At 29.0% G+C, this 264,495-nt stretch overlaps 1 protein-coding gene and 1 non-coding gene across 3 annotated transcripts; one reads left to right on the top strand and one right to left on the bottom strand.

The window, feature by feature from the left end:
- Positions 1–23,565: 23,565 nt before the first annotated feature.
- Positions 23,566–244,651, bottom strand: LOC126739706 (knirps-related protein-like). 2 transcript variants are annotated; one of them, XM_050445501.1, is made up of 4 exons: positions 244,471–244,651; positions 221,581–221,661; positions 30,247–30,324; positions 23,566–25,262 (listed from the first exon to the last, which is right to left on the bottom strand). In XM_050445501.1, the coding sequence occupies exons 3-4, from the start codon at positions 30,322–30,324 to the stop codon at positions 24,258–24,260; spliced, it is 1,083 nt and encodes a 360-aa protein (XP_050301458.1). In that variant the 5' UTR covers positions 221,581–221,661; positions 244,471–244,651; the 3' UTR covers positions 23,566–24,257. The 2 variants fall into 2 exon arrangements, with proteins under 2 accessions (XP_050301458.1, XP_050301457.1); XM_050445500.1 differs by lacking the exons at positions 221,581–221,661; positions 244,471–244,651 and adding an exon at positions 49,939–50,274.
- An 883-nt stretch (positions 244,652–245,534) lies between these two features.
- Trnap-ugg (transfer RNA proline (anticodon UGG)) lies at positions 245,535–245,606 on the top strand. The gene has a single exon. It is a non-coding gene; the product is annotated as a tRNA-Pro (tRNA).
- The last annotated feature ends 18,889 nt before the right edge of the window (positions 245,607–264,495 follow it).

Here is a 264,495-nt window from a genome sequence, read left to right as displayed (position 1 = left end):
CCTCGAATTACCACGGTGAAACACCTCGGTACACTGCACGACATCTATGGAGACGCATGGAAGATTAGCGAATCTTGCGGAACAATGGTCTGCCAAGTATATAAGGAGTCCCGTTCAAGTCAGAATATTGGCGCGACTTTTAAAATCGTCATAATTAGTAATAAGTAAATACAGTCTAAATAAATATTTCTAGTAGTCTAAAGCGATCGTGTTTAGCGTGTGCGCGTAAATTAAATCAGTTGACTATTTTTGTGAATCGAGTGTTTTAATTCACACCTAACGAGCCCGGACAATTTTGTTTTTGCTGGTGCAAGTAATATCGATCAAATATTGTAGTTCTGGAAGTGATGTTGCAAGAAAACTCTACCAATCTAGAGGCTAAATTGTTAAAAAAATGTGCAAAATTGAAACAAAACTCTTCCCCACTCACTGGTTAAAAAGTGAGCTAGGGGAAAAGCTAAGGAATAATTCTGCCAGGTTGAAAAAAAAAAGCGAAACAAGAAAGAATTAAAGGAAACCTCAAAAAAATCTTTACTGGAAAAGCGGATTCTTTCATTAGTGGAGGACAGGATCCAGGAAGTTTAAAACAATTCGCAACGTCAACACTACGAACTGAAGGCTTCTCTGTAGACCTTATGTAACACGTGTAACTCTTTTAAAAATTTTATAACTATTTCATTAAAATAGTTTCGATAAAAGTGAAAAATTGATTTAAAAAAATTTAACTATCCAAATTTTTAGTCTAGTATGAGTGTAAAACGCACAAATCAAAGAAAAACTGATTCCACTATTTTGCAACCAATTAAGGAGCATATTAATTTTATACCTACGATGGAAAGTAATTATCGTTGCAAAAACTTAAAAAAGATATACATCGAGGATGATCCGTTATCATAGATTTATGCAGTATTTTTCCAAGCTTTCGAAATCAGGAAACGTCACCGAACCAGCCAATTACCAAGTGTATATTAAAAATTTTGTTAAAGTATTTAATTATAAATACCTAAACTTCTGTGTGTAAGTTTGTGTCATACAGAATTCGCCTTAATTTGGTGGTACCACATCATGGAATATTTATCAGCGTCAGTTTAAAGCGCCTACAAAAGTAAACGGTTAATCATATAAGGAGATGGCAACTGCTGGTCCTTACTTTGACCTTAAGAGGTGCTGCTGCCGTCCTGCAAGGAAGAACAAAAAGTCTACGACCACCTAACTAGTCACACCTGAAACATATGTCTAGCACACGCACTTGAAAAATCAGTGCAAAACGTCCGGGAAGTCGTTGCAAGAATTTGAAGCCGACATTGCACGTCATGGTTCGACTCGCATTTTCAAATGTACAGGAAAGAAACGTGGAACCTTTGGCAGTTCAAGCATTCCTCGATTGACCTTACTACTTACTGCCAAGAACACGAACATGGGCCAGGCTCCTGCTCAACAAGTGATTCCAGGGGAGGACGATTTTGAGGAATCGAGGAAGCGGATGATTAGAAAGCCGATTAGAGAGAGTAGTCGCTAACACCAGAAGTTGGAGTGTTGAAAATGTAAAGCAGATAAGAAGACACTGTCCAGAGGGCGCTAGTTCCACTCTTGTCAATCTGGAAAACTGTATTGAGCAAGCCCCAAGACTGGTTCGACTGCGAATTATCCTCTTCAGGTCTAGAGGCGTGCTGTTATACTCCTCAACGTCGTTCTCTATGGAAAACCATTGATTGTTATTTCTACAAGAGGTCCAGTTGCAAGAGAGGAATGTTCTGCCGATATTGACATCCACCATCTTTGGAATCATTGCGGGAGGAAATGGGCTTAAGGAGGGGGCAGTGTAACGATATTGTAAACACAGAGAAACCAGCTGATTCTCCATCAATTTGAAATAACGCAAGTGGCACATTGCACGACGGCTCGAACGATAGCGAAATTCTTCCGGAACGGCGTTCTGCCGAGTATATAAGGAGCCGAACCGCCGATAGTTTTTAATTCATTGAAGTAAAGTTCCAAATATTGGCGTATTCGATTGCTTTAATTCATACATAACGAACGGGAAAAACACTACAATATAAATTCTTCAGTTAAGTAGAAATTAATTATTATATACTATAACTCATTGGTTTTAAATATCTTAAAAATATCACCAATAATCAATTGGATAAGAGATAAAAGGCAACATCTTCGAAAAATGTTGGTACGTACGGTGATACAGTCTCTCGTAATTACCCGGACAAGGACCACGTGGCGCGAACAATTTACGATACGAAAACCCCGCGGGAGACTAAATGGTCCCCCCATGTGGGGTCCCCTCGGCCCCCCTGCTCGAGATATCATTCGTCGTGAAAATGATATTTCTGGTTCGATTTCACGCTAGGGTAGGGTGATTTATAAGTTGAACGTTATTAATGGTTCCAAATTGTGGGTGAATGAATAAACGATTATAACTTTTATTTTTTTCATCCTTTAATGGCGTGCTTTTAAGTATCTAGAGAAACAACATTTAAAAAAATCAATTGTACTTTGTAGTGAAGGTTAATTATTTTTAGTTAGATAAATAGAAGCAATATATTTAAGCCTGTAATATAATAATATGTAAATAGTTGCCTATATAAATCCGTAAAATATTTAAAATTTATAAATTCAATTAATTTTATTTTTAAATCAAAATCAAATCAAAAGTAATTTATTTGCCATTAAGAGTCAATACATCCCTAGAAACAAAATAAAGATAATATATTTAATATTTTAAATTACATCTTCTCCCGGCAAAAAGGTCTGTCCCGCGATTTTCAACAACCGATACTCTTTAGCTACTGACAAAAGAAGCCAAGAGTGGGACAAACCCGACAACTTAAAGTTAATTAGCAAGGAAACTAATAAAAAAACAAAAAAAATATTCAAACTAAATAAATTATTACAGAAAGGATAATAACAGATTTGCACGAGTGTGTGCTAAGAATAAATATAAGTAATTAATATTTTAATATATTTTTATTTATAATATAATTTTTCCATAATAATCAATTATAAACCTGAGGCTAGAGGGAGACGGAGGAAACGACGAATGGCGGGAGACGGATGATGGACGGTCCAGACAATTTTTGATAATATTTGAGCTGAAATACTTGTATGTATTTTAGCTCAAAAAGCGAATGCGTGCACCTTTATTGTTAAAAAGACAAAGAGAAGAAAAACCAAAGACAAGAGTAAAACAAAAATGTATGTACATATTAGTTAGTTACGATCCTATAATTGAGTCTGCAGGAGCATTAATTTCACATGCTTTTTAAAACTATTTAATGTATTATATTTTATTGTATTTGGAAGGTCATTCTAAATCTTACACGCCCTGTATGTAAATGATTTTTGAAACTTTGTCGTCCGGTGAAGAGGAACTCTATATAAATTAATGTTTCTAGTTTCATGAGCAGTGCGTGGTAGTAGCATTAAACAGTCATACAGAGACTCCGGTTTCCCAGTCTTGATTATTCTATAGACAAAGCAGTACATATGAGGCATTCTTCTATTCTCCATGGTTAAAATTTAGTTATTATTTAGATGTGGAGTTATATGATCTCTATTGAGAACATTAAAAGAGAATCTTATGCATATGTTTTGTAATTTCTGAATTTTTTTTTATATAAACTCGTTATAGAGTCGGAGTATACTACATCTCCATAATCAAATAATGATAAAATTAGAGTATCACAAAGGAAGTATTTAAAGGAAGTATTTAATTTTTGAGGGTAGACAGTTTTTTAGGTGATAAAAGGAATGGGTTCGTTATTTAAGATAATTGACATAATATTTGTGCTTTTTTACTTTGGCTTATAAGAATTGCCTGGGATTTCGTAGCATTGATGTTAAGATTATGATCATTGGCATAATTAAATATTGTCGTTAAATCTTGATTTATTTTAAGATTATAGTCTGTCAGATCTTCACGGTTAATTGACATATAAAGTTGCGAATCGTCTGCATATTGATGTAGTGTGCTATAAAAAAGACAGCTATGCATGTCTGCTACATAAATAAAAAATAAAAGTGGAGATAGAATTGATCCTTGGGGGACGTCTTTTGTTATTGGTTGCAATTGACACGCAACACGCTCTATTAAGCAAGAAATTTGAAAAAAAGTTTATTACGGGCTTGGAAAAATTATAGTACTGCAGTTTCGCAAGCATCATTTTGTGATCCAAGGTGGCAAATGCTGTACTAAAGTCTACCATAGTATGAAGTGTCGATGACTTTTCGTCTTCATTATGTTTAACGTCGTTAAGGACTTTGACCAAACACGATGATGTACTTAACTGCTTTCTAAAGCCCGACTGACAGCTTGGAATTATTTTAAATTTTTCTGAGAAGTCATTAATTTGTTCGAAGATGAATTTTTCAATCACTTTTGACATAGCCGATAGTATGCTGATAGGTCTAAGACCGTTAAGACTAGCCAGTTCTGCAGTTTTTGGAATCGGCCTAACTATGCTCTTGTTCCAGATCTCTGGAAATACACCATGCAACAGACATGAATTTATTATATTTGCTAAAAGACCTATTATGTACGGAAGGCATATTTGAAGATCTCTACCAGAAATTCCATCCTCCCCGATAGCTTTGGTATTTATTTGGTTTATGAGTCTTTCAATCATATCCAAGTTTATAAGTGTAAAATCAAAACTTCGACCTCTATTATCATGTTTATTAGAAAGATAGAAATTTATTTTCTCATCAGATGTCGTGGCCCCAATATGCATACTTGATAAAAAATGTTTATTTATTTCAGAAGGGTTTTTAAGATGAGGTGGCAGATTATGATTAATATTCTTGTTAGTTAATTATAATTTCTTAGCTAATTGCCAAAATTCTTTGCCTTTCTTTAAAGAAAGTTGGTTAAAATAAGCGGACTTTTCTCTTAATATTGCATGTTTAGTATAGTTTCTTAATTTTCGGTAATACTGCAGTTTGGGTTGATATATTTTGATATATTTGTTGGTTTTTATATTTTGAGTCCAAGCTAACAGACTATAACGTGTTTTTACCCGTAACTTATGTAATATACACATAGATTTAAAAGCTTTGCATTATAATAATAATAATAATACGTTTATTTAGCATATTTGCTACATATAAGGCAAGATTCGACAAACTACAAACTCATAATTAACAATATAAAACCTAAAAACTAGTGTGTTAAAAAGTATAAAAATAAACACAAAGAAAGATAATTACAATATAAAACACATATGTATATATATGCATTTTTAATGTTTTTCTAAATATAATTAAGTTTTTTCAGTTCTTGATATTAATGGGAAATTCATTAAAATATTTAAGACCCTGTGTAAAATAGTGTTTGCCATTCTGTTTGAAGTATGTCTATCCATCAATACAAAATCCTCCTGTTGTCTGGAAGCATAGTAGTTATGCAGATCACTAAAGACTGTAATCTTTTCACAAAAATAGTTTGGTAGCAATTTATTTTTTAATTTAAATATAAACATATAGGTACTACATAAGATATTTAGTACATTTAACATATTATCTATTATCGGTGTATATCTATTACATTTTAGTATTATTCTCATGGCTCTGTTCTGTATGATTTTAAGTCTATTGACCCTGTAATCCGGAATACCAAACAAAAGTTTAAAACAAAAATCAAAGTACGGCAAAATAATACTATTATAAATTAGCAATTTTGTGCAAAAAAAAGGTTTCTGCCAATTTTCGTTAAAAAATTTGTTGAGATTTTGCGTATTATGCTGTCAATATGAGAATCAAAATTCAAATGTGGATCCAAAACAACACCCAAATATTTCTTTCTGGTAGTATATTGTTTCATTATTATCTTTAATTTTATTACATCCAAATTCAGCATTACCCTAAATTTTTGAAAGTTTTTTAATCGGCAAAAATAGCTTAGAAACTTATTAATTGATTGTTAGTTTTTCTTAACCACTTATTTAAACAAAGACTTTTAGTGGTCTTCATAATCGGCATCAAATAAAACCCTCACATCTCTTTGGTAGCATTAATATAGAATTCAGTCTGACAGCAGTATAGTCCATAAAAAATTACCAAAATAGATATCTGAGGTGACACTCAAAAATTGCAAGGTATAATACCTCAAATATATCAGGATCATTAACTTAAGAGCTACCTACGCTTCTTATTGCAAATATTTTTGGTAGAATGGCATTTTGAACTTGCTGATATTAAAGGCTCTACTTCAGACGTTTATCAATCAGAATTTTACCTAGACTAATATATTGGAAAGATATTGTAAACATCGAACATCAGCTAATTCTCCGTAATTTCGGAATGACACAAGTCGCACACCGCACGACATCTCGAAGGTTGAAGACACTTCCGGAACAGCGCTCTGCCGAGTATATAAGGGACCGCATCGCCAATAGTAGTAAGTTGTCAGTTCAAAGAAGTAAATTTTGGAATATTGGCGCGAAATTTAAATACTTGTAAATAAATACACTAAATATTTATTTTTAGTGGTTAAAGTAATCGTGTTTATGTGGTGAAGTGTCTAAATAAATAAGTATACCATATTCAATTGTTTTAATTTATACCTAGCAAACGGGAAAATGCTATAACATATTAGCGAAAAAAATGACCTTAACTTTCAGTCAGATTGGGTAAATAAAATAAAAACTAGGATAGATAGGTTGAAATAGGTATGAGAATGACTCCAACTTTTCATAAGAAATAAGATTTTAAATTTAATTTCATATTGAAATAATAATAAAATGGTAAAAGACTTTAACTGAAAGAAATCTTAAACTTTAAATACCTGTATGAAATAAGAAATGACCAAGTATTATGTCTGTAAAAAACAGAAATGATAACTTTAATAACATAAGAAAATAGCAAATAATTTATCTACGTGCAACACAAGGACAGACACAATAGCTGTAACTGTTATAAATAAATATCTTTTTTTTTAATTGCTATTTTTTTTAATTGAGATCTAAGCCATACAATATACTAATCATTTATTACCAATAATTAGCCACAATATGGTTGAGAATTATTCTTAATGCATAAAGGCACCTTTAAAAATGTTTCTGCAAAATAAATTTATATTCTCAGTAGAGCTTTTATACACAATATGATCTAAAATTGCTAAAAAAAAATTGTGAAAAATCTCTTGTCGTCTCTATTGATTTTACTTAGGATATCGATATTATACCCAAATTCTTTCTAGAAACTTAAGAACACAATGGGAGTTAACACTAATTTTCAACCTTAAAACTAATGCTGAGATCTATGAGTTAAATAATGTGAAATGTCTTGGAATCATAATCGATCAACTTGTAAAAGAAATTTTTCCTTTTTCTTTAGTCGTCAGTGGTCCATAAAAAGAGCTTAAAAAAAGCATTGAATTTGATTTTGTGTGTTAACCATAAGCTGTAAAGAAAAATGTATAAAACAAAAAATTAATAAAATTACTGATTATTTGCCTTCTTTGAGCGAAGTTGTATAATCAACGAAGACGAAGTTTGCGCACTATATATGAAATCTGGGTTGTAAAATATACACTTGAAAGAATTATAATTATAAAATACGTATTCACATTAAAATACGATATTTGTGTGAATTGGGTTAAATTCCACTAAATTAGCTTTAAACCAGTAAATTTAAAAATTATAAACTTTCACTTAATAAAATCACTTAATAACCACGTGTATAATTAAAAACGCTTCCAAATTCCAAAATTGAATAATACCGAGCACATTCCGCTTATTTTAATTTATTATTAATTCGGAAAAACACGTTTTGATTTACATTTTTAAATAAAGATCGCCTAAAAGCTGACGTTTTCCGGATTACGACACCATACGACAGATAAGAAAATATAAGTATGTAGCAACCTCACAAATATATAAACCCACGATAAACATATTTATCTTCAGGATTTGGGAACGATTTCTACCAAATTTGAAATTTAAATTTTTCCTCGCCGAACTATTTTTTTATTAAAAATAATGTTCCTCGTGTAGCTCAAAATAATCTCATTCGATTTAAATACCTGACAATATATCAGTATTAGGTATCAGGCTAATGGTAATTTATGCATGAAGAATCTATATTTCTATAAAATATTTAAATCTGTGCCATGGCAATGAACAGAGAAATTTCGTAGTGATTGTTCGATAATGAGCACGCGTTAATAAAGACTAAATATAAATTAAAATATGACATAAACAAGGCATTAAATAATATACCTGAAATTTTAAGTATACACTATAACTAACCTCTTATTTCCCAAAAAAATTAATTACTTAAATCTCTGAAGAGGCACATACACAGCTATAGTCATATTTAATGATGATAAATTTGTGAAACCGCTTTCAAAATATTCATCATATCATTCAAAATAAGGTCCCAATTAACTTCACCCAAATTTCTGAAGTCATAAAAAAATGCACAAAATTTAAAGTTTTCCTTTACTATTTTTAGAAATAAAGTTATGGCGCAAGTTACCAGTTGGCGAGTTTTGCACCTGTACCGGTCATATTTAATGTTAATTAAATTAATTACTTATTTACCTTTTAACAAATTACAAATATTTTTTACTATAAAAAAACCTGCTGATCTCATACAAGACTAAGGCTAAGAAACAAAATTGTTAACCTAGAAAAACGTGAACTATATTACCTACGTGCTTGTCTAATTGATAATATACAAAAAATTGAGCTATGTTTTACCGGTAAACGTACCGGTAAATCACTAGCTTTATTTAACAATAATTTATTTTTATTTTAGAGATCTACCGGTATCCGAATAAATAAGTAATTATTTATCTACATCAGCTAATACTTGTAATTCAATGTCACCAATGTCAACTACAAGTTAATCGAAACCAGTTGTCAATTGGACTCTATAAAAGCGAACAGAAACATGTTGTCTAGTTTGTGAAATAGAATCATATAAAGTCAGTCTGTAAACTGTGGCAAAAACTTGGCAATGTTATCATCAACATAAGAGACACTCTCAATTAAATTGTCAATGACATTTTACTCAGTTCGTAGCCGTTGTTCTTGAGTACAGTTCAGTAACTCTAGTCTAGTATAGAACACTATTCTTTGATTTAAAACGCACCTTTTTACCATATGCTCAATAAGATTTAAGTCAGGGATATTATTAGTGTACCCACAATTAAAATCATTCCTCACGATAATACGTCTTGAAGAATTTAAACTATTTACTTAATATCAACAAGAATAACTAATGATGAATATGATAAGGTATTTTCAAAAAATGACAAATAATTTATTTTGAAAAAATTTATTCAAGTAAAAATAAAACGGCGTTTTGCTTATCCCCTAGACTAGTCTGATGTATGTATTTTTGTAAGACGTCTTTTTATAAATAATATTACGTTTTTCTCATAAATTACAAAATCTAAGAGATCTTTATTTCATATAATCCATATTCCAAAAATTTCCTGCTATCACTCCTACGATACCAGATAATATCTATATTTGCGGTTTATCTTAAATGTAGCATTAAACCAGTTATTACATATAGTTGTCTCTATGAAGAGTTCTAATGAACGAAACGTTTTACGCCTTCTGCTTCTTTTACTTATCAAATTTGTCCATCGTTTGTATAGTTATGGCAATAACCATAGTTAGTTATAGCTATATTTTCTAAGGTTTAATTTTTCCAAACATTTTTTTGTTTACGTAAGTGATATGTTTATCCCATTTTAGAGGTTCATCCATAATTATGCCTAGATACCTAATTTTATCTGTTATTTTTATAATCACATGTGGGCGTTTTATTACATTTTTCTGAATAAATTTAAATGGGTTAATGACATTACTATCCCACTACCGATGCACGCCATCTGCATAGGAAACTGTAGTACAGTTTCGTAAAATATTATCAATATTATCTACAATAAAACGTGATTTTCTCAGCAGCTTTTTTGTTCAATGTTAATGTATGAGTGCATTTCTATTCAGCACCTAAGAACGAAATTATTTAGTCTTTGATGTGTTGACTTGTTGAGTGTGAGAATAAAACTAGATAAAAGCGATACTAATAAATTAGCGAAGCTAATAAAAGGATTTATTTGCTATATATTCTAGACGTTCCTTTGAACACTTTCTTATTTAAATTTACAGGGAGCAACTGATTTGTTTACACACGTACACTACTAAACACGATTACTAACGGCTACTAGAAATATTTATTTAGACAGTATTCATTTACTACAATATATACCCTGTTTAAATCTCACGCCAATATTCCGAACTGATCTGTCACCTGCCTCCTAGCGGCGATGCGGCTCCTTATATGCTCGGCTGACCATGGTTCAGGAAGATTCGCTAAACTTTCACGTATCTCCAGAGATGTCGTGCGGCGTTGACAAAATCGTTACATTATTTCTGTATTACTAGCTGTCATTTCGTTAGAGAGGCATATTTACATTCAATGATGTAATAAATGTATCGTCACTGGTCGTGTTTGTCGAAAGATGCAAATTAGCATGAAATTTATTATGTTTTTTTAAATTATCTAGTCGCAAATATAATTTCTGTTTAAATAATTGTATTTATTTTTTTACTTAAAAGTAATGTTCTTTATATATTTATCTAATTTTAAAAAGAGTGGCTCGAGACATATTTGTCAAATTTTCTCATTTACATTGAATATATTTTAATTAATATAATTTAGAGACATTAGTTCAAGAGACAATCCTCAATCAAAATATTAAAATTCACTAAATCAATTTAATTAAATATCATGTATACAAGACTTTTATGCTCGAACTTATTTCATGATCAGTACCACAACTTTACACTACTACTATCGCACACCTTACCCGGTAAGTTTTATCGAATTTTGCATACTAACGATTATATGCCTCAAGATATGTAAATGTGGAATATGATATTGTAAATGAGTATGGATTCTAATAATTGTGCCATTATTTACATGAATAAAGCAATAATTGTCCGCGTTAATTAAGCAAATTATGACTGCGCTAAAATTTTATACGCGCGTAGTGCTCAACGGCGCTGATGGTGCTTATCTTTTGGGGCGTTGTTTTGTGCGAATTTAGTATTTTATGCAAAAAGGTGCTTTTGCACCTGCTGTGCGGGCATGTGATTACTTTGGGTGTCTAATGGTGATGGTGCAATTCTCGTAAGTTATCGAGGGAATTGGACATCTTAAAAGAATAGAGTAAGGGAAATTTAATAAAATTATTAGGTTCGCTTAATTAGCTAATTAAAATCAGGGAAAATATCCAGGTGAAAATATAGATAATGAGTTCCTTATTTGTCTGACCTTAGTAGAATGTAAAAATAATTATTAGAGTTCAATATTTAGATGATCAAAAATGTAAAAAAAAATATTGATCTAAACATATTGTCTATTTTCTTCAAGAGACCATTAGTAAAGCATTCTAGGTATTATTCATTACAAAGAAATAATAAATTTATGATTACCATGACTACCATCAATCCCTACATGGCCTCTTGTAACTTTTCCTTTTCTAACATACACCTAAATTCAAAACTCATAATTTTGAAATGACTAATAACTTCAAAGTTGCCTATCAGTGAAGTAAACACAATAACGATTTCCATATGGACTCCTGAAGGTGATGATTATAAATTTAATATTTAGGTTGGGTTGACTTTATGAGAAAAAAACCATACAAGTTATTTTTCAATTTTTTCATTTATTTACACTACATATATACCGTCATTTTCTAGCATGTTCCCGTAAGTAGCACATTGCACTTTCTAACCTATATCCAGTCTCCAATGACAAAATCTAAGAATATGTCAGTTATAATCTAAGAGCAGCAAGAAATTATTAATAATTTGTAAAAGAAAACTGAAATACTAGTAAGTCGTCAAACTTTTAAAAGACTTTAAAAATTTTAAGATAGAGTTGTCAAAAATACCACCTAAATTTTTAACATGCTGTACTATTGGTAGATTTTCATTGTCGATATGAATGGTTACGTTTTGCTCAATATCTTCTTTTATATTTTAATTTTAATTAAAAATAATAATTTGGGATTTTGGCATAGGAAGCTAGATTATGCAAGTTTTCGCTTATCTTTTGATCAACATCCCGGATACTTGTTAACTGAAATATATAATTGTCAGTTATCTAAAAAATGTTCGGGTTTTGCATTTTTTAACTTAAAAAAAATACTCGGCGAATATTTCAATTAGTATTGTAGATGAATATTTTAATGGTTTGTGTGCAATGACCCGATAAGGCTATATTGTACTTTAACATATCTGGGGAATTTTCTAAGGTAACTGTAAAGAAAAGCGAGAATTGATCGAGCTTATCCCCAGTCATGGCTACCCAGGACTTCGAATTTAAATTATCTTCATTTTTTACTTTGAGGTCATTTAAAGCATCTTATATATAAAACAGTGGTCAATATAGATGAAGAATTATTCTGATCCGAGATTCATAAAATTAAATAAGTTACGTGATGATCATTTTTTTTGCATTGAAGTTAAAGAGATAAATTATCAACTAGGTTTCTCCATTAGCAACTTTTTTAAAACTACTCAATAAGCCTTTGGAGTTTAATTTTTTAAATATTGATTCAAGTCGTGTAAAATAACATTATTAACATTATTACATGTATATTTTATTAAACGACCTAATAATGCTTTTAACACAATAACATTTATTCTTATTAATTCGTTTTAATTAAACCTCTTAATTATTAATTCTGTCCTACGACATATTCTGCCAAATTCCGACCCATCGTAAACAGTCTACATTAGACAGTTTCAATGATTTCGATATGGTATCCCATAACTCACCCAACAAATCACAGGGTACGGATTTTTACCGTACTAATAAGACGATTCGTATGCTAATGTGCCCGGCCGTCTTTCTGGCCGGACCATTTAAGAATTCCGAGCTATATTGCTCTCTTCTTTTCTTTTGCCCGAGCATTTCATTTAAAATAATATTTCCAGTTTTTGTAGTATGTATGTATGTGGTACATATGGTTGAGGTAGTTTACCAGTGGCGGAGATTTTATTCGATATAACTTTTAACAATTAAATTTTTCACAACAGGCACATGTATAAAATTTGATTTTTGTTACGTTTTACTGTAGTTACTTACAACTATTTAAATCTCGCGCCAATATTCCAAACTTTAATTCACTTAACTGTCAACTGCATACTCGGCAGAACGCTGTTCTAGAAGATTCTCACCAACCTTCGAGACGTCGTGCGGTATGTTATTCTGGAATAACGGAGAATCGTCTGGTATCTCGATATTTCCAATATAAATATAGAATAAAATAATGTTTTCGCAATAAATTTGTTCTTTTTTTGTATTTTTCATTACCAGAATTAAGAAAAATAGGATGTGCAAATAAGGAGGCAAAATAATGTTGCTAGGTTGTCGATATATGACTCTAATTATTAGCTTTATTATTGTAACAGTAACCTAAAACTATAAAAATGGTTAAAATAGTGAGATATCAATTTAGAACTTGAGAACAACTCCAAGATTAGTCACTTTTAAATATCTTAAGCTCTAAAGCTATTTAAGTTGTCAAATAAATAATTTTAATTGTATTTGATCCTTAGCTTTGCACTATGTATGAAGTTGTAAATGGTATGGTTCCTATATGATACCGCTGTATTTTGCAAGATCAAAATTTAGGTTAGTACCACACTTTTATTTATTATCAATGATTACTGTAAATATTCTAGTTTGTCGATTCCTTAATAAATTAAAGGTGCCGCTAGTCATATTTCAAGCGGATACTCCTTATTTAGTGTCCTGTAATAAATACGTTTACATGCTAACATTTATATTGGAAAAACGCATATTAGCATATCAATTTCTTCTCTACTTTAGAAGATAAAGACCATATTTTTCTATTATCAAATATAAAATAAGTTTATTTAACATATACCTTAATAATTAAATATATGGTTAGATAATATTCCCAAATATATGATAAATAGGACCACGCTTCGATTATAAGAGTTATGTACACATTTTATGTGCCTAAAGATTTATAATAAATAACTAAATAAATCATTAGGTATATCAATAAATTTTGTGGCAACTAACTATATGTTTAGGATTTTTAGTATTTTTAAATATATTGTTATCACCGCAATGTGCTTTGATTGTTTGTGTCTAGTTATAGGGAATTATTTGGAATAATACACCTAAAAATATTAAAATATTTCTACTATTGAAAAGTATGAGGAAAATAGGAAAAACAATTCATGGAGAGATTGTCCTCCAGTTTCTTTAGAGAGGCTCAAATTCGATAAACAGCAAGCCTGACCCCTTTCTTATTATGCTTTTTAATTACCTTGCACTCCTATGTGACATAAGGAAAAGTTGTTTTGATTCATAAAAATCATTAAATATTGTTTTTATTTATTTTTTATACCTACATAGTAATATTTGGCTCCATATTCAACTTGAACCATATTTACAGAAGTCTAAGCCAAAAAGCATAATACTATCCATCTTTTACCATGCTTTTTCCTTAGATATAATATTTCTAAGCATATTTCAATAAGTAAATACTTGCACTAATATTGAAATTCCTTGATTTTTAATTGTAAAATATAAGTCAAATCATTTTAAAAATTGTCAAAATCCCTCAAATTTAAAATAGGTTCCTCTGTTCCATTTTAATAACCGTTTAAAAAAAAACTCAATATGTACTAAAAGTTGAATTTTTAGACTTATTTAGGTATTTGAATTTTTAAATACATATAATCACTATTAGCTGCAAAGCAAATACATAGTTCATATCATAACCTAACTGTTGTCATAATTTAAGAACTGTGCTTTCATTTTTTCTCATTAAAAAATAAAATTTATAAGAAAATGTTAGTTTATGTTCGAAATTAAATATGAGGGGGATATTTTTTTGGATATATCCAAAATATATAAAATTCCTTAAAATATTCATATTGAACTTAATAGAATAATTTCTTAAAAAATTACAAAAATAGCAACAACTTATTTAAATATTATGCATTATCTAACACCTTGTTATTAAGAAAAATTAAATTTTACATATTTTTTAAACCACTCCTAATTAACTTGAGTGTTTAACAGATATTTAATTTTTAATAATTGTTTATACGTAAATGTATAGCGATCTGAAATTTAACTTTATCAAATATTTATATAGACTGAAAGTAGGTTCCAAGAATGTTATTTTAGTGATATATTTAATAAATTTCACGAATAGAGCTTAAAATATTGATTGCCTATAATAATTAATAATGATTATCCTTTAAATTATCTTTAAACCTAAATAGAAATTATTATTTTTTTTTATTAGATAATAAAAAATTATTGTAGCATGAGTCAAAATAATATATAGAGTGAAACAATCATTACTTATATATATCCGATAAATATACCAACAGAATAAACTTAAAATATACAGTGCTTCTTATTTAATGACTTTATATAATATTAAAATTGTAACGTTTAGTGACTCTATATCTGCACATAATTCGGATAAATGGATTATTATTCTTATTAGGTTTAATAGATATAATTAATTAGCTATGCAAATTGCCATTAAAAGATAAACTGGCCAATAAAAAATATCTTCATGCTAATTTGTTAACAATTTATGACATAAATTCTGCAAAATATATTCCATTTATAGCATTAGCTTTTATTACGAAATAATATAAAATGATTCTATAAAATCAATTATTATTTTATGCTACGCCTCTGCTTTCCTGTGTGTCTCGAAAACCCATTTGATATAAATAAGTGGATAAGAGAGCATCAGGTTTTAGTGGGTACATTACAGGCTATATTAATAACACTTTTTATGTGTTTCTTTTCAAATTCGACTTTACCGGCTCAATATGGTTTTGCTTTTATTATCCGTTTTATCACCTTGACTGAAGTAAGATTATTGGTTGTTTTTTTAGTAAGGTATTATTTTACCTTGATAATAGCACTTCCATAATATTTTCTTTAGATTAAAACTTGCTAATAAAGTTAATATAATTTATATGTTCATAAGTTCGCTCTTTAAAAATGATGTTTAAGATAATTTTATATTATTATTATTTAAGAATTCATGGCCTGCATCACTGTGTTTAATATTGAGTGAAAATAAAACTATATATTCAGTTCTCGCTAACCTCTTAGGTGAAATTATAAAATTTTGTTAAAAATATTCTAAAAATTACTTCTTAATTAATATGTAACAAAGGCTTTGTAATTTATTCAGTTTAAAAAACTATTTGCAAACTCACTTGCCCAATCGGTTTGTATTTAAAAAAATATAATAAATTCATTAAATTAAAATATGCTGCGCAACAGTAACATTTACATCTCCCATAATAAGTCCTTAAAAATTTCGTCATGTCACTTAAAAACCCATCCTTAGTCATAAATAATAACCGTTAAGAAGTCAGCGTAAAAAAGGTGGGTGTCTCATGGCACCTGTTTAAGCGATACATCATTCTTCTATAATTTTCAAGAGCACGATTGACACCGATTTTGTTATTGTAGCAGTTTTTCAAGATACTTGATGGTTTCTAGTGTCTTATTCAAGGTTAATTTTTGTAAAGTTATACAATTTTAGTTGATGTATAGTTAGAAGGTTAAAATTCAAGTTGAGTACAGGTATTTTGGCTCACCATATTTATCCTATAAAATACGCGGTTTATTACCAAACCGCGTATAAATTTATTAATAGCTAAATGATGGTTGTGTTTGGAAAAATGATCTAAACCGTTGATTATTTAAGGGGTCCACTATATTTAGTCTTTTCCGGAAGTAATTAATAATTGATTTAATATATTATTTTAGTAAGATGTATATTAACCTAAATATTAGTATATAGGTATTATATCACACCAATTGGTATACAAATATATTTTAAAGGATACCAAGCCTTTAAAACTTTTCGGCCTCCATCTTAGCCTAAAAAATTAAAAAAAGTAATGTGTAACTTTAATATAATTATAATGCAATATATTCTTAAATACCATGCTAATATTAAATATTATATTCTCTTGATTGTTTACTTATTTTATTCTTTAATGTTTCTGTAGAGATATTTCCTAAATTGTTTTATTAAGATGCTTTTATTTTATCTACATAATTTTCAGAATAATCAAGTATCGGCATAATCTATAACTAGTAAGTTGACAGTATTTTTAACATTAAGATTACAAAATCATCAATTCTTCTATGTAAAGAGAAATAGAAACATAAAAAAATCTTAAACTAGTGGATATCCATAAAAGTCCTTAAAAAATACTATGAAAAATGATTTAGAAAAATTAATAAATACAAATAAACCTTTAAGATTGTATGTTTATAAAATAAGGTGAAATTATATCAATTTTATATTAAATAATAAAACAAGCATAGGAAAATGAGAATATTATTCAGCAACGACATGATATTTTGAAACGTCTTGAAACATGAGAGTTCAATCATGAATTTTATGAATATTGTAAGGACTTAAGGTTTGCTTTTCAATTATAGTCCATAAATACAGATTTACTGGTGACAAATCTAGCAATGCAGGCCAGCCTATTTATTTATTTGATAAACATAGAAATACAAATAGGTTTGAATAATCAAAATGATATTATAGGGACTACAAAACATAGAAAGACTCCAACTAACTTAACATTTTTTTTTTAATTTTCGTAAATTATGTATGTATTAGAGTTATTATAAGAAAACCGACAGCTTAAGGGAATAATGAGTTATTTTTCACAATGGGGAATTCTGTGAACAATTTGTTTATCTAAATTTAAAAAAAAAAGCTTCAGTTGATCTTAATGAAAATATGAATTTTAAATTTTATTTTGTATACTTTCTTTCTTATGCTTAATATAGAACTTATATCTTGGATTCCAAATTACGCTTCCAAAGTTGAGTCCACTGAGAATAATTGAATTATACAAACAAATAATTGCCTTAATATATGAAAACCAAACACATTTTCTGAAAATATAACTTAGCAATAATTTAACAGCAGTAGAACATATTAAATATATATATACACGATTAAAAACCAGTTTTGTGTCGAGTGTTATACACATCTCGTGAATGGTCCACCTTCAGAAAAGTGGAATTATTTATCTTGTAATTAAAATTAAATGATATGTTTATTTGAAGTAAAAAGGGGAAATTTTTTCAAAAATTTCATTATTTAAAAATAAACTATTCTGGTAATGAGCCTTTCAAGAGCATACTTCAACCCAAGAAACTCACAAAACTAAAAACAGAGATTTAAATTCATTTACGTATGTTATAATTAATAAGGGTCCTAAATGAGACTTTTAAGGGACGTCTGAGTCAGAATAAAAACCATAAAGTGTGTATACTTTATTGTGATTATTTTATTAAATGCTGTGATTATTATCACTATGTTGTGATTTATTTTATCAAAAGCCTTGCTAAAATCCGTGTAGATGGCCGCCACCTGAGCCCGACCATCCTTGTTCCTGTGCAAATATTTTGTAAAGGTAAACAAATTTATATTGATGGATTGGCCATTGTAAAATCCGTGCTGCTCGGTGCATATAATATTTTTAGTTAGGTTGAATAAATATCGTAAATTAGCTTTTCAAAAACAACCACTGACTTTACTGATTGGTCGATAATTTGTAACAAATTTTTTCCGATCCGAAGTCTTCACTACTATTTTACACCATAGGAAATTCACTAGTTCTAAGAGAGAGATTATTCTAAAAAGTAATAAGAGTAGTTTAGCAATGTTTAACGCAGTATTTTTAAAAAAAATGGAGGAATGCCTTCCGAACTGGCTTTCTTTTTAATATTAAGATGCACCAGTTCCTTACAAACTTGGATAAGACCATATTATATAACTGAATATTGTTTTTAGAACATGAAAGAGAAGTGAACTTAAAAGTATGTCTCTTTGGTTCGAAAACACTAGAACAGTACGAATTAAATATATTACTTAGGTTATTTCCGTTAATATCTATCTGGCTATATACACCAAGACATTTCTTTAGGATTCTACTAATTTTGTTTTTTAACCGAAGCACAGTTCTAAAATCGGTTGGATTTGTAAAAATGTCGGTTTCGACAGTCTTACTGTAGTTTTTACAGTCAACGTTAATTATTTTCTTTGAACGTTTCCACATAATCTAAAATGATCGTGTATGAATGTGTCAAATATCCTGTTTACACAAGTGTAATCAAACCTTAAAGACAAGTTCGGCAACCCCAAATATTACATTAGAGATAAGTCAAATAAGTTCATGTTGTTCACTTTTTGGTCATCTAGGATCATTATTAATAATCATAATTATTATAATTATTAATAATTAATCATATTTGAAAGATTATGAGCTCAGTAATCTGGTAATAAGTCAGACTAGTACGGGTAAAAATAGAAAACTCTTTTGTTGGAACACCACTAAAACCGCGGTAACATAACCAGCTTTATTAAAAGGGATCTTCTAGGAAATAGTTCCTTTTTTTATATAAATGTAATTTTTATAGGCTTTGCTTTATGGCTTTGAATGTATTAGACTTGTAGAAATGAAAATGCTAATTTTTTTATAATTAGAAACATGTTTCTCATCATAATTTTTAGTTTAATATGAAATATATCTACACCGTTATTAGATAGTATATTTGTTCTCTATTTATATCATTATATGTCTTTTTATTTTTTTTTACCCTTCGCTTAAAAACGAATAAGAGTAGATTTTAGGTAATATGCCGCGAGTATATTAACTGAAACGTACCTATCTTTGAGTGCGATCTTTAAGGTAACTCTGAATCCACGTTAACATACTACCGCCAATACCAGCATGTTCTAATTTCTGTATTAAAATAGTATGATTGACCGTATCAAAGGCCTTAGAGAAGTCGGTATATAATACGCGGACCTTATCGGAACGATTCAAAACCTTCCTGTCAGATCAGTAGATTTTTCTTTAAGGAACCCATATTATCCTTCCATGATAGGGCAAGATGATAAACTCGATACAGATACAGTGACAATTTTTTCAAATAACTTAGCAATGGTGCTAAGGTTACATACTGGCTTATAGTTCGTAATAACTTTCTTATTTCCAAATTTCTATATTGAAGTTAAATAGCTGATTTTTCAAGGTTTAGCAAATATTCCAGTTGATAATGATTTATTAAAAACAATGTGTAGACAGATTATGAATCTGCAATACTGTAACAAAGCTGAAGGTACTTCATCAAGATCAGGGCCCTTATATGTTTTTAACTTAATGATCTCTTCATATATAGAAGAAGTCGCCAGTTTCAAATCGGCAAAATAAACTGAGCCAAAAGATAAATCTTTAGGTCTATTCAAGATAGTGTCGATACTATAAACAGACCTAAAATTTCCTGCAAAAAGCTCAGGACCCAAATTGCAGTGATTACTGGAAGAAATTTACAAAACTCTCTGGATGATTCTGCTAATCAATAAGGAAGACTCAAAAGAAGCAGCATATTCTTTGTAAGTAGAGGGAAATGATAATCATCTATAGGTACCAATAGATCTTTAGCAACTATGACCACCAAGTCAGGATAGGAATTAAGCACAAGGTGCAAAGTGCGGCTCAGTCTCTTGGAAATTTGATTCATTTGCAAATATGTCACCAACAACTTGTGCAGCTCCATATTCGTAAGTTAAGGCACTTCAGTGATTAGGAAAACAACAGAACAATACTCCTCTAAAGACCATTGATATCTGGAGATATTAAAATCTCCTAAAATACACATAGGCAACTTAGCCCTCTCCAAAATAAAATCAACACTATGACAAAAGCTCTCATAAAATTCCTTTGGGGGGATTTACACTGATCCTATAATTAGCGATTTAGAGTTTCGCCCCACTTTGACAAGAACTTGTTTAATGTCTTTAAAGTGCGAAAAATTTAGTCTTAACAGAAAATCAGTCGGTAATAGTGCTTGTACCCGCTGGATAGAATACAAGCACTATTACGATATAAGATGATATATGATAAGGTTATAGAAAGTTATTCGTTAATATATTAAGTTATAGGACTTACATTTAAGTTTAAAGCAATCTTTCTAATGCTTGTTGCAGAATTTTGCTCAATTTCATGAAGCACATTTTCTTTTACTCGTCGAGTTGCTACTGTGCGCGGTCTCATGTTACCAGTAGTTTCTTGTTGAAAACTTCCAGTGTCACAAAGGCGTTGATGGAGACGGGCAAATATTGTATGATGCGGAATAACACGATTAGAAAATTTCTCCTTATAAAGCCGCCTGGCTGCTAATAAAATGCCGTTGGCCAAGCCATAAACAAAATGCATATCGCACATCTCACTATTTGTGTAAGCCATTGCAAAAAAATTAATAATTTAAAAATTATTAAACCCATTCGGTATAATGGATAAATGGGTACTAAATGTATGTACGTTACAGGCCTTTTCATACATATTTTTTTTAGTATGTCTGTTGCCTTAAGGAATTTATTATACACAACATTACTTTTACCTTTATTATTTAAATTTTTTAAAGGAATTTCACACCTTAAAAACAATTATTGTGACTTTTAAAATGTAATGCATTCATTATGTTAAGTCTAAATATCTCAATAATGGTGGTTTGTAGCGACTTCGACCAAGATACTTTTTTTCCCTAAAAATAATAGATAAATCTACTTTTTTAATAAAAAAAATAAAATAAATAACTTAAGCATTCAAAAAAACCCCAGATTCCAATTTTTGTTGAAATATCTGCATAACTACCAAAATTATTAAGAAAAAACAAAAATAAAATTTTTAACACCCTATATCTTAGAAATTAAGCATTTGCGGACATAGATTTATAGGAACTTTTTTTTTATTTTTAAACAAGGAAACTCCCTCTGAATTTTTTCGCAATTTTAATGAACCACCCTGTATATATACAGGGTTTGAAATAATTAATTTCTATATTTAACTCTCTTTTAATCTCTACTTTAAAAGGGAAAATAAAACATTTACATTAACAAAAAGTATCTGTTTGTTATTACCCGTACCCGTCAAGGTATTACAGGTGAGTTAAATTGGTTGTTTCGAATATTTTGTATTTATCAATTTCGGATGTGAAATAATATATATTTACTAAATATTAATATACTGGTGGGGCAATTGAAAATTACGCATTCTCCAAAATAATAGCAAAACCGCTTTATCATCGATGAGCTGTCGTCTCCGATCAACTAGGTATTTGGTGTTTTTATTTTGTAGAGAGTAACAATAATAATATTGACATCCCTCAATTTACTATGTGACTGCACGCTGCACCGTTGGATTTTAAAAAGCTATATTTTATCTTAAGTTATTGTGGCTATTTATACTTCTTTTAAAAGAGTTCAATACGATCAAGTAGAACTGTGCAACACAACCAACACAACCCAACCCAAAACTGTTTTATCAAAGATACCATAAGACACATTGACTTTTTGATGGCGTTAAATAATCTATCCAGTTCAGGTATATACATTAAATAGTAAGGAACAAGTTATTAAGGAAATATAAATATGGTAGATGGTATTACGTTTATTAAACTTTTTACGAGGGTCACTCGGTATCCAGAAGCAATTACATTGGTTAGTTTTGTATATTGGAGGCATGATAACGATGTTTAAAAAATCTATTGTATAATTTCAACGCAACGTGTTTCTCAGAAATCGTGATCAGAAATACGATCTGACTATCTTGTGATAAAATAAAAAAGTGTGCGATAATGAACGATTTTTCTAACCCATACGCAAAAATAATTAAATAATTAAGAAATTTTGTACCAATCTTAAAAAAAACCCTTAGGGCTGCAACATCAAGGTTCGTAAAAGAAATTTGAGTTCAAATTATGACAAAAAAATCAAAAATCCTGAAATTTGAACAATATTCAATATTCAAAACGAAACCAAAGTAATAAATTTCAAATTTAATTTTACATCTTAGTTGTAGAAAAACAAATTAGTAAATATGCCATTATTCATTTGTACTTATTAGTAAATACTAAACGTAAATCAATAATTATTACAAGGCTTTTCTAAATATTATATTCTGAAAAAGCAGTTATTTGTTTTTTTTTTTCGTAGAATAAAATTTGGTAAATACTTCATGCGATATTTCATAAAAAAAAACTCTTAAATTAAACCAACCCGTCTATTATATTTCAAATCTAAATTTAAATAATAATATCTATAAAACTGTTCATATTTATGTCACAATAAATTTTGAGAAATTGTGTAATGCACTTTCCTTATAGAGGGTCTTCTTATTTCAAAATTAGAAGTTTCTATAACTTTAAAGGCGTTAATTAAATAATTTTAAGAAGAAAAGCTTAAATAAGGTCATGCCCTTTACTTTCTAATTTTCAAGGTACAACATGTAAAACTAAAATAAAAAAAACATTTACAAATACGATTTTTCACTAAATCGCAATTTACTTCCATACTTACCTGTATTTATAATTTTCTTTAAAGCTTTTTGTAATTTTTGACCTTTTTTATCACTAAAGGTTTCTTTAGGATTAGGTGAAATAAGGTTGTAATAAAAGCCAGCCATAAACCTTTGTATATTTTTATTTTTTAACACAAAAAATGTATCAAAAATACAAATACGCATTCATTCATTGAACACTTAACTGGCCCTAGTCCCCGAAATTCAGACAAGAATCACTCATTACATTCAAAAAAAATTGTAACAAAATATTTATTAATATTTCAATTTTATATAAAATAGTTATTTACAGGTAATCCTACATAAAAAAAAAAACAATGCCCTTAGCTAAAGTGATAGTTCCCTAAGAATTTCTAGTACTGAAATTAAAAGAATAATAAATAATTGCACTGCATCAGTTACAAACGCTACAAATGTACATGTGTTAAATAAATAAACAAGTCAGGGGGTCCGTTGTAGCTAAAATTAATAAAAACAAAACAAATATACTAATAAAATAAAATATACATATCAAACAAAATATGAACACGATTTTAGGACGCCCCGAATATGACTAAGAAAATGAAGTACTACTGGCCTCAAAATTCACTAAAAGAGCATGTGTATACTAATACTAATATCACTATTTTGTGATTGTATTTTTTCATAACTTAAATTATATACATATATTTACAAATTGCTCGTATCCTGAATTGTTTCACTTTTTTTATAATTGAGCATCTTTTATATTGAGACTTAATTTCTCCTTTCAGCACCTCTATTAGCAAAATTACCTATACACCAAAAGCTCCAGTTCTTTTAAGCTTTCGTTGTTAAATTTAAGGGTGCTGGACTAATCAACTGAACCCTCTTCAACCCATTCGCCTCCAAATCGCAGTCACTCTCCTCATCCCCCTCACTGCCATGTCCTCTATCTGAGGTCATTTCTGACCTAGCTGGAGAAGACCCTCTTTCACTAATTGTTCTCATACTGAGGTCAATTGGAGTATCTTGAATCGGACTAAGGCTCGGTGTTGGCACTGGTGTTTTCACATCAACCTCCTCGTCTTCATCATCAGGGTCTTCTTGATGTGTAGTGGTTTGCCGCTGAAGTTGCAAAACAGCATCCAGATATTCTCGCTTCACCTTTGTTTCCACAGGGTTATTGTTTCTTGCTAATTTTTCATTGTTGTTATTATTGTTATTTGGGTGATTAAGTGGAGGAGCGGGCTGTAGGAGACCAGGATAAAATGGCGGATAGCCTGGAGGAAATAGTAGTCCTGGAGGTGGAAGGAATGTCGGAGGCAGTAGTCCAGGTATATAAGGGATTCTTCTAACATCGGGTATTTCTACTGATGAATCTGAGTTATGGGATTCGGGACTACTAACTGATGGCGAAGCCGAGTGTCTGAAACCTTCCTCAAGTCCAAGCAGCATTAATTCTTCTCTCGTCCTGGGTATGTTGGACATGTGATGTAACAAAGAGGGTGAAAAATGGTTGGAATTCATCATTCTCATTCCCATCTGTGGATGATGACCATTGGGGGGTGGCGTCATTTGAGGAGGCATCAGTTCTGAACCATTTTGGTCTTCGCCGCTCTCTTGCATCTGTTTTTGTTGTTGTTCTTGTAGTAAACAGTGGATTTTGAACCAGTTGGATCGCCTACCATATCTTGAACCGCTCTTGGACATTCCCACCAGGACACATTTTCGCAGACGACACGCTTTACATGCTGTCCGATTCTTCTTATTAATAACGCATTTGTTGTTGTTTTTGCAATCGTTTATGGAGTTGATGTTGTTGTAGGATCGGCCGAAGAATGACTGAAACAAAAAAATATAATTGTTAGTTTATTGCTTGTGTTGTTCTAAATTGTTGTTTTTAGCTTGATCTTGGACATGCACTGGTAATTTATTAACCTTTAAAAATTTTATTGTTTTAAAAAAAATCAGTGATCTAGTTTCAGGTAATTTACTTTACATTACTGCTTGACTAAACATAACGTAATTATGATAAAAAGCCGTTTAATAAAAAACATTATTTAATTAAAGCAAAGTGATTTTGAATAAGATAAATTGACTTGTGATCTAGGTGAAACCACATATTAAAAAAGAACAAATTTAAAAGGTTAAGTTTGGTGTATAAAAAACAGTTGCATAAACGCATTGCACAAATCTCTGCACTTAGCGGTTTTGTTATTAATTAGATCACATTTTTTGCAGCGATTAGAATCGGCCACTTGTGACATTAAGGTTAAGGTTTATGAATTTACTGAAGCAGTCAAGGATTATTCAAATAAATAAAATTCTACTAATTAAAAGTTTAATACATATTTTGAGATTACAAAATTATTTAGTTATATTAGGCATAACTTAATTGGATACGGCATAAGTCTTTTTTAATTGAGTTATTTTGATCGATGGAATCTTTAAAAATCGAATATTTCTGATTTAATACAACAAAAATATCTGTCGCAATTCATCTTAATAGTACCGTATTTGGAAATGGCAGATTTGTGTGGAAATTAAAAGGGAAAAAAACTTTATCGGCGACGACCCAAAAAAGAAACAAAAGAACCTCGCTATGGTTCAACGGTCACACATATTTTATTGTAATAAAACGTCGGTATTGGCAAAGTGTGTTTAACCTGCACAATGCGCTGATAACCGGGTTAATTTCAAGTATTGCAACAAAAGACTACGACAATCCATTAGCTCGAAGCCGATTGCTAAAAGTCGAAATTGCGTTCGGTTTCGATTGTCATTATTGTTATCGGTGTATGTTGTTATGTAAAAAAATGCGTGCCCACGCAATGCAGGATTATCGATGGAACAATACGTTGATAGAATTATTAATTTTACTTTAGGATGCGTCTTTATTTCTTAAACCTTTTTAAATTACTTAGATTCTTATGAAACTGAAACTAAGGAGTTTGAACAAAAAACGCAAAATTTATTTAATTAATACAGTCGATATTCTCTTCATCTTGCGATTTAGAAGTTCTAACAAAACAAGTATTGTGATAGATGGATATTGTGAAATTCTTAAGGAAAAGTAGCCAAGGATTCAAAAATTCAAAAACTATGTTTTACGGAAAAAGAAATACATTTCCAAATTACAAAAATAATAGTTGTACATCTAGGTAAACATCTGTGTGTGTACAAGACCATTTTACAGCAATCACATATCCATCACTTATTCTACTTTAATATCCTTATTCTATTTTAACAATAATGCACAATTTATCTGTAAGTTTACTTAGTATAAATCTGAAATTATGACTTGTCCAAGATGTTGTGCAAATATCTGGAAGTCTTGACTTAGAAGTTGGAAATTTTTTTATTAGATAGATTTTTGAAGTGGATACGTCTATAAATATTGGACCAATATAAATATATCGCAAATCTTTGGTTTTAGTCAGGAAAGGGATGTTCACAGACTCCGCAGATGTCCTTCTTGTACGATAGTTTGAAGTATATTGTCGTATTAAGCCAGGAAGTTTGTACAATAATAAAAGAACATTGTATGATTCCTGGTTACCCTCTTTATTGGACTATCTTTTTCCTGGACTTTGGATAGTGTTGCTTTTCGTTTGTGGATGTTCCACTCTCCTGGTCAAGCTGTCCTTTTCTGTTTTAACTCTTTTAATTTGTTTTTCATTATAATAGCCCTTGATTATTCTGACGTGCTTTCCTTAAATATATCCTCAATATTGTTCTTTTTTGGTAGTCTTTCTGGGAGTTCTCTGGATTAATATAGATCGTTGAGCCCTTTAATTTATTTGTATTTTTTAAGATATCACCACGTAGAAAATAGCTACTTGTCTCAAGAGAAGTGGGTCGTTTTCTGTCACTAGTTCAAAACGATAGTCAATATTTAATTTTTGATTGATTAGTTCCAAATAGGTAGTGACGTCGGTTTTCGTATCTTTTTTTTCAATATCAGCCTTTTTTGAAGAAAACACTAAAATCGATGCACTAAATTCTTAGCCCAGGAGTACCCGTAACTAGTAAAATAATTTGTCTTTTATTGGAAAGTGAATATCTTGGGTTCTAGTAGTCAAAATTTAGAAATTATTGATTTATCGACTAATCTGGGGACTATTTTAGTCTTTTTTGTAGAAATGGTTTATATTTTTTTATCAGAAAAGATAATTTTCTTAAAAAACTCAAAATTATTTTCAATTTTTTCTTGAGCCCAATTACAAAACAAATGATGCTTATAATGGTCAATTGGCTGGATTTCTTGCAATTCGCCGTCGCTATGGTCTTTTCTTATCGTATAGAGTAAATTCGCTTTTAAAATTTTATACGATTAGACGAATTGCGACTACCATTAAACAAGAAATCGACTATTTCCATAAAACTATTGAATAATAGTGAGACGGTTTTTGAAGCAGGTCAAAAGATTTTTTGAAAACATATCATATCTATTGCAAAACCTTTTATTTCGGACACTGTACTACAACCTGACTTCTTAGTCTTAATAAATAGACGCTAAGCTAATGTGAGCCACAATAAGATATCAATCCGAAAAAACACAATAAAGGCGACAAATTCAAAATGTCACAATAACCGACGGGGTGGGCGTTTAAAAATAAGTAGGCATTGTTTCGTCGTGTGTCTGACGATATTTGCATAATATCGGTAACCTCCCTATTTGAATATAATTGCCGGCGATTAGTCAACGATTATACAGTTGGGCAGTGGACCGCAGGAAAGTGCTAAAGTGCGTTCCGCGCACGCGAATTCACATGGCTGACGGTTTGCGGGTGTGTGTTTTTTTTTTTTTTGAATCGTTACGACACACTTCCGACCTGGTGAACTGGTTAACCATTTGAGCTCATCACAATTCCTAATGAATTTTTAAAAGCGAACTTGAGGGTACCGAAAAATATCAGGTACTGTCTTCAGCTACTGCACTACTGAATATCTTACAAATAACGAAAGGGTTTTTCATATCTAATAAGTAGAATTAAAAATACCACTACTGTGTTTTTTCCCTTTGTAAAGGGATGATGTCTTATCGTGATAATCATGGTTAAATCCATACCCTTAAGTTTTGATGTACAGAAATGACTAGCTCCTTCACCACAATTGGTTTTATTGGCAATTGCATTACTAATAATTTTTCGAATGGGGTCCAGGACCCTGGACGAATATTTTAATGTAACTAGCTGGAATAATTATCACTGCGTTGCTAGAATTCATAAAATATGAATGTTATTTAAATAGCTCATTAAATTAATTTATTAAAAAATGTACATCGTCTCCAATATAGTTATGCATAATTCAATATTTAAGGTTTTAAATCGGAACTGATTTTTTTGTTTAATTCGGACCAATCATATTCAATACCCATTCAAATAACCAATTTGTAAATGATGAAGAGCGTATTGGCTGAAAAAGCAAACACTTATCAGCTTGCCTCTATTTCAAGACCAATTTAAACATCTAAAACTAAACAAATACATCAAATTTCCTCCTCAACTTTCTCTTTCATTCAAGCGCGTGTCTAAACCGCATTTACTCTGACAGAGTGTAAAAATCGGATTGAAATAAGACCGTTGCTTCCGGCGTTACGTAATCCCATCATCATTTACACGCTCTGGTTACTCCGGGGCAGCTTCGGAGCGCCACTGTAAATAGTACCGACCTGGGAGCTTATTCTCGAGATGATCATTATCAATTTTAAATAACAAGGTACATACTTTTTATTTCGGTAAGCATGTCTAGTTTTGTGCCAGAAAAAATTATTTGGAATCTACATTTTTCTTTAAATTGAAGAATTCAGGCTCTGAATCACATAGAATACTTGTGAAGGCTACGGTTTTTTTTCGGGTTTTCCCAGTTTTCTTAAAAATTATGCAATTTCCAAGAAAAACTCATAAAACAGTTTTCAAAGGAAATTTCCTGTCATTTAATATGCATTACAACTGTAAACAGGAGCCAAATAGCTATGCAAAAGAACTAGGGGTACGTATTGGTTCGGCTTTTCCCAATTTACTCAAAAACTATTATTTTCAGAAAAAAAGCTTATAAGATACTTTTAAAAAGAAATTATATTTCCTTTCATTTGGTATGTGTTACAACCTTTAATCCGTTTTAATACTCAAGAAACGAAACAAATGACATCATAAGCCAAAAAGACTAGTGGCACCTATAAGTTTAGGTTTTCCCCATTAACTCAAAAACCATGCAATTTTTAAGCAAAACAAATAGGTTATCGCTAATTATTTATCGAAAACAACGTGCCGAGATTGGTTTCGTTAATTCAAAGATAGAAATTTGGATTTGAGCAACAAGGAGCGTAAAAATCGGCCTTATTAAAAAACTATTTTAAGTAAATACAATTTCTGTATGCTTCGACTTATATTGGACTCTCTTTGATTTTTGCTTCTTCTGAATATATGACTCGTAAAAACAATTCACAACAGCTATTTGCCATAATTATTTAACATCCAGATTAACATTTTTTGCGCAGCTATTTTACTTAAAATCACAGTTTTTTTGTACATTTATATTTTGAGAATATACCCCCTAAAAATGGTGTTCATTCAATATCGCCTTACGTCATACAGTACGTCATTTTCAATTTTAAAATAACCGAAGCATGAAAATCCGGCCGGATTGTTGCACGGTTCGTTGAGTGAATTTAATAGCATTAGTGACAAATTGATAAAAGAAGAATTTCAGGTATTAAATATAGCTTTGATAAGATGATAATATATAAAGGCCCGATAAATAAATTAAATATAAATTTGCTTAAAAAGCTAATTATGAACTAAGCATTTAAAAGAAACCTTACCTTGCATCCTTCGCAAGTAAAAGCTCCAAAATGGAATCCAGCCGCTGGTTCACCACAGACTTTGCATGTTTGATTCATCTAAAATAAAAAAGAAAAATATAATTTCATATGATTAATAATAATTATTCTAACTGAGTTGAGTTCAACGTCATTTAGGGTCTTATCTAAGTCAATGAGGCTTGTGACTCATAACATTTTTTATCAATCAAAAGTCGTGTATAAAGGCAAAAACATTTAATTTATGCTATCCTCATAACACTACTTTGGGATATATCATTTATGCGTAAAAATATAGATGCCATAAGTTTACAAAAAATTGCAAATGTATATAAAAGAGCCCGCACTGTTTTAAACTCATTTTTATACAATTTAGAAAAAACATCCAAATATACCCTTAGAATAAAATTTAATTTAACCAAGTGAATCTTAATTAATTTTACAATCAATTTGTCTAACAATCTTAGAAATAAAGGTTATGTTATCTTAATGAACTTATATTTAAATAATATTGAAATTAGATCCATTTTTAATTTGCAGTTTAACTTGCAAGGCAAATCTTGTTCAAAATGCCAAAAAAAACCTGTTGCGCATAATTAAAACATAATAATTAAAGAACAAATGTTGCCAATTAAAACAAATCGATATACACTGATCTAACACAGTAAAATTATGTCGCTAAAATGTAAATAAGTGTCGTTAAAAAATTGGCTCACTTTACCGAAAATTAGATATGAAGACTCGATTAGTGTAAAATGATTGTTTTTGGAATTTCTAATTATCATAAAATTAATTAGGTTTGTTGTGTAAGATTGTCAACAGAATATTTAGCACTGAGACAGCTTTCTAACCATAAAAACTTAAAAGATGTTATAAAAAAAACTAGCTGTTAATTAGTCCACGAGGCAATTAAAAAATAAACTTTTAATAGTGCCTCGTTTGGGTAGTAATTTTTAATTCGGCCTTTTCTGGTTTTGGTTTTATTGTATTTTTTAAATGAGAAAATTGCAAAATTGCTATTTTGAAACAAATCAGTTCGTTTTACAGCGGAATTTACATGATCATCAAATAAAACTAAAACCATATCTTCTTTAAAATCTAGTTCTGTCTAATAAATTACGATAATGTCGATGTAAAAAAAGGTAAATTTCCGTGGCGTCCATATGGTCACCGAAAATATGAATATTGAGCACCGTTTTTAAGAGCTAGATCTGATTTTTTCAAACTAATGTGGTCACCTGCATACATATGCATTTTAATCGACGCTTTTGGGGATCATTAGGTTTTAGTGGGTTCGGAAAAAATGTTAATTAATGTACAAGTTTAATAGAGTTGAAATAGTTTCTTTTTATCTTAAATAAAAACTAAAAGAACCTATTAATGGTGATCTGGTTTGGGTACATGGTAACTTTTGAAAAGTAGGTTTTAAGTTGGACATTTTCATAAATATTTAAAAAAAATTTTCTAGTTTTTTAACATAGGCAAATACACATAGCTATTTTTTTATTCTTTTGAAAGAGTTATTAAATTTACTGTATATACTAAAAGGCATACCGTAATATAACTTTGGTTAATAATATTTTTATTATCATTATTTTGAGCCCTTTACAAAAAAATTTGCTTCTAATTGTGATTAATAGCGTAGGTTTTTTCATCAGTAGTTATCACATTCAATCTTCAGTCACATTTTGTAGTTTTTTTAAAAAAGAAATTATAGTGGATGGTGTTCTCTCTGATGTTCAATAATCAATGAGAACTTTCACTAATTATGATTTAGGCTAAAAAGCATGGGTTTCTTATAGTTTTCCTAGCTAATTTATTAATACTTGTGGTAACAAAAATTAATAAATTTAATTAAGGTATTGTTGTACTAGTCACTTATAAAATTAAAACATCACTATTACTGCTTGGTTGTTCTCAGTTTAAATTTGGTTAGAGTCATCTTAAATCTTTAACCCTGGATATCTGATCTCCTTGAAGAATTTATATGATCTTTTACTGTAGTACTGCATATAACATTATATAATGAAATAAAGTGTGTCTTAATTGAAAGAGCTTCAGTAGGATGTTGCTTATTAGCTATGACCTATTCCTTATTAAGAAAATTTTTAATTAATTCAAGTTTTGATTCTCTTGTAGATGTGCCACTAACTTCATGACTTTCTTACTAACTTACTTAAGATAAACTAGTATTCAGCATACTTCCTAAAGTTTAGTATTCAATCAGTAATCCGGCGAATTAAAGACAAATCTGCTTTTAACATGCAATATTTTTGTAATCTTTAGTTGAAATATTGGAAGACTTTTACTACTAATTAAATTCCTATTGCCAAATATTGTCAAAAGATCAAGGCGTAAGATTCTTCAGGGACAAAAATGAAAGAGTAATATATATTTACTGTAACGCTCTAATACAGAAAAGAATCAGGTAGACTATCTTGGATACTGGCTCAACTTAAGTGCTAAAATTGCACCTTAAGATATAAAAAACGCATTTTCCAATTCACCTATTAAACTCTTTAAGCATGTCGAACTTATTTGAGGAAATACATGTATGTCTGAGCCACAACAGATCAGTAAGTCACAATGGAGGAAAGTATAATTCACCAAATGACCTTATTATATGATATGATACTTATTATATATAACTTATTATATGAAAACCTAACATTATTATATGAGAGAAACTAAAATTCCCTATATAGTTCTGTCTATTAAGGCAACTCAATTACCTATTGGTTTCTGTTACCACCAGATATAGGAAAATTAAATAAAATTAACAAAACAAAAATATTTTAATAACTAGTGATTGTACTCAAGCGTATTTAACCTCTTATTCTATTAAGCAAAAAAATATCGTATACTGATAGTTTATGCATTTAAATGTCTTTACAGGTAATTCTAATATAGTATAACAGTTTTCGTTTAAGACTAATTTATTACGTTCAAGTTTTGGAAGCGTAAAGTACGCTTCTTTTCAAGTTAAAAAGACGCAAAAGTTGCATATCGTATAAAGTAAATAAAAGATGCTTTTATTATAAAAAAAGTGAATTAATAACGTTTTCACAATGCCCACCACCTTGTTCAAAAAAAATCAAGGATATTGTGATCGGGTTTTCTTGGTGGCCAGACAACTCGTGGACCACCTCGACTAATCCATCTTGGATAATTGATGGTAATCCAATTTAGGGCAGCAATTGTTGTATATAAGAAATTGAAGGTAACTCCTTTTATTCAACCTTGGAGAAAGCATAATAGGAGCAATACTTTACGGTTCCAAAATTTGAACATAACGTTATGGGATACCGTATATCTCTTATCCAGCTTTATTGAACTCATTAAAGAGAAATACCTAACCTATATATTTAATGAGTGCATAATACAAAAATATTTCTCTAAAATTTTGATAGAGGCATTTATTACGCCTTTATTTAAAATCTCAATCTCTTCTGAAGTCGGCCACTTTAGATCAATTTACCCAATCTTTTCAAAGTACTCGAATGAATTCTGGAACATCAAATGCGTCACTTTGTAGAGAGTAATTTAATTTTGCCTTGTAAGTAACCTAGTCTTAGGACCGGTTATAGTTGTGCTTAATCTATGACTGACGTAATTGATGCCATTATTGCTGAACGTGATAAGGTTAAAATCACGGCATTAATATATCCTGATTATAGTAATTCTTTGATATTCTGACATTAATTTTGCTTTATCTAGGGTTGAGTGAGGTAGAAGTGAATCTTTTAAAGTTATTTCTAAGTGACAGATTTCAGAGAGTTAAAATTGATGGTGAAATTTTAGAGGTTCTTCAAGTGACATACTCCACAAGGTAGTATTTTGGGTTATTTTTATTTACAATATACACCTGTCAATTTTACTTAGTATTGCTACATTGTAACATTTATACGTGGATAATAAACAACTCTACTTTTCATTTTTAACCCATAAGTTAAAACATATCAAAAATTCAATTAACGAAGATCTAAAAGCAATGTCTCTCATATCATTAACACATATGCTCAAGATTAACCCTCTGAAATCTAAAATGCTTCTTAGCTACTGTCAATAACGTTAAGAATTAGATTCAAATTAATATAAATGATGACCAAATACAGATCGATGATAAATGTAAAAGTTTGGTAAATTCTACCATTCGATTTAAAAACCATGCACTTAGAATCCTTAGAAAGGCTTACATGTAATCTAAAGTCTATTTAAAATCATAAAAAATATGTGGATATAAACATTAAAAAACTATTATGTGACTCGCTAGTTTCATCTCAATTATTGTGATGTTGTCCGTTTATAGTTGGTGCTTGGACTATGAGGACGATAGAAGAATATAAGAGATAGAGAAATGATGTATTCTACTTATTTTTGGTCTTTGCAGACGAGTTTATGTATCACATAAATTAAGTAAATTAAAGTAGCTAAATATATCTAACCACAGATTAATGCATTTATTGTGTTTTTATTATAAAATTTTAAAAAACCGTAGCCCACCATACTTATTTGGATCTTTGATGAAAAATGCGTCGAATTCCCAAAGATCCAACCGAATTCTTCAATAGTTGAATAGAAGTCCATATTTTGTAGGAGAGTGTGTATATAAAGATTACAAATAGGGGAAGTCTTTATCTCCAAGAAAAATGCATGTAGGTCACTTAGGTAAATGTATTATGCATTTCGGCTGTGTAAACAGCCATTATCAGATACAGAATATTACAAAAAACATATACGTTCACTAAATTCTTTAAACTATATTTTTCTGACAATATTGCTAGTGTTTTTTTTTTATCTCGACTTAGAAAACATATATTTACAGAGCTATTTGATGGTCACAATAAATAGTCTTCTGAACCTGAAGAAATGTTTTATTTGTGTTGAAAAAAAGAATAAAAATAAATGTTACAAGGCATGTTTATAATTTTTTATTTTAGTTTTGTCACACTTGAGAGTTGGTTATTACATTGATACTTGGCTAGTTAAGTAGGCTTGGTTAAAGAGCAGAATCTGCTTTATGCAAAAATCTGAATCTGTCGACCTTTTATTTACTCGTATTTTTTTCCAAATAAGACTTCATATGTATTTTTGAATTGAGTAAATAAAAACCATTTATTATTAATATTATATCAACAGTATGATGAACATAATTTATGGCTCATATTTTTTTATTTCTTCGCCTGCTATTTACACTTGATGACATGATTGATGTGAATTTTACAGATATCTGAAAAAAAGGTTCAAAACAAAAATAAAAAATACATCCTACCCAATTACATGAAGCATTGGCAGCGTTAAATGCCATAAGCGATTTTCTCTCTCGCGTACTATAGAGAAAGCTGCACTGCTGCCTGTTAGAACAGTACGGTACGCCAATAAACGTCTTTCAAAATTTATTTATGCATTATAATGTTATATTTTATTAGAGGCGACTTTAAAAGGCTCTTCCAACCGGTCATTTTTAAATTCATTATCGTTTTTCTCGATTTACGGCCATCGTTAAAACGCGCTTTTGTAAGGCAAGTGTTGTAAAACGTTGCATACATTACAAACATTAAACATAGTTATAATGCAAGCGTTAAAATCGGTTCTTCCTTATTGTGAGCATAGGGTTTTTATATGCCATTTTGTCGTGGTGTGTAAATGTAGCCAATACGGTGATTAAAGTTTGTTTTTGTTAGTCTGGGATACGGCTGGTTAGCTAGTTTTTGTTAACCATACCTTGTAAGCTGATGTTATTAGTACTATTTTATGACCCTGTAACAGATGCATTTAAAAGAAACTCTATTAAAACACAAAAGTAATCTGCTTTCAGCACGAGCTACAATTGAAGGGCACTCCTGGTCATGCCCTAATAAACAAATTGCGCAACTAAAACACTTTATTTGGTTGTTCCGGTAGAAAGAGCTGCGGAAAAAACGTTTTATGTCGTGAATTTATCGTGCTAATGTTAAATGGATTAGTCAATTCACTTTAAGTAATAAAATAACATAGGTCTGGTGATTTTTAAATGAACATACAAAATGTTTTATTAAAATATTAAAAAAAAAAGTTGATCGCGAGTCGGCACTTCTCAAAGAGATCTAGATCAAAATATCGGGTGTTTCTTGATTGATGGGCCGGGTTTGGGGCTCGCACTAAATAGGGGCCTTTAGGTGCTCGTCAGCGCAAGGATCAACACCTCCGAAGGCTGATCGTTTTGGAGATACGACTTTTCATCTCCTTTTCTTCTCGCTATACGTACGGCGGACCACGATCCGATGTACTGGGCAAAGGCGGGTACAGTAAGATCGAGAAGTACTGCCAGCTAATACGGCAACGTTATTTTGTAATTTGGAAACTAATAATATCATAAAATCTAAAGGGTACTACACAAAGTCTTGTTTAAATTCACATTTAAATTAAAAGACCTATAAGGATTCTTGCTTGGTAGTCATGAATAAGGCAGATTACGTTGTTAAAGCCTCGGAATTTTTGGCTAGTGATGACTTTTAAATTATTTTCAAAAATGGACTTAATGACTTGCTATTTAATTTCAAAAATTTGGAACTTTCATTTTTATAAACCTAAAAATTGAAATTCACCTAACCTAAATATCAACTGCGAAATTTGCTTAGCCAAAGAAACAATAGATTAATATATCATATGTACAAAACAATAATTTCAATATACTAGTAACTTATACTTTTTAACTTTAACTAAAAAAAATTGAACTTGGACTACAAAACTAGGAAAAGGTGGAAAAGTCGAATTCTCATTTATATATCCCTATCTCAGTCTGAAAATTAGAAGAGCATGAGAATAAAGTGATGTTTTTCGGAAATAATTTAACAAATTAAAGGAAAAACACACTATTTTTAGTCGATCCAGACACTATTAAGGAAATTATGCGATGATATAGAAAAAGGTGGAAAAATCGAATTCTCATTTATATATCCCTATCTCGGTCTAAGAATTTGAAAAATATGGGAATAAAGTGATGTTTTTCTAGTACAATCTGACAAACTAAGGGAGATAAACACTATTTCCAGGTGATTCAGCCACTGTTAAGAAAATTATATGATGATATAGAAAAGGGTGCAAAATTTGAATTTTCATTTATATATCCCTTTCCTTTCGTTTGATGTTCAAATATTTCAACAAATTGAGCATTATCTCTAAGTGCAGACTCTGTAGCAGTTACTTAATTTAGGTAACATTCTCTTTTCAATGTCATTTTTCTAAACCTTAAGCCTAAAAAAATTCTGATAGTCCCTAAACAAGCCACTTGTTATTTAATTTATATGAAATTTTTTCTTTTTAATAATTGTTATCCTATACTGAGAGCCGCTTGCTTTCTTCGGAATAGTTTTAAAAAAAATCAGAAATATCTTGATATTGTCAAAGGCTTCATATATATCTACGTACTTTGAAAATTATGATATTTATAATATGTATTATATTTATATCAGTTTTATATCAAAAAATTAATAGGTTTGTTTACTAAGTAGCTTTCGGTGATTTCAATGGTGGATATCTTAATACAATTAAAGAAATAATCTTTAATTGAAGAAAGAAAAAAAAAAGAAGAAGAAAAAAAAGTTTCTTTAATAATAATTAAAGAAACTTTTTAATTCTGGTGAAGTTCAATATAGCACTCACGAGAAAATAAGTTGATGATGTTCGAGGAAATACAAAACATCAAATTTTCAATCATTATGTCATTAAAGTACAATAGATAAATGTTATTTAAAAGGGCTATTTAAATCTGAAGAAAAAATTATGATGGTCATCGAAGAAGATACAAGACGTCGATTCTTAAATCATTCTGATATAAGGCAAAAAAAGTGGACGTAAAAGTATTATTTAATTAATTTTATTTTTGAAATTACTAAGTATCAAAGTACGCAACTCTAATCAACCTTGTATCTTTTATGCTTTTTGATATACCAATTATTAATTCCTTAATTTAGCATACTCTGGATATATTCCAGCCAAATCTCTAATATTATTTTACCTTTGTTAAACACATATTTTATTCGCGAGATACCTAAAGAAATAAAAATGACAAATATAATTGAAATATTATTTTTATTACTATAAACAGTTTGAAAAGTTTCATTAATCCAGGATTCTCATTTTCGATGCTTTGCATTCTATTCTAGCATTCTTTGCAACGTGCTTACTTATACGCTATTTTCCATTGCGTGTTAGTTTTGTACTCTCCTATTTTTTAATTTTTAGGTTGCATTTCGGTACTGGAGTATAAATTATCTGAAAATCCTTTTCTTCTAGGCTAAAATTATATATTAAATTTTAGCTAGTTTGGCAATGGAGCGTATTATACCTCCTCGGACCCTATTTAAAGGATTGCATGAATGACTTAATATAACACTTTTTAAAATGAAAAAATTTCTAAGCTTGCATTTGAAATGCTTTTTTAATAGCAATTAATTGATTATATCGATCTTGCAACTTTCCTGTATATGCCTTATATTAGGGGTATACAATAGCAGCAGTTGAAAAGTATATGGACCTATTTGTTAATTATGTTTAACCTTAGTTTGACTAATGTTGATTCTTCGGCTACTTGATAGATTCCAATAAAATAATGTTGTTTATTATGTGCTATACTTATTGGGGCAAAAGAGTAGAAAGTTGAGTTGGATCCTGGTTAACAGTATAGAATGAGATCCATGTGGATGTCGTAGCAAATACCGAAAGGCATATTAATTATGTTTAATTGAAGAAGCTTAGACTATATTGGTATTTTTCCTTGTAAAAAATTGCACTGTATTAATTTATATTATGCTAATTGTTAACACGCTATTGCCTCTAATAGAGTACAAAATATTTTAAAAAAATCTACCGTATGCAATTAAATTATGCATTGGCTGTATGAATTTAAAAAACATACTAGGCCAATACGTATTTATACACACATCTTCTAAATGAGGAAGAATAAAAAAACCATATCACGATAATACTTTAACAGTCACGACCGTTAAAAATAAGTACATAATTACAAGGTCTAAAATTGCTATATCAACTTCATTCTAATTTTTTTTTGATAAAGCCATAATTTAGACATTTGAAAGTAATTTGGAAGAATTTTTTGTAAGTAGAGTAATGTCCTGCAAAGTTTAATTTTAGTAGTAACTTTATTTCTTAGTTGTCGTAACGCTAACCTCGCTAATTCCCGACAGCTACCTAACGAAGATAAAAGTAGGTGGTAACCCTAGAAACGTTTAATATCCCGATGGCTAATCTTTATTATAATGCGCAACATGCGTTAAAAAAACCGGAACACCGACAACTTGATTCGTTCCGAGGTATTCTAAGATATTTTCGAGATTTTGAAAATCGTTCAAACGTAAAGATTGAGTAAAAAGATCATATTGCCGCTTAATTTGCGAAACACCATCGTGCAAAAAAACTAACCTGTTCTAAGGACAACCGATAAAAATCAGGACCTTCAAAAATCAATACGTGTAATCAATATTCACATCGTTATAGTCTAAAACGTGCACTTATTTTTAGATCATGTTTTGCTTCTGTTATTACAATTTGGCGGGGTGATGTAATATGATTTTGCACCTTGTATGCAAACTGAATGCATAAGAGGTAGATGTATATTAATTTTTTTTAAGAGTTTCACGTGAAATTCTTTGTTGGATTCGCGTTCATATCTGTATGCGAAAAGCCGTCCAAAGTTATGTTATTAGTAATCATTAAAAAGCGATCAATCAAAATCACAAGCTTTGATGATTATAGTTCGTATTCACGCCCGTTAGAAGCGTTTTGTAAGGCACGATTTTTTTTTTAGCAAGTCACTGGGAATTATCATGATCTTTATAGTGTGGGCTTACTAAAATAACATCTGCCCTTCGTATAAACTAGATTTTTTTTGTCATTGGAGAGAGCGTAACATTTTTGTTATGACGAGGCCGCCCCTAAGTCAGTGAAAGGAACCGATTACTTTTGATTTGTTAAATGCTTTTTTTAATTCATCTTTCTTAGATTCTGAAAAAATAACTGACTTTCTTTGTAAAATTTCGAATTAAGTGAATCTTATTTTAATGTGAGATTAGACATGAAATAGAAAACTAGCTCAATGAACACCTAAAGATCTCAGTCGCTAGCTTATTATTAATTTCCGTTATATTCCATGATTTTCTTTTTTAAATTTTGAATGCCAAATTGTGATATATGATTTGGAAACTGGGTCGACAGTAAAACTTTTGTTAATAGACTCATGATCCACATCTATTAATAGTATGTGCATTTCCAGTAGTATTTTTAAAGAAATTCTATGCCTTTCATGATGAGCCCTTACAACACCTTATCTAGTTCATATTTTCTAGTATTCAAAAATTAATATACGCAACAAGTGTATAATCAAAATCATAGTTTTTGAAGGTAATTTTTTTACAATAATCTTGCTTGGGATATCTGTTACAGATCAGTCAGGTAGATGTATATCCTAAATTCTGCAAGGTATTTTATCCAATTAACCAATTTACTCTTCTATATAAGCATAATTTAGTTTTTCCAATGACTCAGTTGCTTTAACAAAACCTTATGTATATGCCAAATTAATCTTTTAACTAAATTTGACAAACGACTCTATATAACTTGCAAGCGTTCGTGGTATTTCTATTGTAAGCTCTATTTTTACTACGAATATTACTTTACAACTTAGTTTTTTTTACAATAAAATAAATATACAGGTTAATACTATTTCTGATTTCGATCAGGAAAAAAATACTACTTGTATTAAAAAACTGACTGAAAATTTAAATCTGTTGCTGCTCGTTAGTACGGTTGACTAGCTAGTAAGCTTCTTTAAGATCATCGCTGTATAATTGTCAAAACAATGTACCTAATTAAAATTTTAATTATAGCACGTGTCACGAACATGTAGTGTATATAATTATCTTAAGCCTTCTAAGGTTAAAGGCGAAAAAAATAAACGTAAGTAAAACTAGATCTCAAAAGCTCAGCTTATATAAATAAGTAATATATAATAAATCTGTCGTAAAATCTACGTAAGATGACCAGGAATAATTAGGGTCCTTGTATGGTTATTCTTAATTACCCCGAAATGTTAAGCGTGTTATTCTTCTCTTAAGATCATTAACAGCGGCGTAGGATCCTATTTTAACCCGTAAAAATATTAACAAAAAAAAATAACGGATGACCGTCTTTCGTAACTTGAAAACTTAAATTATAGCAAATTTGTTTATATGGTGTTGCCAAATAGGTCTAATGTATCTTTATCGACTTGTTACCGAGTTATTGCATGTATGCACATGACATTATTTCGTAAGGCGTAATTACGGTCGTACCGGCGGTCCCATCCTTTTGTGCTAATAGATATTTCGTTTTTACTCTTTGACATACTTTAGTAGCAACAGAAATATAAAATATTCAGTTAATAAAATAAAATCGGCTTATATCGAAAACTAAAATATGCATTTATATAGAGTTTTATGCATTAGCTAGATCTATTTATTAGCTAATGGAAAAGTGATATTCATATTTATTGGCATAACTTATATGTACATAATGATTGTTTATTTAAATTTGTGTATTGTTTTAAAAATCCATTGCACTGCTTTTTATTCCTCATCTTGTTTTTGTTTTATTCCCAGTTGTTCATTATTGCTTTTATAACGCTCAATATTTTGTGCAACTTATAATCTGAGGTAAGAGGTAATCTATGTCATTTATTTATCAAATTTATCTTATGACTAACATTCCCTTGACATAATTCGCAATTATTTTGCCAATATTTACGACCAATATATCGGCAATAATAATATTTATAGTGAGAAAAAATCGATCCGTTTTCACTTCTTCTCCAAATTGAAAATGTCAACACGACTGTTTGATCTACAAGAAAGCTGAAAGTGGATACGCGGAGAGACGTTTTACTCTTAATTTACCATACTGTTTGTACAACTAATGTGGTGCTAAATAAAAGTTAAGGTTACGTGTTATAGGTCAAACTATGGGCACCTGCAAGAAGACGAACTTTCTATCTACGATGATGAGAACATCATTTTTTATAATAATTGGTTAAAGATAGGCGGATTTATAATTGTTCTAGTACCGTTCAAATTTAGTATCTTGTTTATTTTCTTTATTTATCTTAAAATTTTAAAGTATGGTTTAATTAATATTAGAAAATCTATACTTTGCTACTAATAATCCAGCTTTTTGTCATCTGGCCAAAGTGTCAGTTGCATTTCTTCCTATGGTTTGACTACTTGTCTGTTGTCTATAAACGAACGTCCCGATGACGTAAAAACTGGATTACGCAGTTGCTCTTATTCTCAAGTTTTAGAGCAGGTCTTTTGATATTTTCACCGAAATTACGAAAAAACTTTGTGGCAAAAATAAGTCACATTTACGGTTTTTTTACAGAGATTCAATAAGAATAATAACATAATTAAAAGCATACTAAAAGTCTTATCAAAATTAGAGGTTATAGATCTTGTAGCTTTACTAGGGCTAAACTTAAATGACCTTAACGTTTGAACATCAGATCTCATCCAATGTGGTTTTCAATCTACTCAATAAATTCGGGGAACAAAATAAGAAATGAGTGGGAAAAATAGGCATCAACAAATGTTAACATACATAAGAAAAGAATTGAAAGAAATCATCCATATTCTTAAAGAGACATTGATGTAACCATATCAAAAGAGAACAACACAAAGTCTGGGTTTCAAAAAAGTCATCAGTTATACATATGAGATCCAGTATTTGGGATACTAAAGACCATCTTCATCAACTAAAAATATTTACTTGAAGAACAAATTTCCTTGAACAAATTATTTTTAGCAATTTTATGTTATAGTTTTTAGCAATTTTATCACTACTAGAAATATGTATCAATTATTAATGCTTTGATCCCTAAATTTGTTTCAGAATAATGTATGCAGATCTAATGTAATTATTGTTAACCTGCATAGAACTAAAGAAATAGTTCACTATAGCTATCATCAATTTATTTAATTCATAAAACTTTAATATTTATGATGAATCTAAAAGATTAAAAGAGATATCCGGAAGGAAATTAAAATTTGAATCGAATCCATTTAAGTTATGCATAACTAACTTAAATTTTATAGTTAAATAATACAACAATACTAAGTTAAAAAAAGTTCAACGATTGAATTATTTGACTGATTTAAAGAAAAATTAGTTAATAAGAAATATATCTTTTAAGAAAAAGTTATTATCTTTAAAAAATAATTTTTAAACACGAATTTGGGCCGACCTAGATGAAATGTTCTACTTCGAAATAAAACTGAGTTATCACTATTTTTCTATGCTTATTTTATTTTAAAATAATTTTACTTAAATCCTTTTGTTATAGGTATAATTTATCCTCCTGCGATTTAAGGTTTTTCATTAACTAACTATATTGCTTTACAGGAAAATGGCTCTTCTTCAACCGGAGCCAGATTACACACATTTTTACAAGACTTTCATTTACTAATATTTCCTAATATCAACCCAAACATGTCTCCGCTCATAAAGTTCCGAAACTAACGACGATAAAACGGTCATAATTTAAAAATTACAACGGACACTGTCCGGTAGAAAAGATATATCACGCACATAGTGCGGCGACAACTCGCGTCCGCGGTCTTAAAATTTACGATCATTTATAATTTTATTTTTAATTGGACCTCTAAAAATATCGTTTCACAATTTTTAATGCTGTATCATTTAAAGTGGACCGTGCGCGCTCGTCTGTCGAGATTTATGGGAATTTTTGGGTGTTCTTGGAATATAAATAAACACAGTGGTGGCGAATGTTCCTATTTTATTTCGAGATCCTTACAAAATACAAATATTCGAAAGTAAACCGTCTTTTTGTTCGTAGATCTTCTTCATTACGCAATATAAAATGTTAATTAATTTTTCAATACGTGCTTTGAAATATGTGAGGCAACGCGCATCAAATAGTACTAATTGCATGATAGTGGTCCCCAATGTTCGCGAATCAATATATTAAAAGAAAAAAACAATTACAAAGTACATTTTTTCACACCGATTTCGACCAATTTAAATGTGATAACGGGCGAAATGATACTAAAGCAAAGTTAAAATCCTTGTTCTATAGGAGGAAAAACTCGATACATTTAGATATTGTTAAAATGGAACAGTTGTTACGAGCTTTCGAAAAAAAAGTGGATCGTTACTTGTTGTCACTTGATTAAGTGGTTTTAAATTGGGTAAATGGAGCTTTTAATTTAATTGTATGTTAGAAAAATATAACATATTTGGTTTAAAATTTGTTGATTCTTTAAATTTGAAATTGGAGTACAATAAAAACTATCATTGGAAATATTTAGGCCAGGGATCTGAGGATTATTTTTGCGTTAGTTTTTTAAAGCGGACTTATAAATAAGGTTTAAATTTAAAAGTTCTTAGATTAAAAATTTAATAGTAATTAGTATCATTATTACTTTTTTTGACTTTCTTTGGGAAAAGAAATTTAAATCAAATAACTTAACAGCGTATTACTTCCTTACCAGTAACTTTAAGGAACATGTAAAGCAATAAAACAATCTACAAAAATTGTTAATAATCAGCATTATCCCGAAACTTGTAACGCAAAAAGTGATTATTAAAAAAAGCTGGACTTTAAATTATTAAAAGTGCATAAAACAGATTTCTGGAAAATGGCCAATAAAAGCATGAATTCCAAAATGAGAGCAATGTGATTAGACAACAAATATCTCTACGACTATACTTTTTGCTTATTTGTTTTATTTTAATTCATATTTGTTTGAATAGCTTACCTTTTTAGCACTAAATACATTAATTCATGTTAGATGGCGCCTCGATACAAAAGTGAATATAGCGCATATTATTTATTTGAATAATGTCTCTTTCTTTCACAGACTAATAATTTATTAATTCATGGTTTTAAGAATGACTTTTTAGATAGCGTTACAAGTATTTATATTGAAAAAAATACTTGAAAAATTTACTTTGAATAAAGACATGCCTTTATGCATGTGTAGATATATACACACACACGCGGTCAATGAAAACTGCAGAAACTGTTATTGGATTTAAACAGATTTGAAAAAAAAAGGTGGAAGAAGTAGATAGAAACTTAGTTCACTAAAATAAATTGCTGTCTAAAAAGTAAAAGAAGTTCTGTGACATTATAAACTTCTCTATACAACTCTAAAAATGAATAAATAATTACTAAAATTTCTAAATTGTTCCAGGCAGTTGAGGTTCTATTTAAAATAAGAAATATCCTAAAAAATTGCTTTTAAAAATATTCAACATTTAAATAAATAAAATACAAATCAGACTTAAATTTAAATATGCCAAAATATTCCTGTAACCTGTTGAATTAAACCAAAATGTTGAAATATACACAAAACAGAAACATTATGTAAAAATACAAGTTTGAATAAAAAACTGCATGTGTATATTTTTTTTCTTAATTAGTAAGACACTTTAAAATCCAAGAATACACATACACAAAAATAACCGGTTTATCCAAAGCTAATTAAAGTAAACCTCTGATCTAAAATAAGCTGCTAACGAGTAATGAATGGCTGCAGTAAGTTTCACAAGGATCAAAAAAAAATTTATTGCAAAAATAAATGGAAACCAAGTAGCTCAGTTACCAAATGAGTTATGCATTGGTTCTCCAATAAGCGCTATAATGTGATTAATTCGAACCAAGGCAAAAATCCAAAAACATCGAAGAGTTTTATAATTACTTACGGCAAACTAGTACTAGGATATTTGATAGAGACCTGCTGGATCGTAATTAGGTGAGGTTTGAGGCAAAGTCAACATTTGTTACAATAAGAAGTAGCTTTTGAACAGTAACCACAACCGTAATTGATTGAGAAATTACTTAAATTAGGATAAACCAAGCATTCGGTTTAGCAAAGAATTCCTTTTAGAAGTGGATAAATAAATAAAATAAATTAAAAAAATAATGTGACAATTCTAATTAACTTTAGTGCAATAATACTTTACTTTCCTACAAATCCTCATAATCTATTAGCATATCTACCTGCCGCAACAATGACCATTTTAAATTAGCCTCATTATCGGATTAACCCTATAGCATTTTCAGTTAATCTGCTAATTAACAATACCAACATCGAATAGCTCTGACTTATAGTCGGGTATCAAAATAGAAGCCACCCGCTTAATACTTACCTTTGCTTAATTTTTAAATATAATAAAATTTAATCCTTTTAAATTTTAGAATTTATTTCTGAGAAAGTAGGCCGAGAAGCTTTACAGTGAATTTTTGGAAATTCTATGTCACAACACAAAAAGTGGATTAAGATTTTTTTTTAAATTACTCAACAAAGCCTAACCCAGATCGTTTAAGATACTACAAGATTTTTTTTTTAAATTATAAAAAATAAAATCCTTACAGGTAGGTCCTCATAAATTTTGGCACTCCTACGCTGATCTCATTCCGCTTTATGACAGTGTCATCTTTACGCTGAAGCAAAATTCTCGAGAATTAAGAAGAAATCAAAACCGCGAACCACTTTGTTGTTTTACAAGGAAAACGGTATATCCGCCTGAATATTTTAAGGATGATTTGGTTAAATAATGCTACCCGAAGTCACTGAAATAATATTTAAAACAGATGAAAAAATCGTTAACCTAATTAAAATAAATTTAATATTCGTTCGATGTTTACGAGATGTGATTTCCCAAATATCGACTACTAATAAAGATTAATATGCCGTCATGTCCAACTGTGAAATACGCATATTTTGGAAATAGTTTTCAGTAAGTCTAATATATCTAAATGAGCTTTATTGGGACATAAATTAACTTTATTATGCTTAATAATAGAGAGAAGATCTATAAATACCTTTTGTAATAAATTTTACTTTCGAAAAATGTTTATTCTAATAATTATGATTAAAAGTCACTTTATTTTTCTTGTTACAATATTATCAGCGAGCCTACACTAACAGCCTCTAATGCTAATTAGTTTGTTAAACTTGGATGTTATCGTAACATACTTATTCCAGGTAGTATTATATTATTTTTCATAGATCACCTATATTTGGTGACAATGATTTTGCAATTTCTATTTGGCAAAATAATTTGACTGCTATGGATCTTTTGAAATACTTTGAAGAAGCGCCTAGTGGGTGTTTAAGTGGGTGTCATATATATTTTGTAATAATTAAAATAGAATTTTGGATACTACCTTAGGCACAAAAATATTTATGCAATAATGATTTTTTTAAATGTTTATTAAGAAAAAATTAAACAGTATTTAATGTTAATTAAATAGGTTTGCGCACATCAGTCCAAAAAGTAGCTATTCACATTTTTAAATTTCTTAGAATACATTTATTTTTTAAAATTCAGTTCTCGCAATTTACATTCAAGGAAATCCCATATTAATTAAATTTTGGGCGATTATAATAACACCACAATTTTATGTATTTTTCCTTAAATAGCATATAAATTAGAAAATCAAATAGTTGGTTACGTGTATATTGTTGTTTGTTAGCAATTTAAAAAAACTGTGCAAAAAGCATATAATTATAGGAAACTAGGTCTTTAAGTGTATCACTAATCTGAGACAATTTGCAAGAAGTTTCTAATTTTTTAAATAAATTTATAGAAAGGTTTTTAAACCTCAAAAAAAGTGGTAATAAGAAGGAAGTTAAATTAAAGGCGTTTGTTATTGCATGACAATTTTGATATTAGAAAACATATACATTTTGGTTTGTCAAACTTATAAATTGTTATTTTTAAGCTTTTTTTATCAGACACCAAAGTTTTTTAAATCAGTCTTAAGCTTAGATAAAGTAATAGAAAAAGTAATTTTTTCATTTCTATAAAAGTTTGCAGGTTTAAAATTAAATATTGTGAAAGATATATTATCCAAAGGGTTATTATATTTTTGTTCTAATAGCTTATTAGATTACTCAATGCTTTGTCTTAATTTTAAAAAACTAAGTTAATGTTTTTTATTTATTATTTGTGAGTTTAAATAAATTTAGTATCCCATATTTTATTAATATCCAATATTTTAACAGACCACTATTTCAAAATAGTCAATTAAGCCATGAGGAATTTTTTAACCTATAAGTAAAAATTATAATAAATAAAATATTATAAGTAATATAATTTAAAAAAATAATTATTTAGTTTCAATTGTTCAAAAATTTAATTTATGTATATTATGTTTGCGTTATTGGTAATTTGATATCCAAATACAAATATATAATTTGTCAAAATATATAGGTAATTTTTTTTCTTTTAATAGTTGGTTACGTGTGTATTATAAATTAATAAACGTGGGCAAAAAGAATAAATATATAATGCAAGGTCTTTTAGTGTATCACTTATTTGAGATAATTTGCAAAAAGTTTCTATTTATAAAATTTATTAAAATATTAGCCAACCTTAAAATAAGTATTAATAAGAAGCAGTTTTAATAAACTAATAAAGTACTAATAGGACCAAGTATAAGAAGATTTTTTATTAATTTGTTTGCATAACATAAATGGATACCATTCCCGTACATTTTAAAAAATAGGATAGCGGTTTTAAATAATACATATAATTTGTCAAAATATCTGGATATTATCGCAAAAAGGTGTTATAGAATTAAAGCAGTTTATTAAAAAATTTAATTTTTCTTGTAAGCTAATTATAGGCTATAAGGAACTCAAATGTTGAGAGATCTATTTATCTATTTGACTGTTGAAATCACTAAGTTTCAATACTTTTAATACCAATAGAAAGAAGATTTGTTTATAATATTTATAGTAGAAAACTTTTAAGATGTTTACAGAAAACATATCGAATTTTCATTATTCCTTAAAGTTAGATTTAAGCATTTGTTATTGCATGACAAACCTGAGGAAGATTTTGGTTCATCAAGCTCATAAATTGTCGTTTTTAATTATTTTTTCTAAAAACCCAAGTCTTCTAAAACAGTTTTGAACTTAAATACCTAAAGTAATTTACGTGCCTGATGTCACTATTAATTAAAATATCTTTAAAAAATTATTTTTTTATTTCTATGAAGGATTTCCGTTTTAAAATTGAGTACTGTAAACGGTGGATTGTCAAAAGGGTTGTTGTTTTGTTTTTCTAATAGCTGGCCAGATTACTTAATGCTATTAAAGATTTTTTTTTTGTTAATTTTTATGCATAACATAAACAGAAACGATTCCCCTACTTTATAAAACATAATTTAAATGATTTTAAACTGGGTATTAATATCCAATTATTTAACAGACGACTATTTTAGGTACAACAAAACCTCTTACAATATTCAATTAAGCCACGAGGAATTTTTTAATCTAAGCTAAAAATACGTGATCAAAATATTTAAAAAATAATAACCAGTATTTAATTTGAATTGCTTAAAAAGGTTGTGGATATTTTCATACCATCCAATATCTAACTAAAATTTTTCTAAATATCTAGATATTTTTAAAAAATTTTTAGCAGGAAAATGTCTTGTAGAATTTATTTAATATTAGTTTCATTATCATCAGTTTTTTTTTTATTTATTTCATTTTTTTTTATAAGTTAATTAAGAAACAAGGAACTCAACAATTGAAAGATCGATCTATTTCTCTACTTGACTGTTGAACTCACTTGGCCCTATACTTGAAAGCACAACTGCAAAAACTTCTAAATACTCTAAATACATACCTTAAAATCTCCCGAACCCAAAACGTTATCACAGTTCGTTTGAGCAGCACCAACGTACGAATTCCGAATTGTCATCAGGCTGTCATACCTCACAGTTCCCCTAAATCGAACAATACTGTCTACCACACACTTATGCACGTACACACCCCCGAAATACTTTAATTTATTAAAAAACTAAAGAGTACAGTCTGTAGCACCACCCGCAAGTCGGACAAGGACAAACTCGACTACCACAATCCGTAAAGCTCAGTTGGTCAACAACAATTTGTTTTGGTTCCTAGTCGACTAGTACTACTACTACTGCTTCGTACGAAGATCGAGAAGGCAATGAGTCAGTTTCAAAAAGGATGCTCACGGCTATCTTGATAGAGGGGACATTCTTTTGGTGTGAGAGAAGACGGTATGGCACACCAAAGGGTCAGGGGCGAGGGGATGGTGTTACGGTGTGCACTGGTGGGGCACGGTGGGCGGTGCCTCGCTGTTTGCGAGGGTCGGAGGATTTTTGCCGCTTTGAATTAGTTAGATGAGGTGTTCTTTGGGATGCTGTATGTCGGGGAGATGGTTATGTAATGTTTTCTTCATTTTAAGGTGAAATGAGGCGATATAGGGGTAGGGCTTATTGTAGGTCTCTGTACGATATTTTGTAGTTCTCTGTACCTTTGATGCATCATGAGACAGTTTTATCACTAACCAAAACCCTTGATATCACTCTCGATATATGCTTCGCTAACGATGTCAGCATCTTCGGGAGAAGAGTACTATCTAGTGATTTGATATATTATAGTTAAATATATTACTAGAGTGGTAACTTATTTAAAGCTAAGAGTTTATCTCAACAGTTAATTAGTTCAAGATGTCAAAAAAGACAACAGCCAATTACAGAAAGAACTTTGGAATTATAATATATAGCATAATTATGCTTATTCTATGGGTCTTTAAAGAAAGTTACAATTAGGAATGCTCCATGGATAAAAAGATGTCATCTTACAATTACTATATTAATAAAAAAGGCATTAAAAAACTTATTGCTATATTTCTGGCCTTATCTGAAGCTTTTGATACCCTCTCCCAAGAAATTGTAAAAAACTATGGAATAACAAGAATATGCCAGAATTCGCTTAGGAGTTAACTCGAAGTATGTTAGGGTTGAATGAAATGAATGTAGTGATTTCGATGCGGCATAATATAGTGAGACCAAGCTTATTCTCAATATATATTAATGACCTTTTAAAGCTCGGTACATCAAGTAAGCTGGTCTCCTATGCAGACGATACTATCCTCATGTTGCAGGTAGATACCTAGAATTCTGCAATTAACTAGGCTCTTACAGAATTTGGAAAAATATGTCAATGGTTGGGAGAAAATCAACTAACATTAAACATTGAAAAAATAATTTTTATATGTTTTAGTATTTTCCATTCTCATCAGTATGAATATGAAAAGATAAAAATTTATACTTTTCAATGTTATTAAAGGAAACTACATGCCATTGCTCTGAATTTTTTAATAAAATCAATTCCATTAAATATTTAGGTAAATTGTAATTGATAAGAATATTAGGTGGGATAAATATATTGAAGAAACAAATGCAAAACTTCAATTACTAATTTACAAATTTTTTCATCGTAGAAACTGCATGCCCACCAGTATTCTCAAATTACTCTAGATCACACTAGGTGAGTCAGTGTGTTAAGTACATATGCTTCTACACTGAAAGTTTTTAATTTCACTCAGAGAAATATTCTAGAATAATATTTACAAAAAAAAAGCCAAATACCTTCCTCATATTTTGTTTCAAGTAGCTCAGATATTAAGTTTGTAATAGTTGTATGTAAAATCGGTACTTTTACTAGGGTACAAATATCCTGAATTAAGACAACAACCTGTTTTAAATCACCAAACAAGAAGTAGATCGGTGGAAATTGTAGGTATGCCTGCTCTGATTAAAATACGGACTTCTGCCATATTTTGAACCTAAACTATATATTTTAACTTCGCTTAAACCACATCACATTGATTAAAGTTTGACTATACAAAAGAGTTGATTAGCTCACATTTAATATTACGATGAAGGTAATGTCTATAAGAGTACAGAATTTTTAGAGCACAATACGACTTTTTAAGAATATTTTATTGAATATTTGAATCAACTGTTAAACCTAAAATCTTGATAATATTCTCAACAACTTGTAATAAATTTTTGATTTCTAACAAATAATGAAAATTCATCAGAAATATCATTAAATCGAGCTTCCAAAGAAACTAACTACACATTTCTGAGGATTTAATCCTAATATGTGTTTGATAAATTATGATGTTATAGTTAAATATAGTTTAATAGCATTAACTTATTTAAACACCGCAATTCTAAAAGTACATTAGTTCAAGTGGACACCAAAAAACACAATAGTCAATTACAGTGAGAATTTTGAAATTATAATATATAAGCATGAGCATGTTTTTATACCAGTTATTAGCTTTTAAAGAATGCTACAATTTAAAATTATTTTATAAATAAAAAATGTCATTTTATAAATAACCTGTTTTAAAAAAATTGCCTTTTATTCAAGCACACCTCTGGTCAATTAACATAAATAAATTAGTGTTATATTGTGGAAGAACGCCTTACTTAAGGCATAAAATCTTATGAATTTCGCTCTGTAATATACTAATAAGTATATTTCTAACTTCATGAACTAAATAAACTAGATTATTGATATTTGTTCATTTTGACTCAAATTTACTTTTTAGTATTTTTACTTAATATATATTATTTATATGTTTTAATTTCAAAGGGAGATCTAAAATTTTATTTGAAGACAGTTTAAAAATATGCTTTTGTAATATTGTAATATAAGCTAAAAATCAAAATATCTTAAATCCTGGTGCTTGGAAATTTTACTCAGTTTATTTTTTTAAACTCAAATGATCAAATTTCTTAAAAAATGTACTCTGAATAAAATAAACTCAATATACATCCATATTTTTATTTGTATATAAATAAGAAACATCGTTTTTATTGTTGCACAAAGTTGTTTAATCGCAAATAATAAAAGTCTCATAATTCTTTTTTATCTTAAAAATTATTAAAGTGTTTAATAAATGCGCAAAATATATTGCAGTTTCTCAAATATTTATTTTAGTTTATTAAGCGGGTACCTTATTTTAAGCATTACAAGACAAAACATTTATTTTAATATTATTTAAAAAGTTCGCAAAAACTAAATTATACATTTATTGACAGCGTCTTTATAATAAATTTACAGGTATTTCTAATTAGGTCTTAAGTTTCAAATGACTTTTTTTAAATATTGAATATTTCAATAATCTTCAAAAATAAAAAACCGCATTCGAAACTATTCTCTGTATATCTAATTGATACCTTTTTTAAGATAAACAATATCTCTCTAAGTTATGCAACATTTTGAACGCAAACATAAAAGCTAACTGAGCAATAGTAGTTAAAACTAAATAAATTTTTAAGAAAAATAGAAACCTTTAAATGTAATCTTATTACTTAAATTGAACATTTAATGAATGCATGTTTAAATATTATTATGAAAATGTAAATACGTTAATTATTCTCCTAGTTTTTGTACTACTTTTATTAGTATTCTATAGTTAAAGTTGATTCGTAGGGTTTCTTTAGGGTTTTACTTTAGGTAATTTAGGTTATATTATTGTAAATCCCTGTAGTTCTAATTTTCTAGAATTTGTATACTTGCTTGCTTTGACTGTCAGTATTCTCCTAAAATTATTGGTCTTTTTCGGCAAAAATAATGAAGATAATTCTAAATATTTCGAATCTGTTCCATCGGGTTTTAAAAAGGACGCGCTTCGTGACAATTCATTCAGTTTTTAATTGTTTAGTCAGTTTTTACCTTGGAAACAATTAAACGACAGTCAAGGCGAGTTAGGCTAGTGTTTTTGACGTTGACAATAAAAGTGTGTTCCCGAATTTCGTTACAATATGTACGGGATTCTATTTAAGAGGAAACCTGGTATAAAATGCTTGTTACATTTTTTGACTCTATAATAGTCTAAGTATTTTCTAAGAAGGGCAATGTTCTTATAAAATTCTTAAAAAAAATAGTTTTAAGGCAGTATATTAAAAAGATTCTTAAATTATTTAAAAGCAATATAGTCATAATAATAAACATAAACATTTAAAAGACTCCCTTGTCCAATATTTCCTACTGATAAGCAAATTTTAATTTTGCTGTAATTGTGATGGCTTATTTAAAAAAAAGTTTTATTATTGACCTAATTAAAATTTAAAAAAAACATAAATATCTAAGAAAATACAAAAAAATATTTATTATTATTATAAACATATAAAAAAATATAAAAAATATATAATATAGATATTATTAAAAACGATTTTTCTGCTATAAAAAAAGTTTTCAGAGTTATTAATATACTATGATATAGGCCTGACAAACGGTGTTCCAATAAGAGGTTTCGGATGTTGGAAATGAAAAAAAAATAATTTTTTATAACATAACTGCAAGGAGCCTATATAGGACAGTGTCTTGCTGAATAGTGTACAAATATACGTGATATTACAATATCTGCTAAATGGCCACCATGACTTCTCCGACACACACAATTCTTTTGTTGAAATATTCTATTACTTCTAAACACATTTCTGGATTTATGTCACGAATTATTCATCTAATTTCTTCTTTTAATTGTTGTATGGTTTGAGAATTAATTTCAGAAGCTTTGCTTTTTATACAGCCCCATAAAAATAATCCAGTGGAGTCGAATTGCGTGATCTTGCTGGCCAATTTACATCCTCATTTCTTGAGATAATCCTCCCTTCAAATTTTGATCGGAAAAAAGTCAATGTATCTCGTGCTGTATGACATGTCTCACCATCTTGTTGAAACCATATATTTTTGAAATTCATATCCATTATCTCCTTTCATAAAGACCATCAATCATCGTTTGGTGTCGCTTTTGGTTTACTGTAACAGCTTGTTCATCTTAATTTTCAAATAAGTATGGTCCAATGACAAAAACCGCCCTATATTATGACACGTTGAGCATCTATTGGCTTTTTGTGGATTTGCCTATGATTTTCATCTTGCTAGATACAACAAATTTGCTTATTTATAACTGTTCAATTAGAAATGAGCCTCATCACTAAAAATGATTTTATTGCAAAAATTGTTGTTCTCTGTTTTCCTCTCTAGATTTAATTGCAAAAAGTACTGCGTTGTCCATTATTGGCAATACTTTAGGTCCTATGTAAGTTGAATCTTTCTAAGGATATAGACTTCTTTTTTAGAAATCTTTTTTTTTTAAATTCGCCACATTGAAGTTCTGCTAATACTTTTGCAAATACATTTTAACAGACATATCTCGCACAGACCCAGTAGTATCGATTTATTCACTATTTTGCGATCTAAGACCCATTTGTAAAATATTTTTTAATGATATAAATACGTTCTTACACGACCATATAGTGCTCTATTGTTAAAATTGTATAAAATTTTTTGAATGAAATAAAACCCGAATAAAATATGCAAAGTTTAGGATAAGAAAAGTAGCAAATTAAAACATTTGAAATATTCTTTAAGTTACCCTATAAATTATATGATCAAAAAAAGTATGCGCATTTGCAAGCTCATGAAAATTAGCTAAATTTTAAAAAAACATTATTCTGTATAGTAAAAATTAAAAAATGATATATATAATAAAAAAATATTAAAGTTCATTGAGGATTATATAAGAAACATATAAAATTTTAATATGCTTCTGAACTAAGAAATAATTAATTTATAATTATTATATATTATTAAGAAACATTTAGAATAGATATATGATTTATCGCCCTACTTGACTGTCAGTATCTTTTAAACACCAACGACTTAAACTAACGTAAATATCACATGCCTGCTTTTAAATAACTCTTTTAATTCAAGTTTACTTTAAATAATACCTTTTTCATTAATGACCTTACAAAAAAAAATTTAATTTTTATAATTTTAACAAAAACCTATCCCAGACATCCTAACATCATTCGAATAAAAACTGCAAGTGTGCAATTATTTAAACAAAACAATTGTTTACTTTTCATGCTATTACCACTGTCTATTACATATTCGCAGACAGGATTCATGCTTCCTTAGGCTTGAAAATGAAAACAAATTAGCAAAATTTCAAGACCTTTTACCATAAAAACTGGGTCAGTCATATGTGTTATTTGCGTGTTCCACATGGAGAATCGGAAATATGTGTCAAAGCTTCGTTTGCGAATTTTAATAGTTATAAATAATTTGTTTCAATTGCAAATGTATGTTGCACTTTTCTGTATTCATATTATTTAGAAGGAGCCTTCAAATTTTGTTGTTTGGGGGAGATTATATTGGGCTATTTGCATAATAATAGATTGGGAACTGTGGGTGGTCATCCCATAAATATGCTCTAATTAGGGACTTCCTTAAGTAATTTTTAAAGGAGCCACCGAATAATTTCGAATAATGATCTAAAACCGCTACCTGACAGAATAATTTTTTAATAGGCCTATATCATTGACTTTCGTATACCTACAGTAATGATATACGAAATAAAGGATACTATAGTTTTTTTAACTTTTAGATATTTAAATACGTATATTTGTCTAGGAAATATGACGAAACAATAGTTAGTTAGAATCATAGATTGAGGATTTTGAAGCATCGATTTAATGTGTGTAGATATCTAATACGTAATTTTTTACGATTTACAAAATAATTTCTGTTATTTCTTGTGAAGTAATTTAAAAAATATATAAAAAGAGAGTTTTAAAATAAATTACTCAACACTAATATTTATGTTTTTATTATTATGCATATAGATTAAAATTGATTAATTAAATTATAGTTATACTACTTAAAAGAATATGACGCATATCATAATTGTGAATTTTTCGATTTACTTCTTTGACAAAAAATATGTAATTTTTCTTTTAAAATATTTTAATGTAAGACCTATGAATATCCTACTAAATAATATTTATAACAAATAATTTTTTAAATCTTGAATTTCATGTATTTGCAAAAATGATTATTAAATTCTGGCCAAAAATTAAACATTTTTAGATAAACATGCAGTATTTTAACTTCAATAAAGCAATTTCCTGGAGTAAATAAATTAAATGTGTCCATTAATTAAAAAGATAAACATATATAAATAAATACATTTAAGAAATATGCGATGTTATTGAAAATACACCATGTAAACTCAAATAACCCTTTTTTTATAAAAAATTTAAGCATACATATCTAAGCTATTTCTCTAAATAATAAAATTTTACGAATATAGGCTAAGGCCACGAAAATTATTGACTTACTTCCAGAATATGCCAAGAAAAACTTAATATAATTAAAATAGACATTTTTTGGATTTTTTTAAAATTTATATATAAAATTTATAAAATATTTTTAAATAACTACAGTATTTTATAGTACTTATTGCATTTGTTATTTAAATCATGTTTTAAGAATAGAGTGTACATAAGGCTTAAAATGTAAAATAAATCGACAAAGAGATTTTTTATGAAAGAATATCATATTCGTGTATTTTATAGTAAAAAATAATGGAAATGTTAATTTTTTTATTATTTTGTGACTTGTATTTGTCCGACTTGTCCTTTTTTAAATATATTGCGATATAAAGTAATTTAAAGTTTATTTATTGTTTTCTTCTAGTCTTTTAGAGATATTTTTTAACGTTGAGTATTAAAACTTATTATTGGGGTTATTTCAGATATTTGTTGCAATTTTTTAAAACTTCTAGGCATTTGGTTTTACTGGTTTTCATTTTGGCTTTTATTGCCACTAAAGTGTAAAAAGTGATTAAACTAAAATTTATTTAAATACCAAAAAAAATGAAACCAAGCAGCTAAATGATCTTAATTTTTAATTTAAAACCAAAAAATTAAATATTTTAAAATTGGAATACTGGTTTAGATAAATAGATCAATTATTTCAAAATTCCAATGAAAAGATTCCTATTTCATTACCTAGAAATTTAAAATTGGAATAAAATAAAATTATATCAAATACACTCAAAGTTTAGATAAATACAAGTTGGCCAATATTTTTTTAGACTTTAACATAGTTAGGTTCGAGACAAGTTGTGGGTACAAAATATTCCATAACTTATTAAATTAATTATTATAGTATATGGGAAATTGTATAACTAAAAAAAATTATATCATCAACAGATTAATTGATAAAAGAGTAAGCGCTTAAATATAACAAGTTACTTAAATTAAATAACTAAATAATACGGTTAATCGAACTAAATTGAATGAAAATCCTAACTCGAAATAGTTAGTATGCAATAAGCTCATTACTATTCATTGAAAATACGTAATTTGGTAATAAGTCATTCGAGCAACAAAAGCGGCACCTATGTTATGATCACTTTTCCAATTACGTTCTTAATGGAGAAACTCGAAGATATTTCTGCAGAATAAGTTAAACTTTAAGAAAAAAAGAAAACGGCAGGTAATTGTGTTAGAGCCGTAATATTGAAAATCTGCAAGCGGGACATATGGAAAATGGTAATATGCTTCGAAACTCATTACCATAAAAATTAAAACTGCAATGTTTTGCCTACTGCGGCATCTCTTTAATAAGTCGTGCTTTATTAAAGACCACCAACTATAAGAATATGGTTAAAAAGTTCTGTATTTATGATGATATATGAAAACTCATTATCAATGTATAATGACAAAAGGTGAGTGCCTTTTTAGGAATTTGGAAGCTGTTAGGTTTTAATAACCTAAGTTTATTTGTGAAAAATATGACTCATTATTTATTATGATTATAAAAGATACAAAAATAAAATTTTAATTGACAATATGGATGAATTATTGCAAATTTTAAAAAAGTAATTACTTTATAGGATAAACAATATTTACTCAGTAAATCCTGTAAGAATATTTAAATTATTATTTTATCTTTTGCATCTTTTTTCAATTCTGTTTTTAAGGTTCTGATTCATTTATTGACATTAAAAATTGTCACATTTACCTTTTTACTTTGTAAATTTTTAATAAATTTGGGAACAGGGGGCTTCCTAAAATACTAAAAAAAATGCTAAATTTTGCACACAAATTTTGGGAAATTTGGGCCTTTTTTTGGAAAATTTTGAAAATATTAATAGGAAATCCGGCGGAAGCGGGTCTAGAAGTCAAAAAAAGTGTAGGTTCAAAAACGATATTATATAAAGAGTTGATATTACAATAGCTGTCATTCTTCAATGATTAAATAAAACTTACCCATATGTAGAAAAGAGACAATATTAGACGATATCTGATAGAGCAAATTTTAATACTCGGGTTTTTTATTTACTGGAATAAACAAGCCTTAGAGAAAGATGTATAGACAGTTTGATTATTAATGCTAGATAGACTCTTTATAGTTCCTAAAATTATATACATATAAATTATTAATCATTATTATCTGAGTATTTTAAGACAGTTGTACATTTTTAGTCGAATTCTTATTGCCTATAATTCAGTTTAATTAAAAAAAAAATTAAAATTATTAACGGCAAAAACGGCGGCAAAACCCCTTCAAACAATTTTATCACAAAAGGTTTTTCAAAGGAGGTATTTTTAACTTTTTTTTATGCCCATTTTTGCAAGTTATCTAAATCCACCAAAATGGCGGTAAATTCACTTTTTTTTGTCAAATTTTTGGAAAATCCTTGAAATTTTTGAAAATTTTTCGAAATTTTTTTTATCCCTTAGTTTTCTACTAAAAATCATTTTTTGAAGACGGATTCCGATTTTAATTAAAAAATCTGGGAGAAAATCTTTAAAAATATGGGCTTGATAGATCCCTCATATATACTATGGATACGGATGCCCCCACCATTCAGGCTCATTAAGAATAATGGGGTATTCTGATTTGCAAAGTTTGCAGATCAGAATACCAATAGCAGCCCTGCATACCCAGCAGTTCTAAACAAACCTAATTATTACTCAGATACTTAAATTTAGCACAAATGAGTGATCCTTCAATAATGAGCGACCTTCTTTGACTCACCCGCAATACCTAGGTATAGAGGAAGCATCTCCTATGTGTGTAAATAACATAAAATATCAAAACGCCTATAAATTCCTCTATAATTAATATAGTCAAACGTGCTAAATAAAAATTGATCTATCGATAAATTGAAACGTAAATTAACCGGTGCAAATTAAAGCGGTAATAAAACACGAAAGCACAATTATTTTATTCTGATCATAATTCTTACCCATATAAATATATAATTTATATATACCTGGGTTCTTTAATGAAGTTTTTATATATTACGGCATTCTCGGTAACTTTTCCCGGATTTTCGCAAAGCCGGATAGTTTTTTTTAACTCATTTATTGATTTTGTATAATTTAATTACTTATTGCAAATGTATAATAGTTTTATATCATGTCAACGAGTACAATTATTTAATTGTTATGTTTTATTTATTAGGTGAATAGTTTAGTAGGTAAATCTCGTGAAGAAAAGTTTGAGTAACTTGAAGGGAGTAACAAGTCGTGAGTAAAAGCCAATGAGTTGTGATCTATCGATATTCGTTGAATTTGGGTTTTAGAATAATCCCATCGGTCTAAAAACTCAGTATGTATCTTCAAGTCAATATTCTCTTAAGTAATGTGTAGTTTCTTGTTGTAAAAATTATGAAGCTACAATACTAGGTTGCCCAATATTCCATGTCCCATTTTCCGTCATCGACCGTGATATATCGTGTATAAATAAAAAAATATATAAGAAAAATTACATTTAAAAAAAAAGTAATTTGTCATACTATAAGCCTAAGGTACACCTTCATACATTGTCCAAGTTTATATTTCTGCATAACCAATTAATACAACGCCAGGTGTAAAAAAAAAACTAGAAAAATTCCTAGCAAAACCAACACCATTATTCCTTCAAGCTAATAACTATGCATAAAATTAATTTATTAAGAAAACAGAAACCAGCCCATATAGCTCACTAGTAAAAATATCACTTATCTAATTCTATTTAACATTATTTAAATTAATTTCCATTTTTTTTTCTATTGAACGTGTTACAAAAGACCGCATTTTACTGCATGTCAAATATGAATTTTTACACGATAGGTTTGCATATTATAATTGTCGCAATATTAGAGCTGGGCTGTTCGTAAATCGAGAGAAAACATCTTACGTTAGGTGTGCCCCTCCCTAAATAACGTAATAAGTAATTATGAATATGTGGGTGGAAATAACGTGTTAATAAACAATAAGCAGACAGAATAAATTGTTTCCTGATCTATCAATGACTAATTGTGTATTAACAAATTTTTTCATGCTCTATATAATTTTTCTCGTAACGGTCCGTTACATCCAAGGATAAACTGCTAACAATGATATTGTGTTTATATATAAATTATTCATGTAATATTGTTCAATTATGCATCTCTTATGATATGGTGTTACATTATTTTTTATATTATTAATTTTGTCATTTTTTATAATAAATCTTAAGTACCTTAAGTTCTTCTGAAGTACGTTTTTTCCTAAAATGTTGGAAGCTTATTTAATGCAGGTATATTTTAATAAAATTTTGCGCTTAATGTAAATCAATCCATTTCTTTATTCTGAGATATTGGTAGTTAAGAATAAACTTCTCTATACCTTAAATATGCTTGATATAATGCTATTGAAAAAGTATTAGTAAATTTTTGTACTTGAAAAGAATCAAAAAATAACCACAGTGGTTTCTTATATGTATATGTCTGTTTTTTTGTTGTAAATTGTAAAAATAAAAATGCTATTTATTCTACTGATATCTTTGCTTCTTTTTTTGTCCACAATGTGTAGTCAGATTAATGTAAATAACTTTACAAAAATTGTACAGAAAAAACTGGTTTAAGCAATTTTAAGGTGAATACTAAGAATGATGTCTAAAATTATAGAGCTATTTACACAAATAAATCCAAAAAATTTGAATTTACTGGTTTGGGTAATAAATTTACTTGGGATTTTGAACATTAAATCAATATCAAGGAACGAAATTGATTAAATGTTTATCAATATCTGGTTCACTTATGAAAGATGTATTAGTGAATGCATAAAAAGAGAAAAACTAAAAAAATTTTTTAAAATGACACTGACGAAATTACCTCTTAATATTGATTACACATTAACTACCATAAACCATTAACTCCTACACTGATATCGTCAAGTAATATCTGACAGCAAGTTAACCTTTATTACTCAGTATTAAAAATGTTATCAGAAACTAGATAGATCTTTTTAAAACTATGCAGCTGTTTTGTTCGTTCATTGTTGAAATACTGTTATTTTTATGACATAAAATTTAAATTAGGAAAATTTAAACGCTCCTGAGAAAATACTTCAGCGAGACAGCTTTTCGTTCTGGCTATACTAGGAAAGAACATGAATATAATAATCTGGAGGCTTAAGGCCTATCTATATTATTTATAAAAATGTAGATAGCTGATATTTGCTTAAGTCTCCTAAATCACTTTCTTACTTTTTCATTATACTGTGTAAGAGACCCGAAGTTTCAATAATTATGGGAAAAATAACCCTGTGACCTATATGTTGAGAATTAAAGATGCTACGACAATAATCATCCTGAAATAGATAGTTTTAATAAAAGGAAAAGTTTATTGGCATACTCCGAAAGTAGAAAAAAATTAAAGTTGTAGCACCTGTGTAAAGTAAATAAATTTGAAGTTGACCTAAAATATTATTTTTACTTAATCTAAAATAAATTATATACAAAGTATTCCTTAACTTTGATTGTTTAGTCAAGGTGTTAAGCTTTTCGGTAGCTCTTTCACTACTGGCTATTTCCTACAATAAATCTTCTGCATCTTATTTAAGAATAACTGTTTTGAGCTATCGTCACTTATTACATATACGATTTAGTTCAAATCGCTTAAACCATGAACCAGAATACCATTTTTGCGAGTCTGTAGGTAAATATTATTTTCTTTCAAGGTAAACTATGAATTTCTCCATTTAAAAATAGACAGTTCAGACATTTATTCAGTCCTTAGTTATCAAGGATTTTTAATATTTAAATCATACTTTCTTAAAATAGATGGAAGCACACGTTATCATTCATAAGCATATGTCAAAGTAGAAAAATAGATGGTGCTTGAATAGTAAGTTTCACTGCTTACGTTGCTTCCTAATTTTCCCCGATCATACTTCAGAAATACAAAATTAATTATATTTATTGCTTTAAATGAGTTATGAAGTTACTACAGTAATTAATGGCAGTGTGTTTTTGGTATAGCGAAGTCAACTAATTTTGTAATTATCATATTTAGCCAACAACCACTGATATTATGGTTTTGTCACCCACGAATATACGTTAAATTAAATCTCTAATTAGTAACCAGAAATTTGTAGTCATTTGTAGCTATAAGAATCTAAAAGAAATAAGTTTTAAGGTAGCGGTGGACAAAAGGTTTGAGGAGTATCTCAATGCTCATTAAGAACAGAAAGTTGGTTATACTGGAAAATTGGTAAATGGGTTAAAAAACATAATGCAACACGTAAATGGGCGCAAAATCAAGAAATAAATAATTAAATGAAGCCTTATTATGCAACAATAAAATATTACATAAAAGATAAAATTCACATAATATGTTCTTTCATGCTACCTAATAAAAAAGCGCATTTATTACAAAAATATACCCTAATAGGCCAATGAAAACTTTCAGTTCTATGCAGTGGTATTCAAAATCTTATGATATTTCTTAGGCTGTGATTGTGCAAATCTTGTCTTACTCTGCAATATATTTCGAGTATAAGAAGGGTATATTTTTTTAGGTTTATAAAAGTATAACTATAAAAAAACTGGAATTATCAGAGGGATTCTACAGATATCTTTCAAAGGCATACAATGTATTTGAAAGTGCAAAAACATATAAAAGTTATATATTTTTTTTATGGAACATCTTGTATTGTTTAATTTTTGTATTCTACATCACAAATAAAGGTAGGTTTTATCAAAGTTTACCGAGTTAAAATATTTAAATTTATCTTGAAATATTTTGTGATATGTGAAAATATTGAAACAATTTCAATGAAAAATTCCTTTTGTGTACATATATTTTAATTTTTTTTACTATATTTGCTCTGGCACTCAAATCATTTAATAATAATTTATTTGAAAGGACTTATTGACAAGAACTTGTGAAAGGAAAAATGTTGATATTCGTACCTGAAAAATATAAAACAAGTAACATACAACAAATAAGTTAATCCCTTTTTTGAACAGTAATTCCCATATTTCAGGTTAATTTTTATCATATTTTTTCCAACCTAGTTTTCAAAATATATTAAAAATAAACACTTGCATATTATGAATGTTTAGAAGTACAAAAAATAACAAAGATATTGTTTAACATATGCAATTAAAACACTTCAGCATAAGTAATGAAACTTAAAAGAACAATAGTATTTTAGACAATCAGGTAAGGGTCACCTCTGGGAAATCATGCACTGGTGAACTTTTTAAAAATGATTCAATTAAAACAGAATAAAAATTAAAGGATTACAGAAGCCCAGTGAATATAATCAGTGGCGTATCACAGCTACAAAAGGATAAAAAAACATTGAAAAATGTTTGGCTTTTAGCATAACAATTTGGAAGGCATTTATTTATATTTTATCATTAAGTTTGACAAGTATTAAGGCATATATAATCGTTTTTAAAAGTCCTTCTTTACCTTATATGTAATGCCATAATTCACTATATTATAATTTTTCCACGGCTATGATTTCCGATTCTAAACCGCAGCATTTTACCGGCAAACAAAGTGTATTGTTTTCACTTTTAGTTCAATTCCCACATTTAAATGGTTGACATTGAGCCAGATTTTCAGATTATACAGTCGCGTGCGCTTTTGAATTATAGATCAAGAGCAAACATTATTATGGGGAAATTACATGGGTATTAATCGCTTTTTAAAAGAATTACTTAACGATTACCGGTGCCCTGCATTTTACATTAAGATTTAATGGATATTTTGGGTAAGGAAAAGCAGGTTTTCAAAAACAGCTATGAGTAATGAGAGCAGTGATTAACTTTTAGCTTTTTTTAATGAATAATAATGAGTTCTTGATTAGGTAAATAATGAAAATCTATGTATTTTAAAATATTACCTTTTAAATAAGCAATTATTACTATTCGTTTTATATGCGTCCTTTTTATTAAATTTTCTATTTGCTACTCTAATTAACGTTCCCTATTTCTATTTGTTCAATAGGCATCTTCAAAGAATTTATTTATCAATACTATAAAAATTATTAGAAGTAAAGCAATAAGTACTGTTAATACCAATTATTACCAAATCACGAATTAGACAATAACATAGATACTCTTTGTCTTGGTCTATATTAACATTCATCTAAAAGCAGTTGAGCATGTGATATTTAGCACATAAAACATCACTAAAAACATATGTATAATTAAAGATTTCAATTAAACATCGTTTATAGTGTCTTAGTTCTGCTATATTTAGATTATCCTAAAAATACAAGATGATACAACAATTATTCTACCCTAAGCATTTAACTGAGCCCTGTTAAAAAGCACATATTTCAAATAAAGGGAACGGCAAATAAGGAGATCATTTAGAGGTAATTCTTACACAGATGTCTTTGCGGTCTATTTGCTCTTTCTTGACCGACACTCGGTTGGTTGTCGTTCAGTTTATGGCTCTTATAGATAAAACCGCTGTTTGGCAAACACACAGGTAGTGCTCGCGTTCTTTCTTCGGCCTAAAGTGTTAATGAAAAGAATCATACGGAGGACAGATCAAAGCCAAGAGGCCGACACTGGACAGGAGTGGATTGTTTCAGAACAGTTTGTTGATATAAGTAAGCCGGTGGAGACAAGACCTATAAAACCTTTTATAAGTTTATAAATTTGATATGTTAATCTCACCGACATTTAATAATTAAAAACGTGCCTTATAGAGTTGAAAATCCCGCCTTCTTACCCACTATATTCTCCGCTGATCTGTTATTTTACGATGGCACCAAACTAATTTGAGTTCGGTAACGGCCTGGTAAAAATCGTAATTCGCTAAAAGTGATTCGACCAAGAATAGAGAAACTGCAATAAATTGAGCAGATCGCTGTTGAATTTCTTTGTAATACCCAAAACGGCCAATATGTTTGAGCAAATGCGCCTTAACGGCCCATGGTGTGCGCTATGGTATTAGTAATGGGGCTATAACCATGTATCATGGGGTTATAGACGTTATACGAAACATTAGCCGCTTTTATGGCTCTTAATGGTTTATTTCGGACTGTATGGGTGGAATGGTTAATCGTTACAGGTGCAAAATAATAAGACCGGTTGGTTAGCCGGCTTTTTATAAGAAACTTGGCATATTATAAAACTAGATTCGTCGAGATATTTAGATAAATATATTAAATGCATATGTTAATTTATGGTATTACTAACAGTTACTTACCGTTTTAAAAAATTAAACATCAGTGTATCTGGTGGCATTTTTTCTCTTATTATTACTATGCCCGCAATTTGTTTTTTATTTTCTTTTTCGTTTTTGTCTTCTAAGTGCTCTTATAATAAGGTTGGTATTTATACTCATGTATTGAGTTTTTATTTTTTATGGTTGAAAATATACTTAGTAAAAAATCTCGTCGACATTGTTTTGTCATAGAAATCCTACTAAAATATTATGACTTTTTTCCCTGGTATTTAAAGTGCTGATATTTCTTTATGTAAAATGTATTACTGACAGCTTCTTCAGTAAAGCAAAAAATCTTTTTGCTAGCTAGAGTATATTACTGCGTTCCTGACGTTTTTCCAAAATTGCATATTAATTTAATTTTCCTTTCATAGATGTGTCTGTATTAGATAGCTTTAAAGGCAAGAAGTTTGCTATATAGATCTTTTTATGTAATGCAATATATTCTTCGTTTATCACGTTGTAATCTACTTAATTTTTTAATTTTGTGATAGTTGTTAAGAATAGAGAAATAAGTAGAAAAATAAAGAGGTACATATGCTAACGGCAGCTTTTGAGCAATATAGTTGGTCGTGAGTTTGGTATGAGTTATTTAACCCATATTTTACCAGGGCATGAAAAAACAACAATTTTTCGAATAGCAATATTTATTATGTATTAAAATAGGTTAGAAAAGAAGATTATGACACAAAAAAAAAAGTTACATTCAAAAACTTTCAAAAAAGGGCATGTTGCGTTTTCGCATCATTGGCTAAATATATGAATAAAAAAAAGGTAATTTTACTTTTTATGGTAACGCTCAAAACAATCCGTATGGAGGGGATTAATATTCATTATTTCTAGACATTTTCGCTAACTATTTGCTTACACATTTACCGATTTCATTTTTTTTAGTACCGTTGAATAGAGAATTTTATCTGCTTACTATGATGTATCACACGATGGGGGTTCCCATTTGACATATTAAAGTGAGGTTAGCTGGAGGTGAGGAGGTGATTGACAGAACTTCAGTAAATGCATTATTAAACGTCCCCCTGTATATCTAATTTGACGTATTTTTTTTTTTTTTTTTTTTTAAGAAAGGTATTATGGGTGGATCGTTTTGAAATGAAAGCACTGTATAAGTTTTAATAATGAGTATTTATTTATTTACATATAACTATTAAAATAAACAATTACGAATAAACTCAAATACTTTTACCATTTTGTTTCTCTTAGACTTTCGTCTTTTTAGGAAGATGTTTCACTAATTATAGTTCTTGAAAAAAAGAACCAGAATGCTTAATAATCGAACCTGCTTCATTACAATTTTAGGAGATAATCCCCAATTATCACCAACACCACATATGTCAAAATAACGCACCACCAAAGGATTTTATTCTCAAATAGAAGATAAACATTAACAAAAACAATGACAGCAAAGCTGGGTTACTATAAAATGAGAAAAACCATACGTTAACTCACTAAATGCAAAAAAAGAGATAGCATGACCGTTAACTGTCTGGGAATATGACTTATTGTCAACGGTCAACTCGATCTAGAGTCATCTATTGACAAGACTTATAAATGGCTTTGTTGTATGCTGGCAACCCGTAATATAGTAAGCCTAGAGAAGAATATATAGATTTGTATTGTTAGGCTATAATTTATTCTATAATGAAAAATCATATAAACCATGAGAATTTAAGGCTTATATTTTAATAAGCAGTCCACAAAAATAAAGCCCCAACCTATGGGCTAGTCTTCCGAGGTTTTGCAGATACGTCGAACTCTACTTCACAATAATAAATAATACATCATAATCCTTAGCATTCTTGGGTTAAAACTGTTACCAGTGAAGTCATAAGATGTTGATGATGGATTAGTTGCAGTGGATTTTTAAATAATTTTTGTGCATATTTGATGTAAATATTTTGTTGCAATCCTAAATTTATAACAACAAACTACCAATGAGTTCCTTGTACCTTTAATGCAGTTTCCAGTACCAAATAATTTCATCAAGTGTATCCGATATAAACTACACAAGTACAGTTATGTGATTTATATAGGATAAGATGAACTTCTGTACTTTTTAAACCACCCCAGAAGACGACGGAAAAGGAATAAATAGTACCTTCCTAGTAGATTTCACGTCATATGAAGTAATATAACTGTCGTCGTCAGACTTTTCATTTAGTGGACTGTATTAGGTTTTTGAGATAGATTAAAAATTAATATGCTTCTTCGCTTTTTTTCAATAAATGTTCGAACGCACATTAGTGATGCATAATGGCTTACCTTGTTTCGTTGAAGTCGGGCTTGGTAGCGCTACCAGTTCTTCGTTCCTTCCATATCAGGCACCCACACTTTAGGTAAAGTTTAATTTAAGTCGTTATATAAAATAAATAAATTTATAAAAAAAATAGATAAAAAAAACTATAGATTTTTTTATCACTTATAATTGTCTTAAAAAGAATTTTTTTGGCAGGCAATAATTTGTTAAAAAAATCGTTTTTTATTAAGCCTACCCTTAGCCCCCCACCCACCCCACACAACTTACCAGTAAGAAATTGTTTTCAAAAATCATTATTTTCCAAAATAATATGCATGAATAACAGCTGGTTTCGTCGTTAATATCCAATCTAATAACACAGTTTGTTTATTAATTTGATATTATATAATAATAAATTAATAAATATTTAATACAAAAACAGTATATACCTTGACCATATACGGTTGATAAATGTACCAATAGTTTTAATTTAAAAACTATATTTTTAAACCTCTAGAACCAAGAAAAAACTGAAATTTTTAAAACCTTATGATTTATCTTAAAAAATTAAATTTCCACTTAATTTTAACTCAATTTAAAATGCACATAGGAATTGTTTTACTAAAAAGAAACAAAGCATTTAAGACAAGCCTTGAGTCACCACTATTTCCAATAATGATTAAAATCTGTCGATCAAAATAGAGAATTACTGTAACAATATTCATTGATCTAAAGAGAAGATTTTGTGAGATAGCAATACTAAAGAAAGAAAAACATTGTACATTACAGAAATCCCAGAGCTCCAATAATTTGTGCTAATGGAATCATGTGAACTGTTACTAAGCAATCTTCAGAGTGTAGTTGATTTTATTTATTTGTTATTTTTTGGCTATTAAGTGGCTACCAATGGATTCCAGAATCAAAATGTATGCTCTCTGTTTTTATCACAACATACTGTTATCTAAAGCTCCATCATATTATTTATATACTATTATTTCGGACAGATGTGCAAAATATTCACATAAAAAGAAAAGATATCTTAGCACCTCCTATGCATAAAACTGCTTATTTTGAATGAAATTTTCAATATAATATATAGAACCTGTACAATCCTTTATTAAGTTATATCAAGGCGTTCAAGTATTTTTGATTTAAAAAATAAATTAGATTTTTATTATAAAATAATATTATATAATCCAGGGGACAGTATGTTTGTATGACCTAAAATTAAAAAAAAAATAGATATAATTGTAAATTTATATTTGTGTATAAAATAAGAACTAGATAATGTAGTTTATAAGTTAGTTGTAGTTAAAAAAGTAGTAATTTGTATAACTTTTTTCATAAAAACATGGATTTAGTAGGAAAACACCATCCCATATGAACTACTAAGGTCCAAAAATGTAAGGAATTTTGTTTTTCATAATCTATTACATTGTAAATTATTTCAGGAGATAAAGCCACTAACCGCACAATAGTATGTCAGTTTAAGATAATTAAAACTAGGATTTAATTATAGTAAAGCTTTATTTTAAAAAGTCATTACAGGCCTACGCACGAACTTAATAAATATACCTGGACTGCTAATGCATATGGCCACGATACCCAAAAATGACCACTGCCTGGTGGCCGCCATTTTTAAAGTGATTGTGTCCTTTATTGGTCACTCTGGACATTTTCAGTGTTGCCAACAAAAAATATATATAATAACGGTAATAAAGTTGACGACGCTGATGTTTGACGTGTGAGTATAGCGGATTGCCTAGTTTTTGGCGATTTCTAAACGACGCTTGGGTATATATGCATTGCAACATGCGATATATCTTCCTCTTTATTTAAACGTAGTTGGTTCACTGTTTCTCAAAACCGAATTATTGTGAATTGTCTGTCTGTGTTTATGAGAATTAATTTAATTTATATTCTAATTTGTTAATTTCTTTTCTTGCGTCAGACATCTTACGGAATTGTAAGTCATCGGCAATCTTCGCCAATATAACCAATCAAAAGGGTAGGCTCGTAGGGATTTCAGAAAGGGAAATATTCAGAAAGAGAGACAGGATGAATTTTGCTACGTTATTTTACTTCTTACGTTTTTATATTATGAATTCGCACAATCCTTACTGCATGAAGCTTACATCTTACGTTTAGTTTCCCTACAATTGGCACAACTGAAATTTGTCAGTATGACCAACATCGAAAGGACACAATCACGCAAAATGGCGGCCCCCTAGTAGTGGTCATTTATTTCTTATTAAATTGGCAGTCATGGGCCTACGTTATTAATTCTCACTACTGTCTCTTCCAGGCGCGACTCCTGTCTGTCGTTACACGGGAGAGTCTAATGCTACTTTTATAGTTCCGTATGTAACAACATAATATAATTATCCTAACGCAGTATAATCTTTTCAAGAAAAATTATCAGTCACCTTCATGTAACCTGGAACTCTTGAAATTTAAGTTTAAATGTTTTGATAGTCTCAAACATAGAAAACATAGAAATAATTTGTATAAAACCTATAAAACTAAAGGATATATTATGCCAGCTACAAAGGGTGTTACCAAACCCTCTTTAAGTAAATATGCCATGCCATAACTCATTTTTATGAAGTATGTTAAACACGCATACAGACTTCATACATTTTATTAATTACCGTTTTAATATTTGAAATTTAATAATGTCTCACAAATTCATATGAACTCACAAATTTTATATTATACAATCACTCGAAAATAGATGTAGGTACTTTGGTATTATGTTTATTTATAAAATTCTAAACCTGTACACCATACGTACAATGCAAACTTCAAGATCACAATCAAGCCACTTTCTGCATTCACCATTTATTCATTAAGCTAGTGAATGGGCAAATAAAATATTAAGGAATGCTGTTGAGTGGCCTGTTTCTTAAAATATATTATTAGAAAAGATACCATTACTTAAAGGTTTATCGATTTTTAACCACTTTTTACATTTACCACGAAAAAGTGTTATTTTGTTTTCAACTTTTTTTCAAGTAGAAAAAATATACACATAATTTGGCTTGATAAACGACAACGATGTAGGTAATCCCTAACCCTCTCAGTTACGAAACTGATCCCATTCAAAAAATATTTACTAACTGTTTACGGAAAAAGGCTATTTACCAGAAACGGATACTAAGTATACATTCCTTTATATTTTTCGGCATTTAGGGATACTTAAAAGCGGCCACTCGTGCACTTAAAAGTACCACAAAGTGGCGTATTGTGTGCGGCAAAGGTGTGGGGCAGTTGTGTCAAATGTTGTGGAAAAAATTAATCTGTGAAGTGTGACTAAAAGGTGTCTATTTTGTCCATTGACAAAAATCTTCCTTTTATAATATTTTAAAGATACGTCTGAAAATTCTTTAAACTTTAAATTAAAATAATGATTATAAATAATTAAAATTCAAGCGAGTTTCTAAGTTAAGTGAAACGGTAAATCTTCGTCTTCATAAAGATATCCAGTGGACCTTCTGAAGAGCCCGCGTGCTAATAGGAAGAATAATGCAGTCGGCAAAGATCAAAGCGGTCGACCCGAGAACAAAGTGTACACTAAAACTGTGAACTGATATATTTTATTGCAAACAGCAAATAGAAGTGGTAAAAGGACGGTCGAGAGTTAAAACAATACGACCTTTTAATTAGTTCCATCTCCTGCTCTGTGTATCCATTCATTATTGAATAGTTTTTTTTTTGTTTGGTTTGTATTATTTGTGGGAACAATTTTAAAATTAGGTGGTTTTATGTATCTTTGAAATTTTGAAAACAGGTGTTTTTTTAAAGCTTATTAGTACGTCAGCTACTTTATTATATATTATATATTTATATTAAAATGGCCTTTTTTTGTTTAGATATTTGAGAAATCTATAGCTTGAGAAAGTCTTGTATAAATTAAATATACTTCTTCACGTTTTTTTGTTTTCTTTTGTTTCAGATTTTTTTGTTATATCTTTCAGAAATTTTAATTTTATTACAGGGATTTAAAGTGCGATTTAAGATTTTTCTATTGTTTCTACAATAGATGAACATTTTAAAGAGTCATTTTCAGTAGTTATTAACTTAATAACTTAATAGACGAGGCGTCAGTGATAACTATAGTTATCTAATAGCACTGGTTTTGTATTAAATATTTATTAATATACACATATTATCATATCAAATTTAAATAAACAAACTGTATTAATAGATTGAATGTTAACGAGGAAATCAGCTGTTATTCATGCGTATTATTTTGAAAAACAATGATTTTTTAAAGACGGTAAGGGTAGGGTTAATGAAAAACTGTTTTTTTGTAGAAAATAATTGCTTGAGAGAAAAATGCTTTTGAAGAAAATTATTGGTGATAAAAAAATCTATAGTTTTTGTATTTATACTTTTCTCACATAACCTTCAAATATTCGAGTAAAACGTAAAAAAACCCTACTTTATTTCTTTAAAGTAAGGCGCCTCGCTATGATAATTGCATTAGTTTTGCCATTTTGTATTGCAAATAATTGAAATTTTAGTTTTTTTTTGGTCCTAGACAACTTCTCATTATCTAGGTTCAAAAATATAGTTCTTAAATTGAAACGATTGAAATATTTAATAATCGTATATGTTTCAGGTATATTTATTAAAATATAAATTATACGTATTATACGATTCTGTTTGTACAAGGGAGACAATTTCGGCGTTTAAAAAATTTGAAAAGCGATTTACACAGCTCCTCTTGACACCCGATTAATATAACTAAAATATATCATAAAATGACCCCGATATCACTTAAGTGCCAGGATACTTTTGATACACGTAAAATAGATATTTAGTTCTATATCTGTAATCTGTAAAATATATTTAACTTTAAGTAAACAAATTTATCTTATTATTGTTAGGTCATTTATTTTCTTGTTTACATTGTTCCACACCCTTACTAGCTTTTGTATTTTGAAAGGAATCTAATAAATATTATTATTTGTGTAATACGGTGCAATGTCTCGTTCATGTCTGCCATTTTTTTTATAGAATAACATTTATTAAATGCGTTAAATTCTCTGTATTTTTTAAAGCTTTGGTGCAGAAAAAAACAGAAAATTAAAAATCTAGCTGATTGGAACAACTACAATTAAGAAAAGAAGCTACATCTTCAAAATATTACAAGCAATATGCATAACCTAAATAAATTTGGTATCCTATTACTAATGAATCGAAACAATTTTAACATATTGTACTTACAAAACTAATGTAATGTAAGTTTTTGAGGATAATTATCAGCTTAACATAAAACAAGACCGTACTTTTACGTGACCTTATAGACTCCAAACGTGATCTTTAACATTGGGCCTTAATAAATCCTCGGTATAAAACAATAGTTGTGAGTTATTTGCGGGCCCCTTATACCCGTAACGAATTCCTTACAATAAATCAATGTAATCAGGATAGCTCCATCTATAATAATTTTATCCTAAAACGCATCTTTTCTCGCTAGATTTGCGGACCCTCCTTAGTCTCTTTCGATACGTTGGGAACAAATTTCTTTTTTTATAAAATATTCTTTTTAACAAAAATATTATTATGCAAGTTAGCTACCGGTTTTAAGGCGCATTTTGTCCCAGGGGACCTGTATTAAAAGTGCTGTTTTAAGATTAAACCTTTTAAGTTTCCAAATTGGCTCCTTGCATGCTGTTTATCTTTTTAATAACAGGCCGAATACAATTATTTAAATTGGTTTAAAAATGTTATCGACAAAATGCCCCTATTACGAGATAAAATAACGTGCTACCGTAATATTAACTAAGGAACTGTAAAGAACTGTCGGCGTAAATTTAAATTAGGATAAATACGTTATCTTTGTCTAATATCCGAATTTAAATTAGACACTTTTTGGAAGTGTTTAGGCAAACCGTTACGCCTTAAAAAATTTTCTGTATATTTTAGTTATATGTGTTTAGAAAAATTTAGAAATTAAGTAGAAATCAATCAAAATGGTTTATTTGTCAATATTTACAGTTTTATAGATCAATAAAAATTACAAGAAAAAAAAATGACATTGACAAATAGGACTATTCTTTCGATTATAAAACCGTTTTCCCTAGTAAGCACAAGCAAAGAAGGGATGGAAAAGCCCTTTACAATTTACAAAAATAATTTTACAAAAATAAAAATAACATTTTTATATAGGAATGCAGAGTAAGATATACAATTAATTAACCTAAGATTTTAAGACAGGCAGCGTCAGTGCGACAACGGACGAGTGCAAGGAGAGAGGACAGACGAGGCAAAAAAAGACTCCAAAAAATAACCCTAAGATGCGTGCATCGGTCTAGGCTATAAAAAAAAATACGTATGTATATTACGGAAAAAGAAAGAATAAAACTAAGAACGGAATTTTAAAATATAATCTCCGAACATTCTACTGAAAATTAGCGTATTATATACACATATATATCTTATGTCACATGTTACTATGTACTATCTTGTACTATGTTATTATACGCATTATTACATTTTATATATCACCCTACTTGAATTAATTGTTCCATAAGTAGTTTAGATTTTATTTGACCAGAGAAAGGTCCCAAGGGCATTTGCTTTATGTCATTGTTTAAGCCATTCCACATTTGAACAGCTACATACTTAAAGGAACGTTGAAATGCTGCGCTTCTATGCAATGGTACGATAAAATCGTTGTTATTTCGTGTGGCATATGCATTGTCGAATTCATGAAACTGACTTCTTAAATTAAATGGTTGAATATTATTTACTATGCGATATACAAAATTATACATACAGTGAGGGACAAAAGTATTGGCACATATAAATTTTTATTAAAATTCGTATCTGTCCTCTTAAGCTATTAGACCTATTACATTTAAATATTTTCTAATTTAAAGTGTATACCCAAGAGCATTCGTTTCTTAATATTTAATACAAATTTAATAAATAAAGGCTTTACAAAAGAACCCATATTAAAATTCTATCAAAAATCCCATGAACAAAAGTATTGGCACACATGTTTACAAAGTGTTTAAAAATAGGTGCCTTGTATGTGAGAATTTTGAAGCGGTTTTTTTACGTGCTTATTTTAAGTGCATACATTGCAAATATGGCTCGCAAAGGCCAAGAAACGACGGAATCCGAGCGAAAAATAATTGTACAGCAGCCGAAAGATGGTAAATCGTATTCAGCGATTGCCCAAATTGTGAAGAAAAGTCGATTTACTGTGCGTAGTGTCTTAAAAAGGTTTGAAACTGCAAAAAATTTCAAAAATAAGCCTAGAACTGGACGTCCGCCAAAGTTAACGGAGAGGCAAGAAAGAAAAATTGTGAATAAAATTAAGCAAAATCCTCGAACTAGGTCTTCTGAAATTGCGGCTATATTGACAGAAGATTATAGCATCAACGTGAGCTCAAAAACAATACAAAGAGTTCTTCATAGGGCTGGATATAGTGCCAGAGTAGCTCGGAATAAACCATTTATTAATAAGGTTAACCAAAAAAAAGCGTCCTGAATTTGCAAATGCACACTTTCAGCAAGATAATATATTTTGGGACAAAGTAATATTCTTTGATAAAAGTAAATTCAACATTTTTCATTCAGATAGGAAAGTGACTGTGTGGAGGAAGCCCAATTTGTGAATTAGATGCACAAAATCTGCATAAGACTGTGAAACATGGTGGTGGTAGTGTACTAGTGTGGGGCTGTATGTAATCGGAAGGGGTCGGAAATCTGGTTTTTATAGATGGTATTATGGACAAAAATGTATATTTAAATATTCTAAAAAAAACTTAAGAGCTAGTGCGGAAAAACTTAATTTGGGAAATGATTATTACTTTTAACAGGACAACGATCCGAAACATACAGCCTATATAGTCAAGCAGTGGATTGCGTTTAATGTCCCTCATACTTTAAATACACCTCTTCAATCTCCAGATGTCAACCCGATCGAAAATCTTTGGAGTGAGCTAGGAAAACGAATAAGGAAACACCATATTTCCAGTAAGGAAGAGCTTAAACGTGTTTTGCTGCAAGAATAGAATAGTTTTGAGCCTTCCTATATGCAAAAGCTGGTCCATTCAATGAAAAGGAGGCTCACCCATATTATAAAAAGAAAGTGTGCCAATAGTTATGTCCATTTTAAATAGAATGTAATGTTTATTTTTTTGTTATGCTCTCGTTATGCTTAAGGAAATCTCTTTTATTTTTCATTATTATTATTGTACTAAATCTTTTATATGTTTTTAGTTAGATAGTTATTATTGGGTTACATAAATATAGTAAACATTAATAAATTACTTTATAAAATTATGGTGTGCCAATACTTTTGTCCCTCACTCTATGTAGCTTTCTTCTATTGTTCATATTTAATATTTTATTGTTATTGAGATAAGGCGATATGTGGTTTTTGTAGGGGATGCTATAAGAGACTCATACAGGAATCTTGGACTTTTTCTATAATTTTTTTATTTTTTGAAGATAAAGAATTTCCATAGACTACGTCACCCTAATCAAACAATGACAAAATAAGTCAAAAAAAAGATAAATTTCGCTTAAACTTAAAAAGTTTTTTTAAACGTAAATAAACAGTTTTCATTTATTTTTTTTGTGTAATTCAAAAAAAATACTGACAAAGCCAGTATATAAACTCAGTTATTACTAACGGAAGGATTACTACAGGAAGAATGCATTTAAAAAGTATGTAATGCAATTATTAAGTTAAGTGTTATTTTGAATATATATTTCAGAGAGATTAATCTTAATTTTATTACCACATACGTCTATAAGTAATCCAAATAAATTATATCGTCACAAGGTCTTATTTCCTTGTCCTGTTGTGCTTTGTACTTGCTGGACAAACTGGTTGTCACGTATGGATGCCTCATTTACATAGTAGCTTATTAACTCTCACATTGTTTTGCAATAATATTTGTGCAACCTTAAGCTTACCTCTGAAAATACAGAGAATTCTGTCTTAGAGAATTACATCACAAATCACATCTTGCCTAGGTATTTTTGAGATAGATGGACAATTTCAAATTTTACTCGAAAACCTTAAGGTTATGTGGAGAAAGTATAGATACCAAAAATTATAGATTTTTTTATCACTTATAATTTTCTTAAAAAACATGTTTTTCTCAGACAATTATTTTCTGCAAAAAACCCGTTTTTCATTAATTCTACCTTTAACCGCCCACCCATTCCACACAACTTACCAGTAAAAAATTGTTTTCAAAAATCATTGTTATCCAAAATAATAGGCACGAATAACAGCTGGTTCTCTCGTTAATATGTAATCTAATAACACAGTTTATTTATTTAAATTTAATCTAATTAAATATATGTATATTAATGAATATTTAATACAAAAACAGTGCTATTAGATTAAATATAATTGAAGAAAGACGGTGATTTTTCAAAAGAATTTCTTACTGGGCAAATTCTTGGGGTGGATGGGGGGTAAGGGTTGTGTTGTTAAAAAACAATGTTTTTGCAAAAAATATATATTCAATGTTTAATTTAATAATACTGTTTTTTTTAATTTAATATAATTTTATCCATAAATATTTAGCATAAAAACAACGTTATTAGATTGGATAATATGGACGAAAAACTGAAGTAATCGAGTTTAAAAAGTAGATATGTAAAATGAATTTCTAATTGTCCTTTAAGAAGAGTTATATATACTTCACCATAATACACATTTTACAATTCTATGCGAATACCTTTATATATCACATTATTGCAAAGTCCATGTAAATTATAGAAAAAAAAATTGCAAAATTATAGCGATATATTCTTATATAAGTAAATGTTGCCGACATTGACACTACTAAGCGCACCGATAAATTTGAAAAATATTTCAAAAACTGTTCCGTACACACATACGTATACGTAAACAAATATCGTGTAACCAAACACCCCAAGTATACCGTGTAAATTTATAATAGCAACCTGGTACTTACCATTCCAATTAAATTTATACACTGTTATTAATAAATTAATTATACGTGTTGCCTTAATAAATATTCCACGTTGGTTTATTTAATGTGTAACTATAATTAAAGATATCAAGATATAGAACATAAATAGTGAAAATATGGAGCTGGCGATTTGCATTCCTTTTTGGTATAGAGCGTAAAGGTTGAATTTTATTCTTAGGTGCTATGTGTCAATGGTAGACTATAAATAATTATGATAATAAAAATTAAAAAATGCCATAATACAAATTGAGTGTCTTAAAACCTATAAAAGATTTGATTTTTTTGGTAAATAAATATTTAATTAAAGCATACATAAAAAATTAATAATATAATAATATACATAGAATGCGACTTAAGTCAAAATGATGCATTAATGATTGATAAAAATGAAAGAAGCCAGGCTTATTCAACTATTTGATATATGATGTAATATTGAAATTATTTGCTACCTTTTAAATAGAATATAAAATGCCACTTTTTAATATATAACCTTTAAAATATTTTATTTGTCATTATTTTTGTAAGGTTAATTTTTATTAATTATAGTCATAAATTTGTTTTTTCTTTCCAAAGTATTAAAACAACTAAGACTTATTAAGTCCTAAAGTTAAAAAATTTAAATTAACTTAATATAAAAGCAATAAATGGCTTAGAAAATTAGAAAATGCAATCAAAGCTGTGGTTAATTAAAAAAAAATTACTATCACTGCCTTACATTAAAATAATTAGTCTATGCAACTTTTAAGAAATACGAGAAGAAGCAAATTGGTATTGTTGAAAATGTCAATCTCATTTTTTCTAAAATTAACGGTGAGTAAATATGTAACGTAATAATAAAGCAAACATCAACTATAGTAAAAATCATTACCTACCTTTTAAAACTAAATACCATCTTTACCAATACTGTTAAAGACACATCATAAGATTTTTTTTGGTGTTTATTTTTTTATTTGTAATTTGCGAACAATTAAATTTTTTCTTCGCGCTAAAACAAAAGGCTATTTTAAAGAAAAAAATATATATTTTTACAAACAAAAATGCGATATTTGAAATTTTAAATATTTTTAAATCACTGAAAAAAAATCGCCGAAACCTAAGCTATTTCACGAGGTTTTAACAATAAATTATAGTTTTGTATCAATAACGATTAAAAATATCAGTAAATAACAGTCGTACATAATAAATACAAATCTTTTGTTCTCTACGAGTTAGATATAGACATTTTATTTAGCATGAATATAAAATACATTGTAGTAGTAATAAAATTAAATGTAGAATTAATAATGAAATATTTTAATTACGATTACTTTACAATTTTCTATACAAAACAAAAGTTTATTTGTTTTAGAGATTTAACTTTTACGTAATGTGGTTCTGTGTTAGAACCTTTATTAAAAAGTTTAACTTTTAATAAACCAGTATATTATTTTAATATATACGAAAATGTTGCCGCTAAAATATACTAGTTTATTATATAAGTGATGTGGCCAATTTGCAAATAAATGGATCTAGATGAATTTTTGTGTATCATTTAAATAATTATTACCAATATATAAATCTCTTGATAACGATATATTTTTAATATAATTTTACTAGTTTTACAAATATTGCAACCTCTATATGCATCATTTTAGAATTGAGAATAAGAAATAACATTATTTTAATTTTAACTATTCGTGAGACATTAAATATTAAGGTAAGTTAATTCTAATTACTTGTTACACGGTTATTTTTTATTATTTTTTATATTTATCTTTTAATTGCAAAAAAAGATCTATTAGTACCTGCATATAAATTCTTATTCATAAATATAATTAATCTAATAAAAAAAAAGTTCTTAACAAATGTTTCTTTATTTTCGTATATTAAGGTAAAATGAAAATCCCACAGTCTCCTTCCACTTTTTTATTTTACATAATTATGGTTTATAATTCACAACATGTTTCGAACACAGCGGTGGTCATCATTAGGGACAACTAAAAGGAATCAGGTTTGAACAAAGGAACAAGAAACAAAAAGACACAGAAAAGATTTTAGAACTAATATAAGGCACACAAAAATTTAAAATTGTCACAAGTTACATACACCAGGTTTATGCCAATAAAAATCTTTTTCCTAATAATTTTTTTTTATTTATATTTTATTGTTGGCAAAGATAAAGAGAGTAAAAATACGCAAATAAAGTAAAAAATATACTTTTTTTACGTATATTATATTATATTACAAATTTGTTTAACATTCACTTTAGTATTCTCTTGACAATCTTAATAACGTAGATGTACTTAAATATTATTAACAGATATGTTTCCAAAGGCCATACTCCAGGTGAGTATTCTACAATTGAATATGAAAACAATTTAAAAAAAACTTATATGTTCTTACCGATTATCATTATAGCGTAATTAAAATGTTTATCGCTTCTTTTCACAAATGCTGTAGGTACCGCCTGTTTGATCCGTTTTGTTGTCTGATGTGCTAGGGTCAGTGTCATTGTGGTTGATGCCTCTATTTTCAAGTTTCTAAGATTAGAGTCCTGTCAATAAAATGTGACACATCTTCAAATATGCAAATCCGGCTTTTCTAATCCGATCGAATAAGATCGTATTTATCAAAGTTTTTAATGAACTTAGCAGCGAGAACTGAACTCTGCCCAGTACTAAAATAATATCTAAACGAGTCACTAGACAAGCTTTAAAAATTTAATAGTTACTCTGGATTACTCTGGTCTTCTATCCATATACAGTATCTACAACTCGAAGATTATATTAGCAATTTTGTGGTTGATGTATATTATTAGATCGGGTTGCTAGTAAGAAAATATGACTCAATCAATCCCATGTTTGTAAATATTTCTGTCAAGATTAAGTAAATTGAGAAGTGCTATTCATATCCACTTATATTATGCCTCAAAGTAATAATAATAACTTTAAATTCAAAAATATGACGTAAATATTTCGTTGACTCATGAAAAGATTATTCCAGGCTTTCGGGTTATTTATAGGTACTTAAAGTGAGGTACTTAGGTTAGGATTTTAAGGATTAAAGTTGCACTTTTTCCACAGTCGTCCTCTAAAGTTGAATATTTTATTCGTTTTAGTTTAGGTGCTCATCCCATAGATCTAAGTTAAACTTATAGCACTTTGAAATTTCGAATATAATAATCAATAATAAAAATATTTCTATTATGAAGACGAAGCAACATTTACCCTACAATAATATTCACAACTCTCATCTATGGTTAGATGAAAATTGAAGGTAAATGTGTGGTCAATAGTTATTTAATTGGCCCACACATTTTAGAAAATCATCTCATAGGGGAGTATTATTAGAGGAGGTTCTTTTAAACAATACAATGCAAATAGATTTACAGCACGATGAAGTTCCCGCACATTTCGCTCATCAGACGCAATATTTGGACGAAAAGTTTTAAGGACTATAGATTGGTCGCGGTGGTTCTATTAGTTGGCCTTCAAGATCACTAGACCTCATACCACTAGACTATTACTTATGGGGCTGGTTAAGGGTGTACATACTAAAAAACCAATGAGATTGTAGGACATTTTGTTTGCAAAAACGCTGTATTTTGAATACATGAGATAATAAGATTAAAAAAATATATACATATTATGGTTAACTAAAATAAAGCTCCTCTCTCATCCTAAGCCAAGATGAAATCTGCGATTGCACAGCGCAATTGGCATAAATTAAACCTGATTAGCGGTGAATTTGTTAGTCACGTGATCAGAGTTCCCACCAATTGCGACCGCCTTTATCGTAGTACGGGCGGGCGCGATTTGCGAAACGCGTGCTTGGGCGACGCAACGCTCTCTTCTCTACTTCACCTGCTGAATTAATGTTCTCATAGGTAAAATAGTACGGGCAGTTTTATGTTTTTAAGTACACAATTATCTAACAAAATTTATTATCATTTTACACCTTTTATAATTTTTATTACAATCGTTTTTTTTTCTCTAGTATCCTATATTCGCGGATGATATAACGGTTGACCATTAACCAAAAAAATTTACGAATTTTGTTATAGTAATCCGACTATTCTTAATATATAGTTTGCATACATAAGACGACGATTTTCCAGTTTCTAATGCAATTAGATTATAATTATATTCGTAATTGACAAAATTGCGACACCTCTAGTCAATATTACGTTTCATTTGGCCTAAAATAAGTATTTTTTTATCACTACATGTTAGTGAGAGATTCTGTTTAAAGTTACCCATTTATTTGTGAACTTCTTAAACTGAAATAATATATTTGCTATTTAATAGTAAAATAAACGCCAGATCCATTTAGGTTATGCCAATAACTAACTAAAAAGTAGAAAGATCTGAAAATAAATGAAACATAAGAAAAAAACCATACATAAAAGTGCTCTTTTAATTGAGGGAGTATATTGTATAAGATGGGATAGCCTCAACTGCTAGTTGAAAAGTAAAATTTATGAATTTTTGGGATGCAGTGAAAGTAAGAAAAATAAAAAGTAATAAAAATAAAGATATGTGGAACCCTTTATTGCATTGTCTAGTTTTCTAATACCGTTGCACTCTTCTTTATGACTCAGCATGAGGTTTACAGATTAGAACTTACTAACACTAACATTAGAGTAGTTTCCTTAAAGTAAAGATACTTAACATTTTCGAATTTTTAAACTAAAGTTATTTACTATGAAATATTTGTACCTTATATTTAATGGCTTAGCGATGCGATGAATTTTTTTCAATACTTCTTATCAATTTTTTTTATTTACCCAAAAATACATATTTTTATATTAATTTATGTTAGTGTAGCTTTCTGCCTAAATTTACCCACTTATTTGTAAACTTTTGAAAAACTGAAACAACATAATTGCTAATTAATAAGAAAAAAACTCACATTCACTTAGGTTATGCCAATAACTAACTAAAAAGTGGTATAAAAATAAATTAAATAAACTGTACTTAATTTTTTTAAACGGGATGCCACCTTTTTAAAAAGCTCTTTAAAAACAGAAATTGATGATAAACATTTATTTTTGAAACTAGTTAAACATCGACTTGAAAAAATTGTTAAGAGGAAAATAAATTTAAAACAAAATATTCCGATGTTAAATTGCGTAGTTTGTTTTTCTTGTGAAAGTGATTAATCTAGTTAAAAAAAGAGAGTCATCCTACAAGGGATTAGGTCAGCTCAGAACTTAATACATCTTGTATCACCTTGTTCGAATGCTAGTTTAAAATATTCTTATTTAGGATTATTAAAATGGTAAATCTTACTACATTTTTGTATTTTCTTTAATTACTCGACTATTGGAAATGAAGTGCTATTTATTAATTGCTATAAATATTTGATGAAATTGTGTTTGTAAAACTCTTAAAACATCCGGCATAATTAATTTAGTTCTTCAATATTTCTGGGTCTTGTAGCATAAAATTTACTTTTGACGTAATCTAAAAGATAAAAATCTAGTAAACTAAGGTCAGGTGACCTTGTTGGATATTCAGTTGTCCCTCTTTGTTCTATTTTCACTAGGAAATATTTTTGGTAGCTCTGGTACTAATATACTTTGTAAAAATTCAAGATATCTATTAATAGCTAAATTGTTATCAAAAAATATTGGGACAATAATTCGATCTCCAATTATTCCAGCCCACCCATTAGTTCGTTCTTAATAAACCTAGTAGAATATCCAGTTTTGTATCCTGGTTTACCAACAGTAGTTTTTATCCATGTTTTCTGAATTGCTCCTCAATTTTACTTACAGTAATTTGATTTAGTGGGGGCAAACTGGTTTGAGTTTTTCGAAATACATACAACTGGTGCCCTCAACATTTGAGTTCGCAACCTAATCATAATTAGGATTTTGAATTTTTAACCTTCTGTTATTTTACCAAAGAACACTTTTCTAATAATAACGACCCACTTAAAAAAACCTGTTTATCTGTGTGTTTTTTTATTAAATAAAAAATTGAATTTACTTAAAAGTCATCATGTACGGTGTAAAAAAAGTGTGTGCCTCTTAAAAGTTTCTTTTTCAATTTAATTTAAAACAGTCATAGATTAATTTATTCCAAAAAAGAAAAGTCCACTGTCGATTTCCTTTTTTAAAAGGCTAGATTATACCCTTTCAGAGGGGTTGTAAAATATTTTTTTATTAGAATTTTAAATGCAGCAACGTTTTTCTAAAATATTTTTTTTAAGAATATTAGCGAATTTATTCTCCATAGTCCTCACTTTGTATATATAAAAATTAATTTAAAGAGTTAAAGAATATTTATCATATTAGGGTTTTAAAATTCTTTTTTTCAATTTTTGGATTCTCCAATTTCTCTCAATCGATAAATGGTTACTTGAGAAATATCTAACTTAAGAAAACCTAAACGTGTCTTTTCCTAGAGTCACAATCAGCTAAGGCTTTTTTTAAGCAATATTCTCTTCTGCGTTACTATTAACAGATTAGTTTCATTTTATTCCTTAGCATGTTCCTTTGTTCGATTTATGCTACTTTTTTGTTGTTTTATTGCACAACTAGTTTTTATCCTTTGATTTTAGGTAATTTCCTAAACTCCAGAATATAATACGTCTTTGTTTCCGATCTGTTTTGCTCTACTTCTACGATATTTTTTTATTATAGTGTCAAAGTATATAAATAGATCTGATATTTCTGAAGACAAAAGAAATTTTTTTAATTTAAAAATCGAATTTCATTTTTATTTTATATCCTTTCGGGCAAAATTAAAACACCATAAAAGTATTTAAATACTTTTAAATATTTAAATTTTTGTGCTTTAAAGTTTCTCTAATATTTGGTGTCTTCAAATTTAACCTACTTAAAAAATCCAGTATTGAAGTAGATTTTTTATTTTGAAATACTGAGTACAATAACATTTATTACTAATATCTAATTATATTTATAACCTTGTTGATGAAAGTAATAATGGCTTATTTATTTAATTTAATTTACATTTAAATAAAAAAAGACAAATCTATAATTGATCTTGCAACGCTATCCAAGTTTTTCTCATAATTTATATTATTGTTATTTTATTAGACTTGTCTAACCTCTCCTTTCTTAGTATTATAAACAAATGTTATAAAAACCACTAATTATTAGAATAATATTTTAAGTATATAAGGATTTTTAACATTAGATACCTTATTAGGACTTTTAGACATCTTTATTATGGTTATGCATACTTATATAGATAAACATATTAACATATTATTTTAAACTGTAAGACGTAACACACATTCTTAAAAGTACGAAATATACGTGAATTCTACTTATTGCCCTGACTAATTCGCAGGAATGTATTTAATTCTGTTTTATGTTTCTGCTTGCCCAGCTTTATTACGCTATTAATCATAGGGTGTTATCGATGGTTCTTCTCAGCGCGCTCCTCTCTTTTGTTTTTTTTAATTCTTTTCTCAATTTTAAAGTGACGTCTTGCGACATGCTATTTTTACACCTTACAACGATTTTATGTGCGTTGTTCTTCTTTGGTAGATGCTGCCGCTTTCTACTAGAGATGATGGATTTTTTTTACTTGTGTTAATTATTACTCGAATTTCTTACCTTAAGGACATATTATATAGTATTAATGGTAGTTTATACGCTAAAGAGCTTCGCTTTTTCAAATATTTTCGCAAATTTTGCTCTTTTAAACTTAGTTATTATGGCATGTATCAGTGATTTTGCAAAACTTGACATGCTATTAACTTTCTTCCTGGTGCATTTCAATCTATGAAGCTTGGTAAAAGTGAAGTATATTTGGTCTACTTTTGAACAGTAAACCTCCCTCAATCCAACTCCTTCTCTGTTTTTAGTTATAGACAGAAATAATACCGATCAAAAAAAACATACAAAACACTCGCACCTTAAAATATTAAGCCGAAAAACAAATTGAGTGAATTGAAAACAGTTTTATTTTTATTTGAAACTATATATAAGTATACAACTTAAAAAAAATTAAAGTCACTTGGAATATTTTAATATTTATTCTCTCCTAAATTTTTGCATCCACTGCTTATAAGATATGACCGGTGGCCAATCTTATTGAATCGTTAAGTATATTATGTATCGTTATTTTAACACAAATTAAATTATAAAATTATCATAAAAGAAATAAGAATATTTTATAATGAAAGTATTAAAATTGTTTAATTAAAACTAAAATGGATATCATACCCATTTTGCTTATGCGCGATTTGGACAGTAATAGAAAATTAAATGCGGTAGAGCTAACGGTAAAACAAAATGTTTAAATAATAGTTCAATCACAATAAAAAAAAATATATAAAAATGGTTAACATACTAAGAAATAAATAAAATTGCAAAAGGCTAACAAGTTATTGTTTTAATTTTTTTGATGAAAAAAGATCTCATATTCATTTTGTTAAAGTAGCATTATTAATTAAGGGTTCTCGCATAAAGGTAAAATATATTTTACTTTATATATTAGAGGAATTATTTTTATATTTAAGTATAAACAGTTTTTCAAATTACTTAATTAATTACTTTAATGAACTAATTTTGAAAAGTTTTACTCTTGGCTGGTTCTTTTTAATTTGAGTTCTAATTTAGATTATAACGGTTATCTTAGTAAGTTTACAGGTTTCACGTTATGTTACTCTTTACCTTTTATGAGATTTATTATTTTATCATAGCTTTTTATAATATAATTTATATTTATTTTTATAATATAATATTCTTATTTATTATAGACATCAAAGCCTAATATTGAGGAAATAAAAGATATATAGATTTTGACAGACCTTAAATAAAATCATGCATGATTGCCTTGCAATGTATGCAAGATGCACTCTAAATGTGAGAAAGCAATTTATTTTTTCTTTACCACTTCTACTTTAAGAATAAGTGTCTAAAAAAGTACAAAATAGATTATTAATCTATTTGGTTTGTAAAAAATATTTATTTTATATATTATAAATTGAAAACTCTTAGGGACAATTTAATTTCCTTCTCATATGACACTAAAAATGTAAAATAAAATTTGTTAACCGTTTCCTTTTTTAGCATCCAAGTTAATTAGTAAGCGAATAGGTATGAAAATTGCAACAACAATGCATCTAAAATGTTTTAGAGTTTAACGGAAAGCTGTGCAACTACAATTATTTTCAGCCCAAGGCGGCAATTATGAACAATATGTCTAGGTAATAAAATGCGAGATGCGACCGGAGAACCAATAGAAATTTCACATTTTACATAGACTGTGATGGTTCCACTCCTAGATCAGGTGTACACTCATACGCGCACGATTTATGACAGTAGTAATGGGCTTGGACATTTATATCTTCAGTTTTATTGAAACCTGCATATATCTAAGGCTCAAAATCTGATTTACATAACTAATTATTTAATAAATATATATGTTTTATAATTTAAACTGAAATTTTAGAAACATTTTGTATATGTAGGTACCTAATAATAATTTAATTTAATAATAAAATAAATTTAATATATCGTATTTATTATAAGAACTTTCATTTATTTAATGTATTTCTTTATTTATTAAAGTTTTTCTTTTACGGTCTTTTATTGAGTTTCGTTTGTGTTCTCGAATATATTCACACAGCCAGTCTCAGTATTATAATTTTTTTTCTTAGTTCGAACGGTAGAGGCTTTATACAAGTATGTAAAAATTACATCAGGCTATACCCTGTTCTAACTTCATGCATAATTTATGTCTAAACAGACGTTACTTTAATTGACAATGTGAATGTATAGTGACAATAACCATTTTCGTTTTTTCATAGTCTTATCTGATTAACTAACTAGTGAATGTTGTTGATAGGTTATAGTCAATAATTGCTTTATACTTTTTTAAAAGCATGTAAGATCATTCTTAATTTCTTTTAAAAAACACTTTAAAAAAAGTGTCAGCAAAATAAATTATAATAGAAAAGAAAATTCATAACTGTAAAAGAATGTATCTCAAAGTAATTTCCTTATAACTTACTTATAAAGTACGTGATTTTAAATAAGTTAGTAGATACTAGTTGGTATAAAATTGGTTAATCCGACTCTTTTTAAAACAAATCTTAAACAAAAAGAAAAATTCATGAACATTTTAGGTTCTAATATTAATATTAAATACCGACTTAAGACGTGTGAAGGTTTTTTCCATGTACAATTCTATAAAAAAATAGGTTTAGTTAAACGTGCTACCTCGCTGCTGAGTTTTAATTACACCGCAATGGACACTTTGCTCAAAAATCTAATTCTGATAAAACCTCTATTTTGAATGAAATGCTACTATTAAATGCAAACAATGTTCATAGGAAGTTCTTTGCTTGATATCATCCAAGAAACACGTCCCTCAATTCTATGGCAATATTTAAAATAAGAACTATTTTGTGTACTTATATATTACTATTACAATAATCAGTCTAATAAAAAAAAAACGATTAAAAGAAAAGGGTGTGATTTTTAAAATTTAAGTGAGAGAGACAGAAATTAAAAAGGGCTTAATGGATCTGTAAGAAAATTGTAACTACTTCCAGGCATTTCTATGTAATATCTTTGTTAATCTTAATACAAGAAGGTCCTTTTAAAATCGAGGTATTATTAATTCATCGTAGAAGAGTAAGGGAACAAAACAACTATTTTGCTGTTGTGTTATGAACACAAGTTGAGAAGCAAAACAACTATTTTGCTTCTCAAATTAAAGTCGTCCCTAAAATGTATTATTTAGTTGTCTTCATTAGTTATTCTGAATTTCTTTACTTCAAGAGTAGTCGAGGAGTGCCTGGAATAAAATTTTAATTGCTCTTAGGTATACAATTCTATATTAGGTTCCAGAAACTCTAGTTATCTGTATAGTCTTTCAAGGCTTAACCTAATAAAGCCAGGTTTCACAAGTTGACTTGGGAAGTTAACATTATGAGCCGTTCCACTGGTAAAATCCCTAGAATCTATTATCTAACGCCGTTTCCAGGTTACTACTCTGAAGTCCAGCATATCTGGAAAGGCGACTTAAAAGCATCCCATTTGCCTTATTCGGTTTTTTATTTTTGTCCTTTTTTCCACCATATGGGTTGAAAAAACGTTTCTTATATAACATAGTTCAGTTTTGGCATTTTGCTATTTTTATCCACCATACAAGCTTAAGATCAGTTTAATACCAAAAATTATGAGTCTTTCCAGGTATTTCTATGTGATACCTTTATCGAGTGATATTTTGGTACAAGAAGGTACTCTTAAAATCGAGCAATCATTTGTTGATCCTGGAAGTAAATACTATGTTGCTTCTCAAATTGAAGTAAAACACTGGTTGTCTATATAATTTTTCAATGTTTAACCTAATAAATCCAAGTTGACTTGGGCAGAAAATATCATGAGCCTTTTCGCTGTTATTATCTTTAAAATCTATCATCTAGCTCCCTTTCCAGGCTATTCTGAAATCCAAAATATCTGGAACGGCACCTTTAAAGCATCCCATTTGACTTATTCGGTACAAATGTTTCCTTTATTACTTTGTCCACCTATCTGGGTTAAAATTTGTTTTATAACATTAATCAATTTTGATATTTTGCTATTTTTATAAGCCCCATACAAGCTTAAAATTAGTTTAATGAAAAAAATTATTCAGTACTCTCAGGCATTTCTATGTAATATTCTGAATTTCTGTATTTTTAGAGTAGTCTAGGAATGTCTGGAATAAGATTTTAATTGCCCCAAGGTAAAAAAACATATATTAAATTCCAGAAACGCTGGTCTTTTTTATAATCTTTGGACTCTCAACCTAATAGAGCCAGGTTTCACAAGTTGTTTTGGAAAGTGAATATAATGGGCCTTTCCAGTATTATTATGCGTGAAATCCATTAACTAACCCTCTTTCCAGGCTATTTTGAGCTTCAAAATATCTGGAATGGCGCCTTTAAAGTATCCCATGTGCCTTATTCAGTTCAAATGTTTGTTTCGTCTCTTTTTTCATCTACCTAAGTTAAAATTTGTTATATAACATAATTCAATTTTGCTATTTTGCTATTTTTAAGTAACTCTAGGCATTTTTATGTAATATCTTTATCATCTTGATACAATAGGTACTCTTAAAATCGAGGTATCATTTGTTGATCCTGAAAGTGAACACTATTTTACCTTTTAAATTGAAGTCGACCCTAAAATTCGCTATTTAGTTGCCTCTTTAAGTTATTTCAAATTTCTCTGCTTCTAGAGTAGTCAAAGAGTGCCTGGAAAAAGATTTTAGTTGCTCTCAGGTATACAATTTTATATTAGGTTCCAGAAACACTGGTCACCTTTATAATCTTTAACCCTTAACCTAACAGATCCAGGTTTTATAAGTTTACGTGAGAAGTAAATATTAAGGGATTCTCCACTAATATTATCCTTGAAATCTCATATAACTCTCTTTCCAGGCTATTCTGAAGTCCAAAATAGCTGGAATAGCATCTTCAAAGCATTCTATCTGCCTTACTCGGTTCAAATATTTCTTTTGCTTCTTTTCCTATCTACCTGGGTTGAAATTTGTTACATATTATAATTCAGTTTTGCTGTTTTGCTATTTCTATTCAAAAAAAAAATCTAAATAGAAATTGATCTGATTTAGTGCTTGGGCATTCATTAATCTTATTTTTTTCAAATTTATTTACCCAAGCACTAAATCAGAGGGTCTACACGGTTCCAGTTACTTCATTTTAGTTATTAGCTTTAGTACTTACTCCAACTAATGAAACATGGGTACTGAGCCTTAATGCCTCTTGGTCTACAAAATTATTTCTAAGGAGCTATTCTTAAGATTCATTTAGTCAGTATTTTTATATTATGTACCCGAATTTATTCTACTATTGAGCTAAAACAACGACCTACACTTATATTATTATCCTTCCTCATTTAATTGTCTGCGATAAATTCAACTCAAAGTCGCCTCGCCGTCCCGACCTAAGTACTACCGACTTATTCTTCTTCTGCCTTAACCGCTTCTGACGTAAATAAATGGACTATTGTGGTCGGTGGAAAAATACCCCAAAGAGTAATAACACGTGTGATGGAAGTGCGCTTTGGTAAAGTGACAAGAGGAGCAGTTATTCATTTGGATCGGCGTGCGACATTGAATCCGGTGACAAGAATGCGCTTCAATGGTAATCCGGGTGAGCGATTAAAAGGAATTTAATGCATGACTTTGTTAAAATTAAAATTAAAAACCGTGTTTAATCTTGTATTTATTCAATCCCAATATTTGATCTTGAAAAAAAAACAGGATGCTATAAAACCGGAGTCATATAACCGAGCTACTTGTCATGCACAATACAGGTAACCGGTCTATTGTACTGGCGCTACATTTATTTAAAATGTATTAAGAAAATGACGCGCGTGACTTGGTGTCCTAACTGGCGCTAACTAATCATCAAATTTTTTTTTCAGAGGAAGGTCTAACTTAAATCAAACCAAGGATATTCGTTTGAAGTCGGACGTGCCTGAAATCTTCTAGCGAGCATTGTTCCCGTCGTAACGGATAAAGATTTATTTTAGAGCTGTATATACTGATTGTCGTTTGCATTTTGTTGACAGTGTTGCTATTAAATGCGTCTGGTTTTTGGTAAAAACGTTTGCTTGGCGACCACTTTTATTTTTTGTGTCTGCATGTAATAAATATAAAATTATTTGCCGATCGAATGATAAAGAAATATCATGTAAATTAGAATACTGGCCTCGTATAGTACAAAAAGAATATATTAAGACTTTTTATGAATTACGTTCTATTCAACAATTTTTTCTACAAGGGATCTCGAGGAATCCGTTATAAAAATAAGTATTTGGAAAATATCGATTATTATCTTTATTACGGAAATTTGTATTTTCTATTTTAGAATAATGATCCGAGGCTATAGAGATGACCAAAAAGAGTTTCTGAAACTTGAAAATATATGTTTGTTTATCTTAAAATAATTAAAATATTACTCCAGGCACTCCTTGACTTCTCTACAAGAGTGCCTTTATGTACCAAGATGTCAATAAGCAAATATATTATATAGAAATGGCTGAAATTTTTTGTATTAAACTAATGTTAAGCTTGTATGGAGGATAAAAATAGTAAAACTAAATTATGTTATATAACATATTTTAACCCAGGTAGGTAGGAAAAGAGGCAAAACAAACATTTGAACCAAATAGAGCACATATGATGCTTTAAAAGCTCCATTCCAGATATTTTGGACTTCAGAATAGCCTGGAAAGGGAGTTAGATAATAGATATTAGGGATAATAATGGATGAGAAGCTCATAATATTTACTTCCCAAGTCAACTTGTAAAACCTGGCTCTATTAGGTTGAGCGTTGAAAGATTATTAAGATGACAAGTGTTTCTGGAACCTTATATATGTTTGTACATCTCAGCGTAATTAAAATCTCATTCCAGGCACTCCTCGGCTACTCTAAAAGTAGAAAAACTTAAGAAAGCAACTAAATAGCGAATTTTAGGAACGAATTTAATATCAGAGGCAAAATAGTATTCTCTTATTCTTCTAGGATAAATTAATAATACCTTGATTTTAAAAGGGTTTTCTTGTACCAAAATATCACTTAACAAGGATATTACATACAAATTAAAAAAATTAATCTATTTTGCTCTAAGAGACCTCAAAATGATTTTAAATAGGCGAAAAAACAGAAAATCTCGGTCGACAGTCGTATAATAAAATTAAATTTTTAAAATGATTACATGTTAAAAATTCGCTCAGAAATTGCTCAGAAATGAGCATCATCAGACCTGAACGGCAGAAGTCTTTTAACCCACGCCTGTTACCAACCAGCTATATGATAACACTTGAGTGTTATAACACTTGTTGGTAACAGACGTGGGTTAATAGACTTCTGCCGTTCAGGTCTGATGATGCTCATTTCTGAGCAAAAACATGTAACCATTTTAAAAATTTAGACCGAGACTTGTGTTTTTTCGGCTCTTTAAAATTACATAAAAATGCCTGTAAGTACTTATAATTTTTGCATTAAACTAATGTTAAGCTTGTATAGGGGATAAAAATAGCAAAACAGCAAAACCGAATTATGTTATATAACAAATTTTACCCAGATAGGAGAAAAAAGAGATAAAATAAACATTCGAAACGAATAAGGCACATGGGATGCTTTAAAGGCGCCATTCCAGATATTTTTGAATTCAGAATAGCCTGGAAAGGGAGTTAGATAATAGACTTCAGGAATAATAATACTGGAAAGGCCCATAATATTTACTTTCCAAAAGAACTTGTGAAACCTGGCTCTATTAGGTCAAGAGTTAAAAGATTATAAAAAAGACCAGCGTTTCTGGAATCTAATATATTTTTTATACCTTGGGGCAATTAAAATCTTATTCCAGGCATTCTATGACTATTCTAAAAGAACAGAAATATAGAATATACCAAAGAAATATCTGCAAGTACTTAATAATTTTTTGCATTAAACTAATTTTAAGCCTGTATGGGGGATAGAAATAGCAAAACAGCAAAATTGATTTATGTTATATAACAAATTTTAACCCAGGTAGGTCGAAAAAGTAACAAATTAAACATTTGTACCAAATAAGTCAAATATGATGCTTTAAAGGCGCTATTCCAGATATTTTGGATTACAGAATAGCCTGGAAAGTAAGTTAGATCATAGATTTCAGGGATAATAATAGTAGAAAGGTCCATAATGGTAACTTTTCAAGTAAACCTGTAAAACCTGGTTTTAAGCGTTAAAAGATTATTAAGATACTAGTGTTTCTGGAACCTTATATATGTTTGTATAATTTATACTTACTTATGTTTGTAAGGAGGTACTCCTCAACTACTCTAGAAGTAGAGAAATTCAGAAAAATGTAAGAAGGCAACTAAACAGCGAATTTTAGAGTTGACTTCAATTTAAGAGAAGAGATAGTGTTCACTTTCAGTATCAACCAAAGCAGTTGATGCGTCGATTTTAAGAGTGCCTTCTTATACCAAGATATCACTTAACAAACATGTTACATAAAAATGCCTGTAAGGACTTATAATTATATGCACTAAATTAATTTTAACCTTGTATAACTACATTAGCTAAAGAACAAATGCAACAGCATACTCCTTTAAATTAGTTTAAAACTAATAAAAGATACCTATAATAAGCATAACAGAATTCAAAGATTAATTACATAGTAACCATAAAGATTCCACCAGAGCAAAATTTTAATTAAAAAATTGAGTTATTACATTTTATAAAAGTTTTATAAGATATCAACTAAAATAAAAAAAGAAAACTTAATATATAAAACCAAAATTAATCGATCATTGTATTCACCTTCGCTTATCCAAAAAAATAGTTATGTATTAATAGAGCGCAATATGATTAACATAAATAATTCAAAACGTACGTTAACAAAATAATAATAGTTCAATTTGTTACGCTTTTTGACACAGGAAGACCGTTTACAAAAAAAATAATTTAAATAAAAAATCGATCGTATGTAATTTAGTTTAGTGTAGCAACAATACGAATGATATTTTCGAGTTTTAACATTACCGAGCGGTTGAAAGTGATGAATTGATAGGTATATACATACATACAGGTGTCGGTAATATGTTGTAAATGATGCTAATTTATAGTGAAAGTCATTTACAAGTTACAAATGACTGTATGTAATTCTTGTTTTATTAAGAATATTATTTTTGTATTAATATTTAAACGTTATGTAAATTATCGAAAAAATTTCTTACGTAGCATTGATTTATTTTTCGATACAATATTTGCTCAGGTCAGCCACATTGACATTTAAATAACGCTTTGTTGTCCCAAATTTTTAAAATAAATTTATGTGCTGCTTCTTGAAAAAATAAGTAAATAATGGACAATATATTTTGTATTTGGCTATATAAAATTAAAATATTACACTGCTCATACAAAAAATTAAAAGAAATTGAAGTAAGTTTTTAAATATCGTTATAATTAATATTCAATATCATTACTATAGTCAGTTGAAAATTTTCTAAAAATTAAAATAATTTGTTTTAAAATATTTATATATTGAGGTTGATTTTATCGGATATGCTGAAAATAAAACATTTAAAATATATACTACATTGTTATTATAAATAAATAAAGTAAATCACGTTTTTTGTTATGAGAAATAATAATACACTCGTAAAAAATAAAACCAAATAAAATTGGAGGATAGAAGTTTCAATTTACTCAGTTACCAAAGACAGGCATTGGTATTTATCTTTAACACTCGAGTGATAAATGATATTATATGATAAAAATACCTATATATCACTATATAAAATTATTACCAAAACATATTTCTAATTTGATAATATTCACTATAAGTTTTTTTATTAACGGACCTAAGTTATTAATGTTTAAACGTAAAAAAAAGCTCCTGCAAAATAAACAACTACTACAGAATCAATATAGCTAGCATGCATTTGACTTAAATTTACTTAGTGTTTAGGAAAATCGCACTTATATCCTTTTTATATTGCAAATTATTTTTACATTTGTTGAACCGTTTTTCTAATAGTTATACAGATCTGGCCAATGGTCTTGTATACAAAACAGGGTACAAAAAATCAATGTAATAACAAGAAAAAAAAAAGTAGTTTTATGACGCAAAAATACATATCTCCTTTTAGCTAAGGGAGGAATCGGTGAAGTATTCTTCTTCTGATTGTTCCCTCTACACCTCAAATATTATTAATATAAATAAAATTAAATACAGTTACAAATTATTTCGATTTTGGTTTAGAGTAACCTAATAATAATCATATAAACTATTTTTGATTGTAAGTTCTTTCCTGATGTTATTAATTTTTCTAGGTATTACCACAAATAGATAATTTCAAACATTAAGATTTAAAAAAACGTTAGATTAAATGGCTTAAATGATAAGCCTATCGAATCAGGATAGTGTTAAATTCAATTCAAAAACTGGCATTAATTATACAACTTTTTTAAATTTTCTATAATTTTTTCTAATTACTCAGATTGTTAGAAAAATTTGTATTTTACATGCTTAAATTATGAGTAACTTTTGACCCTTAAATTGGCATAAACCACGCTCTCAGATCCAGAAAGCATCGACGGTCGCTATAAAATTATGTCTCTTGTCCGTAATTGGCTTAAATACGTCAGAAAAGTATAATTTCCAAGAGATCTAGAATGTAACTGAGAAGTGAAATGCGGTAAAAAGTAAAAAAATAGAGTTTTGACCCTTAAATTGGCATAAATCACGCTCTCAGATACAGAAATTATAGACGATGGCTATAGAATTGTGTTTCTTGTCTGTAATTTGTTTAAATATGTTAGAAAAGTATTATTTTTAAGCGATCTAGAATGTAACTGGGAAGTGAAATGCGGTAGAAAGTAAAAAAAAAGACTTTTGACCCTTAAATTGGCATAAATTACGCTCTCAGATCCAGAAATCATAGACGATGGCTATGGAATTATGTCCCTTATCTGTAATTGGCTTAAATACGTCAGAAAAATATTATTTTCAAGCGATCTAGAATGTAACTGAGAGGGAAATCTGGTAGAAAGTAAAAAAAGGGACTTTCGACCCTTAAATTGGTATAAATCACGCTTTCATATTCAAAAAGCATCGACGATCGCTATATAATTATGTCTCTTGTCTGTAATTGGCTTAAATACGTCAGAAAATTATCATTTTTAAGTGATCAAGAATATAACTTAGAAGTGAAATGCGGTAGAAAGTTAAAAAAATGGCTTTTGACCCTTAAATTGGCATAAATTACGCTCTTAGATCCAGAAATTATAGACGATGGCTATAGAATTGTCTTTCTTATCTGTAATTGGTTTAAATACGTCAGAACAGTACTATTTCCAAGTGATCAAGAAAGTAACTTAGAAGTGAAATGCGGTAGAAAGTAAAAAAGAATGGCTTTTGACCCTTAAATTGGCATAAATTATGCTCTCAGATGCAGAAATTATAAACGATGGTTATGAAATTATATCTCTCTTCTGTAATATTTCCAGGTGATCCAGAATGCAAGTTTGAAGTAAAAAGCGGTTGAAAGTCAAAAAATTGACTTAATGTTACTATTTTTTTGTAAAAAAATATACTAATTTCTTGTAGGATAACCGATGTATTGTCGAGTACTATTACCTCTTTTAATGATTGCGATTAAATCAACTTCCTTTTCTCATTTATTTCATTTCTATTTTAGTAATAAAAGAAAGTCTAATATAGTACCTAAACTAGTGACCGTTCCATGCATGCGTCGACTTTAATACATAAGCGGTACCTACAGGGTCGTACGTTCCATTTTGAACGGGGCAGTTATTTGCATATAATAGCATCCCATCAGCGGAATTTATACATGTGACAGAGTGATCGAGCACATTATAGGTCTAAAATAAGAGCCTCGTGTCTAATTAAAGTGTAGCATTGAGTCCGTGGTCACGGATGAATCCTCCGGGTTGATGTAATGGACTTCTGTTGTGGTGAGAGCAGCAGAGCCTATACTGGAATATGACCTCGCCATTGTGGCTAAAATGATTGCGTAAGTAGCATAGGCTATTACTAGTAAAAAGGATGAATATATTATTAATAAATATCTAATTCTCATATGGATTTATTATTTGATTTTTTTATTAGTTTCTTGTAATAAAATTCCAAAAAGGAACATTTATTTTTTAATTAGTTTGATGATTAACTGTCCGTGTTTCAAGAAAATTACATTAATGTAAAGGTTTTGGATGGCTAAAAAATAAACTTAAATTAGTTAAATGCTTTAGAGCAATTGTAATGTTTAAGCATAATTTGAATGTACATGATTTCGACATTATTAAAATGTAGAAAAGTTTTTCTGTATAATATTGATTAAAGTTTGCTGCTATAGATTGATAGTAAAAAAACCCAAACTAGGTCTAATACATGAATTTTTTTGTAGCCTTTGTATTCTTCTCTTATTCTCATACTATCATAAGGTTTAGTATATTATTAAATATCTAATTCTCACATAAATTATTGAAATTATTTTTTTATTATTTGAATTTTTTTGAGTTATTAAAAAAATTTAATTTATATTTATTGTATTTTTTTTAGAAAATAAATTGCATAAAATGTATGTTTATTTTTTGAATGGTTGAAAAATAAACTTAAATTAGTAAAAGTTGGAATGCTTAAGCATAATTTAAATACGATATTAATATAATTTGGTAAATTTCTAAGCTTTTGTCTATTTAAGGCATAAATATTTACACTGGTTAATTGCTAATATAAAACTTTAATTTTTAGCTAAGTTAAATGAAAATACTGTAAATCCAATAGACACTTTGAAAAATGATTTTTGGTATAATTCTTTGAGGCTGTTATTTTCTCTTAAAATTATTTTAATATATAATATTATTTATTTCATTAGAATTTAAAAACAAATCAATATTAGTCAAATACACTTTTTAATAAACAATTGTTATAGAGAAGTTTTCAAAAACAATTTATATTACATAAATACGTTTATACTAAAATTTGTATTAAGACTATATATTTAAATTTATTTCTATAACGTGTAATTTTATTAATAATATATTATTATAATAAATATGTAAAAAACAACTTTAAAAAATTTTACAATAAATGTCAACATAGTTAATAAGTAACCACCATATTATCGAATACTTAATTAATTAATAAAAATTAAATTAATTATTTATGAGTTTCATCTGTTCTTAAGTTACCTTGAAAATCATTATAAATTATTGTTATAATTATTTATTATATATTTTTTTGAATTTATTATTTATTAACTAAAATATGGATATATATAGTTTGTCAAGACAATGGAAATCTAGTAGCAAAGGATTTATTGGAATTGCATTTTACTTGTTTTTGTATAGTGTTAATAAAATTATTCTTGTTGCTATTTGCCTTTTAATTTTTCAAAGAAATCAAACATGGAGTATGTATTTTAATTACTTTCTTATCATTGTATATTTTTAATGCATTTTTCATTTTATTTTGATCAGCAATTTTCATACTGTAGCAGTCATAAATAGATGACAATTTAACACAATCTAACTATTTAAAAATAGTATAGGATTTCGGCACCTTATTGTTTGTTTTGATTTATTAATATTAATTTTTTATTAAGGCCAAAAGGGCTTTTTTATGATTAAGTTTTTAAAATTAAAAAATTTTTTTTTTTTAAATTAAAAACAAAAAATCCTTTAATCAAGGAGCTCCTAGAAGTCTTATTTGGAATTAATTAAATTAAGATTTATTAAACCAAAAAGTTTAATGACCACTATAGTTACGAGAGTTAAACAAAAAGTTTTTATCACTCTATAACTCAGAAAAAGCTATTTCTATTTTTCCACCAATAAATTGCTTTACATAAATGTACCTCTTAATCTAATCCATATATACCACAATTATTTACGATAATCTTCGCTATTTCAAAAGAGAAATGTGCGTCTAATTTCTTAGGTTTTACGATTTATGCAATACGTTCGGTTATTAAAAAGTTATGGGGTCGTAATTTTAGTATCCCATTAACACCTGTCATGTGTAGGTCCCGCTGCTCAGGTACCCGAGAAGCTCGTGTTTGGACATTAAATCGATTTTTTCTAATATACGAGTTAATACATCAACATATTTAGCCATAAAATATACTATTTAGCAAATTAATATCGACGAAAAAATTAAACAGTGATCCCTCAGTGTGGCTAGAGCTAAAAACCACACCAATATTGACTTCTCTCACGATGTAAACCAAAGGATGTTATTTAACATTGACTTGGTTTCTAATGTTTGTCGACATGACCGAAATGTAGATTTCTGTAACTTGTTTTAACGGTTTGCATTAAAAAATTGACAATTAGAAATTGTAAATAGAGTTATAGTCTGCAAAAAAAACTTTAACCTAATATGGGAATGCAGTTAAAGACAGACCAAATAACAGTTTATCCAGTGAACATAAACACACTTTCTCGCTTTATTATCATCTTGATTAAGACAACAGTACAACTATGCAGGCAAAAAAGATCGTATTGATCCGTCAAATGGTGGACAGGCCATAACTCACGTGTTCAACTCATCTCCAATGCCATGAGGACCGTAAACAGGTACCCTCGAGCGATTACGAGTAGAAATAGGTGAATATAAATTGGAATTTATGTTTTACTATCTTGATGTGCGTATAGAAGATTACTATGGTGCTTTTTAACGTACTCATATGTTATGCTAATCTATATACAACGTTAAAAACACCATGTATGAATTTCTCACGACTAACCTAAAAAAAAATTCTTCCTCGGTTACAAAGTGTGTTAGTTATTATATACACAATAATAATTATCCTTAAACCATTCTGCCAACTACCGATAAACTATAAATGTTAAAAACTGATTTACGTAAAAGACATAAAGCTTTATAGTTCTGCCGTTAGCTGCATACCTACAGACTTTACCTTACAAAGTGGAAGTTTTATTAGCGTTTTTTGATTATTATTAAATAACTTATCTACATGGTGCACTTGTCTCGTAACTAATATTCTATATTAACTAAGAAAGTAGGTATAATGCAAATAATTTTAATATACAGGGTTATTATATACAAATATTTCAGAGCCTAATATTATATAGTCTAAAGGGCGTCGTTTTTATTATACAGGATAGCAAAGTTAAAATGTTTTTTCTCGTTTTTATATCCTACGTGAATTAATTCAAAATAAGTGTATCAAGTATATATTTACTTTACATTGTAGAATCTCTGCAATGAAGTAGTAAAATTTTCGATCGCAGTACAACAATTTTATTTTTCAGAACGTTGTTTATTGAAGTACTACTGAAGTATGTTACACTATTTTCGTATCTGTCATCGCTTTGGATTTATTGACATTACCTTAATAGAACTAATTTGTACAACGGAGTTCGACACATAACCCTCTCATATAAAACACTATATCGCAGAACCAATATTGTATGTAAGAATTTAGTAGATGTACACGATCTAAATATTAACTCGTCAGCAAAAAACTAGTGCAGAGCAGCGAAGTGTATAATAGATAGATAATGAATTGAGCATATTACAGTCTATGGTGTACTCAAAAAAAAAGCTAAGCGGCCTCATTAATTAATTAAACAATTTTAATGTAGATCTTTAAAAGATTTATAAACCTTATTTGCGACACAAACAAGTTTAAATAGTAATAAAAAAATTTTATACTGAAAAAACCTTCTTCACGATAGTTTGTTTAAGCAGTATATTCATCATAAAAAAATACTCATTACATTTTCACAACCAATAGACGTTATGGAATTCCTAAAAACCACTCTAAGATATCTCTTGCAATTAAGATTCGTCATTAATTTTTGTCACTAAGCGCAAGTTAACCTTTCTATATGACCTGTGGTACCTACGTATCTTCGGTAATTTATTATGCAGAGGTGTTAGACTGATACGCATTAATCTTCTGGTCAAATTTGTAGATTTGAATAGAAATCTCATTAAAATTGTTTTGTGGTATCACTGTGAATTGTTAAGAAAATCTGGCAAAGTAAATTTTTTTTTTTTTTTTTGAAACTTTCACTCCAAATGCCCTGAGAATCGGTTTCTATTATATCTTAATTCAAAGAGTCTGTCATGGTATAGAATTTATGTAAATTAGGTAATAAGTATTGTTGGTTAATGGAAAAAAATACTGCGGGTCGAATTCCATCATAATAGTTATAATAATAACTTTGTTAAAAATTTTATTTTAGGTCCATTACAAACTACTATTTGTTTTCCATTAATACAACCCTTACCCCCCACCCACCCCAAATATTTGCCCAGTATATAAATATTTGCACTGGGTATGAGTCTACTTGACAGCAATACACAGTGTGACATTTTTCTACTTTTAATTATATTCACAAATTACTGAAGAATATGCTGGATTGGTGAAATGTATACAGAAAAAAGAAGAAATAAAGAAAATGTGCTATGTTACGTAAGACAAAACAAAATCTTGTGTACAAGCATCCTAAAAACTAAAAAATTCCAAATTCACTTTAAATTTCAAATTTTAAACAAACATAACATCTAAAACATTTTACCATAAAATTTACACACATTACCAAAATTTATTATAACAAAACAGATTGAAAAAATAAGCAAAGCTCTTAATAAAACAGAATTTAGAGGAAGTAAATTAAAATATTTAATAGGAAACAAAACTAAAACACTAAAATGATGTCAGAGCACAGGTCAAAAAGTATCATTAAAAAAATCGTCAAGGCTATAATATGCCCTGGATAATAAAAGTGATTTGAATTTCTTAACTTCTAAAATTTGTCTGATACATAGAGGAACATGGTTGTAAATTTTCTTGCTAAGGTATATAAGTGAGTTCTTGGTGAGGGAGGATGTAGGGATTGGTAAGGGAAAATCGTTAACCTGGCGAGTGATATGACCAGTGTTAGAGGGAGGTTCAGGACATTTATGAATAAGAGTAGCTGTTTTTAAGATAAAAATAACAAATAGTTGAATTTTTGGCAACCTACGAGCATTTTTGAGAAAGTTAATTTGACTGTGTTGGAGATCTGCTGCCACATGTTATAGAGAGAACTGTGATCATGCTTATAAAGAGCCTAAAATTCATTATAAATAGGATTAAAAGACAGTATATGATCTAAATTAAAATGTATATAGAAATACTGAAGTAATATTAAAATATGTATGATACAAACCATCTTACAAATAAATTCATGTTGCCTGTAATAATTTATTTTCCTTTGAGTTCGTAAAAGTAGCAGTAATCTGATATTTACTCTATAACCCAGTATCTAACTCTAATCTAATATCTTTAACCTATTGTAAGGACATTAAAGTATTTGCCATTTACCTCATCAACTTACTCTAAAATTCTTGAACGTATTGTCAAATTCGTAGTTTTCTTACTGCTAATGATATTTTACTACCTAAACAATCTGGATTCACAACGAATTATATGACAAGTGTAATTCGGGCTTGGGATAATGGTAAGATCTCTACATTGGTATTGTTGGACTACACTAAAGCTTCCGGTTTTATTGGCCACTCAATTATAAAGTAATTATTCCATTATATTGGCTTTTCTAATACTGCTATTGGTTTAATTTGAGTAATCTCACTCAAGGTATTAAAATAGATAATGAGAATATCTGATCTCTTAGAAGTTAAAAGTGAGGCGTCTCAAGGCAGTATTATGGGACCGTTATTCTACATCCGTTATACATCATAAAGAACTATTATTATAGTACACTGCAAACATTGTTTCTACACAGATGACACACAGCTTTACTTTTCGTTCAAAAGTTCTGAGTTAGTTGCTAGTAATGCTAATTAATGTATTAACGAAGATTTAAATACATTTTATGTTGAGGCCCAAACCCTACTGTTAAAAATTAATCCTACAAAATCATTCAAATGTCATTCTTTTCTGTAGCGATAATCATGAAGGATATATTTTGGAAAATGCAAATTTGCGTGTAAACAATATTACTATATTATTTAAACGATCTGCTAAAAATGTAGGGCTTATTATGGACAATAAACTATAAAATTTATGTTTTCTCTGGGATATTTTTTAACCTCTTAAGTGAAAAGTTACTGTGTGATTCATTGGTTTTATCAGCACTTAACTGTTGTGACACCATCTACAATTGAGAAGCTTCAAAATTCTTCATTTGGTCCTAGAAGTGTCTACTCGATAGCATACAAGATACAGAGTTATGTAAAACTGTAGACCAATAACACTACTTTCCATTAAATAAAAAAAATAATTTGACATTGGTTTATTCGGAGGAATGTATATAAATAGTCCAATTTTTGGCGCCCAACGTCTATTTTTGTCTTTTTTTGCTTAAAAGTCAATTTGACTGTATTGGGTATCTGTTGCAACGTTTTTGATGAGATCAAATACATCTTTATTCATCCTTTGTGCTTAGTTTAAGTTTAATTTGTACAGGCTAGTTCATATATAAAATATGAAAGGATACAAATAAAAGAAATTAAATCAGTAGCATCTAAGCTGAAAAATCGAAAAGCGCCAAAATTGGATCATATCTAATAATAAACTGATCAAATATAGAGGCGACGCATTATTGGATAAAATACAAATTTTATTTAACAAAATATATAATATATTCAAGGTGCCAGAAAAGTGGAAACAGAGTATAACAATCTTAACTTTTGAAAAAAAAAGATTGATGCACAAAAATATAGACGCATTAGCCTATTAAACGGTCCTTTAAAGCTATTTACAAAAATTCTAGCCGAAGAAATTCTACAGACTACCATCAGTAAAGAACAACAGAGGTTTCGACAAAATAGATCCATCATAGATACAATATTCATCTTAAGACAACTCGATTGACCTGCCTTTATATGCTTTATCGATTGGCAAAAGCATTCGATAGGATTAGAGTTAGCGATGTCTTAAAATTATTAAAGAAATTATTGAAAAAATTAACATAGAAAATAGCACCTTAATTAAAGCAAACATCAAAGTTTCTAATAAGATACCAGTCTGAACAGAAATCAGGCAAGGAGACATTCTTATTCCAATACCCTAATATTCTAATGGATAAGATTATCAAAGAAGTAAAATCTGCGGGAAAAGGATATAAAATGGGTACGAAAGAATTTATACTAATTAGCATTGCTGACGATGTGGTGATAATATCGGAAGATAAGTATAAATCCACAAAGGAATTGAACATGGTGATTTCTGTCTAGATAATGAAGTCTCTCATAATATCAAGAGGTACAAATTAGCGATCTACAATAAAAGTGTAGAGCAGATCATGCTCTTTAAATACCTAGTTGTAAATATCACAAGTCATGGAAACCTAAAAGAAGAAGGTCGAACACAAGCAATGGCGGCAGCTAGGGTATCAGGGTACTTATGAGATGTAATATGAAGGAATAAATATATGAGTATCGGAAGCAAGACGCGAATATACAAGACATATGGTCTATTGTGGCCTTCGTTTTACACTTCTAAATGATTATATTGTTCTGTAATACCTGTGGTCCTTGGTTATATTATTCTGTGATACCGATGGTCCTTGTTCTCGCCCTGGTTGATGATTAGATGACCATGGGGCCCTTCTGGCGTGTCTTAGGATTCAGCCAGTACTACACCCTGTGATACATTTTAGGATATCCAGAACATGCTCAAGTATGTTCGATGGGGCTCAGACCATCAAATTCCATCAAATTCTGCACAATATCAGTGATGAATTGAACTAATAGATGAGGAAGCCCAGGTGGTAGTTATAAGGGGGTAAATAGGAAAAGACGAAGAAAAAGGAAGACCTAAAAACAAAACCACATGTGAGAAACTGAACTGAGAAATTTCTGAGGTGATCAAAAATTTTTTTTATTAAAATTTCGCTTTAAAAAGTTGAATGTCTTTATAAACTTTAAATTAATATTAAAATAAATGCAAATATTTAATGGATTATGAGAAAAATTATAGGAATAAGGTGACCATGTGCCATGTGCAACTTACCTAAGTTGGAATTTGTTTTTTTTTGGAATTTATATGACAAAATAACACAGAAAAAAACCAAAGTCAAAATGGTTCCTCTCCAGATTCTACCATGCTTAAGTCATCTTGTCAACCTTGGAATCTTAATGAAAATATAGACAATTCCTGCATGAAATAAGTAATACTGTGAGTATGTACCAGCTACAATAAAACTTAAAGAGGTCTTGAGAAGAAAATTAATATTTGGGTTTCATAGTTACTTTGTTTACAATTTTATTAAAATGAAGATTCACTACACTTTTCCTGGAATAAAATTGTGTGAAAAGAAAGAGCAGCAAATTCTGCTTAACTGACTATTGCAGAGATCATACATAATAAAGTCTTATTCAAGTTTTCAGATCGACATTGGCCAAGGCAACCGAAAGAAATCAGACATCTGTACAGCCTCACAATGCTAGATCAAGTTACCAACAATATCAACCTAGTCAAGATTATGCTTTAATTAATATGTTATTCTTAATAAGTAGTTACTGCTATAATACAAAATATTCTATGCATTAATGTTTATATTCTGTTCTGATATAATTATACATATATTTGCCATTTAAATACATTTGCAATAAATATGGTTATTTTCTTAACTGATCAAAATTTTATAATTATTGAAACCTATATAATTAAGGTTGATTTTTCTATGGAGATTACTCTTTCTGATAAGTCTAAACCCTGTTTGCTTTCTACTTTTATAACCACTAATTGTTATGCTCACAAAAAAAACTGTAACATTATTATGACCTAGGCTACAGAAACATGAGCAGAAATAGCTGCTACTAAGCAACTGCTTAAAACAACAGGAATAAAAATGTTAAGGTCAATGGTGGGAAAAACTCTTAGGGACAGAGTGAGAAGCAGCGACATCAGATCGAAATTTGATATACAAAATGTTATAAGATGGTCTAGAATAAGAAGAAGACCATGGAGAGATCATGTCGACAGAAAGCCTGACAATTAGTTAGATAAAGTCGCAAAAGAAACCAACCACAAGGAAAACCTCCAGAACGTTGGTAGGAAAGTTGGACATCGGAGTTACAATTCAGGCTTGAAAAAACAAGACTGTCTTAAAATAAGAAGAAGAAGATTAGTTCAGAAACTAGTCATTGAGAAACTATATGATTCCCATCTCCTTAGTCCTCGCTGTTTTTAGTTTATACCATTTAATTCTGCTCATAACACATTTTCTTTTTAAGAAATGGTAAAGATGTACGAACAATGTCTCCCTAGATATTTGGCTTTCGAATTTCATTTTTGGCTTTTAGGTACGTTATTTTAAAATTCCTTTAACGCTGCTCGGAAAATTTACAATAAACAACATCAAGAATTCTAATTTCTTTCTTATATCAAACCTTTTTCCTTGGAAATTATTATTTTTAAGGAAATGCCGAACTTTTTAATACAGTGTGTAGTTTTTCAAGTAAAAATAACATACAAAAAGTATACAATTTTATCGACAATACGTGCGCCGCCCAACTTTAATCGCCGAAGAAAAAATCTCAATTAATATCGGAACTTATCTGGGCCATCGATCTCGCTCGGGAAATAGTTCAAATAATTGTTTCACTTAACAGAATGGCCCATAAAATATTAATTTAATTTTAATATAAAGTTAATTACCGGCCGAGTCACGATCTGATCACGCCCATTCTTCGTAGCTTATGTTTAGAGGGTCTTCCATCGAACAATGAATGCTATACGATACTTTGAACGTTTCAATGGTAAATTTGTGTGTGAAAAATTTTTCGCGGAAGATTTTTCATCAATATCACCCGGTATAAATTAAATTGCAGGTTATCTTCGACATCAATCGAAGATGGGTACAACATATCATCGCATTTTGCACATCTTATTGATTACGTGAGACGTCACGTATAGAAAAGTAGCCTATGGCATTGTGCCATCTTTCAAATAATTATGTTTTATGGGTATAGGATAGGTGCGAGTATCGTGAACATATATCTTCTTCTTCTGCCATGCAATAAGCATATATAATAGTATTAGCGTGAAATAAGGTTTTTATTGTCTATTGGATGCTTAACGAAAAAAAACGGTAAATAGTATACTGTATTATATAAAGTAATATTAGGTTTAGGTCATATAATTTATAATTTGAAAAGCATAAATTAATACCTACAACTGCATACAATAAAGCAAATATTACGTCCATCAAAGTCCAATAGCTTGTTCTTCTTATTACCCAAACAGATATTGTGAAAGGTGCCTTCTTAATAGTACGGGGTATTGATTTCATATTAATTGTATACAGGTTGAGAGATACCATCTTTGCGTTAATCCGCGAAGGTTAGCCAATGTAATATAGAAATTTGTAAGCTGATATCTATGACATGAGAAAATACTTCTTTGTTAGGAAATTATGTTCTTGTTAAAAATTATTATGTTTTCAGATAGAAGGCTACAGGTGATTAAAGATAGAATATGTTTCTAGCGTTCTTTATTGTATTAAAAAATATATTAAGTCGAAGTATAGTTTGGTATTATTTAACACAGATTGATTTTAAATTGCAACAAAACGTTCATCTAATTATAAATCTGAAATTGCATTGTCTCCAAACTTCCCACCTTTAATATCTTTCTTGCAGTTAATTATTAGCTACAAAAATCAAACTCTAGTTAGTTAGTAAAGGGGAAAATACGAAAAACGCTATTTCTAAATTTAATATTGATGTAATTATTATTAGGAACTACAAAAAAATATCAAAAAATTTATAAATAACTAAGAGGAAAAGTTAAACAGGTTTGCGCATTTAGCATTACAAATACAAAGCGTAAAGCAAAAGAAGCAGTATCTATAATAAATTAGTTAAGAGGAAGGAATGATGTTTTAAAATCCTATTCAAACATTCTAAATACAGGTTTTCCATCTATAACCTGACAAATTTTAACTGCTTATAAGTCGAGAACGGAAAATGACAACAATGTGCGGTTTTCACAGAACTTCATCAATGTTTTTGTTTTTTTTGACAGTGTTGCCAAGTTTCAAAATTTACCTGAAATAGGAGGAAAAAAAATTGATGATTTTCAAAGGTAGATTTCTGAAAAATTTTAAATGTAACACCCTGTACTTTTTAATTTCACATGAAAGCCTATTAAATCCCTTTTCCGAGAATGTATAAATTGTCTTAAATTCATAATTTTTTTACAGAGCCAATTTTAGTAAATGACACCTTTTTGAAAATTTTTCTAGAATACATATTCGGTGATTGATGAACATTTTCTGGTAATTGCCTATGTATCGCTTTAGTATGATCATAATTAAATATTTGCGCTATTGCCATGTCTATAAAAAGTATTTAGTCTATGTATTAAATTGTAACTATTTACAACAATTTTAATAACAAACAATTGAAGAAATTAATTTTAATTTTAACTAATAAATTAGCTGCTGAATATGATCCCCATTACTCAGGATACAAATGTAGATGGAGAAATAATTTGCTGAAGGCGTTTTGTAGCATTCGCGGTGTAATTTGGTTGAAAACGTTTACTATGTAGAAGAGACTATTTGTATTAATTCATACTGATGTGATTTAAAGAAATAAAAAGGCACTTATTGGGAATTGATGCAATACCATAAAAAAATTAAATGAAGATACATTTTAAATTGTTTGGCTTGTGCTTTTAGTCATTGCTTTGATTTTGGAGTCACTGCACAAAATGAGATCCTATATAGAACCATCAAAGTTCAGATCTATATATTTGCTACCTACTTTATCAAAAATTATAGAAAAATTAGTAAAAAAAAGGATGGATTTTTTTTCGGAAACCATCAATGTAAGGAAAATTTTCTTTTATTACACAACTAAAATCAAATCTACTATCTTACAACATTCTGGTAGTTCTTAATATTACTGGTGCATACTTCTATGGATTTCAATAGCAGTGGCTGTTAAATGTATTCACAAACTCTTTGTTTTGGACCTTTAATTGTGGTGTATTTTTTAAATAGTTAACCTGGATGTAAAGCGCAAGACTTTAAAAGGTTTTCATATCTCATTACTAGACACAGGCTGATTTTCTAAACATTCTTTGCTATACATATTCGGGATTGAACATCATGATTTTTCTCCTAGTTTTTAAATTAAAAACTATATAAATATGATGTAAACATATAATAGTAAAAAAACATATTTAGGGTAATGTCCTACAGAAAATAAGACAGCTGATGGTTTTATAGTGTTTTTTTTTAGAGTTTTAATTATTTCAATAATTATTTTGTTTAATTGTAAACTGTTATTTCTAGCCCTGATTTATATCTAGATAAGCCTATTATTGTTTCAAATAATTCCACCAAATTTTAAGTAAATCCCTTAGAGATATTTTATAAATTTATTTTTTTTAACTTCAGAAACTAAGGAACTCTGGATAGAATTATAAAAATATTTTATTCTTAAAACTCTAAATATTATATATAAAATACCTTGTTTTTAATCTTTGATTGTTTATAATTTTATAATTGCCTTTTAAAAAAATATATCTATGGCTAAAAAGCTATTGCATGTATCTTAAAACAATAACATTAACTTTAAAACTTCTTAATTTATGACTAGACTAATTGGATTAATCACAAGTTTCAGGCTGTCAGCCCTCAGACCATTATATATATATATATTTATACACATATATATTTATTTTTTAAATAAATAAATATTTAATTAAAAAATAAATATAACTTAAACCTCTCAAGCTGTTATAAGATCCTTATAAAAAGTAAACTTTAGAATATAACATAAAAAAGGAATAATCTCCAGAAAATTCCTATTTTTATTTTGTGACGACCAGTTTCGTGATTACAAAACTTATCGCATCATCAGGTCGAGGAATTCGAAAGTTAGGTCGAGTTAAAAAAAATTATCAAATATAGCTAAAAAACGACAAATATACATTTCATAAAAATTTGTGTGAAAAATTATTATATTTTCAGAAAGGAAGCAACAGGTCACTAAAGATCGAATATGTTTCTAACGTTTTTTATCGTAATAAAAAATATATTCGGACGAAATTTGGTTTGGTATTATTTAACTTAGATTGGTTTCTAATTGCAACAAAACGTCTAATCATCTAATTATGAATCTCAATTTGCATTGTTTACAAACTAGAAAATGTTCAATTTTTCTAAAAAATAGTTTTTCAATGATTACTTTATAAAACCTTTGTACATATTTAAAGGTATTTACAAAAAAATCATTTCTGAAATTTAATTTGTTTATAAAAAAGTATAAATGAAATTTTTCTATATACCCCCTATATCGATATGAAAACTTTCCACCTTTAATATCTTTCTTGCAGTTAATGATTAGCCACAAAAATCAAACCCTAGTTAGTTAGTAAAGGGGGAAATACAAAAAACGTCAGTTCTAAATTTAATACTAATGTAAATATTATTTGGAACTACAAAAAAATATCGACAAATTTATAAATAAGTAATAGAAAAAGCTAAACAGTTTTACGCTATTAACATTAAAAAATACAAACAGCAGAGCAAAAGAAGCAATGATGTTTTAAAAACCTGTTCAAATATTTTACTGTACTATTACTAGATAACTCACTAAAGATCCTATTCCTGAAACTGATCCAGTAACATTTTAATAAAATTTTTATGTAGAAGAGACTATTTGTATTAATTCACACTAAAGTGATTTAAAGAAATAAATAGGCACTTTTTGGGAATTGATGCAATACCATATAAAATTTAAGTGAAGATACCATCAAACTTCAGATCTATATCTTCGCTACCTACTTTATCAAAAATAATAGAAAAAGTAGTAAAAAAAGTATGGATTTTTTTCGAAAACCATTAATGTAAGGATATTTTTTTTATTACACAATTAAAATCAAATCTACTATCTTATAACATTCCGGTAGTTATTGGTATCGCATACTTCTATGGATTTCAATAGCAGTCGCTGTTAAATGTATTCACAAACTCTTTATTCTGGATCTTTAATTTTGGTGTATTTTTTAAATGGTTAACCTGGATGTAAAGCGCAAGACTTCAAAAGATTTTCATATTTCATTACTGGACACAGGCTGATTTTTTAAGCATTCTTTGCTATACATATTCGGGATTAAACATCATGATTTTTCTCCTAGTTTTTAAATTAAAAACTATATAAATATGATGTAAACATACGATAGTAAAAAAAAACGCATTTATGGTAATATACAGAAAATACTACCCGCCAGAAAATAAGACAGCCTGTTTTATAGTGGTTTTATTTAATTTATTCATTAATTTTCATTGTCATTTCTAGCCCTGATTGAGATCTAGATAAGCCCATTATTGGTTCAAATAATTCCACCAAATTTTAAGTTAATCCGTATAAAGATATTTTATAAATTTGTTTTTTTTAACTCTGGATAGAATTATAGGAACATTTTATTATTAAAACGACTTAATGACTTTTAGACTTTGAATCTGAAGTTTTGTATCTCAATTAGGAAATATCCTGTATAATATTATATTTATTACTCGTTAAAAGAAGCTTGGTCGTACTAAACCTGATGGATTACTTGCAAATTTAATGCATAACTTAAATAGATACGATCTAAGTTCTAGCCACTACTTTCTTATAACTTAATTCTCTGTGGGAAATATTTTAAGTTTTATCCATCAATATTTAAAAAAAAATTAATATTCTTAGTATGCATTTACTGTTCTAGAAGTCTTACTTCGCAGTTACATACCATTTTGTTTAAGTGGCAAATTCAATTGGGTCTAGTTTTTCTGTCATAAAATTATTATTAAAAGAGTTCTCCTTAATAGACGATAATATCGACAATCTCATATTTTTAAATATAGAGTATATATAGCAAAGACTATATTCTAGACACTCTTTATTACCTCCCATGGATAGATCCTTCCCATTGCTGCTGAGCCATAAAAAGCATATATAAGAATGGCTCGACGAAGTCATATAACTTTTCGCTAATTATTAATCTATATATTTTCAAATTTATGGCAAATTTCAGAAAATTTTGTTTTTACCATGAAATTAAAATTATAAATAATGGAAATACAATTTTAGTCATAGTCGAGTTCTTTTATTGATAATTTCCTGCCTTTTAGGAATTTTAATTTTTTTAAGTGTAGATAGTTAAACTTTCATAATACCTTGTTTTTTTTTATCTTTAATTGTTTATACCTTTTGCATTTTTTGACATAAAAATGTAAACATATCTAAAGCTAAAAAGCTTTTGCACGTATTTTAAAACGAACGCTTACACTAATTTTAAAACGTCTTAATTTGTTGACTAGACTAATTGAATTAACCACAAGTTTCAGTCTGTCAGCTCTCAGACCACCTTTAATAAGTATTAAATTTAAAAGTAAATATAGTTTAAACCTCTCAACAAAACTTGTTATAAGATCCTTATTAAATGTAAACTTCAGAATATAAAGTAAAAAAAGGCCTTATTTCTCCAGAAACTTCCTATTTCTATTTCGGTTTCGCGATTACAAAACTTATCGCATAATCAGATTGAGGAATTAGTTAACGAAAATTGTCAAATATACTATGGCTAAAAGACGACAAACATATATTACTTAAAAATTTTCAAAATTTTAAAATACAAATACAGTTTTAAAAGAGTTCTTTAAGAAACACACACCCGACAACACAGTTACAAAAAAAAATTGTAATCACGAAACCGGTCGTCACTAAATAAATATAGGAATTTTTTCCTACATATATATATATATGTTAGTATTTAAAAATACTTTTCTTTACCTTCACCTTATAAACAAAACCCCAGAATATAGACGTAACTCTACAAAGTATAAAAAGGAACGTTCTTATTGCAAAATTTTGCGTCTGACCTTCTTCTCACCAAATATCAGTTCCTAAATAAGACGAGAAATCAATAACGGCTGTACAGCATATAATCACGAATAATTTCAGTGCTAAAAGTTGAATTGAAAACGTTTATCTTCACTGCAGCTCACATTATTTGGTAGTGACAGATAATCACCACCTTTAATGACAACCTAATTCGCTTTTTGAAAGGGTTGACACCTTAATTGAGGAAACAGCTCTCTGTGTTATGAAGATGTTTATTTTTTGTTGAGTCGCGTCAGTCCTATTCATACATTTATCTTTATTTAGCATAGAAATTGTGTTTTTGTGGAAATTAAGAAACACTTATCAATGAAATATAACGTGTGATCAAAGTGCTCGCGAGCACGCAATGTCACCTCATTAGGCCGATCCGATTCCTTTATATTTTAAAACTCCGAAATCTATCGGTGGTAATTTATTGGGTCTATGTTAATTTTATGGTTTTTATATTTTTATCGACGCCCAAAAATGACGCTTCTATAGAAAAAATGAGATTTTACTTAACATAAAATTTAGATAGGCCCAAGAGGATTTCTAATTAATTAGTTTTAATGTCAAAAACCTTTTACGGTATACGTATGGAATCAGTAGCAGGGGAAAATAGAACATTGGTTCTGATAATTAAAATAGATTTTTTTAATTAAATACTATCCATTACAAATCTTTTGGCGCAATAAAACTAGGGTTGCTAGTATATAATAAGTATTTAATAAGTTGAATTTTGAAAGGAAGTAAGTTAAAACCGAATTGAATTGAGTTGAACACTCATTTCGTAACAGTTATCTTGTACTATGCTCCAAACTTTTTTAAATAAAAATGAAACATATTTTGGTATAATGACAATATGTACGTATGATCAAAAACGCAAAAATCAACCAAGATATAAATTTTATCGTATATTTATTATTTTACTGTTTATGTCCTTAACATTCGCCCATGCTAACTTTTGCAAGTTTTTAATTCCTTACTAATTTATGCTTAACACACTATTATTTTCACATATAATACCCCATATTATTGTAGTTTTAAATTAATACTTTTAATAAAAAAAGTCTTTATGTATATTTTTTTAATACTACGATTTACCTCTTCTTCTAATCCACCCAAATAAAAGCATATAAAATTTTTTTTTATATATACAAAATTTTTTTCGAATATATTTTTGAGCGTTTGAGCAGACTTGAATGACTCATAAAAACTAAATTTAAAATACATTAAAATGGTTAAATATACTTTCACAAAAATAATAAGGCGCCAACAATTTGATAATTTTATTCCGTCTGATCCTTTAAACTATAAAAGAATTATAATTTCTGTAAATATCTATTTGATCAAATAATACCGACAAAAGTAATGTCATAAAATCATTACGGCGAATATCAACAAACTTAAAAAGGCCTTTTATTTTGGTTTGTCTGTCTCGGTTTATTATTCGGCTATATATATAATTTGTAAATGGAACTTCCAAATGATAGAGACAGTTACTAATTTTATTGACACCTTTTCCCTTTCCTATTATCATAAAAAAATATTAAAAAACCGAATTTTGGTCTAAATGGGTTTTTATGGCGACAGTTTTTTTAAAAAAAGAGTAATAAGATTCTTTGAGATTTGACCTGGTTTTCTAGATTAGGTTGTTTTTTACTAAGGGTTAAATGGGACAAGGTATATAATTAGAGAAATTTTATTGTATTGCAATAAAATGGTCTAAGACAGATTTTATTTTAGTCGAACGTTTTTAAAGATATACTCTAAAAATATTTATTACTTTAAAATAATTTGCAATGCATTTTTCTACATTAGAAAACCAATCACATATTTAACAAACAAATTAAAATTAATTAACAAATGATTTTTCTGAAATAGGGCTGGTAACGTTTAGTACCGTGAGATATTTGAATATGTTGTTAGCATATTTAGAAAAAAATGTGATCAGTATAGAGGGTACATTCCATTGTTTTTATAAATAGATGTAGAAAAAACTGGTCACACTTAAAGAAAAGGAATATTTTTTTTTCGAAAACTATTTTTTTATAGCGATTAGTTAAGCACGTATAAATATATAGGCATCCTTAAAAAGTAACCGCTCAAGATAGCAAGTATCTAGGATATATTTCTTAGTATCTAAAAAATGTTAGTATAAACTCATTTCGTCATACGTATTATTTGTATTATTCATTATGGATGGATGGAAAGATATACAGATTAGCAGAAGAAGAAGACATGATAAAAGAGGTAAACTGTATTACCATATTCATCAGTAGTTATTTGCCATATTCATCAGTGCATATTTACTTATTACTCTTAAAGTAAAATTAAAAAAAATTCTATATTATTACTCTCAGTTTACCCAAAACATATTTCATATGCTTATTAAAACCTAGATAACTATCAATATTTCCAAGACCTTCGCAGTTGTGTTCTAATTAATATTATATGCTATGATTACTATGATTTTGGTATGCAATTATTAATACATAGATCTCTGATATTATCCGTATACCAGTGGGTAAAATTCTCTCATATGTGCCAAAATATAATAGAAATTCATAAGCTTAGAATTGTCAAATAATCGTCAGAAATACCTCAAAAATATCAGCTACAAGTTATTAGGAGTGAGAACTTTTTTTTTAATCTTTAATCGCCATTTCCTCAGTTAATCTTAAAATTGATAGTTCCGTAGGTAGGCCAATACATTACTAGATACCAACAAGTTGTTGAAAAATGTCGGTTTTAATAGTGAAGTCCAAAAAAAGGACACAAAATAACTTTGGTACTATTTTGGCGCTTACTAATATTCTAAATTTTATATTCCATGAAAAGTATTATAGTGTAAACTATAGTAAGAAATCAAGAATAGCCTAAATTTAAAACTATTATTCATAAGAGACCCTAGTCTTAGTACATTAATAAATTTCTTAAATAATGAGTCTTTGTTAAATTTGCTCAGGACCAAAAAATAAGTGGACATATATTATTTCTAATAGGCAAATAAATCCTAAATCCCAAAAAATTATATTGTCTGTTTCGCCCAAGTAGGCGATTCATTACATTAAACTTTAAAACTATTTAAATAATTTTCTTACCAATTTTATAATCTTATTTTAGATTAACTTAAGATGAGTATTATCAACTTTATATATACAGTTACGATCTCTTTACCCTTGTGTAAAGTGTTTATCAGCTTATGAGATACATGATAATTTTAGAAGTTAAAATGAAGAGACTAAAAAGAATGTTAAAAAGGTGTATAATACGAGTACTTATTTTAATTGTAATTATATAAAAATATATTAAACTTCTATTTGAACTGATTTGTATTAATATAATAAGGGATTTTCAGGTCAGCAGATTAAAAGATTTGGCTCTATTTCCAACTATTACTAAAGTTGTGGCAAGAGCAGAAGAATATACCTACAATACTCCATCGTAGCTCTCATATTAGCTGAGATATCGCATTTTTAGAGCCCATTCTTGGGCTCAAAAACCCGGTCGAAAATTACTTTTTCCGAATTTTCAAAGTGCTCTCATTTCCTTAGTTCCGCTCGAATCCCGTTATAACTCGGTATTTTCGTGATGTAGGTGTTGGGAATAAGCCCCTGGTAGTTAGTTCAATTTCGAAAAAAATCAGCTTTTGGTTAAAAATTCGATACCCGAAAAATGAAAAATCCCAAATTTTGGAGGTCGCTATCTCGGCTTCTACGGGCACTGTAGAGAAAATTCCAAGTCTTAGTTTTGTCCTTCCAAATCTAACAAGACTATCCGCAATATCGTAGCTCTGATATTAGCTGAGATATCGCATTTTAAAAGCTCAGTTTTTGGCTCAAAAACGAGGTCGAAAAAAATTGTTTTTCTGAATTTGATACGGTGGGGGGGGGGGGATTTGGGAATACTTCAATGAAAAATCCCAAACTTTAGAGGTCGATATCTCGGCTTTTATGGGCACTATTGGGAAAATTCCAACGGTTTTGTCTTATTTTCATCCTTCCTAATAAAACGAGATTATCCACAAGGTTGTAACCCAATAAAAAACATTATCTTTTAATAGTTATATTATTATAGCTTGATATTTATTTTTAGCGTAATCTGACAAAAATCTATCTCAGCCAGATGAATTTACTATAAAAAATTATTTTTAAAATATTATTTACAGAATGTCTACATATTTTACAAAGGCTGGTCTAATCGGACAAATCCTTTTTTTAAACCGAGAATCTGCTTTTTAACTTACTATCTGATTTTTTACGAGTATTGGGTTATTTCGGTGTAATTATTTGAATTGCCCTAGTCACAAAAAAACCTCGTTCATAAACTTATAAGAAGAACCTTTTCGAAGCACAGTATAGGGCAAACTTCCTTAATTTAAAGAGTTCGTCAGGTAGGTATGTATCCAAAAAAATAACTCAGCTGATTTTCTTATATATACAGGGTCCATTGATTGTGGGAAAATTTGACAATATATTAAAGTTGATGGGGGTAATTCGGTTAAAATATTTTTAACACGGTCCAGTTACACTGAAGGTAGGTGTCAACTTCAATATTTTAAATAAAAAACTCTACATATCCAGGCATTTTTTAGATTCTACATTAGAATCTAAATATCTTTTGTGAATAGTATTTTATATCGAACTCATTTCTGTCATATTTTTTATATCAGATTTTTTCTAATTATAGTTTTTTCACAAACGATTGATGCAGTTCTTGGAGAGTAATCTATTAGTAATATTATTTTCACTATTATAATTTAAAAAAAGTTTAAACCAATTATTGTTAATTTTCGGAACAACACTAAAAACATGACTATTTTATACGTATTTTATTATTTAAAATTGTAATTATCGATTTTCTTATAAATATGGCAACCATAAAACCATGTACTTTAAATAAATGGTTTTCGAGAAAAATTTAATTTTTTAATAAGGTTTTTGTTAAAGGAATTATAACATAGATTTTTAATATGATAAGCTTATTGATGAAAGTAAACCTGTAGTTTAATTAAAAAATTAAACAATAAAAAAATTAAACAAATAATAATAAAATTTACTGTTTTAAATGTTCACATAAATTTAAATAATACTAAAAATTATTTGAAACCAAAATGGGTTTAAAAAAATAGTTCTATAGTAAATTTTAATTGTGATTGTGGTTGGGTATTTGCTCATATGATATTTTTAAGATAGATCTGAAAATATTTAATCTATCTTAAGCGTTTTCCGTTAATAAATAATGTAATCTAGTATTAAAAAGTTGTGTATTGAAAAATTATGACATGTGTTTCGCCCTAAGGCATCATCAGATCTAAAAGTAGAAAGCAACCCCAGTATACCGGTAAGTCGTATTTTAATATTGTAATTTGTATCTATACATTGTTGTTTTTTATAGTGAGGCTGTCTACTTTTAGACCTGATAATGCCTTAGGGCAAAACATGTGTCATACTTTTTATTTAATAAACATACTCCGAAAACGTTGATTTTGTATGGAAATGTACTACTTATTTAAATGTGGCTTTATTTATTTATACAGAAAATATTACAAAGCTTAAGAAAATAAATGGGGTGCCGATATTCATTTGAAGCTGCTCATAAAACCATTCTAATAGATTATTTATAAAAAATTGCTTGATGCAATGCATGAATTGCTGAATAATTAAAATATAAATTTAAAGAAATCATTGTGTGTCTTGGTATATAAGACCGACCGAACCCATAGCAAGGAAGTCAGAAAGAGAGTTAAGTTTCTGGCGTAGGTACTCAAGAAAATGAGTTTGTCTGACTTTAAAGATCAAATACAAAACATGTATAATCGGGTTCTTTTAGATGCGACGATATGATTAAACTTACGAATACCATAACTAAACCTTAGGCATGCATTTCGGATTTTCTGCAAGGGCAAACGATCATGCTGAGTTAAATAAGGCATATAAACAAGATTACAGTAATTCAAATAGGATGGTACTAATGAATCACAGAAACTGAACCTAATTTGTGTATCTAAGTTTTCCACAACTTTTCTGTATAACTGATAATAGATGAATCAGGTTAATGAAAAATCCTTTCAAAGTCTTTTGTCAAGATCAGATCATATGGAGCAACGAATCGTTTAAAAAATTAAATAAACTTTAAATTTCTTACGGCGCTAGTTTGGTCAACTTCCAAATATTCATCAATAAAATTTAGAGAAAACTGTACTTGTCTGTAACGTTCTTTATTTTTTTCTCGACTTCTTTGTTTTAATTAATTTTTCTTGTCTGTAAGCAATTATCTATAGTTTGGCAATTTATTCTTATACTTATGCCTGCCAAACTTATTGTAATATTCTAGTACTTGGCGGTTCTTGTTGATTGAATTGTAAAAACTGTTTTTCTTGCCATTGTAATCGCCCTTGTTTGACTCAGTTGTTGGTTGTTAATTTGTCTTTTAACGTCATAAATTTTTTAAGTGATATAGGCTATTAGTCACCACTTGAGTTACATTTAACCCTTCTCCAAATTGATGTAACTCAATTAATGTAACTTTTTTAATAACTTAATCATCTATAAAATACAATTGCTCTTTTTAACACATCAATATTTATCTTTAATGTCTAAATACTTTCAAAAATTTATAATCTTTAAAATTGTTTCCTACCAAACTCTAAATTGCCTCCAAAAAAGTGTACGCCTCTACATTGACTATCATTAGCTTGCACCACTTGTCCTAAAGAAGAAATATCTTTTTTTCCAGAAGTGATCAGCCTAAAACAGAGCCGGTTTAAAAGCAAATTAATTAAAGGATGAAAATTCTATAGTTTTTCGGTAGAAGCAATATTCCTTTCGACCAGTTCTACTAATATCAAACAAACGCAAATCAAACATCAAATATTTGTCCGCGCTCGCCCGCCTTTACTTGGTTTCTGTCCATATTAATGTATTGTTTGAACTATATTTAACAAGGCACTTAAATTAGTTTTTAGACATTAGTTCATTAGTACACATGCAGCTAGCACACACATACGTCTTGCTATGGTGACCAGCAGTTGAACAAGGACGCAATGCAAATCAGAAACTGAGATTGGTTATGTTGCAGCCGATTTGCCATCACACTGAGAATATTTCATAAATGATAAACGAGTATAGTAATTTGAAAAATACATAAAGAATAATACTAATATTTTAAGATCCAATACCTTAAGAAATTTTCGTATTCGTATTTTTCGTTAGAATTAGTGTTAATTAATAACAATTTTTAGTTATTGTTTAATATATGCAATATTGTCTTAGAATCTTCTTGTACTTTATATGATCTAAGGCGCACGTTCAGATGTATCCTGTGTATTTCATATTCAAATAAGGCATTTTGCAAATGCAGAAGAGCGTTCTACTGTAACGTGCGTTAACAGGCTCTGATTTATGCGATGTCGAATTTACCCTACCGCCGGACGTTGCGTACGATGAATAAGAAATAGGCACGTTGGGCACATGCCATTCGGTATATCGCTTTTATTTATTCTTATCTTGAGAAGCCCTCTAACGGTCTTGGAATTTTCAAAACTTTAAATTAGATAATATCCCTTATTTGAGTTTTGGTTTTAAAAAACATTTTTACTGATATCATGACTGACACAGTCGAACGGCTAACTAATGTCATAAAAAAGCCGCAGTGTATTGTTAATTGTGTAATGCTTGTCAAACCTGGGAGAACCTAGTGAAGGAATATCCATCATGGTATTCTTCACTAGATTCTGTCATCACGAAAGCGTCATTGACTAAGAGAACATACGATCGCCCTCTGAAATACTGAGTTAATTGTGAAGCCATGCATTTAATTTTTCTTTTATGAATAGAAAATATCTTTAATAGATTTTTTACTGTTATGATATTAGGAACCACACATATTTTTATTTTTTAAATTGTTACGTCTCTAACCTCATCAAAGATCTTTACCTCAAAAAGAAAAGCAATGACAGGAGAGAAGAACGGCTGTTGACTGTTGGATAGTGTTAAGATATAAGAACTGAAAAAAATACATTTGTTTAGAAATTTACCTTTTAAGATTCAAAGACTTCGATTCTTAGATGACGCCACAAATATTTACGTTGAAACAAAAAAGAATATTCGTTAGTTACAAAAAAAAGTAATATAACTTGTTTTATATGAATTTATGTTTTTAACGGAACTATAAATGGTTACACCTTACTTCAAAATTTAGCAGTAGATTCTAATTAGTCAGTTTCTAAAACTAACATTTTCAGAAATATTTCATTAAACGTGTCTGAGATATGTCGGTAAAAAAACTATATAAAGTTATAAAAACTGATTGTATAATTATCAAAAATATTTACGTTGTTTGGATTGTTACGTATGTTGGTACGTACGTTTTAAATCTGAGCTAGGTTGACCTAGATTCGGATGATTTTTTATTTTCGAATAGTTTCCAAATAATTTAATAGAATACTTTTAGAGATTAAAATTAAAATCCGACCTTTAGTTTATAACTTTTTTGTGTGTACTTTGAATGTAAATAATTGTCCTTTTTTTGTTTTAAAAAGTCTTTCTTTGTAAAAGCCTCATTTAAATATAAGTAATCTTTAATGAATTTTTTATTCATTAGACATTAATTAAATTGCAAATTAAGCTTTAGTATGTGTATTCAAAAGTTTTAGTTTAATAAAAGAATTTTTACAATAAGCCTTTAATTACCAAATTTCCATGGGTTAAACTGTTTCATTGTTTTATTTCTAATTTTCCAATGAACCATGAAAACTTATAAATGAACAAACAAGAATTTTTTGTATCAAAAAATTTATAATTAAAAAAAAAGTAAAATATAACAAAAATAATTTTCTCTCATATTCTTGATATATCTATTCCAAGAAATAGTCCATTTTCTCAAAGAGACCGGCTTACATTAAATAGTAATGAAATAAACTCCAAGTCACAGCTCTCAAATTTATTAGATTAAAGTCGGAGAATTACACGTGTTTCGCCCATACATCATCAGATCCACTGGTGTATTCACTGATAAAAAGAATGAAAAAAGAAGCAGAGAACAACACTACATGATACAAGTTAAGGGTAGAAATTAAGTTAAAATTGGTAAAATCAAACAGAGACTAGTTACTACATATAAAAATTATATAAACAAACAAAAAATAAATAAATTTTTTCATGTTCTTTTTATCGGTGAATCTGATAAAGTGGATCTGATGATGCCTAGTATGGGCGAAACACGTGTAATCCTCTGACTTTAATCTAATAAAATTGAGACCCGTGACTTAGAGTTTATTTCATTACTACTTGATATACCTAATCTTTTTATGCTAAATTTTGTAATTCGTATTTTACAATCGTAATTCGTGTCTATGCTTTATTGCTTTTTATACTGGGGTTGCTTTCTACTTTTAGATCTGTTGATGCCTCAGGGCCAAACACGTGTCATACTTTTTCAAAAATAAACATACTCTGAGACCGTTGATTTTGTGTCCCTTTAATCTCTGAATATTTATAAATAAAGCCATTTATTATTATTAATATTATTATTATATCGGTTTTTGTTCTCAACAATTTTTTTTATTTCTGATGTCATTACAACAATAAATATTTATATTTAACTTTAAATTATTATTTACTACGACTCATCTCGCTTTGACATAAACTAAATTCGTTACTTGAATTTAAATTATTGCTGTTGATAAGTCTGGAAATTTTTTAATAGTTACTATTCGCCTCGAATGACTACTTTATACGTTGAATTTGCTTTTATTTACTTGGTAGTCCAACATTCTTTCAGAAGATAAAATATTATGATGCTTGAAAAATATGATGGTTTTTCAAACTTGGGCATTTCTTAAATATATTCACTAACCAGTAAAATCAATAAAAAAGTGCCCTCGAAAAGGTCAAAAAGTAAACAGAAAACCAGCCAGACATCTTGTAAGCTTACAGGGTCAGATAGAATCAAACATAAGACAAATTTAAAGCCGTGACTGGCAAATAAACCTCGTAAAAAAGGGGCACTCGACATTCTTGGGACACCCGTATGCACCAGGTATGGGAAAAAGAAGTGTTCGGAATATCTCTTATTAGGTGACATTTTATTGCTCTTGACAGTTGTAAGATTGTAGATTGACTTTTTTTCACGGACCACCCGGAAGCACTCACACAGTTTTCTTTATCTGAAACAAATAGACGAAATCAACGTATAGAAATTGAAGAAAAGATAAAAGTGGCTTAAACAAAGGAAGTAATATTTTTTTTAGAACTATAGAACTTTATTAACGAGAAAAGGAATAAAGGAATCTATGACTTACGGCCTAGACCCGCAGCACGTCACGAGGCCCAATTTTTTCAAAATTCCTAAGCCAGCATCGTATATATGTATATGCATCAAGAAACGAAACAAAACGACCAAAAGGTATTTAAACTATGCGATATAAAATTTAATTAAATTAATATAGTCTCCGATGCAGGGACATGGCCCGCTGTGATATGAGCCATAGGGATATCGCTTGCATATTTATAGTCCTGTTCTTTTTTTATTTTATGACCCATATGTTCCCAATGATGAGATGCTAGATGTTATCAGATCGTGATTTTACTAGTTTACTTTCTTGTTTTAGAAATTTATTAGCCGCTCCGAAGTCTATATTTATTTTTTAGATTATAGAGAGGAGATTTTATAGAGTTGAAGGTGTTTTAGTCCTTTAGTTGATATCAGGAAAATTAAATAGAAGAGCAATACGTATTCAGTGTAAGAAATATATTAATATATGTCTTTAGCTTCAATATCTAATATGTATAATATGTATTTTATATATATATTATTATATCAATATTTTAAAATAATAAAATGGCTTATTATTATTATTATTACACGGAAATCTATCTTTAGAAGAACGTTTATTAAAAAAGTTTAACAGCATGGAGCACTTCTTTACTTCCTAGTTCTCTGTAAGCAATGATTGGATGATCATTATCCTAAGTAGTGGATTTGAAGAAAAGGTCTTATTGAATGCCCTCTTAGATCCCCAAACCTAACACCTTTTGACTTCTTTTTGTGGGGTCACCTAAAATCTGTGAAAGTATTTATGTGATATATATATTTACATAATGTGTACATATACATTATGTAAAAATGTAAATATTTCGGAAACAGTTGAGTTTTGAGATAAGTTGTGTAATACGAAACTTGCTTGGAATTTCGCCTATATTTCATAAATGCAATAAAACATATAGCATTCCATTTAAAAAAATTACCGATAACGTCATATATTTTTTGTTCCACCCTGTATACAAAAATTTATGTGAAATAATGCACAACTTAAAATAAAAATCGATGGGTCCGAGCGTTTTCTCAAAAAATCATGTCTCTAATTTTTATCGAATGTATGCAGAACTTTTGCATCACTGTATAGAAGACGTATGGAAATAGATAATATATATAATTAATTAGTTTTTTATTATTTTTTTTGTATATTAGAAAAAAAATTGCCTAGAGTTTTAAGACGCCCTCCATTAACAAAAAAGTACACCTATTTTGTCTTAGGCATACATAGACTAATAAAATGCAAAAATTGTGAGAAATATTAGACCAGTTATGCAGGGTGTTTCTCTGGGTACTGCATTCATGGCTACCATGAATACTAAATTATTAAAAATTGGCAACGTGGCAATCTAGTCGATGATACTGCAATGTTGCCAGTTAGAACATTTATTTTTCTATAATTTTTCAACCTTATAAGTGAAACAATGCAACTTTATACCCATTGTAAAATTTTAGAAATATATCGTTTTCTTATTGGGCGATGATGACTTACATTTCAACTTTAATCTTCTTTTAGCAGAATTCTTAAATTATGCGAAAAGGCACAAAAGGGATTTACCTGCTAATATCCCAATTTTAAAAATTACCTACAAATCAAGATATACATTTTCCTATTAACAAGTTAATGACAATGAACGATAAATTACGGAGTTAACCTAATGAAACGCCCAGATTAAAAATAGACCAGATTCTTCCCTTCTAATCTTCTATTTACCTATCACACAAATATCGAGGCCCTAAAGGTACATAAACCGACATTATAAATACCTTTAAAGGGTAATGAAATGGCCTTTCCACAGCAAGGCGCCAATTTTTTCAAAGAAACGGACAAAGGATCAAAACCGCTTACAATAAAAGTGAGGTTATGACCAGTTTTTACAGAAAGGAACCATATTATTATGCACGTTATTGTTTTATAGCACTAGAAATATGGTCGGGCGTAAAGTAAAATATTATCGGTCGGGTTGGGAAAGGCTTAATGCAGTGAAAGGGTTAGACTGGGGGGATTATAAGGTCGTTGGGCACTGGTAGCCATAAACACCCGCGGCGAGGGTTTACAGGGATCTAACCTTTTAATTAATACCATGATTTATTAATGTTACCGACACATTGGCTGGGATGATACTAGGCCTAACTCTGACTGTTGATAGTTTTATTGGTATAACGAGTATATAAGTTGTGATTAAATTTTGTATGCAATCGTAACGAAGAATAAATTCGATATTAGTTATACGGGGGGCATGTAATATAATACCCAAATATTCCCACAATAAGAAATATAGAGAGCATAAAACACAAATATAGAGAAATGCGGGATGCCTTGTTCACGGGAAGAAATGTTGGCCCTCTACTGAAGCTGCAATAATTCGAACTAATTTTGATATTTGTAAGCCATATTATTTTACACTATTTCACCCATAGGACCTTAGTTTTCTCAAGCCCGATTTCCTAATTTGTGAGAATATTGCTCCATTTCTATCAATTCTTTTGATGATAGTGACACTCTAATGATTTTGTCATCACTAAACAGTCGTTGACTAAGCAGCAAATCAGATTGGTTTTCCATATTCAGGAGTGGATTTTGCCTTAGTTCATACACATCTGTTATAAAATATTCTAATTATTGATTTCTGCATTTATTTTATGTTAATGATTAATAAGTATAAGAACTCTTAAAGTGTCCAAAATATATGAAAAGATAAATAAAATATGTCTAGACTGTTCTAAAGAATTCAAGAGTTTTCAACTAATTGTATTTAAAAAAATGTCAAACTGTAAATAACAATATACGGTTTTTTAAGTTATAGCATATAGATTGGATTCTATAAAGGCTTTACTAAATTAATGCAACCTAACATGTTTCTCACGATCCGAAATAATTAGTGTAAAACAGATATAATATTAGAATCGCGAACTGGCCTAGCTTGTACAGACATCGTGTCGTACCGCCTGTATACCAGACCTAACTGTTACGTCAAGATGCATAAGAACTGGCTCTCTTGACGACCGTGTGCCTTATTGAATGTTCCGGTATGTTCGCGGGTGTTCGGATTGATTTTGAACCTGTACAGTCTTTGCGGGTTGGGCTTACGATGTCGCTTGTTGACCAGAATAACATTAGTCAACAACTAATTGTCACAAAAATGATTTATTTTTAAGGTGCTAAGATTTGCACCTGGCATCAACTCCTGAATACGGATGATTATCTATCTATACTATTTAGTGATGAAAAACTCAGTATAGTGCTAGTATTATTAAAAGAATTGATGGAAATTGAGTAATTTTCTTCTCACAATATAGTAACAAATTAGGACATCATGATTCGAAATACTGGAGCCATATAAGTGAAATGGTGTAGAACCATGCCTGCATAGAGTTTTGGCTGTAAATTCTCTATTTAAGCATTAATGTGCATAGCCTCTAGGACGTTCAGAAATTTGTTACATGAACAAGTAATGTAATTGAAGAAAACTAAAGAAAAATAGCTAGAAACTGCTGGAAGGAGAGAGCAATAGTTTCTTACTCGAGATATTTTCATGTAATAGGATAAAAATTTTAGATTACTGGAAATAAGTGTAGCAATGATCTGATGCTTTTTTTAATTAATATTTTATTAAGAAGGAGTATTGCAACTAGATCCTCTACTTATTTATCAAATGCATAAAAGGCTGTAAATGGTAGTCAAAAATTGAAAAAACATAAGAATTGGAGGTCTCAGGATATTGTTGCTGCAGGACTTATTGCAATATCTATAAAGCAAATTGAAAATAATGAATGCTGAATTTTGCACATCTTATAAATTGTAATTTTTTAATGAATTATTTATTTTTTAAAAAGTCAATAAGTATTTGATCCAAAGACCTGTGGGGCCATTCAATTTGTGCCGATTTATCTGCCTCGAAATACATCTGGGTGTTTACGGACAGGCCTTGCAAAACAAGGAGGTATTCCGTCCTACTACAAGGAGATGTTACTATTCGGGATATTAGCTTCAATAAAAATTATTTATTTTTAAGGTGCAAATTTAATCACCTTAAAGACAAATAATATTTTAATTGTTATTACTTCCCATCATCAGGGCTGTGACTTTGGCAAAAGGATAATTCTACTAAAAACGAATATAATGAAAAATCGTGGGTCATCGTTATATAAATACTCCAAATAGAGAAAATAGGTTACGACGCAATTAAAAATGGTACCAGCACAAGACCCGTTTTAGTGCTTTTTTGTTTAAGTTGAAAAAATATATTTGAATTTAAACATATCTGCGAAAGGTTGAGAAATCTTACAACTGAAGATATAACAGACAATATTATGTGAATTTACCCAAACATACCCTAGTCCAAAAGTTGATAATTTGCGAGATGTAGTATGTCAAGATAATAATTTTATTTACAATTCTTTCTTATTGCTTGAAAAGCATTTTAGATTTTAGTATAATATTCGGTATAAAGTTTTCTAGTATGAGAAACCAAAGTTTGTTATTTTTTATGGCTAAATTTATAGAGGGCGCCACTCTTTCGATAAATAACTTACTTGAAATAAATAATTACCCTAACTTTTAATAATAACTTAACTTCTTTGTGCTAAACCACAACTGACCGAAAAATCTTATTTTCTCATATTTCCGCAACAAAAAAGTTCCAGTTATTACAGGTGTATAAAGTGAATAGTTTTAGAGATATTTGTTTTGAAACTTCCATTATACCATGATCATTTAACATTTTTATAACATAATAATTAATTTGTTTCGGATAGTATCTGATATATATTATATATAGGTTCTAATATTTACCATAATTAAGAGTAATAATAACAACACCATAGGTATTAATATTGAATATTCTGATACGCATTTGTTTTAAAATTGTACACTGACAGATTCCCTAAAAGACACTGCCTAATTCAAAGTCTTGCCAATGTATTAATCAGCGGTTACGAGAAATCGGTGAGAAATCATTAGAGCTTATTTTGAGTCAAGTTTTAAGTCTAAAAAAACGATTTGGAATTTAGATAGTTTTGCTCCAAATTTTGGCCGACATAGTAAAGCTCCCAGAAGTGCACCTACAACTTAAGTTAAAGAAAATGTTTTAAATGCTGTCGTTGAAATTCCTACAGTTGGGATTAGGAATGTAGCTCAAGAATTTTAAGTTTCCAAATGTACAGTAAATACTATTTTTCAAGAGCAACTATTCCATCGTAGAATTTTGTATATCGCTCTTAAGGAAGTTACCTACTATGATGGATTTGCTTCGTTATTATTATTTTCTGCCAAAGCAAAATTTCGAAGGGATTTGAGGCCGATCAACTTACATAATTTTCACATTTATGCAGGCAAAAATTCTTATGCAATAAAATAAACTCACCAAAATTAAACCACGAAATACAATTTAAAATTAATTTATAGGTAGAAATAATTGTACAATATTTATGAGGACTCGTTGAATTAGAACTTCACCTCAATTCAGTTTATGAGTTAAAGAGCATCTAAATAGAGTGTATGCAGCCAGGAGACCAGTGGATCAGGACTTATATCATGACCGGCTAGATTATCACATTTAAATCCTATGGATTTTTTCTTCTAAGGTAATTTAAAACAACGCATTTACGGTACTGTAAAAGCAACTTTTTAAAAAAATGTGTTCAAATTTCCTAAAGGCAGAGATGAGCTTCAGGCTTATTATTCTGTTTTTCACGTAGGACAACTTTTATATAACACATTGCTATAATTACTAAATTGAAACTGGAAAATTTGATTCCGCGTTAGAAAGTAATTATTATTATATAGCAATTACAGTCCTGAATGTGAAAATAGTGTCCAAAGTTAGACACCTTTAGGAAACAGGTAAATTTATGTCATTTAGATTATGTTTTTGGTAGTAGTTTTTAATCTAAGACAGTAGTATAAAGGTCAATTTTTAGACACGTTAAGTAACTAATTTTCAATAATACAGCCTTTATAGCAAGCGATCCTCGCAAAGGATAGTTGTATTAGAAGTTGTTCAAGAACATAATAAAATTTTCGTGTCATTTTCATGACATATTGATTTGGAGGCTTTCGTTTAACCTGGTAGAGCAAGGATTGACATTTTTTTAGAAAGCACGACGAATGTAAGTTAAATTTAGTCTTATTTGAGGACAGGAATCTAATGAGTTGTAAAAAGACTAATTTTTTATCAGCAGGTACCGACAATCTTAAATTGCTTAAAAGTTTTGTGTTGGGTTAAATTTGGTTTTATTAAAAGAGACTGGACAGTTGAGCATATTGTTTTATGTGAAATGTATATATTTTCAACTTAAGCAAGACTTAATAAAATGTTCCTCTTTGGTAAGTAAATATATATTTTAAAAGTTCTTCAAATAAAAAGTTTTAGTGTTTAGTGGCTTACAAATGTAGTTGTAATCTGCAAGAAACTTTATATTTGAACACTAAGGTAATACAAAGTTTTCAATCATTTCATTTATTTTGACTGTAAGAAAGGAAAAGATGTATGTGATCAACGGCCTGGAGTACTACTGCCTTGGCACCACCACGACTCCAAAGCGTTTAAACGGACTTGATGCGAGATTTAATTAGCAAGTCACCGGGAAGGAACACATTTCATCTTAGTTATTATGTTAAAGGCTGACAGATGTTCACGATCGAGCCCGCCTTTTTACGGGTCGACATTGTGAATATTTCACATTTCGTAGACGCTGCTGCCCAGTGTGGTACCATTTTTCCGATTTATATTAGTCATTGTGAACTGACAATAGACCCCGTTGTAAATATTTTGAACCATTTCACTCTAATCGCTTTTTGATACTTTTACTGTTCTTGTTTGATAAGATCAATTATTTTGGTGACTTGCGAGTTTTTTTTTTCTCTTCTTCATTGATCTTAAGAAATCGATGATAATTTACGTTACTGCCCTTCTCACTTACACTATGTTGATGATTAGAATATTAACTTATTATCATAATCTTATAGAATAGAGGAACTTAATGGCAACTCTTGTTCTTTTCTGGAAGGCTTACTCCGATGGAACTTAAATAACGGGTGGAAATTAACAACTAATTCGAAATTATGAAAAAAATATATTCTTAAAATATTTATTTATATAAAAAAATATGTTGATGTGTGTTTCCACACTCCTTTGCAATTACACATCTTAGTTTTTTAGAAGTTTTTTAATGTTGCCTTCATGTTAATATACAGAATTTTTTCAAAAATGAGCAATTTATTTTAAGACCTTGTACAATTCGTCAAAAGAAGTTAATATGTCAAAAATTACCTCTTTAAAAGTTGCATAATAGGAGAGTTTTTTCACATTATTGAAAATTTAAAAAAAATCTTAATTAGGAAAAATGGTTTAATAAAAATTGTTCGAAATTGTCTCTATTTCTTTGATTTATATATAATCTGGCTCAGCGAATTGACAACTCTTTACAAGCTTCAAAATAAAAAATTCCGAATTAATTTGCAAGAATTTTTAATGCGCTCTTAATAAGTTCTTTTGGAGTATTTACTGCTCCATCAAGATACATTAACTTGTTCAAATAGCTCCATAGAAAAAAATTGCAAGGTGCTAAGTCTAGGCAGTAAGGAGGCCAAGAAATGGGTTCATTACGCCCTATTCATCTATTTGGAAACTCATCATTTATGAGTTGAACTTCTGGCCTAAAATATGGTGAAGCCCCATCATGTACATTGAATAAAGATAAATCTGTTCTTATTGTTTTCCATATTTTACTATGAGAAACTTGAACTTCAGCCGCTGTAACTCTAGTACTTATTATTGGGTTGTCTTCGACCATTTTCAAAATATCATCTTTAATTTTTAATATTTCAGGTCCTCCTTGTTGTTTTTATAAATTCCCTGTGTTACGAAGTCTAATAACTTAATGTACAGACATACGTGGAGCCGAATGATTTCTTTTAAAAAACTATTTCCACATATAACCTGCAACTGTAACTATTATGTTCACTAGTTTATTCTTTTCGTAAACATAAGCACAAAATAAACAAACAAATGAAATACGCAGTATTAAAAAACTGATAAAATTGATTATACCAAAGACTCGTACTGAAAACCATACAGTAACACAAATTTTGATAAACGGTAAGAGCAGTAAATTAAATACGGTAAGAATTTACACGGCATTCGCGAATACAAAAAAAAATTTGGTTTTTAAAACTTTTATTTTTTATACTTTACTACCTCTTTTATTATGCAACTTGTATATATATGTGATTTTTGGTATATCAACTTCTTTTGACGGGTTATACAAACAATTAAAATAATTAACTTAAAGCCCTATATTTAGGCATAAGGAAAGATCAGTTTAATTATTTGTAAAAAAGACTTTCGCTATATATCATCTTATCTATTTACAATTAAAAATTGATACCAGCAAAGTTTTTTGTCACTTTTTAAGATGCCTATCTTTTTTGTGTTTCAGTGTTCTAAATGTAAAAATCTAAATATATCACGTTAAATTCTCCCTAAGATCACCTACCCAATTAAAGAGATCCTCCGGTTCAAAGATTGTTTTTCCGATTTTTAAAAGAGCCACTGAATTGTTAGTCAAAAGGCTTAGAGCATTATTGAAAAGAGCAAAAATACGAAAAATTAAAAGCAAGATTTAATTTATTACAGATCAATCGTTTAATGCCACATCTGACCATTAAAAAAGCTCTTATGTTTTATAGAAATCGCAATCAAATTACTTAAATTATTTCAACTCGTTAAAAATATTTGCTTCAGTGATGGATGTACCTTTTATTTAAATGGTTATGTAAATAAGCAAAACTATCGTTACTGAAATGATCAGAGCTTGCACCTATTTAGCCAAAGGCATACCCAGTACTCCAGAAAATTACTGTTTGGGCAGGTATCTTGGGATATAGTATTATCGGTCCAATATTTATGTCACAAAATTTAAATGGCGACATGTATGCTAAAATGGTACAGGGGTGTATCGAAACACTAATAGTGCGGAAATTAGAAAGTCAAAAGGTCCTACAAAAAAATATCTTAAGAAGAACGCACCTTTTAATTATGTAGTTCTGTTTAGACAATGGTTGGATGAAGTCCTATTGAATGACCATCTAGATTTCCGGACCTAGCACGTCTTGACTTGTTTTTGTTGGGTTACCTGAAAATCTGTGTTTTTTTAAACGCAAGAGCTTTTTATTATTAGAGCAACTCCACCATAAAAGAATTCAAGAATGATGTGCCCTATTCAGAAAAATATTTGTAAATATACGTGAATAATTTAAAAGGCTTTATCATTGACGTCAAAATAACGGAAATGATTTTCAGGATTTAATTAAATAATAATAAAAATTTCAAATTAGTGTTCTAATTTATTGTTTCCATGATAAACAGAGAAGTTGAAAAGCATTTATAGTGGTTTTCAAAAATTAACTTTAACCACAGATTTAACTAGCTAACGCAAGTTAGCTAGTTAAATCTGTGCTTAAACCAATCAAATTGTTTGCCTTTATAATGTAAAAGATAGTAAATACAAAATATTCGCCATGAGCAGGAAATCTTGAATACTTCAGTAGAGATTTAAAAAAAATTAAAATACAGTAAAATATCAAAAATATAGTTGTTAAGGGCCATTTTACATTCCCATTTTAAGTTACTTCTTGCTATATTAATTAAAAAATTTTAAACTGTTAAAAAAACAACTTTTGCTTGATTTTTATGTAGAAATATGTTTAATTAGTGACCTAAACTAGTAGAACGAAAGAAACTTATAGAACGCATACTGCTAATGGAAATAAAAAAAAACTTTAGTAAGCTCAGTGCAGACATCGCATACCATGTTATTACTTTTGAATATTTGAGTTTTTTAACGAAATGTTAACAAGCAATATTTCCGTAAAATATAAACGAGTTAAGACGTTTGTTGTTTTAAGGACAATTAAAATTATGTATGTATAAAGATTACACAAAAACTTTGTTTATACTTCGGCTTAGGTCTGTTATTGATCTCTGATCCTATTTGCTAAACAGTTCTTAAGTTATTCCCTTATACCTAATTAACAACTGACATACATTGACTTATTAGAAAAAGAGCTAGACCTAGAAGATCTAGTTAGGATAGACACAAAAGATCTGAATAAACTACTGCATAATAGTCTGAGAGACTATTAACTATATGCTTATATCGGTCTAATTAACTAGTTTTTAAATCACCAATTAAACAAACATGGCTTCATCAGGATAATTATTATTGTACTACACGTAACACTGGTCCATGTACATCACAATTATGTTATTTCGGTTTGCAATTACCTTTTGTGGGGGACTTAAGGCAATATATTTTAATTAAGACGGATTTGATAAATCCTTTTTATACCTATTAGAAACGCAGTTTTACCTATTCTTCTTTTAATTAATAAACCAATTACAAACTATTCGGTAGTTTATTTAAAAAAAAATAAGTTGATTTGGGATCCTGAATAAATAATATAAAATTGGCTGCTGAAAAACTTAGTACTTAGTTTCATGTCATAACGAATCGGCCCCTGTTTAACCAAATTCAAATCTTCACTAGGATCGCAACCAGCTAAAGAGAATATAAATATACCAGAAGGCAACTACGTGACTATACAAATAGTGTGTCATCGTTTTTTTCAATAAAATGATTGATATGCTGGGAATCAGTACTTCCCTTCCAATTAACAATTCTTTGTTGCCTATTCATTTTTTCAGCCAATCGATCTCAATTTCTTTTAAGGTATCTAAAAAAAAGGTGACAACATTTAACCCAATACTATTGACAAATTGCTCTTAAAAAGCTTTTAATTTAATATAAATACCATTAAATCAATCTTTAAACATTATTTTCATATTAAAAGGAACTTTTTCATTTTGACGACTTATTATTTCGAGTAAACATAACGGTTTCACCCTTTGAACGCCAAAATATTTGTTCCATCCAGTCACATAAAGGGTTTCATAGATTTTGTGTTTGTCCCACTTTCTACGTAAAAACCCAATAAGCATGAAGTCATAAAAAGATTAGTATGTCACTTTTCAAATGATCAATAGGTCTGGTACGCCCATTTTAAGGCATAACCACAAACGCAGATCTCGGCATTTGGTCTTTTGTGCTTTTATGACCCGACTTATTACAGAAGTCAATTGGGTTCGGGAAATCTGCACATCAGACTAGAGTTATTTATTGCTTCTCTATCTCACCTTTTCTACTCTCACAATGTGTTTATTTTTAAAAATGATTAGGCAATTAAAATTCAGGCTTATTAAAAAATACTCATCAGCTCCTAAATTATAGCTCCTTAAAATATGGTTCACAGGGTACTCCGCTTTTGCCTCCTACGGTTTAATGTCCTCCCAAGATTTCGTTACAAAATTTTACTGTCTAATAATTTAGAATATCTGTCTCTATACGGCTTCTTAGTACCTAACCTACAAATTTTACGATTGTCAGATGCTAGTAACAGATAAGCTCCACTTATTAACTGGCTTATTATTATTTTTTTAACTAGAGATATTAAGAGAAATATGTGTATTGGGTAGTTCTACAGATATTCATATTTCAAGTGAAAAGTGAAGAAATATAAGGATTTTTTTACCAGTAACTATTACTGTTATGAGGAAGTATTAAATATAATCCTGTATTATATCAAAGCCATAAACTAAATTTAAATTAGTTTGGTTAAATAAGGCATTCACTCTTTACACTGATAACGGCCACCTAATCCCAATGAATAAAGCTAGGCCATACCTGAAATAATTTTAGAGGCTAAATGTTATTAAAAAAATTAGGGTAATAGGTTTTTAATTCAATAAAAAATAAAATACATGGTTTAACATAAGTGCCAATCAAAAAGTTTGAATAATATGTGTATATATAATATATATAATATTATATATACACATATATATATAATAATATACACACGTATATATAATATATATGTGATATTAATGTATTAGTTTTAGCATTTAAGGTTATTTACTAATATATTTTATGTCTTATTAAAAAAACAATAATGTTTTTTATATTTGAAGTCAACGTTTATTTATTACATTACTAAATATTATTTCACGTAATAGGATATCTGTTATAAACTATTTTAAAAATTTAAGTTGTTTTTAAATTTATTGTAAGAATTAATTTTAAAATTCACTTAATATTCCAAGCAACACATCATATATTACTATCATTAAATATATATGTATTTATTCAACGATTTTCTAGTAAATTTTAAATTTTGGTGTATTTACCAACCGTATTTGGTCAAGGTATCATATATGATTCTGTTTACAAAACGAAGAAAAATTCGGCATTAAAAAAAATTAACACGGGATTTACATACCTAGTTTTTAGACTCGACTACTACACTCCAAATATTTGTTCAAATTCATCTTAAAAATCACTGTTTGTCATCCATATTGTCCAATCTAATAATGCTGTTCTTATACTAAATATTAAGATATAAAATTATACCAAATTGAAATAAATAGTTATAGTAGAATGAAATTAAATATTGAATATATATTTTCTGCAAAAACATTGTTTTTTACCAGCACAAATCTTACCCCTTAAGTTTAAGTTTATATATATATAAACTTATATATATATATATTAACAGTAAAACTTATATATATATATATAAAAATTAAAATATATATATATATAAGTTTTACATAATTAAACTGTACTATTTGATTAGATATTAACCATGAAACCAGCTGTTAGTCATGTAAATAACTTTGGAGAACAATGATTTTTGAAAACAATTTTTTATTGGTAAGTTGTGTAGGGTGGGTGGGGGGTTAACAGTAGGATAAATGAAAAACGTCTTTTTGCAGAAAATAATTGCCTGAGAAAAAATGCTTTTAAGAAAATTATTGGTGATAAACCAGTCTATATTTTTTGCATCTATACTTTTCCCACATAACCTTAAGGTTTTCGAGTAAAATGTGAAACCACCCTATTTTATTTATTAAAAACAAGATGTATCGCTATGAAAGTTGCAGTGGTTGAGCCATTTTTTATCGCAAATAAGTGAAAATTCACTTTTTTTTAAATAAATCATTAAGTGTTTGGTACTAGGCATCTTTTGATTATCTAGGATCAAAAATACAGTTTTTGAATTAAAACTATTGGTATATTCAAAAACTGTAGAATTACGGTATATTATAGATAAGTAAATCTACAAAAAAAATTGGAAATACAATAACGTGTATGAAACAATAATAATACCAAATAAGATATAGAAATAAAAAAAACTCAAGAATACAAATTTGCTCAAGTTAAACAAAGATTTAAAAAATAAAATTCAGTTTAGAACAATGCAGTATGGTGTACTTTTTTTTAATTAAATAATATTTACGATAAATCTCTTATGAACACCATTGGTAATTTTTTTTATACATCAAAAATGCTTCCTGACATTTTAGAAAAAGTATATCTCTGTTGATAGTAAGGTTATTAAGAAAATCTCATTCCATTAAACGCATTTTATAAACAGCACACTTGAACATCTAATTTTTATAAAATAGTAATTGAATATTATTAACAGGTAATAAACCTTCTTGTTAAACGTGTTGCCTGTATTTGTAGTTTTGAAAAAGTAGTATCTCCACATATCAGTGAGGTACTACTTTTTAGGGCCACATCTAAGCAGAAAAAAATGAACAAGTTATATTTAGCTTAATGTAAAAAGTACATCAGATAGCCAAACTTTGGATGTATAAAGAAAATTTTCATAAATAATTGAATTTGTCGTTGAAAAAACCTTTATCTGATACCTGTGAGTTTATCTTAAGACTTAAAAAATTACCAAAGCTGTGATAAAAACAGTTATTCAGCAGAATATGAAAATCATGTAAAGGAAGTAGATTTTCGATACGGAATTAAGAAAAATGACAAAGAACGAATCAAGAATTCAAATGACGGTATTAAGATTATGATTTTATTTTAAATTTTCAAAAATGTATTCTTACCTCGTAGCTCTCAAAATATAGGCAACACTTCTATTACTTAAAGCTGTGGACTTTAAGTCTGACTATTTATGACTTAATAAATAATTTGTCCTACTACTTAGTATGAGATGAATCCGAAGCTAAAAGAGGCGACAACGAAATAGCATCAGCACTAACTAAAATGTCCAAAATTAGGGTATAGGTAATTTTATATAAATCAGTAATAGTGGTTAATAAAAACCCTTTATACTGACGTAACAACATGTCTTTTTTATTACTTAATTATTCCTTTTATGGCCATATTTTTTTTACCATTCTGCTACAGAATTAGTTAAAGACAAATGTAATTTTATAAAAACATTCAATATTTTTGAAATTATTTAAAAAAAGCAAACCCAAAAAAAAATCGCATTTTAACCACAAAACAAACAGAAGGTATCGGCACCATCACCACACCTGTCCGATTTTTATCTGCTTCGAAAAACCAACTGAATATAAATTAGACCCTGTACCACAACCGGGGTCTCAATGATTTCTACAAATTATCTTCTATCTTTTTCAGCGATCTTTTCAAAAAACCTGCCACCTAAATTCACTTTTCTTTATAACAGCCCAAATATATGTGTAGCATAGAGGTGAAATATCACTTTCTTTAGACCTTGGGCCTTTTGTTTCGGATTCGGGTGGGTGTGAGAATCCGTATACCAACCAGATCTTTTCATCAATAACTTTTGCGTTTTTGACATGAGATGCTCTCGATAATTTTTATGAAGGTTTTTGTCGACAGCTATATAGAAATGACGAAATATAAAAAGGACCTTTTCTACCTAAAAAAAATACTCGTATCAAACAAAATGTGGCAAAGTGAAAATTCCGTGTAGGTATGTACCACTTATTTTAGTAAACGAAATACATTTTAGCGAGAAGTGCCGTCAAGCTGTTTGGACGTAAAGAGTTGTAAATCAAGCGTCACAGCGAGAAGTAAAATAGAGCCATCATTGAGCTGTCTCCAACCGGATATTTATGGTGGCTTTGTTATTTTAATATTGCGGTAAATTCATGGTAGAGAACCACATAGTGTATTTAATGGGCAGAACGATTATTGGTCTAGGCTTCTGGGCCATAATTTGTTAAAGTTTCTTGGAATGATGCGAGTGAGGACCGCTTGTTTCTACTAATAGATATTTATAGGGTTTTTATGAAAACATTGGTCTTATTATAAAATATACGGAATTTATAAATTAAATAATTATTATCGGTAGTATTTATAACAATATGGTATTAGGAAAATGTGTTAGTAAAGCTCAAAAGAAATTAAGAAAAAGTTTAAACGAATTAAACTAAAATGAGATAAAATAAAATAAAATATAGTAAATTAAATAACATATTGTGTATACTTGTAATCATATATGTATTTTTTTTGAAAACTTAAAAATTACAACTTTCAGAATAACAGAGTATTAATGAATATAATTAATATGGCACAATGAATACAAAGAGTATACAATATATAACATATTTTTTAATTCTCTTTAGTTTTTAGTGTTTTCATTCATTTCGTTTCGTTTTCGTGATGTAGTTGATGTAAATAAGCCGCTGGTAAAGTTAGTTCAAAATCGAAAAAAATCAATTTTTTGCTTGCCTTCTTTAGCCTATTAAGTTTTTTTTTAACGAGGTTCAGGAAATCTGGAAACAGACACCCTGAACGTTGAATAGGGAAGATTCCTGTCAAACGTCTAGGGTAGTGTGGGATTAGAGTTGGCCATGTCCCGACCCACTTAAACCCATTTCTCTGGTCAAGTTTTCAGGGTTAAAGCACACTGGTTACGTGCTTTGTCAACATTTTAGGGGTGTAAAGACCATTAGTTGCATGTTAAGTCAAATATTAAATTACCAAGAATAAAAACGGATAAACAGCATACAGTATTAACTTAATTACATATACCTAAACGCTAATAAAAGATTAAAACAGATTAAAAAATTAGTGTCAATATGTACAAAAAATTAAATGAATAAAATAGAATATTGGCGTAATTTTGGACGATTAGATATGTATTCATAGAATCAACAACAACTGATAGTTAATTTATTTACTGAATCTCTATATTTAGTCTTTTAAAACTTTAATTACTAATTTAAACTCCTTAGATTGTTTTGATGGGAATTTATCCCTTTGTCCCTATAAAGTAATATTTAAATTTTTAAAAATATGCCCTTTTAAAACCTAAATTTGTAATTTAACCCCCTTAGTTCTAAAACTCGTCAGTTCTCTTTGGCCCACCAAGATATGATGAATATGCCGGTTCACCCTTAGGTTCGGTAAATTTATGGATCATATGGTGAACAGTTGGATGTTATTCCACAAAAAATTTACTATTATTTTAATTAAATGTGAATTTAGCGAATAAATCCATCAACTATAAGCTTATATATTTTTACCCCTTTATAAGTAATATTTAAATTTTGAAACCTACTCAAAAGTGTTTAACCCCTTGTAAAACGTGAATTTAAGTATCAGCTTGTAACTTTTTATTCCTTTAAAGTAATATTTAAATTTCCAAAAGTATTTAACTCTTTTTAAGTGTGAATTTAACGAATAAATCCACTATAAAATGAAGCACTATACCCCATAAATTGAACTTTATTTGAATTAACGCAAAAAAGAAAGCAACCCTTAACCCATTAAACCGAATTTCTTAATTGCAAAATAGAGACATTTAAATTTTAATAATTAAAATTTTTAAGAAAGAGAAAACGTTCCTACAAAAAGAGAAAGAGAAAAAAAATAAAAGAGCATGCTCTTAAAATAAATAAATAAAACAGTACATATATCCAAGTAAGAATAAAATAGTAAAAATGACTCCACATTTCTGGAATATTTGAAAAATTACCTTTATTTTTAACCGACGTCAAAAAAATGCTCTACTCGGATCCTCTTATAACAATGACAATTGTTAATTTACCCTAAAAATTAATAATGGTTTTACACATTTTCTTGTTGAAAAACCTGTCTGAAAATTTTCTGTGAATCAATTTTCAAAATATTCATATTCATGAATTTAATCATCTGGATGTAACATCATTTTTAAAAAGCTAAAGATTCAGGAAACTGCCGGGTTTGACAATGTGTCTTATTTTCTGCTACGTGATTATTCTACATTCACTAAACCTCTGTGTATAACCTTTCAATTTGTCACTATGCACAAGCAAATTTCTTAACCTCTGGAAACAAGCAAAAATATGATTTATCTTTAAGTGGAGAGAAAGAAATATAGTGAAAATTATCTTCATTTTGTCCAACTTTATAGTAAACTGTTTCACCAAATTAAACATCTTATTTTACCTATTAAGCATGGTTGTTTGTAAGGTTTCTTTGTCAATGATACACTATTTTGTAGCTAGTTATTTTGGCATTTCGGTTTTATAAAAGGATTTAATTATTTGTAATAATTTCTTTATACTAGATTAAGGTAACAACATTTGCTGCCCTTTATCGAAATACTTCAATTTTTTTTAACTTTACATTTTCTTGGAGTAATCAAGAGTGGGGAACGGAATCGAACGCTTTTCAGGAATCTATAAAACCAATTTATATATTTCACTAGGAATAAACCGCCTATTCGAGGATATCAATTTTGAAATTGATGCAGTTAATAAAGCTAGTTACAGTCAAGTAGGGCAGAGAATAATAAACTAAATTATTTTTAATATATTATCGCTTTAATTACTAACTACCTAATTAACTATATAATTATTAACTGCCTAAAATAAAATACATTTATAATCAAAGAACACAATATAACTAATCAGAAATCAATCACAGTAGTGTATTTATTTGCTCAGACCATAGGCCAGTTAGAAGCGGTATTGTCTGAAAACATTTGTCACATACCAAAGATAAAAATCGTAGGTCACCGCGAGAATTTCCACACTAAATTATCGCCAGATACCCTGGTAAATTTTATCCCATTGACATCGGGGAACATATGTCGTCCCCCTGGATCAGATAAAAAGCGAAGAGCCATCGCAAAATTGTGTGTGTATGTGTGCGAGTTTGCCCAACGTTATCGTCTAGGCTCATCTATGTGGTGGTTTACGTAAGCTTTGGCAATAGAGAGAAACTGAAATAAGCATAACGTTATTAATATTGCGTAAGATTATCTATTTCGTTTTCCTTGTCCATAGAAAATTAAAAAATATAACGTGTTTATTATAAAGTGTCATTATACTTGTTTTATCTATACATTAGTAATTTGCTGTAGTTACATATATAAGAAGATATCTCGTCGTCTGAAATATATTTTCAGCAAGACGGCGCTCCTCCTCACTATGTTTTTCCCCTTTGGCAATGGCTAGACTACGAATTTTCAGATAAATGGGTAGGGCGAAGGGGGCCTATAGAATGGCCTGCTAGATCTCCTGATATACCGCCGTTCGACTTTTTTCTATGGGGGTCATTTGACATCTATTGTGTTTACTCCTTAACCTGAAAGTTTGGATGAACTTCGTCAACGCATCATCGACAGCTGCCATGACATCCCATAACATGTTTTTGAAAATGTCTGTCAGGAATTTGAACATCGCCTATATCATTGTTTGGCCAAAAACGGGCAACATTTTGAACACTTATTGAAATAAGATTTGATATTTTCATGTTTTTGTTTTCTATCTAAACAAATTAAGATAATCAAAGATTTTTCTAATTTTCTTGAAAACGAATTGACCGATTTAAAAAAATTAAACGTCAAAATAAAAGACTTCGAAAGACCTTTTAAAAAGCTATTACTCGATATCCCTTGCCATTTAAAATTTTTAAGGGGATGACCCTGGGGTGTAGAGGGTGAAAGGGGGTGAAGTAATTTTAAGTTAGAAAGTTGTCCCCCTTGACAAACCTTTTGACGTATTACGGCGGTTTTTTTTAAACAGTGGTTTTCGATAAATCCGTAGTGGGAAGTTTTCAAATGAACACCCTGTATATATATCTGGAAAAAAATCTCAGTTGAAATAATTTATGTTTCTATACATTAAACAGATGCTTATATGCCAACTCTATTCTATGAATAATAACTGTGTATATAACATACTGTCAGGTTTTTCAATTTCTTTTTATTTTACTGAATCTTTTTATTTACTCACTTTTTATCATTTAAAAATATTGTATTCTGATAATTTATTAATTCAAATGATAAAACAACAATGTTTATCGTTTTATCTTCGGTTTCAAGTTACATGTCATCTAACGTTAGCTATATTTTGAAATCTACCTATACATATACAAGTCTCCTTCATATCATATCATACATTTTTCGTATTTAGAGCAAATGTTGAAAATATAAAAATTTATTTAAGTATTATAACTTCTTGTTTTTTTTTTGAAAGCCCGTCTTTATTAAAAAATTGTTTTTTAATTATAAGTAATATATAATTGGGTATTTTATTAAAGAACTAAATCCTAAACAGCTACAGGTTAATATAGAAGGAGATATCGGTATTCGTACTTATAGCAATATATGATGGTTATATATAGGCGTACAAACATACACAAATATGGAAACTAATTTTCTTCTAATGAGTAATGCTCTGGTCTGATTGCTTTTTACTTAGACTTCTTGTATGCTAAATCAGTCTTAATACTTCTAGTGGTCTAATTAAGAGTGAAGGCTAGTATATCCTATTTGCTGACCATTTACCTCTAATCTGCCGTCCTACGCCAAAAAGACGCATCTCAAGATTTTAAGTTTTTGAGCTATTGCGATTTATCGGTTTTTTATTACAGCACTCGTATTTATTTAATTTTTGAATTTTTTTTTAGTTAATTGTAGTAATGTGTTTGAGTAGAAAATAACTTTGAAGTTTTATTTGTTTAGAAAGAGATTTTTAGTGAAAAATGAGATGCGTCTATTGCGCTTAGGAATTTAGTACTAATTTTAGATACGTCAAAAAGGATATTGCATTTTGCTAATATTATTATTAAATATTTGCCAATATTACAAAAGAAATGGACAGCTTTATTACATACTTTTTAAACAAAGGTTTATTGAAAGTGAATAAGTTTAACATATCAGCTTACAAAAAAATACTAACAATTTAGTTTGAGTCATCGTCTTGGGAAACTGGAAGGTATTTCCAAAACTGAAGCCTTTTCTTCATTATTGCACCGAGATTTTTATTAACTCTTTCTTTTTAAATGAAATTCCAAGGATTTTTTGTTGTTTTTTTGGTAGTGGCAGTATTTTATTTTTTGTAGTTTTGGCAGTAAGAAAATCAAGTGCAATTTTTGGACCCATAATATAGCATAATATGGGAACTCCTTTGGACAGATACTTGGATTATTTCATTTAGATATGGCCGGGGGTTTATTCTACTAAGTTTATATTGCGAGGTGTAATCCTCCCAAAGAAAAAAATGCCGTAACTCCATTGGCAGAACTTCAGTTTGCCGTGCAGATTGTTTTACGGCTTGAACAAAATCTGCAAAATCGTTATTAGTTATAGTATCGTAATAGTTTGTTGCCCATCTTTTTCATTGACTGTTCAACTTTGTGATGAAACGAATCCGCGGCCATAAATAGATGGCCGGGCTCGAAATATTTTATAATAATTTCATTAGCATTAATTTCATGAGAATTAACAATGTAGAGCAAAAATGAAAATAATGACCAATTTTTATTTTGCGCGGAGCAATTATCAAGCCATAATGTTATTTTCACAGCGTCTCTCTTCACAAGGAAAAACTGGTAAAATGTGCTTATTGATTCATCTTTACTGCGTTTAAACAAGGCGTCATGCCAAACGGCGGCAAACGTTTTGTCATTCTTTTTTTTTCCAATTGGTACAAAGCTCTCGTTGTAAGCTGTTAGTCTGTTTGTGAAAATTCCAGTTTTAAATGTTTCCAGTCTTGGCACCATAATAACTTTTCCAAGTTCTGCGCAGTAAATAATCTTACCTGGTTCTTCTGGTTGACTACCATCATCTCTATAATTTTCATGCGACTTTGTTGCTCTGTCTATATGTTTTTTCCAACTGTTACAATTATCACAGGTTTCGTCAAGATTATCTTTTGTGTGACTTTTGTCATGTAGAGAAAATTCTTCACAACTTTCACACTCTTCGTGTCCAAGATTTGCTAGCGAAATATTCATTTTCTTAGCTACTACACGGTACTTTTCATAAGAAATTTGTATATTGGGATATTTAATTAGAAAATCCTGATGCATTGCCGCAAAAGTAAGGTCACTAGGAAGGTAAAGACGTTGGGGTGCATGCTCTCTCCGATAGTCTGAGATAGTCGGGTTGTAAGAATTAATATGATTACGAATCACTTTATCGTCTATTTTATTGTGAGGTTGCTTCGTGTATCTTAAGTCAGCCACAGGTACTACAGAATTATTAGCATTACGCAATGCTGTACGGATAACTTTGTCACTTTGTTTATTAAAGCCTTTTGAAGTAGTTCTCTGTTTCACAGGTTTTGAAGAAACATGATGTAAAATAAAAGATTTTCTGTCTTTATCATTTGAAATTTTCCAAAATTCATTGTTCAAAAATTTTCTTCTTTCTTCTGATATCTTCAACAGACATTTTTTAAAACAATCTTTTCCATAACCTTCTTTAACGCTGTGCTTTTTTTCTGGAACTTACTGATAATTCGAACTTCTTTCTTTTTCGAACTGTTCCCTTTTTAGTATATTAAATGACAGATGTGGTATTATTTACTTCAGTTGCGTCGGTATCTACAAAACCGTCAGAATCCATAACATGCTCGTCTTGAATAGGTTCATGCATCAATTGTGGCTCGGCTGCTTCCGTGATTTGATCATATAATTCAGTCACTGTTTCCAACTCAACATTTTTTACTTCTGACGTAAAGGGGCATAAGTCTGCTTCTTCCAGAGCCTCAAAGTGAACTGGCACAAAAGACCTAGAAATATCGAGAAGAACTGGGCTTTCCGATTGTATGTGTAGGGCAGGGGCGATTTCTGTTACACAATTCCCAGAGTTCATGTCGTTAATAATATTAAGTTCTTCACTGAACTTACTTGCCGTGTAGCTACTATCATTTTCCGAATCAGGGTCAGTCGGATAATAATCTAAATCTTCCGAAGCCTTACGGTTTTTATTTTTTTCCTTGGGTTGGAATGCTTGTTTAGTTTCCTTGTTCAGCGCCAACATGACCATTTTTTTTCCTCGAAATCCTTGTGTTCTGTCCATTGAATCTAAAAGGGCAGGGCAGAGTTAGTTTTAAGTATTTTTAATAATAAAAACTATTTCTGGATTTTTTAAAGATGTACACATTATTAAACGTAAATAGTAAAAAGACGAATGAACACAGACAAAAGCGCTGCTCAGATAAAGACGGCCGCCGAAAATCCGATCTAATTAAATAAAGAAAATTAAAAATAATTACTTACCGGTCGAAAGGATCTTGTAGCCGATATGTCTTCTGTTACAACTTTATAATAGGCTCTGTATTTAGTTAGTCTCAAAGTTTATCACCCCAATAAAACAAATTTGTTGAAACGATTACTACAATTCACGTAAAAATTAGGTTATAAACAGCCGATAATAGTTTGCCCGTGTCTCGTAGCACCACTAACTCATTACAACACAGACACTGCCACAATTTGGACGCATCTAAATGCACACTGTACATTACGCGCTTAAAATTACCAAAAATCCTAAGCGAAAAAGGCGCATCTTTGAGAACCGTCACATTCGATTGGGAAATTGAAATACGTCGAATCGGAGTAGGATTTTGTATTCTTTCTTAAAATGCGTCTAATTTTGTTACCAATTTTTAGGCACTATGGAGTTAGACCATAAGTATACTTAGTTAAGAACCATAATATAAATATTTAAAAATTATGAGATACGCCATTTTGGCTTAGGACGGCAGTAATACGATTTTAATATTGTCGATATGATTAATTGTTAAATATGATTGCGGTTACCATGAGCTTAATGCTCAATATGTCTGCAACAGTAAAATCATTATTAAAAAATCCTTATAGTGGATGGTCCTATCAAGACCTGTATCGTGGCCCACTAGATCACCAGATTTAAATCCTATGGATTTCTTTTTCTACGATGATTTAAAGCGATGCGTTTACGATATGCCCAGAAAATAAAAAAAATATCATCCGATTGCTTTGGAGAGTGCAGCAAGGATTAGTTTTTTGAGCAATTTTGAAGTTATTTATTGTTATAGTTGTTATTTTTGTGGTATTTTCTTTTATATGTTAGAAACATAGCAACACTACGCAGATATTATTCAGAGCAAGTTGACTATTATGTTATAGATATGTTTTATCATCATGGTACAAATAATATTAAAAATAAATATTTCAAAAACTACTAATTTTTGACATTTCTAATAAGTGGACCATTTCTCTATATGGACCTGAATATGAATTAGTATAAATTTCTAAGGTTATTGAAACCCAACTCTCCTCTGGAGGAAAACCTGGAAGAACAGAAGCTTTAAACTCAATGTAAGAAGAATTAACTGCAAGATAGGCCACCACCTTTTTAATAATAGGGTTCCTGACCCACTTTCTCTCTAAACCAGAGATACTTTATAAACTTGCGCTGAATCCACTTAATATCATCGATCAGTTAGTAATAAATTGGAAACCAAATTAGAGACCCATACTCTAATTTTGAGCATATGCAAGAAAAAAAAATCGTTTTAGAGTATTAACATGCTCAAAATGTCAACAGTTTTAATAAATAAAACCTAACAATTTGGCAAAATAATAAACTATTAGTGCTACATTCTTGGCTAAATCTAATTTAGCATCAAGTAATTTCCAAATAAATTACCTCATCCACTTTAGTTAACACTACATTATTAGCTTTATAAAGCCTTCATATTTTAATATCAAGGTGAAGGTCTGATAAGATGCACCAATGTATATATTGCTTTATAAATCAATAACAAATATTGCATGTTGTATCCCTTAAAAGCAATTTAGTTAGGAATGTGGAAACTAATATTAATGTTCTCCTAAAGTTAAGTTAAAGTGCCCTGTTTTTTAAAAACTATTTGTTTTAAATATTATTTTTTTAAAGGTATTATTTGTGCTAAAGTTAAAAGGAAAACACACTTTTACAAACGATCCTAAGATATTTTCTTAAATATTTTTTAAAAGAGAAATCCTACCTTTTCAGGTCTAACTTTTGAAACATCAGTATCTTATCGCAATATTGCATATGACAGATACATTTTATAATCACACTTTACAATAAAATTTTAACACACATTTCTCCGAATTTTAACACATTAAAACATGTACGCTATAAAAAACCTTCAATAGCTCTCTATGGCCTATTATTATCGACCAATAATCTTACTATGCGTTACAAAATATCAAAATAATACTTCCTCTATTCTTCTCATTACCGGACCATTGTGCAGTGCGTGTTGCGGACATTTCACATATAAAGGGATTTTGATCTGCTGTCGATAACTACGGGACTCAAAAGATGCGGCCGATATGTTCATTAACATCATGTGTTATTTTTTTTTACTTGGTTGTAATTGGAGGTAATTGTTTTCACACGGTCTAAAAGAACGGTACATAGAATATTCCCCTGATTTTTTCGTCAAGGAAAACTCATATTTATTACTATCCCATTATGTTAAATATATCTTTAAAAAAGTTTAGTTGCAATAAAAATATTCATATAAATAAATTAAATAAACAGATTTTCTATAAATTTTTAGAAAAAGACACTGGAACGCAGTGATATCTAAGATGGATTGAGTCAAAGTAACAAATAGTTTCTATAAAATGTTACTAATCAATCATGAACAATTCACATAAGAGATTGCGAAAAGCGTAAAGCTTGAATAATTAGTAGCATAATAAACAGTATAAAAAAGAGACCTAATGAAAAACCTACTTTTACAAACCTTTAATAAAAATAAAAATGTTATTTATAATTATAGAAATAACTTAAATAGAGAAATAAATACAACTAAACACACCTATTATAAATCGGCAATTAAACATGCTGGAAGTGATCTCAAAAGAATATACAAATTTATAGCAGAAGCCACCAATAATCAGTCAAAAACCGAAAACAAGTACACTGCCTATTATAGATAATAAAACTAATACCCTCGTAATGGATATCAAGGATTCGACGAATTATTGTAATAACTCCTTTACTAACATTGGACTTAAAATTTACAAAAAAAAATAAACCAAGCCAAATTGAAATATACTTAAATACGGTCCTGTCGAAATCATTTTATTTAAGTCCAGTGGATGAAATTGATATAATTAAACAAAATAACACTCTAGGAACTATAGCTCATCAGAAATGGATGGCTTTATTTCTTCTATAATCAAAAAAATACATTTATTTTTAGTTCTCTCCCTCATTCATATTACTTACTACGGAAAAAGTTCCTGACCAGTTTAAAATATCAATTGTGTCGCCATTTTTTTAAATCTGAAGATAAAATTATTATAAGTAATTATAAATCAATAAGTGTAATAAATAATTTTGCAAAAGTTTTAAAAAAATTTCTTAAAGAGAGGTTATTGACATTTTCTAAAGTAAAAACATAATTTCAAAATAACAGTACGGTTTCTTAATGTCTTAAGTAAAACAGAAAACAAATAATAGATCAATTGGAAAAAAATTGGAGATTTATTACAGTATTTCCAGATTTGGCAAAGGCATTTGATACTGTGCCCTCTTTATCTTAAAATATTGAACTTATTTGCACTTATTATATTACCACTTATTTGCGATAAAAAAATGGATGGCATAACTACTGTAATTTTTATGACGGTACGCTTTGTTTTTGAGAAATAAAAAAAGGGTTTTCCACGTTTTACTTTAAAACTTTAAGATTATGTGAGAAAAGTATAGATGAAAAAACTATACGAGTTTTTTTATCATCTTTAATTTTCTTAAAAAGCATTTTAAGAAAATTACATTTTAATTTTAGTTAATTTTTAAATTATTCTCTGAAAAATACTCTTTTTCTTTAACCCTACCCTTACCCCCTTACCCACCCCACATAACTTACCAGGAAGAAATTGTTTTCGGAAATTATTGTTTTCCAAAATAATACACATAAATAACAACTGGTTTCGTCGTTAATATTTAATCTAATAACACAGTTTGTTTATTTAAATTTGATAAAATTATAATATATAATAAATATTTAATACAAAAACAATGCTATTAGATTGGATATTATGGATGAAAAACGGTGAATTTTCAAAAGAATTTCTTACTGGGAAAATGTTTGGGGTGGGTGGGGGGGTAAGGGTTCTGTTGATGAAAAACACTGTTTTTACAATCAATCAATCAATCAATGCTTTATTGTCAAGAAATTGTTACAATTTGTAGACAAAGCTGTAAAACAAAAAAATACAAACAAAACACAATTAAAAAAAAGAAAAACAAAACAAAATTAAAAAAAAAATAAATAAATAAATAGAATAGATTATCTACAATATATACAGATTAATACAATTTAAGAATTGTAAGTAGTCAAAAATATTATTATAAAATATACAATTTAATGTATACAATGTCAAAAAAAAAGATCATGAAAAAATCTCTCTACGTTAAAAAAAAATGTAAAAAATGTTTAAAACAGTAAAAAATTATAAAAAATCCTAAAATAGCTACAAAAAGCAGTATACCTAACTAACTAATTTATTTATATATGATATAATTTTATATATAAATATTGAGTATAAAAATAGCGTTATCAGATTGGATAATATGGACGAAAAACAGTGATTTTTCAGAGGAATTTCACTAAATATTTGAGGTGTAGTAATCGAGTTTAAAAGCTAAATATGTAAATTGCGTGTCCATTTTTTTTAATACCAAAATTTTTTCTCTTTTGTAAACAGAATCGTCTATGATATTTATACACATATTCTACAGTTTAATAAATATGTTTCGAAAAATTTGAATGAAATAGCAAACATATTCTCTCCTTTCGGTATTATTCACTTTTAAAGGTATTGGTAAATCAAATAAATTCTTGTATATAAAAGTAACTTTTATGATAATAATGTCTAAACTCAGCTAAAATTTAAAAATGTTTATCATTTCAGCTTCAAAGATACAAAATCCTGTAATTATACTTTGAATTTACCTTTAGTTTTATTTGGCTTTATTAGTTATGTTACATTGCTATTGGGCATATAACTGTTAGAAGTTTAGAAGTCTTATTTTAAGTCGACCGTATTTGAGAGAGAAAGCTGATTTTATTAATTCAGCCTCTCTTTACACCCTGTCTCAGTCCCCAGTATTTATATTAGACGATAAATGTATTCAAAAATAAAGTAATGAGCAATAATACTATAATAAAGCTTAATCTATAAATTAGCACAAAAGAAGGTGAAATGGATCGAACAGCAGTAAGTACATCGTAGACGCCCACTGTAGATACCATAATGTATAGCCTTGTATAGACTATGTAAAAAGATATTAAAGAAAGAAAAATAAAAAATGTGCGTGTAATTATAGTGTATGGTAGTGTAATTACAAATGAATAAACAATAAAGAACTGATTAAAAACAAGGATCATAAAGCTCCCAAAAAATGATTTCCTTTTTTGTACTAGCTACCATAGCGTCACACTTCTTTTATATTATACAGTGACTAAAGTCCAGCATAAATTCGATAAAAGTTAAAAACATGATTTTTTGAGAAAACGCTCGGACCCGTCGATTTTTATTTTAAGTTGCGCATTATTTTACATAAATTTTTGTATATAGGGTGAAACAAAAAAAAAAGATATGACGTCATCGGTAATTTTTTTAAATGGAATGCTATATTTTTTATTACTTCTATCGAAGGCGGTCACTGTATATGTATGTTTTAATACTATTATAATTTTTGGTAGACAGATCTCCAACAAAAGCAAAAAAAATCATAGTTTCTACAGTTCCTATCTTCGTAACGTCTACACACTTTGTAAGTGATACAGTGCTCGTAGTTTTACAAGCCTATGCGTCTTTCCTGTGTGTGCTGTATGCCTCGTGTAATCGTGTCGCCTTGTTAGGCCACCCAAGTTTCTCACCTGCCTTGTCTTTTAGTGCTTGAGCCAGGCCTCTTTAAGCCTAGCTTTCATTCGAGACCGCCGATTAAAGATATCGAGGTACATAAAATGTCCACCTAACTAAACGGTTCTTAATTGGTTGTGATGGGATCATAGCCAGGCCGTGGTCGCTGTCATTTAAATCCGATCTCTTTATGGTGAGGATTTTCTCGATCTTACTTCGCTTGAAAGTTTTATTGAATTAAGAGCTGATCTCGAAATGAGATTACGTAATGTTTGGATTGTGAGCTTATGTCGGTTTTAAAAGTTCGTTGAAAATTTAATGAAAATGTATGATATATCCGTTAAAGTTATGCAAAAAATGTTTCTTTGTAAATTTAGTTTATTAAGTAAAAGCACTAATTTTTGTGTCCTAAATAATTGTCGAATTTTCATTTTATAGACCATAAGATTTAGTGATGAATAGTAAAAAATAAATTAAAAATTGTTTTAAAAACTATTGAAGGAATAATACCATGTAATAAAATAGAGTGCTAACATAAAAAAAATATTAGTTAGGTTCCAAATATCATTTATTACAAAATAAAGTATACCTACTAAAGAGCAGGAATGGCGTAATTTTTTTTTTACATTTTAAATATTTACTGTGTCAATATTTTTTTTTCAATATTTAGTAAGAATATAAGATAAATGTGTTCCTACAGCCACGTAAATTATGCTAAAAGATGTGGACTTACATTGTCATCATTACAGTAATTAATATTTTCTTTGTCAATTTCGTTTTTTCAAGTCAAAATAAGTAAAAGCCCTAATTGAGGTGTCATAATTAACAAAAAATAAATTAGTGAGATAATATTATTTATCAGATTTTTATTTCACCCTAAGATTTATTAAGGAATAGTAAAAAATAAAATAATTTGTTTAGAATATTAAGAAATAAGAAAAAATTACTACTTAGAACTAAGAAATAATTAATCTGAGAACTATCGAAATAATAATTTCATGTAATAAAATAGAGTGCTAATATAAAAAATTAATAGAGTACAGTATGTGTCATAGCGACTTAAAATAATGTGGACATACATTTTCATCATTACAATTATTAATGTAATAGAAACATTCTACAATATTGGATAAAAATAAAGAAACTTTTTTTATTTATTTTCGCAAAATGTTATCTTGTTTTATGCACATTAAAAACTAAATATACGTATAGTTTTTATTTTAGAGTAATATGACTAATTTACATTTAAGTATCCGTTTAAGTTATGCATAAAATATTTCTTTGCCAATTTAAGTTAAACTAAGTAAAAGCCTTAATAGAGCTGTCCTAAATAACAAAAAAAATCTTTATGAGAGAATATTGTTTATAAAATTTTCATTTTATAGACCCTAAGATAGTGACGAATAGTAAAAAATAAATTAAAATGTTTAAAATATTAAGAAATAAATTAAAAGACGTACTAATACAATGTAATAAAATAAAGTGCTTATACATAAAAAAAATGATTAATCTGATTTTTTTTCCAAATATCAAAGAGCAGGAATGGAGTAAAGGTTTTTTTAGGTACAATATTATATTTCAGAAATTTTTTTGTTAATAGTTTTTTTTAAATATTTAGCAAGAATATAAGATATGTGTTTAATAGATACTTAAATTATGCTAGAATATGTAGATCTACATTTGCATCATTAAAATAAGTAATTTAATAGAACGATTCTACACTATTGGACAAAAGTAAAAAGACTTTTTTAAAAACTAGGTGTCCGTAAATAGTTTTTATTTCAAAGTAATTAAAAAATACCTTCTCAAGCCATAATTTTATCCAGATAAACCAAAAATAGGGATGAAAGTAGTTTAACTAGTTAATTAGTATAGTATCCGCTATTGGCTATATTTTTGCAACATCACTGTAATAATTAGTCTAATAATTTTAATATTAAAACGTTAAGTAACAAAAATTATGGTTGTAAGTCTGATTTGATATTTGATATAGTTTTGAATCAGTATTGTGCTGAAACATCTACAATTTGTCGATTTTTAAATAAAATAAATTTTACAAAACTAACTGTAATTACTAAATGTAGACTCTTGATAATTTTACACTTTTTTATGCCAATAACACTATGTTTTTATCAGATGATACTCCCTAGTCTTGTCTACTAATAATAATAAAATTTCTAATAATAATAAATAATAAAAGTATTCACTTTTACTTGAGATATTCACTTTTGCTTGAGAGCTTGATATATCTACACGACACACCATGAATTATTTTAATGAATATTCCCCTTTTATCTACTCTATACGACGTAAAACTCTTTGATAATTTGACATTTTTTTTGCAGTGACACCGCTTTAATTTCAGATACTAAAAAATTCCAGTTTTGTATAATAATTTAATGATCATAAACTATACAATTATGACAACTTTTCTCTCTTTGTAGATGGCACCACATTCAAGAAGATCTAGTACCTGAGGCCGATTATAATAAATGTAGTGCATTTTAGTCCAAGAATACTCATGGTAATAGTAAATCTAGGTTTTTTTTGCAGATGACACCATCTTTATCTAAGATAATCTCACCGGTAGTGCTTCACAGTTATGGAATTTGCTTAAAAAGGCTTTTTTGTCTAGCGCAGATATTTTGTCTATTTTAGCTACCCACTTGCTGATGATTTACTAAATTCTAGTTCATTTAAATGTTTTCGTAATTTAAGTTGCTGCTAAAACGCTATTAATTTAACTAGGATTATATTTATTTTAAAAGCTTTTAATAAAAATATCTGAGTCGTTAATCATAGCTATTTAAGTTATGCCAAATTACTTGCCATTTTTTAATTTGATAAACATGCCTTTTGTGAAAATATATAATTTAAATATAATATTTATAAATTTAGAGAAGCAATTCAAAGACTTTATAAGTATCAATAATCAAAGACTTGTTTTTTTTTCCAAAAGTTAAGTTGGTTTTTTGGTTGTCATAGCCTGAAGAAGTCAATACGCAGAAAAACGTGTTGGCAAGTAGCATCCTGTATTTGTGCTTCCTGTGTAATCCCCAACTGCTTCAAAGATTATTCGCGCAAAATCTTTTAATGAAATAATTTCCAATGAAGTGCCATTGTATCACATTTCTGTAAAATTTTGCATATTTATATTTAATTATCTCATTTTTTACTTTTAACATGTTAAAAAATTAGCAAAATAGATATAAATCATACCTATTTTAAACTCATGTAGATTTATTCTATTTTGTTTAAATTATGTACTTGTCATTATAATAATACCATTACAATACAAAAAAAATACTTACTACATATCTGACATAAAAAGCATAAATTTGGCTAACTGCTTAAGTTAAATCCGAAAAAATCAAGTTAATATGAGTTAATACCATTTGATTTTGTACTGATTTTCTCATGCATAGTAAACTTTGCATCGATATTATTAGCAAACAATACTTGTTTTTGTAAAATGAAAAAAATAATGATATGTAGAATCTCATAGCAAACTCACTGATGTAAAAAGCTCAATTTTGACAAAAATATCAGCTAACCAATTTATTACGTATTAATAATCTAAAATTATTAAGTCATAAAAGCTTAACGCTTAAGTATAATATATTTATACTATTTAAAGACATTTACAAAACGGAATGAGCTTCTTAACAAGGATACTACCATCAACAAAAAGTTGAATTTTTAGTTATAGAAGACAAGTATAAAACCTTTATTTTATTCGTTAAATAATTGTTGATATGGAATTTATAATAAAAATATCTATTTAAGCTAAAATTGTTGTATATTTTACTGGATGTCCAGGAAGTCTGCCAACAAACTTTACATTTATCGTAATTATATTTTATAATAAAAAAAAGTACGCCACTGCATTTTCTAAATTGAATTTTGTTTTTTTAAATCTTAATTTAGATTTAAGCCTATTTGTATTCTTAAGTTATTTTAGTATAATTATTATGTATCATACAAGTTAATGTATTTGCTACTAATTTCTAGATTTCTCTGTGTATGATATTCTATTATTAATGTATAGGATGTATACGTGTACGAAAAATCTATCGTATGCTATACAGTGGCATATATGTGATATCAGGGTCATTTTATCATATATTTGAAGTGTAGTAATCAAGTTTAAAGACTGGATATTTAAATCCCTTATAAATTTTTTCAAAATGCCGTATAGAATCGTATATTATATGTACATTCTCATCTGTAATTTTTTTAAAAACCATTTTTCATTAAACCTACCCTTACCTATTAAATTGTTTGCAAAAATCATTGTTTCCAAAATAATACCCATGAATTAATGGAGTTGGTTTCATCGTTAATATCTAATCAAATAACATAGTTTGTTTATTGAAATTTGATATAATAATATATATGTATATTAATAAATATTTAATATAAAAGCAGTGCTATTAAATTGGATATTATGGACGAAAAATAGTGATTTTTCAAAGGAATTTTTTACTAAGCAAATATTTGGGGTGGGTGGGGGGGTTAGGGTTGTTTTGATAAAAAAACAATGTTTCTGCAGAAAATATGTATGCAATATTTAATTCAATAGTAATATTAATTTAAATTTGATTTAATTTTATCTTTAAATATTTTCTATAAAAACAGCGTTATTAAATTGGATAATATGGACCAAAAACAGTGATTTTTCAGAAAGATTTCATCAAATATATACGCATATACATATACTAAATTAGTTGATAAATATACCACAACCAAAAATTCACTAAAAAATCGTTTAATGATCATAATATATGTTTTGTTGCTTGGAAAGTATTGTTCATATATTCAATTTTGCCTTTAAACAGTGATAAATATTCACCGAAACTTTTTGATATTTTTGGCATGCTCTGTGATATCTTTTTGATATAATACGTACCTAAACATAATTTGTACATTATGAAGAATAAAGATATTTTTCCCATGATGCGTAAGCTTACATGAATAAAAAATATTTTTAATTGACAATAATATGTTAGTCCAACAAACTATTTCTTAAATAAACAACACTGATAGCATATTTTACCGTGTGTGCTTCCACAAAAGGTCCAAAATAAACATTTTGACAGGCTGTTCAGACCTTATAAAGAACGCTAACCCCGAATCAGGGCAAGTTCGCTTTTGTAGTTCACTTAGGGCATGCCTACGCATAAATTAGCATCAGATTTCCTTACGCTTAAATAAAATAAGTGGTAAGTATTTACGAATGTTAGTATAGTTAACATACCTGTTGATTTAGACGTGTTAATAAACATTTATCAAAAAATGCTCCAGTTTATTTATTTTATAAGTTATGACTTTTAACAACTTTAATACCGTTTAGAATCCGGGTTTTTAAAAATTCAAAAATTAAAAAAAGGTCTCCATTTTATGCCATGGTACCCGTAATGAGGCAACGTGTTTAATCTGTTAATGAACATTGCGTGCTTAAAGAAACAGCGTGCAGTACGTAAAAACGACTGAAACGTTTGCACTACTGTCTGATTCTGTATCAAAGATAATTATCTGCAATTAAAAGTTAATTAATTGTGTAATTGATCACTTGAACGATTAGGATTATCGGTAAATGTGTGAGAAATCTCTTTTGGGTAATTAGTAATCTTTTCCGAGGAATTTTTTTTTCATTAAGTTCATTTACTAAATTACATTCATCTACAAGAGCACAAATACATTTTAGTGCGATAACAATGCGTAATAAAGTGAAACTAATTTGTCAGCATTAGGAGTAGCATACTGTACAGAGGCAGTAGGAGAAGAAGAAATAAACTTTGTATACCTTTCTGCTTTGGGAGTTTATCTAAAGATTCTTACCTTATTATTAATTTTGTAAATATCTTAATCGGTGAACTGCGATTTTACGATAGACGTTTTTATCTGGAAGATATTTTATTTACAAGTAACTGCAAATAATATTTTTTGCCTACTTTACTGTAGAGGACTTCGTGGACTTAGTATGTTAGTTGAAAGATGTAATGTTATATTAAGTTAGTAAAAGGATCCTTGTAATTTATAGATTTCACTGAAACATCCTTTACTATAAGAATGCCAAATGTTGGACCTTAATTTCCGGAAGTGAATTTAAATACATTTTGCTTAAGCTATTAACTATACAAGCCAAGTCCTGAAATAATATAATAGATAAATAGGCCCTTAAATATTTAAAAAAATACATACATCTAAGCTATTTCAATAAATATAATTTTTAAAATATCTACTTAAACAAGATGTTGTGATATTGATATCATATATGCTAATATAGCATTATCCAATATTTTTCAAAAAAATATCTTATTAGATTATGCACTCTTTTATTAGACTCTCACTGTAATGTTACAAATATATGCATAATTCTTTGTTATATTCCTGGACTTTTATGGACTAGACGAATATTAGTATGCTGTACTCTTACCTTTTTCTTTTGTAATTTTACAAATTGTTTAGTAAATGACCTTGCGATTACTTTAATTATTATTATCACTATTAAAAGCGGAATTGTTTTGAGCCATTTAGGTAAATGATTATATATATTTGTTACTATACTAGAGCTAATAATTTTTGCAAATGTATAAAGATCCTCATTCAAAAATTTTGTAACCTTAAGGTGCGTAAAATGCATTTTACAACGACAAGTATAAGTTAAATTAAATAATGTTGACCCCCATAATACTTAAAAGGTAATAAAGTTTTCTTTAAAGTTCATTTAAAAATAAACCTTGTATAATGTATACATTTTCTTAATTTGGAACATGTTTTAGGCTTGAACTAAAAAAAGTATTCTTAGAAATACATATGTGGTAAATGAAAATTATATTTTTCTAGTTCTGTAAAATTAATTAAGGAATTTAAGTGCAGATTCATATTAGTATAAATTTGCTAATAAAATAGTGGAAAGCCTATTTAAAATAGATTTTGATATTCCTTATATTCACCAAATTTTAGACTAAGGTATTACAATTTATTTTATTAGTCCAGTGTTACAAGAAACGTTTATTTATAATACGAAATATGATTATAAAAAAAGGAATATATAAAATTAATTAGAACTGTGTTACTCAAAGTCAATACCATAACTTACCATACTGTAGCTCTTTGTAAATATATATAATAAAATGCAACATTTATTGGCTAAGTATGAGTAAATTAGTATTTACATAAATTCGACTAGTCAGAAGTAGATATATTTGCTTTGCATGTTTCCTTACTCATTTAAATGTTTTTTTTTCTGCAAAGATTTATAAAACATTGAAAATTACTTTAATATTATATATTGTTAAAAAACACGTTGAAACAGAATATCTTTAGCAAATTATCAATTATTCTATAAAAACAATATGCGTTTTTGTGGTTAAAAAAAAACACGTTTAAGAAGCAGAAAGCGAAGTTGCAACCCTAATTGACTGTGCTTATCTGAAAGGAAGACATCAATAGGCAAGTAGGAACGTAACCTACGTTTTAACTTTTGTCGCTAGCTTGTTAAAGAAAGAAATTGAAAAAAGGTACCAAAAGTAATATTTGATATAAAAAGAAGTAACAAATCCTATAATTAAAATGATATTTAAAATATATTATAAAAATCTGTAATTTACTATAGTCAAAAGGTTTTCATAAAAACAAGCTTTAACGGCTTTATAAATTATGCTCATAAATATGATTTTGATGTTTTGGGAGTTTCTGAAACATAGTTGACAACAGTTGAAACTATGATAATTTTAATTTCAATTTTAAAGGAAAAGATGGTAGAAAAGTTGGAAGTTACGGTAAAAGGAATTTGAATACCTGAGTTTTAAAATTAATTTAAACAAAAAAAGTATTTAGCTTTTAAATTTGTACAGTTCGCTTTCTACAAATATATTTCTGATGATCTAAATAGAGATTTACTGAGAAAGATAGTACCTCCATGGACTTTTTATAATATTTTAGGCATTTTTGATTTATCAGTTAATAAATGACTCAACTAGAATCAACATTCAGTTAAATATTTAATTTCGCTTAGACGTAGTTGTATCCATTAGTAGTTTGTAATATAAAAGTTTGAGTGAACATGCATATCCGAGACAATCATTGATCATAGAGATAAAACACAAAAAATATGTTGAAAATTACTACAAATGGATACTATAAACAATTAAGAAATTACACTAGAGATGCAAATAATAAAAAAAAAACTTTCTTTAAAAATATATCTTTAAAAAGGGCAAGGAATTTTAAATGAGGTCAAGTACAAGAAAACTGAATTTTACAAATAATAAAATTGAGGTTTCCTCTTTATTTGAGTTTTCACTCCATACCCGAAAATTTGAATAAAGCTCAGTACTTAACCAACTATTTTTTAGATACCATAAATACTCCAAATTCACTTTTATAATTCAATTAGGTGCAATGTCATTGAAAAAAAGTTTAGCATAAAATTAATTAATAAAATTAATAATAGCATAGGGACAAACGCAGTAGGTACCGATGAAATTTTGTAATATAAGACCTTAAACTTTTCCTTTCTTTTTGTTTAAAACATCTTATAAATGTTATAAACAGTTGCATTATAGAAAATAAGTTTACAAGTGAACGAAAAACGGTAATACTTATGTTTGTACCCACATTTTCATGTTCGAAAGATTTATAATTAAATAATTCAGTGTGTATATCCCTTAGAAATTTTTACTGACCAGTAATCGGGCTTTTAAAAGTCGTATAGAACTAAAGATGACGTAAAATATATAATATATTTAGCAGTACTTGACTTTAGTAAAACATTTGATACTATTGATGACCAGATACTATTGGCCAAGTTACACTAATTTGGTTTTTCGGAAAATACTATGACATTTTTTGAGCCTATTTCATATCATTCCATATCATTGTGTTAAGACTGAGAAATGCTAAGTGTAAGTACCCCAACTTTTTGCGTGTTACAGAAAGTGTGCCCCAAGGTTCTACTCAAGGTCCTTTGGTCTTTTTTCTGTATGTTGCTGACGTTAAGTAAGGCCTTATATACTCAAAAATACACCAATTTGTGTTTGCAAAAGTTCTTTCAACATATCAGATATGCGTGCACAGGAAAAAATTTACTTTGATTTATAGAAAATTGTTTTACTTGCCGAAAAGCATAATTTAAAGTTCAATGCTTCAAAGTTAAAAACAAAGCGTTGAGAATTTTAAAATGAATATTGATGGAACTGAAGTACCCACACAGTTATGGAATTGCAAAATATAAATTAAATATGAATAACCGCAGAAAGTGTCATATGTACGACTTAGTTTATAAAGTAAATAAATTGGGCCGGCCGTGTTATTTAAGAGATTTATTTTTTTACAAAATATAGTTTTAAGTCTAGAAATAATTTTTTAATGGTGTTGAGCATTTCACTTCAGCTGATGCAAAAATCTGAATATGATGTAATTTTTTTTTGTTGCCATTAAGTTGTTTAAAGGTGACAATGTTGGCGCCTAACTTCACTATCAAAATTTAAATTAAAAGTAGATTTTACAATAAGTTTTCATCAATGCCAAACGACCATACACCAAATTTAATTTAAAGTTTTTTTTTACTATGGAAAGAATTTGTAGGTATTTAGTATAACTATCCAGATGATATAACCAATGAGGAGTATCCTTTGGTAAATAATTTTATTAAATAAATTAATAAATCAAGAAGTTTATTTTTATATAATTTGATTAATGAGAACTAAAACAAGAAATTAAGCAAATCTGTATACGAGATAATTTTTTTATTTTTATCACTATAGCACATAAAATGAAACTTAAAGTGGAAACTTTAAATCAACTCTAAATTAAAATTCTTTATTTTTAAAGGCGTAATTTAATTTCCATATACTAAAAGTCACACATCCAATGTTTATGTTAAAAACAGACTGTTTCATAAACTACTCATCTACCGTTAAGGCCATTTTCTTAACAACGATTTTATTTCTTAAAACACGGCTTAAATACCTAATAACTAAAGAAATTAGTTCTATCGTATCTCGAAAGTCCAAAAAGCATGTTTTTCCAAATGGCCTATCATAACTTACGATTAGACTGTCACGTAAAAATGTCTCGGACCTTTGGCGGGCACCTTTTTTGGGATCTCTAAATGCCACGGAAGAATTAGGAACTGGACCGTTTTGTGGGGAACATTGAATATGCATTTGGGTTAATTTAAAACCTTGAAATATCAATTTATGGCTTACATTATTACAGCTCTCATGCAGAGTGCACATTTATTTCAGAAAATTTAATTTTTTTATTTTTCTCAGTTATTTCTCGTGACTCTCACTGACCTAAGAGGTCATGCCTAAAAAGTACTACAAAGTTCTATCTGAACCGGGATATCAAAAGTAATTTCGGTGACATAGAAATCACTAAAAAAAAACCTTTAATTTATTGTTATTAGGAAGTAGTTAAATTATATACCTATGAGAGATGACACTCGAGCATATTATTGTGCGTGCCTTACTAGATAGCATGAAGATTCACCATACAAGGAGTTTTCGCACAAACACATTATAAAAAAATTACGGCATGTCAGAACAAGACTAGAAAATAGTTTGTTTCATAAATCTAGTAACATGATCATCTACAAAACTATATGTTGTTTCATTTTTATAAATTGCTTAACTTGATTTTTTTAACTGGTTTTTTAAGTGTTAGATTGCTAGGATATTTTTTTCTCTTTCAAAGAATAACATTTTTATAGGGCACTTTGTATTAGTAATAAACATAGAGCTAGCGAGTGTATAATGTCTGAATTGTAAAAAAGTAACAGCCCTACTTGACTGTGCATATCTAAAAAGGCATTAGTCGCAGTTAAATAGATAAAGAAAGAGCCTAACCTCTGACTATGATAGACTAATGTTTGCGAGATTTTAGGCTATAAAGGCATTATAATAAGCAAAATAATTATCAATAGTAAATAATAAGCTGTAGTAACTATGACCCTATAAAATAGTAAAAAAAACATCAATAACTAAATTAGAACAGAATAAAAGAGTTGATAATAACCAGCCTCAGAAAAATATTTATTAACGAATTAAAGCCAAATTTTCATCTGATTTAAGGATGACAATACTAGTTTGTAATAATAGATCAAATCAACATTAACCTAAACTTAGACAGTAACTTAATGCAATTATTCATTATGTGCTGCTCTCATAACTTCAGGTCATTTGCAAACATTGAAAAAATTTTTATGGAAAAAAAAACAAAATAAGACATTTATTTTTTATTTATATATAAACGTACAAAATTAGCACATAAGTAGTTTAATACTTGTGTAAATACAAATAATATTACTACTCACTTATTCGGTAAATACTTATTCACCAAATAAAAGGTTTCCAAAAATACAGCCTCAATTTTTTTATTTTTATTTGTTATCGCATGACGTTTTTTCTCAGACTTGAGACTTCTTCAGATGGCTGTTAAGAAAATACAAGTGGTAAAATCAAAACTTTTTAAAAATTATAATAAAATATAAACATAGGATACATAGTAATACGCAAACAAAGCAACAGTTAGATAATTACAGAACTTAAAAAACTTGAACCACTTTACAATTGACGAACAAAACTTGTTGTCAAAAATCACAACCACCATTTTGAATTCCTTAACAACTGGTATTGCCACACGGTCCATTACTATGACCAATAGCGAATTTAATAAGAGGAGCGTAAGATGCAATTAAGTTATGCTATAAATTAATGTAATAAATTAATAATTAAAAGGAGCATTTTTCACACTACGACACATGTTTCTTTTTAGATCACAGCTAGAAAATATATAGCTCTATGCTAATAAAAAAAAACTAATACATTAGTGATCAACCTCCATATAATCAGTCTTGAGATTTGTTTACATTTCACTTGAGCAAAATAACTCTACAGGGGTACTCTAGAGAAGATTTCTGGTTGTAGTAGTGTTGTGTGATGGAGGACCATATGTTTAATTTAAATTTTAAACTAATGGCTTATTTTTGTTTAAAAATTGTCGCTAATTTAAATAAGGTATTTATCCTAAAACTAACGAACATACCGTCAGGGCATCGGAATAACGTCGCAAAGGCATAAGGTTCCCTGACCTCATGTGAAGCACCTGACACCCACTGCACAGAACATATTCCTAGGTATTTATATACGATAAAACAATATTTTATTGCGAATACCCGCAATTATAAGGCGGTCTTTACGTGTAAACATTGCGTATACGTTAATGTATTTTGTGTGACTTGTCGCGAAAGAAAATTTATTTCGCTACAGAGATTTCTTTTTGCTTTACGACCTTTTATTTTGTTATTTAGTGTAAAAAGGGTAGCACGAGTACTTTTTATATATATTTTTCAGTTTAAGCTTATAATATAATTCAAACGTATTTTAATTTGCACAGTCGTGATTAATGTCAAAACCGAAAACATGACCGACACAGTATCATCGCAATTTTCAAGAGCGTTTCACGCTATTGTCGACGTTTACAAAGGAACTCTGATTTGCACGCCTTTCGAGCATCCTCTGCGTTTTTATGGCGTGTGTCAAAACTGTTTCATAAACTTTATTTAGACGGAACGAGTTGAACCAATTCGTTAATTTATTTAGCCGAAAGAAGAGCAGAACGCTTAGTGAAGTATCTAAAAAATGGAGAGATGAATTTTTATTGTAAAACTAGTAATGCAAATGGCTAATATGAACCTTAAACTCAAACAGAAAATTTTAAGTAGGAGTTACCTAAATTTAAACTTGTAAGCATATTCGTGCTACTGAATAAAATTTTTATTGTTTTCACATTTGATTTATCATAGTTATTCAGTACTAAAAGAAAAATTATTTTTGCCAAATTTAAGAAAGAATAGCCATAAAATACTTGATAGTTAAATAATGTACATATTTCATATCGCATAAAATGTACGCGTTATCAGATAATGGACTTTTGACCTACTTTTTGGCATGCAAACCTATTTGAGACCTAGGAATCATTAAGGATTGATACAATCACATACGAAAACTAATATTTCAAGATGATTCAAGGCATACTAGAGAGGTGAGAAGAGGTAGAATGCCAAATAATGGACCTTTGGCCCCCTTTTCGATATGAAAACCTATCTGACACTCATAAATCATCGACGATTTTAAAGAATTGATAGTTTACGTCTGTGGTCAATTCAATTACAAGCGAAAAGTTACATTTCAAGATGATTCAAGGCATATTAGAGAAGTGAGATGCGGTAGAATGCCAAATAATGTACCTTTGACCTTCTTTTCGGTATGAAAACCTATCTGAGACGCATGATTCATTGACGATCGCAAAGAATTGATAGCTTACATCTGTGATCGATTCAATTACATACGAAAAGTAATATTTCAAAACGATTTAAGCTATATTAGAGAAGTGAGATGCGGTAGAATGCCAAAAAAAAGGACTTTGGTTCCTTTTTTCGGTAAGAAGACCTATCTGAGACCCATGAATCATTGACGATCGCAAAAAATTGGTGGTTTAGGTCTGTGATCGATTAAGTTACTTATAAAAAGTAATATTTTAAAATTACTTAAAGCACACTAGAGAGGACAGACGTTAATTTGTATTTTAAAAAGCGACTGTTAGAGGATGCCACATGTACTTGTTCCGAGACAAGTGCAAGAATAGATGTTTTCGTATAGTCTCTTGAATAAAGTTATTTCTTTATCAAGTATCTTAGAATGTACGTACGTATTTCGTAGCCGTCATATAAAACCATTATTTCAGACATTACAATACTTAAGCATTTCAGAATATTTGCTTTAAAAGTGTTTAATTAATAGTCCATATTTATAAAAAAAAGTTTTACCTTTTGCTTTCAAAAAATAAAGCAATGCCTTCAAAGTATATGCATAAAAAAAAGTGAAGGAAAGGTCTCGCTTCTGCAAAGTAAAAGGTGTTAACTTTTTCTTATTTATAAAAAGAAGCATTTGCTTAAAAACTAAAGGATTTGCTTCTAAAAAAAGGAATCTAGGTTACAGCAACTTTTCTCATTTTATCATTAGTTGTCCCGGTATCTTAGAGCCTGCATCCTAAAATATGTGCATTTCATTTAATGAAATCTATTTGTAAGGGCTTGTTTAAGTGATCTTTGGTTGATTAGTCGCAGTATTGTGTTAGTTATGGCTAATGTGGTGCATTTACGTACAAGAAAATACTACAAACCAAGACGTACACCTCGTGAGTCAGATTTCAAGACGCTGTTTAGATTTGAGGAGGAAAATGTGGTGTAGTTGGCAAATTACTTTCTTGGCATGGATTTCGAATCTCGTGGAGCAGCCCAGTCACCTGTGCAGAAAACGAAAATATTTCTGCGGTATTGTGCAAACCCTGGATTTCAGAGCGGAATAGCTGAAGAATTGGGGTGTTCGCGACCCACAGTGTCTAGAATCCAAATCAAAATCAAATCAGTGTCCCAAATAAAGAAAATCAAATTATGCAGGCCAAAGAGAAATGACTGATCAGGTTCCGTTTTCCCACAGCTATTGGAGTTATCGACTGCACTCATATTCGTCTTGATGAAAAACCAGCCTCAGAAAAGGTTTTGCCAGTATTAATGTACAGGTTACATGCGACCAGAATTCTGTTATAACTAGTATAGATGCAAGTTGGCCTGGATCAGTCCATGATGCTTGTATATGGAAAAATTCGGCAGTGAGTGAAATCATGAAAAAAAAAAGAAACACTATTTTTCTAGGACACAGTGGGTATGGTATAATGTCATGTCTTATGACTTCTTACACCGACCCCACGAGGAATATCAGAGAGCCTTTAACAGGCTGCTTACATCAGAGCGAGTTGTGATTGAGCATATATTTGGGCAAGTAAAGCGGCGATTTCCTATCCTGAAGTATGGATGCAGATTAAAACTGACCAGTATTCCAAAAGTTATAATTGCGTGTGCTGTGTTGCACAATATAGCTAAGCAATTAAGAGATGAAGATTTTCAAGAAAATGATGAAGAAGAAGAACAGGACTTGCCATTTATAGAGAATGAAACTGTAGATGCTATTCGCGCACAAGGACAAAGGCGGCGAATGGAATTAGCTCTTCTTATTACCAATAACAATTAAGCTGTATAATTAGCGTTAAAACTTTCATGTAATGCTATGTATATGTCGTTTACTTCAAACGTACAAAGATGTATTTACTTAAACTAAAAATAAACTTACACGTTTGAACTGGAAAAAAACGTTTAATTATTTTTTTTGTTATAAATAATACATATTACATATACGTCTATTTTTACAAGTTTTGGTAAATATTATTTCCAACAACATACTCTTGCGAGGCTTTTTCATTTGATGCCTCGTTTAAATTTTTTAGCTTGGCAGAGTAATATTGTTGTCGGAGACGAGCAACTTTCAGTTGTTTAACTAAAACTAATCGTTGAAGCTGAGTTGTCGTTACTGCCTCGTCTCGTCAGACTCTTGTTTGCCCGAAGCAAAGGTAGGTTTTGGAGGATTCTTTTTTTTGCAGCAACCTCTTCAACCGATGTGTAGGATCGCTTTTTGTTAGCTACTACTTAAGGCATAATCATCTGATAGGCATCGGTTTTCACTATAATGTCATCCTTTGAAGTAGGTAAAGAAGGTTGACTTGCCACGCAAAAATATACATGCATGAGAAGTACCTACAAGGTAATAATAAAGACCTGAATCTATTTCTCACCTGGTACCCGACTTAGTAAAGGATTTATGTCCGCATCCATAGCATTTAACATAACTTTCTCCCAGGACAAAAGACGAATGGGCTTGTTCCCTGTTTTATCTTTTAGTCGCGTTTTCATATTGTTCACTTTTTTCATAAAAGCTTTAATATCCATCATTTTGCCAAATAAAGTAACGTATTCCTTAACGATATTAGTTAATGCAGCAGTTTTCTTTTTTTTCATCGCTGGAACTTAGATTTCTCGAGAATGTCTGGAAATGCTTGGACTTTTTGAGCGATAAACATCATCTCGTTAGGGGCATCTTCGGTAACTTCCTGTTTACTATCGGTGTCAGACATTTTAAATATTTTATTCACTTTAAAATAACTGCACAAATAAGTTAGATGGATCTTCTTTACGTCAATTTGACGTGCGAACTGCTTTTGATTATGAAATAAATAAGATCAACCCCATCAGTTTCAGACCACATACGCATTGACTGCACGCTGCAAGTGATGTCTTGTCGAAATCGCTAATCTCTGTACCTTTTACTTTATTTTCCCGAAGCATTTGCTTGCAAGGAAGACGTAGAGATTATGAATACGAATTAGAGCAAAACCTTTTACTTCTACCTTTTGCTTGTACCTTTTACTTCAAAGTAAATGCTTCAGTTTTATAAATACGGGCTAATACCTACGCTATAAGTCGCAAAGTAACTCAGGAAGTATTGTGACAGAATAAAATTAAAAATTATTTTAACAGAAACCATTTTCATATATTTTTATAAAATTGCTGAGAAATAGATCTGCAGATTACCTTTTATTTAATTCAGATATCCATATGCCTGAAGTAATTAGGAACATAATTCACTTCCAAAAAACCGTAAGTATTTTCTCTTACCGGGAGTTTTTTATACTAATAAAACTAACCATAATTCTCATATTTCGTTTATCAGAATAATTATTGCCAACAATATATTGCAAGCTAAATTTGACAAACAATCAGCAAAATGCGTATACTATAAATTTAGTTTTAGATCTTTCTATAAAACTTATTAACTAATAAATTATTTCGTTTAAAGATGTTACATTTCTAACCAAGTATTTCTTTATCAAAGTTGAGTACATTAAAACGACTGTACGTTAAAAAAATACACATTGATCTTACAAAAGAAAAAGGATAACAATGGTAGTGCATCTTCCCCTAAAAGATGTCCTGGTGGCTTTAATGCAATTTAATACGCTTTCATATATGTTCTTCAAACAATTTTTTATGCTTTTTGTTGACTTACATCTGAAGTGCCGGAGTATTTAAATATGGCAACATTATCCCTCGTATGAACATCAGGTAGACTTGACTAATAAGTAAGTAAAAAAAATACATTAAAACACAAATAGTTTTTATTTCTTTATATTATAAAATAACACTGTAGATTTTTCTCTTAAGATCGTACTTTGACCCTGATTAGTTACGAATAAAAAAAATACTTGGGATGTTAGTTAGATTATTTAGATAAACAGATAAGACTAGGAATATGGTATGTTATAGAAATTGGTAATAATGCTGCGCTTCATTTAATAATAATCTTGTAAAAATAGTTAAATTTATTTGCTGCGTCTTTTTTCTTCATGCACCAACCTTCCTCGATATTTTATTATAAATTCAAGAGGCATCGCGGAATGTTGTCTTCAGAAGTTTGGACCTTGTTCGCTTTTTATAAGATCGATTCGGTTTTAAATTATTGGAAGTGTTAAAGGATGCCACGGATAACTGATTTTCAGCTGCGACTTTTAACATCTCTAAATGGCAAAAAATCGGGGCAGTATATCGATCAGAACCGTCGATAAGGCGAGATTCTTTTCCCGTTCTTCTCGGAGAGATAAAGATTCCGTCTGCGAGGTTTTGCGGATTTTTTCTAAAGGCATTCATTAAAGCAACTGCGATTACACGCGCACAATTTTTTCTCATGAAAACTTGGTAAGCCACAATAACAAAAAAGAAACGACTAATAGCGTGTGACACGTCGAAGACCCATCATTTACGCCCAATATGCCCTGCACAATGCCAATCATCTTGATCCTTATAAATGACATTTGCTGGTAAACAAACAGCAAATTCTATTATTTTCGTTTCTTTTCATCTCTTTCTTTGGGACTTTTTTCTGACGGGGTCACATATGACACTTAACCCCCTTTCTAAATACAAACGTTTCGCTCTGGTGACTTCAGGTCTGCTATATAATCCGGCTTCGAAGGACTAAAAATGTTAATTAATCATCGCTAGTATGGGCAACGGATTTTCGTGGCTGTCGTGACAAATAGCTCTGTCTAGGGTATACTTTAAGTCTTTTTATTGGACTAGAAAGTTTTTTCTTATAGTCCTACCATCTCAAGTAAAAAAGTATGGTAATTACATGTATATATGTATATTATAGTTATAATATATACACAATAATACACTATATTTGCATAGTTTTAGTTTTTGGTTAGTTTTTAGTTAAGTATATTACTAAACTCTACAAATAAATGTATTCAGGCAAAGCTTGTATTATTTTCTCTGTCTTCTCTCTGTCCAACAATATAGAAAAAGTGGAAAATTAAATGTTTAGTATTTTTTCATTTATTTTTAAATTACCATCAAGTTCGATCATAAAAATTAATTAATTCTTCAAAGCATTTTTTGTTCTTATATTTAAATTATAAATAAAAACTTTGGCGCCCAACATTGTGGAAGAATTTTTTTCTCAACATTATATAGTTTAATCGCTTGTGAAGGTCTGTGTGCAGTATGTTCTGGGATCCTCAATGTTAAAATTATACATTTGCTTTATCTAAAAAAAATTAATCGAAGTATAAATTAGATTAAATTTTATGAAAAATAGTAACACCCTAAAAGAGATAAGCGATTAAAATATATTGTTATTTCTGACAATTGCGTTTGTCAGCACCAGAAATATCTAACTATTTTAATTTCATGACTTCTATATTTTTTAGACAAACTTTTGAATTTTTTCTATTTATTTTTAAGGCAATTTTAATTAAGTTCGATCATAAAAATTAATTCTTTAAAGCATTTTTTGTTCGTATATTTAAATTATAAATAAAAACTTGGCGCCCAACAGTGTGGAGCAATTTTTTTCAACATATATAAAGTTATAGTTTAACCTCTTGTGTAGGTCTATATTCTGGGATACTTAGCATTAAAATTAATTTACATTTGTTTTGTCTAAAAAAAAATAATCGTAGTATAAATTACGCTACTAGTATTAATTACGCTAATTAAGATACGCTATAAAAATTTGTTGATATTTCTGACACTTACGTTTGCCAGCATCAGAAATAACTTACTATTTTAATATCATGACTCATATTTTTTAAACAATTTCTTGAAATAGTATTTCGTAGTAGAAATCATAAATATTTCAATTAGGTAAATAGCTGTAACTGCTATGGGACTAACATGGTTTAAATAAAATTTAGGTTGTTAGAGTAACAGGGTTAAAAGAATTGAAAAAGTAAAACTTACAGAGACATTTGCTGTGCCGAAGATCTGTGAGGATTATCACAATTTTAGTTAATTATATCAACTTTTTAGTTAATTGTATTGCCAAACTTTATAAATAAATGTATTCAGGCAAAATTTGTTTTATTTTTGTTACTTTAGTACAAATGTGTTTTTAAAGTAGTCAAATATTTGTTTACTAGCCAAAAATACGTGTTTATCTGCAATAAAGTAGTTGATGTAGATAGTTTATACTTTCTGCGGTTTTATAAAAATTAAAAAACAAAATTTATAAAGAGACTCACAAGGATAACATTAAACCAAAAACCTAAATTATTTATTGGAAAATTGTATACAAATTTAGGTTTTCGTTAAATTTTAATAAAAACCTATTTTATTTAGATTTATATATTATAAATCAATTGAATTTTCAAGGTTTGTGCTACCGAAATTTAATGCATATTTTTCATTTATTCTTCAAAGCATTTATTGTTCCTGTGATATTTATCATATAAGAACTTTGGCGCCCAACAGTATAGACACATACTTTATAGCTTAAATATTTCAAAAAATATGCAGAAAAAGCAGGAATTCATTAATAAGTACTTAAGTACATAGATACAATTAGTTTTTTTTATAGAAGTTGATTAATTGGGATTTATCTGTCAGCAAAGTGAATTTCTGGCGCCCAACAGTGTGTACCGATTTCTTTTAATATAAAGTTATAGCTTAAATAGTTGTGCGTAATTTCTTAGATTCCTATGCAATTAATTATTATATAAAAGATTATAAAATATGAAGATTTTTGTGTATACTTGCCTAAAATAATACAAATTTTATAGTGCTTTCTTGGCGCCCAACAGTGCGGAAACAAAAATTAAATTTTAAATGGTAAAAAAATTATGGAAAAAAACATGAATTCATTAATAAATACTAATGGATACACATGCAATTAGTTTTTTAGGAAAGTTGATTAATTGAAAAGATTTTTTTGTGTCGGTAAATTGGATTTTTGGCGTCCATCAGTGTGGACCGATTTTTTTTTAATATAAAGTTATAGTTTAAACAGTCGTGCGAGTTTATTTTTGTTCTAAAAAGGGGTACTTCCTTGAATTTCTATGCGATGAAATAATATGCAGTGCTTTTATTTCAAAACAATCCACCCTTAATAACTTCTTTTTTTTTTTTTTTCTCTTCAAAAAAAAAAAGCACGTCAAATTAGATATACAGGGGACGTTTAATTATGCATTTACTGAAGTTCTGTCAATCACTTCCTCACCTCCAGCTAACCTCACTTTAATATGTCAAATGGGAACCCCCATCCTGTTATACATTATATTAAGGAGCGTAAAATTCTCTATTCGACGGTACCAAACAAAATGAAATCGGTAAATGTGTAAGCAAATAGTTAGCGAAAATGTTAAAAAATAATGAATATTTTATTTACTCCAAACTTTGGTATGTCAACTAGTTTCATTTATTAACACAAATCCAAGAACTACGATTATAAATTAAGCAAAGTTAAAACATTTTTATTTAAAAATTAGTAAAATATTTATATTATGAACTTTTAAAGTGTAGTAAGTAGGATATTGGTTCCACAAGTTTTCAACAGAGTTTAAGTTTGGTGGTTGCGCCGGCCACAGAATAGTGTTTTGTTGCATTATCCTTTTGGAAAACACATTTTAAGATCATCATAGGGCAATAGAGCATTCTAAAATGTTCTGGTCCAGTCGTTTTTCTATCTATGAAATGTGTTTTAAAATTTTATCTTTTCTGCTATTTCTCTTCACTGATTTACGTAAACAGATTTTAATTAATCGCTCCTATTTATGATCCTTTGATTGTATTTTCTTTTATTTTTTTCGTTTTCTTTCATTTTCTGGTCGCCTTGATCTGAAAACGTATCTATATTCTATTTGTTCATTTGAGAAGTGCTTCCAAACTAATTATTTAACTATTCATGCCATCTCCTTTTTTAAAATTGTAAATTCATACTCATAAAAAAAATTAAAATCTAATTTATACTTTTCTTTAACTCCTAATATTATCTCTATTGAAACCTCATATTCCATTTTCTCTATTTAACTATTAAACAAGCGCAAGTTGTTCTTATTTAAATCTCTCGTATATACATACAACATACATAGTCGATACAAATTTTCTATTCCGCAGACGTTATACAGATCAATTTTGAGATGACACGGTTCTTAATGTGTACTTCATGCGGATGGTATTATTGTGTACATCACTGTCTTTTTTATGGTTGTCCATATAACTTAGAAAAGGTTAAACCAACGCAACAACACTCGTTTCGATTTTGATTTGTTGACAGGCAAGGTTAATCTTTAGTGCGATTAATTGGCTAGCTTAGATTTTGTTTACTTGACGAATGAATCCGTTCCCTCGTCTTCTTCCTTAAATATTAATATAATATTTTTAGTCAAATTTTTTATTTCACACGCACATTTTTATATGCTTATTGAACTATAATATTTCTCCTAATAATAAGTTACGAAACAACTCATAAAATTATGATTAAACTGTAATTTTCTCTTTTATATTTGATTCACCTACACTGTAATAAACATTATAAAAGCCACGATATTTATTCGACCTTAATTATTATGAAGCAACAATTCTACGTCACCAAATGACCAACGTAGTGAATTAAGTTGTTTCATCTTCATCTTTTTTTCCTTAATAACTTAATCCAATTATATCTGGTTTATTATTAGAAGATTAAATATAAAAAATTTGCACGTATAAAAAATAATTATTCTTTTTAGATCACTCATTGATTTTACTGGGCATTACTAAAAAAGTTCACATTAATACGAAGCCCATATCCGTCGCATTGATCTTATCTACAGACGTTATTTATCCAAAACCGTCGGTCTGAAAGCTAAGCCAAAGAAATTAATGACTATCACAGCCGATTCTGAAATGATAAAGTGTAGTAATTGTATCTTTATTAAGGTGTTTTTTAACAAAGGATTTATTTTTGGGATTATTCAAATGACTTGTTAGATATTTCTTTAAAATTTAACCTCGAGTGTTAAGCTTTATTCCTTTTTTGAATAATGCCTACCTATCTGTGGCAAGGTTGCTTCTTTTCTTGAATAAGTTGCTTAAGTTTCTAGATCATTAGTATTTTGGAGGTTTTTGAATTTTATATAGGGCAATATTTCATTATTTTTTATTCTTATAGAACCATACGTTTCATATTTCACTAACGTCTTTTATGATTTCATTGGAGTTTAAAAAAAATTAAATAAGATAAGTGTTTTTGTCGTACTAAAAATGTTTATTGTTAATTTTAAAGAAGTGTCAAAGAGGTATGAGACAGAAGTCTATAATCCATCCGATTTAGGGCAGTTTGCATTGTAATAATGCAAAGGATGTAAAATTTGTTACCCTGCTTACACAGAAAGAACTGAAAGAGGAAGAAAAAGCACTGAAGTAGTCTTACGTCTACGAGTCACTCGTAAGTAAATCCTAATGAACTTATTTCTAAATTTTTAAATATGTTTTCAACTAGTATTGATGAAATATATTGCCCTAGTTCATTAATAATCTAAGAGGTATGCATGAAAATTTACACTTTTTTTCTAAACTTTGCTAAGATTTCTTTATTTAGATGATGATGTATACACGGTGTAACATAAGTGATGACTTTAATTTTAAGAGGTGATTCCTTGTCATATTTTAAGTAAAAAAGTTCATATAAACATATGCCTGGAAATGCTTCGTTTTCGAGATACAGGGTGTTAAACTTTTTTTTTTAAATCGATTTTTTATTAATATCTCATAAACGCATTTACCGAATTTGTTAAAATCTTTACATTTTGTTAGTCACTTTATAAGGTACCTTTTGGAATTCTTAGATCTGGCCTAGAAATTTCAGGGGCGTGCCCACAGGCTAAGTCGGATAATTTTTTTGTAAAAAAAATATCGCCCGGTACATTTTTTGTAAGTATAATATTTCTTTTAAATAAAGCATCTAAAAATTAAACTTTTTTGTCTCTTAATTTTTTTTGTATCTTGCTTTGTTTAGAAATAAATTTTAAAAACCATATTTTAGCACGTCTCGGGCCTCCATAAAAAAAAAACTAAAATGCTTCAAAATTGATTTTATTGGGAATACTACATATTTATGCAGGTATGTATAAAAATTTCTCTGATAAGAACATTCCTATGTCTTACATTAACATATACCAAGTACTGGGTACTGTTAGTTGAATGTGTTTTACTGTGCAGATAACTATGAATAACGCCGAATTAGCTCAAATGCATTTCATTTATGGCCTTGCAGATGGAAATGGTGAAGAAGCCCGTCGAATTTATCATGAATGCTTTTCCGATAGACCAATTCCAGCAGAAAGAACTTTCATAAGACTCCATGCCCGTCTGTGTGAGACTGGATCTATCAATGCTCATACTGAGCGCGTTGGTAGACCGAGGGTAATAATGACGCCACAACTAGAGAAGGCAAGATAGATAGCAAAGATAGGCGATACAGTATTTGAGGTTGAAATGGGCTATTTAAACACTTAGTCAATTTATTGTTGTAATTCATCAGCAAGTCAAGCAAGCCCTAATATTACCCTATTGTCACCACCGTCTCCAACATATGTACAAGGTTCATTTGCACTTAAACATAATGACGGAATCGAATCGCCCTTCAATTCTCAGAATATAACATCCTTGTTTTTTTCTCAATTTAATTCTAATTCATAGATATACAGTGAGGCTTTTTATTGTCCTCCCCCCTCTTTTACCTTTTGAAAGCGTTTATATAAAAATTTGAAAATGATTAGCAAACTAAATATTACTTTTTGGTCCCTAGCTCATTTTGCCAAAGCTTCAAAATTGCGTCCCGCTGCCATTTTGAAGCTTTATGGTCCTAGAATATTAAATCTACTTGAATTCATTGCAAAATGGCAGCCTTTTAAAATCTTAGTTTTCGCATTTTTATTTTCTTTACTATACCTATTTATTGTATTAGTTGTGTATTGAAGAACTAAACTGTATATGTGTTTGGTTCAACAGTGATCAGTTGAACTTGTCCATCTATGACCGTACGTCTAATCACATAAAAAATGTATGTTGGCGTTACAGTTTCTGTAACCAAAATCTTCATTCCAAAGGACGCAATAAATCAAATGGACAACAAATTAAACATTAGTTGCATTACACCTCAAATGAATTTTTATGTTTTAATTTCATGCCTGTTACGTCATATTTGACAAACCATTGAAGCATAGAATTTGGTCTACAAGAAGAATACAGAATATATCATAGAATTGTAAAACGTCATAATATACAGGATGTTCTATTTAACAAAAAAAAGGTTGACATTTTCCACTTGAGGCACCCTGTATAGACATTTTTTATTTTAAAAAACAGGCAAGTGACAATACTAATCGAATTTCAGATGAACTTATTCCTTTCATCCTGAATTGATAATATACAGTGGTATATCATAACAAAATATAGCAACAAACAAAAAAAAAACAAATATCAAAAAACATCAGACATATTAATCACCCTATAGTAAATAAATGACGGTGACCACCAGTACTGTGCGAAATTAATAAGCGTTGAGGCAGCGCGTAGCGAAGGCATTTATAAAAGCGCCATCTAATTGAAGATATAATTCAGGCATAATTCATACCATTCGTAACGTGAAGTGCCCATATTCAGCAAAGAAAACAACCACGGCGTACGATAAATAGGCAACTGGTCTCTCGCTAATCTTGCGCATAAATATTGTGGCATTATTTGCGACAAATCGTGCCACTTATCAAATGCCGACTGGTGTATTAGTTTGCTTAAAGACTTTATTTGAATGTGCCAAGGTGCATTGTGAAATTAAGACATTAATTTCCTGGAGATGTACAAGGTTTGTATAGGATTTATAGTGCCATATATTACGCTTCATAATTCTTAGTAGACGGAAAACGAGGAAAAACATACGCTCGGCACATTAACAAAGACCCTTAGAGGAATCAAAGTCATTTAAACAAACTGAAGCACTGATCCTAAAGGTGTTCTCCCCTAAAAAAATTAAATAGGTTTATAGACCAGACCATCTGACAGTCACTGCCGAAGATCATTAATAATCTTTAGCGATCCCATTCACAAAAAAAATCTCTTTTCCAAAGAGTGTCGTTGATGCATTTTGGCAGTCAAAGAAATCGGAATTTCTACCCGGGGATAAAGAGTAGATAGGACCATTAAGGACTATCTGTAACTTTAACCGCAGTATAATTAATCACTGGTTGCATATCATCCTATTTAACGAGCGAAGGCCGAAAATGGTGTATCGGTTTGGAGATTCACACGTCGAAGAATGAAGGACGAATTCGATGAGTTTTTTATATATAATTGAAAAGATTTAAGAAATACTGAAAAAAAAAATTAGTTGGGAGGTGTTTAAATAAATGAAATTTTAAATAATATATAGTTCTACAATACGAGTATTTATTGCCTATGAATATTTATAAGTAACAAATTCTAAAGCTTATAAACGAAAGAGTTTATATGAGATTTCTCGACTTGTTATCGCCCCCTTAAATTATTAGTATTATTATTAATATTTTAGTTTTATCTTTTATTTGATTCATTATTAGCAACAACTTTTTTAAATAAAAGCAACAGCTTTTTATCCAGTAGATGTCTATCAATATTCTTCCTATTATCAGCAAAGTATTAGACAAAGTTTCGGAAAATCAAATAAGGATTTACTGGACTCGACAATCTGAATTGAGAAGGGACTACAGTTATTCCCCTGCCCTCCAAAAGATACGATGATATCTTGCAAGCGGCTGACTATAATGAATTAACAATTTTGGTAATATTAGACTATTCTAAGGCCTTTGACTGGTCTAAGTCATCAATTATTATTGACGATCTTGAGCTACTTGGACTTTGGAAGAAATGCACGTTGCCTTATCAACGAATATTTGAGCGGACGAATACAGTCAATTTAAAAATCAATGGCCAGTTGTCTTCTATTTTGAGCCCTGTTTGCATCTTTGAACTTTGTTCTTTATTACCTCACAATTATCTTCTTATTTCAGATACTCGTTGCTCTATATATATGCTGATGACAATCTACTCAAATACAATAAATCTACTTGACATATTCGATCGATAAAATTAAAGAAGTTAACGAACGTATTTCTTAAAATTTTGCCCTGCTTGCTAAAGACTCCAAAGATCACAAATATATATTAAGCTCTTCTCTTTGGTAGAATTCAAGGTAGATGCAAATATGAACACCTTGTAAAAATTGATGTAGATGGTAAAACGATAAAATGTACGATTGTAGCTAAAAATATTTGTGTTAACTTAAGATTTCGTGATCATATTAATAACTGCATTAAAAAGGCGAAGGGCTTAGGAAAACTCTGTGCGATGGTCTTGTATTTTCCCACTTTACTTATTGTGATGTCGTATATGGATCTTGCCTTCTAGCAATTGATTCAAATCGTATTCAGAATTGTTGCGTTAGATTGATTAATAGAATGAGAAAGCACGATAAAGGTGTCAGTGATAAGATGCGTAAAATAAAGTGATTGGATATGGCTAAAAGGAGGTTACAAAATAGTCTTTTGATATTTAACAAAATTTTATTTAGGAAATTTCCAGGGTGTCTATACCCAAAAGTTAAATTCATATATATTGCTCATGATTGTAAAACAATTTATAGTTTACAAATAGGAATGAATATAAATTGTTTTGGTACCTATTTCTACCACCGTATGAAGTAACAAAAAAAACTTACTTTCTTTATCAACTTTTTGACGATAAATTCGGGTCTTCAAAATTAGAGGAGCATACTGATGCATGGTAAGTTTTTTTAAATTGTTAAAATATGCAAAATTATCTATATTAAATATTCAGAAAAAAACAATAGCTATATAATTAATATATAAAAAGCCAATTACTGTAAGTATCGAAATAACAAGACACAACCAATGAGTGTGATAATTTTTTCATCTTGTTTTATTAGCCTGTAATGCAGACGTAGTTTTAAAAAACAATAATGTATAGGCATAACTTAAATGGGTAACATTCATATTTACTTATGCCTTTATTAAACCTTATTAAAGTCTGCTTCCCAGATTGTCTAGGTAGAATTATTCTTAATTATTCATATATCAAAGTAGCCATCTTATTGTCATCTCAAAGTACTAATATGTAATTCTCTGGATTAGGCAATTAATTAGGTGCATTAGCAAAAAACTCTTAAATAATAAATCAGTATAACAAGGCATCTAGTTATGCCCTATTTGTATATCTATGCACGATCGGCTTCGAAAGCATAGGAAACAACATTTTGTGCATAACTTAAATGGACACTAATCATGTTTCCGTATATCTCAACTTAAATGTATTAAATTTTGTATTATAATTTTGGTAAGTATTTTTTTTAAGTAATTTCAATTACCAACTCTAAAGACTTTTAAGAATGCAGGTTTAGTACTTAACCACGAAGCACGAAATGAAAAACTTTAACTGTTTTATTTTTTTTTTCTTATATTTTTTTATTATTTAATCAAGTTAATTAAGATTTGTCGAAAATGTATATAGAATTTTGCATAAGTCTCTAATAATATTACTTTAGTAAATAATATATAGCTATTTTAGAAAAAAACGTTATGTTAAAATTATATAAAATCATTAGGTTTTCCAGAATATTTATCTTAATATTAACTTCAAGAAAATTAATTAATATATGCCGAGTGTAAAATATATTAGTAAATATTGTTCGTGACAAACAAATAAAATGTTTTTGGTTTTTCAGTCATAAGTAGTACTTACCAAAAATTATTGTAGGTTAAAAAAGCATTACTGCTAGAAAAAGACGTATAATAATTATTACATAAAAATAATTAAAATTGAACAGCAACAAGGAGACCAAACATTACATCCCTTTTTAATAATAAGTAAATAGTCATAAAATTTAGGATATGAGTTTGAAAAAAGAACTTTAAAAATTGTTTTCATATTAGTTATAGTTTTTAATTTAGGTATAAGCATAAAATGTTTTTCCTATTATACTCGTAGTGGTAGTTGCTTAACATTACAAGCGGAAACTTAATATGACCCTATAAATCCGTTAAGAGGCCAACTTGTTTACCGACCACATACATATGAATTCAGCCATTGGTCCTGCCTTGGTCGTAATTCTGACAAATAACTCGTCCACAGTATGTACTGTTTATTTTATCATACTAAGTGGTTATTTCAACGACCTAACATAAAGTATCTCAGAGCCGATTCAAGAAATTCAATGGATGATGTTGACAGCAAGTGGAGTTCTTCTTACAAGGTGGTCGTATTTTTTAATAAATTTAAACTTGATTGTTTGTATAAAATCCATTCTTCGTTAAGTTTTAATAAGACATTAATTATCTTTGCAATTTCCTATTATAAATTATCTTTTTTATACATATTATCATAAAAATTTAATTTAATAATCATCAATTTAATCATATTGACGCACCCTGTATCTAAGGCATCTCAAGCAAATACCGTTAAAGCATTTACCATCGTATTTGCATATTGTTTGTTTTGTTTTCAAAGTATCAGGTAACCTTAGAAACCATTTATTCAATAACGCGATGACACTGACATATTGTACCACTTTAACCAACAATGGTTGCTTCTCTATCATATACTTATAGTTTTCTCAATTATTTTCCCACATATTATTTTTATGGATGGTCTTCAACCCTTTTAGGTGACATATTTTGCTAAAAATACCTGATACTCTTTAAGGCCGTACCTAGAGGATAAATAGGGACTTTGAGAGGTTATTAATTTTATTAAAGAATTCTATTATGTTTGTTCACTTCTCTCAAACTGAAGCTATAAAAAGTAGATCGGTAAATACAATATTAATAGGTATCTGGAGTAGGAACTGAAACTGGTTTGATAGGGTGCAAAAATAGAGTAAGTGGTTAAATATTGACAAGTATTAATGGACAAGTCTAAGGGTTTTCTAAATGTTTGCTGAGTGAATACAGGGAATTTCTCTAGGGTATCTAAATATGAAAATGTTTTGGGTACACGCTTTTATTTCCTTAAGTACTTTATATGAAAATAACCTTAATCATAAGTTTTTAATGTCGATTTTACTTTCCAGATATCCGTTAACTAGCGAAAATAATTACTTGTTAATATTTTAATTGTAAGTACATTTGTCAATTTAGCATTTTAAATTTAGGAAAATAATATAATAGCTATAATATCTTATAGGAAAAGATCCTACATGAATATAAACGAAATACAATAAAAAGAACAATTTTAAATTAGTATAAATCAAATTGTTAACAAAAAATTGCATGAATAAAATCAATAACAGTGGTTAACTTTTAATATAAATACTTAATAAACAAAATACAAGAAACTCAAGTTCACTACTAACTATTTAAATAACCCTCATTTACTTATATGCATAAATTAGTCCAAGTCTGAATAAATCAATTTTCTATTTTTTTAAATTAGCAACATAATTGATTGGACTCTATCCATTATTAACAAGTTTCTTATTTTTAGTCTTGTATTATGAAAATGATCCAGAATTTCAAATATGCGAGTTTTTACGGAAATACAAGCAGAAGCAGTTTCATAGTATAAATTTGAAGTTAATCGCATACCTTTTGCTTCTTCAGACATTCATATTATAGGTTTTTAAATTATCACCAATCAAAATGAATTATTTTTTCTATATAAATATTTACTATCGAGGAGATTTGTCCTCTGTAAGATCTACAGTTTTCGAAGTATTGTTTTAAAGTAACCAATAGTTCCATAATTTATTAAGTATTCAACTAGACCATAATAGATTATATTTAACAGTAATATTCTTTAAATTTCTTAAATTTAAAAATTATTCCTTTTTTTTCAGTACTAGATAATCAAAGTAAAAATTGACTTTAAATACCTGTTTAAAAATACAATTTAAGAATATGTCAAATTTGAAATGTTTTATTTTCAGTAGTTCAGCATCAGTAGTAGTTACAGTGTCGTCTGCAAAAGATAAAATTGAACAAGTAGTTTTTAAAAGTATAGTATTTACTATTTAATAATAACTACTCTATAGGTTAATGTATTTAAGCTTTAAAAAGCCATATGCGTGTAATTTAGAAAACAACAAAATTAACAAAAAAAATCAAAAGAATAATTATTCTTTAAAACCCCGTTCTCTTTGAAGATTTAATTTTTATTAACAAACTTAAAACATTTTCATTTTCAAGCAGGTCTAAACTATATCCTTGTAAAATGTAAATTTTGAACTGAAACTAAGACATCCATCAATATATCTCGACACACATTATAATAACTGATCCTTGAGGCACAAAGTGATTCATTTATAACACTTTCGACAATCATGTAAATCTAAAATATGATAAATCATAACGTCTGCCAACCTTTAAAATAGAAAAAAAAAACCACCATTTAACTAATCAATCAAACAGTTGTTACTGATGAAAATTCCTATGTGATCCAAATATTTCACTATAAGGTAACGTGAACTAACGCACCAATTTTTTTTCTCTTAAAGTGGTATAACAATTAATCATTTCGTATTGATTGGTTCGTAACTGGTCTAAAAATTTAATTTGAAGGAAGTAATAATAACAGATGGTTGATATATTCATTAGGGGCTTAAAAAATTGGAAAATTTTTGTATGCGAGAAAAATAAAATAGTATTGATTAAGTACATATAAAAAATAGTAGAAAAAATATATAAAAAATTATCTAATAATAGTTTTAAAATGAGCTATGTAGATTAAGGTGGGTCGGTTTAAAAACTTGCTAATGGGTAAAATAATCTCGTGCAAATTTAAAAAAAAAATCATCAGCGTTTGCACCCTCCGCTACCACCCCAAAAATATAAAAAGAAAATAATTTCCCTGTGCTATAAAATAATGTAATATAGACCTCTAAATACGCAAAAAAATATTATTAAATTGTAGACATATTTAGGCCCCCGCCAGCTTTTAAACCTAAAAAAAATCAAGCATTTTTCAACTTTTCCACTTACGAGCAGCTCTTCGCCTATTTTGTATATAAACAGATACAAAATAACCCAGAACTCACCACGGTACATACTTACTACACACGTACATACTACACACCACGTAGGTGGCTTCCATCGAGTTCCATCCCTGCCCACCCAACCATATGAGCAATTTCTAATTTCCTACTTTATAGTCTGATTTGGTATTAAACTTTGGCATCTGGCTTCTAGATGCTATCGTTGTAAGTATCCAACCATCTCTGTTAGTAAACCCACATACGGCCGACGATGCCTCTGTCACTAATTTGACAGATCTTTTAAAAGCCTGCGTATGGCAGGGCAACTTCCAATAATCTCCCTCTGGATAGCTGCTAGTTTTAATAAATTCTTCAATTTCTTCATCAGACTTGCTTTATCATTGATGGCTCTGTTACTTTGCACTCTTGCCAATTTATTAAATCAATATATGATTCCGCTTCAAAATTGAACTTGGAAATTTCAAAATTTCTTATGGTGCTATTCAAATTTACAGGAATTTTTTTCTCATTCGACCTGCAACTTAATATTTTTCTGTACCCTAATTCTCTTATATGACGACGTGAGTCAAAGATCATCGTTAGTATAATATTTTCAGGATAGCCATAAAAGCCATTTCGTTGAATTACAGGATCAACTACAGCTTTAAGTTCTTCATTTAAATATCGTGAATATTGAATTAGCTGCCAAAGGTAAAGAGCTCCAAATGTGCATAATGGTACAGTTTTTACTCGAGACCAAATCTTCACATATACTCGCAAAATATATACTGTCAACACTTTTAATTTAGGCGGGGGATTTCTTACCGTAATGTAAGCCCGCAAGATGCGATTTGCTGTTGTTAGCCATCTTGCGTGGGATAACTTGCCAGGAGATTTATTCGCTAAATTAGATGGACAGTTTCCAGTAGATATGACAGTGCAAATCTCGTATAAATATTTTTGATCGGTACTTAATTCTTTTAAATTTACTTCAGGCAAATTAACTTTTATTGTTTCGTAGCACACGACAGGTAATCGCTCACATGTTTCAATAAGTTTGCCGATAGAACCCGAGAATGATAATGGTCCTGTGGTATTTCCATCCAGATGTCGAACCAAATGTCGCAATGGCAACTCGTTTACATGTAGTTGACATATTAGCCATTGCAAAGGTCGTTTAAGATGTAATTCCAACAAATGTACTATACCACCGTGAGGCCCAGTGTTAATGACAGTACTATCGCAGCCAACCGCAACTAACTCCCTAACTAATACTTCATTTTCAGTTAAATATTTTAGAATCGTTGAAGCTATGATCTTTGCAGTACCGTTTTCAGGCGTTACGTGTCCTACATAGTCGCTACCTGGTTCCTTTAATAACACTATATGTTCTTCGACAATGATTTTCCTAGATGACGATTCACCCTGTTTTTTTAATGTGAAGATCCATCTTTGCGTGCATCAAAATAGAGAGCTTGAAGACTAGTCCATCTTTTATTATATTTTTTTGTAAATCAAGTCGTTGCCTTTTTCTTTGTCGATCTAATTTGGACTTGTCTATTACATAAGATTGATCAGTTTTGGATATCAATCCAACATCTTCCAGAACTGCACTGGCGATCATTGCTCCTTTTCTACTTGATAATCCAGCTCAGTCTATTGCTTTTGCTAATGCAGGAAAGTCGAGGGTTATGCCCGTAGAAGTTGACGGCTCTGGTTCGAAGTCTGGATCACAGTCTTATATACGAATATTACGCGAGAGGTCCCTGCTTTTTCTTTTTTGCTTTTGCTGCAAAATTTTACTTGTTTTGGCATCTTCTTGCCCTACATTAATCGTGTTCTCCTCTGGTCGACCTCTGGTCGTTTAGGAAAGCTTGTTCCATTTTTGGAACTTTGTATGACTTCTCACAAATACACAAGTTAAAATCAGTACATTTGCACTTTGAAATATTAAAAAGTTTAGTATTAGCATCATCACGAAATTTTTGAAGGGAGGGGCCGTTCCGTACAAATTTACCTGGCGGGGAGGCTTAACGTTGTTTAAATTGAATAAAAATTTTTGTGAGTGTGTTTGAAGATATTTTTAGTTGTTTGAAGCAGCAGTCTTTAATAATATAATTTTTTTTTCTAATTTTTTTTAGGGGTCGGGCGGGGGCAGGGGGTAAAATAATAAAATTTAAAAAAAGTAAAAAATTGGTATTCATTATGGACCATTTGGCTACTTTTTTACTACAGGCATAAAAAACCTAGAGAACCGACCCACCCTAATGTAGATCTTGCAAATTAATAAATCAACAAGATAAGAAAATAGAGTAGGTTGTACTTTTCCTAATTTATCTTGACTCACTTTAGATGCTACGTATCACTTCTTTATAAAATAAAAGAAGATAAATAAAATATAGAAGATAAAATAAAATAAAATAAAGTTAATATAGTAATTGATGATTATTATATTAATATCATCACATGACTTCGTTTTTGTCCATATAATTATAATTAACTTGTTGCTGTTCATATTATTTTTTAAATAATAAAAAATAAAATTAATATTATTAAAAATTAATTTTTCTCCTTCTATGATTCAGGCGAGGCAATATAAAAAATCTAAGCAATTTGAGAATTCCCGAAAATGCCTTATTGAAAATTCTTTTGGAATATTTATAATTCCATATCCTGCTTACTGTATATCTTGCAATGTCTGACTTTAAAGTTACAATTGTTTACTGAAGCAACAATTTACTGAATGCTTACCATAGTCTTCTTTTTGTCTACGTCTTATTTCTTATTCATATTATATATGTTTGTAGAAGCACGGTTTATTATTATAGTTTCCTTAATTTGTATTTTAGTTTTGTGGGTACATTCTCGTAAAGCTTTTTAGGTTATTTCTAAATTGTTATCTTTTTACGATATGAATTGTGAGAAATACAATTATTTTGTCAATATAATATGCTCCTCTCTATGCTGATACCTCTGGCAAATCAGTACAATTTCTTAAAAATGCCATAATATGCGCTGTTACGAAACAAGTTGATTTCTCAAGAAAAAATTTAATAAAAGTCCTACAGATATCGAGATAATAAAATAATACAGTTCAACAGTTCACTTACTTATAAAAGCTGTTCAAATTTGTTTCAATTGACTCTAATGCAAGCTTGGGCATGTTTAATCCAATTTTGGCTCACTAATTCAAATACACCTTCTTCCTACTGTTCCTGAAGTCTCAAATTATCGGCAACCACTGTGATTCGGTTACGCAATTCTTCAATATTCTGAACTGGAGTACGGTATACCTCGTTTTTCAAGTGTCCCCATAAAAAGAAGTCCAGAGGATTTAGGTCGGGAGACCGTGGAGGCCATGCAATTGGTCCATCTCTTACATCGATCCAGCGTATCTGGTGTACACGATTCAAAAAATCACGAACTTGCGGAGGTGCCCCATCGTGCATAAACCACATTTGTGCTCGGACCACCAATGGCACATTTTCAAGAAGAACCGGCAAATCATTCCGAAGAAATTCCAAATACTGGTGACCATCTATCCGATTTGGCAATATGAACGGTCCAATTAGATGAACGTTCATCGACAATACGTGCTCACACGTTTAAAGAAAAACGATGTTGGAAGTTTGTCTGGACCACTGCGTGAGGATTCTCAAAGAACCAAACGTGTGTATTATTAAGATTGGTTATATCATTGCAAGTTAAAATAGCTTCATCGGTGGCCAAAATATCAGCTGTAAAACGCGCATTTCGAGCATTTTCTTGCAAAAACCACTCACAAAATGTTACTCTTATGGGATAGTCTGTAGGTAGCAACGCCTGGACTCTCTGGACGTGATAAGGGTACAGTTGGGCCTCATGTAATATGCACCACGCTGTTGCATGTGACACTTCTGGGACCTGTTGGGCTAACCTCCTTGTGCTTATTCCTGGATTTTCTTCCACAATATCCAAAATTTCTTCTTCGGCATTTAAAACGCGTTGTGGGCGAAGCCGATCCCCATCTACTCCACGCCTGGGGCGCAAATCTCCAGTTGCACGTGCACGTAAAACAATTAAACTAAATGTTTCGTGATGTGGTATGTGCCTATTCGGAAATCGGTGTGCATACAAACGAGACGCCGCTAGCGAATTTTGCCTTGCTTCTCTGTCCGCTAAAACAATGTCCAGTAACTCCTCATTAATGTACACATGTGCCATTTTTATTAATAAATAACTAAAAATTAAACTAGCAAAATAAATTCACAAAAATCGACCGTACTTCATTCAGATCACCCACGATAGAGATTAAACCTTATCTACACGTTCTTATCAGTATGAAAACACAAAAAGTTCCTGGTATTTTGTTTTCAAAAGTTTGGTACAACATTCGCTATAATAAATTATTAATACGTATTCTAATATCACGACGATCAACGCAGAATACAGATATTTATTTTTCAATTTATTATTGAAACTCACGTTTATAACTTAATTTCTGTAGGACTTTTATTACATTTTTTTTGAGAAATCAACTTGTTTTGTAACAGCGCATATGTGGTTAAAATTTTTCGGATAAATTGTGTAACACCCTGTATAAAAGTCTGTTTCCTATGTATAAACAAGCAGAGAATTGAAACAGGCGAATAAAAAACTGCTGTTAAAAAAGCAAGACAAATATTAAAAAAAAAATTAATATAATATTAAGTATTAATATATATTAAAAAAAAAATTAATAGATATAAAATATGCTTAACAGAAGAAGAAAAAATAGGAGAAGAAATTGAAAATTTAGGGAGAACTATTTGCACTAAAATTGTAACAACCTCAAACTTGAGAAAAATTGAATCTTTACGTAAAGTTCAAAAGCATCTGAAAGATTACTGAAAAACACACTGTGACTTGAAAGTCTGCAAAAAAATCTTTAATTTTGCAAAAAAACATTTCTTGCAACATAAGAAATGTTGACAATGCTAAAGTTGATCACCATTAAAGAAAATTATCTAGTTCTATACATTTTAAATTCCTAGATTTTAATGTCATAGTGATATTAAAACAGTAAGTTATTAAAATAAGAATATTAAGTTTGGCAGTATAAAAAAAACAGAACATTCTTTAAGTCAATAAAAGAAAAATTGATCAATAAAGAAAGATAAAAAAAACCCTCTAAACTTTTCATCAACGTCTTTGTGAAACAAGAATATTAAATTGACCAGGAAGACCAATGATAGTAAAAGCATTAGAAGATTTTTCTCCATGTATTGCATTCTGTTAATAGCTTTTATGGCGCACATTGCTTCAAATTAGTCAGTTAACACTGATTATTTCTATCGATAAAGTCAACTTTTCAAGAAATGCAATAATGAGATTTCGAGCAATTAAAAGAACTATTACATCGGTCATGTCTGTTTCATTTAAAATTAATTAAATTTATGAAATTTGTTATGTTAGGCATAGATCTAAGTATAGAATTGGGAAACATTAGAGCTTAGCAGTGTAAGTATATGTTCGGGGTTAAGATAGGGTGTATATGATTGGCGTAAGTAAGATCCACAATTTATTTCTTAAACTGGCACAATCAATAAACGAAGATTTAAATTTCTCAAAGTCTAAAACAGTCTGAATATTGTTTTACATCGATACTAATATTTTGACATGTTTTGGCACTATTATGCTTTTTTTTATACTCAATGTAACCATAGGGTAGTAAAATAGACCAAAATTTACATTTAAATAATATTTGGTGGTCATATCCACTTCATTTATGCCTTAAGAGAGTTTTAACAGCTTCAAATGTAACATTAGGTGCAAGAATCTTATCCACTCTTCAGAAAGACGCCAACATGCAAAATTGATTAAAGCAAAGAACGTACGATAAGTTTTACAATTTAAGGTACGATAACCTTATGAACCAGGTTCGATTTTCGGTGAGTTTGTTATTACATTTTTCTTTTTTTATATTTATTTATTTTTTTATTAAACCTAAAAATTTTTGAATTAAATTGCATAACAATGGACTTTGGAATGGATTTGTAACTTTTAGGCCTGATGATGCTCTAGCCAGAAGTTAAGCACGTGAACTTATATATAATGAGACGAAAACTCTGTGTTTTTTTATTTTCATAAATTTTATGTTATTACGGCTTTGTAGCAAATATATTTTCTTCAAATTTGTATTACTAAGGCTATTTTTAAGAACAAATAAAAACCCTTTAGTTTAACGTTCCATTTAAAAAAAAATTATATATTAAAAATATTCCTTACTTATTTTTAGTGTTATCTGTACCATCCATTATTAAAAACGTATTGTAAAAGGGTATTTTCCTCCACACGATTAAATTCCAAAAAAAAGCACACAATGAATCATATCCATTTTTGTTATGCCTTTAAACTAATTATGAATTAGACTAATCTCGACTTTAGTACAACAAAAGCTTAACAACTCTACAATAAGTTTCATCGGAGATTTTTAAATTATAAACTTTATAATTAAAATGTACCTAACAGAAAGTGCTCCTTAATAAGAACACTCATATTAATCTTTGTTGTGAGAAGTAATTTAGCCTGCATAAAATATCATTGACTCAATATCTATGTCATTTAATTTTATAGAAATAACATAATAATAAGCTCTAAAGAATATCATATATTTACTTATACCCTCGGTATATCTTCTAGAAGAAATATATTTACCTTAATATATAATATTATTTTCTCTGTATACAAATTCTTAGAATTTTTTGTAAATCCTAATAGTTCTAAAGTAAATTAATTAACACGTAAAGAAAAATAATGATTGACCCGTATTACTTAATTTGGAGTTAAGAACTGATTTTTGCTTTAAATCTTCAACATTAGAAATGTGGGAAATCACGTAGTTCTGAACATACAAATATCTCGAGCATTGACAATAGACTGTAAGTTCATAACGCACGCCTTTTCGTAATAAAAATGGTAAAAGAGATTTGGTAATATAATCTGGTTGTGTATTTTTAATTAAGCAAGAATAAATTTTACTGGTTTAATAAAGTCATTCTGGAACTTTGAAGACTGACAGATGATATAACTATTATTTTTGGTTTATTATTTTAAATTATTTAGCAACAGTATTTCTTGTCTTATTAAATTATATATAATTAAACATTCCTCAAATATCATCCATTTTTTGTGAATCAGATTTTACATCTAATTCAAATAAACCTTCATAATCGCTTTATAATAGATTTTGGGTAGACTGTATAATCTTTGTTAAAGACCTATTTGAGTATTGTTTAAACTGGGATATAAATAAAGACCATTGTTTGAAAATTTTGTTTGAAAATTTTTGTTTGAAAATTTTTGAGTTAAGTTATAAAAGAAGAAAAAGGGATTTCAAAGCAAAAAAAAATTCTTGTCTGCTATAAAAATTATTTTATTGCAATTTTATTTTAAATCAGATCCCGTTTGGATATTTTTCAGAAAAATTTTTTTTTTCGTATTCGAACTAACTATACCAGCGGATTGTTCTCATCAAGTAGATGACGAAAATACCGGGTTACAACAGGATTCGATTAGAAATAAGGGAATGAGAGCACTTTGAAAATTCGGAAATTGTCACTTTTTCACCACGTTTTTGAGGCCAAAAATGGGCATCAAAAATGCCATATCTCGGCTATCGTAAAAGCTACGATCTTGCGGATGGTCTCATTGGATTCAGAACGACGAATCTAAGACAAAACCGTTGAAATATTCCCAATTGCTCCCATAGAAGCCGAGATATCGGCCTTCAAAGTTAGGGTTTTTTCATTTTTCGGGTATAGCCCCCCGTTTGGATTTTTTTCAGAAAAAAATTTTTTTTTTTTGAATTCAAACTAACTATACCAGCGGATTGTTCTCATTAAGTAGATCACGAAAATACCAGGTTATAGGGGAATCCGAGCAGAACTAAGAAATCGAGTATTTTTTCGACCTCGTTTTTGAGGCCAAAAATGGGCATCAAAAATGCCACATCTCGGCTATCGTAAATACTACGACCTTGCGGATGGTCTCGTTGAATTCAGAACGACGAAACTAAGACAAAACCGTTGAAATATTCCCAATTGCTCCCATAGAAGCCGAGATATCGGCCTTCAAAGATTGGGTTTTTTCATTTTTCGGGTATACCCCCCCGTTTGGATTTTTTTCAGAAAATTTTTTTTTTCGAATTCAAACTAACTATACCGGCGGATTGTTCTCATCAAGTAGATCACGAAAATACCGGGTTGCAACAGGATTCGATTAGAAATAAGGAAATGAGAACACTTTGAAAATTCGGAAATTGTCACTTTTTGACCTCGTTTTTGAGGCCAAAAATGGGCATCAAAAATGGTATATCTCGGCTATCGTATAAGCTACGATCTTGCGGATGGTCTCGTTGAATTCAGAACGACGAAACTAAGACAAAACCGTTGAAATATTCCCAATTGCTCCCATCGAAGCCGAGATATCGGCCTTCAAAGTTTGGGTTTTTTCATTTTTCGGGTATACCTACTCGGGTATACCTACTCCTCCCCCGTTTGGATTTTTTTCAGAAATTTTTTTTTGAATTCAAACTAACTATATTAGCGGATTTTTCTCATCAAGTAGATCACGAAAATACCGGGTTGCAACAGGATTCGATTAGAAATAAGGAAATGAGAGCACTTTGAAAATTCGGAAATTGTCACTTTTTGACCTCGTTTTTGAGGCCATAAATGGGCATCAAAAATGCCATATCTCAGCTATCGTAAAAGCTACGACCTGGCGGATGGTCTCCTTGGATTCAGAACGACGAATCTAAGACAAAACCGTTGAAATATTCCCAATTGCTCCCATAGAAGCCGAGATATCGGCCTTCAAAGTTTGGGTTTTTTCATTTTTCGGGTATACCGAAAAATTTTGCCCGTTTTTGGATTTTTTTCAGAAATTTTTTTTTTCGAATTCAATCTAACTATATCAGCGAATTGTTTTCATCAAGTAGATCACGAAAATATTGGGTTATAAGGGAATCCGAGCAGAACTATGAAATCGAGTATTTTTTCGACCTCGTTTTTGAGGCCAAAAATGGGCATCAAATATGCCATATCTCGGCTATCGTAAAAGCTACGACCTTGCGGATGGTCTCGTTGGATTCACAACGACGAAACAAAGACAAAAGAAATTTTCCCGATAGCTTCCATAGAAGCCGGCCTTTATCAGAAATTCTATCAATAACCGAGTCTAGTTCAATGCAAAATTGTATACCTTATTGTATACTTAAATTGATAACCCAACAATTCCAGTTCTTCTTGATAGAAAGTATAATTAGATCGAATAATTACTAAGAGAACTAGTCAGAAAAAGAAGGGTATATATTTGCTTCTCTAAAAGTAAATTCTAAAGTTTTTTTATCTATACTTTCTATACTCTATGAAACAAAGAAATCAAAATTTTCATAATTATAAACATTCAAAAAATTAGTTCATTAAAATCAAAAGGAGGTTTTGCCTGATACGGTCGTTCAAAGCCATTGACTCAAACTCAGGTGTTACCTTTATTATTTATCTTAATTGCTTAATATGGCATTTAGAGAAAGAAGAGCAAGCAGTAGGGGTATATTCTCAATGACTTTTGGCAAGAGCTCAATATCTCGGAGTCATTATATACATAAAGCTTTAATAGAAATTTTTATTAAGGTAATGACTGAATAAAGTTAATCTACAAGCATGATTCCCAAATCCCTATTATCATTTCAGAGGTTTTACTCTATGACTGTAAATAAAAAATTTAAATAATAAAAGCATTAAAATAATATCTCATTTCTGTTTGATTATCGAACCAAGGTGCTAAGATTTTATGGTAATGTATTAGAATCCTTTTAAGATTCAATGATAAGAGAGAGCCTGAGCCAGTAAAATATGCTCCAAAAAGAGAAAGAAATAAATTTAAAACCAATAAAATTTCAGGAATACCAGAGTTAACCCATAAAAAATTATTCTAATCATATTTACATTTTTTCCTCAACTAATTTTACTTCATTTACATTAAATGAAGACGTTGGTATCATGCCAGCAGTATTTAGTGATTATTTCTTTAGTGTTAAATCTACTATTGGCTGGGTGATTTTAACATCACGTAGATATCCATATAATATTCTCCAAGAATCTCTATTCTCTTACGTCCTTTTTCTAGTCACATACGTTAAAATACTGTATAATATCACATGAACATTATCTAGAATTTAGTTACACGACCATATATCATAATAAACGGTTCACCGTTTCTAGCCCCATGAATATAAATTAACATTATCCAGTCTATAATGTAACTAAATAAAAGCTTTAACATACGAGGTTGGTCAAAAGGCATACCCTCGAACAATCAAAATATGCCGAGGCCGGAATGTTTGTGTGAACTCGGCGCGCATCACCGATCACGTTCAATGAAATTTATCATGTGTTAGTGATTTAATTGTCTGTGGAAGTGTACGAAGGGGACTTAAGGGATGACACCTTAACACTGTGTTAAGTCACTGAAGAACAGTGCCGTAGATAACCGAAGTGTAAGGAAGTAAGTTAATATCTTTATAAAAATTAAAAGGTTAAACAGACGTAATTAAAAAAATTAGTTTTGTATTTTATTGTGCCTTAAAAGCAATCATTAAAAATAATATAATATAGTCAAGTAAAAATCATTTATTGTCTAAGATACTTGAAAAATAGCATAGATACGTCATAATTACTATACAAAGTAATACATATGGTAAATGTAAAGGCATTCTCAAATCAGAAATTTGTCCAAATATATATATTAATATATAAACAGATATATAATAAAAATTAAATAATATATAAAATCTTGAATATTAAACAGTTCTAACAATGATAAAATTACATATTAGTCACTTTAATTTTTATAGCATTTTAAATAGGTTGAAACTCTTCAACCATATAAAAATCTGACTGAACCATATAAATATTTGACTCTCTGGATTTATGATATATTCGAACTATATCAGTTTTTGCATGAATTAGCATTAGTTTATTGGATCTACACCAATTATTAATTTCAGTTAGACATGACGAAACATGATGTAAGTTTATTGAATCTGGATCAAAAATAACAGTGTCCTCACAGAAAATGAAGATCTTCGCACTTTTATAATTTATAATGACTCTAAACATAAGCAATGCAAGCACCCTACCTTGTTAATACATTGCAAAATCCTCTCAATTAAATTCAATTAATTCATTAGCCAGATATTAATTAACTAAGAAAAATAGTTTGTTGATAAAATATTATTTTATCATATATTTAAACAAATTAACTCACTGCTGGGATCTCACTTCCTAAGGTTAAGTACTCTAGTCCTGGCAAGCTGGTAAAAACAGGGAACTAACAAGAATAATAATTATTCAATTCCTGAGTTCCAAAAGATAAAATACTCTCCCTAATATACATTAAATAATTAATATAATAAAGGCAAGGGAATGCAAAAACATTGTGCCTACTTAATAGTCTCCTACGATTTTACATGTATGTAACACCAGGAATAACTTTTCAATTTTCCCAATAATCTTTGAACTGTAGTCAAAGATTAAACTGTAGTCAAAAGATTATTTGGGTATTAATGAAATGCCCTGAAGCAAAAATTGCCTACTCATACATATTCAAGCCATATAAAGACACTCTCATACTATCACTCCAGATATATAGCTTTTTGAAGAAGTTCACAGTATGAGCCACAAGCCACTCCTGAATCTAACCTCAAGAAAATTAACCTTTCTTATACAAAAGATTAGGACCCGAGTCCAACTAATTTGCATAAGTGTAAAATGAATCTTCTGCATCGATAGAGAGTGTAGTAATATTAGATCCTAGCTTATCACCCTAACGAATTTCATACTCTAAAACCCATCCTTTGAGGATCTTGCCCCCCAGTGTGTCCATCATGCTCAACTTTCAGTCGGATAGGATCTTATTAGTCCTATACTTTTAACATCAAAGCTGTATAAAAATAATCTGGACAGTTCCTGAGGTAAAGCATTAAAAAAACAATACGCAATAATTACCTGCAGCTACTCTGGTATAAGCAAACCGTTAAAAACATGCAACTAACAGGAATATTATTGATTCAATTCGCGAGTTCCAAAAGACTGAATACTTGCTCTCATATGCAACAAATAATTAAAAATATAAAGGCAAGAGAGTGTAAAAACATTGAGTCAACAAAATAAGCCTCTACGAATCGGGAAGTATGTAGCACCAAGAATAATTTTTGCATCTTCTCAACAGTCCAATTTGGTAATGAATGGAATATGTACAAGCAAGAATTGTCTAGCCATATTCAAGCCGAAGATCCCGAGGTCGATATGAAGCCAATCATTCCGACAAAAAAGCACTTACGTAGATCCAGATAAATAGAGCTTTTTGGAAAAATTCACAGTATAAGCCTCTCCAGAGATCTTGGATCAACTTACACAAAAGATCAAAAAACCCGAATTCACCTAATTTCTCCACAGTATAAAATAAATGGTCGTAAACTTTAAAGAGTTTTGAAACAGCTTGTTATGATAGTTTTTGGATGATTCAAATACTGACTACTTTCTTGAATTTTAAAGCGATGATAATTCTCATTTGAAGTAATATCATCTGCAAAACACAACAAAGTTGCTTCTCTGTGGGTGTTAAATAAGGTTATTAATGTTATTCAAGAACAAAAATGTTTCCAGCATATTACACTGATGAACTTTATACTTTAAAACCCGTTTCCTTTAGATTCATGGTGGACAAACCTATCTTTCCTTTCTAAAGCCTTATAGACCCTAATGAGATAGACCATACTTTTCAAGATTAAATAAACTTTTATCCTAATAATATATCCTAATATCCTATAAAATTTACTGACTTGTAGACTATTTTTTAGCTTCTATTATTTTTGTATTAAGATCCATTAAATCTTTGCTTTTTTTTGTATTAAGTTCTGGAATTGTATCACTTACATAAATAGATATTACAGATTAGAAATAAAAAACCACTATCAATTCTACAAGTGGAAAACATTTTTATTTGTTGCTCGATGATATAATAGAGCAGCATTTTTAGTAATGGGGCTAAAATAATTAATAAAACAATTTGCAAAAAATAAAGTATAAGCTTTTTGTTTAAATTATATCTTTTGTTGGTTTATGATAAACATTTCTTATCACACTTTGTGAGCAAAATGAATTTTGAATATATGTATTTCATCCTGCTCGTTTGGTCATTTTGATTTTGTTTTTATATGCTTTTGTATATTTTCTTATTAATGCGTTTTAATGTTTTTAATTTATATATGAGGTATATTTAATTGAAAAAAAAAAGATAAGAAAAACAAAAAAGAATATATAGTATACATAAAAAAATTAAATTTTGTTTCCTAGTCAAATAAAAATCAATAAAAAAATTATTGCAAAGCAAGTTCTTAAATTTGTTAATTGCATCAATTACTTCTCCTTGAAAACTCATATTTTAGTAAATTGTTGTTGAAGCTTAAGTACCTATTTTCAGTTCATTTAAAAAAAAATTAAAACGTTAGTTAATAAAATTTATATATAGAGCTCACCGAAATAAAGTTGGTAAGTATTTTAATAAGTTGTATTTTATATATTTGAAATTATTAAATTACTTTTTATTTTTTAACTTTCCTAAAGGTTTCCTTTAATTTAGTTTACGGTCTTTGTAAAATTCACATTAGAATGAAAATATGGATTTTTTTTTCAAAAAGCCTAATATTTTGTTTCGATTTTTTCATTACATAATTGCGTTTTGGCTAAATTTGTTATTGAAGTTTTCTTTGAAATAATTAAAAGATTTTAATTATTTTTTTTTTATATTTCGGCAGTATTTAATACTTTAGTGTTCTCTTCAAAATTTTAAATTTATAATAATTTTTGTTTCAAAAGACTTAACAATTAAATAAAATGTCTCAATCCTTTTATATATTTAATTATTGAATAACCTACATTATGTAATGGTGAAGTTTTAACTTTTTATTACTTTTGACGGTTTTTTTTTTAAATAAATATTTCAAAAACGACCTATGGAATCTAAATTCCAACAGAAGTACAAATTAAAAGAAAAACACGTTTATTTTCAAATAATACAATTTTTCTACTTTGCTTGCATATCTTTCAGTTAAATATTGTTTTTAAAAAAATCAATTATTATTTACTAAATTAAAGTTTAAAGTAATTCCTTCAATTAAAATGTCTTACACATTACAAAAATGTATTTTATTCTTGTCTTCGACAGTTTTGTTGTGATATTTTGTAGCCCTTGTATATGTAAAATTTTAACTTTCATTTTAAGCAACAATTTTATTTTTATTATTATATTTACAATTTTAACTTACCATTTCTTATATGAGTAATAAATTTTTTTAAATTTTAATCTTGAAATTGTTTTTATAATTTTCAACTTTTTATATTTACCATTTTTAATCTAGGTTAGTTTTTATCACTTTTTAATGTTTAGTTTTTCGTGCTTCTCAATGTTTTTGTATTTTTGTCTCCTTGCAACCTTATGCATTTTGTAGTTTGTGCATTTTATATACTTTTTCTGATGCCAGTTTTTTGTATGTAGCCATTATGCTTAATAAACGATATTATTATTGGTTATTATTTTTAAATTCTTCTTTTATTTAACCCTGGAATGCTACTTGGGGTACATTTATACCCCATCATTAATTATATCTCAAGTTAAATGGAAGTGGGCTGGGGAACGAACGCCGACGTCTTATTAGTTTCAAGACGCGTCAAGTCAGTTCGCGTGCGACAATTGACATTGGCACACGGTTTTTTCTTTTCAAGATTTGTGATATTTGAAGTTAGCGCGTACCCCAGCGCAGTTTAGGTTAAATATACTCTGTGATTATTTCGCTTCTCAGTAGATTTTGGTGATTATTATTATATGAGTAAGTATCTTTTTTTTGAAAAATATTTCTAAAATATGTCTAATACTTTGAAAATATTTTAGTTTTTTCTTTAAGTTATTATATTTTTCTTTGATTTTTAAGTTATTATTGATTTTCTTTGTTAGGCTGCACGAATAATGGCTGAGCAGAAAAAGTTCTTCGACCTAACAAAGCCTGAAGATGTCGGAGATTCATCGCATTCTCTATGAATCTGATTCAGACAGTTTTTCGGATGACAACGAGGAGGAAGATGCCGTTATAGCTGATTTTAGAGAGGAGCCAGAAGAGGATGAAATACGCGGCAATCAAATCAATCTTAATTCTTTTATTGCACCAGAACAGACTCAGGATACCTTTCCATCTGATACAGATTCGGAAGATGACAATATACCATTGGCAGAAATACAGGCGATCAACAGAGATATGGTGGAAATTTTACCAGTGCCTACCAAATTAAGGGGTAAAAATGGGTTTATGTGGTCAAGTAAAAAAGGCACAATTCATCGTACACCAAAACGTAAACCAGCATTTACCTGGAAACAAAAACAAAGCAAAACATACAACATCAGGAACTGAAGCTTGAAAATTAGGTTTCACTCAAGAAAATCTCGATAAAATTACCCAATATACTAATAACGAGATCCAAGTTCAACGATTGAAATATTCAAATAAGAACGATGACCAAGATACTATGATGCACCTGTTATTACGCCAGTAGGTAAGATACCCTTTTGGACTAAGGATACAAACAGCATTGAACTCCAAGCACTTTTCGGGCTATTTTATTATGCCGGTGTTATGAAAATGGCCGGAGTTTTGACCCAGGAACTATTTGATAAAGACACAGAAATTCCAATATTCCGTGCTACCATGCCCGAGGCACGTTTTAGGTTTTTGATAAGCTGTCTTCGCTTTGATGATAAGCAGTCCAGAGCTGAAAGAAAAGAAACTGATAAGCTTGCAGCTTTTCGAGAGGTATTTGAGAGATCAATCGTCAAAATGAAAAACCTATATACTCCTTCAGAATATATTACAATTGATGAACAATTGGTTGGTTTTAGAGGGCGATGTCCTTTTAAAATGTACATCCCTTCAAAGCCCAATAAATACGAAATCAAAATTGTGTTGTCCTGTGATGCCAAAACAGCTTTTGCACTTGATACTGAAATTTATATAGGAAAAGGTTCCACACCAACTGATCTTCCTGTAGCTCAGTATTACTGTAATAAGCTAACCAGTTCTATCCAAGGAACAAATAGGAACTTGACCATGGATAACTGGTTTACTTCTATTGAGACCGCGAAACATCTTTTGGAGAGAAAAATTACCATTGTTGGTACTGTGAGAAGAAATAAAAAATAAATTCCTGAGTCGTTTTTGAAACTCAAAGAAAGGAATCAAAATTCTGCCATGTTTTGCTACAGTGGACATCTGACACTGTTATCATACTGTCCACCCAAGAGTGCTAAAAAAGCAGTAATTAAGCTTTCGACAATGCACGAAAAAGGTGATGAGCCATTTACGACCAAGTTACCAGAAATTATTCAATTTTATAATTCTACAAAAGGAGGAGTGGATACTTTAGACCAGTTGTGCCACACTTATTCTACTGGTAGAAAAACACGTCGCTGGCCATTATGTCTGTTCTATAGTTTGATGGATATTCTGGGATATAATTCAATGATTCTTTTGCATGGCTCTGGTGAAGTGAATAAAGAAATTGTAAAGCACAGGAGAGAATACCTCAAGAAGCTTGCCCTTGACCTGGTCAGACCGCACATGATGGGTCGTTTGGAAGCTTCAACTTTGAGGCGCGAACACCGGGAAACTATATGTAGGGTCCTCAAGATAACCACTTCAGAAGAAGTACCTACTAGGCTTACAACAACAGTGGGTAGATGTGTGCTTTGTCCCAAAAGAGAGGATCGAAAATCGAGAGTACGCTGTGCTGTATGCAAAAAGTTCGTGTGTTTGCAACATCAAAAAAAAATATGCCTAGTGTGTGCCGCATGAACATTTTATTATGGATGTGCGTTAAAAGTGTTCTTAGAGACTCGGTTTAAGTTATTATTTTTCTATAAGTGAATAAATTTTTCGTTTTTCTAAAATACGACGTGTTTTATTTGGGGTACGGTTGTACCCCTGTGTAGCAAATGCAAAGTCGGAAATAAAATTATAAATTGCTAAAAATAGTGGTTTTCCATCAAGTTTTTGTTATTGTTTAAACATCTTCTTTATTAAAATTATAACAAAATTTAATTTTTAAATAACTTAATGAAATAACACAAATATTCTCTCTTTCTGTCTACGCTTTATCTTCTTCAATTTTGTAAATTCCTCCCTTTTTAATTTTTTTATTGAAACGCCACTGACATTCCAGAGATTCTTTACCAAAAAAATATCTTAAGCTAAGTTCATCCGTTAGATCTAGTTCTGCGGTAAAAGACATTGATATATTTTCCTCTTCAAAAAGGTCGTACATTGTTGTCCTAGCACCTCGAAAACGACAAAGGGCCCCAGTCAATACACTCATATATAGATTTATTGCAGCGCTGATGCCATTTATTCCTATTGAAAGCCCATTGTGTTTGTATTGGTTTAGTGACAATATTAACTACAAGCCCGATATTTATGTTCCCTAAACATTTTGTGACTTTTCAACAGCAATAAAATCGCTAGCGTGAAAATCGGTGAATCGCACTAAGAGCATCTGTTTATCTGTTCCGAAGCCACTCGATATTGTCAGCGATTTTGCTATGGTTCATCATCTTCTATTTTGTGAAATAAGTGAAGCACTTTTGCATTTTGAGCAGATGTGGAAATTATGTGCGTAGCTAATGTTTCATTATTAAAGTAAAATTACCAACTTAAATAGGAACACGATTTATTTGTTCTTACATTATAACGGTCAGGTAATTGAAGATATAGACTAGCTTAAATGCAAATTTTACATAACAAATGCAATACAAGGCTAGATCAAACTAGCTGATACAGACGTATCTGATCTAATCGTTTGATGAGGAGGATGAAGCCACCTGCTTTATTTTGTTGAATCATTCTTTCAAGGCGAAACTTGTCACGGTATATTTATTATGTCTGTTTAAATTAATTTTAACAATAATAGTATGCCCAAAATAGTTCTGAAAAATGATATAATATTATTAATTAAGATAATGTATGAATTTTATGGCCAATATTTAATTAATGTTAGCATTAAAATTTAATTGCTTAGATATTAATAGAAAGATACGTTATAGTAGTAGTAGTGTATTTTTTATTTTATTCAGTTTTTAGTTTATATGAGCACCACTTTACCATGCTACAAAACTATGCTAAGTACAATAAGTTATTTCTAGAAAAAACCAAGGAACTCTTATAATAGAAAAACCATATATATGGTCGGTAAATTATATTAATTTGATTTGAAATATAAATAAACTTTATTTCTTTTCCTTTTCTTTTATTAATTCTAATTAGTATGAACTTTAAGAACTAATCATGTATGGATAGATTAACATAAGACAATGCTTATAGCAGGTTACTTTTTATTATTTATTAAGCTTTACATTAGGATTTAAAGACACTTAAACGATAAAAGCATGTTGCCATAAAAAAGGTTTTAGTAATTGTTTGAAAATTATTAGTTTCTTTTATTTTTAATAAATATATTCTGTGTTATAAATTTAATGGCATAATAATGGTTTTTAAAGAAGTCTATTATTTTTATATTTAAACTTTAGTAATTTTATTTAAAAATATGTACGTGTTTTAAAAATATTTATAAACAACCGCCATATTCAAATATATAACTGAAAAATTGATTTTTTTAATCTATTTTATATATCATTATTAAATTTTTTAAATAGTGTATCGTCTAGAAATAACATTTTTCCCCCATAATATGTCTTATTATATCCGAAAACATCAGAATTCGATTTTTTCACCTATATTCTATATAATCGTTTCATTTTCTAAATAGTGTTTAGATTGCCTAAATATAGTGTTTTTTCTGGGTAATGTGTTTAATTATACCCGAAAAACATCATTTTATTTCCATCCTCTTCTAATTTTCAGATTGAAATTGCGATAAATAAATGAAAATTCGATTTTTCCATCTTTTTTCTACATGATATTTTCATTTTCTAAATAGTGTTTAGACCGCCTTAAAAATAGTGTTTTTCCTGGGTAATGGGTTTAAATATACCCGAAAAACATCAATTTATTTCCATTTTCTTTTAATTTTCAGATTAAAATTGGGATATATAAATGAGAATTAAATTTTTACACCTATTTTCTATATCACCCTTTCATTTTCTAAATAGTGTTTGGATCGCTTGAAAATAGCGTTTTTCCTCTGCAATGTGTCTAATTATATCCTAAAAATATCCTTTTATTCCCATCCTATCTAATCATTTCTAATTTTTAGATTGAAATAGGAATATATAAATGAGAATTGGATTTTTCCATCTAATATTTCAGCATTTTATCTTCTAATTAGTGTTTGGATCGCCTAAAAATAGTGTTTTTCCTCCATAATAAGTCTAATTTTATCCGAAAAATATCAGTTTATTCCCATCTTTTTCTAATTTTCAGACTGAGATAAGGATATATAAATGAGAATTCGATCTTCCCACCTATTTTCTAAATGTTCGTTTCATTTTCTGAATAGTGTTTGGATCGCCTGAAAATAGTATTTTTCCTGTGTAATGTGTTTAAATATACCCGAGAAATATTATTTTATTTCCATCCTCTTCTCATTTTCAGATTGAAAATAGGAATATACAGGGTGTTCTGTTGATCATGTTACAAACTTCTGGGGCAGATAGAAAATGTCAAAAGAAAAACAAAAGTTCATATAAACATGGGTCCGGAAAAGCTTCCTCAGGGAGCTAAAGCTCTTTGAAATTAACCTTTAAACACTATTTTTTTTAATAGCTCCCGAACTACTTTGGCTACCGCAACCAATTTTGGGAGGTAAATTATTGTTAGTACGCTTATTCTTTTGAACATACTAAATAAAAAAAATATTTTCCAGGGGCTTCAGAATCAGGGAGGTATTTGGTAAATTTAGGCCCATTTCTTTAAGACTTTAATTTCTGCCCGTTTGGGCATTAGATTATGATGTTCCTATGCTTTTTACATAACAAAGGCGCTCTTAGTAAAAGTCGGTAAAACACTATTTGTATGGAAATTTACTAAAACTAAGATATAGCACCTGAAATAATTATTTTAATAATAATAATAATACTAATTCATTTCCACTGTCAGTATTTTTTAAATTTGTCACTGTCAGTATTTTGTTAAGTCCCTTTTTATTACGGTTAAGTAATAGAAGATTACACTTTTGCTGAATATTAGATGATCTGCCCCTAAACATACGACAGAACTTATGGCTACAACACGATGGAGCGCCAGCTCATTTTTCACTTATTGTCCGCGAGTTTATAAATGAAAATTTTGAAAGGCGCTGGATTGGCCGCGGAGGCCCTGTCACCTGGCCAGCGCGCTCACCAGATTTGACACCCTTAGATTTTTTTCTTTGGGGGCATATGAAAAGTCTCGTATATCAAACTCCAGTGGAGTCAGAAGAAGACCTGGTGACCAAAATTTCCGCAACTGCTGAAGTAATCCAAATCACGCCTGATATTTTTAACCACGTCAACCTTAATATGGTGCGTAGATACAATAAATGTATCGATCGTGGTGGCTGGCATTTTAAGCAATTAATATTTTAAGTTTATTTTTGTAATACCAACTACGCTGATTGTGTAGAACTAGAAACTTGTAGATTAAGGACTGTAGATTTAGATAATATTTGTCAGTAATTATATAAGGTAACAGTTATATAAGTTAACAAACATGTAACAAAATTTCAACTATTTCAATAGACGTTATTTTATCAAATTAATTTAAACTAATTTCATTACAAATATTTGTGTGATTCAACAGTTTGCTTGAAGATTTCTTTCTTTATTCAATAGCAGTATGTTAAAAAGGAGCAAACCTCTATTACAATCCAGGAAAGATGTAAGAATGTTTTAATTATAATTTAAAAAGTAATGTATATAATCAATTGGACAAACACTGAAATATTTTAATAGATTAGATTAGCCTGAATAGAGTAAAGATTTCTAGGTTTAATATTAGATTCAAATGCCTTTTGCTTAAACTGTTATTTCAAATATTTTCTTAAAATAAGGTGAAACATAAAAGAATAATTTTACTTTTACGAATAAAATTGAGTAATAATTATTAATTACATCTTAAAAACTTCTTTGTATTTTTAGCGAAGTCAGCTTTGAAGCAGTCACAGATAGCTGAGTATCTGGAGTGAATAAACCGTAAAGCAAATTTATTTAAAGATAAATAGATTCTTTAAAGTATAATAAAATAGAATTTACTTAAATGAAAGGCGCGAATCAATAATGCAATTTCTGTCCAAGCTTTTCAAATATTGAAAAACATTAAATAGATATAAGTAGTGTATACAGTTTAAACGTCATTAATTTATTTATATATTTTTTTAGCACGTTATAGAGAATTTAAAAAGAAATCATTTCTCATTATAAAATTTTTCTCAAAAATGTTTAATAACAAAGATACAGGGTGTTAAAGTCAAGAATAATTAATTGTTTATTTATCATTATAATCATATAATTTTTAAGTTTTTAGTTATATTATATAAGTTTTAAACTACTAGCATAATTTTAATTAAATTTCACATATAGATTATTGTAGTGAATTATCAATAACTGATTAAGCCAATTTTTAAAAAAATTGCCAGTGGCGTAGCATACGGAGGGACTTAAAATTTAAAAAAAAAAAGTCTGCTAGATTCTTAATTTAATTTGGAAAAAAAAGTTACTCCTGCAAAATTATGATTTTAGGCACTGTTTTTAAAATATCTTAGCTTAATTGTACAGAAACACCAGTTAAAATGCTGCAAAAATTTAAAAAGAAAAAGAAAATTAGGCTTGAATCTTAAATTAAACCTGTCAAATGAAATAATGACTTCTGGTAATTTTTGATCATCTTTTATATTCAACTTTTTTACAAATCAAAGCCCGATTTTTTTTAAATTAATTTCTGCAATATTTTAGTACGTATTTCTGAACAATTAAAGTAAGATATTTTAAAAACAGTGCGTTTAATCATAATTTTGCAAGAGTAACTTTTTTTTTAAATTAGATGGAGAATCTAACAGTTGACTTTTTATAAAAAAATATTTGATTACTTTGCAGATTTAAGATAAAAAAGGAACAAGTCCCTCCGTATATTACGCCACTGACAATTTTATTAAAAATCATCAGTAATTGACAATTCACTACAATAATCTGTATGCGAAATTTAATTAAAATTGAGCTCGTACTTTAAAAGTTATGATAAATAAACAAATAAATATTTTTAATTTTAACACATTGTATCTTTGTTATTAAGCATTTCTGAGAAAAATTTTATAATGAAAGTCTATTTCTTTTTCAATTCTCTATCACGTATTAAAATTAAGGACGTTTGAACAGGAGCACCCCTTATAATATCACACATTTTATTGAATCAAACTTTTTAGATTTCACAATCAAAAAAGTTATAGGCTTTCAAATAGGGTTGCTGAGCCGTATATAAGCAAATCCCAAACCAAAACCTGTTTTTATGTATGCACCTATATAATAGAACTTTTCCGAAGTAAGTACGTCTCTGTCCTTCTTAACGTATTCATGTCTAATCCTCGTGAATCAAAAACTAGGGTACATGTTTATGTTAACTTTCATTGTGCGAGGTGTCAGAAAGGAGTTAATTATGTCCCTTGTCGATTGTGGGATACGAAATTACTGTTAACAGAAACAAGAGTATCTTCTAAAACCATTCGGCACGCAAGAACGCTTGGGGTGACTTTTTTTTTGAAAGGTTCGGTTCAAGTGATGCCATTGTACGCGTAATTGCTCTGATTTTGTCTGAGAATAAAGGACCCGTGTATAAAGTCAAGGGGAAAGGTAAATGTTTGGTTTTGTTTGAAGACATTATTATGCCCGAGAAATAAATATAATCGGAGGAACAAGGCAATAGGAGCATAACCTCACGGTAGTAAGACTGCACTAAATATGTACATATTTAGTACGCTAAGGCAATCATGGCACATGGTATCCCATAAAGTTGACCATCGTGTTACATAGATCTGGAATCGTCGTTACAAAACGCTCATTTTGTATTCTTATTTTACATTTTAAACGGTTAGATCGGTATCGGGCGAAAAACTATCGGCGCTCGCCGTGAAAATAACCACGAGTTATATAAATTTGTTTAGTATGCACCGATAGTATCGCTGTTATACTTTTAAATACGGGGCGGATTATTTGATTACATAGAAATGGGAAAAAAAAGTTAAATCTGGTATCAACTAGGAATCGTCCTTAGGTAACCAGTCCGAGACCTTCTTCTAAATCTAGACAAGTAACAAAGAATGAAAATTGGGTTCGAATTGCAGTAATGTGCACTGAGCGTGACAAAGTAAGTCGTTGAAACAATGGTACTACTTCCCGCGTATACTGTAAAATACATCCTAAGCACGGTCAGCCTTGATCTGTTTCCTTTTGATCGCCATCTTATAAGCTCTTATGCAATTCCGGATTTTTTTTTTAATTTTTAAAGCGTGAAGATTCATCCTCTTTAAAGTGATATTTTTTATAGTAGACAATAATAAAATGCGAGAAGCGTTTTATACAACGTGCATATATTTTTCTCCATTAATAGCAAAACGCTTTCGGCTAATAAACAAAAAAGATATTAAATAGAAGAAGATATAAAATATCATGACAAAACTTGTATATGTGCGTCACAGAGACAGATTAATCGATCTCCCTCTATATATATATATATATATATATATATATATATATATATATATATCTATATATATCTATATATATATATATATATATATATATATATATATATATATATCTATATATATATATATATATATCTATATATATATATATACAGGGTGTCAAAATTCTATTTAAAAAAATAATTTTTTTTTATTTTTTTTAAACCACTTTAGATATTTTAATCAAATTTGGCACGTTTAGACAGTTAATCAAGACGCATCTTCTTGTGCAAAATTTACTAATTTTATTTACCAGTGGGGTGTGTGCGGGCCGATCTTCATACAATTTTAATTAATTTTAATTAAAAAAATGATGCGTCACTGTTTTTTTTTTAATTGCTTTTTTTATGAAATACTTGTTTAATTTAAAATAAAAAATATCTCTTTACTTTTTGTCGTACGACACACCGTTTGCGAGTAAAAATGCTGATTTATAAAAACACATAAGATAACAAATTTAATTCGTTTAAAAACAATAACAAAATAAAAACAATTAATAATTAAAGAAGTTGTTTAAAATGCAGCCCACCAATCTCAATACATTTTCTATACCGAGTTATTACGAAGTTTGTTGCAGCCAGTACCACAAAATTTTGATTTTGCATGTAATTACATGCTTCCTGAATTCTTAAGATTAATTCCTGTGTTAAATACGGGATTAGCGTAAACTTTATCCCTAATGTTTCCCCAAACGTAAAAATCTAGTGGATTAAGATCCGGTGACCTGGGTGGCCAGGGTATTGGTCCAACACCATTTTGATCATTAATATCATTCCTCTCTAGCCGGCCAATCCACCTTCGAGTAATAATTACACACCATTTTGATCATTAATATCATTCCTCTCTAGCTGGCCAATCCACATTCGAATAATAATAATTACCATTATTATTATTATACTTAATTATTATTAAGCCAGTTTCTTACACCTATTCCAAAATGTGGGGGGGCTCCATCCAGTTGTATCCAACTTTCATGTCTCAAATTAATGGGTAAATCCTCAATGTAGTCCGGCTTTAGCTTAGTTCCGAGTTTAGCCTTGGAGGTGGGAAATGCGGACCACAAACATTATCACGAATAACGCCCAACCAAACATTAACGGAAAATTCATTTTAAAACGATCTTAGCCAAATTGCACGAGGATTCTGTTGTGCCCAAACATGAATGTTATGAAAATTTATCATTCCGCGTCTTATAAAACAAGACTCATCCGTCCAAAGTATCTTGTGTAAAAAGTCGGGATTTTCCTCTGTTCAGTTTAAAAGCCACTGACAAAATCTTACCCTCTTTTCAGCATCACCAGGGTGTAAACCCTGAACAGGCTATAGGTGATATGCATGCCTGTGGTCAGCGTGTAAGGTTCGCAATATTTGAGATTTAGGAATTTGTAGTTGTTGAGCTGCCTTGCGAGAGCTCAGCCTTGGATTATTATCAAAAGTGCGCAGTACACGATTTTCATTATTATTTCTCTGGTTTCGGTATTGTTCATTATTACCACGTAGACCAAAGTTCCTAAAATTTTGATGTGTTCTAATGAACACGCGAGCATTTGGAATTCTTCTATTTGGATACCGTCCTCGATATTCACGAACTGCCGCTTCCGCATTTCCATCACAAAATCCATAACAAAAATGAATATCAGCGTATTAATTACTTGAAAAACGTATTTTTCACAATACTTTTAACAACACTGTTAACAATAGCAAAATTAATAAGTTAACCAACGCAATAATTTGACTTACTTAAATAATTAACTGTCATAATAAAATACAAACAAATCGTCTTTTGTTTTATGCATGCATTGCCTTCTTGCCGGCATTATTATATTCATTATTTATTTGAATTTCGGAATCCAGATTCTTGTGTCTTTTTTAGAACCCAACAGAATAATTTAGTCTTTAATTAAATTTAGTATTTTCATATTTTTTGTTTAATAAAAAAAAATCAGCATTTATAAAAATTTATTTTTTTACTCGCAAACAGTGTGTCGTACAACAAAAAGTAAAGAGATATTTTTTATTTTAAATTAACCAAGGATTTCATAAAAAAAAGAAATTAAAAAAAAAACAGTGGCGCATTATTTTTTTAAAAATATGATTGAATTATGAATTATTTAAATAATATGTAAATATAATTTTTGCATAGATATTTTAATGAAATTTGGCACGTTTAGACAATTAATTAAGACGAAAGATGCGTCTTATTAACTGTCTAAACGTGCCAAATTTCATTAAAATATCTAAAGTGGTTTAAGAAAAATAAAAAAAATTGATTTTTTTAATTAGAATTTTGACACCCTGTAATTTTTTAACGAATCATTTTTCGAATATTATTTATAATAGCAAACTTCTCCGTCGGCCATTTAATTTTTCGCCATTACCCAACTTTTGAATTATATACATTTTGTTAATTTTAAACTCTGACGTACGTTTATCTAAATTTGTTTATAAAAGAGAAAAAAAATTAACCCGTAGCACTGATGATGGCGATTTGTTAGCCAAAATCACTTTGCTATTAGTGGATAAAAATATATACACGTTATAAAATATTAATCTATCATATATATTCTACAAAATAAATTGACTAGAAATATATCATAAACATACAATAAAATTATGCATTTGTAAACTGTCTTTGTTAATAAAAAAGTAAATGATAAATGTAAAACATTTTATAAAATCAATGAATTTTTGAAATGTCTTAAATTAAGCAAACCCTTAATTATAAAGAAAGTTATTTTTTTTTATTCCGAAAGTGAAAGACAACCAAGATACAGGATAATAAAATTAATGTATTTTTTTTTAATTTTAGCTTTAAATTGGGCATTTATTCTTCGTTTTTTACAAAGTTTGAACAAAATTTTAGGTTAAAATATTTATCAATTAGGCTATGGCTGACAAGATGAATTATTATCAATATCATTATCACTGATCAGTGGTTATAAAAATTGAAACTCACATATAAGTTAGATTATCGATTACTTATTGCGTAAAACATAGAAACCAAAGACCTTGGCCTACACATAGTCCAGACTTTAATACATTAGACATTAATACTTTTTGCATATGGGTATACAAAAAAATTATTCATAAAAATATTTCACTGCTTCTAAGTTATTTCGAAATGTGTAATTAATTTTTTTAAGATTTGGGAATTTTAAAATGTATTGAGATAAATGGAGGTAATATCGATCATTAAAAACATTTATAGTTTTTTTTAATTATCGTTTGTATTTTATTATTTATTTCAAGTGCAATAAGACAATTGAAATAGTTTATGAATGTAATTTTTTTGAGTGTACTGAAAACTTTAAAAGGAAATATTTCGAAAAGGGTTAATCGTAGCGAAATATTTGAAATGTACCTTTTTTAAGTAAACAAAAAGTAAAATTATGCTAAGCCTAAAAAAATTACAGAGTTAAACAAAAAAGAATGTTGCTTTCTATGACAAAATTTTAAATTAGGTTAATTTTAAGATGTGCCGTATATAAAGAAAACTATATGCAAAAATTTTGTTATAATAATTTGAAAAATAAATTTATGTCCAAAATTGAAGAAAATTACATCAACTTTATAACTAGGCTGTTAGGGTGATCCTTGGTAGTTCAAACGATGTTAGGCTTGTTTTGAAGAAAAAATTGAAGACGGTAATTGTCGGTAAATTCTTCATCGAGACGGACATGACGCCTCGGCAGCACAATGAGCTTAAGGCAGCCAAATCGGAGTTAAAGCGACGCAAAGAAGAAGGAGAAAATAATCTTTATATAAGATACATCAATGGTTCCCCCAGAATTGTAGCAAAAAACTAGATTCGCCTTTATTTTCACATGCTAGTGATGTTTACCAGTCGGACCGAAAATTTGAATCCGTTATTGCCACACGTGGTGGCGGAGTTCTCTGTGGAGTTTCTAAAAACATTGTGTCTAGAAAAATTAGTTTGTCTGATTTTCGCAACAGTATTGCGCCCTCTATCGATGTTGTTGGCTGTAAATTTACTATTAGGTTACAGATATTTTACATGATTGTTTTGTACATCCCACCATCTATCACATCTGTAATTTTCGAGCAATTTCTGGATCAGTTTACACTTTTAATATCAAAGCTAAACCATAATGTAAAAATAGTGGGCGATTTTAGCGTGTCTGATTTCTCTATTAACTCAGCTACAGGTAATTATGTTAGTCAAAAGTCTATTGCTGTGAATAATTTTGCTAACACTTTTAATCTTGTTCAGTGTAATCACATCCTAAACTATAATAACAGACTATTGGATCTTGTTTTATCTAACTTCACCTGTAGTGTTTCGCGTAGTGACGTGCCTTTTGTCTTGGAGGATTTGCATCACCCTGCACTGGAAATTGATTTTACTGTCTCAGGCCAACGTGTCCATAATTTTCAGCTTAATAAAAACTTATCTCATTCTTTTAATTTTAGAAAGGCCAACTTCTATCTCCTTTATGACTTGATCCTTGAAGCTGACTGGTCTACTGTTTATTCATCCTCTAACGTTAATGATGCATGTGGAGCCCTATATGATATATTGAATAGCATATTTGCCGCACACATTCCTCTTAAGCAGCAACGTAAAAGATTTTCAAATTATTATTCTCGAGAGTTAATTAAGAACATATATAGGAAAGAAAAGGCTTTCAAGGACTTTAAAATGTACAATTCTCCATTCTTTCAAAATAAATTCCATTCTCTTAGACGCCTTATCAAACTACAAATACGCAATGGATATAAGTTGTATATATCAAACACCGAAAGGAATATTTCTTTGGACCCTTTTGAAATTTTATTGGTTCTAAGAAGGCTGGCCCTTATTCCTGGTGTACTGAGGCTACCTGATGACGTGGTAATTAAAGACCCACAAGACATAGTTAATGCTTTTGCACTGTTCTTTGGTGAGGCATTTATACAATCAAATTTCATTAACCATTCGTCGACGTCTGATAATGTGTCCTACTTTGACATTTCCAAAGTTTCCAAGTTGATGCTTTCCAGATTATTTTGGTTAGTAAAAAACTCAAAAATAGGTTAACATCTGCTGTAGACGGTGTACCTAGCTTCTTGGTTAAATATTGCATTGGTGTCCTGGCTGATCCGCTGACCTATATTTTCAACTTAATACTGTCAACAGAACAAATTCCTGAAATTTGGAAGACTGCTAAAATAATACCTATTTTAAAAGCTGGGGACTCTGATCAAATCGTGAACTACAGGCCAATCTCAATACTCTGTAACTTCTCAAAAATTTTCGAAATTATCCTGAATCGGTCGCTATTTAGTCACGCAAAAGAACTCATCTCTGTAGACCAGCATGGATTTTTTAGCGGACGATCTTGTGTTACTAACTTATCCTGTCTATCTAGCCACATCTGTGAATCACTTGATGTTAATACTCAAGTCGATGTTATTTATACCGACTTCCAAAAAGCCTTTGATCGGATAGATCACTATATTTTGCTGCATAAATTAACTTATTTATTTCATTCCTACTTGATTGGTAGATCTCAATATGTTGAATATGAGGGCTTTAAATCGAAACTTTTTAACGTAACGTCGGGTGTGCCACAGGGCTTGAACCTGGGTCCGCTCCTGTTTAGTTTTTTTATAAATGACTTGATTGAGTCACTCACTTGTCATAGGCTGGCTTTTGCCGATGATTTGAAGCTATATTTAAATGTATATGGTTTGGAGGATTGTATTTTTCTTCAGAACTGTCTAAATACATTGAAGAAATGGTGCGCTGTTAACAGGTTAGGCTTGAATGCGGCTAAATGTAGTGTGGTCAGTTACTCTAGATCAAAAACACCCTTAAATTTTATTTACTTTATTAATGATACTATTTTGAGTAGATTAGAGCAAATTACTGATCTTAGTATCACCTTTAACTCTAAGTTTACATTCGTTCCACACTTCAACAACATAGTCAAGTCAGCCCTGAGAAGGCTTGGGTTCATAAATAGAAGTTCTCAGAGTTTTACTTTGGAATCTACATTGAGACTGCTTTTCTGTTGCTTTGTGAGATCAAAACTGGATTTTGGCTGCATTATATGGAACCCGCTCTATCAGAATCATGTTGGTCTCCTTGAATCTGTTCAGCGTAGATTTGCTATGTTTTTGGCCTTCAGGCAGGATGGCATATATCCGGTAAGAGGGTTTGATCATCGGCAACTATTGGAACGCTTCAATCTACGTATATTACATCTCAGAAGAATGATTTTCTCTGTAAAATTCCTGCACGGGTTACTGAATGGATTCATTGATAGTCCTGTACTTCTTTCTGGTGTACGTTTCATGGTGCCTAGGCTTAATGCTAGACATCCCCTAACATTCTTTCTGCCAAGGCCTCATACTAACATCCTGTTGAAATCGCCACTATATACAATATGCGCTATATTTAATCGGATCCGTCACATGTGCGATATAAATTTCTCTCCGGTTCATGTGATTGTCGATATCTTGGTGGATCATTACTCTTGGGAGTAAGACCCATGTGTTTAAGTTATAGTTAGTAGGTATATTGTAGTTAATTTAATTTAATTTACTTTAATTTTGTTGAATATGTGATTATCTTGTTAAACTTTTATAATTGGGTTTTTATATCATATTAATAGTTATTTGTTCTAATTTTTTGGATAACTTTTGAGATTGTGACTTTACTTTACTTTTTTTCTTTTCTTTTCTTTCTTTTAGGTTTGTTTGTGTGTGTTTTTTTTATCTATATTTTCCATTGTTTTCCAACTGTTTCCTGTTATTGGGCAAGTTGCCTGTTGGACATAAAGGCTTATTATTATTATTATTATTATTATTATTATTATTATTATTATTATTATTATTATTATTATTATTATTATTATTATTATAACTCTGTATCTTGGTTGTCTTTGTCTTTCGGACTAGGAAAATTCCTCTTGACTTTATTCTTTTTTTTACAAGGAATCTGCTGTTAAATTATTTATTCTTATTGACACCTTGTATAAATAAAATTAACGATTTTAAAGATAGAATAGATGAGTCACAAGAGAAATTCGCCATTACATTAATTTTTCCCCAATATAATTCAAAATACAACCGTAATAATTATTTCTAACAAAAATAAATATAAAATGTGATTTAAAAACATAATTCTACATACAAAAGTACTTTACTAACTTCATTTTTTTTATTTATATGAAACATACAAAAAAATATAAAAAAGTTTTACCTTTAGTTTAAAAAATTATATTGTGTAAGTATTGTGCGAATTTTTATTAAATTTTTTTTTATATATGTATAACGTTTTTTTTTCATGTAAAAAACATAATTAATTAAGGAAAGGAAAAATGAATTTGCCCAAAATGAATAAAATTTAAACCATCGAATAAAAGTTATCGCTAATGGGGTAAGTTATACATAACATAGTCAATAATACATACTGACCTAAAATAAGCGATTTTCTGTAATTTTTTTAAACATCTGTACTCAATTGAAAGAATTTACGTTTTTTAAGCAGCAATTTAATAAATAGATTATATAAAAAAATAAAATCAAATTTGCATTTCTCAAGAAAGAAAAATTCATTTAATTAAAGTTCTTGCGCAGAATATTACAATTGGGATGTTATTAAATTAAAAGGCAAATTAGTAAAATGCATCTATACATAATTTATTTATATATCAATGAAGTTTTATTATATTTTGTTTTTATTTTTGCATCGTAACATATTATTTTCATTAAACGCCTATAGCGTTATTGCTCTTGTAATAATGCTTTTATCGATAAAACTCGTTATGTAGAAGAATATTAGGTATATCTACTAAATTTATAATTTTCAGATACAATTAAATGTTCTTTATGAATTATTCTTATCGGATGGAATAAATCACTTCATGTCATATCTCCCCTAACTGTTTTTAAGGATTTTTTTAAAGATTTAATTGTTTTGATTCTCACAATTGGACAAGAGAAATTGTTTACTTTAACCAAACATTAATAGACTTTGAACCAATTTTACGAAAAATGCATCATAGTCGAATTTGCCTAATTTTTGTTATGTTTCATTATCCTGGATGCAAAAATGTGCAAATACATATGAACATTTCAATAACAGTTGCTTTCACAACTATTTGAAGCATAAAATTAGCAAAAAATTTAAAGTTTCGGGCAAAGAACTACTAAGCTTGAAAGCTTTGTAGTTTTTTTATTTAGTTCTTTTTTTATTTAGTTTTTTCACTTTCTATGATATTTTTCAACTTTTTCTTTTATAAACGCATTTCCTCACCATGACCTAAATTCATTGATAATTTAAGTTTGCATAGATTAGGAAAATTGCAAACGCTATATGCAATTCTACGAGGGCCTTTGGAGCGTATGGAATCGAGACTGTAAATTTTATGTCGCTCATAATTTTGATACAAGTTATAAATTACTCAAATTTACATTTTACGCACTAGTACATAAAAACTAACTTTTATAAAGCTTTAAGAACGTGTAAAGTTAGCACATTATGCACATAATTACATAAAATACTTTATGGTCTAAATAGTATATGTTGGCAACTTCCTAAGACACTAATTTGATAACCCTTCACAAAAAAGTTAATTAAACAAACAAAAAAATTGTGTACATCAAAGACAGAAATTAAAAAACCAAAATTCACCTTTTATTAAAGTAAAAAAAGAATGCAGAAAAATATACATTTTATCTCTACTAATTTATTTCACTAAAAAAACTCGTGTGACCTTTTCTTAATGCGAGTCATTTTTCTGGTACACCTCAACCGTCCATCTAATTCTAGATGCAAAAATATGTAAGTATATGCAAAGAAAACGAGCTAAACAATTAAACAATCACCTTAAGTGCAGCAACAATTAAAAGGTTTCGCAATTAGGTGGGTTTATTTTATGTTTTATCAATATTTATCCATTTAATTCTTACATTTTTAATTAGGGTTTTTTGTTCATATACGTCTGTACGGGTGACCCCATTTGTGAAGGATATGTTATGAAAATGAATCCAGGTAAAAATTATAATAATTTATTTTGCTTAATTAACACTACGTCGAGAAATTCTTAATGACAGATAATTTTGGAGTCGATACAATAGGTTTGCGAGCAATAGTAATTATTATAAACCATATCCTTATACTCATATATTAAATAATATATATTTTTTTCCGATCATTCGTTATACCAATTTAACCACATTCTGTAACAGGATCGTTTAAATTTATCATTTCCTGAAAAAAAAACACGCATCATTTCAAGTGTCTCATTTGTGAGAAAAAACTAGTGAATGAAATAATAAAAATCCTCTATTATTCTAGTTAATACATGAAATTAGACCAAGGTTATGCTCAGTGGAACATGCAATAAGACATCCTTTGTAATTTTTAGATTACCTGCTTGCTATAAGGTGTAATTTTTTTTTTCGGTTACAGGAAAAGCTATGCATATTGAGGTCCATAATTTTTTTTTATATAATATTTTTTAATAATTTTTTGATACAAAATCAGGTGGCAAATATTAAGAAAATAGAGTTAATAAATCTTATTATAAAATATATACTTATTTAATAATGAAATTGCTTCTAACGACTTGTTTGTCCCTTTTTAACGTACCTACAAGTATCATTTAAGCCTGTACTTCTAATAAAAAAGTAATTTACTAATACAAACCTTTTGTATCACAACAATTTAATAGTCAAAACTGTTGTTAATATCAGGCATGTAGAGACTTTTTCTATAAATTATTTTAAGATGTACAAATTTGAGAATTATTTAACTTTTTGTTATGTGCTCATTCAACATTTACTTAAAAAAATTAATTTTCATTTTAACTACTATAATTGGATTAATAAAAATAAATAATTATACTTGATATTTAAGCAGTGTCACAAAATCTATTAGTATAGTTAGTTTCATTATTATAATTAATATAATCATTAAATCTCAGGGTTGCGTTTCGGTCGTCTTATCAAATTTAATAAGCATTGCATCATTGAAGTAATAAATTAAATTTTATTAGAAGAATTCAAAGTAGTACGTACATCAATGTAATACTAAATCGTAAAGCTTATATTATGTATGTAGAAATCATCAAGGTGAGAAAAGTATTATCACACATTATAGAATTAAGGTTAACAATTAAAATAACAATTCACATATTCACTCTCATTATTCATCGCTTAACAACCGATGTGTATCACTTAATAATCAAAACCAAATAAAAAAAAAATAACAGGATGTTGGACCATCGAACAGCAAAAAAAAAAAACGTGATGGTCAAGAAATTAAATAAAATCTAATTATTCAGGGAAAATGTTGAGCGTTTTATTTATATAACTTGTTATTATTAAATTACGTTTATGCATAATATAACGTTTTTGACTTATGAGAACGTGTTACAGCAATATACTGCGAAATGGTTTATTTATTCCGTGTGGCTTTTAAAATATATCCGGGTGGAATTAACCATAATCTTACAGGATTCTGTAAATATAATTGAGCAATATAAAGAATTAGTAATTTGTGGTAACAAGAGAGCAGTTATGGTTTAATAATGGTCAGATGATGTGTTAAGAAAATAAAAATATGGTTTGATCATAAAGGATATTTAATGTTAAAAACAAGCTTATTGTATGTAGGATATACATTTTAATATTTTTATGTTTTACGTTTTTATTAATTATTTTATTAAAAGATCTTTTACTTACTTTTGAGTACTAGACACTTTAGCTTTACTCACTCATTAATAATTAAAGCGTTTTCTATTAGCATATTTTAGAGAACTTCTTAACCTTTTAGGTTCTCAGAAGTATCCTTTTATTGATACTGTAATTTCTTCTAATAAGAGGTTGTCACTTCGAAGCTCTATTTTAGCACTTATAAGTATAGATTTTATTATATATACAAATAGATTGATTTTAAGGTCTTATCTATCTCTAACAAAGCGATCTGTTTCATTTATAAATTTTCAACACTTTTTATCCTAAACTAAGTTAGTATCTTATTGCTGATCCTGTCGCTCATGTATGCACGTAACTATATACTTGTTATTATATTTACAAAATGAATTTATATTACCATCTTAGTCTTAGGTTATTCATGTTAGTTGAATGACGTTCATTGACAAAAAATTTTATATGGATATATGTACTTTTTTGAAAATGAAAATAATATAGTTGATTGTAAAAATGGTAAAACTGTGTGACTTTAATTATAGTACAAAAGTCTCAAATATAAATCTCTATAAAATAAACGAACTATACAAATAATCACTTTCAAAGAAATCTTGATCCGAAAACCTCCTAAACAAACATTGTACTGTATGCGAATGGATATAGGGGAAAAAATTTTAAAAAAACTACGTTTTATTCACTATGGCTTATACATGGCTTGCATCGATATTTGGTATTAAAAATAATGAAATACATCAGAAAAATAACTAAAATTAAAAGTATAAATAAAAAACGTATAATTACAGCAGTTGTACGTTACAAAAATTCCTCTGATCTTTGAAAGAAGGACCACTAGATATCAGTGTGAGTATTTTAACGAAAAGTGAATATAATATAGGAATTCTTTATTCGTTTAACGTTATTAGAATATATACTAGTCTATCAATATTTCTACAATTTAGCACAATATTTAAAGACTATCAAATAAACCAATCGTTTTTTAAAGTTCTTTAGAGTCTAAGAAAAAAATGAACTTATTGGATTATTTGAAAAGTGCATTTTTAGATATTGTTCGTACAATTGCATCCAAATATTATAAAACCTCATTTTATTTAATAGCTCATAATATTTTTATCTTCGTCTACATAGAAAATGTGCGATAATACTAAGTAGAATTATCATCATATATTTTATCAAATATTCTAAGCCCATTATTATTAATCATAAAGTGAACACAATAATAATAAGCTGATTCCCAGGCCAAAGAAGATGCGCAACGTGATTAGACAAAGTATTACAATTTATATACCGAGAACATGTTACCTTATATGTCATCACCTTAAAATAAATAGGAAATTCTGTAACGTGTAATAAATAACCATCCGTAATAATAATTATAATGTTTATACCTGTTGTAAATATTTTAAGTGTGATCGGCGTGATGTTAAGAAACTGTGCTATATTAAACCTGTATATTATTAGATAAAGTCGTCTTTAGCAACTATTTGTCGGCTAAAGGTTTTGATAAGAATTATTGCTGACTTATTTTTTACTTGTAAGTCTTTAGCTATTTTATTAATAGAATTCGTATAAGAAGAAGCGAACATGATGAATTACATGTGCGTCAAGAGAACCCCAGCTTTCATAAATTATTTTTTTTTAATTCAGAACCTAAGCAGCTCCGGAAAGATTTATAAAAACATTTTCTTATAAAAACAAATTAATGAATTGCCCTCTGAACTTTTGTAACACAATTAGGAAATATCAACAAGTCTAAAGAATAATAAAAGCTAATGAAATACTTGCAAATATAATGCATAACTTAAATAGATACGATAGATATTAGTTAATCTAAATTCTAACCACTACTTTCTTAGGGTAACTTAAATTTCTAAGTTTTTTCATTTTACGTGCCATTGGGTACTTATTAAAGGTAAATAAATAAATTATAAAAAAAAACAAATAATATGTTTATTGTTAAGAAATTATCCAAAAATCTCATCCATTATTCTCTAAGAGACCAACCTAAAAAATTGACGAAGAACAAAGAAAAACACAAAGTCACGGTCTCACAACATGTAATAAAACGGGCTACACGTGTTTCACTCTAGTTAGAGCATCATCAGGCCTTTAGAAGCCATCCACACACTTTACAGTACATGATAAGTACAGGCCTTTATCTGTTAACGGTAAAAGGTATGGCCCAATTAAATAATCATCAACAATGCCTGCCTATACGTTGACAGACGATTCCTACTATTAAAAATACCGTTGAAAAACCCTTGTGAAAGAGGCTTCATCGGTCCACAAAACATATCGTAAAAAATTTGGTTGTGCAATGATGTGATCCAGAAGCCACCGACAAAATTAAACTCTAGGATGATAATCGGCTGCAGTCATACCTTGAACTTTCTGGAAGTGGTAAGGATGAAGTTGTTGCTCGTGTAGTACCCGCCAGATAGAAGCGTTACTCGTATTCATATTCTTAGCGACGTCACGTGTGTTATTTGATGGTTCATCGGCAACTCGCTGAAGCACCTCTACTTCAAATTCGTCCGTTCTTACGGTTCGACCAACATTAGTATCATGCATCTTGGTCTTAAACATGCCTGTCTCAGCGAGCCGCCGATGAACCGCAATAAACTTTTTGTATCCAGGATGCTGTCGTTCGGGATAACGTTCATGATACAACCGCGATGCTGCTCGTGCATTGCAGTTTGTTGCTCCATATGCCAAATGCATATCCGCCAATTCTTGATTGGTGAAGTTTTCCATTAGCAATAAATGTTTAAAAATTGTAAGCTATAAAATTTTTAAACATGACATTGAGAATTGACATTGATAAGCGTTGATTTTCAATAATTGTTGTTATGGTATAATGTAAAAAAGGTAAAAATAAATGCAGCAGATCCTATTTAGGTAATTAATATTTTTTTATAAATTTTAACGCGTCTTAGGGCCGTAGTGGCGTAGTGACGCATTTCTGGACATGGGTTCCTATACTCAAATGGATTCTTCTGTTGCACTGAACAACCCCCAAAAGTTTGATCCCATAGTTCTGAAACACCCTGTATAATGGTTATTCAGCAGATTATTGTTAAGAGTATATTATTTTCCAAATAACAGCTACACAGATCGCTGTATTAGAAAAGGTAGTGCTGATTTCTGTATCTAATATTTATGGGGAAAAATTAAAGAAATTGTGTAATACAAAACATGGCCGAAAATAAGAGAAGATTTTAGTGAAGACAAAAGTTTTTTTTAATTGATTATATTTTATGAATGTATTCTAGTCTGATGATGGAATGCATCACTTCTAAAATGAAATTAGGATAAGCATTGTATTTGTGAAGAAAAGACTTCCCGCTATTAACTTTTCTATATTACAAAAGAAGATATCATAGAGCGTATTCAAAATGCTTTAATACCTAAAAAAACATGTAGTGAAAATTAATTTCTTACCTCAAGGGACATCCTGTAGTCTGTAGTCTGTAGTACAGGTCTATTTAAAATATTAAAAGTACTTACCTTTACTTTATTTGCAGATGACACAATTTTTCTGGTGTGGATAATACGACTTAATCACTATACTGCACTCTGTTTGCAAACCTGCAGGAATTAAAGAGAGGAATTTATTTATTAATTATATTGATAACAAAAATACAATTAATAAATTATTATTTCTCTTGTTTATAAATATCTAAAAGTACGAATAATAAAATTTATTTACGATATGGATTATTGAAAACCATTAAAATAAGTGAATGGGTAACTGACTACTAATGGACTACATCTCCTACAACATTAAAATAAGGTTTTTCAAAATATTTTAGCAGATATATATGTACCAAATAATAAGCGGGTAATATTACAAATTTTAAAGTACGTAAACTTCTTAACTAACTTATTAGAAAAATAGGAAGTATTTCTGTCAATAAAGATTCTGCAAAGCTTTCTTAAGGTAACAAGACTCATTCCAATTCTATATGTTATATGAGTTCTATATAATATACACATCAAAATGGTCTAAGGAACACTTAGAAAAATAGTTTTTTTCGCCTTATAAATTTTTGTATATTTATATTTTCATACGGAATGGATACTACCTTTAATATTAAGATACCAACGAAGTAAAATAAATATTTGGGTACAAAAAATCATGCCAGAACAGCGTTTTTTACTACTTGCACATTTTGTCGAAATAACGCAGATTATAATTTTTAAATTCTAACGCAATATCGCATTTTCTGTGGTTCCAACCGAACAATTGTGATTTAGCTTTTATTCAATAAAAATGGAAAGACGACATTTAACTCGAGAGGAAATGCTAAGAGCAGTCGAAATGCTTGAGGCAGGAACAAGTCAAAGAGACGTTGCAAGAGCTTTGGATACATCTCCCAGTGTAATTAACCCTTTGTGGACAAGATATAGAGAGAGAAATGATGTTAGAGAACGGCATCAAGGCCCGTCGCGAGTTACGACACCTGCCCAAGTCCGTTTTATAGCTTTGCAAGCTCAAAGAAATTCCACGGTAACAGCCTCTGTTTTGGTTCAGCAGCTCTCACGAGTGCATAACGTCGAGGTTTCAGGTCAAACTATTAGAAACCATTTGCATGAGAGAGGACTTCATGCCAGAAAATTCCTAAGGGTTCCTCGGTTAACTTTAGGAAATCGAGGTGCAAGATTAACGTGGTACCAAGAATATGTTAATTGGAATCAAGAAAGATGGGCCACAGTTCTTTTTACGGATGAGTCTCGATTTTCATTCTATCCTGATTCTGGTAGAATTCGTGTCTGGAGAGAGAAAGGAAATGAAAGTCGTTTGCGTCATGCCCGGGAAGTAGTAAGGCAACGTGGTGGATCACTAATGCTTTGGAGTGGCATTAGACTTGACGGAAAAACGAACCTCATTTTTGTGAAAAATACAATGACTGGAATAAGTTATAGGGATAATATACTACTACCTGTAATTGTTCCATATTTACGCGAAATGGGCCCAAATTCGTTGTTGCAACAAGATAATGCCCCACTACATCGAGCACGACTTGTACGAATCGCTATTGAGGAAAATCAAATCAATCTTCTACACTGGCCCTCTACCTCACCGGACCTCAATTGAGCATGTTTGGGATTGGTTAAAAAGGCAACTTCTTCAATGATTTGACTTTTTTCAAAGCGCTCTGGAGCTTCGTCTTTCTCTGACACATGTTTGGGAGGAGTTGCCCCAAGAATTAATTAATAATTTAATTTTAATTATGCCTATGCGATGCCAAAGTGTTATTAATAATAGAGGTGGACCATCTGGCTACTAGTTTAATTTGCATTTGGTAAATTTTTATTTTTATAATTTTTTTTTAATAAACGGTAATAAATGGGATTTTGTTCTTTATTTTTATTTGGGCCCTAAATTATGAGTAAATTATAATCTACAAAAAAAAGTTAATAATTATATTGTTATTTTATTCGAATAATGTAAAAAAATTGCAATAATTAACTTGTTTCCAATCTTCTCAAAAATATTAACATATTTGTATGTGTTCCCTAGACCATTTTGATGTGTTTATATTGTTTTAACGTTCTTGATGCTTACCAATAAGGATTATTAATAAGTATACAGTGTAATGGCTAAGGTGGTAATAATGAGGAATATTAGGGTAATTTTAGTTATATATTTTCATCAAAATTGGCAATTATTCCTTATTTTTTTATTGATATATCCTTGTCTTAGTTGGGGAAAGCTGAGTGGTTGAGTGTGAGAAAATCTCAAAACGAAACTTGATTCATAGCAAAGAATTATGACCTTTAAATAAATATAAGGGCTTGACTAGCGCTATAAAAAGTCATATGCATTAATAGGCTGTTTGCGAATTAGAGAAATTGTCGAGCAAATATAATTGCCAGTTCTTGAAAATTTAGAGCTTAGTTTAATTTAGAATAAATATAAAAATTTAAATTAAACAAAAATCTTAAATGTTATTACCAGCAATAATAATTTAATTTCGACTACAAACTGCAAGAAATCAGTTCGAAAAATCAATAACACTAAACCAGTTAGCGTTGCTCGCGAACAAATTGGCGTGTAACAAACGTCAATTAACAAGAAAGCAGATCGATCGTCCGGGTTAAATTATCTTGTTAACCAACACCTGACCATTAGTTAAGGAAACAGCGCCGCGTCCAAAACAGTTTAAACAAATTAGCTTGAGATAACCGCAACTTGTCAACGTCAAAACCGAACTTAATTCACCTTGTTTTTAGGTGTCTTAAATAATTATCTAGATATCGGTACACGGCTCTGTGATTTCGTTTGTTATTTGGAGGAATTTCTTGTACTATGAGTCCCTATTGAATATATTATAAGAACGATGGCAGACTAATATTTAAAGATGCGTTATCAGGAGAAGTTAAGAGACTGGTTTATTTTCTTAAGGAATTTAGTACTATATGAATAGGAAAAATTATGTAAACATATAGAGGCACCCTAAGTATTTTCTTAAGATATTGTATCAAAATTTTTTTAGATAATTACGTTAAGCAACTAATTATCATAATTTAAGATTTAAACTTTTTTAGAAAAAAGTTATTTTATTGCATATTTATGAACAACAATTTCATATACACGCTTAGACTATTAATACGAAAAATTACTCAATATTTAAAAAAAAAATTAACGGTTTAATTGGATAGTCTTAAAAAATTTGTTCTGAATCGAAAAACTTAGTTAAAAATTTATTGCTTGCAAGCATTGCTATTCATAACATCGATTGCCCAATATGCTGCAATATTATTGTCATTCCAAGCAACACACGATAGTTAAATAAACGTTTATGATTTACACGAGATGTACATTTTTGGTTGAATTTCAAGCATAAATATCGAATAAAATGTCCGCGTGATATACGTTGAGGACTTAAATATATGTTTATTTTTTATTCACGTTTAACAAAAAAATTTTTACCTGTTAATAATATTCAATTATTATTTTATAAAAGTTAAACGTTTAAATATGTTAGGAGATAATTTTCTTAAAATTTATTTTTGTCTCAGGCAATTATTTTCGGCAAAAAAACCGTTTTTTAATAACTCTACCCTTACCCCCCCCCGCCCACCCCACACAACTTACCAGTAAGATATTGCTTACAAAAATCATTGTTTTCCAAAATAATACGGATGAATAGCAGCTGGTTTCATCGTTAATATCTAGTCTATTAACACAGTTTGTTTATTTAAATTTGATATAATTATATATATGTATAATAATAAATATTTAATACAAGAACAGTGCTGTTAGATTGAGTATTATGGACGAAAAACGGTAATTTTTCAAAAGAATGTCTTACTGGGAAAATGTTTGGGGTGGGTGGGGGGGTAAGGGATTTGTTGATAAAAAAAATATTTTTGCATAAATATATAATCAATATTTAATTTAATAGCATTGTTTATTTAATTTTTTTATATAAATATTTAGTATATAAAACCGCGTCAATGTTCAATGTTCTTAAATACCGAAATTTTCTCCATTTTATATATTCTACAGCTTAATAAATATACCTTGTCCATATACGGTTGATAAATATACCAGAATTTATTAAAAAATCATTGAATTAATATATATTTAACAATAATAATATATGATGTGTTGCTTGGGATATATCTTATTTATTTCTTCCAATCTCGCATTCGTTGGATTTATTCTTTATCTATATTGACCGCTGTCTTATAAATAGGGTGCTTTAAATAACCTTAAAGAAAAAAATATAGGATATTTAAATTCGAAGGCCTGGGTAGCCATGACTGCGGATTCTTTCGATCAATTTTCGGTTTTCCTTATCTACAGTTACCTTCATTAATTTTTGCGATACTATTCTAAAGTGTAAATAAGCCACTTAAATGGTCACCTAGGATATGAACCCAAACATTCACCGAAAACTGTTTTGAAATTAATACTAGAGGCGCCATCTCAAAGTATAGCTTAAAAATATCAATTAAGGTCACTGAATTTAAAAAGAGAATCATTCAGACAAATAGTGTGTCCTGTTTTTAATCTCATATCGAGAAAAAGATATATGAAGCTATTTGATGCCGTAAAGGTAAACTATTTAAATAAGTACGAAATGAAAAAGTGATTAAAACAAAAGTAGATGATCCTCATAAAAAAAAGTTTTAATAGTAGCAGTAAGTAGCAGAAAGATCAAACATGCTCCAAAAAATTTAAAACAATTATTTCATATTAATAAGAAAAAATTTTTATGATGAATGTGAGAAGGTGAGTTCAGAGGAATGTCTAGCTAATAATTTATCGGGAAAATACTTGGCACCATATTGATGTTTGTCGAATGGTTATTTAGTTAGATTATTTTTTTTTAAACTATAAATTGGTTAAAGTGTTTAAAAGGCTTGGTGCCTTGGAGAAACTAAGCACCTAATCATGCAGATCTAATAAGATAATCTTGTTAGCATATTATACTAGTAACATTTGCTAAAATAGTTTCTAGCCTAAAATTTGAAAATTATTAGTTGCTGGTATTTCATGTATATTTAACGTAATTAGAAAGTTTTTATTATAAAAAAAAAATTGATTATATTTTATTAACTGATTCCCAATACGTATCTATTACTATTTTATGTAGAACGAAATCGATTTGATCATCTTCCTGAAAAAAAACTGCTGTAAATAAAAACCATGTAAATACGTTGTATAACATAGTAAAAAATCAAAAAGGCAACAAAGTATACAGGACACGCATTATAATGATAGTTAATGAGCATTTAAATGTTCGCACGGACGGTTGATTTTTCTCATTCAACACAATAAAACAAGCAAGGAAACGAACCAAGGTTAACACATGTCCGAAATCGCGTTACGATCTTGAACTAAATGGCGTAGGTGGGCTTATACATTTTACAATTTTTTGTCAGTAATTTGTACTTTGACCTAACGATGATTGCTTTTATTTAAATTTATCATCTTTTAAGGCGTATTATATCTACCATGTCAAATTGTTGCATTAAAACAATTGAAATTTTTAATTAAAATTTGAAGAAGTAAACGTGAGATGAGGTAAGATCTGTTTTGCATCAACAAACAAGATGATATCACATTTTAAAACGTTTTGGTACAAAAAAACTGAACATCTCTGTAAATATTTACTTAGCTGTAATTAAATCGAGTGAATTTTTAAAATGGTAAGAATTTGACCATGAGAGTTTTAGTCAACAGATATTTAATGTAGAACGACACATCATGTTTATTATAGGGTTTGTGTCAAGCATTCATGTAAGGTATTAATTAGGTACGTACCCAGCCTTTAAATGGTTGTTTTTGAGTGATTGAAAACCTGAAAAAATTAATTTAATTGCCTGAAAAAATTCCAAACTTATTTAGACCAAAAAAATTGATTTAAACCTATTGACAGAACATTGGAAAATGTATTTTTAGTATCTGAAAATCACGAAAAATTGGGGTCAATTGCCTTTAAAAATCAATAATTTTTTAGGCCTAAAGTCATAAATTGAAATATTTATGGTTTTTTAGCCAAAATAACTTTTAGAACCCAGAAAACCTGAAAAAATTAATTCAATTTTCTGAAAAAATTCCAAAATAATTTAAAAAAAAATGAATTTGAACCTGTTGACAGAACATTAGAAAAATGGATTTTTAGGGCCTAAAAACCACGAAAAATTGTTAATTGCCTAAAATTGTAATACTTTTTTGAGTTCTAAAGGCATTTATTAAATTCATTACATTTTCTTCGCCAAAATCTTTTTTATTGCCTAGGAAACCTGAAAGAATTACTTCAATTGCCTGGAAAAATTTAAAAACCAAATAGACTTAGAATTTAATTACCTGAAAAAATTCCAAAATTATTTGGATCAAAAAAATTAATTTAAACCTATTCAAAGAATATTGGAAAAATAGATAAAAATAACGAAAAATTGGGGTCAATTGCGTTTGAAAATCAATAATTTTTTAGGTCTAAAGTCATAAATTAAACTCATTATGTTTTTTTTGGCCAAAGTCACTTTTAGAATCCAAAAACCTGAAAAAATTAATTCAATTACCTGAAGAAATTCCAAACTTATTTAGACCAAAAATATTAATTTAAACCGATTGACAGAACATTGGAAAAATGGATTTTTAGTGCGTGAAAATTACAAAAAATTGGAGTCAATTGCCTTTAAAAATCAATAATTTTTTAGGTCTTAAGTCATAAATTAAACTCATTAGGTGTTATTTGGCAAAAATCACTTTTAGAACCCAAAAATCTGTAAAAAATTAATTCAATTGCCTGAAAAATTTCGATTAGACCAAAAAAAATGGTTTAAACCGATTAACAGAATATTCAAAAAATGGATTTTTAGGGCCTGAAAATCACGAAAACTTGGGGTAAATGCGTTTAAAAATCAATAATTTTTTAGGTCTAAAGTTATGAATTAAACTCATTATGTTTTTTTTGGCCAAAGTCACTTTTAGAACTCAACAACCTGAAAAAATTAATTCAATTGCCTGAAAAAATTCCAAACTTATTTAGACCAAAAATATGGATTTAAACCTATTGACAGAACATTGGAAAAATGGATTTTTGAGTCCTGAAAATCACGAAAAGTTGTGGTAAATGCCTTTAAAAATCAATAATTTTTTAGGTCTAAAGTCATAAATTAAACTCATAATGTTTTTTTTGGCCATTCACTTTTAGAACATAACAACCTGAAAAAATTAATTCAATTGCCTGAAAAAATTCCAAACTTATTTAAATCAAAAATATTGATTTAAACCTATTGACAGAACATTGGAAAAATGGATTTTTAGGGCCTGAAAATCAGGAAAACTTAGGGTAAATGCCTTTAAAAATCAATAATATTTTAGGTCTAAAGTCATAAATTAAACTCATTATGTTTTTTTTTGGCCAAAGTCACTTTTAGCACCCAACAACCTGAAAAAATTAATTCAATTGCCTGAAAAAATTCCAAACTTATTTAGATCAAAAATATTGATTTAAACCTATTGACAGAACATTGGAAAAATGGATTTTTAGGGCCTGAAAATCACGAAAACTTGGGGTAAATGCCTTTAAAAATCAATAATTTTTAAGGTCTAAAGTCATAAATTAAACTCATAATGTTTTTTTTGGTCAAAGTCACTTTTAGAACCCAACAACCTGAAAAAATTAATTCAATTGCCTGAAAAAAATCCAAACCTATTTAGACCAAAAATATTGATTTAAACCTATTGACAGAACATTGGAAAAATGGATTTTTAGTGCGTGAAAATCACAAAAAATTGGAGTCAATTGCCTTTAAAAATCAATAATTTTTTAGGTCTTAAGTCATAAATTAAACTCATTAGGTGTTATTTAGCAAAAATCACTTTTAGAACCCAAAAACCTGTAAAAAATTAATTCAATTGCCTGAAAAAATTCCAAACTTCCTTAGACCAAAAAAATTGATTCAAACCTACTAACAAAATATTTGAAAAATGGATTTTTAGGGCCTTAAAATCAGGAAAACTTGGGGTAAATGCCTTTAAAAATCAATAATTTTTTAGGTCTAAAGTCATAAATTAAACTCATTATTTTTTTTTTGGGCAAAGTCACTTTTAGAACCCAATAACCTGAAAAAAGTAATTCAATTGCCTGAAAAAATTCCAAACTTATTTAGACCAAAAATATTGATTTAAACCTGTTGACAGAACATTGGAAAAATGGATTTTTAGGGCCTGAAAATCACGAAAACTTGGGGTAAATACCTTTAAAAATCAATAATTTTCTAGGTCTAAGTCCAAGTAATAAAAAAATCAATATTTTGGCCAATTTTCAGAATGATTATCCAGATTTACAAATCATAAAAGTTTTACATAAAATTATATTCGTCATCTATAGTAAGAATAATTATATAAGAAAAACTTAGAAACTTTAGAGAAATCCAGACTGCAAAGGAAAAATTGAATTTAGAAGCCAAAAAAATTAGTAAAGATTTAGATTATTTGTAGAATAACGTAATAAATCCACTACTGATACCTGTCATGACCATTACATACATTACAATACATTGTATTTTAAGGCGATTACGAAGATGTTTTAAGTCAGAAATAAAATGCCAAAATATCCCCAGTAGTCATACTCTTACGTCATTTAATTGGGCTTCAAACATTGTAGATAACGACGATATTTATCAGTTTCATTCTACAGCAAATAGAAATACTTAGAAAAACAACGCCGCTACCTTCTCAACATTTCTATTCAAATTCAAATCAGTGATTATAAAAGTTTATATAATCATAGGTTCAATAATCATGTCTTAATAAAGTTTTATCGAAAAATCTTAAGCACGTTTCTAATATTTTGTTAGGATATTGTTGACAGTAGGAACAGAGAGTCTCAATACAAGAACAAGTAAATTTTCAGAGTAATGAAATATTCTTAACTTGACTGTATAGAACATTTTTAAGAATTATGAAATTATATATGTATAGTTACTACTTAGTTTTATTTTACGAGTTAATCTTTTAGGCTCTAGATAATTTTGAATGGTTGACCTTTTCTAATCCAGCAACTTTAAACCGATAAAAACTATATAGAAATGCACATATTTTATAATAATTGTAACAAAAATAATTCTTAGCCACACTATTACTTTTTAAAGGCAGCTATGGAGAAAACTGATGTGATTCACAATCATGACCCCCCAGGCCTCTGGATTTAAATCCGTAGGATTTTTTCTTGGAGGCATTTGAACCAACTTGCTTACAAAATTTCGGTCAGTATAAAAAAAAATTAATTTAATAGATATATATCTAAAGGATACTTTTAACAAATATTGTGAGTAAAAAAAGTAAGTAGGAAAAAATAGTATATAAAATTAGTAAATGGTTTATTTTTCAAATGAAGAAATTTCTAATATTCTTTTTGTTTATAAAATGATTTAAGGTAATTTCAGAGAAGCTTGGTTAAATAGATCCTCAGTGAGTCTTACGAAATAGCCAATCTTTCCAAAAACAGGCTGTGCAAGTTAAACTCTTCAAAGTACGGATGCTGTCATTAAGAGACCCTTAACATTAAAAGCAGTGGACATCGGAAAAGCATTCTTCCTGATTTTTGAGCATTACCCTGGTACAAGTATATAGAAAACTGAAACTATTTTTATATTATACTTTGGTTTTATCTTCTTTGGTAGTAAGTGGCACTATCTTCTCATAAAGACTGGGAAGATTTCGTTTAAGGATCTTTATAGCGATATATATTTATTTATTATTATCAGTTTAAAATTTCAAAACAACTTTAGGGCTTTAATTATTTAAAAAAATATATACCAACTAAAATAACATTTTAATTATACAACATACTTGTTCTACCCATCTTAGACTAGTGTAAGGTTCTTTATTCTGATCCACTGAATAATAATTGTGCTTATTCAATACATATGCTTTAGAACAGTTATATGCGCTTTTTATACCAAATTATTTTAAGAAATTATGTCACATTTTTTAACAAAAATACTGAAATTATTAAAAATATGTCATTAAATGGAATCTAAATTATATAAATAATTATTTTCTAGATTTTAAAAGGTAATACCACTTGAAGTATTATAAAATATGAAATATTGTTCGTAAATTACTAAGCCGATCATCGACCGTCTTTTGCTTTAAATAACATATATTTTAATACTTCGCATAAAATTTTGATATCTACCTTGCCATACCTCTATATGCGCTTTCTTGACAATATTTATTAATTTAGTTATTAATTTTTATGCCCACGAAAGTTTGATCGAATATCCTTTATTTTTTATTTAAATATTTAAAAATATTGCCTAACTAAATTGTTAATGCTCAGTTGTAAGTTATATCATGAATAATTTTATTTTATTATTGAATATTAAAATTAATATTTCACATGAACCAAAATGTTTTACTGATTTACTTTATTCGATTTTAAAAAACCTCTGGAGGTTGTTATAAAATTACGGTTTTTAAATAACAGTATAACTATACTGAAATTTTACATTCAAACAAAATTTCAAATAACAAGAAAAAGTTTAAAATAAACAAATAAAAAAAATGTATTGCCAACTATTAAATAATTGTTCATAAATTATGTCTTATATTCCCAATCCAATATCTTATATACCCAATTTTTTGTTTCAAGATAAGCATTATGTCAGATTCTTTTAAGGTCAATTCTGGGCCACTTTCAAACTACAATTTGAACCACTTTTAAAATTTCACAAAATTCGAAAAACAAAAGTGCTGGTATAATTACAACCTCCAGCAAATTCAGAATAATCTAAAATCGTTTTCCTTAAAAAAAAACACTAGAAGGAATACTAGAGTAAATAACTTCTAAAGTAAATAAATAATACAAAAGTCAAAACAAAATTCTCCTAATAAGTGACTCACAAAAGAAAGAGAAATAAATAAGGAATCGGCAATATCCACAATTGATCATTAAAACCTCTTCTGGAAAACCAGGACTTACATGGTAAAACAAGAAAGAACTCACTGTAATAATTAGATAGAAACAACTAAAAGAGCACAGCTTAAAGAACGGTAAGCTCTAGAGATAGGATTTCTCCCTATTTGTGACTATTTCTCAAGAACAACAACCATCTATTAAGATAATTTTTATAAATGGTTTATTAGGCTTTAAGGAGTAATATATGAAAATCTACAAAAACTAAAAAAAATTGATTCAACTTTGAAAACAAGCTCTAAACACCAAAGACTGCTTAGACCTAGTGGGACTACCAATACTTTAATGTATGGAAACCATAATTGGACCTAGTACAAAATGAAGGATGAGACATACAAAAATATATAGAAGAAAAATTACCGAAGCAGGATGCAGCATTTTTGGTTCATTTCTTATTTCAAAAGAACAATTACCAACGAAATCAATTAAAACATTATTAACAGTTTAATAAATTTAATATACGACTTGTACAAAAAATTACTCTACATTTTAAATCTAATTATGATTTGTATTAAATAATTCAGACCATATTACTATTTTGTGTTAAAAAATAAAGTATTTTGTCTACCTTTAGTCATATTGGTTATGTTGCCATATGGTTTTATTAAAATATATGTAGTTTTAAATAGTCATTTTTTATTAACTGCTTGTCGTTATCTATACTTAAATGTAAACATGTGTAAGAGTATTATTGTTTTTAATAAATATATTTAAGACAAATATATCATTTAGAAATCCTAGACTTTTTTTATAAAATCCGGCTTGACCACATTCATAAAACATAAAATACCTCCTTTCTTATCTAATGAATACAATCCTTCCAAAATTTAATGATCTAAAAAAATCTAATTGATCGCTATTCGCATCCACACCTAAAATTTTCTATTGGTACCATAAGATAAAAAAAAAACTAACGCAAAACCAACAATTACTATCAACTTATGCACGCGTCTATGGACAGCTAGACAAAAGCTAAATACTCAACCGTGGGTTACGCAGTCTTCGAATACCAAATAATAAGCCGACCTGCCAATCACATTTTTCTTAACGATAATTGGAGCACGTTCACTTAATATAATTTAATTGCCTTAAAAAGAAAAGCTGTTTCATTATTTTTTTTATACGGTACTTGTATGCGTGCATGTTATTTTTATAAGTCATGATCCAAGCTATAATAATAGACTAGAAGTCTGTCCAGAAGAAACAAAAGTGGTACCTGTTGACACGTGTTTCTGCTGCTTTTTGGCTTCTTCTTTGGCAGGGCAATCATAAAACCAAAGGAAAAAGAGAACAAGATGTAAGGGATGAGGAATAGGAGTGAACAAACAATTGTTAAAAACATATGCTACCTGTGTAATTCAACCATTTTTTATCATTTAACTCTTGGTGCTATTTTTTTTAAATCTGATATTGTTACAAAAAATATTGTAAGAATTTAAAGGCATTTGTAATGAATTATTAGACTTTTATTTGTAAATAATTGTTATGGGATTTTCAATCTGTAGTATATTATAGAACATCTTGAATAAGCTTAATTTTTGTTTTTGCAATATTTAATATAAATAAGTGGATTTCATTATTTTTTTTATGATTGAAACTTTAAACATTGAAAAGATTTAAAAAAATTAATAATTGATAAAAAAGTGTACATTTTTGGCTAAGCATACTTATAAAGTAAATTAATTTTCTGATTATAATATTTATTTGATTCTTAATAGTAAATTATTAAAAAAGGAGACATCTTGATGTAGCAATGGTGTAAATATGTTTATTCTCTTGTATTAGTACTAAACGTATTCTTTACAAGAATGTCAATATAATTCATGCAACGAAAAATCGTCTTTTTAATTATATACTAATTATAATGTGCGTAAGGTGTATTAGGTTAAATATGGGACTTGTTAAAAAATATAACACAAAAAAATCTACTAGAACTTAAAAACCCCCAATAATGTTGTTAATGTTTGTAGTATTTACACTAGAGAAAAAAGGATAAATGAGCATTTAGATATTAAGCATTAATTGTGAATTTTATCTTAAATTATACTACATATTTTTCTGCCTAAAGTTCTTATTGAAAGTATAATAATTTTGTTAATTTTTTTTATTTTTGAAAATGAATAACATATATTGGGTCATTACACATACAAAGCTTTACATTAAACAGTTGATATCAGATACAAAGTTCTGCATGTAGTCTTAGCCTTAATCCTGTAAAAGAGCAGTTTTGCATCATATTTACTAGAATGTAACGTACAGTTTAAAACTATAAATGACTATGGCGCAAAGAACGTTAGTTTTGAAATTTTCGTCAAATACCAAGTTTTGCATTTAGGGGACTCATTGCTAAAATAAATATTAGCCTAATAAGAACTAATTCATTACAATTTATTAAACCATGGATTAAACGACATTAAACTATTATTTAATTCAACCATCTATCGTACTACCTTAAATCGAAATAAATTAGTTCACAGCTACCATTACGGTAAATAACATTGCAGTATTCAAACGCGCTTCTTTAGAATTTATTCTTCATTATTCCTCACTTAAAGATAAATTTGATTTTTACGGCACGCCAGACAGATGCTGTTTGGTCCAGCAGCTAACAATAATACTTCAATAATTACAAAGGAAACTGTTGTACAATGAAGATCATTTAGAGTTAAAAATAGGCATTGATTTAATTATTTTACTGCTTTTTTATTAAGATAAGATTACGCAAGATATTGATTACGTTGCGTTAAAAACGCACATCATTTATTGTCTCATAAGATGCAGATTTTCAAGTCCTATACGCAAAAGAATGATGTTTATTCATTCTTCATTCTTCAGAAGCCTTGTAGCACATTAATATAGACCCTAAATGTACAATGCGTTCCTAACGAGTCAATATAACTAGTGATAAATATCTCTAAAGGAGATAAGCTACCGTTAATAAACAAAGCAGTCTAGATGCATTATTATCCGGTTGAAGAATGGTCGACGTGATTGTTATAAATGTTTTGCGAGCTCTTTTATTCCTGTTTTAAGTTTGGAGATTAAGAGACCTTGAAATATTGCGAAGGTATTAATTAATTATAAATAAGAAATAATTTGATTGATTTTGTCAAGGAATAAATAGGATTCTTAAAGATTTATGACGTTTGATCTAGGTTTTATTAATAGATCTACTTTGTGATACCCGATTTACTTGCAGTAATATTTAGGCAAATATTAAATAAAAAAATATAAAAATTCATTTAGTTTATAACTACAAAAATCAAGAAAATTTAATTTTTATTTTAAGAGGGCCTCAGAGAAATAAATAAATTTATCTTTTAGTGGTACGCCAATATCTTGAGTTCTAGTAACCATTTTTTAAATTATTGATTGTATATATTGACTATTCTAAAGGGATTTCAAGTATTTTCTAAAGAAGTAACTACTACATTAACTAACATCTATTGAATAAAAGTCAGAAAAATAAAGTTTTTATTCCAGGTGCGCCTTTAGGAACGAAAATCATTTGTCACTTATCACGCCAATATCTTAACTTTTATTAATTGAAATTCTTACTCTTTGGTGAATAAGTAATTAAAATCAATTTACAGGAAGTCAAGGAAGTGGAATTTTTAATTCCAAGAAAGCCTGTAAGAAACCAAATAATTTGTCCCTATTAGTACATCATCATCTTAAGTTCTGTTGATAAAATATTTAAACTACTAAATTATAACTAGTCTATAATTAGTAAAAATCAATTTGGAAAATTTAAGCTGAATAAGACTTAAATGCCTAAGGTCTAATAGATTTTTTTATACCTTAGAGCTGAGGTTTAATCTGTCGATCTCTGAGCTCGTTTCTTCTTTTCACTACCTAACTTTATTATGAATATAAAAAGAATGTAAAGAGTCAATTTATTTAATAAAAGTACCTAATTTGAATCAATGTTTCGATAGATATATCTACTACCATTATCAAGGTAAGTAAATTGAAATTAAATTAAATTAAAAATATGAAAAAATATACTTATCTTGTGTAATCTCCCGTCTGGCCTTTGTTTAAATCTAATTCTTAACTCAAAAAAGTTAAAATACTGTTTTTATAATTTGACGATTGATTGATACTTTGATAAATTGTTTTGAAAGGTAACAAATAATTCAAAGCTTACTTCTTTTAAATACGTGATAAGCCTATTTTCTTCTTCTTCTCAATATTTAAGCGTATGAGATTTTTTAAATTGATTTTTACTACAATACATAATAAAATAAGTAACTCGTTTTGTGTTTTAATAAATTATTGTTATAATAACTTTGTTTGTTGGTGCACAAGATAATGCCTCAATACTAGATAAAATAGTGCCTTAGTGTTAATATTTAGCCAACTTCTCGAACCATAGCAAGTGTAGTAAACCCAAAACCAATAAATCAACATATATCAAAATAAATCAATAAATCACCTTAGATCTCGATCGATCAATCATTGTCAACTGAAGACGCCTCTCGTTTACTGCAATACCATTAATTTAATTGTAGTTAAGGCCCATTAGGTTTTTGTGGTAAACGGTTATGTGCAAGTCACGCTTCTTAAAACTGGTTCAACTGTCCTGTCTGTTTTTTTGTAAATTATTATCAATGGATCTGATAAAATATCTTTGTAAACGAAAGATCAGATGTGTCGATAATATTCGTTTTTAAGGCGCCTTAAGCTAGTATTTAACAAAATATCAGTAATTCTACACATATTACTTAAAAGAGATATAATCAAGGCGTACTTCCATAGTAATTGCATGTGAGAATACAGAGGGATATGCTTCATTATAATTCTATGGAATGATGTCTTTCTGTCGCCTTTCATTAAATTTTGTGTGAAAAGTTTTGTATCGACTCTGATATGGGAAACATTTCACTGTTACATAATGAAAAAAATTTAATAATTATATTATTACTGATAATTACACTAAAGGATGACACAGTTAGGACCTTTTATAAATAGTGTTCGCTTTTAAAGAAAGTGATTTTTAGTACAAAAGTTTAGTTATTAGAAAATCTGAAAATGAAAGTTCTGCTTTTTAAAAATTGACAATAATTTAAAGGGTAGTTTAAACTTTAAAATATCACTTGAAAAAACTAGGGTGTTTGCTAAAAGCTACTTTATTTCTTGCAAATTCTAACAACCTCTTATTTTATGCAAAGAAAAATAACTTAAACATATTTCATTCATTTCTATTTTGAGATAACATTACACCCATTAATCAAAACTCATCGATTTACAAATCAAGGACTTATATAGATATTTTTATTAAATGTTTATAATATAATATATATATATATATATTTATATAATATTATTATGAAAATGTAAATACGTTAATTATACGTTTTTGTTCTGATATTACATGGCCAAGGTATCGGACTTCTTTTTGAAATAAGCAACATTTTTTAGGACTTATTCAGGTTGGCCTCTCGGAGTTTAACAAATACCTTTTGAGAAGCTTTCTGGGCCTTTGTACCTATTACAGAAGATTTGTAAGAAATTTCGCTAATCTTGCAAAGCCTCTACATTAGCTCACGGAGGACAAAATGGTATTTAGTTGGTTAACCGACTGTGAAGAAGCATTTCAACGGTTAAGAAAAACACTATACACATCTCCAATTTTAACGTATGCGATTTCTGGACAAACTTTTATTTTGGATACCGATGCAAGTAATGTTGGAATTGGGGCCGTTCTATCACAAAAATATGAAGATGGCGAGCAAGATGATGAAAAGATTTATTCAGAGTACAATTTCACTTTATATTAAGATTAGTTATGTTGACAAAATAGTTATATTTCTTTTCTTTTTACCTAATTATAGCATTATTATAGGTTCTTACTACTTTATACTGCGGTTTTGATAAATTTTGTACCTACTTCTATATTGATTGTGGTTTGAGGATTTTAAATTCCAATACCTGTTTATTTCTTAATTGGTTTAAATTTATTGAGTGTGATAAATAAAATAAAAGCTTTTAAAATGATAAACACCAAACATGGTAAAGATACAAAAAAACGAGAACAAAAAGAACCAATAGACCAATTATGCTACAAAAGAAATAAAAAAATCATTATATTATTTCTAACAAGAAAAACCAGTGGCAATATAAATTTTAATTATATATTAGAAAGTGGCTTTCGATCCATAAAAACTACTATGTACTAAAAAAATGCCCTTAAAATTTGATTTAATTATAAGGCTAATAATTATAAACTATTAGCACATTTCTGTAGTAACAGTTTAAAAATAATATTTATCCGATTTACCGAAACCTGACCACACTAGATAATATTATGCATAACAAAAAAGGATACGATTCCCACTTACTTAAAACAGCAGAACATAGTTTAAGCTGTAAGTATTTCTAATTTTTTTAAATTATGTAGCCTGTATTTAAACATCTAAGTAAATATAGAGATATACAGGGTGTTCCAGAATATGTGAGCTATTTCTGAAATTTAAATTAACTGGCCCACAATTAATTAGGAGTACCTTATTTTAGATTATGATTTGTACTGTTTAAATGGCCAATTTCTTTTAGGCAAAAATTTTTGGGAACACATAATTATCCAGGTATGTTTCCATGTACTCAATAATGATAATACTATTATTTTTAACTGCTTTAGTTTTAAATAACAAATATATTTCCTCAATATTTTTAGATTTGAAAAATCTTGATTTAAAACATGTTGGTTCCTCCCTATTAAATTTATAATTTATGAATGCAAAATTTATAAATAGGTATCTCATACCTAAGCAAAACATAAGTATATTAGTTTCTTATTTAGAGAATATTAAATTCAAAAATACTTTAGGAAAATTCCTTCCAGATTAGAAAAATTAAAACATAAGTAACTTAAAATTACTAGTAAAAGAATTTAAATGATTTGTCACCGCTGTGGTTACTTAGATATTCTGATTCTAACCTTAATCCGCTAAGATAGGAAACTGATCTGATATATTTAAATTTCAATAGAAGCGGTAGACCAGTGTTAACATTAATAAAAAATACAATGGTAGTAGAGACATGGGTAATATCAGACCAACATATAAGGTCTTATTGAGTCTTTTATTTATCCTGACTCTCAATGTTTACTCTGGTTTCCTCTCTGGCGATGTAAACATTATTGAAAGAAAAGTATTATGTCAGGTGGGTAGAGCTTAAAATCATAGTTCTGTTAAAAACACATTGTCAAAATCTAAGGTATTATCATTTACTCGAGTTAGAATATATAAGTTGAAACGGGCATTAACATAACGTACTGATATTTTTGTAAGCTTCTTATGTTATATGCTGTTTTAAGTCATATTTATGCAGCATCTCTTTAAATAATCGGGAAGCAATTAACTATTTTTTCTTAAATCACTTATACGCCTTATTAAACAAATTCGTTTACAAGATATGAAAAAAAAACCGCAATATTTACAAAGTATAAAAGCCATTAAAGCAAATTATCTACCGTGCCCTTAAGATTACGTTAGAAAAACAATAAAATAACGCCAATCAAGTACAATTAAATCAATGCAACAATACATCACTCGGGTGACTCACAGAATCATTTCTTAACTTAAGTATTGTTTCAATTTTTTTTCTTTCTTGATGTAATTAACTTGCAAAAAGGAAGATGCAGGTAGATATAAGGCGGCCGTGTACACGATATGTTGAGCGATTCATGGTCACCTTGCAAAAGAAGAATATCATAACAATGACTAACCGCTAGATGGGTCGTGGGTGGCTAGTAAAGCAATAAATCCCGGTCGGTATAAGGTTGAAGCAGGTCTTGCTTGATGGGTGATATATATTTAGTAAATATCAGCTTATTATACAAGGTCTATTTTAATTGAATGCTGATAATATAGGGTTTGAATTCTAGGATAATAATCCACAATTTTTTTTTTTTGCATAGAAAATACGTTAAAAGGAAGAAATGGAATTGTGCAAGGCTCTGGTATTATTACCATATATTTCTCCAGGGGAAGTACCATTATGCAAAGCAAAATAATAAGCGAAGAGTCCTGTTTACTTCACAATCTTTATTTTAAAAATCTAAAAATTCAAAAGATTTTGGTTTTTAAAAAATTCTATATATATAAGTACTACATTATACACAGATATTTAATATTTAATAACTAATATCTGTGTATAATGTAGTACCCATATGGAATTTTTTAAAAACCAAAATCCGTTATTGTTTGTAAATATACGGTGTGATGAGGTGTTTTTAGATTAATGTATTGTAATGTTATATGTGTGCCGTTTTTAACCTTTTTATGGACATTTTGTGATAATATCATGTAAGTTTTACTATGTTTTTAATTAATTTGTTAGCTTAATAATACCCTTTTATATTTTACTTACATAGTTTTTCCTTGATAATGGTTTAACAACCGAAACGCGTCGGGATTTTTGAAATAAAGATTGTGAAGTAAACATGACCCTTCGCCTAATATTTAGCTTTGCTCTGGTATTATCCTATTTTATATATATGTATGTATTTTATCCTATTTTTTTGCCGAACAGGTTTATTGTTCATATTTAAACACTTTTAAAATAAGAAGGATGCAAAAAGTTAAACATTCCTTTATTTGTTATATCTGGGATATATGGCGACAACGCGTTTAACAGAACTTTATTTATTTTTAATGTTTAGTAAATGATTACTACATTTAGAATGTTTTTTTTAATCTTAAATAATTTTTTTAAAATAAGTAGTTTACGCACGGATGTTCAAAATTTTAACATTTGCCATTAATTGTAAAAATATATTTTTACAATCCTCACTTACGTAGAATAAAGAGCTTTTTAAAAAAGAATTTCCATATAACTTGAAAATAATTATTGCGATTATTGATTAATTCTAGATAACATTTTAAATAGTTTCTTTGTCAATAATTATTATTACTTCATTTTATGTACATATATGTCTAGTGTGACTCTAAACATGTTATTTGAACTAATTCGGTTTTAGGAAGATGAATTATTATTACCACATTTTATAAGTCTCCTAATTTTTGCAAGAAATTAGAACTTTATGAAAAAAAATACTTTAAAAAAATATTTTTTCTTCCTTAAGACTCTGCGTTTATTATTTTGTTAAAATATCTTATGCAACTATCATAGGTAGAAACATTGATTTGGAACAAGAAATATTGTTTTTTTTTCTATTATAATTCTATCTTATTATTATCAGTATCAGTGGTAAAAAAATCCATCAAATAATACGAATTCCGGAACTTCTTAATGAAGGATTCATTAAATGCAGGAGAATTCCAAAATTAGCACGAGGAAAATAAGTGCACTTCACTTCGACCCGTAGATAGCTCATGAGCACAAACCAAGAGTATTTGCTTTAAATTCTGATGTATGTGTATTAAATTTTAAAAAAAGTATATAAAATTGTCGAATCTAAGAATTTAAAATCTAATAAATGCAATTAATATTAAATGTTATAAGCATTTTACATTACACAAGCAATACATCATACAGGGTGTCCGGAAGCTAGATGCAATCTTTTAAGGAGGTGATAGCTGACTTACTCCATTATTCACTAGAGCTGACTCAATCCATTATTTCTAATACAGGCACGAGCCCTTTTTGTTACTTCGGTGGTGGTTACTCTTATAGTCATATCTCCTTTCATCCTGTCAAATGCTTCATTTATTTTGCGAATCAACTCTTCTCTTGTTCTTATTTCCGTGGTGTATACAAGCTCCTTTGGTCGGCCCCATATGAAAAAATTTAACGGAGTTAGGTCAGGCGATCGAGGAGGCCAAGGAAAGGTTCCGCCTCTACCGATCCAACCTTCCCGAAAACAGTCGTCTAAGTAATTCCTGACAGCCAAGGACCAATGCGCTGGACAACTATCTTGCTGAAAGATTATTGGTCCAGCTTGGTCTAGAAGAACGGGGATATCATTTTGTAAAAAATCTAAATAGTTGGCACCATTTAAATTCTCTGGTAGAAAATGTGGCCCAATAATAGTCCTGCCTATTACTCCGGCCCACACATTGACCGAAAATCTGTTCTGAAATGATTTTTGTTTTTTCCAGTGCGGATTTGCATCTTTGGCAGCCCATTCGTGAAAGTTGTGAAAGTTGGTAATACCCTCCCTGGAATTATTATTATCGTTAAATATATATTTATTCAACGATTTTTTAGTAAATTTTTGGTTTTGGTATATTTATCAACCGTCTATGGTAAAGTGTATTTATTAAAGTGTAAAATATACGTATATCATATACGATACTATTTGCAAAAGGAATAAAATTTTGGCATTTAAAAAAAATTGACACAAGACTTACATATCTGGTTTTTGAAACTTGATCACTAAACCTCAAATATTTGACGAAATTCTTGTGAAAAATCATTGTTTTGCGTTTATAATATGCAATCTAATAACGCTACTTTTATACTAAAAATTCATATATAAAATTATATTAAATTTAAATAAACAGCGTTATTAAATTAAATATTAAGTATATACAGAGGTCGGCATAAGTCAGTTAACTATTTGCATACCCAAACAAAAAGAAAAAAAAAACGATACAGAAAAATAGTTTATTGCTTTGATTATTTCTATACAAAAGTAATTATAATTTAAAAATTACATTTTGTATTCAAATTGCAGACCGCCTTCCTCAATGCAGATATGAAACCGCTTATTTACGCTTTTGCAGGTTTTATCAAAGAATTCTGGGTTGTTGCGAAGTGCATCAAATTCCTCTTGAATTCTCATTTCAAGTGTTCAATGTCACGTAATGGGGTGGCGGACACTTTGTTTTTGAGTACTCCCCACAGAGAAAAATCACATGGCGTTAGGTCGGGTGACCGTGCTGGCCACTCAATTCTTCCTCTTCTTTCTATCCACATACCAATCTCGGCATTCAGGTATTCGCGAACTTCAAGTCCGAAGTGCGGCGGAGCGCCGTCTTGTTGAAAATAGCGAAATACGGTGACCCACAATCGTAAACTAACAACAAGTAGTGACGAGTACCATACTCCCCACCTCTAATCGCACAAATTCGGTAAGGCAAGCACCGTTGCCGCGTTCGCACTATTTTTGAATAGCGCAGGACAGCGTTAACTGACTTATGCTGACCCCTGTATTTTCTGCAAGAACATTGTTTTTCATCCAAACATTTCGTCAGTAAGAAATTCTTTTAAAAAGTCATTGTTTTTCGTCCATATTATCCAATTTGATAACACTGTTTTTGTATTAAACCAGTATATTATATTATTATATTAAACCATTCGTGCGTACTATTTTGGAAAACAATTATTTTTGAAAACAATTTTTTAGTGGTAAGTTGTGTGGGGTGGGTGGGAAGAAGGATAGGGTTAATAAAAAACGTTTTTTTTTTTGCAAAAAATAATTGCCTGAGAAAAAAATGCTTTTTAAGAAAATAATTGGTGATAAAAAAATCTATAGCAGAATCATTTGAGATACAATACTATAATTCTCTCTATCAATTATATCAACAGTTTTTTAAATATGATCTGAAACCTATTAAGAACCTTTAAAACTGTGAATTAAGTCTATTAAAAAATTAATTAAAAAAGTTGAAAAAAAAAACAAAATTCAAATTACTATACATAATTTGAATCTCTGATTTTGCTTCTCTTTCTTGGCTATTAAACCGCGATAATTGAAAAAAAAATTTTGTACAACAGCCTATGTGCACATTACTGTTCAAAGTGATATTACATGTTTATTACAAAAAATAAAGTATTTACCTATGATAAATGGCTACCAAAATTTAATAAAATATCAACTGTAAGAGAGAAGAAAACATTGTTTTTTTTTTGTTTTATTAACATTTTTAAAATAGCCCAAGAATTTCTTCTGCGATTTTTTAAAAAAATAGATCGGTTTAGGGATAAAAACATATTCTATAAAATGGAGAATATTAGCTAGACTGGTGTCACTTACCTCGTTACCTCGACTTCAGTATTCTTATTTAAATAACAGTCCAAAACTTACACTTTCTTAATGAGGCGACATTTGACCAATGAACAATTTAAAGTCCGACATACATTGAAATTAATTTTATAATATTAATAACAATAGTATTCCACTTTATTATTATATTATTAAATTATTTAAACTGCAAGCACTATGTATTTACCGGTACTGTTAGTTTATATCTGTAATACATAAATATTAAACTAAAATAAATGCTATTTTATCAGTGATTTGGAATGCAGTTTTTGGGTTTTTAAATTGTTATTGATAATTCTAATGACAAATCATCTTAGGTATTTAAAATTATATTTTAAAATGTATTAAATGTATATCTTTAATGTATGTACCGGGTGTCTTATATTAAGACATTATCTGGAACAGTTTAAATTTTGCTTAATATTCACTAGTTTTCCAATATCTATCCTTGTCCTAATTGTAAATTCCGATGATGTCTTTTAATTTGATTTAATTTGTGCAGAATTTTGGGAATAATTGACTTTCAGAAAGAACAATTTTTTGAATATTAAATAAAACTTGTATATTTTCACTACAAAATATTTTTGTTATTTTATGGGATTTTTTTTTGTTCTTAAAAATTATTTAGATTAATTTTATTATATCTATAAAATTCCGAAAGAATAAATTCTTTCTCTTAATAATGCTTTACTTGCTCATTCTAAAATAATTGTGTGTGTTTTATGGTGTTTGTATGATTTATGTAATTTTAAGCATTTTTCCATTAAACGAGCTCAGAGGTCGATAGATGAAACGTTCGCTTCTGAGTATATAAAAAAACCTAATTATACCTCAAGGAAATTATTGTATTTAAGACTTGGATTGAATTAAATATAACGAAATTATTTTAAATAAGTGATTAAGTCTATTTTCTTCCTCTTTTCAATAATATGACAGAAATTTTAAATTGAATTTAAATTAAATTCGATACAATAATATAGATTTTACTCATACATCTTATAAGTTAATAAACTGTAATAAATATAAATTCAAGGTGAAAGCATGGAATGATATGAGGCTCAATGGTCTAGGGGTATGATTCTCGCTTTGGGTGCGAGAGGTCCCGGGTTCAAATCCCGGTTGAGCCCAACTTTTTTTTAATAATTATTTTTTTTAGATAAAAAATGATACTATAAAATAAAAATAAAACTGTTTATTAAATGGAACATATGAATAATTATAGAGACCAATATAAAACTGACTTAATTATAAGATACAAGAGGATTATTTTATTATATTATTATAACAATAATTCTTAACTAATGCCGATAATGGTATATTAATAATAGCAATCTATGTCAATTATTATTACAAAACAAGCAAGGTTAAGAAAAAGTAAATCCTTTTTATAACTGTCTGACGTGTGATGAATAAAAAAAAAATTATTAATATTCATTTTCTTGAAAAGTAAAAGGATGTTCCTTGGTGGCAATTAAAATCTAATTGACAATTAAAAACATTAATCTGCAATAAAATTCGATTAGTATATTAGATTTTATGACTTAGAATCAATTAGTATTTGTTATAATTATTGTATTTTACTTCTGATTTGATAGTAAATCAAATAGTTGATTATTATTTTTTTGGCCTGATTTTTAGTAAGCAGAACTTCTTTAAAATTGAATAAATAGAAATTTTAATTGAAACATCTATTGTGTATAAAACTATTACATACTACCCAGTTTAAATTTTCCCTCAGATTATACTTTCCTTTAAATATTTCAATATATTAAAAAGTATAATATGAAAATACGAGAATCTATTCTAGAACTATAAAATTTCAGAAAAATATCACAAAGTATGTATAGAAGCGAAGAGATAGATACAGATTTCTATTTCTTTTCAACTGCATCAAACATTAAGAACTTTTTTTCAGTATGTCACTTCTGTTTTCAGTATTTTTATATCCCCATACCTCTTTTATAAACCTTTATCGATATGCCTATTAATATTTAATAAAATATGTACAATATCTGCAAGACTTAACATGCTAATAAGCATCAAAAAAAGGAAAATTTTCAATCTATAATTTGGCAGAATTTTTTTAATTTTAATATTCATTAGTATTTTAGATAGTAAATATTGTGCTACTTTCATTATAATACCAAGTTCTTGGCTTAATTATTAAGTTATTTCATCAGCAACTTTAACAATATTCTACACCACTATAAGTTATATCCAACAAAATAGCATCTAGAGTCTCATTGTTTAGAGTTAGAGACCACTGCTTTATTTAAAAATTTCTACTACTACTACTACTACTAAATACAAAATGAATAAGATGCTGGTATAATTATTAATTCTTATATAAGTATTTATATAAAATATCATCAAATGACCTCAAAAAAATTTGAAAATTAAACCCTGATCAGTCTGATTATTAATTATAAAAAAATCGCTAAATCTATCTGGTACTTTTAATTATCGGCTATTCTTTCATTTACGAGTCAATATATTTTATTTTACACACTTTTTTTATTTCTATCTATGTAATAATCATCTTCAAGACTCATTTTTGAATAAGACTTCCATTGCAAAATCTATATCTATATCTATATTTAACAAATGGTCGAACCCTTATTAATTCAAATCCAAAAATAATAATATAACCGCTAATTCCCATTAATGTCACGTTTAAACTCATTAATTGAAAGTTAGAACTGACTAAGTATTGCAAATTATCAACGAGTATTGCAGGATATCTAAATATGGATCTGAATTATCTACAGTAAAACCTCTTTTATATCATTTTTATAGAAGCGATATATTAAATAATAAAAAAATCTATGTCTCGGTTGTCATTTTCATGTTCACCAGTGTGGTTATGAGATACAAAAGGTGCCTTTTAAACTGCGGCATACGATCACTCATTAGACCCATTGTACCGAGATTGGTCCTAATACAATAAAACTAAAATCCCATGACCGCCGAAACGAAATCTGTCGGTCATCATTTGGCGTTTAAAATGGAGCGGTTTTTTCAGAGTTAATCCACGATGAAAGGTGTTAGAGATCAACCTTTGTGCGCGCCTTGTAATTTTTGACACGTGATTTTGATGCTTCATTAGATCGCCGTTCTTTTGTTTCGAAGAATCGTGCGCTTGTACTTTCTTATTTGTCTTTTTTTTTTGTACATAAAGATGATCTCTTTATATTATTATTCTAGTAGGATATACAGAAGTGGAACAATAAAAACTAGGATTTATTTGTAAATGGAACCCAATTGCCTAAGATTTTAAGCGAAATTTCTTTATACTCATTTATGATTTCCCTTAAGATCTGAAATAAATATACATACTTATCATGAAGATTAAACTGACACTAAAGATAACAGTAAAAGACCACATTATAAACAATAATAAGACAGTTCAAAGATAATCCAGAGGAGAACTCCTGGCTTTTATGAATTTGTCATAAATATCGCTGTTGAAAATTTGACGCAAAAAGTAACAGAAATGGCGTTTTGCTCGTGTTAAATTGCCGAAGCTGTTATACGACTCTATTATCTTAAGCATAAAATACAATGTCACTAGTTTGGTTTTTTGTTACTAGTTTGTTCTCTTTAAAAAATATTAATTCTGCCAAAAGTAAATTATCAAAAATAATAGAGCTTCTTTTAAAAAATCCCTCAATGACTTAGTTTTTAGTTTATAAACGTATACAAAGTTAAAATCAAAACAAAAAATTGTCAGTTTATTTGCCTGGGTACTCAAAAATTGAAAAAAGAGCATTTATCGGTTTTTTCTATATTTCGTCTTTTATTATTTGAGACTAAAACTTCTGGTGCCGAAACACTTAGCACTCAAAAGTGACTAGACTAACACAACTGTGGCTTTTTTAAGCACTTTAAGAATTTATTAATTTTAAGTAATAATAAATATCTATTCCTGAAGTATTAGCTTAAACTTATTTGTTTAAAAGAACTAGATCAGTAGACTGAACATTTTTCGTTTAGCATAATCAGTATCTTTTAAAAATATCTCAAGTTTTGCTATGCCAACTAAAGCTGTAAGAATTTGTAAAAGTTTCATATTTATTGAAGCACATGAATCCCCACCCAGAACTTAAGACAGTGGCCCTATACTTTTTCTGAAAAATGATAGTGGTAGTTATTTCTGGCTCTGGTTTCCTAAAAGGAAAGACAAAATTAACGAATATGTGAAAAAGCGTGTACTGGTAACAAACAAATCACTATTGTCAATTATTAGATATTAATTTGAAATATATATATATAATAATTATTATATATAAAGGGTAGCCCATCGAAAACAGTCCACCAACCAGCGAGCTTAACCACTTTTGAAATATCATTAAATTTTTTTTAAACATAGCGCTTTGATCTATAAATTAAAGAATTGTCCGGAACTTGAATTTAGTCTTATTAGAACTAAGTTTTTTAGGAAAATTATTAGAATTGCATTTAATTTTTATTTATTCTCGATACGGTTTTGTAAATCATCTAACAACTACTGAGTGTTGTTTTTGCAAAAACAAATCGAGAGAAAATGAGTCGAATTACATAAGTCTTATAGAGTAATAAGTTCTGAAGTTTTTGAACTCCTCTGAGCCTACTTCGTGAATATGTTGGTCCCATTTGGCTAAAATGTGGATGATAAATTAACTTGCTATGTGAATATCCTCCAACTAAGGGATTTTGCTGAGCCTTCTGCCCCTGGAATTTGTGGTGCAATTCGAGGCAATAAATACTGCCCCTCCGCTACATGTCCTTGGTAAACTGCATAAAGACTGTATAGAAATTCCTCTCCTTCTAAAGGGCAGTGGCTATATGGTACCTTAGTATGTAGATTGTAAAGACTAAACAGGATGATCATCTGGTATACAGTTGCTGCAAACTCTCAATAGAGCTGATATTTCTGTAGTAAAGCCCCATATAGCAACAAGCTGCAAGTTTCAGGCTGTAAGCATCGCCCTATTGAAATGCGAACAGAAAATCCAACATTGCAAACCCTGTAATACCGTATCAGTCTGCTCGAAGCTTGTACTGGAGTGCATAATGATCCTAGAGGAACTGGTGAGGGTAAACTGCAGGTTTAAGCTTGCCGGATTTTTTTTTGATAGACCGGGATCTGTCAAACTGACGGTAGACCCCGATACTATAATCGGTATATTCATATGTAAAGCGGTTGCATAAATAAAGGGTCTGTTGGACAGGTCGACCTTCCTTGTGAAGGGTCTTGATGAGCAGACACTGGCTTTTACAACTATAAGTATTGCGGACAACTCAGAATGCTCGTGGTGTTATAATGATGATAAAACTGCATAAAGCATTATCTCGATTTGTGTTAGATACGGGCTAGTTTTAAATATCACGGTAACACCTACAGTTCACCCAGCGAGATTATTTTTTCTATATATTTAGCATACTTCTGCATACTAATTGATAGAAGGTAGACGGATCAATTCGACATTCCTTGCTTCTTACCGCCCTATGTGATAATGTTTTAATAATACCGACTTTAACGTCATCTGAAAAGCAACCCGTATCAACTAATATATTGAATAGGGATAAGAGACATTTCTTTTAACAATACTTGTCTTAATTATTCGCTTTTTATAATATTTCATCTACTCTTTAATTCAAGTTTAAGTCTGATTAGTTTTACCAGCCAATGAGATTGACTGCTCTGGTAATCTGCGACGTGACTTTAAAGGATTGAGTTTTGTAAATACGTAATATCATTTTATTGTCTAAAATTGGTTTCATTTTTTTCACACGATTTTCTCCCAGATCATTTTCATTTTAAAGTGTCATTTTTCTCGGTAATAATATTATTACTATCGGTAATAGATTTGATTTTGACATAACGATCTTCTCCCGAAGATGCTAACATGATTAGCGAAACGCGTGTTGATAGTTAAAATAAAGAGTTTTGGTTAGTAGTAAAACTGTCTCATAATTTGAGCATCATACCAAAAGTTCCAACCATAGAACTATCAGTTTGACATAGTTATTTGGGCTTGAAAGTATAATTTTTTGTTATTTCTGATTTGTGTTCTTGGTTAATTTCTTCATTGAATTTATTTATTTTTTTAAATAATCTTATTGGTTCCTTAAATAGATTTATAAATAGTTTATCTTTTGATTTTTTTAGATTTAAATTCATTCGTTCGGTTCAGAAATAATTATCGTTAAGTTTTAAATTACCAACATTCGTTTTCTTTTCAAAAGATAAAACTGTTGCATATTTACATATGAATCATTATATGCTTTGGTTTATATCATGAAATGCATTAGTATCATTACAGTTTTTTGTTGGTAAATTTTCTTTAAGGTTAATGGAATTTATTAGGACTTTTTTATTATTAAAAAGTGAGGGATTAAAAAGTTGCTAAAAATAAGGAATTTTAAATATTTAAAAAATGCAAGACCTTTAAATAAAATATAGTCGAGTTTAAGTTCCTCGAGAACGTGGTCGTATAATTTTATTTATAAGAAATTTGAATAATAAGCAAATATGTTTAAAATTCTGCATATTTTTTTTTGGTTTACTTAACAAATTAATATTAAGTTGATTCATTAAATTTATAGTTCGTTCAATGTACAAGTAACATGATAATTAACATGTTTAAAGGAGCATATACAAAAAATTCTGTAAAGCCTCTACTTTATTGAAATGATTCTGATAAAATAGCTAACTTATTAAAAATTTTTCGAAATAATAAGACTCCAAAAATTTGAAATTGATGAACATGTGTGACAATTAATAAAGTAAAAGATACTTAATTTAAACAAAAGGCAATAAAGAAAAATCTTGCCTTTGCATATAGTTCAGTAACGTTTCCCTTGGCTAGACAACTATTCTTTTATTTAAAACGTGCTTTTTTATTATATCTCTAATATGCTTAAAAGTTTTTAACAATTCTTGCAATATGAGGATGTGCATTGTTGTTTATACTTAAGTACAAAACGTTGCCCAAATTCTGTAGCACGTAAATAAACAGTGGGTTCCAGAATTAAATCTAGATAATCGTTTGCTACTAAAAACCCTTCAATGTGAATCAAATAAGTCCGAAAACTTAGTATTAAAACTTTAACCCAAGCCATCAATGTTCCGCCCTGGTACCTGTCAACTTTTTGAACGATTTGCTAGTAACGCACTGTACCAAGTGTTCACTATACCATCAACGTTGATTTATCGGCAAATTGAATACATGCATATTTATCCTATTGCCAATTCTGATGTTTTTTTGTTCCTCCTTATTTTCTAGCAGATATTCACGAGATAAAACTGGAGTTCTAATGGACGACTGGCGACTAATGGAAGATTGTTAGACTAATATGTATCTTTCTCACGTAACTTAGGAACTTATTAAAGGACTTCCATTATTTATTTAATATCAACAATATTAACTTAGCAAACACAACTTATCCAGAAACCTAATTTTTTCATCTAAAAATAAAAGGTCCGCCACACTAATTTTGATGCTCTTTAATTTTCAGACTCTCCTCTTAACAAAGTGGTTATACAAAATCAAAATTGAAGTTGCGGTCTGTGTGAATATGCATAATTGATCAAGTAAAATTATCATGTAAGGATCTAATTTAAATGACATGTTCATGGAAGCGGACAAGCCCATGTAGTCAATTTTTTCGTAGCTCTTTAACACCAAGCAACCACGGTATCAAAACAATGCTTTATTAATAAACATTTGGAGCAGCTCGGAATAATACATATTAATGTCGAACATTAGTCACAGCTGGTATATTAAAGTCTCACCAAGAATAAAATAATATAGGGAGAGACAATTAGGAAACACTATAATTTTAATTGAGATGTATTTTATGTTATGAATATACAAGATTATATTATACTTGTTTATATCTTAGTACTTATTTCTTAAAACTGAGAGCTTCGATGAGTTATATTCTCCTTTACCACCAAATACCAATAGTAACATTGGTAAAAGATGTGGATTTTTCATAGATTTAGTGTATATCATAAAGAAAATAAAATTAGTTTAGAGAATTTAGTGAATATACCTTAAAATATATATTTAAAAATTAAAAAAGATTGGCATTTAATCACATATCAATTTTTGTACTTTTCAGTAAACTTTAAAATTTGGTGTAGCAACAAAAATGTTTATTGAGCATCTAATTATACAGCTATATATTATAACTGATAGGTTTAATGACTATTTAAATAACAATATATTTAAAAACTGTTTGAGCTTTATATTTTATAATATAACAAAATCAGGTTAATATTCAATAAAAGAAAAATAGGCATACAAAAAATATTTTATTGTGCTCTATTTTTGAAATGGAAAAATAATAAATACAATTTTGGCATTATAATTTAAAAATGAAGCAAATGAACCATAAATAAAGTAAAGACTTAAAATATTCACGCTTTCTTTTCTGTCCAATGCATATTTCAATCTAATTGCTAGAGCAAGTAGATGTTTATACATATACATCTTGAAAAACTGTGGATAATTGCAGGTACCCTTTCTTCAATCCACTTTTTGTTTAGGAATTGTTATTTTCCAATTTGATAAAAATATTTCTTTGAATTCATCGGTTTCTCATTGTTTTTTAATCTGGACAATCAACTATTGATGATCCCCTGGTACTAAATAGACATAGCAGTTCGTCTCAGCAACTAGCAACTTTTTTGTCTAATTGTTTTTGTCAACAATTTTTTGTCAAATTTTTCTCAATGATATGCTTTTATATGCCAATAATTAAGTAATTAATCTAATTTTTTTTTTCTCTTAATTATTTTTTTTTCTTAAGGTATAATATATGTAGTTTGTATAAAAACTGCATTTAAAAGTAATGAAAATTGTGAAACCGATTCAAATAAAAATTTCTTAAAAGAGTTTTTAGTATTTGTGCAAATTATTTGTCTTGATTATTTTTTTAAAACAAACATATTTAGCGATATAAAGGCCTTTTGATGATTGCTTATGCTGTTCTCTAAAATATAAATTAAAATAAAAAAAATATCTATGGACCATGCTTGGATATCAACACAAAGTATAGAATCCAGAAAGTTCAAAATACTTGCGCTAGACTTATATTTGGCTTAAGAAAGTATGATCGTATTAGTGCTAAAATTGAGGAGTTGGGATGGTTAAGTATGGAAGATCGTAGAGCTCTTCATGTGGGTAACTTTCTTTACAAATTAATGACATGCCCCAATGCTTTTTATTCATTAAAAGATAAATTTGTTTTGAGAACTTTCGTACATTCACAGAGTATTCAGTTCAGTATAGAGTATTCACTTGAGTCCTACGTTCATTTACTATTCCTCGTCATCGGACGGCCTTATTTAAACGAAGCTTTGTATATAACAGTATTAAATTATATAATAGGATTCCTGACAGGTTAAGATCTTTAACATATACCAAGTTTAAAAAAGCGTTTAAAGTTTTTATTATAAACCAGGAATTATGAAAGGTGAGTGCATCAGTTATTAAATTATTATTCTGTTAAATTTTTTATGTGTTAAAATGATTATTATTATTGTTTAAAAAATGATAATATCATCTTTTGTCTAAAACTTGTAATATTTAGACATTATTAGTTTTTTTTTAAATTATTTTGGGTACTTTTAGGTCATTACTTTAATTTTGCTAGCCAAACACAATGTATTTTTGTTTTATCTCTTTTAAGTGTAAATCTTAATTTTCTTTTGTTAATAGTGTATTTAGTAAATAAGCCATCTATGGTGCTTCAGTGGTTAAGTATGAATAGCTACTGCAGCTAGACTTCGCCACTGCTTGCACCTATACCATTAAAATATTAAATTAATGTTTTATACTACCTACTTATATATTTTGTGGTATCTAATAAAAGACGATTTATTATTATTATTATTATTAAAAAATATAAGTAAATTTAAATTTTTTAGCTTAAAAAACATCCAAACAATAAAATTTACTAAAATATTAACACCCTAAATTTTTATTAACTCTAACTTACTAACGTCTTTTGATTAAAGGGATTTTTAGGAATCGTATTAACTCCATTGTATAGATCTTTAAAAAATTTTTCAGTGAGATGAGTAATATGGCTCCATTTAAACCATAGGTATAAAGGTTAACTAAATCGTTGTTATACAGATGTTATATAAAAATATATAAATTTATGCAAATAACCACCGATCCAGATAATAATCATTTTACCACGAAGTATTAATATTCACACGATAAGTGAAATTACGAGCTTTCTTTTAAAATCAATTAAGTCCCTTTAAGCTCAAAATAACCGTCCAAAACTCATGGATAATTTTATAACCCGCAATTACGCGTTTTCGCTGCTATAGTTCGTAACCGCGCCTCAAGTAATTAAATAATGCATGCGATATTAAAAAAATTATACTGAAAATATAAGGCAAGTGATAAAATTGAGACACCGCCCGCTTTACATTGAAATTTTAGGTCTTTATTTTCCAGGGATAATTTGGTGAAATTAAGCTATAAAAATATATAAAGGTTCCATTCTTACTTGGGTAATAAGAATGCTAATTTATTTTAAGGCTAATTATGGTATAATATAAATATCAAGGTTAAATTAAAAAAATTATAATACCATATTTAAACTAGGATTTTTTTAATAAATTCAACCTGTATGGTAACGATATCCATTTAAGTTATGCTTAAAAAAGTAAGGCGTATGAGTGAATACGTTTTAGGTAAATTTAAGACCTTACCTATCTAGACCTATGTAATAATTGTATGAAATTTAGCTATAAGAATGAAGGATCCATTATGACATATTGGAAAATAGAAATACTAATTTAATTTAAGCCTAATTACAATATCTAGGAGGTTTGTATCGAATCGGTTGAGTTGCTACATGCGCTCATTATACTTATTTAAATTATACTATTTAGTGCAATGGAAGAGGAATTATTACATTTGAATTTACAGTCTATTAGTATATATACATAAACTTTGATAGATAGAAGAAACATTGTTTAAAGTTCTACATTTTTAAAGATGTTAAGAAGGGCTAAAACTTTCTTTAACATCATTCATAACATTATAATTTAACATCGTGTATTTAGTATGATTTAGAAACTAGATTTCCAAATAGAACACCCCAGATGAATTGATTAAAAGAATTCATATTTGTTGGATGTAAATTCCACCAAGTCAAATCTAGCTAATACCTTTTTTCTATATTAAAGTTATTTTTTTGCCAAAGTCATAAGTAAATATTACTGGGTTAAGTTTTGTTAATATCCTAATCACTTCTGTTTTATGTGAGAGTTATAATATTTGTCAAAATATGTCAAGAATTTTTTATCTACTATTTTACAATGAAATAAAAAGAAAAATCATTTAGATGTTTATGATAAACGGAATACTGAGGTATTGTATATTTAGTTGGCCTTAAAATTAGTCTACTATTAAAGTAACAAAACCAAGGTTTATAAGCAAATATAATACTTATGCCTTATTTCAAAGCTTGACAAGGTTGGCCATTACTCGCATTGCTAGTAATAATTTAATCAAATTTGTGTCTACAAAAATGACAATGTTCTAGTAAGGCTAATACATATACATACTATATTTAACATAGGATTCCTTTAAATAAACTTGTTGTGTATCCTAAAACGATTTCCATTTAAATTATTCGTTAAAAATACGTTGCAGACTCTGCATGGAATACGTGATATTTTTGCCGCTGAACTTATTATAGTTTCATAAAAAATGCGACAATTAAAACGACGGCAGAATTTACATGCAAAGGCCTGAACACAATGGTATAATATACGCCTTCGGAAAAATTCTTTTGGGCTTGTACGGTACGCGAATACGCGGTAGCATTTAGTAACTTACATGACACCTCTGTGGACAAACTCGACAATCATTTGCATTGAATTTTGATTTTTGTTAGGCACTTGAAATAATAATACCGGGTGAAAAAATAAACTTGAAAATAAAAATTAAGATTGTTATTAATGCATATGTAAATATATATTAAAAATGCTGGTTAAAATATACCATTCCCAGATACAAATATCAAAGGGAATCTTTGATATTTGTATTGAACTGAAAGACTTCTTCGAACTGTGCAGCACATATTGAAAATTGCTGCCTTCTGAATTTCTTTAAAGGTGTTCTTGTTTAATCCGAGTTTGGATATGTGTTCGTGGAGAGCTTTCGGAACTAGACTTATAACTGGAACAATTATTGGTATTTCATCAACACTATTCACATACCACATTTGTTTATTTTCTATAGCGTCTGTATATTTACCCTATTTTTTCTGGTACTCATCCAATAAGTTGTTATTACTTGGATAAGCAACATTGATTAGAAATACTCTATTATACTTTTTACTTAGTGCGACAATATCAGGGCCTGTTATTGGTCACTCAGTGATAAAATGTAGATATACTTTGTAGTTATAATATGGTGTATAAGTACTAAATAAACCGTATTTTGCTTGCAAGTTTCTGATGTGCAATATTGCAGATTTGGTTATGTCTATAAAGGTAATTAGATGTAATAAGATGAATAGTTTCAATTTTCTGATGGCATTTCTTACATTTGTTCGTTTTGGCATTTGTATCTTATATAAATTTGTTTGCATCAAGCCCTCAGTTTTAAGATAAAGTTCTGTTTTTATCAATCATCTACTGGATGCCTCCTTACAAACATGCGGTTAGTTGAGTCTATTATAGTATTTTCCATAAAGTTGTCCTTGGCACTATTGTTTGTGCGCATCAGAAAAAAAATGATAAGTTCACAACATCACTTACTTGGTTTGCATGCAGAATATTGATATGGATAAATCCGCCTCAATCTTCTTTTCTTGGCAATATCATTTTAAGAGTTGAAGTCTATTGCTAATGCTTTTTATGAATTCCAAAAGAATATATCAAAACAGGAAGAGCATATGTGTTGATGGCCTTTATAGGACTCCCACTTTTAGTTTGGATTTCATGAGTAAATTAACTTATTGTTTATTTTATTTAGAAACTCTTGACTTTGTTTATTATCAGGATGTCTTACCTGCTGGGAACTCAAATACTTAAATGTTAAGTATTAATAGTATTAATAGTAAATGTTACTTATCTCTTTTGCTCAAATAAGATCTCCATTGAAAACCTTTATATCATCATTAATCTTTTTCTACCTTTCGATGTTTAGGATTTTACATTTCTCAAAACTAAAGTGGATATTCGCTTCCTGTCAAAAAAGACCTAGTGACTTAAAAAAGATCATTAATTTGTTTCGTGGTTTCTGCATTCAATATTATTTTATGTATATATACATATATAAAACATGGTAAATCTAATAACTGTTATTTCTATTAGCTTCAATGTGAAATATATATTAATTTATTTGAGAAATTTATTTGAGAGGTATTTTATTAATTTAAGTCATTATATTTTTAGTTTTCTATATTATATTTTTAGAAAAATACTACTATTGAAATTCTAATTACAAAAATGTATTCCTCCCTTATCGCATTGTGATTTGTAGTTGCAAAACTATACGTACATATTAAATAAACAAAAAAAATTTTGGCTTTATTTTTCCTAGAATACTAGGTTTAAATGAAACCCTAGCCCTGGTTTATGTTCCTAGATCATTTGAATAATTAATTTTAAAATGTAAGAATAAAACTTGATTATCTCTAATATTCATATTATTAAGTAATCGAGAAGCAGTAAAAAGATAAAATAACTTTACCAAATTTTAGATGTCTATTGTGTCCTCTACAGTTAATTTACAATCAGTAATGAATTCGAAAAAAATCTACTTTCATTAAATCAGCACCTTTCAAATGAGGTTTTCATTCAAATAATTCTATAAGGTATATGGATGATATACACGTGTCATCACCAAATTGAGTAGTCTACCTTTAAGAAGCAAATTAGAAAGGTTATTGATATATATAATAAAAAATAGAAGATCCCAGTAGAATCTTAAGGTATTCTGTACATAACAAGTTAAATCTTTATAATCATTATGCAGTAAGTAATCTACACCTATCAAATTAAGTCTACTAAAAATTATTTGATGATAAATACGATCACATATTTTAGCGGAATTACAATATACCGCCACAGATTACAATATACCGCAGACAGTTATTTCTTATTTACTGTAATATCAATATGTTCCAGTATATTGCATATTTAGTGCTGGTGTTATTATGAAATCCAAATTGAGAAAAAATTATTATAGGCTTTTTTTCTTAAAATTCACTACATTGAACTTTGGCCAAATATCTATTATTTTTGAAAAACTACTTTAAATGAGTCTAAAAGCTTGTCTAAATAAGTCTAATTGCTGAGTCTTATAAGACTCTTATGACTATCCCTTTTGTTTAAAAAAATCATGACCAAACATTTAATTTATCATTCACAGATAAAGTACAATTTTGGATTTTGAAAACCATTTACTTAAATAAAAAAACATTTTTATACAAATATTGAATCGTAATTCGATCTGAATCCTTAATAGGCTGTACGAATTAGTAGCATTCATTTGCTATCCTTCAAAATTTTCTGCGTTTAAGAAAATTTAAAAGAACCATGTAGTTTTTTGAATACAAGTGCCCAATGGTGAGGTGGATAATCTACAAAGGTGTTATGATGATAATAAAATTTCTAATTTAACTACCTTCCTCAGCAATTTTATTGCAATTTACCATCTCTGGTGTAAGATTATATTCTATTTACCACACTCATTAAGAAAGTGTTTAAGGTCTATTTTTCTTATAAATTTCTTATATATTATTCGGTGTGTAATACCTGTTCACAGCAAATCCTAATTTTCTTTAAATCTCATATTTCCCATCTCTTTTTGTCGCCTCTTCGGCACTTCGCGGACACGCGTATAAGCTGCGAGAAATTTGTCTTTTGGACAAGAAAATAAATTGATATTCTGCGAAATCCTCTTGGCTATCGGTTGACAACAACAACAACGGCGATATATGCACGACCTTTCGAGGAAAAGACATATATGTGCAGGATCTTCCGAGTGGTGCCTGTCAAGTTGCTTTATTGAACTTCTGCTATGTTATCAGCTTAAAAGTATAGAATTCCTCTGAAAGAAAATGGTTCAGACAAAAAAAGTGGAGATCTTTTGAAATATAAGAAGCACGAGTAAAATAGCTTGTGTTGATATTGTCGAATATGTCGGATGATTACGATAGCTATCACATTCATAAATTTAGAATTAGTTACCCCTATAAATTTAGGATTTCCAAGAACCTTAATTAGGGAATCATTAATCAATATATTGTACAAAGTAATAAGTTTCGCTTACCATAGTTCACTGATCTAAAACGATATTTTGATTTAGGATGATTTATTTCTGGTATTGGTTAATACCTGTATGTTTTATTTTTAAAAAACTTAATTGCTAAATTACGAAAACTCGTGCAAGTCATAATATGTACCAGTCCCTTTAAAAAAAATTATTATTAAATCTATTTTATTAAAAGGAATCATCACTAATAAATATTAAACTCAAATATGCATAACTTTACTTAATATGTTTCCCATTTTTTTTTACCAATTTTTAAAGCGACTTTTGAAAGTAAGAACTAGGGTTACCTATGTTAAAAAGTAACCGCCTTTCAGCTCGAAAATGTAAGCATAAGTTGGAATTTTAGGAACCAAAGTAATAAGTTTTGCTTACCATAATTCACTAACCTTAAACAATATCTTAATTTTGGATGATTTATCTTTGGCATAGGTTAATAGGTAGGTTAATACAACTCAATAAAGAAGTGCTCCTACATATAATTCTATATCTTTCGTAACTTTTTTTAAGGAAGTAGATGGCTTCCAGTAAAGTATCTTGTCCAGCGCGATTTCCGGACTTAACCCCACCGGACATTTTGATTTAGATTAATGGTAGAAACTAACTATACCAAAAGTTTTTTAAATCTTTGTAACGGCATCATTTAATTGCATTATACCAGTAGATAAAATATTAATTTCTACTCTTGAGATATCATATTTATGATTAAAAATAACAAAAATCGGTATAAACACCTGTATTAAATTAAATAAAAAAGGTACGTTAATTTCTTTGTTGCTTATGTTATTACCATGTATTTTTTTAAGTTTAATTACTACAGGTTAAATTGCAAAGCTTAAGAATAGTATTGTTCTTTATTGAGCCACTGTACACTCTAAATATATATTAAGTTATATGTGACAGATTCGATCCTAAGTTTTTTTCGTCAAAGCATTGATTTGCAATGCCTAGTCATTAATAATAAAAACACTACAATTTCCTTTCAACCTAAAAAAAAATTACTACGTAACAATAATACATAATATTCAAATTACAAATACAATAGAGATTAATTAAATTACCGATAATTTAATGAATATTAAAAAACACAATAGTATACATTTATATTTAACAATACTCTGAGCAACATTACACTTTTGCCAGCGAGTAGAACATACTTAACAGCAAGAAGCAATATATGCACTTGTGCAAATGTTGGACTACATACATAAAAACTATGCCAAATATAATGTATTTTTTGCCTCTGATTTTATTAATTAATTTCTTTTTACGCAATAAATGTTAAGTAAAGAGCTTACTAGATTTCTTTCATGTTTGTCTACGTAATAAATTAATTTTTAAGGGAACTCAGCAAAACTAACGAATGTTCTACTTTAATAGATAGTATTTTTTGCAACTTTATTAAAGTAAACATTGACCATCACGGATAAGTTCTTAATTTCCGACTTCTATTTCAAGGCATCCTTCTTCTTATCATGGTTATTTATACAAAAGAGTTTTTCCTAAATGTAAAATTTTGTCATTCAAAATGAGTAACATTGATTGGTCAATGGTTTAACAATATAACTCATTTTGTTAATAATAATTATGAATTTCCAATTATTAAAAGGCGTCTTCTTCAGTGGTAAAGAATCTTTACCACTGAAGTAATCTTTTGCGGTTTTCAGTACAATTCCTTCTAAATACAGCTTACTACTTCTCTACCTTTCTTGCATAGGAGCTTGTCTGTCAAATACATAGATGGTGCTGGCTGACACGCCTGAAGTTAGCAACCATTCACATATAGAGAACAGATTTTATACAGGTATTGGACCCCAGCTTTAGTTGCGTTTTCAACGAGATCGTTATTGGGTGTTGGAACTAGTTTATGACTCAACTACCTGGAACAATATTTAAATTTGTTCCAGGCAGTTGAATTGTTTAAGTACTATGTGATAGAGAGTAGCTTAAAGGGGCTAATAAAGAAGTCTTATTAGTACTCGTTCATTTTAAAATTGACGAAAATAATAAAGTCGATATTGCAAAATATCTATTATTCCCATATATTTTGGCAGACTATAAAATTTGGTTATGCCATGAGTCAAAAGGACGCAACTTTCTTTTAATTTTACAAAAACTGTATCCGCAACCCTATACATTTTTTTTTTCTTAATTTAATATTCCTATTCCAAATCGCTCTTAGGTTAAGTGCGCCACCAATTCCGCACAATGTTAGGCAGAATATTATTATTTATCACCATAAGAAGAAGTGTAGGTGAGGCATGGGCATTTATTCGATCGCAGCCAGCACCATCCATGGTATAGCAGCGCGACAAATCACTTGGCAGGACAGTTCGCACGACCCATGACCCCATACAATAACCATTGCCAATTGATGCAATTACTGGGACGATGGTACCGCGCCGGGCCGCCGCGTCATATCAACCATGATGCGATGGATCGCCCTATGGTATAATGGTACTGTTTTTATATGGCGATCATATCTTAATATAATAATTGTGGTCTTGTTCCTTTAATAGGCACTCGTTACTAGTGTATTGTTCTTCTTGTGGTTTCTTCCTTTTAAGTGCAACGGATGGTACTGTTCGGTGTTGGTACTATTATGGAAGTCGTGTGCGCGACTAAAGTTATGGCGCTGGTCGGTTTCCATGTTATGGTAAAATATGATTAATATTGCTGAAAATTATAAATGTTTCGGTTGTAGTTTAAGTCAGATTTGCACAAAAAATCGTATTTATTGATACGTAAACAGGCTAAACGATAAAGTTTTATCAATAAATAATAATGTAAGATCAACGGCATGGAGAAAGGAAAGTGGAAAAATAACCCAGGATTGGTTTTTATGGTTTTTGCTTACCTGTTATTTGCTGTATTCCTCTCGACTGCAGTTATCCCAAGTATACTTATAGGTTTCATCTTTATCTATTTCAGTGATTGTTTCCTGCCAGAGATAAATTGGACCTTATACTAAACATTGTGGCATTCGCTGTTTCACATCAATATACTCGGACTTTTTACCATCCAAAACTATAGCCTGCCTTTTTTTAACTAAATAATTTTAAAAAAATATGTATTCTAAATTACAATACCTGTAAGAGCCATAATGAGTAAGAGTCCCTTTTACAAATTGCTTCTAATAAATCCATTTGATTAAAAGTAATCATCACTAATAAATACTAAACTGAGTTATGCCATGGAGTAAATAGATAGGTTTAGATAAGGTTCTACTTCTGTAAAAGATATATTCTGATCCTCTGATCTGAGTCTCCATTGTGATATCTGAGTAGAGGGTGTACTGGCTATATAACAGACACTAAGTCGTAAAAGGAAAGAATAAGTTTTCGTGTAGTAATTACTTCTATTTGCCGTTTTAGCTGCGTAATTATGCTAATTACACATCTAAGGACAGGAATATACTACTAAAGGGGTTACTCTGCAAAGCAATCTGATTCTTATTTTCTTTATTGATAGATTTTGATAGATGAGATACAACTACAATTTAAAATTTTACATTTCTGGCTATACCGGAAGTACATAAATAACAACTTTATTACAATCCGCAATTTTGATTAGGATAATTTCAGGATGTATTGCTAAACATTAACTTTTACCACTAAGAATTAACCTTAAATTTGCATAAAGTGCTTTACATGGAATGCATAATTTTACTGGATACGATTTATTGTATTCTAAATTATTATATTTATCGTCTTGGTAAAATTGTTTTCGAAGTAAACCAATACGAATAACTATTAAGTTTGTAAATATTTTTTTGTGATTGGGATTAAATATTGTTATTTTAAATATTCTCATAAATGTGACATTTCAGATATTTCCCAAATTTTTTTATTCCAGCAATTAAGGTGACTCTAGATCCTTGCCACGTTGTCACTTTTTTCCCATAAACCATATAATAAAGTTTTGCTATAATTTCTATTTTTTATGAAAAATACTGCAACGTGGTTTAGATAATGTTGTTATTATTACCATTTCGTAATTAGGTCTTTAGTAGAGCGCTGCACTGTTTGCACGCTGACTTTTTGCACTTTGGTTATACGACTTTTTTTATATTATAAAAGCAATGTACTTTTACGTATAAGTCGTACTAGAAAATAATAACTGAAATATTTGGATATTAATTAGTGGACATCGCTCATACAGTTAATGAAAAATGTAAGAATACCTAAAAGCATCGATCGCATAAATGGTTCTAACATGATTCAATATTTTTTTTAAGATAATAATTTTGAATAAGGATCTCAATCTTAGTCGATAATAATGTCAAGTTGTTTAAACACTGAAATCAATAGTAGAATCTCTATTATATAGTTGTTTATATTTTGCTTAAACATTGCTTAAGGATAAGTTCAATAAATACAAGCTACGGTATTAAAGAAAATTCTTATTATTGATTCAGAAAATATCCAGAAGTTTCCCGACCTTTTATTCAGTCATTGCGTCATATCGATATAATTAGGCTTTTAAATTACCAATTAAACAGATTTACATATAACGAGTAAACATGGTTCTAAAGTGATGATGTTACTTTAAATGATATAAAATCGACAATTAAATCAGGAAAATCTCTTAAATCAGAAAACAATAAATGGCCGCAAAAGTTGCCTGACCTTAAAAAAAAATTAACTTTAACGCGATTACTTTTTTTTTAATATCCAGAAAAAATATATTGCACGATTATAGAGAATTTCAATAA

Source organism: Anthonomus grandis, chromosome 8, assembly GCF_022605725.1.
Source record: "Anthonomus grandis grandis chromosome 8, icAntGran1.3, whole genome shotgun sequence".
Classification (NCBI taxonomy): domain Eukaryota; kingdom Metazoa; phylum Arthropoda; class Insecta; order Coleoptera; family Curculionidae; genus Anthonomus; species Anthonomus grandis.
This window is presented reverse-complemented; position numbering and strand designations above follow the sequence as displayed.

What these genes read in the sequence shown, in the direction of transcription:
- LOC126739706 (XM_050445500.1), bottom strand. Translation starts at nt 50,013, where the DNA reads ATGACAATTCGGAATTCGTACGTTGGTGCTGCTCAAACGAACTGTGAT. An exon ending in TGGGTTCGGGAGATTTTAAG is followed by an intron (nt 30,325 to 49,938) that starts GTATGTATTTAG and finishes TTTTTATTTTAG; the next exon opens with ATGAATCAAACATGCAAAGT. An exon ending in TTACTTGCGAAGGATGCAAG is followed by an intron (nt 25,263 to 30,246) that starts GTAAGGTTTCTT and finishes TTTTTGTTTCAG; the next exon opens with TCATTCTTCGGCCGATCCTA.